The 288,358-nt window shown below is 46.5% G+C and overlaps 1 protein-coding gene across 3 annotated transcripts; it reads left to right on the top strand.

Annotated features, from left to right (window-relative positions):
- Positions 1-48,168: 48,168 nt before the first annotated feature.
- HTATSF1 (HIV-1 Tat specific factor 1) lies at positions 48,169-275,576 on the top strand. 3 transcript variants are annotated; one of them, XM_029607810.1, is made up of 9 exons: positions 48,172-48,459; positions 110,255-110,468; positions 141,960-142,007; positions 142,788-142,942; positions 164,295-164,458; positions 172,465-172,564; positions 247,188-247,277; positions 272,498-272,635; positions 272,943-275,576. In XM_029607810.1, exons 1-9 carry the CDS (start codon positions 48,307-48,309, stop codon positions 273,231-273,233), a joined length of 1,353 nt encoding a protein of 450 aa, XP_029463670.1. In that variant the 5' UTR covers positions 48,172-48,306; the 3' UTR covers positions 273,234-275,576. The 3 variants fall into 3 exon arrangements, with proteins under 3 accessions (XP_029463673.1, XP_029463670.1, XP_029463671.1); XM_029607811.1 differs by lacking the exon at positions 141,960-142,007; XM_029607813.1 differs by lacking the exons at positions 272,498-272,635; positions 272,943-275,576 and having other exon boundaries at positions 48,169-48,459; positions 247,075-247,203.
- Positions 275,577-288,358: the final 12,782 nt, after the last annotated feature.

Here is a 288,358-nt window from a genome sequence, read left to right as displayed (position 1 = left end):
TTGTTTCTGTGTAGGAATCTGTAGCAGTCTAGCTTGTTCTGTTTTCCCAGTTGGAAGTGTACTGTTGCTAGGACCTGGTGTAATATTTGTAGTGCTGCTTTTTAGTAGGTTCGGTTGTAGCTCATAAGAACATAAGAAATTGCCATGCTAGGTCAGATCAAGGGTCCATCAAGCCCAGCATTCTGTTTCCAACAGAGGCCAAACCAGGCAACACGAACCTGGCAAGTACTCAAACACCAAGAAGATCCCAGGCTAGTGATGCCATTCCCTAAGTCAACTTGATTAATGGACTTCTCCTCCAAGAACTTATCCAAACATTTTTTAAACCCAGCTACACTAATTGCAATAACCACATCCTCTGTCAACAAATTCTAGAGCTTAATTGTGCATTGAGAGAAAAAGAATTTTCTCCGATTAGTCTTAAATGTGCTACTTGCTAACTTCATGGAGTGCCCCCGAGTTCTTCTATTATCCAAAAGTGTAAATAACTGATTCACATCTACTCGTTCAAGACCTCTCATGATTTTAAAGCCCTCTATCATGTCCCCCCTCAGCTGTCTCTTCTCCAAGCTGAACAGCCCTAACCTCTTCAGCCTTTCCTCATAGGGGAGATGTTCCATTCTCTTTATCATTTTGGTTGCCCTTCTCTGTACCTTTTCCATCGCAACTATATCTTATTTGAGATGTGGTGACCAGAACTGTACACAGTATTCAAGATGCAATCTCACCATGGAGCGATACAGAGGCATTATGACATTTTCCGTTTTATTAACCATTGTCTTCCTAATAATTCCTAACATTCTGTTTGCTTTTTTGACTGCTGCAGCACACTGAGCCGTCAATTTCAAAGTATTATCCAATATGATACCTAGATCTTTTTCCTGGGTGGTAGCTCCTAATATGGAACCTAACATCGTGTAACTATAGCATGGGTTATTTTTCCCTATATGTATCACCTTGCACTTATCCACATTAAATTTAATCTGCAATTTCGATGCCCAATTTTCCAGTCTCACAAGGTCTTCCTGCAATTTATCACAATCTGCTTGTGATTTAACTACTCTGAACAATTTTGTATCATCTGCAAATTTGATTACCTCACTTGTCGTATTTCTTTCCAGATCATTTATAAATGTAATGAAAATTATGGGTCCCAATACAGATCCCTGAGGCACTCCACTGCACACTCTCTTCCACTGAGAAAATTGTCCATTTAATCCTACTCTCTGTTTCCTGTCTTTTAGCCAGTTTGTAATCCACGAAAGGACATTACCACTTATCCCATGACTTTTTACTTTTTCTAGAAGCCTCCCATGAATAACTTTGTCAAATGCCTTCTGAAAATCCAAATATACTACATTTACCGGTTCACCTTTATCTACATGTTTATTAACTCCTTCAAAAAAGTGAAGCAGATTTGTGAGGCAAGACTTGCCTTGGGTAAAGCCATGCTGACTTTGTTCCATTAAACCATGTCTTTCTATATGTTCTGTGATTTTGATATTTAAAACACTTTCCACTATTTTTCCTGGCACTGAGGTCAGGCTAACTGGTCTGTAGTTTCCCGGATCGCCCCTGGAGCCCTTTTTAAATATTGGGGTTACATTAGCCATCATCCAGTCTTCAGGTACAATGGATGATTTTAATGATAGGTTACAAATGTTTACTATAGGTCTGAAATTTCATTTTTCAGTTTCTTCAGAACCCTGGGGTGTATACCATCCAGTCCAGGTCATTTACTACTCTTCAGTTTGTCAATCAGGCCTACCATATCTTCTGTGATATGTTCACTGTGATTTGGTTCAGTCCATCTGAATCATTACCCATGAAAACCTTCTCTGATACGGGTTTCTCCCCAACATCCTCTTCAGTAAACACTGAAGCAAAAAAATAATTTAATTTTTCCGCGATGGCCTTATCTTCTCTAAGTGCCCCTTTAACCCCTCGATCATCTAACGGTCCAACTGACTCCCTCACAAGCTTTCTGCTTCGGATATATTTAAAAAGGTTTTACTGTGAGTTTTTGCCTCTATGGCCAACTTCTTTTCAAATTTTCTCTTAGCCTGTCTTATCAATGTCTTACATTTAACTTGCCAACGTTTATGCAATATCCTATTTTCTTCTGTTGGATCCTTCTTCCAATTTTTGAATGAAGATCTTTTGGCTAAAATAGCTTCTTTCACCTCCCCTTTTAACCATGCTGGTAATCGTTTTGCCTTCTTTCCACCTTTCTTAATGTGTGGAATACAGAAAGTCATACATAGGTCATACATAAAGTCGTACATAAAGTCATAACGTGCCACACCCCTACCAAATTGATCCTCCCTATCATTGTGATATAATTTGTACCCTGATATAGCACTGTCCCATTGGTTATCCTCCTTCCACCAGGTCTCTGTGATGCCAATTATATCAATCTCAACTTTTACTGCTATACACTCTAACTCTCCCATCTTACTTCTTAGACTTCTGGCATTGGCATACAGACATTTCAAAGTGTGTTTATTGTTTGTATTAACAACCTGCTTTTCAGTTGATAAGGATCATTTGGAAATCTTTAGCTCAGGTGATTTTTTATATATAGGCACATGGACTATGTTTGCTTTTATTGGAACCTCTCTGTTGGGATGCCCTAACTCTCCTTCAAGGATACATTTCTCCGAACCATGCACTGCTGAGTGACTGTCAGCTTCCCCCGTTGTTCTAGATTAAAAGTTGCTCTATCTCCTTTTTAAAAGTTAGTCTTGGGAGCCATGCTGCTTTGTTTGCAGGTTTGCTATTCATAGGGTTTGAATATGGTTTTTTTTTGTAGGTTTTGTGTTTCTGTTTCTTCTCTTCCTCCCCTACATCTACTTTGATATGGCTCTTTTCCTTTCATCTCATTTCTCTGCCACTTTATTCACTCATAGCTAGATTTCACCTCTTCTCTCTGTTCTGTTTTCCTTGCCCCTGCTATTCACTTCCCCAACTTTATCCTTCATTGCCCCCCTCAGCCCTCCTTCTCACCCAGTAGTGGAGAGTTTGTGATGCTGTTAATGAAGTATCACCAGAATTTATATATTATGTACATTGTACTTCACCTTTGAAACTATAATTGTGTATTTCTGCTGTGGTACATATTTCATAGGTCATTAATAAAAACCTTAAAAATTTCATAGTAGGGTGGTATATCTAATTTATATTAATATGAATTTCAATCTATTTCTGTTAAATAAAGTTTGTGAAATAACAGACAAGAGATATCTTTTCCTTTTTAATTTATGATGGGGATAAGAGAACAGTTGCCTGTCCAGTCTTCCCCACCCCAGTCTGCCCCACCCCAGTGTGAAGATTGTGTGTGCGGAGGACGACTTGCTGAAGTGGCCCATGGCTGCACATTCTCCCACGCTTGCATGCACACCACCACCATACAGGCCTCTAGTTTCTCAGTTTTATTTATATGTCATGTTATATACAGTATATATGTTGTGTACCGGGTGAGGGTGCAATTTTACACTTGGCCATAGGTGCCAAATTTCCTGATAGACAGATGTGGTTCTTCTTCACAAAGTTGGAAGTAAGGAGGAGTCTGAGAACTATGGCTGGTTAGTCTGACCTTGGTGCTGAGTAAATGAATACAATCACTGCTAAAACAGAGGATAGTGACGTTTCTGGACTCTAGTACCCTGCTTCAGTCCCAGCCTGGTTCCTGCTTCTGTGCCTTGCCTCAGTTCCAGCCAAGATACCTGCTTGATCCTGGTTCATCTTCACAGCGTCCTCACTCGCCTAAGTCCCATCGGCCGGGCTCCTACGGGCTCCTCCCGGGGGAGCCTCGGCTTCCAGCATGGTTTCACCAGAGGTAGGTCTTGTCAGATTAATCTACTCAATTTCTTTGACTGGATAACCAGAGAATTAGATCAATGGAGAGTGATGTAGTGTACCTTTATTTCAGCAAGAGTTTTGATAAGGTTCTCCATAGGTGATATAAGTAAACCAAGCTCCCTAGTTATGCACTCAAAAGTGACTGATTGGGGTAGAAACTGGTTGAGTGGGAGATGACAAAGAGTAGTGGTAAACAGAGTTTACTCCAAGAAAGGGGAGTTACAAGTGATGTGCCGCAGGGATTGATTCTCAGTCTGGTTCTCTTCAACATTTACATCAGTAATCTTGTAGAAGAGCTATTGGGAAGGGCTTGCCTTTTTGTAGCTGATATAAAACTCTGCAACAGGGGTAGAGAGCCAGGAAGGTGTGGAAAATATGAGGTGGGATCTAGTGAAGCTTGAAGAATAGAGTTTGGCAGCTAAAATGTAGTCCTACAAAATGCAGGTTTAACGGTTTTGCCTGCCATACAGCCTCAGTGTACCCTGGTCTTGCCTGCTATGAAACCTTCCCACCTGCAAAGGTCTCCGGTGAACTCTGTTTTCAACTATCTAAGTCATCTCTTCACTGGACACCGGCTCAGCCTGTGGTGCAGTCTCCTCATCATCAGGGGTCCTTAGTGAGCTTCACTTCCAGCCTTGCTAAGCTCCACCATGCTGCTCGCACCACACCCAAGCTCCAGCCCCATTTAACCCTTCCTTGCCAGAACCACCATGACTCTTCATGAAGTCACCTTTGAATCTCTGACCTGGCAGCTCTAGTCTTATACCTTGTCTTGCAGCCTCCAGGCCATCTTGTTCCTTGCTCCTTGTCTTGTGGCCTATCTAGGTCTTACCTCACCTTGTGGCTTCTGGGCCTGCTGTCTCTTTGAACCTTTCTCTGCGGCCTTTCTAGGCCTTTTCTTGCTTAATGGCCTCTAGGCCTTTGCCTAGCAGCCTTCGGGCCTCCAGTCTTGCTGCCTTCATGCTTCTATGTTTTTTGTTCTGTGTTGTCTTGTGTAATCCTTGTCTGGTCCTGTCCTAGTCTGTCTTGTCCAGTCCTGTCTCTGACTGGTCTTGCCATGCCATGCCAAGCCAAGTCCTGTTACTGGTATTTACTTCCTGTCTGGTCAGTACCTTGTCTTGCCCCAGCCAGTATCTAGTCCAGTTTTGTCCTGTTTCCTGCCTTGCCTGTCTCTCTCCCAGTCCATGCTATTAACCAGCCATAGTTCTTGTCTTTATTTGTGTTCAGTTTCAGTCCCAGCTCAGTGTCCTGCTCCAGTAAATGTTCCAGCCTTGCTCCAGTTTATACAGCCTTGCTTCAGCCTTCCTGGCTTACCATGATGCACGGCTGCCGCAGAAAAGACCCACTGGCCCCTCAGAACCCAAGGGCTCAACCTGTGGGGCAGGGATCTGGCTAAGCAGAAGACCAGCCCTTGTTAGCCCAGTGCCCTGTCTTGCAATCCTGCACAGCTCCTGAGGTGGTGTACCCAGATCCCAATAACCATGACAAAATGAAGGGGTTATCCACTGCCCACAGGAGTGGCTACAGGACACTCAGCCCAGCCATTGAGTCTGATTTAAAAACCCTTAGCATAGACTTGGATAACTCCCTTTCTGCCTTAGTACCATAAGTCATTCCAGATAAATTATTGTACTGCCCTGCTTGCCAGCTTCATAATCTTCCTAACTTTTCATAATGTATTCAGAGTCACACCCTTAACCCTACTAAATGGAGGTGAAATTCTTGCCAGTATGCTAGTCTCTATTAGCTAGAGACATGCTGCAATTGTGGGGCTTCAAAAAAAATACCCTCCACCCTACAGAAACCAGGCACTGCTAAGGGGAAAGGTAATAATTTTCAGAAGAAACTTACCTTAAAACCGGAGAAATCCTCCACATATTCAGGCACTATAGCTAGCCAGACTGATTTGAACTGCATCACCAATATCATCACTGATTCCCCAGTTACTTCAAGTTTTTTGCCTGGAGAAGCAAACTCTGTCTTCTTGCAACCTGTTAAGGGAAAACACAGTCTATACCCTGTAAAATCCATGATATGCACTGGCTCTCTGAAAGCCACTGCTTGTCAGATTAATATGAATACCACAGCTTGCCAAGTTAATCTAAATTGCTCAGCTTGTCCAATTGATTTAAGTTGCTTACCTGGAGAAGCAGATTGTCTATTTAAATCCAGCCCAAGTAACCAGGGACAAGTAAAAGCACTGGGTAATTTTGCTCAATCCCTGTCAACAGAAACTCCGGTCAGGAAGAACTAATTAAATGTTGCATCTTCCGCCCGCAGAGCTCCCATGGGCAGCTTCATTTACCCGACACCACATTGCTGTGGCCAAGCCAGCCCCAGGTGCCCTCGTGATGACGGGGAGTCACCACCAACACTGCCCCTAATCCTCGGGGACTGGATCTTGACCATGAGCCTCATCACCTGCTACGACCTTTGCCTGGACCTTGACCATGTGCTTCACTTCCTGCCTCTGACTCTTCGTCGAGTAGCCTGTTATGCTTCTTTTACCTGGTCTTCCATCCCCGCAGAGGCCCCACTTAGTCCAGCCAGCCCTGGGACCCGAGGACTCAACCTAAGGGGAACTTGGGCTGGTAGTAGTGAAGCTCGAGCTGGGCCTCTGCTTTTCACCAGCCTCGCCTACCAACGGTGGGGACCTGTGAGGCTCCTTCCCACAGGTAGCATCAACTCCCCCTCGATCCAAGGGTCCACCTGCATAACAGATTGCCAAGGCCATGGACCTAGTGGAGGCCTCCACCCTGCAGGCCATTCCAGGCCTGGCCCAGAAGATTCAAGAACAGCAGCATTTTATGGAGGCTCTAGCAGCCACTATAGAATGCCTCAGTGCCTGCCTAGACTCCTCTAATCTGATGGGAGTGCCAGTCCTGACTTCCCCGGCTCCTATTGCTCCCACAGTTCTGTCTTGGCCCATCATTCCACTTCTAGCTTCTCACCGTTATTCTGAGAAGCCTCAACACTGTCGGGGGTTCCTCAACCAGTGCAACTTGTATTTCTGCCTCCAGTCTGCACTGGTTTCAGGGTGATACCATGAGGACTTCCTATTCTCTCCCTTTGGATGGCAATGCCTTAGCATGGGCTTCCCCCTTGTGGGAAGGTTCCTGTGGGACCTTCAGAGCTTCTTGGATATCTTCAGGATGCTGTTCAATGACCCACATCATTAGGCAGCCTCAGGTTCTGATCTACTCCACATCCGTCAGGGCAGTCGCTCCCTCTCTGACTATACCATTGAATTCCGAACCTTGGATTCAGACCTCCATTGGGGAGAGGACTGTCTTCACTCCATTTTTCTGGATGGATTGTCACCCCGAATTAAGGTCAACTGGGTGGCTTGTGAGCTTCCTGCCTCTCTAGACTCTCTCAGTGAGCTAGACGGTAGGATCGATTGTCGCCTCCAGGAATGTAACCGAGAACTACAATTTTCCAGGAGACCTGCAGCTACCTGTTATGGTTTTGAGGTGTTGGAGTGGATTCTTGGGTACTGCGGTGATGGCCACTCCCACGGGGAGGAGCCCCGTGAGGAACCGCAGTACTAGGCTAGACCCGGGACACGCAAACACAGAAGATTTGTCTTTATTATACAGCTGAATGATACCACCAGAGGTGGCAGTAGTGAGGTGATCCAGTAGTAGCAGTCCAGGGGCCCTCGGCAGAGGAGACCCATCCCACAATGGTAGATGTTAGCAGCACACGATAGTACAGGGAGTTCCGGATGCAGGTTCCCAGTGCTGAACTGTAGATGAGACAGACTGACAAAGGTTAGATTACTCACTATGTTGGTAGCTGTATTGGTGGAGATCCCAGCAGGCAAAAGTAGTTGGATTGCAGGCACCAAGGCAGGGAGAGCAGGCCCTCGAGGCGCAAGTACCTGGTATTCCAGATAGGCACCTGAAAGGAAGCACAGGGTCCCTGAGGAGCGGGTACCCAGGTTAGGTGAATAACCCCAAGGGGCAGAGAGAGTTTCCAGCAGCAGCATGGAAGAGGCAGAGTAGCTTAGACCGGAGGATTCCAATCCAATCCTTGCTAACTCGAGTTGTTAGCAAACGAAGGGCAGGCGAAATACACGGATGGCGTGACGTCACTCGAGGGGGGCGCCCTCGAGGTTCCCGCCATGACATGGATAAAGACATGGGTGGCGTGCACGTGCACACACCCTAGGAGACCCTCAGGAGAAACATGGCGTCTAGCCTTGCCATTGCCGTTCCAGGGACGCCGGAGAGAGTGGCATGAAGACGCGGCGGCAGCCATCTTCCCAAGGCTAGAGGAGAGAGCAGGAAGAAAGGTGAGGCACAGAGGTCGAAGCCGTCTGAGACCGATGGACGCAACAGTACCCCCCCTTCAAAGGGCCCACTCCAGACCCCCTACCTGGTCTTGGTTTTTGAGGATGCGATCGGTGGTATTGACGAAGCATCCCTTTGTCCATGATATTAGCCAAAGGGTCCCAAGAGTTTTCTTCAGGTCCGTAGCCCTCCCATGACAGGAGGTATTCCCAAACTCTGCCTCTCTTTCTTATATCAAGGATGGCATCAACCTTGTACTCAATGTCTTCTTCTGCATCAACAGGAGTAGGATCAGGTGTCTTGTTGGAAAGCTCGCTATGAACAAGCGGTTTCAGCAGTGAAACATGGAATGCATTATGAATCTTCATTGCTGGAGGAAGTTTCAGACTATAAGTGAGCGTACCCAATCGTCGGAGGATAGGAAAGGGTCCCACAAAGCATGAAGCAAAGCAAGCTGATGGTAGCTTGAGTCTCAGATGTTTGGTAGACAGCCAGACCTTGTCACCAGGCTGGAATTCAGGAGCCTTGCTATGGTGAGAGTCATAGCCCTTCTTAGCTCTTTGTCCAGCTTTTTGGAGCATCTCTTTAGTCTTTCTCCAGAGTAGTTGGATATCTTTGGCAGTAGATTGAGCTGCTGGGGACGACATTGAAAGTGGAAGCGGTAAACGTGGTAAGGGTTGTCATCCGTAGACCACTTCAAAAGATGTAGATCCAGTAGATGATGCTGGATGTGAGTTGATGGTGAATTCAGCCCAGGGCAACAGTTCAGCCCAGTCATTCTGACGTGAACCAACATAGGCACTTAGGAACTGCTTGAGTGTTCTATTCATTCTCTCAGTATGGCCATTCGATTGAGGATGGTACGCAGAGGTGAAGTCAAGTGTGATGTCAAACTTCTTAAGAACATAAGAACATGCCATACTGGGTCAGACCAAGGGTCCATCAAGCCCAGCATCCTGTTTCCAACAGTGGCCAATCCAGGCCATAAGAACCTGGCAAGTACCCAAAAACTAAGTCTATTCCATGGTACCGTTGCTAGTAATAGCAGTGGCTATTTTCTAAGTCAACTTAATTAGTAGCAGGTAATGGACTTCTCCTCCAAGAACTTATCCAATCCTTTTTTAAACACAGCTATACTAACTGCACTAACCACATCCTCTGGCAACAAATTCCAGAGTTTAATTGTGCATTGAGTAAAAAAGAACTTTCTCTGATTAGTTTTAAATGTGCCACATGCTAACTTCATGGAGTGCCACCTAGTCTTTCTATTATCCGAAAGAGTAAATAACCGAATCACATCTACCCATTCTAGACCTCTCATGATTTTAAATACCTCTATCATATCCCCCCTCAGCCGTCTCTTCTCCAAGCCGAAAAGTCCTAACCTCTTTAGTCTTTCCTCATAGGGTAGCTGTTCCATTCCCCTTATCATTTTGGTAGCCCTGTAGGCCGTGTAGGCGAAAGATGTGGCTGATGAATAGTTTAGCAAGCTCCATGGCTGAAGGCAAGTCAGGGAAAGTCACGAAGTGAGCCATCTTCGAGAATTGATCCACTATAACCCAAATGGTATGGTTACCTCCAGAAAGTGGTAAGTCTACCACAAAGTCTGTAGCAATGTGGGTCCAGGGCTCATCTGGTACTGGTAAGGGATGAAGAAGGCCCCAAGAACGCCCGGGCGCATAAGTGTCTTCCTTCATGGTGGGCCACCAGTAGTACTTCTGTAGCTTAGCCAGAGTTCTTTGTTGACCAGGTTGTCCAGCCAGTTTCGAATCGTGAGCCCATGCTAACAGTTTCTTTCTTAGATTGTAGGGTACAATGGTCTTGCTCGGAGGTACTGGATGTGTAGCTGTCAGAAGAACTCTCTTCGGGTCAATGATATGCTGAGGTTTATCAGGTACATCTTCAGAGAGAAAAGAGCGAGATAGTGCATCTGCTCTCACGTTCTTATCTCCAGGGCGATATATCAGCACAAAGTCAAATCTGTTGAAGAACAGGGACCACCTCGCTTGTCTATGGTTAAGGCGCTGGGCGTGAAGGAGGTACTCCAGATTTTTGTGATCAGTGTGAACAGTGATCTGATGTTGTATACTCTCAAGCCAGGGGTGCCACTCTTCAAATACCATCTTTATTGCCAGTAGTTCTTTATCCCCAATGCCGTAGTTCTTCTCTGCTGGTGAGAAATGTCGGGAGAAGAAAGAACATGGATGCAAGATTTTAGAGTCATTGGTCTGGCTTAGCACGGCTCCTATGCCTACGTCCGAGGCATCGACTTCCACAATGAAGGGCCGTGCAGGGTCCGGATGGCGGAGACATGGCTTACTTGAGAAGGCGTCTTTTAGCTTCTGAAATGCTGTCACAGCTTCCGTAGACCAATTGGCGACATTGGCACCTTTCTTAGTCATTGCAGTTAATGGAACAGTCAATGAAAAGTAATTCTTGATGAAGGTTCTGTAGTAGTTGCAAATCCCAGAAATCGTCTAAGAGCTTTTAGACCAGTGGGTTGTGTCCATTCTTGAATACTCTCAAGCTTCTGAGGAACCTTTATTCGAAACAATGTACCCTAAGAAGGGCACGGATTCCTTGTAGAATTTGCATATAGACAACTTGGTGTATAAGCGGTTCTCGCGAAGTCTCTGCAGCTCTCTTTTGACATCTTCCAGATGGGTATTCAGGTCCTGGGAAAATATCAAGATGTCGTCTAAGTACACAACGACACATTGGTAGAGTAGATCATGCAGAATGTCGTTCATCATGTTTTGGAAGACAGCCGGGGCGTTGCACAGGCCGAAGGGCATCACCAGGTATTCAAAGTGCCCATCCCGGGTATTCAAAGTGCCCACCCCGGGTATTAAAAGCCGTCTTCCATTCATCACCAGAGCAGATGCAAACTAGATTATAGGCTCCTTTAAGATCAAGCTTGGAGAATATCTTGGCTCCTTGTAGTCTACCGAATAGCTCTGAGATGAGTGGTAAGGGATAGCGATCCTTTACAGTGATCTCGTTTAGACCTCTGTAGTCAATGCATGGACGTAATGTCCCATCCTTCTTCCCCACGAAGAAGAAGCCTGCGCCAGCAGGAGACTTGGAGGGTCTTATGAAGCCTTTCTGAAGATTCTCCTGGATGTACTCTGACATCGCTTTATTTTCTACTACGGAGAGAGGGTAAACCCTTCCTTTGGGTGGTTCTGTGTTAGGCTTCAAATTGATGGTGCAGTCGTATGATCTGAGTGGAGGCAATACATCAGCAGCTTCTTTGGAAAATACATCTTGAAAAGATGCATATTGAGGCGGCAACCCAGGTAACAACGGGGTAGTTGGCATGCAGAGTATTGGAGAAACTTCCATCAGGCATTTGCCATGGCAATCTGAACCCCAACATGAAAGCTCCAAAGTGGCCCAGTTGAATTGTGGCATATGTTTCTGCAGCCATGGTAGCCCAAGTACTAAGGGGTGCATGGCCTTCTCTAGCACAAAGAAGGAAATAGTCTCTGTATGAAGAGCACCGGTACATAAACTCACTGGTTCGGTGAGCAGGGTTTCTTCTCCCGGTAAGGGCTCCCCATGAATAGAAGACAAACGTAACGGAGATGTCATGGTAGTGGTGGGGATCCACAAATGTTCCACTAGACGTTTCAAAATGAAATTTCCTCCTGCCCCAGAATCCACTAAGGCAAGGGTCTGATATTCTAGAGGTCCGCAGATGTTTAAAATTATGAGAGGTCTAGAACGGGTAGATGTGAATCGGTTATTTACTCTTTCGGATAGTAGAAAGACTAGGAGGCACTCCATGAAGTTAGCATGGGGCACATTTAAAGCTAATCGGAGAAAGTTCTTTTTTACTCAACGCACAATTAAACTCTGGAATTTGTTGCCAGAGGATGTGGTTAGTGCAGTTAGTATAGCGGTGTTTAAAAAAGGATTGGATAAGTTCTTGGAGGAGAAGTCCATTACCTGCTACTAATTAAGTTGACTTAGAAAATAGCCACTGCTATTACTAGCAATGGTACCATGGAATAGACTTAGTTTTTGGGTACTTGCCAGGTTCTTATGGCCTGGATTGGCCACTGTTGGAAACAGGATGCTGGGCTTGATGGACCCTTGGTCTGACCTAGTATGGCATTTTCTTATGTTCTAAGGATACAGGAAGAGAGAGTGGAGGAGAGAGTGCAGTTAGACCTAAGAAGAGTCTTCCCACAGGACTTGGGTCTACCAGTTTCCTGGACAATTAGGGCATGTTTGTACAGCATGACCAGCTTGTTCACAATACATGCATAGTCTCAACCTCTTTCACATTCTTCTCTCTTTTGAAGTCAAATGACTGCGGCCTAATTGCATTGGTTCTTCTTCGCCAGCAACAGGACCTGAGGGTATAGGCCTGGGTACTGACTTGACTAGAGTCTCTCCCTGAAGTGGTCTTCTGGGACTCTTGGCCTCTTGAACCTTGTCACGAAGTCGGTGATCAGTCCTTGTTGCCAACTTCATTAGTTCTGCTCTCGAGCCGCCAGCTCATCTTTTAACCCCAAGGGTGTGGGATTGTGAGCTTTGCTCCTGAAAGAGTATGTCAGGGGTTAAACTCTATCAACACATCCAACTTCCCCTTTCTCGGACCTGCACTGAGGGCAGCAGAATTGTGTAAGCTTTAGCCTGCCACTAGCTGAGACAGGAAATCTGTCTGAGAATCTACTTGCACCAGACATGCCTGCATCAGGAATAGAGCTCAAACTGTAGCAGATCAAAACTGCTCGTTGCCTACTTCCTCTTACACTTAGTCAGCTAGTTTAACACATCTTAAACTGCTTCAATGTCCAGTTTATGACCTTCCCCCCCACCCCTGCCTGCCAGCTTACACGTAGTCAGCATAAAGGCTAGGAAGGACATTTATGGTATGATGCTGTAACAGCCAATGAATGATATATGTATTTGCAAAGAACCAATGTTGTGATGACAAATCTGCTGCTATGCTATACTATGGAATTATGTACAATAAAAGGAGCCCCGGGGAAGGAGGAGGAGGTGTGACCTTCCCGGGGACACGCTTCACCACGAATCCTGCCTGATGTGTCTTCATTGATGCAACACAAGGGTCAGAGAGAGCTTCCAGCGGCAGCATGGAAGTGGCAGAGTACTTAGACCGGAGGATTCCAATCCCATCCTTGCTAACTCGAGTTGTTAGCAAACGAAGGGCAGGCTAAATACCCGGTCAGCGTGAAGTCACTCGAGGGGGACACCCCCGAGGTTCCCGCCATGACGTGGATAAAGACGTGGGTGGCGTGCGTGCGTGCACCCTAGGAGGCCCTCAGGAGAAACATGGTGGATAGTCTTGCCATTGCTGTTTCGGGGACGCCAGAGAGAGCGGCATGAAGACGTGGTGGCAGCCATCTTCCCAAGGCTAGAGGAGAGAGCAGGAAGAAAAGTGAGGCACAGAGGTCGAAGCCGTCTGAGATCGACGGATGCAACACTACCAATCGCCCTCCACGTCCCTCTTTGCCGCCGGAATTTTCTTCTTCATCTGGACCTGCAACAGAAGAACCAATGCAACTGCACTGCAGTATGCTGACTCCGGAAGTGTGTCTTCGATGAGTCACCTAATAGCCTGCTGCCCAGTAAGGCCAGTAAACTCTCAGACCTAGGTCTCAGTAGGAGACTGACCCTAGTCCTGACCACTCCTGTTAGGGGTGTGCATTCGGATTGACCGCATTAGTAAAACGCAACTCATATTTTTTTTTAACTTAAAAAATTGATTCGACATAAACGATCGGATTTCCCACATATCGAACATGGCCAGCTTGGTGGGGTCAGGAGGCCCCCCCAAGCTGGCCAAAAGTTCTTTTTGGGCCGAACGAGCCGTCCGGCGCGAACGAGCCGGGAATCACGTGACGCCGACGTCACGTGATTCCCGGCAAGTTCGCGCCGGACGGCTCGTTCGGCCCAAAAAGAACTTTTGGCCAGCTTGAGGGGGTCAGGAGGCCCCCCCAAGCTGGCCAAAAGTTCTTTTTGGGCCGAACGAGCCATCCGGCGCGAACTTGCCGGGAATCACGTGACGTCGCGTCTGAGTGACGCGGCGCCACGTGATTCCCGGCGAGTTCACGCCGGACGGCTCGTTCGGCCCAAAAAGAACTTTTGGCCAGCTTGGGGGGGTCAGGAGGCCCCCCCAAGCTGGCCAAAAGTTCTTTTTGGGCCGAACGAGCCATCCGGCGCGAACTTGCCGGGAATCACGTGACGTCGCGTCTGAGTGACGCGGCGCCACGTGATTCCCGGCGAGTTCACGCCGGACGGCTCGTTCGGCCCAAAAAGAACTTTTGGCCAGCTTGGGGGGGTCAGGAGGCCCCCCCAAGCTGGCCAAAAGTTCTTTTTGGGCCGAACGAGCCGTCCGGCGCGAACTCGCCGGGAATCACGTGACGCCGCGTCACTCGACGTGCCGCCGACGTCACATGCTTCTCGCCAAGGATTGCAGAAATGACGTCCTCACTCCTCGCTCGATCACCAGGGAGTTGTGGTAAGTCTGGGGGGGGGATTAAGGAGGGTGAGGGGGTTTAAATTTTTTTTTTGCATATATGTACATATACCCAACTCATTGGATTTTTTTTATGTCCATATTGGCCGCAAGTGGGACCCCCTTTCGGACATAAGAAATATGAACATAAAATTTTGCTCTGCACATCCCTGACTCCTGTTCCCCCATTAACGCTTCCCGTGACAATCTCGGTGGGAGATCAGGACTTCTCCACTCTTGCTTTGGTGGATTCTAGAGCTGGAGGGAACTTCATGATGAAGGCTCTTGTGGAACATCTTCAGATTCCCACTCTTCTCTGCCTGATCCCATTGGTTCTTTTCTTCATCCACAGGGATCCCATCCTGGGGAAAGTTGCCTGCATTACAGTTCCATTAAAGTTTCACACCGGCTCCCTCCATGTGTAACAGCTGGCATTTCATGTCATTAATAAAGCCAAAGACCTGGGTTTACCCTGGCTTCAGCAACATTCTCCTCAGTTTTATTGTGCTTCCTTGCAGCTGTCCCAGTGGGGCCCTGACTGTCATACGACCTGCTTGGAGAGGGTAGCATCCCAGCAATGTCTTTCTACTCCCGTTGTTCCCGCTGGTCTTCCTCCACAATATGCACAATTCACCGATGTTTTCTCTAAGAAGGAAGTGGACACCCTGCCTCCTCATCGTGAGTTTGATTGTGCTATTGATCTGCTACCCGGTATCAAGCCCCCATGAGATAGGATCCACCCCTTGTCACTACCCTATACCTATAAATCAAGAAAATCTGACAAGGGGTTTATCCGCTGCTCTACCTCCTCCAGCAGGCGCAGGATTCTTCTTTGTAGCAAAGAAGGATGGGACCCTCTGTCCATGTATAGATTATCGCGGCTTGAATGCCATTACCCGGAAAGATTACTACTCCTTATCCTCTAATTTCAAAGCTATTTGATCGCCTGAAAAGGGCCAGGATTTTCTCAAAGTTGGACCTCCGGGGAGCGTATAACTTAATCTGGATTCCAGACGGCGACGAATGGAAAACAGTTTTCAATACCAGAGACGGCCATTATGAGTATCTGGTCATGCTGTTCGGATTGTGCAACGTACCAGCCGACTTCCAAAACATGATGAATAAGATCTTCAGGACCTCCTCTATGATTACAAAGTTGTTTACTTGGACGACATCTTGGTTTTCTCTGAAGACCTGGTTACCCATCGCCGAAACGTCTCCCAGGTGTTTCAAAGTCTCCGTGACAACTGGCTCTATGCCAAGCTTGAGAAGTGCTTATTTGAAAAAGAGAATCTCCCATTTCTGGGTTACATAATGTCGCGGCATAGTTTTCACATGGATCCTGACAAATTCAACTGCATACAAGATTGGCCTCAGCCTAGTGACTTACAAGCCCTACAGAGATTCTTGGGCTTCACCAATTATTATCGCAACTTCATCAACAATTTCTCCAAGCTGGCAGCCCTATTGTTATGCTCTCCTCCGCCAGAGGGAAGGAGTTAGTAATCTGTTACGCTCTCCTCCTCCAGAGGGAAAGAGTTAGCAATCTGTTACACTTTCCTCCTCCAGAGGGGAGGAGTTAGCAATCTGCTGTCGCTCACCCCGCCAGGAGGGCGGAGTTAGCAAACTGTTCTGCTTTTCTCCTGAAAGGGGGAGGAGTAGCAATCTGTCATGATCTGCTCCTCCAGAGGGGAGAAGTTAGCTATCTGTAGTGCTGACCCCGGAGGGCAGAGTTAGTAATCTGTTAGCGAACTGCTGTTAGATGCTCCTGTAAGGAAAGGAGGTAGCAATCTGTATGGATCAACTCCCCAAGGAAGAGGAGTTGGCAATCTGCTCTATGACACTCTTCTGAGGAGAGGAGCTAACAATAGGTATATTGTACTTTGCTACTGAGATAGCAATCTATCATGCCTCTGCTACGGAGTAGCAATCTGTTATATATAGGCTGCTGGCAAGTCCCATAGAAAGAGAAGGTAGCTATCTATATAATACTTCCGTAAGCGGTGGTAGTGGTCGGTAGTGGCTGGCTCCCACAGAGTGATAGTAGTGTAAGGAATGACCACTTGGAGGAAATGGTGAATCCCTGGGCCGATGGCAGATGACATCGCCCTCAGGAGGAGATCCTGACAGGAACCACTGGCTAGGCTAGAATATGAAGTAAACACAAATAGTTCTTTATTAAGCTGGAAGCTGGACCACCAGTGGTGGCAGTAGTGAGCCAAGGTGTCCGGTAGGGCTGAAGTCCTTCTGATACTGGAATATAATCTCTGGGTCGCTGAGCTGTATAAAGAGACTAGAAGTAGTGAGTAGACAGGGTATACTAGATACAAGATGGTACACTCATAATAGTAGATGTCTGCAATGGTCTCTATGCCACAGAGAGTCTTCAGTTTATTCAGGAACAGGAGCCGTAGGCGAGCACTGGTTCCCACAAACAGTCTGTAATAAGAACCCACAATAGCTGTATATGAAATGGCTTCTAGAGTAGAAGAGAGTCTGTAAAGGATTCTAGGAACATGGGCCCTTGTGGAGCGAGTACCAGTTCCTATCTGCAATCTTGCCAATGTAACTCTCGATCTCTGTACCTGCGATAGCGTCTTGGACGGAAGGGAGTCTTCAGAGCTATAGGAATGTAGGCCCTCGTGGAGTGAGTACCAATTCCTATCTACAATATAACTCACTGTGTTGAAGTCTGCGATCGCTTCCAGGCAATGAGGAGTCTTCTGAGTATTCCGGCAATCTGAAATCAAGAAGAGAGAGTGGCGCCCCCGTGGAGTGGGTACTCCTGGTAAGTTTGAAAAGGCCGAGCAGTGGAGAAGGACGTTGTTGCAAGTATCGTGGACTGCCGAAGCAAGTCTGTTAGAGTTCCTTGCTAACTCGTTAGAGGTTAGCAAACAAAGACCTTTTAAAGTGCAAATGGATGATGTCACTACGGGGGGATGCCCCCGAGGTTCGCGCCCTTGCTGGTACAAAGTCTGGAGCGCGCGCGCCCTTAAGTCATCAGGAACATGGCAGATCCGTAGCGTCAAGCCAGCCCAGGGATACCGGGACCAAGAGGCAGGGAGAAGCCGCGGCTGCATCTGTCCGTCAGAGCCGAAGGGAGTCGCTCCCAAGGTAGAGAGGGTGGAGCGAGGGGCGAGAAGAGGCACGAACGCAACAGTGGCGTGCGAAAGGGAGGACTGCAGGAGTGCAGGGGACAGGCAGAGTTGTGCGGCGGTGGCCACCCGCCGTGACCAGGGAGCCCAAGCCCGCCTCAGAGTCCCGGCATCAGTCGGCAAGTATTTAGTTATCTGCTTTGTTACTGTGTTAAATATTGTTCTTTGTAAAGGCCTCGCCTATATATTCCTTGTTATAAGTTACTTGTAAACCGGCACGATGTGCAAACGGTTGCCGGTATATAAAATAAAATAAATAAATAAATAAATAAATAAATAACAGTTGTTTTTTTCATGTTTGGGGTCAGGGGAGGGGCCGATGCCATGTCTGGTCTTATTTTCCTTCAAGAGGGTGAATGCACCTCGGGGGTGGAGGTGTAGTTTAAGTGTTGAGTTTGGAGGGAGGGGGGAGAAGGGGAAAAAGGGAGGGGGTGGGATCTCATTTTGGATTGGATACATGTGGTAGTTGTGAGTTATGGGCCTACTAGGTTTTTCCATATGGGAGTACTTAAATATTGGAGTGAAATGCGGAGGATTCTGGTGAGGTCGCTTATCATGATAATCTCGCCGATTTTGCGACAAAGTTCAAGGGACCAAGATTATGTCCATTTATGCTAAAAGTTTTAATTCCCTAGTTAAAAGGAAATTACTTTTTAAAGAGGCGGCGGCAATGGGAGCCAATGTGATTTTCTGCCAAGAAACATACTTAACGGCGAGATTCTCACATTTTTTGGGTTATTAAATATTTCCCTTTCAATATTTTGCCGCAGTGACAAAAAATAATAAATATGGCAGGGTAGGAATTTTGTGTTCTGACCACTGGCTGCGGTCGTCCGCAGCAGGCTCAGCTCACCTTATGTCTGGCCTGGCCCTCTACCTCTGGTGCTCTTGCGGCAGTAGCCAGTCACCACTGCTGCGTTTCTCCCGGCTCCCTGCGCACCACGTGGCGGTCGGGATGCCGCCGATCACAGCTCCGACCCTGGGCCTCTCTAGGTGCCCACGTGCCTAGAGAGGCTTTTAAAGGGTCCATGGCGGGAATTCCGGATTCATCCCCACCTGATGACATCATTGACCCAGGATATTTAAACCTCACCTGTAGCCTCCACTAACCGACTTGGCAATGAGTTCCTGTTGCGTCCATTGGTCCTCGACGGCTTCGCCCCGTTTGCCTCACCTTATTCACGGCTCCTCCCGCTTACCTGGGCAAGATGGCTACCGCCGCGTCTACAAGCCGACCTCTCTGGCGTCCCCAGAATGGCTATGGTGCAGCCTCCTGTCATTGCTCCTCCCAGGTACCTACTAGGGTGTGCATGTGCGCGCAACCCACGTCTTTGTACCACCGTTGGCGTGAACCTCGAGGGCGTTCCCTCATGCTGACGTCACGTTATCCGGGTATATTACCTTCACTCATTTGCTAGCTCCCCAAGTTAGCAAGGACTCAAATCCGTTCTTGTCTACACTACTCTGCCGCTTCCGTGCTGCCCCAGGAAGCTCTCTCTTTGCCCTTCGGGGTAACCGCTAACCTGGGTACCCGCTCCTCGGGGGCCCTCTGCTTTCTTTCAGGTGCCTTACAGGAAACAGGTACTCCCTCCTCGAGGGTCTGCTCTCCCTGCCTCAGTGCCTGTACCATCTACAGCATACCTGGTGGAATCGCACAGCTACAGCAAACACCTAGTGAGTACTCTAACTCTCAGTCTATATCATCCACAGTATCTCCTTGCTGGGAGACCTGCTGCGGAACCTCCTGATGTCATCTAGAAGGGCTCCTTCTGCCGAGGTCCCTGAGACTGCAACTATGGACTGCCTCACTACTGCCACCTGGTGGCTCTAAATAAAGAACTATTTGTGTTTTATGTGTACGAGTCTAGCCCAGTGCTGTGGCTCCTCACGGGGCTCCTCCCCTTGGGCGTGGTCATCTCCACAGCACCCAAGGACCCACCAAAACACACGTAACCATAACAGATTGCTAACTCCATGGATCCGGCTCAGCTCACTGCATTGCAGGCCATTCTAGGCCTGACCCAGTGGATCTCCGAACAGCAGACTGCGCTGGAGGGACTGACCGCTGCATTTAATCTACTGCACACACAGATGAACTCGCCTTCCACCTCAGGTAAAGAAACTAAACCATCTGAGGTGATGGTCAAGACTACTGTGCCTCTAGCAGCTCCTACCCGCTTCTCGGGAGAAGTTTGGAGATGCAGAGACTTCATTAACTAGTGCTGCATGCACTTTGCATTACAACCTGGCCACTTTCCCACAGCCTATGCCAAGACCACCTATATCTTGTCATATCTAGACGAACAAGCATTGTCTTGGGCCTCTTCGCTGTGGGAGCACGAGGATCCGATCCTTCATGACCTTGAAGGATTTCTTGAACTGTTCAAGTCAGTTTTCAATGATCCTGCCCGGTATACCATGGCAGGATCTTCTTTGGTTCACCTGAAGCAAGGGAACAAACCACTAGCTGACTTCGCTATTGAATTCAAAACGCTGGCGTCTGAATTATCCTGGGACCCGAGATGCCTGAAGACCCTCTTCTTTGAAGGACTGAACTCCCGTCTGAAAGACGAACTCGCCGCTCATGAGAGGACTGAGACCTTGGCTGAACTAGTGCAATTGGCAACAAGGATCGATCGCCGACTTTGCGACAAAGTTCAAGAGACCAAGATTCCCAGGAGACCCTTTTTGAGTGAAGTTTGAGTCAGTTCACACCCAGGCCTGTTCCTTTGGTCCCAGCAGCCGGCGAAGTGGAACCTATGCAGTTAGGCCGCAGCCATCTGACATCAAAAGAGAGAAGAACGTGGAAGGAATTGGGGCTGTGTATGTGCTGTGGACAAGCTGGTCATGCTGTCCAAACTTGCCCTATATGGCCGGGAAACTGGCAGACCTAAGTCCTGCGGGAGGACTCTTCTTAGGTCTCACCACTCATTCTCCTCTGCTCTCTCTTCCTGTATCCTTGGTCTGCGGACCCTTAGAGTACCAGACTCTTGCCCTAGTGGACTCCGGGGCAGGAGGCAATTTCATTCTACAATGATTAGTGGAGCACCTACCGATCCCCACTTCCACTATGAAGTCTCCACTACTTCTTTCGTCCATCCATGGAGAGCCCTTACCGGGTGAAGTAACTCTACTCACTGAACCAGTGTGTCTACGGTGCATGGCCTTCTCTAAAACAAAGAAGGAGATGGTCTCCTTCTTTGTTTTAGAGAAGGCCATGCACCCTATAGTACAGAGATTACCTTGGCTGCAGCAGCATATGCCTCAATTCAATTGGGCTACACTGGAACTGTCAAGATGGGGTCCTGACTGCCATAATAAATGCCTGATGGAGGTAGCTCCATTACCCTGTATGCCTACCACCCCAGTAATGCCGGGGTTGCCGCCTCAATATGCATCTTTCCAAGATGTCTTTTCAAAAGAAGCTGCAGATGTACTTCCGCCTCACAGACCTTATGACTGCGCTATTAATCTGAAGCCTAATACGGAGCCACCCAAGGGTAGAGTGTACCCCCTGTCCGTGGCAGAAAATAAAGCCATGTCCAAATATATCCAGGAAAACCTCCAAAAAGGCTTCATAAGACCATCCAAGTCCCCCTGCTGGCGCAGGCTTTTTTTTTGTGGGCAAAAAGGACGGTACACTACGTCCATGTATAGATTACAGAGGCCTCAACAAAATAACAATAAAGGATAGTTATCCTCAGCCTCTGATATCAGAGCTATTTGACAGACTACAAGGAGCTCAAATCTTTTCCAAACTGGATCTGAAAGGAGCCTACAATTTACTTCGCATTCGAGCTGACGATGAGTGGAAGACGGCCTTCAACACTCGGGATGGTCACTTTGACTAGCTAGTGATGCCCTTCGGCCTGTGCAACGCCCCGGCTGTCTTTCAAAATTTAATGAACGACATTTTCCGGGATCTCCTCTATAAGTGTGTTGTTATTTACTTGGACAACATCTTGAAATTCTCTCAAGACATGACCACTCATCAGGAGGATATTAAGAGAGTACTACAGAGGCTCCGTGACAATCAGCTCTACGCCAAGCTATCCAAATGTGAATTCCACAAAGAGTCAGTGCCTTTCTTAGGCTACATCGTTTCCAATCAAGGCTTTCAAATGGATCCACAGAAGCTGGAGAGTATCAAGAAATGGGCGCAACCCACTGTGTTAAAAGCTCTCAGACACTTCTTAGGTTTCACCAACTATTACAGGAACTTCATCAAGAATTACTCTTCACTCACAGTGCCACTTACAGCTATGACGAAGAAAGGTGCCAATGTTGCTAATTGGTCTCCAGAGGCTATAGCTGCATTCCAGAGACTAAAAGATGCCTTTCCAAGCAAGCCATGTCTTCGACACCCAGACTCTTCCAAGCCATTTATCGTGGAGGTCGATGCCTCGGACGTTGACGTTGGGGCCGCATTAAGCCAGGCTGGTGATTCAAAGGTTCCACAACCATGCTCATTCTTCTCCCATTGCTTCTCTCCCGCAGAGAGAAATTACGGAATAGGAGATAAGGAGCTTCTGGCTATAAAGATGGCATTCGAAGAATGGCGCCCTTGGCTTGAAGAAGCACAACATCATGTAACGGTCTTCACAGACCATAAGAATCTGGAGTACCTCCGCCACGCACAGCACCTGAATCATAGACAAGCGAGATGGTCTCTGTTTTTCAACAGATTCAACTTTGTGCTCAAGTATCGCCATGGAGATAAGAATATCAGAGCTGACGCTCTATCTCGCTCATTCCTCTCTGAGGACATTCCAGAAGAACTGCAACACATCATTGACCCAGAAAAGGTCATATTAGCAGCTACCCACTCAGTACCTGCAGGAAAGAAACCATACCCAAGAACCTCAGAAAAAAGTTATTAGCTTGGGCCCACGACTCTAAACTTTCAGGACATCCTGGTCAACGTAGAACCCTGTCTAAACTTCAAACTTTTTATTGGTGGCCCACCATGAAGGAAGACATATTCGCCTACGTAGCTTCCTGCGCTAACTGCGCTAAACAGAAGATGCCGCCGGGTCTTCCATGGGGTCTACTCCAACCCTTGCCAGTGCCAGAAGAACCATGGACACATACTGCCACAGACTTCGTTGTCGATTTAACATCTTCAGGAGGAAACAACACCATTTGGGTAACCGTAGATCGGTTCTCGAAGATGGCTCATTTTGTGGCTCTCCCAGGCTTACCCACCGCCATGGAGCTCGTCAAGCTATTCATTACGCACATCTTCCGCCTGCATGGCTTGCCTAAGCACATAGTCTCCGATCGAGGAGCCCAATTCACAGCTAACTTCTGGAAGGCACTATGTAAGAAGTTCGATATTGCCCTCGACTTCACCTCGGCATACCATCCTCAATCCTATGGGCAAACAGAGAGGATGAACAGGACACTGAAGTAGTTGATTTGTGCCTACGTGAACACTCGCCAGAATGATTGGAGTGAACTGTTGCCCTGGGCAGAATTTGCCATTAATTCTCATCCAGCAACATTCACTGGATCAACACCATTCGAAGTGGTCTACAGATGCTTACCATTGCCACCACTGCCACTTCCATTATCAGTATCATCCCTGGCAGCTCAATCTACTGCCAAAGATATCCAACAACTCTGGACTCAGACAAAAGAGATGCTTGTTAAAGCAGGACTTCAAGCAAAGAAAGGATACGATGCTCATCACTGCAAGGCTCCAGACTTCAAGCCTGGTGATAAAGTCTGGCTTTCCACGAAGCACTTAAGACTTAAACTTCCTTCAGCTTGCTTCGCTCTGTGTTTCGTTGGACCATTTCCCATTCTCCGATGACTGGGCAATCTCACCTACAGTGTGAAGCTACCATTTACTTTAAAGATCCGCAATGCATTCCACGTCTCACTATTGAAGCCTTTGATCCTTAGTGAGTTCTCCAACAAGATACCTGATGTTACACCGATAGATGCAGAAGAAGACATCGAATACAAAGTAGACACAGTTCTCAATGTGAGAAGATGAGGCAGAGTATGGGAATACCTCCTGTCATGGGAGGGGTATGGCCCTGAAGAAAACTCTTGGACACCAATGTCTAATATCCTGGATAAAGAGATACTACAGGACTTTCATCACTTGCATCCTCAAAAACCTAGACTTGGTAGGAGACAGCGTGGACGCCCTTTGAAGGGGATACTGTTGCGTCCGTCGGTCCTCAACGGTTTCGCCCTGTTTGCCTCACCTTATTCACAGCTCCTCCCGCTTACCTGGGCAAGATGGCTACAGCTGCGTTTACAAGCCGATCTCTCTGGCATCCCCAGAATGGCTATGGTGCAGCCTCCTGCCATTGCTCCTCCCAGGTACCTACTAGGGTGCACGTGCACGCACAACCCACGTCTTTGTACCACCCTTGGCGCGAACCTCGAGGGCGTTCCCTCATGCTGACGTCACGCCATCCAGGTATATTACCTTCACTCATTTGCTAGCTCTCCGAGTTAGCAAGGACTTGAATCCGTTCTTGTCTACGCTACTCTGCCGCTTCCGTGCTGCCACAGGAAGCTCTCTGCCCTTCGGGGTAACTGCTAACCCGGGTACCCGCTCCTCGGGGGCCCTCTGCTTTCTTTCAGGTGACTTACAGGGAACAGGTACTCCCTCCTTGAGGGCCTGCTCTCCCTGCCTCGGTGCCTGTACCATCTACAACATACCTGATGGAATCACACAGCTACAGCAAACACCTAGTGAGTACTCTAACTCTCAGTCTATATCATCCACAGTATCTCCTCGCTGGGAGACTTGCTGCAGAACCTCCTGATGTCATCTAGAAGGGCTCCCTCTGCCGAGGTCCCTGAGACTGCAACTACGGACTGCCTCACTACTGCCACCTGGTGGCTCTCTTGAAGCTGTCTAAATAAAGAACTATTTGTGTTTTGTATGTACGAGTTTAGCCCAGTGCTGTGGCTCCTCACGGGGCTCCTCCCCATGGGCGTGGTCATCTCCACAGCACCCAAGGATCCACCAAAAAACACGTAACCATAACAGTTCCATGGTTCCTTTTTGGTGCCATACTTCTCCACGAACCGATTGTTCCTGTCATCGGATTTCTACGCTTCTCCCTCCATGTTTCTCTCTCAGCGCTTCCTGCTCCACGGGCCCTGGCCAGCGCAACCAATCCTGGACTCTCTCTCAGCATTTCCCGCTCCTCGGGGCCAGGCTCAGCGCAGCCTACCCAGACCCTCTCGCTGCACCCCCTGCTCTGCGGACTTGACTCAGCTCTATCTACTTGGACTCTGCCTCAGCGCCCCCCGCTCCTCGGGGTCAGCTTCAGCGCAACCTCTACGGGACTCTGCCTCTCAGAATTTTCCCACTCTGCGGGTCCTGGCTCAGCACAACCTATCCTGGATTCTCTTCCAGTGCATCCCGCTCCTCGGAGCCAGGTACAGCGCCAGGCTTCTAGTGAGTTCAACCGGCAGTGCCCGCTGCTCCTGGGAATCCCCCACAGTACTTCTCCTTGAGGAACCTGCTACATTGCCTTCTCTCTCTGGGAGTGGGCTCAGGGCAGTACACCTACAGATTGGGCCTTGGTGCCCCGCTCCTCGGGGCAGCCCTCTGCGCTGCTACTCCAGAAGTTCCTGTCACTGGCTTGCCGTGCCCCAGGCAGCACCCTTGCACTGCTACTCTCCAATCACCGGCTACAGCAGGTTTCCCGCTCTAGCTCTTATCCAGCGGATTACAGTCTCCTCATCTGCACCTCCTCTCCTTGAGGCCACTCCCACATGGTCCTGCTCTACTCCCTTCAGAGCTGCAGTGGTCTTTGCACTCCCTGGGACCACTTCTCCTCCTTTCTCCGAGAGTGCTCCTGTCTCGAACTGTGCCTAACCTCTGACACTCTCTGCACTCACTCACCTACCATCTCCGGGACCAGCCACACAGGGGCGCTCCTAAGTCCTACTGGCCCCGGTACCCAAGGGCTCAACCTGCGGGGAATGAGGGTCAGCACAGGTGAAGCTCCAGCTCACCCCTGTTCCCGGCCAGCCTCGCCTCCTGACGGTGGGGACCTGTGGGGCCCAACCCTTCAGGTAGCAACAACCCCTCCTCGGGCCAAGGGTCCACAATTCCTAACATTTTGTTTGCTCAGAATTTAATTATAGATGTAACCTCTGTTTTGCAAGATGTTCATGGGAGGTTTCTGATTTTAAAGGTGTCTATTAATGGGGAATCTCTCACCTTAGTTAATGTATATCCCCCAAATACAAATCAGGTGGTCTTCTTTCAGACCATAAGGGAGTCTTTGGAAGGGTGGGCTGAGCGTCAAGCCTTATTAGGAGGGAATTTTAATATTACGCATTACCCTTATCTTGATAATTCTTCTGGGAATGGGGGTGCATCCCGTTTGCAGAGACGTTCTTTGAAAAGTTTAATAAGTGCTTGGGGATTGCAGGATATATAGAGATTACATCACATGGTCAGATCACGGGCCGATCTGGGTGGAGCTTCAAATAGATAAAGAACAAAAGGTAATCCGGTTTTGAAGGCTGAATGACTCCCTTCTACTAGATAAGGAGTTTAGTGACGTTCTTATTAAAGATATTCAGGATTACTTTTTACTTAATGATACTGGTGAAGTTTCACCGGCGATTATATGGGAGGGGATGAAAGTGGTTATTAGGGAAAGCTTATTTCTCATGCATCTTTTCTCAAAAAACAGAAGGCTGCTAAAAGGCTGAACCTGATGCTTCATATAGGCAAATTGGAGGTCCAGCATAAGTGTAGGGGGGAGGTCAATGGTAAAGTCGACCTCGCTGCTGCTAGACAGGAGTTGCAGGCATTGGACTTGGCAGAGATCGCCTTTCAAATGCTTAGAGTGAAACAACGATTTTTTGAATTTGGTAATAAGGCTGGCCATCTTCTGGCTCGATGCCTTAAGATCCAATTGATACAAAACCAGATTCTTAAAATCAAAAAGATAAGGCAGGTAATGTGATCTACAATAACAAGCGGATTTTGGACCGCTTTGCACAATTTCATGGTGATCTATATGTGGGTGATTGTGGTGTATCCTCCTGGGCTATCACATCATACCTTGACTTTGTCTCTTTGCCCAAGAAGGTTAGAGAACTTTGGAATGCTCCCATATGATCTGAGGAAATTCTTAATGTTATCTCGGAGTTGAAGCTAGGTAAGGTACCCAATCACGACGGATTATCTGTCAAGTTCTATATGGTTTGTAAATCAGCGATTGTGCAACCATTAGCCTATATGTTAATTTTCTGAGGGGGGTTCACTACCGGTGGGAGTGAATGTGGCTGGTATTACGGTCCTGGCAATTAGGGGGGGGGGGGGGGGGGGCAAGACCCTACCCATTGTAATTCATATCAGCCAATATCTCTCATAGATATAGATTTGAAAATACTTGCAAAGATATTAGCTAGCCGGTTGGGGGTCATTGCCCCATCACTTATACATGGAGATCAATCTGGCTTCGAACCAGGGAGGCTAGCAGACGACAATGACCGGAGGGTATTATTTATTTATTTTATTTATTTGCAGTTTTTATATACCGACATTCGTTTAGTAACATCACATCGGTTTACAATTAACAAAAGGACTAGCAACAGTGCATTACAATTGAACTAGATAGAATAATATCAAAGAAAAAAACAGGTCTAATTACATCTAAGGCACAGTTGAAGGAATTAGAAAGTACATACTAATGATTAAAAATCAGAGTAAAACGCATTTAAGTGACAAAAACAGGTTGCAAAAAATATGAACAGAAGGATTGTTAAGTATCAGACGGTAGTGGGAAAATCAGGGCGGAAGGGGGTGCAGGCTGATTGCGAGGAAGGAACAAATGTAATAGAAATATAGACAAATACATTATATATATAAGAACATAAGAACATAAGAAAATGCCATACTGGGTCAGACCAAGGGTCCATCAAGCCCAGCATCCTGTTTCCAACAGTGGCCAATCCAGGCCATAAGAACCTGGCAAGTACCCAAAAACTAAGTCTATTCCATGTAACCATTGCTAATGGCAGTGGCTATTCTCTAAGTGAACTTAATAGCAGGTAATGGACTTCTCCTCCAAGAACTTATCCAATCCTTTTTTAAACACAGCTATACTAACTGCACGAACCACATTCTCTGGCAACAAATTCCAGAGTTTAATTGTGCGTTGAGTAAAAAAGAACTTTCTCCGATTAGTTTTAAATGTGCCCCATGCTAACTTCATGGAGTGTCCCCTAGTCCTTCTACTATCCGAAAGAGTAAATAACCGATTCACATCTACCCGTTCTAGACCTCTCATGATTTTATGGTGATATATGTTACAAATAGCTATAGCGGTTAGGAGGAAGATTATTAAGGCTTTGGTAAAGGATGGAAGGCTGCGAGGAGTTACAGAGGGGAAATGCCTACTACTGTTATGAGGTTGAAAGAGCATTAGGTAAAAGCTTGTAAGAAACCTTGTAAGAAGCTTGTATTAAACCTCAGTTGGGTCTGTACAACACTGACCTCGCAACCCGTAGTGGGCACCTCTTCCAGATAAAGCACATCAGAACCTTCTACCAGTTCCTAATCTCCTTAGCAGGGATTGGCACTGGTAGAGTTTGGAAAAAAATAACATAAACGGGGTAGGACATTCATCTTGACCATAAAAATTCTACCAAACTAAGACAACTCTAGCCTTTCCCCCTTTCCAAATCACTGCAAATATCCCGAAATAAAGGTATATAATTTAGGGAAAATAAAGAGCACAGGTCTGACCCCAAACAAATTCCTAAATATTTAACTGGACCATGGGCCTACTTGAAAGGAAGTACTTTCCGTAAGCACTCCTTTGGGTTTCCATCTAGCGAGAGGTTCAAGATCTCAGATTTGTCCTCATTAACAACAAATAAGATTGATACAAATGCCTACATGCTAGTAAAATACCTCACCTTGGTCACACACCCAGAACTGACCTTCACCAAGTACAGAAAACCCACAAATTATAAATATGGAGACAGAAACTGGAATGGAAAACCAAAAAAGCCACTCTGCATGCAGTCCAAACCTGGTAAAATGGAAAGAGAAATATAGCACCTAACATAGTCCCAGGATCTGCAATAATGCACACAAAATAACCCGCACAACGTTACACCTGTATTATGGAACACACTCAAACAGTAACAACCCTATCTATGAAAAGGCAACACTACAAATATTAAACCAGGCCCTAAACACTAACAGACTTCCTATTAGGAAAACAGAATAAGCCAAGCTGCTATAGAGCCCCACACAGAAATAATTGTAAAGCTATACTAAAAATGTTACAAAACAGCTGCTGAACAGAATAACATCCAACAATTAAAAACTCATAAAAATTATTAAAACATGTCCAAATATCAATAAAATATTTCAAAACAGCAGACATCGCATAATACCCAATAATTAAAATGGCAGTCAATCAAGAAAAATAAACTTAAAAAGCCACCTTTACTTATCCTCTCCAGCAACTCTCCTACTCCTTTCCCTTCCAGGCTAATAGCACTCACCAGAAGCAGCAAGGGCTGTGAAGCTCTGCCCTCACAATCCTGTTCCTTAACGCCCACAACCAGTCACTCACACACACATCCACCCCAAATAGACCCCACAACCAATATCAGTCTCTCTCACACACACCCCAGTCATCTTCCTGACTAGTCTATCTCTCAATCACAGACATGCTCTCTTATATACAAGCTCTCAATCACAGACAAATGCTCTCACACACATTCACACCAGCTCTCACCCAGGCACCCATTCACACCCACAGACACAAGCTCTCACCCAGGCACCCATTCACATCCACACACACAAGCTCTCACCCAGGCACCCATTCACACCCACACACACAAGCTCTCACCCAGGCATCCATTCACACCCACACACACAAGCTCTCACCGCCAAACCTCTTCTTCCTTCACTGCAGGGATGGGCTCCAGTTCTGCCAGCTTTACTCCGGTGGGCCTTCTGTTTTGCCACCACGGGGATGGGCTCCGTGGTGGCCTTGCTTGGTCGGGATCGGGCGGCCTTGCTTCGTTGTGGTTCAACACATCCATTCCTCCCACCCCACCCCTGGGTATGCGATGCCCCTTCTTCCTGCCTCACCAGCCAATCAGAGGCTTCCTCCCTTCTTCCTACGCCCACTGGCAGGTAGAATGGAGGAGGCTTCTGATTAGCCTACATGGGGGCAGGAAGAATGAAGGAGGCTACCTATTGGGCAGTGGGAGCAGGAAGAAAGGAGGCTTCCCATTGGCCCATGGGGGCTGGAAAAAGTGAGAAGGGAGGTACAACTGCGGCAGTGGGACACCGGGAGCCGCGACACACCTGCCGGTGCTTGGCGACACACTGGTGTTTCACAACACACCAGTTGAGAATCGTTGGACTAGGGGACATATTTTATTATTGGTCCTTGAGTGTGGTGAATTGTTTTGCACGTGTCCTGATCCTGGTGAGATCCTTGGAGGGGATGGGGTGGGGGGGATGGCTAAGTGGAAGGGGTAGGGGGTGGATGGGGGTTAACACAGAAAACTAATTGTTAGGTTTTTCCTATCGTGGTGTGATTTGAAGGTTTGATATGTCATGCTGATTCTGCTTTGTTACCACTGTCTGTTCTTGCTATTTATTTATTTTATTTATTAAAGGCTTTTCTATACCGAATTTCTTGATACAAATCAAATCAAATCGGTTTACATCAAACAATAAGGAACTATAACCAACCAAACAGTAAAGACAATTTGAAGGAGAGTAAAGTTACATTATAACAAGGATGTTTAACTTGGAGGAGGAAATAAGAGGGGGACAAGAGGTTAAGATATACATTGGAGTATGCGAAGGTGACAAGTAGAAGACCTCATGATAAATTTGTAAACATTCTCTTAAAATTTATATAATAAACAGTACATTAAAAAAGAAAAAGAATTCCCGTGTCGCAGGCCACCCTGGATGAGTTCGGACCCTTGCATTGCTCCAGCAATTCTATTGGTGGCCTGACATGCAGAAGGATGTTCGGAAATATGTGGACTCTTGCCTCATCTGCGCACAGTAGAAACCATTGGCAGAATGACTTTCCCTTGCGGATCCAGGTGCTGCCACGCTATCACTGCCTTCTCCACAGCTGGGAACACCGCCGACGTCCTGCTCTGTACTCAACCTCCTAGGCGCACGCGCACACCTCTTTGCAGAATTTAAAGGGCCCACAGCGGAAAAAGCCCCACAGCCCTTGCTGATGACATCACCGCCCAGGGGCTTTATAAGGCTGGTCCCTGCCTGCAGTCCTTAGCTTGGCATTAAGCCTTCTCTCTTCTGAGAAGTGGATTGCCAGTTCCTGAGTTCCTTCCTGCCTTCTGTGTTCCTCGCATTCCTCCCTCGCTCCTTCAGACATCTTGGCTTTGACTTCAGATTGGACCTTGACCACGAGCTTCGCCACCTGCTATGACCTTTGCCTGGACCTTGACCACAAGCTTTGCCGCCTGCCACGACCTTTGCCTAGATCTTGACCACAAGCTTTGCCGCCTGCCACGACCTTTGCCTGGACCTTGACCATGAGCTGCGCCGCCTGCCTCTGATTCTTTGGTATGTTGAATGCTAAGCTTCTTTTACCTGGTCTTCCATCCTCGCAGAGGCCCCACCTAAGTCCAGCTGGCCCCGGCTCAACCTAAGGGGAACGTGGATTGGTAATGGTGAAGCTCCAACTGGGCCTCTGCTTTCCACCAGCCTCGCCTACCGACGGTGGGAACCTGTGGGTTTCCTCCCCACAGGTAGCGTCAACTCCCCTCGGTCCAAGGGTCCATTTGAATAACATTAAGCTGTCTCTAGAGCTCCAGGAACTACAGCTGTATGCAGCAAGTGCTTAATGAGATCAGCACTGATAGCTAGGACAGTAGCCTGCACTGTTCCTCTTCCTGTCATGTCAGAACCCTCTCTGAGGGGACAAAGGTCAGAGATCAAACCCCATCCTGCTTCACAGAAGTCATGCCAGCTCCATTCCTGTTGCAGTTCTGTCTCCAGAAAAGTTCAGTGTCTCTTCTCAGCTGTCAGCAATGTAAAAACTGCATTCATCCTGCCTTATCTCCCCAGTCTGAGAGAACTGTAAGCTCCTTTGAAGTCCTGTTGCTTCCACTGGTGCCTCAGCTCTAGAAGGAGTCCATTCTGGGGGTTCCAACCAGCCTGTGCCAGAGAGACTCTGGCCTACCTACCCAGCACCCAGAGGGAAGTACAGTTCCAGGCTTCCAGCACCCAGAAGGAGGCGCAGTTCAGATGCCCAGCACCCAGAGGGAGGCACTATCCAGCCACCAAGTGCACAGAAGAAGGCGCAATTCCAGATGCCCAGTGCCCAGAGGGAAGCGCTATTCCAGATATTTAGCGCCCAGAAGGGGGCACTAATCCAGATACTCAGCACCCAGGAGCGCAGTTCTAAATGCCTAGCACCTAGAGGGAGACACAGTTCCAGACTCCCAGCACCCAGGAGGAAGCGCTACTTCAGATACTCAGCACCCAAGAGGAGGCGCTGTTCCAGTCACCGAATGCCCTGAAGGTGCTATAAAGATACTCAGTGCCCAGAAGGAGATGCTGTTCCAGATGCCAAGTGCCCAGAAGGATGTGCTGTTCCCAACACTGAGCAGCCAGAAGGGGGCACTATTCCAGATACTCAGTGCCCAGGAGGAGGCGCTGTTCCAGACGCATAACACCCCGAGGGAGACGCTCCTCCAGCCATCAAGCACACAGAAGGAGGCACTCCTCCAGTCATCAAGCATACAGAAGGAGGCACAGTTCCAAATGCCCAGCGCCCAGAGGGAGGTACTATTCCAGATATTCAGCACCCAGGAGGAGCAGCTGTTCCAGGGGGTGCTATTCCAGATATCCAGTGCCCAGAGAGAGGCACAGTTCCATACTCCCAGTACCCAAAGGGAGATGCAGTTCCAAGTGCCCAGGAAGAGGAGCTATTTCAGCCACCCAGAGCCCAGAAGGAGGTGCTACTCCAGATAAGAGAGCAGGTGACGTTCCAGTCATTATATGCCCTGAAGGTGCTATACCAGACACAGCATCCAGAAGGGGGAGCTATTCCAGACAGTATCCAGGAGGAGATGATGTTCTAGTCGCCGAGTGCCAAGAAGTGAGCACTATTCCAGATGCTCAGCACTCAGGAAGGAGCACTGTTCCAGGCTTTGAGCACCCAGGAGGGGATGCTGCTCCAGACTCTGAGAGCCCAGAAGAGGGCACTGTTTCATGTATTCATTTCATTTATTATTTATATACCACACATACCAAACCTACAAAGCCAATCAAGGCGGTTCACAATAAAATCAAATAAAATACATAAAAACAATATAACATCCCGTAAAACATCCCACCAAAATTCAATAATCCTTAACCACTAATAGAAATTACATTCTGCTGCCTACCAAGCTGTTCCAGACATACAGCTTTCCAGCCATGTCCTGTCCTGCTTGTCCAGCTAAGTCTTTTCCTGTCTCATCCAACATTGGAAATACCCTGACTTATCAATATAGTTCTGCAGTGATACCCACTTAGTACTTTAGAATCCCCTGCTAGCCACAGTCCCCATGGAAAATGGCAACATGCAGGAGGGGATCTTGAGTGGGGGTACTCTTATTGGTTTACTCTGCCATATAGCCTTAGCATGCCCTGGTCCTGCCTGCTATGACACTTTCCCATCTGCAGAGGCCTCCAGACAGCTCTGCTTCCAGCTACCCAAGCCATCTCCTCAATGGCTACCAAACTCAGCCTGTGGAGCAGCCTTCTTATCAACAGGGGTTCTCAGCGAACTTCACTTCCAGCCTTGCTAAGCTCTGCCTTGCTGCTTGCACCACACTCAAGCCCCAGCCCCATTTAATCTTGCCATACCAGAACCGCCGTGCCTCTTCATGGAGTCACCTTTGGATCTCTGACCTGGCCACTCTAGTCTTGTGCCTAGCCTTGTGACCTCCGAGCCTTCTTGTTCCTTGCTTCTTGCTTATGGCCTATCTAGGCCTCACTTTGCCTTGTTGTCTCTGGGCCTTCTTATGCCTTTTTCCTTGCCTTGTGGCCTATCTAGGTCTTACCTCACCTTGTGGCCTCTAGAATGTTTGCTTTTTCAGTACCAAGCTTGCAGAGAGAGAGAGAAACAAGGATGGGCCTCTCGTACCAGCTTCAGCAAAGGCTTTGTATAAACACAAGAAGGAGTCAAAGAGATAAGGTTTGACACAGGTCTCCTCCTTCTTGCAGCTCGAACCATCTTCAGCAAGGGTTTTGGATAAACAAAAGGAGTCAGGCTTGGCAGGAGCTGAACAGCAACTGGAAAAGGAATTTATAAAAAAAACACAGAGGGAGTTATTGGGGAAGGAAAGGGAGGATAGGCCAGAGAGGGGGCTTGCATAGGCTGAAGATGTATAAATAACCATGTACACGTTTCCAGGGTGTGCCTACTTTGTGAGACACCCATACTTGCAAGTTCGTGAATAAAACTTATACTGTTTCACTAAACTTGTGTTCACTCTCCTTCCTTCCAAGAAGGATTTGGTTACTTGTTTCTATCAGCTGGGAGCTCATCCGGGATTCACTTCATCGCAGATACCGGGGACCAGTGACTGAGGAAAGGAAGATGCATCCTATTGATTTCAACGGTCCTCAACTCAACACCAGGGGTCGGTGTCCCGACTGACAAGGAATCCCGAGACGGTAAACTAAGTGAAACAGTCTCAGAGAGAGAAAGACAAAATAGGTACAGCTACAACCAGGCAACTCTGTGCACGGACCAAGGGAAGAAAAATTGACTATTAAAGTATTACCTTGGTGGTTGGGATTGTGGATTTGGAAGGAGTGTGTGGTGAATGAGACGTGTCCAGGACACGAAGGAGGAATTCCAGAAAATCCACAATGGGAAATAAAATGGCACAGTCCATATGTATTCAAAACATTAAAACAGGTTGAAAGAAGGCAAAACAATTACCGGCATGGTTAAAAGGGGAGGTGAAAGAAGCTATTTTAGCCAAAAGATCTTCATTCAAAAATTGGTAGAAGGATCCAACAGAAGAAAATAGGATAATGCATAAGCGTTGGCAAGTTAAATGTAAGACATTGATAAGACAGGCTAAGAGAGAATTTGAAAAGAAGTTGGCCATAGAGGCAAAAACTCACAGTAAAACGTTTTTAAATATATCCGAAGCAGAAAGCCTGTGAGGGAGTCAGTTGGACCGTTAGATGATCGAGGGGTTAAAGGGGCACTTAGAGAAGATAAGGCCATCGCGGAAAGATTAAATGATTTCTTTGCTTCAGTGTTTACTGAAGAGGATGTTGGGGAGGTACCCATACTGGAGAAGGTTTTCATGAGTAATGATTCAGATGGACTGAACCAAATAACGGTGAACCTAGAAGATGTGGTAGGCCTGATTGACAAACTGAAGAGTAGTAAATCACCTGGACTGGATGGTATACACCCCAGGGTTCTGAAGAAACTCAAAAATGAAATTTCAGACCTATTAGTAAACATTTGTAACCTATCATTAAAATCATCCATTGTACCTGAAGACTGGAGGATAGCTTATTTATTTATTTATGAACTTTTATTTACCGACATTCGTGAAACACATCATGCCGGTTTACAATGAACAGAAAGGAGGAAAATTACAATAAACAGGGGAGGGGGAGATGGGGAAGGCAAGAAATGGAAGAGGGATGGGAGAAGAGGGTGGAGACAGGGAGGAGATGGAAAATGCAACAAAGGAACTATATACACATCTACATACATCTTATCTATCATTATATATGACTGTAAATATCTTATCATTCAAGGTTGTTATCATCAGTATAAGAACTTAGGGAGTGGCAGGCAGGGGAGGTAGGGCAAGGGAGGAGCTGGAGATGAGAGGAATGGGCATAACGGAAGGAGATTGGAAGCCGAGCAAAGGTGAACTGAATAGGGGAGACAGTCTATGTTTGGTTCACATCAGGGTAGGCCTGCTTGAAGAGCCATGTCTTGACTCCTTTCTTAAATTTGTGTAGGGATGGCTCTAGACGGAGGAAGGTGGGGAGGGAATTCCAAAGGGTGGGACCAGCGATAGAGAAAGCCCTTTCTCTGGTAAGGGATAGATTTGAGGGATGGGGTGTGGAGAGTGCCTGCATGGGCGGTTCTTGTGGGGCGGTTGGTGGATCGGTAATGAGGCATTTCATCTAGCCAGTTGTGATTGTGTTTATGTAAAGAGCTGTGAAGGATGGTAAGAGTCTTGTATTGTGAGCGGAAGGAAATAGGCAGCCAATGTAGGTCCTTTCAGATGGGGGTGATGTGGTCCCTTTTACGTGTATTGGTTATGATCCTGGCCATGGAGTTTTGCAGAATCTGGAGGGGTTTGATGGTGTTGGCAGGAAGGCCTAGTAGAGGGGAGTTGCAGTAGTCTAGTTTCGTGAGCATAGTAGACTGTATAAGTGCGGAAATCTTGGGTGTGGAGGAGGGGTTTGAGTTTTTTAAGGATATTTAATTTATAGAAACCTCCCTTTAGGAGAGCTTTGATGTGGGGTTTAAAGTTTAGGTGTTGGTCTATAATGACACCTAGGTCTCTTACTGATTGTGACGGGAGTGGGCTGTAGCTGTGTTCTGGAGAGTATTCTGTAATGTGGGGAGTGAGAAATGGTCGGGATGATTAGAGATGACGAGTAATTCAGTTTTTGAGCTAATGTAACCCCAATATTTAAAAAGGGCTCCAGGGGCGATCCGGGAAACTACAGACTGGTTAGACTGACTTCAGTGACAGGTAAAATAGTGGAAAGTGTTCTAAACATCAAAATCACAGAACATATAGAAAGACATGGTTTAATGGAACAAAGTCAGCATGGCTTTACCCAAGGCAAGTCTTGCCTCACAAATCTGCTTCACTTTTTTGAAGGAGTTAATAAACATGTGGATAAAGGTGAACCGGTAGATGTAGTGTACTTGGATTTTCAGAAGGTGTTTGACAAAGTTCCTCATGAGAGGCTTCTAGGAAAAGTAAAAAGTCATGGAATAGGTGGTGATGTCCTTTCTTGGATTACAAACTGGTTAAAAGAAAGGAAACAGAGAGTAGGATTAAATGGACAATTTTCTCAGTAGAAGGGAGTGGGCAGTGGAGTGCCTCAGGGATCTGATTTGGGACCCTTACTTTTCAATATCTTTATAAATGATCTGGAAAGAAATACAACGAGTGAGGTAATCAAATCTGCAGATGATACAAAATTGTTCAGATTAGTTAAATCACAAGCAGATTGTGATAAATTGTAGGAAGACCTTGTGAGACTGGAAAATTGGGCATTGAAATTGCAGATGAAATTTAATGTGGACAAGTGCAAGGTGATGCATATAGGGAAAAATAACCCATGCTATAGTTACACAATGTTAGGTTCCATATTAGGTGCTACCACCCAAGAAATAGATCTACCACCCAAGAAAGATCTAGGCGTCATAGTGGATAACACATTGAAATTGTCGTTTCAGTGTGCTGCGGTAGTCAAAAAAGCAAACAGAATGTTGGGAATTATTAGAAAGGGAATGGTGAATAAAATGGAAAATGTCATAATGCCTCTGTATCGCTCCATGGTGAGACCGCACCTTGAATACTGTGTACAATTCTGGTCGCCGCATCTCAAAAAAGATATAATTGCGATGGAGAAGGTACAGAGAAGGGCTACCAAAATGATAAGGGGAATGGAACAACTCCCCTATGAGGAAAGACTAAAGAGGTTAGGACCTTTCAGCTTGGAGAAGAGACAACTGAGGGGGGATATGATAGAGATGTTTAAAATCATGAGAGGTCTAGAACGGGTAGATGTGAATCGGTTATTTACTCTTTCGGATGGTAGAAAGACTAGGGGGCACTCCATGAAGTTAGCATGGGGCACATTTAAAACTAATCGGAGAAAGTTCTTTTTTACTCAACGCACAATTAAACTCTGGAATTTGTTGCCAGAGGATGTGGTTAGTGCAGTTAGTATAGCTGTGTTTAAGAAAGGATTGGATAAGTTCTTGGAGGAGAAGTCCATTACCTGCTATTAAGTTCACTTAGAGAATAGCCACTGCCATTAGCAATGGTAACATGGAATAGACTTAGTTTTTGGGTACTTGCCAGGTTCTTATGGCCTGGATTGGCCACTGTTGGAAACAGGATGCTGGGCTTGATGGACCCTTGGTCTGACCCAGTATGGCATTTCCTTATGTTCTTATGACACCGAAGAGACGACGAAGGAGCTCCAATGAAGAATAAGGCCAGGAACATTCACAGGAGACCAGGAACATCGAACATGAAGACCATCAAGACAGGCGGAGACCATGGAGAACCTTGCATGGCAAAGGGAGCACAGACAACTGTGAAGATCCATGCGAAGGCCCCGAGGAAGTGGGTCCTTTTATAGGGCTGAACAAGGCAAGGACTGATGACATCATTCTTTGGGGCCATGGGGCTTTTCCCCTCCGCTGGCCCTTTAAAATAAGAACAGAAGAGCACGCGCACACCTAGAGGGCCCAGGACAGGCAGGAGCAGGGAGCCCATGGCGGCGGCGTCTGCCATGCTACACAGGGAGTGGTGAAGACGGCAGCTCCTTGCCGCAAGAAGAGGCATCCCAGGAGTGGCTTCCCTGCCGTGAGGAAACAGCGGCAACTCCACCTGCCGCATACAGCAGTGTCAGGTCGCGAGGAGAGGCAGTGGCGATCCGGGGCGGCATAAGCCACGAGGAAGAAGAGAATCCTGCGGCGTTGGACCAGGAAAGCTGGAGGAGACGGTCGGGTGCTGGCCCGACCAGCGCAAAAAGTGAGAGGCTGCTCGCCGGATGGTCTCCGCGAGCAGCATTGTAACAAGGAGATGTTAATGTCTCATTATAAAGCTCATTTGGAGTACTGTGTACAATTCTGGAGACTGCATCTGCAAAATGATAAACGAGTTGGTCCAGGGGGCATCTACTAAAATGGTCAGTGGTCTTCACCATAAACACAAGGGAACAGACTCAAAGACTTAAAGATGTATACCCTGGAGGAAAGGAAGGAAAGGATAAATGTCTGCAACAGAGTGGACACACCTGAAGCAGTAGAGAGAATGAAAAGTGATCTAAGAAGGCTAGATGAGTGGTCTAAGTTTTGGCAGCTTGGATTCAATGTCAAAAAATGCAGTCATTTATTTGGGATGCAGTTATCCAAAGGAGCTCTTTGTGATGGGGAAATGAAAGATTGATGTGCACAGTCCAGGAAAGAGACCTCTGGGCGACAGTGTTTCATGCTCTTCAAATTAGAAAAAAGAGTCAGCTGAGAGGGGACATGATAGAAGTTTATAAAATCATGAGTGGGGCGGAACTGGTAAATACAGGACAGTTATTTACCCTTTCAAATATTGGTTTTAAACAAAGGATTTAAAACAAATCGTAGAAAGCAATATTTCATTCAGTGCACAATGAAGCTGTGGAATTTGTTGCTTAAGAATGTGGTCATAGCAACTAGCATAGCAGTGATAAGGTTTAGACAAGCTTCTGGAGAAAAAGTCCATAAAACATTAATAACCAGATAAACAAGGAAAGCTATTGCTATTCTTGGGAATGAGTAACAGGAACTAGGTCTACTTTATGGGATCTGTCAGGTATTTGCAACCCAGACTGGCTACTCTTTGAGACAGGATGCAAGGTTCAAAGGATCTTGGTCTCATCCAGCTTGGCATTTCTTATGTTCTTATATTCTTATCCTTGGTAATCTGAGCAACTAAGGTTGAGGCTTTAATGACTGACACTACTGCTCACAAGATTCCTAATCTTAGGGAACATCCAGGGATGAACTGGCCTATCGGGCCTTCGGGCATACCTCGGTGGGCTGGTCACACCACATGACTGGTTGTTAGAAAAATATCCACAAATTGTGAAAGCGGTTCCTGTCAGTTGAGTTTCCAGTCATACCCGTTTTTTACGTTCTGCCCAAGATTCATAAAACTTTACATAATCCTCCCAGCCATCCGATTGTGTCGGGCATTGGCTCCATATTGGAACCGCTTTCACAATTCGTGGATATTTTTCTGAAATCTTTTGTTCCTTTAATATAGTCCCATGTACGTGATTCTTCACATCTGTTGCAAGAAAAGGTTTGGGAGGGATTGCTTTAGATGTAGCAACCTCTATCAGTAAAAATTTTAAGGTTCAGAATTCTGTAAAAGTTTTGTGAAAAAGAAAATAAAACTGAAGTGTCCTTAATACAGAAGGTCTGTAGGCCTGAAAAATAAAAACTATTATACAACAGAATTATTAAAACAATAATATAATATAACTTGTAGAATAACATAGCGCCTCCTAGTGGAGACACCATCATTACTTTATAGATTGCAACTATTGTGCCAGGTTGCAATCAATAATACTCTGAGCTTAAATTCAATGTGGAATATCAGAATAGAATTTCTTCTTATAATTATTAGAATAGGAAATTAAACACGCTGTTTGCTCAGCTCTGTCTGCTGCATGCTAAAGTGACTGTAACTACTATTAATCTGTCTGAGTTATAACATATATAAACTAGAGAGAGAAACTGCAGTACTAAGTCCAGTTTTTTTTTTTTTTTTTTCAAAAGTTCTCCCTCCCTCCCCCATGAGTGGCTAGCAAGAGTTACAGAAAAAGGGGGGGGAGGAGCAGTGTTTCTCAAAAGAAAAGAACTACACCCAAGGAGTTAATCCTTCAGTCAATAGAAACTTAAAGATAGCATTGTTTAACAATTGACCACAGACAATGGCTGGCCCAGGATTTGCTGATTCTTTGCAGACAGATACTATTTTTTTAATTTACTTTAGGGAGAATCACAGTAAGTTCTGTACGCTAGCAATTCAAACTATAAACTTAAATCTCAGAGAAATGGAGTCATTTTAAATGTGAGCCAAATAAACTTTGCAAAAGGGAAACTTTCACATGTAATTTACACAGAATATTATTCAAATTTCAGTACAGTTTGTAACATAAGCTCTGCATACACTTTGTGGGGGAAAATATTCTCAAAGTATGCAGATTTTTTGTAACTGAATTAAAATACTAATAGAAACCATTTTTTCCAAATTTGTACTGTCTGCACAGTTACTTTGCCTAATCTGTTCTGCAAGAGGTCATTGAAGTGTATAATTAAATCAATTTTTTCATAGTGATATTTTCTTTGCTTGTAACGCAGGAGTCTAATTAAATCCTTTTTTTCATAATGATATTTTCTTTGCTTGTAACACAGGCCCAAGGTCTTACACGCTGATTTCTTTGAAGACCTGGGGGCATAGCCACTGCTCATGGCACTCAACTCTATTGCTGCCACACCTAGTTCTTTGTTCCTTTCTGTAATGGGAAAGGCTTGAATCCCTTTCAATAATTCCTCTCTTGTGAGATTTCCATGTTCTAGGTGAAATCCCATGGTGGTTGGTGGGGGAAGGGCTTGCAGGCAAGATGGAGGAAGGCTAGTTTTTCTGACCTCAGTGTTTTCAGTTTCTTGGGGCTTTTTCTCTGAGGTGGATGCAGAGGAAGCCACAGGAGCCATGTGAGTGTGTGTCCCCAGATGTTCTATTTCATTTTCTGTCCCCCTTTGTTCATGGTTATTTTCTGTGATGGGGAAGGCTTGAAGTCCTTCCAACAAATCTTTTTCTGTAAAGTTTTCTTTCTGCAGTTTCTGCTGAAATTCAATGCTAATCGCCCCACCCAGGCCAGGTGGTGGCTCTATTGTTCTCAAGGACTGCTTTTCTAAAGAAGGCGGAGAAGTGTGAATGGGCTTGGAGAGCTGATACAAAGAATTTGCTGTCTCTGAGGGAGATTGAGAAGATGGGGGAAGGGTATGTCTGCCTGCTTCTAAAAGCACATGGTTTGAAACTGCTGTTTTTAAACCTTTTTTTTCTTTGCATTCGATGGCTTCTGTACATTTTTGCCAGATTAATCTTAGCTTTATGGGAGCTCTGGGAGCCGTATGAAGATAATTGCCGATTGAGATCCATTCCTGGGTATTTAGAGTTCCAGACTCCATCGAATACCAAGGGCAACGGCAAGCTATTTCACTTATTAATTTTTCTAAGTCCCCCAGGCTGACTTGCGCTATTTTTCTTCTGGTGATGAAATAATGATTATTGATGATTTGCTGCAGCTTTCTGGCATGTAGCCGCTGCTGTACAGTCAAATCATTACCCATTCTTACGAGTGTGGGGAACAAACTTGCTGAGAAATACTTAAATATACTAAAAAGTACTTTAATATACTTACGATTGCAAATCTGTTGAACGATACGTATCTAGGCTATGACCAGCCGAAATAAGCATGGAGTTTATCATCACTGTCGCGGGTCACCAGATGTAGGAGTAATGAATAGGCATCAGACAGCAGCATTCATGGCAGGCAGGAGGAGGGAAGGCAAAGAGAGCAAAGAGGGTTTGACCTCCCGAGCCTCTTCCTTTTATTGTACATTCATACAAAGGCAGATGATGTGTCATTACATGATTGGCTACTTTCCCATAGCAACAGAAGAGTCATTACACCATTGGCTTTGGCTCAGGGGGTGTGCACGGATCATATCGTTGGCTGCTGAAATCTATACCTCCTGACTTTGTCCTGCCTCTGACTAGGGAAAACCCAGCCCTTCTTTCAGGCTAACAGGATTAATTATAGGCCAGAGAAATACATGAAGTCAGGTATCCTCTCCTAGGCAGAGGGGCTTAAGCACAAGTGATGCTTTTATTCAGGCAAATGTCAGGGAGAAGGGAAGTTAGTGTTTAACCCTGATGAAATGGCTTGCTGGCAAGCGCATATTTCCCACAGTTCCTTTAATATAGTCCCATGTACGTGATTCTTCACATCTGATTACTATGTTAAAGGACTTAAGCATCCCCCCGTCCCCATGTTTTTTGATTGCATTGGATATAGTGTCCTTATACTCAAATATCCCTCAGGATAAAGCTTTAGAAGTGGTTGAGGAGACATTGAATTCACGTTTGGGTCCTGAACGCATACCTACCTGGTTTCTAATACAACTTACAACACTGGCATTGACCCAGAATTATTTTCGTTTTGAAGATACTTATTATCAGCAAATAAAGGGTACAGCCATCGGGGTGACTATGGCCCCAAGCCTGGCTTGTCTATATGTGGCAAAATTTGAGGAAACATATATCTACACCTCTGTTTGGTCCAGGTTTTTACACACTTGGCTCAGGTACATTGATGACATTGTCTTGATTTGGTTGGGTACAGATGTCCAGTTTTACATGTTTTATGATTGGCTTAATCAGTGTAATCCTAACCTACAATTTAGTTGTAATATACACCCTTCCCAAATTGCGTTTTTGGACATTCTTATAAGTTTTGATAACTCTACTTTTTCCACTACCATTTTCAGAAAAGACACTGACCGTAACACCTTACTTAAATTTGATAGTTGTCACCCCAGGGCTCTGAAAAAGAATATACCCACTGGACAGTTCCTGCACCTCCGCTGGCTCTGTTCATCTGACTTCATTATTAAAGCTGAGATGACATCTTGGTTTAAGTTGAGAGGGTACCCTAGTAAAGTGTTAAGATCAGCCTTCAAACGGGCTCTATATGTTAATAGAGATTTGCTATTTTTACCTGCAGTAAGCAGCACAGATAAGTCATTAAACTGTATTTTACCTTTCTCTCCATTAAGTAATTCTATCACCCAGATTATACGTAAGCATTGGCATTCATTGTCTCTTCAACAAACTTTTCAAGGTGCTTTAAGGTTCACATATCGTAGAGGGAGAAATTTGCGAGATCAGCTCACACACTCTGACTCTAGCGTAAGACAGACAAGTAATCAGGCTACTGGAATACACAAACCTTGCGTGTACACAAAATTGTTCCGTGTACTATGTCTCATTTTACACACCCCTGCTCTGGGAAACAATATTTGTTACGGTGTAATTCGGACTGTAATTCTGAAGGGGTTATTTATATCATCCGATGCCCCTGTGTCAAACTGTATGTGGAGAAAACGAGTAGACGGGTTAAACTAGAATTATCGAACATAGGTCCAACATTAAACATTCCCGTGAAAATGCCCCACTCGTTGAACATTGGCTCAGTGTTCACATACTGTGTCAGATCTATTTTATTTTGTTTTAGAGGTTGTTACTTTTCCTAGTAGAGGAGGAAACCTCTCTGAATACCTGATCCGTAGAGAGCAAAAATGGATACACATTTTAAACACTGTTTCTCCCCTTGGACTGAATAAGGAGCTTGAATGGCATTATTTCACTTGATTCTGATTGGATATACTGTCTCACTCCTGATTGGTTGTTTCTCCTGTACAGCTGATTGGTCCACATGGTTTGGCGCCTTTTTTGACAGTGTTTAAAAATACATTGGTGATAATGTTGTACGCGCTCCCTGCCACATAATTGTATACTTCATGAAGGTATGTTTTAATGTTTGATTTGTAAAAGTTGTTGTCGGCATATGTTCCCATTGATTAACATAGTCCCCTTTTATGTTTTGTTTCTAGAATTGTTGACATTAATTGCCTGTCCCTCTCGACGCAGCCTCGGCGAAACACGGGTCCGTGTCGGGGGACCCCTTTGAAAGTTACAATAATTACAGTGGAGTTGCCATATGAATAATAAAAAAATTTATTGGAGTATTTACAACAGACTATGTAAACTTTTTCTGCATTCATCTTGCTGATATGTTTAAGTAACTTGGCCATATATAACTTATCCGGCTAAATTACACGGTATATTCACCGGCATGGCTAGGTCGCTGAATATATGCATACATATTTTTACTTAGCCATATCAGTTATAACCATCTATTGTAGATGGTGAACTTATGCGGCTAAGACCAAATATTGCTACTTAGTTGCATAAGTTATGCAGCTAAGTTGCGCCACCCACTGCCGGCCCACAACTTATGCAGCCAACTTTTTAGTCATATAAGGGACTTATGTAGCTAAGCAATAGCCACTAAATGTAAGCGCATCTTCAACAGCTGCTCTTAACCACATAAGTTCTACTTATCTGGCTAAGTAGCGCTGAAAGCGCTTTGAATATTGGGCCTCCTAAGTTTGTTGGCTGTTTTGATATATTCATTCTTTTCATGGTTTTGATATTATGAATGTCTTATATCTCTTAATTTTATTGCGTGATGTTTTGTGATTATGTTTCTGTTTTTCCGTTTTTGCACTGCATAATACAGTCGGGCTTGTTGTGGTTACCAGAGCATGTTTGTGAGCGAGAGAGAACGAGTGAGCCAATGAGCACATGTTTGAGCAAGAGAACTATTTAAACCAGTGGACCTGTTTGTGAGTATAAAACAGAGCAATTGAGCCAGTGAGCTTGTGTGTGAGCAAGAATGAGTCAGTGAACATGTGTGTGAGCATATATATATGAGAGAGCGATTGAGCCAGTGAGAATGTGTGTGAACAAGAGCGTGAGCATGTGACACAGTGAGCATGTCTGTGAGAGAGAGCATGTGAGCCAGTAAGCATTGTGAGAGACAGCATGTGATCTAATGAGTACGTGCGAGAGAGAGCATATAAAAGAGTTTGTGTGAGAATGAACATGTGTATTAGAGAGAGAAGAAAGTTGTGCATATCTCCCACCCCTTACTAATCCATGACAATCTCAGGTTGACTGGAATTTAAAGTTCCCAGATACGGAGAGCAGGGGATTAATTTTAGCTTTAATTTTAATTATTGGGTATTGTTTGCTGTGTCTGCTATTTTGAAATATTTTATCAATGTTTGGGAAATTAAAAAAACAATGTTATATGACTGTAATCATTGGATGTTCTTTTCATCAGTTGTTTTGAAATATTTATTCTTTTTGGGGTAGATTTTATGCCTGATTTTATGACATTTATTTATTTAACACCTTTTTATATACCGGCATTCGTAGGACACATCATGTCGGTTCACAAGTAACTGAGAAAGGAAATTACAATGAACGAGGATGGAGGGCTAACTGGGAAATAGTTGGATAATATACGAAACTGGATAACATATGAAAGTACAGGATAGAGAGTCAACGAGCAGGGATACAACTTTGTTGAACGACATGGAATTTGCTTATCCATGTTAAGATTAAATATGCATAAGCATTGTTAAGGAGGCGTGTGTGTGCACTTATAAACTTAGTATATGAACTTATTTACAGTATAAAGGAGGCATGTGCACTTATGTACAATTATATGCAGGGGGAAGAGGGAGGGAGCGAGGAGGGGAAAGGAGGAGGGGTGGAGGGAACAAGGAAACATTATGGCAAGGTACTTTCAAGGAAAGTTTGCTAAGGGGTGAAGGGCGGGGTGGAAGGGAGGCTGCGGGGCGCAGGGGAAAGGTGTGGGGGAGGGAGCAGGGGGGGTACTGGGATGGTAAGAGGGAGGTCAAGGAGAAGGTATGAAGGCTGGGCGGGAGCTGAGATAGTTCAGAGATGAACAATGACTAGGGTTGAGAGGAGTTGGGGTAAGCCTGTTTAAAGAGCCATGTCTTGATTCCTTTTTTGAAATGGCTCAGGGACGGTTCTAAACGGAGTTTGGCAGACATGTGTGCGCAGGCATGCTCATGTTATAAAATTGGGGGTCGGCACGCGCAAAGGGGTGTACAATTGTGCGCCTTGCATGCACTGAACTGCGCTGCCTTCTCCCGTTCCCTTCCTCCTAGCCTGACCTTCCCACCCCTTCCCCTAACCTTTCCCCCCCAGCCCTACTCTACCCCCCCGACCTTTGTCCTACCTTTTGCGCCTGTCTCTGGGCAGGCGCAAGTTTCGCGCGCCAGCAACCTGCCGATACGCGATCCTCCAACACAGCGGCAATGGCTGCTGTATCGGAGGCCTCTGGCCTCGCCCATGCCCTGTCCCCGGACCACCCCTTTAGTAAAGCCCCGGGACTTACGCGCGTCCCGGGGATTTACGCGTGTCGTCGGGCCTTTTGAAAATAGGCCCAGCGCGCGTAACCCCGCCTTACGCGCGTAGAGCTTTTAAAATCCATCCCTTTATGAATTTGGTTTTACTATTATGATTGATGCTTTCTATTTCTAGCTGTTATTTTCCATTCCATACAGAGTCTGGCTTGTTGCAGTTTCAAGTTCGGTTTTTGTCTGCGTGTTTCTGTTTATACTTTATCATCTCTTCATTTTGTATTTGGTGAGGGTCTGTCTGTGTTCTACATGTGTGACTTAAGGTAAGGTATTCTGCTAAGCAGATTTGTGGGGTGGCCCCAAGCGATTTGTATGGATGGAATGGGGGTCTACAGCTTTATTTACTCACTGCTGGTCTAGAGTATGCTCTAATTCTTAGATATTTAGAAAAAAGGTGAAATTTGTTTTGGAGGTATTTGGGCTTAATTCTGCCAGGTTTCAGAGTCAACTTGGCATATTGATGCATGTGCTGCAGAGAAAGTGCACAAGGAAGTCAGATACCCCATGGGCCGGTTTTGAGAAAATCCCCCAGGCTGATATTTTCCTGCAATCCGCCCCTTGGGGGAGGGTGGGGGAAGTCAATATTTGAATGGATGGAAATAGGATTGCAGCTCAGTTGCTCACCTGTGGTCTAGAGTGTTTTTATTATTAATTATTAATTATTAATTAATAGTTATTAATGTTGAAGATATTTTAGCTCAATTCTGCCAGGCGTCAGGTCACATGATGTACCTGCTGCTGCTGCTATTTTCCTACAATTCACCCTAGGAACATCTTTTATAGAAATTATTATCTTGTTCTAAACGTTATGTTTTAACATTATACACACGTCCAGGGAACATTTTACCTATTTGAAAACAAGTAGGTTTATTGGAAAGGGCCACCAAAGGTAGAACCAGTGCAAAATCCTGCAGTCCACGAGGTGGTCACACCAACTTATCCCAGAGAACACTTCAACCTAGATATTTGTTTTGTTTCGTTTCAGGTGTGCTGAAGTACTTTTCAAAAATAAAGGACTATGTTTAAGATTGATCGCACCCTCTAACATTCTAGGATTTGTCCAGTAATTGTCAGAAATATTTTCCCTGTGAAATCTGAATAGGTGCATGTGGGATACGGGCTATGACTCACAACACTAAAAAAAAAGTGGATTCTGAAAACTATTACAACAGTTGTATTAATATTAAATAATGCATCTTCTTCCGAGGGGCATTTGTGTTGGGGAGGTGCTCTTCTGAGACTATGCCTATGACTTCAACATTTTAATTGTCATCCTGAGTCAATACAAAATTCAAGACTACAAATCCCACTATGCCTTTCATTGGGGAAACTAGGAATAGATTTAAAATGTTCCGGATGGATTTGAGTTGTAGACATGTGTGACACTTCCAGAATAATAAAATACAGTAAGAGTACCAAATGTTCATCCCATAACCAAAACGGCTGCCAGCCGTCTTCTCCCTTACCGTGCATACACAGAAGCTGCTCAGCAGGCAGTCCAGCTCGGCTGTACGCGCGTCACTTCCGGCAGTGGGCCCTGCAGAGTGGAGGCTGTTCTGAGGAGCGCGCAGGGTACTGCGCTCCCGGTACCGGTAGGCTCGAGGGCTCCCGCCTCCATCGCGAGGCGCGCCATGAGCGGCGACGAGGAGTTTTACGAGCAGCTGCGGTTACAGCAAATCTACGGGGAAAACCGGGACGAAGGCCCCGACCCCTACACTTTCGTGGACCCTTCCGACGGCACCGTATACGAGTGGGACCTGGACAAGAAGGCCTGGTTTCCCAAGGTAGGGTAGGGGGGCGCTTTTCGCAAGGGATGGGCCGGGGTCTCCCGGGTGTTTCACATGTGGCAGACTCCGGCGAAGGCAACATCGGTGCTGGCTATCCCCAGAGGGTGCTGCAGATTTGAGAGAAGCCTGTCAACAGTTTTATCTGCAACAGTTGTTATTGAATAGAAGACTAGGAATAGAGCTTTATTTTGGGTTGCTTCTTTGTGGAATGGGCTGCCTTTGGAAATCCGTCAGTTATAAGATTATTAGACCTTTCAGAAGCAGGTGAATGCTCATCTGTTCCGGGAGGCCTTTGGGGGAGTATAGTTGGGTTTTTTTTTTATGTTTCTGATTTGCGCATGTGAAATTGTCGCTACTCAGAACAGATGTCTGGCAATTGGGCGGGTAAGAAATTGCTGTAAATTAAATAAATAATTTCTGGTATGAACAATCTTAGTTTATTCTTTTTTATTCAGAGCAATGCGCCTCTTCATCCCATTGCTGGGCCTCATGCACTATTACAATAGCGATGTCAAACTTGTCTGGACTATTGTGTTAAATATCAGGGGTCATTGGGATGGGTAGCTACCATAGGTGTTGGAACTTGGCCTATTTTCAGCTGGGCTTTGTGCCTCTTGATTGGCTGTAGAGTTAGCTTGTGCTATCTAGTTCCCATGTGCCACAGGCTCACCAACTTGGCTGTAGAACACAGAAAGTTAACTGTAAAGATGTTAAAATATTTGGGGTATTTTCTGGAGGAGGAGGAGGAGGTTGCACACATTTTTACGGTAAGTGTAATAGTTGAAAAATAATGAATATTCTAAATATTGTTTGCACTGCACTATTGTTAAGTGAAAAGTATGCTTCCTGTTGCCAAATTATAAAACCTCTTTTTATAGCTGCAGAGTCTGATAACTCTCCTTGCCTCTGCTTTAAATGAAGTGAAGAAGTATTTTCTCATGTTTCCTCTCAACCTTCTTCCAAGCAAGTTCAGTACAAGGGGGTCATGAACTGAAGTTGCTGAGAGGAAGGTTCAGAAGAAACATGAGAAAATACTTCTTTACTGAGAGAAATCAAAACCATAAGAAAATCCAAGTATGTTTGAGACAGATATATGGGTAGATTTTATAAATTTACGCGAGCGCGTACTTTTGTTCGCACACCAGGCGCGAACAAAAGTGCGCTGGATTTTATAAGATACGCGCATATCTTATAAAATCTGGGGTCGGCGCGTGCAAGGGGGTGCACATTTGTGCAACTTGCGCGCGCCAAGTCCGGCGCGCGCTGCCTGTTCCCTCTGAGGCCGCTCTGAAATCGGAGCGGCCTCGGAGGGAACTTTCTTTCCACCCCCCACACCTTCCCCTCCCTTCCCCTACCTAACCCACCCCCCTGGCCCTACCTAAACCCCCCCTACCTTTGGCAGATTCTGCGTGTGCCAGCGGGCTGCTGGCGCGCCATCACCCGACCCGGGGGCTGGTCCTGAGGCCTCGACCACGCCCCCGGTCCCGCCCAAACCGCCCCTGACCCTGGACACACTCCCGGACACGCCCCCTCCCCTGCCCCTTTTACGAAGCCCCGGGACTTGCGCGCCGGCACGCGAGTACCCTGTGTGCGCAAATCCTGCCGGATTTACGCGCGCAGGGCTTTTAAAATCCGGCCTATAGAGAAGAGTGGTAGGACAAGGCTAGAAAATTGCAATGTTACAATCCACCATTCACTCTCCACATAAGAGGCAAGGGGAGGAAGGGATAAGGAGATATGGATAAAAGAAAGCATGAGCTAGTAACACTGCATGCCATGTGCTAACTGCCATGTGAAATAACTGCTGATGCTGGCAGGTTGGTGGTGATCATGTACCATCCAGTAAGGTCATGGGATCTAGACAGTTAAATATTTGATCAGCAATCTTGCTCGTTTTGGTAGCCGTTTACATTATTAAAAATCTTGGTGGTAAAGACTGGTGGGGGTGTTGTAGTTAGGTGTTGGATTAAGTATGAAGATTTTGTATGCTTTTCTACCCCCCCTCCCCCCACAAATGTTAGAGAACTAAAGAAATAAATAGAAACTGTTCTTATGTTCTTATGAGTGATATTCTATCAGTGGTCAAGCTTCTACTGCTGGCAGCTGGGCCAATCCTGTCTCCCAGAATTGGATGGGCCAATTGGTCTTTTTCTGTGCACATCTACTATGTGATGCTGACTTTAATGCATACTTCCATATACTAGAAAGTAAGGAATTTCAGTAATGGCATGTGATCTTCTGATAGCATTGTTTGTGTGTGTTTTTGAGTATTAATAGTTGAATGATGTTATTTCGAGTCACACATGATTCAGTGTTTTTCTGAATATGTATGTGAACTAGTTGCAGTCTGCCACGAATTGAGGAAGACTTTGAATTTATTGTCCTTCTTAATTCCTCGAGCAAAAGAGGGAAAGCAGAGTGTGTATTTATCTAAAAGCAATATAAGTACCCATGGCTAGATTTTGCTTTTTTGTACAGAAAACAAGAACAGTTCCACTGTTTTTATTGGCTTCAGATGCTGGATTTGCTGTGCAGTGGAGATAATAGTATCAGCCACCAAATGCTAGTTTGGTTCTTGTTTTAGAGAACTGCGCTCAGCTGTTCTGTGACTGGTAGCTATGATTCTTGCCAACTCCCAAGCCTCTTATATTTCTTATGCACCCTGGCAGCATCAGCAGACAGACACTATTGTATAAACAGAATGTCACATGAGCTGATGGTACATTTTTTACTTGTTTTCTCGGAATGATCAAGCATGAGGAAGCTCAAAGAAGTGTGGTTTTTTTTTTTTTTAATATAATTAAGAGCAACATGCATGTGAAACTCCTAGGATTGCAATTTGCCATTTTTTTCTATGCACTGTTTCAGGGTAAATTCTTGTGCACTCATAATTTTAGAAAACATCACCACTGTTCCTTAGTCTAGTTTAGAGCATTAGTTCTCAACTCAGTCCTCAGGGCACACCTACCAGTCAGAGCAGGCTAGGCAACTCCCAGAGTGCCTTAAACAGGTCTGCTTTTCAGGATATCTACGATAAGTTCTTGGAGAAGTCCATTACCTGCTATTAATCAAATTGACTTAGAAAAAATAGCCACTGTGTTCTACAGCCAAGCTGGTGAGCCTGTGGCACATGGGATATTACTTAGTTTTTGGGTACTTGCCAGGTACTTGTAGCCTGGATTGGCCACTGTTGGAAACAGGATGCTGGGCTTGATGGACCCTTGGTCTGATCCAGCATGGCAATTTCTTAAGTCTTATGTTCTTAAGCGATAATCATGCAGGCCTATCGCAAATGTCTGGAGTTGACTTACCAATCTCATCGGATTCGCATTCTTCAAGATTACTTGGCCAAAATTGCCGCTTTTCGTAAGAGCTTTTTGCCGGTATGCTCAGCTCTGTTTAAGCAGTAAATCAAATTTTCTTTACAGTTCCCAGCTAAAGTAAAGATATGGCATGAGGGAAAGGTTCAGAAATTTGTAAGCACTCTTTCACATGGCTCCATTTCCCTTATATTTAAAGGGGAGTATATTCTATTCATTTGTTGTTGGGGATGGGTAAGGGGGAATGGGATTGGGAGGGGGTGTTTGGAATATCATGGAATTTGCATAAGGTTAGATGAAATTTATTGTGGACAAGTGCAAGGTGTTGCATATAGGGAAAAATAACCATTGCTGTAGTTACATGATGTTAGGTTCCATATTAGGAGCTACCACCCAGGAAAAAGATCTAGGCATCATAGTGGATAATACTTTAAAATTGTCGGCTCAGTGTGCTGCAGCAGTAAAAAAGCAAACAGAATGTTAGGAATTATTAGGAAGGGAATGGTTAATAAAACGGAAAATATCATAATGCCTCTATATCGCTCCATGGTGAGACCACACCTTGAATATTGTGTACAATTCTGGTCGCCACATCTCAAAAAAGATATAATTGCGATGGAGAAGGTACAGAGAAGGGCAACCAAAATGATAAGGGGAATGGAACAGCTCCCCTATGAGGAAAGGCTGAAGGGGTTAGGGCTGTTCAGCTTGGAGAAGAGACGGCTGAGGGGGGATATGATAGAGGTCTTTAAGATCATGAGAGGTCTTGAACGAGTAGATGTGGCTCGCTTATTTACACTTTCGAATAATAGAAGGACTAGGGGGCATTCCATGAAGTTAGCAAGTAGCACATTTAAGACTAATCGGAGAAAATTCTTTTTTACTTAACGCACAATAAAGCTCTGGAATTTGTTGCCAGAGGATGTGGTTAGTGCAGTTAGTGTAGCTGGGTTCAAAAAAGGTTTGGATAAGTTCTTGGAGGAGAAGTCCATTAATGGCTAATCAATTTTACTTAGGGAATAGCCACTGCTATTAATTGCATCAGTAGCATGGGATCTTCTTAGTGTTTGGGTAATTGCCAGGTTCTTGTGGCCTGGTTTTGGCCTCTGTTGAAAACAGGATGCTGGGCTTGATGGACCCTTGGTCGGACCCAGCATGGCAATTTCTTATGTTCTTATGTTGGGAGGTCACAATGTCTCTGCACCTCAGTTTGCACTGGCGAGTAGCTGTACCCTTTTGCTATTTCTTAGTCTTTTACTTTTTTCTCATCTGGGGGGGGGGGGCTTGGTATCTTAGCTCATCTTCTCTTTTTAACTGTGCTCTCATTGTTTTAAATGTGCAGGGTGGGGCTTGGCTGGGGGTCTCACTGCAGTACTTGGATCCCACCTTTTTCCTTATGAATGTTGTCTTTATTCCAATATGGGGGACGGGTTAAAGGTGTTTTCCTGGAATATCAATGGTTTAGGCTCCCCAATTAAGAGAGAGAAGGTTTTGCAGCATTTACGCCGATGTAAAGCCTCTATTGCATGCATCCAGGAAACTAATTTATCTTCTGTTGAGAGCGCAAAATAATGCAGAGACTGGGTTGGTTCCTGACATTTTGCTGCAGCCAAAGATAAGAAAGCGGGAGTTGCCATCTTAATTAGCAAATGTTTAAACTTCACAGTGACTAAAACTATCTCAGACCCAAATGGCAGGTTTATGTTTATCACGGGCTGCCTGAATGGGAGGGAAATCTCCATTTGTAATATTTATGTGCCAAACGAATATTCTATACCTTCTTTCTCAAATTATTTAATCTCTTGCTCTTACATTCTTAGGGTAAACTTTTTCTCATGGGGGATTTTAACTGGGATTCCGATCCCTCTCTTGATAAATGCCCGTCCACGCCAGGAGGGAAATTGCAAAAAAACAGAGGTGTAACACTTGTGTCAAAAACTCGGTTTATTAGACATCTGGAGGACATTGCACCCTGAGGAACGTGACTTTATGCAGGTATCCAGAGTACACTCTTCTCTCTCTTGCATCAACTAGATCCTTGTGGCTCAAGACATTTTTTCACAAATCCTAAAAGCCGAGATTAGCTCACAGGTAATATTTGACCATGCTCCCATATGGGTATAGCTCTCTGTTTTAAGAGGTGGGGTTGGGGATAGGATTTAAAAATTCCTGAGTTTTTTTTATGTTCAGACCTAGCGTTTCAGGCCTTTTTGAAAGAAAGATGGGAACATTTTGTATTTCATAACCAACAACACATCTACTCCCCAACTCTTTTGAGAGACAGGAAAGGCAGTTATGCGGGGGGAAATCATTGCCTTTTTAAGTAAAAGGAAAAAGCGTATTGCTCACACAATTCTCCAGTTAGAGGCCAAGTTACGAATAGCCAAAGAATCTTTAAGTCGCAATCCTACTAAAGAAAATAAGAACATATTTTTTGCTGTTTTAGAAAGCCTGAATGTTCATCTTCACTGCAGGGCTCAGCAGATATTGCAAGTTTCTGTACATAATTTCTTTAGATTTGAGAACAAGGCGGGGAAGCATCTGGCCAATGTGGTTCACACAGCCCGGGGTAAAACAGTTATTGATCATATGAAAACAGTGCAAGGGAAAATAGTTACCACGAAGGTGGAAACTTGCAAGGTGTTTAAAGTGTTTTACGACTCACTATATACTGACGATGTTCTTGGGGGGAAACAAGAAAAGGAAGTTTGTCTTTTTTTTTCTGGTATCACTGCCGATGCTCTTGGAGGCACAAATGGCATTCTTGAATTGGCCACTTCACATTCAAAGTCTTAAATGCTATTACTTCGAGCAAATTGAGTAAACCCCCTGGTCCCAATGGGTTCTCATATGACGTCTATAAAAACTTGAAATCAAACCTAGTTGTTCCCCTGACAAACGTTTTTTCTAGTGCCTTAAGTACGGGCTCTTTCCCGACAGGATTTAATATTACCCATATTACCATTTTGGCAAAACCAGGGAGAGATCCTCTCCTTCCTTCTTTTTACCATACTATCTCATTATTGAATTGCAATTTCAAAATCCTAGCGAAAGTTTTTAGCAAATAGATTCTGTTTGGTGCTTCCCAGTTATCTCTGACCACCAAGTGGGCTTTGTTAAAGGGAGATCAGCCAGCACCCACGTTATTAAATTACTCACTTTCATGCAGGTTTGTCAAGTAGAGCAAGAACCAGCGCTAGCCATAGGTTTTGATTCAGAAAAAGCATTTGATCGTGTGTCGTGGCCTTATCTCTTCGGTTTTAAAAAGATTTGGTTTTCAAGGTGACATCTTAACTTACATTTCTCTCCTCTACCAGGACCCCCTATCCTTTATCATCGCTAATGGCTGTAAATAAAAAAGTATTAAAAAATAACAGGGTTGTCCCTTGTCCCCTTCACTGTATATCCTGCCTTTTGACACCTTACTGAGGAAGATCGATTTCTCTCCTACCATTGCGGGATTTTGTCACGGTCCCAATCCTTTAAAGTCGCTGAATTTGCTGATGATGTACTGATCTTTTTAACGTGTCCCGAGGATGCTCTCTCCCCATTGCTGAACCTCCAGGTATCCTTTGGTCGCTTTGTTGGTTCAAAAATTAATCAAGAAAAGTTGGAGGCGCTAGATATCTGTGGGAATGTTACACATAATTGGGAAGTACATTTCCCGCTTAAATGGGTAGCCAAGGAAATGAAGTATTTAGGAATCAAGATACCCACTAATTTGCACTCTCTCTACAAAGCTAATATTTTGCCATTACTAACAAGTTATGCCCAGCTCCCTTACCCACTGGAAAGCACTTCCATTGTCTCTTTGGGGCAAAATCCATTTACTTTATGTTTTTCAAATTGTCCCTTTATGGTTAAATAAATACAAGGTGGCCTAAGCTGCCCCAATTTTAAATTGTACAATTTGGCCTGTATGTTAAGTTGGCTGAGGGATTGTATTTCCGGAACTTCGTATACCGTTCCTTATGTACACTTCACCCACTGGTACGATGTCCCCTAGCTAAATTATGTGGCTCACATAGAGGCTAAAATGCTCGCCTTTCTCTTAAAGTCATCTATACTGGTGAGCTCCTGCAGGACAGCATGGTCATTTCTTTGTCAACTCACGGGTTGTCCCAATACTCTCTCATACCTGCTACACATATGTAACAACCCTTTATTTCTTCCTGAGATGTTTAAGTCAGTTTTTAGGGGCTGGCGGGAGAAAAGTCTATTAGGTTTTACCAGCTTTCATCTAGGGTCACAGGGTCACTGTTTAGCTTTCAGGAACTGCAGGAATTATTCCAATTACCCAGGAATGATTTCTTTGCTTATTTACATGTATGGCACTTTATTGGAACCTTAGGGGAAACACTTCAGGAGACACCCTCTGCCACTCCATTGAGGGAGATTGTGTTGGGAGACCCAAAACACAAGCATAAACCATCAGTAGCGCAATTTCGCAGGGCACTTCTTGAAATTCCATATGAGGAAATCTTTTCTTGCATCTATCAATGATGGCATGCCTAGGCAGAGTTCCATTTATCTCTTTTAGAGTTTAAGAAATGTTTCTTGGATATCCCAAATTTAACGAGAAATGCAATCTGAGTTTCTTTGGCAATTCTATTGGAAGCCTGAAAAGGCATATAAAGGGAAACAATCCCCTCTCAGATAAGTGTTTAAAATGTGGGATGGCCTCGGGCAATTATGTTCACATATTTTGGACTTGCCCCCACATTCAGCCCTTTTGGCTTTGAGTGTGGGGGATTTATCTGGCCAAGTTCTAGGGCTTGGACATACCTAAAGATCTAAATCTGTGGCTTTTTGGCACCTTTTCTTCTGTCTCCCCTGAGTTTGAAAAGAACACTTGTGCACTTCTACAGAAAATGGGACTGATTGGCAAGAAATTAATATTGTTACATTGGACTGGTAATTCTGTTCCTAATGCTGATCACTGGTTCCAAACAATGGTTACACTCTTTACTTTTGAATACCTCACCACAAAGGTGAGTACCTCTAAACACTTTCACTCAGTGAAGGGCATTTGGAGACCATTTTGCACTTTTCTCTCTCCCTCTATCCGGGAAACTATAGAGGGGGTATAACTATATAATAATAATATAGTAATATAATACGCTTTATTATCATATAAGCCATTAAGCCCGTAACAACGGGCTACATTAAAACTTTTTTTCGGTTCGGTTTTCGGAAACAGCACTCTTCTACATTTCTTCTCCCTCACTCCCCCTTACCCTCTCCCATTCACCTCGGTCACTCATCCTCCTCCCCCCTCGGTCACTCACCCCCCTTCCCTCAATCTTATTCACCCTCTTTGACCCACTGCCTCCCTCCCTTCTCACTGAAACCCTCTCCCTCCCCTCTCACTGAAACCCTCATTCTCACCTCCCCCCCTCATTCTCACTCCCATTCCCTCCACTCCTCAGTCACTCCCCACCCTCTCCCAATCCCATACCTCACTCGCATTCCCTCCTGTTCTGTCACTACGCTATGTGACTCACTCCTATGTCAGTCAGAGTTCTCGACGTTCCTCCCGTCCCAACTCCCCTCCCCCCCATACTATCCTCTTCCCTTTTCCTGCTATCCCCTCTCATCTCACCTTTCCTTCTCACCTCCTCCACAACTCCTTCCCTCTCCCTCAGCCCTCCCTCACTCCCTCTTTATCTGTTCTCCACAACTTTATCCTTCCCACTTACTCACATCCTCTTCCATTTTCCTTCCATCCCCCTCACTCATCCACAACCCCTTCCCTCTCCCTCAACCCTCCTCCAGAACGGCACTCATATCCTCTTCCGTTTTCCTTCCATCCCCTCTCATCTTCCTTTTCCTTCCTCTCTCACCTCATCCAGAACCCCTTCCCTCTCCCGATGTTTTTGCGCCAACGGCAGCAGCAGCTCGGGTCCCTTGTTCCTGCAAGACGTCAGCCGCTCGCCCACCACCCCAGTGTCCCGTTAAGCGTGACCGCTGGATGGCACAGACACGGAGATTGGAGGTCTCTGGGGTTCTTTCTCGTGCGCGCCTCACCACCGGTCTCGTTGCTGGCCCGCCCGACGCTCGGTGGTGAGGCACGCGCGAGACAGAGACCCCCGGAAACCTCACATCTCTGTGTCTGTGCCGCCGCTGCTCCTCCCCGCCGCTTCCAAGGCATTTCCTCCCAACGCGAGAGAGAGACCCCCAGAGACTTTCTGTGTCTATGAGGCCGCTGCTCCTCCCCGTCGCTTCCAAGGCAGCCCTCCGCTGCTCCATTTCCTCCCAGCACCATGTTGCTCCCCTCTGACCGACGTGCTCTCGCGCATGCGTGGTAGAACTGCTCTCTACTGCGCATTTGCGGGCTGTCGGTCAGAGCCCATTTATATGGTAGATTCTTAACTCTTTTCTCCTTTCTATTGCTACTTTATGTAGTGTCCCTCCCGGGGTAATTGCTGAACTCTTGTCTTATTCTGAATACATTATGAAAGCTATTAATATTATCCGGCCTTTCTTTATTCTGGGATGTAAACCTCTCTATCTTTAGCTGGTGTTTCTGAATAGGGGTGGGTGGGATGTGTTGGGGTAGGGTTTATAGAAGCAGTTGTTTTTTTTTTTTTTTGTTTTTTTTATGATGATCAATCATTTAAGCAATGGATGTTTTTCTTTTTCTTCCTCTCTTTTCGGTCCCTTTTGACATATCTGTTTCCCATTATGAATTTTATTCTTGTACATGATTACCATTTGTTGAACATATTCTATTTGAGCGGTCATTTACACTATGTTATACTTCTGAAATACCTAATAAAAATGATGGGAAAAATAAAAAAAGAAAATCAGGAACCCTGCAAGGCGGTTTTTATTCATAGTGACAGTTAACTGTTCTCATGAGGCAAGATAGTTACTGTTCATCATCAGTATGACACCACAGCAAAGAGTGAAAGTATTTTGTGGTGTGTGTGTGTGTGAGTGGGTTGGATGTGGCTTGGTACTGTTTAGCAAGGTCACGTAGGTAACCAGCCTTACTAGTTTTGGTAGCTGTTTAGATTATTACAAAACTTAGTGGTCAGACATGGGGGAGAGGAGTGGCTGCTGTGTATTGGAATAAATGGGGAAACTTTTATACTTGTAACTCCTTTGGGTCACATAAAATGAGAGAATATGTGATGCCTGTTTATGAACTGAGCATCAGTCTCTTGTGGGTTGACAAAAAATGGTCAAGCAGATGGTGTAGTGGACCTGGCACAGAGACAAGGGTATATTGATCAAGCTAGATAGGGAATTAAAAACCTAAACAATTTTTTCCCCTCTGTGACACCTCTGACTGCACCCCATTACATAAACAATTCTAAGGTCCCAATCTTCTGTCACCCAAAATGTATCTTCAACAAATCAAAACTTTTATTTCTGGGGCTCCCAGTAGTTGGGAATAAACAAATATTAAAACTCATTGATTAAATCAGGGGTTCACAGGCTTTTATAGAATTGATTAAAAACATTTTTCCACCAGAAAATTCAGATGAGTTGGAAGTATTCACATCCCCACATGTAATTTTTCTCAGTCATAGTCCCATCAATACAGTGTGCCCACTTTCCAAATGTGTCTGTAATCCTCCTGGATTGTCACTGAACACCACCCAAGAGCCCAGTGATTATTTACTGGTCCCTCCAAGCCTTGGTCTTTCTTGACTGAGTAGACCAACTGTCCACCTGGAAGCTGTGGAGCTCCCTACTCCCCAATCACTCTACCAGTCTAAATCACAGCAAGAAGAACAATTTCATCTTTGAAATTGACCCAATAGAGGCTTGATCTCCCCCACACTACCTCTTACACGAATACAACAAAACTCATCACAATAACCTACCAGTAGTGATTAAGTGATATTCCTGAATATTTGGACCAAGACCAAATTTTTAATGATCAGGGCCTATTTTAGGACCCCTGTCACATTCTAATCTCGAATGGTAGAGAACCAGAGAAGAAAACAAACAAACAGACTTTGATAAGAAATTATACTCTACAAGCTTCTACAGCTGGGATTTGTACTTAGAAGCATGAAGCAGAATAAAAGGTTGAAACCTCTGTTAGAACCCCCAGACTTTAGGCTTGTTGTGCAATTTTTGGTTCTGGCATATTTAGATTGCCGTTCCCTTTTGCTTGGCCTTCCTGATTCAGAAACATGGCATTTGCAGTTCTTACAAATTTCAGCAGCCCGTTTACCATCTGGAAACACAAGATTTGATCATATTACTTCGGTCCTTATGAAGTTACATTGGCTGCCTATATCTTTAAGACATGAGAATAAAATTCTTATGCTCATTTCTAAATTAATTAATTAATCAGGAAAACACCCCTATGGCTTGGTGCAGCCTTGAGAATGTATATGCCCTCACAAACATTACAATCACAGAACAAAGGGTTGCTGGAAATTCCATCAATAAAATCAGCACACATAGGTGAGATCAGAGACCGATCCTTCTCCATAGGTGGTCCTATTCTATGGAATAACATGCCAGAATCACTGAGAGGTGAACTATCAACTCCTAAGTTCAAGAAAAACTTAAAGACCTGGCTATTCCAGAGACATTTTGAGACAATAGCAGAGATAGCGAATAGATGTGACTCTTGGGCACGATTGAACAGTTGATCTCAGATTGGCATTTTGAAATGTTTGTCTTTTATTTTGTTTTTTATTGTTTTGGATTTTATACCTGTATTTTAAGTTTGTAAATCGCATTGACATACTGTGATTTTGCGGTATGTAAGCAATTGTAAATAAATAAATAAACTGGGCAGACTGGACGGGCCAGTTGGTCTTTAGCTGCTATCGTCTGCTGTTACTATCTTATATTACTATGGGTTTAAACGGAATCAAATGCAGATATGCAAGTAGAACATTTCAACAGTAGAAAACGGAAAATCTAAAGTTGTTTCTGCAGTCTCTCTTTCGGATAGTAGAAAGACTAGGGGGCACTCCATGAAGTTAGCATGGGGCACATTTAAAACTAATCAGAGAAAGTTCTTTTTTACTCAACGCACAATTAAACTCTGGAATTTGTTGCCAGAGGATGTGGTTAGTGCAGTTAGTATAGATTTGTTTAAAAAAGGATTGGATAAGTTCTTGGAGGAGAAGTCCATTACCTGCTATTAAGTTCACTTAGAGAATAGCCACTGCCATTAGCAATGGTTACATGGAATAGACTTAGTTTTTGGGTACTTGCCAGGTTCTTATGGCCTGGATTGGCCACTGTTGGAAACAGGATGCTGGGCTTGATGGACCCTTGGTCTGACCCAGTATGGCATTTTCTTATGTTCTTATGTTCTCTCTAGTCTGAACCATGAATGTACAAATATGGCAGACCAGAGAGAAAGATTTCAAGGAATGAGTTATTAGTTCTTGCCATTTAATAATAGACAATAACAAGCAAATGTGCATTCTAATCTCCAGCATCAGTGTGGCATATGTTAATGAAGTCGTCACCATAATGTTTTCCACTGTCTACATATACATACATTTTCTATTTTCATTCATAGGCGTTGTAGTGTGTGTAGGTATTTGCAAAGTTCATGGGACTTTGCATTAGTTCTCAAAGGGAAAGTATGCCTGTATTTTCCCTTTTGAAAATTGCCTAGGGACAAAGTACCTGCAGAGATTTGCTTGTGCTTTTTCTGTTGATACTGTGCCCCTTTAACAAAAAGCAAAACCACACACATTGTTGCTTTTCCCACCTCTGGGAATGCCTTCATTCAGTGTGGGTTAAAGTAGGCACATTTTGCAACAATAGCCATGCTTTCACCTGTGGAGAGGATGAGCAATTTTCAGAAAAGCTCTTATACCCAGGTAAATAGACATTTCATCATTGTTCTGTCAGACCAGTCCCGACATGTGGGATTTGTTCCCCTTACTAGCAGATGGAGGCAGAGTGCAAACTCTTTGACCTGACATTTCTGTTGCTTATATAGCTTGGTATAGCAGTGGATGTGTCAGTAGTTCTCTGCCTCCAGCAGATGGTAGGAGTTGCTAATACAGTAAGACAGAGAAGCAGAAGCAACAGGAAGCTCATTCTTAAAGGTTGATTTCCCCAGGGGAAACTGGATGACAGTCTGGGTAGACTGATCTTCCTTCCCTAGGGTAATCAGATTCATTGGAGCCATGCCTTTGTCCTGGAGAAAGGCCTGCTCATTGTGATAAAGCTATTGGAAAAAAAAAATCACCAGCAGTGCAACAGGGGAGGGAAAGGAATCTCTTCTTTCCTGCAGCAATGGCTTGACCTGCTGCCAGCTCCAAGGAGATTCAGGAGGATGAAAAGGGGCAGAGAGTGCAGTAGGTGCAAATCGAGGCAATTACCAGGTGTGTCGGCTAGTTTTGTGTGAACTGTGATGGTAATTCAGGGGAAAAGGGGAGAAAGCGAGAAAGGCAATGGCCAAAGCTCTGACAGACTGCGCACTTCCTGAACAGCGCAAGAGTATGGCAGCCATGTTTTTAGCACTGTTAGTTTCAGGAGACTCAGTAGCAAGGTGGTCCCACCATGTCTCCGCAGTATCAGTATCCAGGTAATGGAATCCCTAGGACGGGTAGTCAGCAGAGCCAAAAGTTACTTGCAATCCTCCCAGTCATTGATCTCCCTAGGAGCCCAATTCAATACAAACTCAGGGAAGGTATACATGACACCTGAAAGAATCAACAAATTCCCTGTACGTACCTGGATCAGTCCAGACAGTGGGTTATATCCCCCGACCAGCAGATGGAGTCAGAACAGAGTTTGAGAGCGTCAGCATATAGAGTAGTGCACCCTCTGCTGGAGCTCAGTATTCTTCTGACTCCAGCAGATGTGAGCAGGGGGATCCACTAGCTCCCCCAGATTGACAGGGTTCCTTCATTTTTGGTTATTTCTTTCTTTTTCTCCACAGTATTTCCCTGTCTTATGTTTCTCTTCATTTTGGATCCTTAAAATTTAAAAAAAAAAAAAAAAAAAAGACTTTTCAATTTTTGAGGAGGCGTGTGTCTGTGGCTCTGCCTTCTCTATTCTGTACTCCTTTCCTCTTCCGTTGGGGTAAGTGGAAGTTTTTTGAGTTTCTTTCTCCACAGGTTTGCTTCTTTTTGGTGGTGCTCCGTGGATGCCGGTGGTTCCGGCCGCTCCACGCGTCGTTTGTGGGTCCCGCGGTTCGCAAGCTCCGCCCGCGGGTGTGTGCTCAACTGAAACGGGGGTTTTCCCCCGCAGTTCCTGGACCCCTTCGGCGGGTTGTTAGGGACATTCCAGGCCCCCCGCGGCACTAGCTTGTTTTTGGCCCCCCCCCCCCCCGAGGCTTTTTTCCCGGTGCTGACATGCCGCGGTCCTCGAGGTGTGAGGCCTGCGGTGAACCGGGGAATCAATTTCTGAGGGAGGGGCTTTGTGAGCGGTGCTTCCCCGACGGGGAAGGCACCCTGCAGTCCTCCGGTGCGATTTCGGACCTGCCTCCTCCTCAGCCCAGGAGGCGCGGGCCGGCCACGACGCCGCCTTTGGCGGGAACGGCGGCCATTTTAGGGGGACAGCGAGAGACGGACTCACTCCCAGATGCAGACAGGATTGGTTGCACTGGCTCTCAACAGGCTTTGCCCCCAGCGGGGGGTTTGCCCGACCGGGGCTCCCAGGATGGTCCCCCCCCAGGGATTCCAATCAGCTCCCCGTTTTTCTCACCTGATTTTATTCTGGCAATGCACATGGCTTATTTGCAGGGTATGGGAGCGCAGGCGCCGAATCCCCTGGAGGCCCCTCCCTCCAAGGTTCCTAAACTTGCTGTTGGTCTCACCGCCTCGCCCGTTACGCCTGGATCCCTGCCGGGTCCCTCTCCCGTGCCACCCTGGCGTACCACGGGGGCGGCTTCGCCGGTGAGAGACGACTCCCCGGAACCCCCGGAGGCGCATCCGGATGGACATACGGAGGGGGAGGACCCTCAAGCCCTATGGATTTTTTAAAAAGAAGAGCTGGATGAACTCATCCACCATATTATTAAGGAGCTGGAACTCGACCCACCTCCAGATCCGCCGATCCCTGTGGCTCCTGCCGTCGCCACCTCTTCTCGCAAAGGGGATCCAGTACTTGCCGCCCTCCGTCCTAGGGCAAGGGCTTTCCCTATCCATGAGTCCTTCCTACAGCTTCTCACCAGGGAGTGGGACACTCCCGAGGCGTCCTTGAAGGTCACACGCGCCATGGAAAAGCTATACCCGCTCCCTGAGGATTTTTTGGATCTTATCAAGGTGCCCAAGGTGGATTCAGCGGTGTCGGCAGTGACCAAGAGGACGACCATCCCGGTCATGGGTGGAACGGCCCTGCGGGATACGCAGGACCGTAAACTAGAAACCTTCCTCAAGAGGGTCTTCGAAGTCTCCGTCCTATGTATGCGGGCCGTGATGTGCAGTTCGCTCGCGCAAAGGGCCAGCTTACTCTGGGTACAGCAGCTTCTCACCTCTCAGGAGTTGCCCCCCGAAGAGGCCGCCCAGGCGGACCGTCTGGAATCTGCCATAGCATACGGGGTGGACGCCTTGTATGATCTCTTTCGCTTAATGGCGCGGTCCATGGTTTCGGTTGTAGCAGCCCGGCTCTTGTGGCTTCGCAACTGGGCGGCGGATGCTTCCTCCAAGTCGAGCCTTGGCTCCCTCCCCTTTCGGGGGAAGTTTTTATTTGGAGAGGACCTGGATCAGATCATCAAGTCACTGGGGGAAAATTCGGTGCATCGGCTACCGGAGGATAGACAGCGTTCCTTCAGGTCATTTTCTTCCGGTAGAACCAGGGCCAGGGCACAGCGACGTTATAGGTCTTACCAGCAGTCCGGTTCTCGGACACAGCCGAAAAGATCCCAGCCTTGGTCTTGTTCCTTTCGTGGGCGGAGGCCCGCGAGAGAGGATCCAGGGCAGGGAAATCCGCCCACAAAGTCCTCCCAATGATGCCAAAGGAACCCACTTCTCACCTCCCCGGATCGGAGGCCGCCTCATGGACTTCTACGAGGAGTGGGCAGTTATCTCCACGGACCAGTGGGTGCTGGACACCATAAGAGACGGTTACACCTTGGAGTTTGTCCACCCCCCGAGGGACCGGTTCATCTTCTCCCCCTGCGGTTTGGATCTCAAGAGGATAGCGGTTCAACAAACACTAGACCGTCTGCAGGAAATAGGGGCCATCGTTCCCGTCCCCTTCGAGGTGGGCTTGGGCCACTATTCCATTTACTACATCGTTCCCAAAAAGGACGGTTCCTTTCGGCCCATCCTGGACTTGAAGGAGGTAAACAAGGCCCTCAGGGTCAGGCGGTTCTGCATGGAGACTCTTCGATCAGTGATTGCCGCAGTGCACAAGGGAGAATTCCTCGCTTCTCTGGATCTCTCGGAAGCATACTTGCACATTCCCATCCTGCTGGCTCACCGGCGGTATCTTTGCTTCAAGATTCTCGGTCAACACTTTCAGTTCAAAGCGCTTCCCTTCGGTTTGGCGACCGCACCTCGGACCTTCACAAAGATCATGGTAGTGGTGGCGGCGGCCCTCCGCAAGGAGGGTATCCTAGTACATCCGTACCTAGACGACTGGCTGATTCGAGCGAAGTCCTTCTCACATGGTCAGACCTCAGTGGCCAGAGTAGTACAATTCCTACGCTCTCTGGGCTGGGTGGTGAACCTTCCAAAGTGTTCCCTTGTGCCCTCGCAACACCTGGATTTCTTAGGAGTGAGCTTCGATACCCGGCGGGGTATGGTGTTCCTGCGCCAGGACAAGGCGCAAGCCCTGAGGGAGCACGTGTCTCGGTTTTCGGCTTTGGAAGAACCAACCGCCTGGAATTATCTGCAGCTCCTGGGTGTAATGGCCTCCACCATCGACATGGTACCCTGGGCGTTTGCACACCTGCGTCCACTGCAGGCGTCCCTGCTATCCCGTTGGAAACCAGTCTCCCAGGAGTATCAGGTGATCCTGCCGCTTCCACCATTAGCCAGGAAAAGCCTGGATTGGTGGCTTGTCCCCTCGCATCTGGCTCGGGGAGTCTTGCTCGAGGTTCCCAATTGGGTGGTGTTGACCACCGATGCCAGCCTCGCGGGATGGGGTGCCGTCTGCGAAAGAAGCGCCACGCAGGGGACTTGGACGCCAGAGGTGGCAAAGTGGCCGATCAATCGCCTGGAAACGAGAACCGTGCGTTTAGCTCTCCAGTGTTTTCTTCCCCTGGTGCGACACAGAGAGGTGAGGATCCTCTCGGACAACGCCACCACCGTGGCCTACATCAATCGTCAAGGGGGGACAAGAAGCAAGCATGTCTCCCTCGAGTCAACTCCCCTGATGGAGTGGGCGGAGAGCAATCTCGTCCGGATAGCGGCCTCTCACATCGCCGGGGTGGACAACGTTCAGGCGAACTTCTTGAGTCGTCAACAGCTAGACCCCGGCGAGTGGGCTCTCTCCGACGAGGCAATGCATCTCATCGTCCGTCGTTGGGGGACTCCACGCCTCGATCTAATGGCGACCTTTCTCAACGCCAAGGCTCCACGCTTCTTCAGCCGCAGAACAGAGCGCTGCACGGAGGGGGTGGATGCCCTCGCCCTTCCGTGGCCGTCGGATCAACTGCTCTATGTGTTTCCTCCTTGGCCTCTGGTCGGCAAGGTTCTCCGCAGGTTGGAACATCATCGAGAGACTGTAATTCTCGTCGCCCCGGAATGGCCCCGTCGGCCATGGTTCGCAGATCTACTTCAGATGACGGTGGACGGCCCACTTCGCCTGTCCCATCTTCCTCATCTTCTGCGTCAGGGGCCGGTATTTTTCGAGCAGGCAGAACTCTTCTGTCTTGCGGCCTGGCTTTTGAACGGCGCCGTCTCCGCCACAGAGGCTACCCGGAGACAGTGATCTCAACGATGCTTCGTTCCCACAAGCCTTCGACCTCTGTCGCTTACGTTCGAGTTTGGAAGGTCTTCGAAGCCTGGTGCTCCGACCGCGGGGTCCAAACCATGGAGGCGACTGTCCCGCTGATCCTTCATTTCCTACAGGATGGTCTGGATAAGGGTCTCGCCTATAATTCGCTCCGGGTTCAGGTGGCGGCCTTGAATGTCTTGGTACAGAAGGACTGCTCTCTACCCCTTCAGCCGGATATCGCACGTTTTCTGAAGGGTGCCAAACACCTACGGCCACCGGTCAGGGATCCTTTCCCTTCTTGGAGCCTCAACTTGGTGCTGCGAATGCTGTCGGGCCCTCCTTTTGAACCTGAGGGGGTCCTCCCTCAAGGACCTGACCCTCAAGACGGTTTTCCTGGTAGCCATCTCTTCTGCTCGCCGGATCTCAGAGCTCCAAGCCTTGTCCTGCCGGGACCCTTATCTGCGTTTCTCCGACTCCGGGGTTTCCCTTCATACGGTGCCATCCTTCCTACCAAAGGTGGTCTCGGCCTTCCACGTCAATCAAACGGTGGAGCTTCCAGCGTTCGCTCCAGAGGAACCCCGGTCTCTCCGGCTCTTGGACGTCAAGCGTGTGCTGCTCCGTTACCTGGAGGTTACCAATGACTTCCGGGTATCCGATCATTTGTTTGTCCTCTGGTCAGGCCCGAGGAGAGGTTCTCAGGCATCCAAGATGACTATTGCGCGCTGGATAAAGGACGCCATCTCATCGGCTTACATTGCGGCGGGGCGGGTGCCGCCTCGCAGCGTGTCGGCTCATTCCACGCCATCCCAAGCGGCGTCCTGGGCGGAATCTCGCTCCGTTTCCTCCTAGGAAATCTGCCGTGCGGCGACGTGGAAGTCGTTGCACACTTTTTCCAGACATTACAGACTACACCTGGCGCCTCAGTACACGGGTTCTTTTGGCGATCAAGTTCTCCGAGCAGGTCTCTCAGGACCCCACCCGGTTTAGGGAAGCTTGGGTACATCCCACTGTCTGGACTGATCCAGGTACGTACAGGGAAAATAAAATTATTCCTTACCTGCTAATTTTCGTTCCTGTAGTACCATGGATCAGTCCAGACGCCCGCCACTAGGGGTTTCATTAGGTCCTGCTCGGATTCTTCCAGGTAACTTTCATTCTGTTTGTCTCTGATTATTGTTACTGTTCACAGCTCCTCACAAGTTGACTGTTGGTGGTCCCGTTGACCGTTTGTTTACTTATATCTTTCTCTGTTCCTTTTTGGGGACGGATCTGGATCCAAAATGTTGTGTTTTGCTTTTGGGCTTTGCTATGCGTAATACTGAGCTCCAGCAGAGGGTGCACTACTCTATATGCTGACGCTCTCAAACTCTGTTCTGACTCCATCTGCTGGTTGGGGGATATAACCCACTGTCTGGACTGATCCATGGTACTACAGGAACGAAAATTAGCAGGTAAGGAATAATTTTCTTTTACAAAAACAAGTATGGGAAATGTTCTGCAGAACACCAAGAGCCTGGATGTATTTATAGGTGTTAGGAGCTATGAAAGCAACCATCGAAATGGTGCCATGAGCAAGAGCCCATCTCATACAGAACAGTCCTATCCAGATGGACCCTCAAAGTCTGAATTTTAGAAAAAGCTGCCAGTGGTACCATCAGTCAGAAGGAGCCTGGAATGGTGTCTAGTCAAGGACAATCTGGAAATGGGACCATGTTGGAAGAACCACAATAGGTCACAGTGACAACGGACGCAAACAGGACAGGATGGGGAGCACATTGCAAGGAGCAGGCAGTGCAAGGTCGCTGGTCTTGGATAGAGGACAAGGATATGATGAACCACATGGAGACCAGCACTATCAGATTAGCACTGTTATACTTCCCGCCAAAAGCAGAAGGAAAGACAGTCAAGGTTTGTTCAGACAGTCTGTGTGGCCAATGTGAACAAAGAAGGAGGCACAAAGCGCTGGCAAGGGAGGCAGAGCAGCTAAAAGCATGGGCAGAGAATCGCCTGCAACAAATATCAGCGACATAGCAGGAGTCGACAATGCACAGGTGGATTTCTTGAGTTGGCTGACACTAGATCCAGGAGAATGGGAAGCATTTGACCAGATAGTGAATAGGTGGGACCTAATGGCAACAAAGAAAAATACCAAGGCAAAGACATTTTTTCAGCTGAAAAAAAGGAGGATCTTGGTGATAGATGCCCTGATGCAAAAGTGGCCTCACAGTGATCTTCTATATATATTCCTATCTTGGCCACTGATAGGAAAAGTACTAAGAAGGATTGCACACCATTCAGGGAAAGTCAAACTGGTGGCCCCAGATTGGGCAAGGAGGCCATGGAATGTGGAATTGATCAAGCTCAAAGAATGGGAACTGCTCATATTGTCCTAGTCCAGGATCAACTGAGGCAAGGACCAGTAATTATGGAGAGCCGGATGCTGTTGTGACTTACAGCATGGCTCCTGAGCAGGGGAGACTCCACAAAAGAGGATACACAGGGCAGGAGATAACTATTCTAAAAGCACATGTCAGGATATGGAATGTCTTCAAAGCTTGGTGTAGGCAAAGGAAGGTCCTACTGTTTAAAGCACAGTTATCCACTATCCTGCAGTTCCTCCAAGATAGATTGGATAAAGGACTAGCTGTTATTTCACTAGCAGGCATCATCCACTGTTTCAGAGGAGCAAAGCACCTGGGCTCACCAAGGAAGCCAATTGTTCTACCATGGGATTTGAATCTGGTCCTGAATACTCTGGCAAAGTCTCAATTCAAACCTTTGAGAAGGATTTCACAATTACAAGCTCTATCTTGTAGGAATCCTTTCATCATGTTCTCAAGGGAAGAAGTTACAATCAGCCCAGTACCATCATTTCTGCAAAGGTTGTGTCAAGAGTTTAATCTAAATCAAAATCCTTGCCTGGATTCAGATTTACAATTTTTGGGTGTGAGGTGCAGGCCCTCGGGTACTACTTAAAAACTATGAACCCTTTTCAGAAGTTGGTAGGCTTTTTGTTTTGTTTACAAGCCACTGTAAAGGAGAAGTGACCTCAAAAGCATCCATTGCCTGCTGAATTAAAGAGGTATTTGTCACAACCTACATAATAAAAGGTCAAACATTCCCAATAGGGTTAAGAGCTCACTCTCCTAGGGCACAGGTTACATCCTGGGCAGAATACAGAGCAGTGGCACCAGTGGATTTTTATAAGGCAGCAGCATGGGTATTCTTACATTCATTCATAAAACAGTACAGGCTAGACCTACAGACAAAAAGGAACATTGGTCCTAAAAGCAGCTCTGAAGTACTCCTACCCAGGATAGGTACTGCTCAAGATATATCCCACATGTCTTGCCTGGTTTGTCTGGATGATAAGGAAGGTTGAATTAGGTTTATCTGCCAATTTCCTTTCCTTGACTCCTGCTAAACCAGTCCAGAACCCATCTGAATAGGGGGACAATAATATTTAAAAAAAAAAAAAAGAGAGAGAGATTTAGATAAAAAGGTAGAGAAGTGAAAAGGGGAGAAAAAGAGGGAATTTGTCTTTTTGCCCAGTATGGCAGAGCCTTCAACCTTTTTTATATCAAGTTTTCAAGTTTGCTTGATCCTCGTAATACACCGAACCAAATTTTACAATTTTTATTCCTGGGGGGGGGAATTCTGGGCACAAAAACTTAAAATTCTGCAAACTTTATATTGGTCAAAATAACACAGTTTACATGACAGTCTTTAAGTAATTACATTTTAAATTAATACAGAAAAGTTATTACTTAGAGATGCAGAATTTTAAATATTTTGAGCAGAATTTCCCTAGAAATTCACCGTAAGAGTATCCCTTCCATTCGCCTCCCTACTCCCCTGGCCACTTTGCCCTCTCAGATCCCAACTCCTCCACCTGCCAGTTTCTCTCCCCTCCACCTCTAGACTCAACCCTTCTATCGCCAGTCCCAGAGTTTGACCCCGTTCTCAGTACTGCCCCTCACACAGGCTCCCTCTGTCCCTCCCTCTCTCACACACATACTCCCTCTCTCTAGTACTCATACACACCCCCTCATATAGGCTCCCTCACTCTCTTGCACACACACCCTCATACAGGCTCCCTCACTCTCTTGCGCACACCCACATTCCCTCATATAGGGTCCCTCTCTCTTGCATACACACTCTCACAAGCTCCCTTTCTTTCTCACGCATACACCCTCACGCAGGCTACTTGTGTTTCTCTCTCACACACTCCTTCACACAGGCTAGCACCCTCACATACACACAATCCCTTTTTCATACACACGAGCTCCCAGTCTCTCTCTCACACACACACACACTCCTTCACTATCTCCTCATATAGGATCTCTCTCTCTTGCACCCACACCCCCTCCTCTCCCCAGGCTGGACCCCAGCAATAAAATCAAAAAAATATAAAACATTCATAAAATTAAACTGATATTAGATAAAAAGAATAAATGTCAAAACAGCTGACGAACTTTCAATAATTTAAAAACTTGTATTCCTTTGTTCTATTTCTCAAACACCAGTAAAATATTTCAAAACATCAAATAACACTCAATAATTAAAACTAGTAAGGATTGACTTCTGGTGATGATGTGGTGCTGAGAGAAGGTCAGCAGCTCATGCTCCTGGGTTTACAATGGCAATAATTACCTCTTTTGCATCTTTTTTTGACCTCAGCTTACTTGCTTCATTTTTCATATCTAACTGTCTCATATGGACAATTTTGTTCGGAAGCTGCAGGAAATGTCGGATAGATAGAAGAGAGCATGAATGGAAAAAGCTACTACGACTCACGAAGATAAAATGGCATCAGAAAATCTGGCCCCTTTGGAAGGCATTTCAGAATCCACATTATGGGATCTAACTCTTGTGCTTTCTGCAGCAGTTAATGATCAGCTGCAAAAATTCAATCCTTACTGGATGAGTTGCATGAGAAGTTTCTTTTGCATTCAAGCAGCATAATAGCTCTAGACCAGGCTGTGACGCAGCACACATTATCAATTCCTCTCTTCAGCAATTCCAGAAGAAAACCAATTATTTGAAGAAAAGATTGTTTCTCCGGCTTGTGTTTTCTAAGTGATCAATGTGTGAATTTTGGCACTGCCAGAATTTCTGCAGGGAGAATTATTGGGCCTTGATCAATCTCAGGGTCCTATTCATATGGAGAGGGCTCATTGGGTCCCATATACTGATGCTGTGGCTAGACCCAGGCAAGTGATTATTCAATACCTGAACTTTGTGGATAAAATGAGTGCTAACAGCATTTAAGAAGAAAGGAACAGTACACTATGAATCTTCAGAATTATTAATGTTCCCAGATTATTTGACCAGGGTTTTGGAGAAGCGAAAGGAAATGTCTCCCTTTCAGTTGTTTCGTAAGAACGTAAAAGTTTCATTGCATACCCCGCTAAATTGAGGATCTGTGACCAAAAAAGAAGTGAAAGTATTCATCGAATAGCTTTGAAGAAATGTGCCCGATTTATCTTTTCAGATAATATTGCCTGATTTCAGAGCTTTGCCGTCTAGCTCTTACTGTCTTTGAAGTCTCTTGACTTTACCACGAATGGTCTTTTCCAGGCTTGAACTCTGGGTTCATGTGCTATGCCATTGTTCCTAGGGTGCCCCCTTGTCTTTAGCGTGTCCTCCATCTCTCTGGGACTGAAGGAGTCTATTCCCATTTTGGTCTTGGACTTGGTATTTGGGCTATTGTTCTATTCTGGGGTTCTATGGGGGGAGGGGGGGAGTGTGTGTGTGTGTATGCAGTTTGTATGAGTTTGTATGTAAGGTTATATTTGAGTGATCCTATTGGTGCATTAGCATTTTGTATTAAAATACCGAGTTTACCACTTCTCACCTGTGGGGGAGGGTTTTAGCTGGGGATCCTCTCCCTAAGATTTTTGATGGTTTTCTTTTCATTGGGATTTTGGTTGGTTAGGATATGGCTAATGTTAATCTGTGTACCATCAATATTCATGGTCTTCATTCTCCTATTAAAAGGAAAAAAATGTTGCGTTGCATAAAAATAATGCCAATGTAGTTTTTTTTTTAAATTTTACAGGAAACATCTTATTGATAGATAAAGGAGTGTTGCGATTTTGAATAATAAAAATATTCTTTGTCCTTGAGCGCCAATTCACAATTGTACATGGAAGATATGTGATTATCATGGGATCACTTTTTGATTGGAAGGTGCTCTTTGCTAATCTGTCTGCACCAAATCAATATTCACAGAGTTTTTTTTCCACTATTGTTTCCAAAATAGCACAATGGGAGGACCACACTGTTTTTTCTTAGGGGGTGACCTCAATATAACAGATAATCCATTAATTGATTGTCACATAAGAACATAAGACTTGTCATACTGGGTCAGACCAAGAGTCCATCAAGCCCAGTATTCTGTTCCTCTATTCAAACAGTGGCCAATCCAAGTCACAAGTACTTGGCAAGTACCCAAACATTAAATAAGTCTCAGACTACCTGAAGACTGGAGGGTGGCCAATGTAACCCCAATATTTAAAAAAGGCTCCAGGGGCGATCCAGGTAACTATAGACCAGTGAGCCTGACTTCAGTGCCGGGAAAAATAGTGGAAACTATTTTCAAGAACAAAATTGTAAAGCATATAGAAAGACATGATTTAATGGAACATAGTCAACATGGATTTACCCAAGGGAAGTCTTGCCTAACAAATCTGCTTCATATTTTTGAAGGGGTTAATAAACGTGGATAAAGGTGAACCGGTAGATGTAGTGTATTTGGATTTTCAGAAGGCGTTTGACAAAGTCCCTCATGAGAGGCTTCTACGAAAACTAAAAAGTCATGGGATAGGAGGCGATGTCCTTTCGTGGATTACAAGCTGGTTAAAAGACAGAAAACAGAGAGTAGGATTAAATGGTCAATTTTCTCAGTGGAAAAGGGTAAACAGTGGAGTGCCTCAGGGATCTGTACTTGGACCGGTGCTTTTCAGTATATATATAAATGATCTGGAAAGGAATACGACGAGTGAGGTTATCAAATTTGCAGATGATACAAAATTATTCAGAGTAGTTAAATCACAAGCAGACTGTGATACATTGCAGGAGGACCTTGCAAGACTTGAAGATTGGGCATCCAAGTGGCAGATGAAATTTAATGTGGACAAGTGCAAGGTGTTGCATATAGGGAAAAATAACCGTTGCTGTAGTTACACGATGTTAGGTTCCATATTAGGAGCTACCACCCAGGAAAAAGATCTAGGCATCATAGTGGATAATACTTTAAAATCGACAGCTCAGTGTGCTGCAGCAGTCAAAAAAGCAAATAGAATGTTAGAAATTATTAGGAAGGGAATGGTTAATAGAACGGAAAATGTCATAATGCCTCTATATCGCTCCATGGTGAGACCACACCTTGAATACTGTGTACATTTCTGGTCGCCGCATCTCAAAAAAGATATAGTTGCGATGGAGAAGGTACAGAGAAGGGCAACCAAAATGATAAAGGGGATGGAACAGCTTCCCTATGAGGAAAGGCTGAAGAGATTAGGGCTGTTCAGCTTGGAGAAGAGACTGCTGAGGGGGGGATATGATAGAGGTCTTTAAGATCATGAGAGGTCTTGAACGAGTAGATGTGACTCAGTTATTTTCACTTTCGAATAATAGAAGGACTAGGGGGCATTCCATGAAGTTAGCAAGTAGCACATTTAAGACTAATCGGAGAAAATTCTTTTTCACTCAACGCACAATAAAGCTCTGGAATTTGTTGCCAGAGGATGTGGTTAGTGCAGTTAGTGTAGCTGGGTTCAAAAAAGGTTTGGATAAGTTCTTGGAGGAGAAGTCCATTAATGGCTATTAATCAATTTTACTTAGGGAATAGCCACTGCTATTAATTGCATCAGTAGCATGGGATCTTCTTAATGTTTGGGTAATTGCCAGGTTCTTGTGGCCTGGTTTTGGCCTCTGTTGGAAACAGGATGCTGGGCTTCATGGACCCTTGGTCTGACCCAGCATGGCAATTTCTTATGTTCTTATGACTACTTTTGCTTATTTAATTAATAGCAGTGTATGGATTTTTCCTCTTTTTAATATATTTATAAATGACCTGGAAAAGGGTACGATGAGTGAGATGATCAAATTTGCGGAAGACACAAAATATGTAGAGTAGTTAAATCTCAAGCGGATTGTGATGATTTGCAGAAGGTTCTTGTGAGACTAGAAGATTGGTTTTCCAAATGGCAGATGAAATTTAACATGGACAAGTGCAAAGTGATGCATATAGGGAAAAATAACCTTTGCTGTAGTTACACAATGTTAGGGTTCTGTCTTAGGAGTTACCACCCAGGAAAGAGATCTAGGCATCATAGTGGATAATACTTTGAAATTGTCGGCCCAGTGTGCTGTGGCAATCAAAAAAGCAAACAGAATGTTAGGAATTATTAGGAATGGAATGGAAAATATAATGGAGGATGTCATAATGCCTCTGTATTGCTCCATGGTGAGACTGCACCTTGAATACTGTGTGCAATTCTGGTCACCGCATCTGAAAAAGAATATAGCTGCACTGGAGAAAGTGCAGAGAAGGGCGACCAAAATGATATGGGGCATGGACTTCTGCCTTATGAGGAGAGGCCAAAGAAGTTAGGGCTGTTCAGTTTGGAGAAGAGAAGCCTGAGGGGGGATATGATAGAAGTCTACAAAATCATGAAAGGACTTGAACAAGTTAATGTAAATCGGTTATTTACTCTCTCAGATAATAGAAGGACCAGGGAACACTCCATGAAGTTAACATCAGCTCATTTAAAACAAATCAAAGGACATTTTTTCACTCACTCTGAAATTCGTTGTCAGGGGATGTGGTTACCGCAGTTAGTGTAACTGGGTTTAAAAAAGGTTTAACATAACATAAGAAGTGCCATACTGGGTCAGACCAAGGGTCCATCAAGCCCAGTATCCTGTTTCCAGCAGTGGCCAATCCAAGTCACGTGTACCTGGCAAGTACCAAACATTAGTTCACAAGCTACGATTGCTTATTAATTACTGTAATAGTTTATGGATTTAACCTCTACAAACTTATCAAACTTTTTTAAACTACCCTCCTTTTCTCATGGTCATAACATATATTTCCACTTGGATTATGTACTTATTTCTGAATACTTGTTTACAGCTTTGGATGCTGACATCCTTGAAGTTCCTTTTTCTGATCATTCAATGGTTTTGGGGCAGTTGTCTTTTCCAGAGGGAATGTAAAGACCTTCAGCTTGGAGGATGTCCCCACTTTTGTATGAAGATAAAGATTTTGTGACTTTTTTTATGTGGTAAATGGCAGGAGTACAGTAATTTGAATTTTAAAGATGTTAAGCCTATCGTTTTCTGGAATGCTGCTAAAGCAGTGCTATGTGGCTGTGTTACGTCTTATCAATCCCACTTACATACAAAGAGAAACAAATGTTTTTTTGATCTTTATTTTTAATTGACCATCCTTCATTGCATGCATCATCATGCCTAATTGATGCTATTCGCAAGCAACGTACTTCATTGCATATGGATCTTAACATATTGTTGAATATGAAGGCACAGCAGAATATTTTGTATTATAGATATAAACTTTACCAATGGAATAATAAAAGTGGCAAATTGCTTGCCAAATTGGTGAAAAACAGCAGTCCTAGAACCCTTATTACTTGCATCCAATATGAAAGTGCATCTTACAATACTCGTACTTTGATAACATGAGCCTTTAAGAATTTTTATGCAAAACTGTATTCGGTAGACAGTTTTCCCGTCAATAGCAGGGCTGAATTAGCCATGCTGTCATGGGAACTGTCAATCAGGCCCGGGAGGCGGAGCTTCAAAGTGATGTCGGAGCTTTGCTCTGAGGCTGTGCGTGAGTTCCCACGCTGGAATCGACTCTCCTCTGTCTGTTTTTCCGCACGCGGGATCGCACGCGGAGCTTCAGACTGCCTCAGCTCTGAAAAAGAAAAACTTCTAAAAAAAAAAAAAAAAACCAAAACAAAACCAAAAAACAAAAAAAAAAAAACATCCAAAAATGAAGGAACATGGGGGAAGGCCCTCGGGCTTCAAACCATGCCCCTGCGGCAAAGTCATGTCAATCACAGATGGACATGACCGAGGTTATCGGTGTCTGGTCCCAGACCACCCGATTCAGACCTGCCCGCTGTGTGGCAAAATGTCCGCCAGAGCGCGCCGTCACGAAAAGATGACAGGGCACAGACAGGGCTCCTATGCTCCACCCTTGAAGGCCCGATCTTCCCCAGGACCGGATGCCCCCGCAGATGCATCGAGCGTCGTCGTTGGAACCGGCAGCATCCAAGTCGGGGGAGGAAAGACGGAAGAAGCCCAAGCATGACAGACCTCGAGGCCGAGACCAAAAACGCGCTGACCGTCATGGTCGTGATGCTTCAACGGCGTCGGTGAGCCGTACAGTCTGGAAGCCCACGCCGCAATCCGAGTCTTCGGTCAAGCCGCACGGCGCGCATGCGTCAAGAGGCGCATCCTCATCGGCGCAGACGCATGGCGCCTCCTTATCAATGCCGACGCACGGCGCACCCAGTCCAGCAACGCTCGATGCGGCGCCAGCACAGACGCAGAAGTGAAGCTCGAAGACGGCGCCCGCCGAGGAGATGGATGACAACTGGAAATGTGCGCAGGCGCCGCCAGGGAAGCAATCATCGACGCACACGTGGCGCACATCGACGCAGGAGCAGGTGAGGCAACACAAGCCGTCTCCAGTATGTCCGATTCCGGCGCCATCGACGCAGGCATCAATGCCTGGCCGAAAGCTGCCTACAGGTCAACGCAGCCAGCAGCAACGGGGTGTCAACTAGTGAACATCCAAGTTGCTTAGGTTCGTCGTCCCAATCCGAGAGCGAGGCACACCCACACATCACACCGGGGTCCTCGGGATCCTCCTCGCCATCCCTGCAGGTATTCTCAGACCTCTCCTCTACGTCACATCACAGATCAGGGGATGTGCTTCAGGAGCCACTCTCGAAGAAACAAAAATTATCAAAGATCACCCGGGAGACCTGTCACCGCACACCACCACCGAACTCAGACATTCTCAAAGTGGCGGTACCACCGGGATGCCCCTGGGCATCGCCTTGCCCTCCGATGCCTCCTCAAACAAAGGAGGCTTTCTTTAATTTGTCCATGGCTCTCTCAGGCTTCTATGAAATCATGCAAGCTTCCTTCCATATGCCGGGTTCCTCGCCGAGCGGTGATGGACAATCTCCACATCCCTCTACTCACTAGTCGCCCTCAAGATCCCGATCATCATCTCCACGGGCCCAATCCCCGCCGCCACCAGGGGTACCACCCTCGCCAGACCCCATCGTTCGACCAGTCTCTCCGGTGGTCCCAACTACGTCCTCGGATTCCTCCACGGGCTACCCCTCCGACCCCGGGGAGGGACCTGCGGAATATTACTCCCCACTGGAGAACTTAACATATCCAAAGTTTTTGGATAAGATGGGCAAGACACTCAACATACAGATCCAAAAGGTGCCGGACCCAAGAGCCGACACCCTTGGCCTCTTAAAGATTTTCCACCTACCATCAGAACCCACCGCCCTACCCACACATGAGGTACTCAATACAGTTCTGGAAAAATCCTAGGAGACACCCTTCACGCTCCCGCGCTCCTGTCTCGAAAGACAGACCTCAAATATAAGATGCAACTGTCCCCTTACTATGCTTCCCCTCAATTACCGCATGCTTCCATTGTCATGGAGACCGCAATGGCTAGGGCCAAAAAATCCAAACTTCACTCCGCAGGACCCCCAGGGAGGGACCTGCACTCCTTAGATGAGTTTGCAAAGCGAGCCTTCCAGTCTTCAATGCTGGCAGCCAGAATCAACCATCATCAATTTTACATTGTACAGTACATCTACGAGTTGATCCAATGCGTAAAGGACATTTCTCAATTTTCAGAACCCACTTCCGAAGACCCGGACCTAATCCGAGACATGGAAGAAGCCACCCGTCATCTATTAAGGACAGTTTTTGAGGGGTTTGAAGCCTCCTCGCGCACCTCTGCAGCGTCGATCGCAGCACGACGTATGGCCTGGCTTCGAACAAGTTCCATCAGGGATGACGTACACGATAAATTGGCTAACTTACCCTGTAAGGGAAACAATTTGTTTGGTACCAGATTCCAGGAGACCGTAGCCCAACTTAAGGAACAGTCAGTGGCGGTACAATTGCTCACCGCACCACAACCGTACTCTTCGACACGCAGATATTATGTTCCTCCCAGGAGACAGACTTTCCAACGGAAAGCATATCACCCATATGCGTCGTACAGACCTGCTCCATATCAACCTCAGACTAGGCCACAGAACCAGTCTTCTCAAAATCGAAGAAGTCGTCCCCGCCCACAAGCTCAACAGCCGGCTGCCTCCAATAAACTGGCCCAGTCTTTTTAACTACAGCCACGCCACCATCAGAAAAGGTATTAGCAGGGGGCATACAGGCGCACATCCAACACTGGCGGGACATCACAACGGATCAGTGGGTGCTAGACATTGTTCGTCTCGGCTACCGGATCCCCTTTCCCTCCCTACCTCAGCTCCCTCATTTGACATTCAGAGGGACCAAGTCCAATCTCACCTTATTGGAAAGAGAAATTTCCACCCTGTTACATCATAGGGTGATTCAACGCATTCCTCCTTCCCAACAGAATACAGGGTTCTACTCCCCTTACTTCCTCATACCCAAGAAGTCGGGGGATCTCCGTCCCATCCTGGATCTCCGGGACCTCAACAAATACAGTGTCAAAGAAAAGTTCAAGATGATATCACTAAAGGCCATCTTACCTCTGATACCTCTGGATGTGTTCTATAGACCTCAAGGATGCATACACTCATATTCCAATACACCATTCCTCCTGGCAATACCTGTCTTTCCAAGTCAACAGCCAGCACTTCCAATACAAAGTACTCCCCTTTGGTCTATCAACAACACCTCGTGTGTTCACCAAGTGCATGGCAGTGGTGGTGGCGTTTCTCAGACAACAAGCCATAATCATATTCCCTTATCTCGACAATTGGCTAGTTGTGGCTTCAACCCCAACCACGCTCTGCCAACACCTCCACGACATAATAACATGCCTCAACAAATTGGGTCTAGTAGTCAATTACCAGAAATCCCACCTGCAACCATCTCAACGGCTTCAATTCATAGGGGTCTGCCTGGACATGGTCAAACACAGAGTGTATCTGCCACACGACAGAAGGTCCACCATGCGCCAACTTTTTCGACGTCTCAAGCTCACCCCATTCCCATCCGCCCGTCAGGTATTAACCGTCCTGGGGCATATGGCAGCATCGATCCACACAGTGTCCAATACACATCTCCATATGAGGCAGATTCAGTGGAATCTCAAGAGGCAATGGAAACAGCATTCACAACCGTTGACATACAAAATACGCTTAATGGCGGCCATGGTCCAAGAACTGGGCTGGTGGCTACAACGCTCAACTCTCACCAAGGGCTCCCCATTCATCCTGCTCCTGCACAATGCAGTACTCACCACGGATGCCTCCCGCAAAGGATGGGGAGCACATCTCAACCAACTACAAACTCAAGGTCAATGGACCAGACAAGAGCAGTCCTACCAAATCAACTTCCTGGAATTACGGGCGATACGATAAGCCCTCAGAACCTTTGTTTCTCACCTCCAGGGTCACGGGATAATGGTGTATACAGACAACCAGGTAGCCATGTTCTACATCAACAAACAAGGAGGATCGGGCTCCTGGATCCTATGCAAAGAGGCCCTCACCATCTTCAAGTGGGCCAACAGTCACTCCATTCAGTTACAAGCAACTTATCTACCCAGCATTGCCAGCACTCAAGTGGACAAATTGAGTCGAGTGTTCCACCCACACGAATGGTCTCTCTATCACGAAGTGGCAGAGACCCTCTTCCACAAGTGGGGAAGACCCTCGATAGACCTCTTCGCCACCGAACTCAACCGGAAGGTGTCCCGCTTTTGTTCCATGTGGCCCAGTCCCTGCAGGGATGCCCAGGATGCTTTTCTCATACCATGGACAGAACACTGATGTATGCGTTTCCACCGATTCCGCTCATCACACGTACTCTACAAAAGTGCATGCAGGACGGGGCTCAACTAATTCTGGTGACACCCGCATGGCCTCGACAACCATGGTACACACACCTGCTGCAGTTATCAGCAGATGTACCGCTACAGCTACCGCAACGCAAAGACCTCCTGTCTCATGTGCAGGGAACTCTGCTCCACCCGCTACACTCGTCCCTGCATCTAACAGCTTGGAGGTTGAATGGGTCTTTTTCTCTGAGCAAGGTTTCTCCATCACAGTCCAGGGCATAATGTTAGAATCCCGGAAACCAGACACAGTTATCAATTCAAATGGCAGAGATATGTGACATGGTGCGGCTCCAAAGGTTTAGACCCGCTCACCTGTGTACCTGACAAGTTATTAGACTATTTACACACCTTGTATACTGCAGGGTTTGCCACTGCCTCAGTCAGAGTTCACCTCAGTGCCATTGCTGCCTTCCAGAGGCTCTATGAAGGCCAACCGATTTTACTATACCCGTCCGTCTCTAGATTCATGCGGGGTCTAGTCCATCTTTGACCGCCAATCTCCAAGCCTCCAGTACCCTGGAATCTCAATTGGGTTCTGGAACAACTAATGTTACCACCATTTGAGCCAATGGACTCTGCTCATATTAAATTCCTTACTTGGAAAGTAGTATTCTTAACAGCGGTTACGTCGGCTCGACGAGTAAGTGAATTACAGGCATTAGTACATTATGGCCCGTATCTCCAGTTTTACCACCATAAGGTTCTTCTATGTACTCATCCAACTTTTTTACCGAAAGTTATCTCCCAGTTCCACCTCAACCAGTCCATTGAGCTCCCAACGTTTTGTCCAAAGCCTCATCGCAACGCACGGGAGAAATTACTGCACACCTTAGACTAAAAGAGCATTGGCGTACTATAAGCAATGAACCAACTCGCAGACCAGACCTTCCCAGCTGTTTGTCTCATTCAACCCCAATGCTCCAGGTCTTCCAGTAGCCAAATATACTATTTCAAGCTGGATAACCCAGTGTATTCAATTCTGTTAAGAAAAACGACAGTGCAAACTGTCTTCCCAACCCACAGCTCATCAAACATGTGCAGTGGTGACCTCATTGGCTCATCTTCGACACGTAGCGCCACTGGACATCTGCAAGGCTGCCACGTGGGCATCTCTTCATACTTTCACTTCTCATTACTGTCTGGATCAACAGACCACGGAAGATGCCAAACTGGGAAGAATTCTTCTATAAACCTTATCCACAGAGTAACAGAGTCGACTGTCACTCACTTTCATCACACTTCAGGGATATCGGAGACTAACAACTTTCATTCAGTGTGATGTGGAGCTTAGGACTCCCATGACACCATGGCTAATTCAGCCCTGCTATCGACGGGAAAAAGCAAGTTTGCTTACCGTAAATGGTGTTTCCGTAGATAGGATGAATTAACCATGCTGACCCACCCACCTCCCTGAACAGTCGACTCCGTCTTACGACCACGCTTGCTTAATCACAGACTGAGGAGAGTCGATTCCAGCGCGGGAACTCACACGCAGCCTCAGAGCATAGTTCTGACATCACTTTGAAGCTCCGCCTCCCAGGCCTGATTGACAGTTCCCATGACAGCATGGCTAATTCATCCTGCTATCTATGGAAACACCGTTTATGGTAAGCAAACTTGCTTTTCTCTCTTGATTTATGTGAGGAACTTTTTTCTATTTTACATCTCCCCCAATTAGCTGAAGAACACAAAAACAAGTTGGATGCCCCAATACAATTTGTAGATATTCAGAGAAACATTTCCAAGCTAAAATTGACTAAGGTGCTGGGCCTGGATGGGTTTGGCGCTGAATTTTATCATAGATTGTATAATTCTATAACAACCATTTTTGAGAGAGATGTTTCAACAGGCTAGGGAGGAAGGTGCCTTTAATAGGGATCAGAACCTAGCTACTGTGGTATTGATCCCTAAACAGAGTAAGGATTTAACATACCCAAAGTTTTTTTTTTGCCTGATTTCCCTTTTAAATCAGGGCTAACATTTTATCAGCAATTTTAGATTCTAGACTTAACCTGATAATTTCCTCTATAGTTGGCACTGACCAAACAGGTTTTATAAAAGGCAGAATTTTGAATTCTAATACTTTTAGTGCTCTTTTGGCTATCCAGTCCAAATCAGGAGGGGTATCTGATAAATTCTCTTTGGGACCGGATGCTGAAAAAGCCATTGATAGGGTTAATTAGGATTTTTTGCATTGGGTTTTAAGGAAATATAATTTTAAGGAGATTTTTCTTCAGTGGGTTCATTTGCTATATAATAAACCTAAGGCCCAAATTTTAGTAAATGGTTTACTATCTCACCAATTTGTTTTGGGTTGTGGAACCTGACAAGGTTGTTCATTGTCGCCTTTACTTTTTGTTCTTTTTTTTTAGAACCTTTGGCCATTAAACTATGATCCTTACATTCTTTCCAGGATATCTCTGTTAGTAGCAAACATTCACAACAAATGAAAGTCAGCTTATTCACAAATGAGATGCTTTTATTTGTTGGAAATCCTAGGGAGAGTGTCCCAGTTATTACACCGGAGATTTCAGCATTTGAAATTTTCTGGACTAAAGGTCAAGCAGTGAGAAGAAGTCTGAGGCCTTTCCCTTGGATATCTCTCTCAGGGATAGATGGGTTGGTGAGTTCCCTTTTAAATAGGCAACTAACAATCCATGTTATCTGGGGATCACTTTAGCGCGTTCAATTTCTGAGATTTATAATTTAAACATTGTTTCTGTGTGAGAGTTAATTCATTCCCTGGTGGATAAGTAGAAATTGTTACCTTTGTCTCTTTTACGGAGGGCGGCATTAGTTAAAATGATTATTCCTCTTCATCCTCCAGACCAGTCTTCACAGTGGGTTTCGTCACCATACCGGCAGATTGACTCCTATTTAGGCTGTTTCAGCAGGGAAGGAGTCAGTAGTTTTCTGCCTCCAGCAGATGGTAGGTGGAGCTGGTTTAGCAGGAGGAATAGGCAGGAGCGATGGTCTCCCTAAGGTTACTTTCCCCAGGGAAGCGCCTAGGCTGAGTCTTGGAACACCACCTAGGAGTTGCTTTTCTAACTCCCAACACAGGCAATCAGGCCCTTGGCCTTGCATTTCCTGGCAACAAAAGGAAGATTCAGTCCCGGTAGCAGTAAATAGGCCTCTAGCCTAAGATGGCAGGACCCGGCTTGAAGTCCACCGAAGACCTGCTCCGGAAGGTAAGATGAAGAGAAGCAGGAAGTGGCTGCAGCGCAGCAAGTTCCGACAGTGGCAAGCTTGTTCTGCTGCAGTTGCGATGGCGTGCCATCGGGGGGTCTGGCAAAGGGCGCAAGGGGGGCCCGTCGAGTTCCTTTCCCCCAGCCAGCCCCCAAAAAAACCCACGACTCAAGCTGACATCACTACTCAAGCTCTTGTCTCCTCTTTGGTTGCATCGGAGGAGGAAGCCTTGAAGGAGATGGCGCATGCAGAGTCCATAGCAGCAAATGTGGTTGATGCCCGCTACAATTTTAGGATCTCAGCTAAGCAAGCGTGATGGCTAGGCACCTCATATGGTTAAAAAGTTGGGCAGGAGATGCAGCATCCAAGGTCAAGCTGAGTAAACTCCCCTTCAAGGAAAAATTGTTGTTTGGAGAGTACCCAGGCTCTCCCATGAAGAGCCTGGAAACCAACCTGCTAAGGCTTCTGGAAGATCGGAGAACAGAAAGAAGGGGTGGGGGCAGACAACGCCCCAGGGGCAGCAGGCAGCCTAGATGAATAAGGTTCTGGTGGGAGGGGGACAGGTCCCACAGGTAGACCTGTTGAGGGGCCTGGCGCGGCTCCATAGACTCAAGCAGAAGAGGGCAGCCCCCCCAAAGGACTGCAATGACGGTGTGAAGGTCCACTCTATGCTTCCACAGATGGGAGGCAGACTAAGAGGCTTTTATCACGAGTGGACTTTAATAACTACAGACTGGTGGGTACTAGACATTATAAAAGAAGGGTACTACCTAGAACTAAAGAGTAGTATAAAAGAACAGTTTATCCCATCGCTATGCAGCAGAATGAAGAAACAGTTCAAGAGACAGTTGCCAGACTGCTAGCCCTCAAAGGCATTACCCCAGTCAGGAAAGAGGAAAAGGGCACTTACTCCATCTTCTTCACAGTGCCAAAAAATTTTGGGCCTACTGCCCAGTGCCAGTCACTGAGGATTCCGCATTTCAGGATGGAGTCTCTAGGGACAGTCAAAGCGGCAGTGCAAAAAGTCAATTTCCTAGCATATAGCAGATGGACTCAGGACCAGTGGGTTTAGTGTGCTCCTGATAGCAGTTGGAGACGGAGTCAGATTTCAGTCTGACGTAAGCACTACATATACCCCTGCAGGAAGCTCTGCTCTTCAGTATTTGTCCATCTCCTTAGCAGTTTGGGACTCTACACACGCACGCTCAGCATTAGGAAATCCAAACCAAAGAAGAAAGAAAGAAAATTCCAAAATCTTACCTCTACATGACGAGCCCCACTCTCCTGCGGTGATACCTCTAAGGGTCCCTCCCCCAGTCAAGAATTCCTGAGGTAATTTCCGAGATCCCTCAGAGGTAAGCCTCGGTCTGGCAGCCAGTTCCTGGCGTTGGCTTAGCCCCCAGGAGGGAGCGGCTGAGAGGCAGCGGGTGCAAGACCGAGCACGGCGGTGAAGGTATTTCCCTCTTCCCCCGCAGCCGGAGACCGGGAAGCGCCGAGACAAGGTAAGGTAGAAAACTTTCTTAAGTCTCTGGCCGCCCCAGCGGCGCGCACATAGGTGCCGGGCGCACAAGTTTGGCTAAGCGCACGCGGCACGCACATACCAGCCTGCACGCAAACCCTCGGCGCACCCAGAGTGCATATCTAATCCTCCCGGCGCGCGCATATAAACGCACAGGCCGGGTTTGAACGCCCCTACGTGCACAAACCAAGGCACCACCGGCCAAGAAAGCCAAAGCACAAGCCCTCTGTCCAGCCTGCCACAGAAGAGCTGCACAGCATGAAGAGGCTACTGCCCTGTGCCTACAGTGCGAGACGGCTCTGGGAGAACCATGGCAAGGGCCCCCCCCTGCCAGTACAGGAATCCGGATCCACCGATAGTACTCTGGACCTCTCTATTCCCAGCTCGGCCCTCCAGACAGGGCCCTCGGGGAACGCTGCTGGTTCAATATAGACCCAGGAACCTTTTCCTGGGTGGAATTCTTTAAAGGTCTGCAAACCTTTGTCCAGGCGCAATCGGCGCTACCGGTGACACAGCCACAGCCTCCACTAGAGGACCCAAACCTCCCAGGCCCTTCTCGGCCTCCCAGAGACGTGCCTCCCCCGGACAAAAGCCTAATCTTAGGGGACACGGACACCTTGGAGTAAGACCAAGACTTCCTGGAGGAAGGGGAAATCCCTCCAGGAATGGAAACATACCGAACCATGATGCGTTTCTTCTCCAAAGAAGAACTACCAGACCTCGTGTCCCTGAGCCTGAAGGAGCTGGCCATCCCAGGCACACGCGCCACTGCGGACCCAAAGACTTAACCCTCTTCTGGTCGGACTCTGTCAGGCCTCACGCCATTTCCCATTGCTGCAAGCCGTACAGCAACTGATCGACCTGGAATGGAATGCTCCGGAGTTCAGTTTCAAGGGAGGATGGGCCCTAGAAGCCCTATATCCACTGGAACCCTCAGCCAAAGAACTCCTGGTGTTTCCCAAAGTGGACACCATGGTCTGCGCTGTCATAAAGCACACTACCATTCCAGTTGAAGGAGGAGCAGCACTCAAGGATGCCCAAGACAGACGTCAGGAATCCATCCTTAAACAGTCATTTCATGCAGCAGGTATGACACTACAGATCGCTGCCTGCTGTGCCGTGGTGACACGCGCATGCTTGTCAATGGCCACCACCACGCCTGTCGAAACTTAACCAACAATATCCTTCCTCACGAATGCGACTTCCGATCTGGTGCGCACTTCAACCAGGTGCGTCTCATCCATTGTGGCAGCCAGAAGGCAACTCTGGCTCTGAAGCTGGTCAGCTGACACGACTTCCAAAATGAAACTCACGAGAATGCTGTTTAAAGGAACCCTCCTGTTCGGAAGCGAGCTGGAGAAAGCCAACAAATGGGGTGAATCCCCAGTAACTCGGTTACCGGAGGACAAGATCAAGAGAAGCCAACGCCCCTCTCCCCAAACATCCAGGGGCAGAGGATCACAGCGTTTCAGACCGTACAAGGCAGGGGCCAGTCCTTTTAGAACAAACACAACAAGAGGGCAGCCGGCTCAGGTCCAGGCCCCAGTCGCACCCCACAATGAGAATCAACAGACTCATCCACAGGAAGAAGCCATAGGGGGCAGGCTTGCCTGATTCTACCAAAGATGGGGTCGAGATAACGTCTGACAAGTGGGTCCTAACCATCATTCGAGAGGGGTAATTTCTGGACTTCCACAGCATCCCTCCAGACAAAATTGTGAAATCTCCTTGCCATTCCCCCTCCAAGAGGACAGCAGTGAAAACCACAGTAACCAAATTGCTCACCTTAAAAGCTATAACACCGGTGCCCACGCACCAACGAAATACTGGACACTATTCCATCTATTTTATTGTCCCCAAGAAAGAGGGAACGTATCGGCCCATCCTGGACCTCAAGTCTGTCAACTGCTACCTGAGGGTACCACACTTCCGCATGGAAAACCTATGCTCGGTCATAAGGGCGGTACAGCCAGGAGAATTTCTGACCTCCCTGGACCTGTCAGAAGCCTATCTGCACATCCTGGACCATCATGATCATCAGCGCTTCCTACGCTTCATGATCCTGGACCATCACTACCAGTTCCGAGTGCTTCCCTTCGAGCTAGCTACAGCCCCTAGGACGTTCACCAAAATCATGGTCGTAGTGGCGGCGACACTAAGGAAAGAAGGAATCCTCATTCACCCATATCTAGACGATTGGCTGATCAGGGCAAAATCCAGGAAAGTCATCAGACGACCACCAGAGTCAAGAATCTCCTGGAGAACCTCGGATGGGTCGTCAACGCAACCAAGAGCTGTCTGTAGCCCTCCCAATCTCTGGAATTCCTGGGAGTCCAGTTCAACACCCAACAGGACAAGGTCATTCTTCCCCCTACAAGGAGAAGGAAATTGATGGACCAGTTGAGAAAACTGAACGGCGCTTGCCCTACGGTATGGGGCTATCTCCAAGTCATCAGACTCATGACATCAACCCTAGAAGTTGTACCATGGGCAAGGGCCCACATGCGACCACTACAACGTTCCCCACTGTCACGATGGAACCCGATGTCCCAGGACTAGATCATCCACCTCCAGTTACTGGCGGAGGTATGGATCCAGCTCCTATGGTGGCTACAAGAAGACTACCTGAGCAAGGGAGTAAGGCTATCCCCACCGATCTGGGTCTTGCTCACCACGGATGTGAGCCTACGAGGGTGGGGAGCCCATTGTCAGGAACTGACGGCCCAGGGACAATGGGACAAGGAAGAGTCGGGATGGAACATCAACCGTCTGGAAGCCCGGGCAGTCAGACTAGCCTGCCTACGATTCAGTCACAGACTCCAGGGCGAATCTGTCAGTCATGTTGGACAATGCCACAACAGTGGCCTACATCAGTTGACAGGGAGGATCCAGAAGCCAACAGGTATCCCTGGAAATAGACCCAATGGCGTGGGCGGAAGCAAACCTACAAGGGATCTCGGCCGCCCACATCGCGGGAAAAGACAACGTCACTGCGGATTATCTCAGCAGGGAAGGTCTAGACCCAGGGGAGTGGAGGCTGTCAACCACAGCCTTCCAGTTAATAATAGACTGCTGGGGGGGCGGGGGGGCGCTCTCGAGCAGCGACCAAGATGGCCGCCTGACTCCGCAGCTCCGCTCGACCTTCGCATAATATTTGGGGGAAAACCACAAGTAAGAGACTCTGCTCACTTTTTTCGGGGCATTTGTAAGCTGAAGGATGGCTTTCAACAAATCGGGTAAAATTGAAGTGGCATTCGCCACGGTGTCTGGCTCCAAAAGAGCAAAACCGGACCCACCTTCGCCCGACAAGGCTCCACCACCTAAAGTTATGGCATCTGCAGATCTCGTGCTCACTGAATTGAAACAGCTAAAAGATTTGATTCAGGTTAATATCGAAGCCACTAAGGCTGTGCGCGGGGATTTACAGATAGTGTCGACGAAACTTGAATCTTTTCAAACCTGTATTGAGGATGTGGAGTCGCAAGTGGCGTCTCTATTAATAGCGACCACCCCGATACCGTGTATCTCGCAGGATATGGAAAAACTCCAGCAGGCCATCAAACTATCTAATAGGAACAGAAGGAATAATATACGTAGAAACATAGAAACATAGAAATGACGGCAGAAGAAGACCGAACGGCCCATCCAGTCTGCCCAGCAAGCTACGCACTTTATCCTTTTTTTTTTTTTTTAATCTTTTTCTCTCTCCCACCTCTTACTATTGGCTTCCAGTACCCTCCAGCCCTAATTCCCCTCCACCCCACCACCAATGTAGAGAGCAGCGCCGGATCTGCATCCAAGTGAACATCCAGCTCAATTAGGGGTAGCAACCACTGCAACAAGCAGGCCACACCCCTGCGCCATAATCTTACCCACCCCTGTTTTTGTTTTTTTTTTTGGAGATGGCAGCCCTCCATCCTTCCGCTCCGTGAAGGTGGAACACCAACCACTGGCATCCCGCTCCGTGAATGCCTCTGTGGCTACTGCCGCTCCGTGCAGTGTTTTGCTGCCTCCTCTTTATTCACGTCCTCTAGACTTGATGGATCCACAGTGTTTATCCCACACCCCTTTGAAGTCCTTCACAGTTTTAGACTTCACCACTTCCTCTGGAAGGGCATTCCAGGCATCCACCACCCTTTCCGTGAAGAAATACTTCCTGACATTGGTTCTTAGTCTTCCTCCCTGGAGCCTCAGCTCGTGACTTCTGGTTCTGCTGATTTTTTTCTGATGGAAAAGGTTTGTCATAGTCTTTGGATCATTAAAGTTTTTCAAGTATCTGAAAGTCTGAATCATATCACCCCTGCTCCTCCTTTCCTCCAGGGAGTACATATTTAGATTCTTCAATCTCTCCTCGTATGTCATCCGATGAAGACCCTCCACCTTTCTGGTCGCCCTTCTCTGTACCGCTTCCATCTTGTCTTTGTCTCTGTAGATACGGTCTCCAGAATTGAACACAGTACTCCAGGTGAGGCCTCACCAAGGACCTGTACAAGGGGATAATCACTTCCCTTTTCTTACTCAGTATTCCTCTCTCTATGCAGCCCAGCATTCTTCTGGCTTTTGCTATCGCCTTGTCGCATTGTTTCGCAGACTTCATATCATTAGACACTATCACCCCAAGGTCTCTCTCCTGCTCCGTGCACATCAGCCTCCCCCCCCCCCCCCCCCATCGAATACAGTTCATTCGGATTTCCACTCCCCATATGCATGACTTTGCACTTCTTGGCATTGAATCTCAGCTGCCATATCTTCGACCACTCTTCCAGTTTCTTTAAATCCTGTCTCATTCTCTCCACTCCTTCCGGCGTGTCCACTCTATTGCAGATCTTAGTGTCATCGGCAAAAAGACAAACCTTACCTTCTATCCCGTCCGCAATGTCGCTCACAAAGATATTGAACAGGACCGGTCCCAACACTGATCCTTGCGGTACACCACTTAAAACCGCTCTCTCTTCAGAGAAAGTTCCATTTACCATCCCCCATACTGGGGGGCGCAGAGGGCGCTGATATCAAACAATTTGTGTCTGAATTAATCCCCTCCTGTCTGCACATGGAGTTTGAATACCCGTTTCAAATAGAGAGAGCTCACAGGATACTTTCCAAACCCTTGCGTAATTCTAAATATCCTCGACCAGTTATCTTCAAAGCTCTACGTTACCCTCAAGTGTTGTCCATTTTCGCAACAGCCCGTGCGAAGTCGCCTGTTATGTATCAAGGTCATACGCTTCTGTTTGTACCTTACTTGGCCAAATCTACAGCAGAAAAGAGAGAAGCTTTTCTTGCACTGTGCCCACGACTACAGGCTCTCGGGGCAAAATATGGCCTGCTTTATCCTGCCCAGATGAAGGTTACCTGTCACAATCAGACGAAGATATTCCACACCACCAAAGACCTAGACATATTCCTTTAATCTTTCGAAGAGGCTCACTCGATGGTCACCTGAAAAGGCTTTTAGCTGTTGAGTGATTTGGGTATGGATCCATGTAAAGAAAGTCACCTCCCTGACTGGTCCCCCTTGGCTATTAGCCAGTCTGCATTATTCTGCGTTAAAATCTGACACCTATCGCAGATGTCTGCTAGTTCACTGATTATTCTCTTTCATCGTTGGTATGGAACATGTTATAAATGTATTTTCATTACTGTTGTTGTGGTTTAACCCCTTATATATACAAATGGTAGTTACATATTACTTCTAGTGTGAAGATGTGGTCTATGGCCCGCCCAGAGGCTCTTTTCTTGTTCAATTTTGGGGCGTTAGAGCCCCGACACGAGTAAAGTATCCCTTTTCCTGATGCTTATTCCCTTTAAGCTGATATTTTTGTCTGTCTTCTCTTCAGTTCTCTCACCCTATCTCTACTCTGCTCTTCTTTAAATATTGGTTTTCCTCTCTCGGGATTCATCCGACTTATCCTGTGGATATTTAATGTCAACCATTGTTTGCTAAATATTTTCTGTCATTCTCATGGCTACCCAGAAAACATCTATTAACGTGATTTCTTTAAATGTGAATGGCTTCTCTCATTCCATCAAACGGAAGAAGGTCCTTATGTTCCTACAGTCTCTTCATCCGGATATTGCCTTGATACAAGAGACTCACCTGACTGCATCAGAATCCTTAAAGCTGAAACAGCAATGGGTGCTGTACCTCTTTTCTTTGCAGTTGCAAAGAAAAGAGGTACAGCAGTTGCAAAGAAAAGAGGTACAGCAATTCTAATACACAAAAATTTGGACGCACATGTTACTCAACAAATGTCTGACGTGGATGGTCAATGGAATTTGATACAGGTTTCCATACATAATGATATTTTTTTAATTCTTAATGTGTATGCTCCTACAATTGATGACCCCTCTTTCTTCAGTAACATGTTTGCTCAGTTGTTCAACTTTGATACCTCTCAGTTCATAATCGGTGGTGACTTCAACCAAACTCTGGACCCTTTTTTAGATGATAAATCTACCGCTCGACCCGTTATTTCAAATGCCTTCAAGACCTTAAGATACATCATGTTTTCATATGCAGTTTCGGACCCCTGGCGATTATTGCGACCTACAGAGCGTGATTATACGTTTTTTTCTGCTCCACACTCTTCTTATTCTCATATAGACTTTTTTCTAGCTTCCAATTGTCTGATACCTCGGATTCTCTCAGCCACTATAGCTCCTATTCTGATCTCAGATCATGCTGCAATCACTCTGAAATGCCAATTCTACTATTACCCAGGATCGACGGTGGCGATTTAATGCTTCATTACTTTTAGATTCACAATTTCTCGACTCTTTACGCCAAAAAATTGTCGACTATTTCGAATTCAATTTCACTCCGGACATTTTGGCTGCTTCTTTGTGAGCGGCCTTCAAAGCCACGATTCGAGGAGACATCATCAGTTATGCTGCATATAAGAGAAAACAACAAAAGAAGTCTTTGGATGTATTACATCAGGAAGTGGAAGTTTTAGAGAAAGCACATATTGCTTCCCCTTCCAAATCCAACTTGGACGCGTTGCTTAAAGTTAAATTCCTTTATAATCAGCAATTTAGTTCCTCTGTCTAACTACATGTATTTAATTCCAAAGCAATGTACTATGCTGCTAATAACAAGTGTGGTCATCTTCTAGCTTCATATTTAAAACGGAAACAGGAAAAGAAACGGATTGTCAAGATTATGTCTCCTTCCAAGCAAGTTCTCACTGCAGATGAAGATATTCTTCAAGCATTCTGAGACTTTTATGCTTCTCTATACCAGTCAGAAGTTGATTCTCAAGATCAGGAGACTCATTCTTTCTTTTCAAAAATCTCATATCCCACACTTACATCTGAACAAGCCTCTTCACTGGACAAACCGATAAAGAACATAAGAAAATGCCATACTGGGTCAGACCAAGGGTCCATCAAGCCCAGCATCCTGGGCTTGATGGACCCTTGGTCCTACATCATGCTATTTCTTCTCTCTCTCTAGGGAAGGCCCCAGGTCCAGATGGCCTATCCATGGAATTTTATCAAGCATTTAAGGAGGATCTGGTGCCTCATTTACATCACTATTTTACAGCCGCTTCTTCACATTCCGAATTATTCTCTACGTTTTCAGAAGCATGTATAGTGGTTCTGCCCAAACCTGGGAGAGATGCAATGGTTATTGGTAACTACGGGCCAATCTCCTTGTTAAATTTGGATTATAAAATTTTTGCCAAAATATTAGCCACCAGGTTATCCTCTCTTATGTTTTCCCTAATCCATCCTGACCAATCGGTTTCATAAAAGGCCGATTAATAGCCAACAACACCCAGCTTTTTTTTTCATGTATAACTCCAGTGGTGGCTGTCTCATTAGATGCAGAAAAGGCCTTTGACCGTATTGAATGGTTCTTCCTTTTTTCCACACTACATAACTTTGGATTTGGTCAAATATTTACATCTTGGATTAGATTATTATATCACTCACCAACAGCCTACCTATACCTTAACGGTCTTATATCCCCCTATGTTTTCCTTGCACAGTGGCACTCGGCAAGGCTGCCCTCTATCACCCCTGTTATTTAATCTGGCGTTAGAACCACTACTCAATGCCGTTTGATCCCCCGACTGACCAGGCTGAGGGCTCCCGCATGGCCGGCGCAGACCCATCGGGGTCCCGGAGCCCTCCTCGACCTGCGAGACCTCCCAGCCGAACGAACTAACCACGCGGAGACAGACCGCCCCTGCCGCATCATCATCTGGGGCTGCAGGCGAGTTAAAGCCCTGCCTCTCTGCCGGCATCGCGCGCTGAAGGTGCGCGACTAAGGGGCCTGCCTTTAGTGCGCCCCTTTGTTGCTCCCCTTTTCTCCCCTCCCCCTCTCCCCCACTTCTGACCTCAAATTCTGCCTGCCGCACCACTGTACCACCTTCAATTTTTTCCCAATATTCCTAGTCGAAATCACCATTTGTTCTGTTTACGCTACCTCTACTCCATCACCTAAAGCTCTCTGAGCCATTCATTTCTCACTCAGAGCTAAGCTTAATCCCCCCCACGGGGACTAGTATGCGCTTAACTTCTCAGTACTCCTCCTCTAACGCCAACTGCTCAGCACTGTATTCCAATACTGTATCAAATTCTGCTATGTCTTATTGTTAGAATTGTACTGTATTATTTTATCAGCTGCTGTATCCGCTCCCGGTACCATCGCTCTGTAATATAGCTATCAGATGTTTATTTTCTGTTCTGTACCAATCCCACAAGTCAACTTCAATCCGCTGCTCACCCATCCCGCCTCTTCCCTCTCCACCCCTTTTCTCCACGCCCCCATACTCCCACCCCACTCCTACTTCTTTCCCTATACCCCGTATACACCCTCCCCATACCCAGACCACCACCTCTTCGCCTTGCTAACCCACAAGCACAGCGCAAATCCCTCCTCCCCATCCTTATCTCCCCATCCTTATCTCCCCTTTAACTCAACTCCTTGGCCTCAGCACCATAACCCTCATGCTATTTAATGCTCACTCCCTTACCAAAAAAACCCACATTCTAGATGACCTCATTCACGATTATAAACCGGAAATCTGTGCTGTTACGGAGACCTGGCTCAAGGACACCGACACTGTTATCCTGAACCAGCTCCCTACATTATCCCATGATATCTTCTCCATCCCCAGACCAAAAAAGAAAGGAGGTGGCATCTTCCTTATCTCTTAAACAAAAACAAAAAAACAAAAAAAAAAACCCTCGAACTCAGGCCCATGAATATCAACCCCCCACCTAAACTGGAAGTCGGTCTATTTAAATCTACCAACCTCCAAATCTGCCTCATCTGTGCCCCCCCTGGTCTCCTGGAACAAAACCCCTCCCCCCTCATCGAACTCATATCCAACAATATAAACACTGAAAAACCGGCCATACTACTGGGAGACTTCAACCTCCATGTAGACTCCATCCCCTCTCACCGTCCTGTGAAACCTTCCTCACTGCCCTGCAGGCCCTAGGCTTCACCCAAACCATTTCAGCCCCCACACACAAAGCAGGGCATACCCTGGACCTCATTTTCACCAACTCCTGTATCCAGACCCTATCGCCCCCTACCTGTATCCCTGTACCGTGGTCTGACCACGCCCTTATTGAGACCCCTATTACCCTTAGTACCACTAACCTCTGCAATCACTTACAAAATAACATCTCCTTCTCCTACCGCAAAACCTGCAATACTGAGGAGCTCACCTCTGCTCTCTCCGAATCCATGAACAACCTTGACTGCTCCTCTCCTGACACTGCACTCAGCTCTTGGGTCAGCATCACTCAAGACATAGCCAATAAGATGTGCCCCATCATCACCCGTAAGCAATGCACCTCTCCCTCCGATAACAAACCTTGGTACACAATGGAACTTCACCAAATGACGCACAACCTTAGACTCGAAGAAAGAGCTTGGTGCAAAGACCCTATCCCACAGCACTCCACCTCCTACAAATCCTACCTACACACCTACCGCCTTGCCATTCAAAATGCCAAACGGGACTACTACGGCTCCAAAATCCATCAGTACACCTTCAACCCTAAAGCCCTTTTCTCCTATGTCGCAACCCTCACCAATCCCTCCACCCCCATCATCGCTGAGGAAGAAACTAGCACGAAATGCGAAGAACTTGCTTGTTTCTTCCACAATAAAATAGCTAACATACTCCTGTTTCCACAGGCAGCTACCCACAACCCCCCTCCCTGAAAAAATATTCACTTGACTCCATTGACCTCACCTCATCTAAAGAAATTGAGGCAATCCTCAAAAAATCTAAGCCTGCAGCCCACCCATCTGACACTATACCCACGAAAACGCTACTCTCCATCCCTACTACTATTGCTCAACCCCTAGCAGATATTACATTCTTCTCTTTTAATAGTTTTCCTGTATACTTGTGTTAATGTATTCTGCCTTGAGGCGACTGTTTTAATGTATTTCCGCCCTGGAGGCGACTGTTCAGTTGCTTGTAAACCGGTGCGATATGTATTCTTTACAGGAACATCGGTATATAAAAATTAAAAATAAATAAATAAATAAATTATTAAGTGCTCCCTGTCCACTGGCGCAATCCCGGATCCTCTCAAACATGCTGTAGTCAAACCTCTCCTAAAGAAGCCCTCTCTTGACCCCAAAGACCTCTCCAACTATCGTCTTATCTCCAATCTCCCTCTCATTTCAAAAATTATGGAGAAGGTAGTAAACACCCAGCTCATGGAATACCTTGACGACAATAACATACTCCACTCCTCTCAGTTTGGCTTTCGCAAAATTCTAAGCACTGAAACCCTCCTACTATCTCTCACGGACTTCCTCCTCACTGGCCTTGACCAAGGTCATAATTTCCTCATCACTTTCCTCGACATTTCAGCAGCTTTCGACACGATAAGCCATGATCTGCTCATCTCCCGCCTAATTGACATCGGCATTTCTGGCACTGCCCTCCTGTGGTTCAGATCCTACCTTACTAACAGACGCTTCTCTGTAAAACTTGGCCCCTCAGAATCCTCCCTTTTCACCCTATCGCAAGGAGTACCCCAAGGCTCCTCCCTCTCCTCCACCCTATTTAACATATACCCCCTCCCCCTCTGCCATCATCTATCTGATCTCGGTCTCAGATTCTACATCTATGCAGATGATGTCCAAATCATCATCCCTATCCGTGAATCTCTAACTGCCACCCTTTCCTTCTGGGAGAAATGCCTTGCCTCTATTAACACCTTACTCACCTCCCTTCAACTCGCCCTCAATTCTACTAAAATAGAGCTCCTCCTCATTCATAACCAGCAGACCCTTAAGCTGACCGCTTCTAATGACCCCTCGTCCACCTCTCTCAGCTCACAAGCCTTTGTACGAAACCTAGGCGTTCTAATTGACCCTCATCTGAGCCTCAAGATCCACATTAACTCCGTCATAAAAGGAGGTTTTTATAAGCTCATGGTCATAAAAAAGCTCAAGCCCCTCCTCCATACTCATGATCTCAAAACTGTTATCCAAGCTACCTTAACATCTAAGTTGGATTACTGCAATTCTTTGTATCTTGGCCTCCCCTTCTCCACCATCACACCTCTCCAGATACTTCAAAATGCGACAGCAAGGATAATCAGTAACGCACGTAAATCAGACCATATAACCCCCATCCTCAAAGACCTACACTGGCTCCCCATCTCCTCCCGCATCTGTTCAAAACCCTCACCATCATACATAAAGCTATCTACAATCATAACTCTCTATGGCTCAATGAACCTCTCCAACCTGCTCAATCCGCCCGCCCCACCAGAATGAACCTCAAATGCACCCTACAAGTCCCCACACTTAACAAAGCCCGTCTCTCAGCAACAAGGGCCCGTGCCTACTCTATTGCGGGCTCCACTCTATGGAATTCTCTTCCTCCCAACCTCCGTCTGGAGCCATGCCCATTTAAATTCCGAAAATCGCTAAAAACCTGGCTTTTTCACCATGCCTTTCCAGATTAACTCTTTTGACACCACAGTCCTGCCCCCCCCCCCCCCATCCCTAGCCTACTCAATCTAGTAATCTTGTAACCCTGTTAAACCCTATATAATCAGTGTAAAATAACCCTGTAGTCCAAGTAATCTTATCAGTTCCATTTGTAAATTTGTAAATCAAGTAATCTTGTATAATCTGTATCTTCCCATTCTTGTTAATCATGTTACCTCGTTCTTGTTTCTCTCCTTCATTTAGTTTGTCAGGTTTCGCTGTTATGGAACCTTCTTTCAGTTGTCCTCCCCCCCATCCCTTGTTAATTGTTCTTTCCACCTTTTGTTATTATGTAAACCGATATGATGTGTACTTTAATGTCTGTATAAAAAAGCTGTTAAATAAATAAATAAAATAATATAAGACAGACCCCCTGGAATAGAAGGAGTGCAGATTGGCTCTGAAATGTTTAAACTCTCTGCTTATGCAGACTATGTGCTGTTGTTTATAAGTAATCCTGATTCGTCTCTTCCTAATCTTTTAGGACTAATTGCAACATATTCAAGTATTTCTGGGTACAAAATTAACTGGAATAAAATGGAGTTATTACCATTGAATTACAGGGGCTCATTAGTAGCCCTTACCCATCTAGTGATACAGAAAGTCCCAAGGGGTCTTAAATATTTAGGTGTTACATTTTACACAGACATACATCGTACCATTAGTGCTACTGAATCTCATATCTTACAAATGTTATGGATTCTTCACCTCCAATGGTCCCTGCTACACCTTACGTGGTGGGGTTGACTGGACACCATAAAAATGGTAATAGCTCCTAAGATTACTTATTTTCTTTCTATGATACCGATTTTTTTCTCTAAAGATTTCTATAAACATGTGGATCATATGTTAATGCAATTCTTATGGCAGCGGAAAGCTCCGCGCATAGCGCTGTCCAAGTTGAAAGACGTGAAGCTTCAGGGGGGAGTAAACTTTCCTGATTTTTTTACTCCTACCATCAAGCGTTTATACTTCAACAAGCCTACCACCACTACCCTTTTGACAATAACTCTCATGGAGTACCTCACTGGTTAGCAGCAGAGGCTAATCTGGTAGCCCCTTTTCCACTTTCCTGTTTTCCGGGGATGAGATTATTAACTCATTACTCTTCCAATTTTGTATTACAGTCCCTTCATAGGGCAATGGCAGAATTCGATTCTATTCGCCCCCCAGGCACCTTCCTCTGGCAAACCTCCAGTATGGCACACTACCCGGATAAAAACTGGACCCCATCCTCTTAATTGGCTGGCATTGCAACGGAAAGATATTTGGCACCTTGCTTCTATCATGACAGGCAATGTGCTACATTCCTTTTCAGAGATGCAGCACGCATTTGGCCTACCCACGTCTCAATTTTTCCCTTGGTTCCAGTTAAGAAACATCACACTCTCCAAGGGTTTCTCTGTCTTTCAACTGGACATGCTACCTTACCTTATGCACGTATTTCAGAATTACGGGCATAAAAGACATTTAGCATCCCGCCTTTACAAATTAATGAGAGATAATCGTATTCGTCCACCTCATGGTACCGCGAAAGGAGCCTGGGTGACTGATTTACGGGCCGATACAGTACAGTGCGCTCCAATAGAGCGCACTGTTAACCCTCAATTGGACGCACATTTTCGACGCGCTAGCGCTACCCCTTATTCAGTAAGGGGTCGAAAACACGCGTCCAAACCCCCCCCCCCCCCGTAACCTAATAGGGCCATCAACATGCATTTGCATTGGCCCTATTAGGTATTCCCGCGCGATTCAGAAAGGAAAACGTGCAACTTTCAGAAATTAGCGCCTACCCAAAGGTAGGCGCTAATTTCTTCGGGCACCGGGAAAGTGCACAGAAAAGCAGTAAAAACTGCTTTTCTGTGCACCCTCCGACTTAATATTATGGCTGTCAGCGGGCTCGAGAACCGACGCCGGCAAAATTGAACGTCGGCTGTCAAACCCGCTGACAGCCGACGTCAAAAAAGAGGTGGTAGCGCCTCTTTTTACTGCAGGGCCTAATTTGCATACTGAATCGCACGCACAGCGCCCGCTCTCCCGCGGACTTTACTGTATCGGCCTGTTAGTTTGAATACCCACTGAACAAATGTGGAAGCACTTATGGCTTATCTCTACCCGCATATCGCTATCCTCTAGTCTTGCTCAAACCTCATATTTTATCCTGCATAGAGCTATTTGGACCCCTTGGAAACTGCATCGTGCTGGTCTCCTTTCATCTCATAATTGTTGGTCGTGTAGCTCCCCTCAAGCGACCCTCAAGCATATGTTATTCCTTTGCCCTTATGTTAATACTTATTGGCACCAGGTATAGGTAACAATCTCGGCCATTTTGAAAGTCCCCATTCTGCCCAGCTATGATTTAGTGATCTTACGGGGAACGGATGCCACATTAAATTTATCTCTCCCGCATAAAAAACTGTTAGACTTTCTTATCAATGTAGCACTTCACAATATTATGTCCAACTGGAAGCGCAGTGATCTGCTATCTCATCACCTTTGGTGGAACTCAGTTTGCTTATATTCGGGTCGATACAGTAAGGACGTGTTAGAGTGCGGCAGTGCTGGGCGCACCCTCGTTTGCCGCACGCACAGTTCTGATCACATACCGCTCGATACTCTATTTAAATGGCATGCAAATGCAAGCCGCGTCTGCGAAGCGTTAGGGGAAGCGTTAGGCTCGCGCAACCGATTTTACTGTATAGGCGCTTAATACAGCGTCTATACAGTATCCTGGGTGCGCTGGTACCTGTCATTTCAAATGACATTTGAAATGACAGGCACCAGGAAGTGGATCCCAACTTTAACCCATGAAAACCTAAAAACCTAAAATCCCCTCCTCCCGAAGCGGCTCGACATGTGCCAACTTACCTTTTGTTGTTTTTCAGCCCTTTCAGCCTTCTCTGCCGTCCTCTCTGCCGTCCTCCGGAGGGGTGTCAGCCAGCGGCGAAAGCGGCTTGCAGTGGTGTCACCCCCCCCCCTCCGGTCCTGGTTCTCCTGGCTCTCGATGATGTTCTAGCAGGTCCTCCAGCTCGACTTCTGGCTGACAGCTACCCCCTCCTCCCCCCCCCCCCCAAGACTGCTGAGTTACGGCCTTGAAACCGAAGCGAAGCGTACTTTCCTGGACATCGTCGGCGTAGAGGTAGTACGTTAATTTTAAGTTAGTGAGTAACTGGCATAGAGGAAGCAGGTAGATGTTGAAGAGGGTGGGTGAGAGGGATGATCCCTGGGGGACTCCCAGGTTAGATCTGATAGGGTGTGATTCCTTACTGTTGATCCTGACCTTGAAGAATCTGTTGTCTAGGAAAGATTTGAACCAGTTGAAGGCCACTCCCTTGATGCCGATGTCTGACAGACGCTCTAGAAGGATGGAATGGTTCACAGTGTCGAATGCCGCAGACAGGTCTAGTAGCGCAAGGAGATAAGATAGGTTTTTTCCAGGTTTAGGAGGATGGAATCCGAAAGAGAGGTTAGGAGGGATTCGGTGTTTAGCGTTTTGCGGAATCCAAACTGGAATGGGGAAAGGATGTTGTTCTCCTCCAGGTAGTCGGAAAGTTGTTTGTTTACTATTTTTTCCATAATTTTAGCGATCAGAGGCAAGTTCGCTATGGGTCTGAAGTTTGCCGGGTGCGTAGACTGAAGGTTGGGTTTTTTTAGAAGGGGTTTAAGAGTTGCGAGTTTTAGTTGGTCTGGAACCCAGCCTTGTGCCAGGGAGCAATTAATATCTGCTATAGGCTTTGAAATGGTGTTCAGAATGGAGAGTAGAAGGTTGGAGGGTATTGGGTCAGACGGATGTGAGGACAGTTTGAGCTTCTTCAGAATGTTTTCAATTTCAAGAGATGACGTGGATTCTAAAGATTTAGAATGGAATTACGTTTTGGAGATTTTATGAGAAGCGGAGGGGCTCCAGGGTGGGAGGCAGTGATTGGCTTGATGAGGTTGACTATTTTTTTCTCGACGTAGATGGCCAGCTCTGAGGCTTTACTGAGAGCTAGGTCATCTGCTATGGTGGGAGAGGATGGTTTGGTGAGTGATGAAACATAGGAAAACAAGGCTTTGGAGTCGAAGATGAAATGATGGATTTTTTTAGTGAAGAACTCTTTCTTAGATCTGAGAATGGCATTCCTATAGGCATTTAGAAGGGATTTGTAAGTCCCTAGAGTAGAGGGGGATGGGTTCTTGCGCCAGCTGTGTTCTTTGCTTCGTAAGTCTTGCTTGAGGGCCTTTAGTTCCGGGGTGAACCATGGTTTTCTGTTGTCCTGTGCTGGGTGTAGAGTTTTTGTGATTGTTGGACAGGATTGTTCTGCAACTTTGCTTGTAATATTGAACCAGGAGGTAGTCGCTGTGTTGGCGTCCGTGAGATCGAGTTGGGCTAGATCCTTGGAGAGCAGCGTGCTAAGGTGGTCTGTGGAACAGGGTTTCCTGAACTGGATTGTGGTTTTTGGGGAGGTGATTTGCAGCATTGTGGAAAGGATCTGATGGTCTGACCAGGGGACTGGCACGCATGTCGGGCTGGTAAATGAAGAGATGCCCTTGTTTATGAAATGAGGTCCAATGTGTGGCCTGCTTTGTGCGTGGGGCTGTTGACAATTTGTCTCAGACCCATGTGGCTGAGTGCGGTGAGAAGAATTTCGCAGTTGGGGGATTGCGGCGAAGCGTCCACATATAGATTGAAATCTCCCATCAGGATGGTAGGTTTGTCAGTGTTGAAGTGTTTGGCGATGAATTCTATCACGGGGGAGGGGTCCGAGTCAAGTTTTCCTGGAGGTGCGTAGATGAGGCCGAGTTGAAGATGATCAGATTTGAAAAGGGCTAGTTTAAGATTGTTAGTAACGGTTGATAGCTGCAGTGAGAGGCCTGAGCCCTTTTTTTCTGCTAGAAGAAGCCCCCCTCCTCTTTTTTTGAGTCTGGGGATTGAGAGAAAGTCGTATAGTTGAGTGGGGAGCTGATTCAGTAATACCGTGTCTGTAGGTTTCAACCAGGTTTCTGTGACTGCACAGATGTCAGGTTTAACGTCTGCCAGCTAATCGTTGAAAATATGAATTTTTTTGGTGATTGATTGGGCATTGAATAGGGTTAGTGTGAAAAGAGAGAGTCCGAGGATTTGTGTGACTGGTGAAATCATAATTGGGATTAGTCTTTAGTCTATGTATATGTATATATCTATCTATCTATATCTATATCTACATCTATGTATTTTTCCCATAGACACAGAATGGGAGAAAAATCAGGCCTTTTGTTTGTTCTTGTACACTTTCAGGGCTGACTTAAAGATATATTAAAAAAAAATAAATTTTTTTAACTCTCCCATTTTCCACACCTGCGATCTTTGATTTCCAGTCACCCTGAAATTGTCATGGATTGGAGGAGGGCTGCACAAACTTTATCTTCTCTCTCTCTCTCTCGCATACACTTTCCGACACATTCATTCTCACACACTCCCTCTCTCATATACAGACCCATACTCTCTCATACACTCCCTCTCTCTCTTCCTCACACACACATATATACACATGTGCACAGGCTCACTCACATACATACATATACAGGCTCTCACTCAAACAAATGCATGCAGGCTCTCACACACACATACATACACATACATGCGCACATGCTGAAACACAAACATGCACACAGACACTCACACAAATATGCACACATATACAGGCTTTTACACAAACATGCCCACGCTCTTACACACACATACATAACACCTCTCACACACAAACACACAGGCGCACGTGCACATAGGCTCATACGTGCACACAGGCTTTTGCAACAGCACATGTACAGGCACAAGGCTTGTGCACACGGGCTTTCGCACATATACACACAGATGCACTCAGCGTTCACACACATACATATAGGCATACAGCTTTTGCATGTGCACACAGGCTTTTGTACATAAGTGCACTCGCACACATGCATGCACATATACACATACAGGTGTACGCAGGCGCATGGACTCTCGTACACACATGCACTCGCACCTACACACAGGCTTTCATGCATACATAATCAGGGCCGGGGTGAGGGGAGCTCATTTGTGGTCCCTTCCACCGTTTCTCTTTGTGCCATGGTGGATTGGCTCCAAAGTGAGCCAGCCTGCCTCCTCAGTTTTTTGGGTTGTGGTGAGATGGGCTCCACTGCAGCCCCACCTGCATCCTCTGCTCTTTGGCCACGGTGAAGCAGGGGGGAGGGAAGGGAGTCCACTGTGGCATAGGAGGAATCTAGTCACGGCACACTGGTTGAGAATCTCTGCAGTAGGGAAATGCACCCAGGGATTAAAAGAGCAGCAGCAGTGCTAGAGTCTTTCTTTTTGTCATGACCTCTCTTCTCAGCTGTTCCATTCACAATTTTTTTTAAATCTGAATAAGTGGAGGAAGTGACGTCACGCTCCATGCACGCAGCCTAAACCTTAGGCTCCGTGCCCCGCGGTCCCTGCAAAGCCGGCAATTAGTGACGGGAGCCTCGAAAAAACAACATAATTAGCTTACTGACAATCGGAAGTTGGGCTGCAGCATCTTATAATGACAGCCAAGAAAAAAATACCGGACCTGCGGCGTTTCTCATATCTGCAGGAGCCGGAGGAGGAAGCCACCAAAATGGCGTCTGAGGTGGAGGTAGAGGAAACGGAGGGGGCTGTGCATGCGGCGCGGGAACGGGACTGTGACTGCCCTTCCAGGGCTGAGATGCGCGGGTGGTTTGTGGAACTGCGGCAAGACTTAAAAAATTACAAAATGGAGGTGACTGAGATGATTGCAGATCTCAGAGAGGAGACTGCAGAGCAGGGGAGGCGCCTGGAAGAGCTGGATGTGCGTTTGGATACGCAGGGGGAGAGCTGGCTGCAACTTAAGAAAGATCAGGAAAATCTACAGCTACAATCCCAAGCCCTGGTGGACAAACTAGAGGATATAGAAAATAGAAGTCGACGCTCGAACATCCGCATACGGGGAGTGCCAGAGACGGAGGAATATAGTGACTGCATGGCTGTTGTGGAGCGGCTCTCCAATTTCTTTTTGGATCAGGATGCCACGACCAGCGAGGAAGAAAGACCTACGGTGCAGATAGACAGAGCGCATAGATCGCTGGGGCCTAAGCTGGCTAACAGACCTCGGGATATAGTGGTCTGCTATCATCAATTTGCACAGAAGGATCGAATCTTCATGATTGCCAGGAAGCAGCGCTCGTGGCAATGGGAGGGCCACGAGATCGGGGTCTTTGCGGATTTAGCAGCACTGACACTGAAGAAGAGACAGGAGTTTCGATGCGTCACTACTAAGCTTATAGCAGCTAATGTACGGTATCGCTGGCTTTTTCCTGGGGGCATCTCCTTTCAACTACAGGGGGTGACCCATAGAGCTATTACTGTCTCTGAAGCGGCAGGGATCCTGAGAGACAACGGCATGCCAGTAGATTTGCCAACTACGGAGGTTCGTACAGCGCATCCTGTGAAGCCAGCTACCTACCTGCCTACCCGGTGGCAGAGGGTCCAGAACGGGAAGAGGAGGTTGCAGCGAAGCTCCGCGGGACGAGATCGGATAGAGCCGCCAGCTTGAAGCTCCTCCGGAGTGAAGACGGATTGCAGTTGGACACTTCAAGATCGGTTTTGTTATGCACTGTCGTTGGATTTCTACAGTGAAACTTTCTTGTTATAAAGGTTCCCGGTTCCGTTCTAAAGTTCAGGTTGGAACTGCTAGCTGGCATTTAATGTGACATTTTGATATTCGACCGCAGGGGCGGAGGTGGGGGTGACTATGCTTCCTCCTGATTTAATTCTTGGGATGAGGGCTTTATCCCTGGCAACTGGAGTTGGGGGGGGGGGGGGGGGAAATGTCTTTACACACACTGCTTCTTTGTTGTGGGGGGCAGGGGGGCATGCAGGGGCCGGTCCTGGCAGTTACAGCACACCGTCGCAGGATCTACGTCTTTGGAGGCTTGATTTTTGGGGCTTTAAAATGGTATACTATCTTCATGAATGGCTCGACAGGTTGGAGAGGGCGATCAGAATCACTTGGACTGTGCTGTCCGGGTATGGGATGGAGAGGTGGGTGTATAGATGGCGACGCTTAAGTTTCTATCCCTGAATGTAAAGGGACTTAACACACCCCGCAAGAGACAGCTACTATTTAAGGAATTAGGGCGCCTTCACACAGATGTGATATTCTTACAGGAGACACATCTTAGAAAACACCATCAGCGATTGCTAAAGTCTAACAAATATCCACATCAATATTGGGCGGCGGCTACCCCCACTCTGAAATTCACAGGGGTAGGAATCCTGTTACACAAGGACGTGCCTTTTGAATTCCTCCTATCTAGGTCGGACCCAGAGGGGAGATACGTAGTGGTTAAGGTACGAGTGGGTGGGGAAATATTTTCCTTAGTTTCGATTTATGGACCCACGGTGCATAAAGATACCTTTTATACACCTGAATGAAACCCTATCCGCTGTTTTGGAAGGCCAGACGGTGATAGGCGGGGATTTTAATATCACGGTGAATCCTAGATTGGACACGTCTAAGGGCCAGAGTACAGATCCCAAATCGGCTAGAATAGCATTGAAAACCTTCATTCAGGAACAGGGGCTGGTGGATATATGGAGGCATAGAAATCCAACTGATAGAAACTACACCTTTTATTCGACACCTCACGAGAGCTACTCCAGATTGGATATGATTCTGAGTTCTAGAGCCACCTATAATAGGGTGGATGGGGCAGACATAGAACCTATAGTGTGGTCAGATCATGCCCCCATCTGGGTATCCATACGCCTCTGCGATGAGGATAAGGGTCATAGATTCTGGAGGTTTAACGATTCCATCCTTCATGATGAGCAGTTTGTTTCCCAAATCCAAGAGGAGATAGGGGATTACTTAACTATTAATGACAATGGGGAGGTGAATGCGATCACTGTTTGGGAATGCTTAAAGGCGGTCCTTAGGGGGCGTTTTATAGCACGGGCGGCTTTCCTCAAGAAAAAGAGGGAACAAACACGGGCTACACTCGTTCTTCAACTTAAAGGGATGGAACGCCTCCATAAGGGTTCGGGTCCTCGACGAGTGTCTTATTCACAGATTGCCACCCTTAAGAGTCAAATAGCAGCTATCGACAATGCGACCCTGGCTCATCAATTGGAGTTTATGCAACAAAAATATTTTGAAGGGGGCAATAAGGCGGGGAGGCTGTTAGCTCATGCACTCAAGAAGAGACAGGCTCAATCGATCATAACTAAGGTCAAGCTGGAGAATGGTTCCATGGTAGGGGACAACAAAGCTATTAGACAACGGTTTTTACAATTCTATGCCGAACTATATGCACAGGACGATACTATCAATTCAGAGGGTATTTTGGGGTATCTGGCCTCGGTTCCTTTACCGGAATTAACGGCCGCACAACAATTTATACTGGATAAGGAGGTTTCCGAGATTGAAATTTTAGCCGCTATTAAAGCTTTAAAATTAGGGAAATCACCGGGACTTGACGGTTATACGGGGCGCTTTTATAAGGTTTTCGCACAACAATTGGCGCCCATCTTGGTCAATTATTATAAGGCGTTGCGGCATGAGGGGGTTCTTTCCTCGGCAGCTAACACTGCGGGGATTACGGTGCTACTTAAGCCAGGGCGCGATCCCACACTTTGTAGTTCCTACCGGCCCATTTCTTTAATTTAATTTGGATCTCAAAATATTGGCTAAAATCCTGGCCATCAGACTGAATGGTTTTATAGCAGACTTGATCCATCCCGATCAGGCGGGATTTATCCCAGGGCGGCAGGCCAGTGATAATATCCAAAAGATCATGGATGCTATATGGTGGGTGAAAAAGCAGGGCTCTGCGGCTCTGGCGTTATCTGTCGACGCAGAGAAAGCCTTTGACAGGGTCCACTGGCCCTATCTTTTTTCTGTATTGCGGAAAATGAAATTTGGGGAACCTTTTCTGCGGTGGATAGAGCAATTTTATACGCAGCCTTGTGCTCGTATTAAAGTTAATGGCGGCTATACGGCTGCTTTCTCGGTAAGGAGAGGTACGCGACAGGGTTGTCCGTTGTCCCCCCTATTATTTGCTATTTTCCTTGAACCGTTGGCTATTAAGATACGGGGTACCGCTCATATTAAAGGGGTAGATGTGGGCCAGCTATCAGCCAAAATGTCTCTCTATGCTGACGATATTCTGTTTACTATCACTGACCCGGAGTCATCACTACCTCCTTTGATTGATGAGATGGAAGCCTTTGGACGGGTATCAGGTTTTCGGATGAATTGGGATAAATCCGAGATTCTGAATATTAATGTGGAGCCCTCATTGGCGACCAAGCTCCGCAGACAGTATAAATTCAAGTGGGCACAACAAAAAATAAAATACTTGGGTATATATTTAAGTGTAGACGTGAATATGTTTCAATTAAATTATGAGGCGTTATGGGCTCGAATATCTCTTGATCTGGAGGAGTGGAACAGATACCGGATCTCATGGCTGGGACGCATTGCGGCAGTTAAAATGATGGCGTTACCTAGGCTATTGTACTTATTCCAATCTCTACCTATTCCAGTACCGAAACAGTTTCTCCTTAAATGGCAAAATCGGATCTTGAAATATATATGGGGAGGTCGGAGACCGAGGGTTGCGAGGTCCACCCTATATCGGTTTAGGGGACAAGGAGGGTTGGGAGTTCCTCATCTGGAACGATATTATTTAGCGGCTAAGTTTAAACTGATTGTAGACTGGCATAGAACACAAGAAATAAAACCTTGGATACAACTTAGTCAGCAACTTTTAGCTGATATCCCCCTCACTAGCTTTATATGGCAACCATCCACCACATGGTGGCTGCGCCCGGGAGAGGTATTACCGCCCTCCATGAGACTTCTGTTGCAGGTATGGGAAGCTAATCGACACTTATTAGTGGGTACCAAGGCTTATCACCAGAGAACCTATTTATATGCGAATAGTACGTTCCCAGCTGGATTTACTAACCCAGCATTTAGGGAGTGGAGACAGAAGGGAATTCTTACTTGGAGTTCCTTATGGGGTGGAAGGGCTTTTTTACCCTTCTCAGAGTTGCAGACTAACTTTGGTTTATCATCGGCGGGTATCTTTCCATACCTACAATTGCGACACTTCGCACTAACTCATATGTTACCGGCTGTGTTTCTCCAAGGTAAATCAGCTTTTGAGGAATTGTGTGTACAAGCGGACAACGCTCCGCATTTGATGTCTCAGATTTATTCCTTATTGGGTACTCAGCTGTTCAGCAAAACAAAACAAATGCTGGCTTGGGAAACTGATCTCCAATACCCACTTACGCAGAAGGAATGGGAGGGGATTTTTGGGAGATTAGGTAAGGGGTTAATAGCGGCCTCCATGAGGGAAAATGCTGTTAAGTTATTATATCGCTGGCACTACTGTCCGGTACAATTACATAAGATGAAACGTTTACCCTCTGATATATGTTGGAGAGGGTGCCAGCAGAGGGGTGATTATTTGCACATGTGGTGGACCTGTCCGAGGATTGTCGATTACTGGCGAGAAGTTGAGGAGTGGCTAGGGAAGCTTTTCTCGGTGCCGATACGACTGACCTCGGGCCAGGCGCTTTTGGGGCAGGAGGCGTGGATACTGGGTGGCTATGACAATCGCCTGCTCTCCTTCATTTTAACTGCAGCTAGATTACATCTTGCACAATTGTGGAGGGCAGAGCACCTTCCCACGCTTCGGGGAGTACAAGACAAACTGCAAAAAATATATACCCTAGCTGAAATAACGGCGTTTATACACAAAACATATGGGACATTCCTACGAATATGGCGTAACTACAGGCGGTGGCAATTATCTACCTCGAATACCATAGTACAGGTGGCTATTTAGACTTTTGCTCCACAGAGAACTTTATGGGTCACAACGATGGAGTGGTGTGGGGACAGGGGGGATATCATGGTAAGGGGGGGGGGGGGGACGGAGGTGGGGGGAGGGGAGGGAACAGATCAGTAAAGAGACGCATAGCTGGTGTTAAAAAGTTTTATTGATTGTTTACTCTCGAGTACAACTTATAAAAGTCTGAATTGTATGTATGATTACACCTAATGTTGTCATTTTTCAAGCATTGCTCTGTTAATATATCATATATACAATAAAAATTTAAATTAAAAAAAAAAAAAAAAAATCTGAATAAGTATATAGAAGTTACAGGAAGAGCTTACGTATTAGTTTGGGAGAGTCTACTGACATGTCTCTTGCTGTACCAGGCTATACAAGTAAAAGACATCAGATCAAAAAGTTTTTACTCTTGCCTTCATCTGCTGGATTTTTCCTTTGCTTCCTGCTCCTGGTGTGATCCATGGTGCAGAATAGCTTAACAACTATGAATTACGGTATATAAGGCTGGGAATGTTGTCTAACTCTATAGGAATGTTAAATAATAGATTTCTAGCTCTACTTCAGTGGCAGGTAAATGAGGCTTCTTCAAGGACAGAGCTGGTACTATCTCCTGAAAGGATCCCTACATATAATCCACAAATAAACTCAGGGGTCCCACAACCACTGTATTAAAAGAATTGCGCCGGTATTTCTTATTGTATAAGAAATTGACACTGCATATTTGAATTTAGGTAGGTTCACATTAGCAACTTTTTTGTAATGGGAAGTACTGAATACATCACCTGGTGTTGAATTAGATCATTAGGGCAAGATGACTTCTCCAATGAATAAGGTTATATTGCCACTGAAAAGGTTGATTGGGAGCATTTTCCTCAAATCAATAGAATTGCTATCTTAAGTAACTTGGTGGTGTAGTAAGAGTTTACCTTATTTTGTTTCTTTGTTCTTTTTTTTAGGTATCCGATGACTTCCTGGCTATGTACCATGCAAACTATGGTGTTCCTGCAGATGAGGTGAATTCCTCCTCTGCTCCTGCTGCACAGGCAGCAAGTGAAGTGGCTGTGGCCTTTAAGGTGCCTGGAGAAGAGAAAAAGACTGCAGATAATAGTGCGCTGCCAGTGCATCAGGTGGAGCAGAAATCAAAAGCTGAAAAAAGAAAACTGGAGCCAGGTACAGGCCTCAACATCTTCAGATGCAAATTTGCTCCTATGCTTACAGGGCAAGGGAAAAAAAGCATTTGAAAAAATGTCTGATCATTTGTAATACATATTAACAAAAGATCTGTCCTTAAAATTCAATTATTTTTATTTATTTATTTGCTTTTATATACCGACATTCGTTGGGGTACATCACATCGGTTCACATTATAACAGGATAATAGCATGACGGAAGTCGTACCATTTTTACATTGTAACATTAAAACATGCGTAGGAACAGTTTAACAATGAAACATAGGTTAACAGTTTAACAGTGAAACATAGTGGAACGTAGGGACAGTATATGTACATAGTAACAATTGAGGAGAACTTTATACGTGGTGGGGTTTTTTTGGGGGGGTTTTTTTATGTCTTAATTATTATATAAGGTGAGTCAATTAGAATTATAGATTACAGGTTTGGTTTAGTAAGCAGAAGTATATGTTATATATGTGCGTGTGGATGTATATTTCTGTAGCCAATTCAAAACCCCAAAAATATTTCAGATGCAAGGACACAATAGTCAAAATATGTAAATATAACAAATTTTTGTATCTCTATTATTAAAGGAAGGAACGATATTAGAGCATGAGGTGTACAAGTTTTAATCCACTGCCTCTTGCCTATAATGGGCTTCCATCAGTATCAGTTGGTAATACACCTTGAATTCAAATTATGTACCATCACTCTTCCAATCACTTTGCTCAAAAATGTTTATTCAGAAATACAAAATCACTTATCAAAAAATCAATTAATAAAAAATCTTGTGATTATAACAATCCCTATGGCGACCGAAGGGACCATAATCCGTTCAGTTCAACTGTTCCACTAAAAATATACAGTCTGCCAACTCACTCTTTGGCAACATGATCGCATCAGTTTTACTTAGATTAAAGAGTCTACCAATTTAAATTTCATCGGTTTTACCCTGTGATAATCTCAACGATTCATCAACTTGCTAGTTCTCCACTTTAAATTTCATAGATCACTGGACTATATTCCACCGGTTCACCAAACCACATTTAACTTAATCATTGAAGTAGTTTTGCTTATCTAAAAATGTTTTAATGCTATACTTAGCTGAATACTGTAGTTGCATCGGCTTGTTTGCGTGAGAAACTCCACCAACTCAAATTCATCGATTCAATTCACCAACTCAACACGGCCATGTTTTAGCATATAAAAATACTTTCTTCAGGAGTTCATTAAAGTGTTATCTACACTAAAAACAAACATTCAAATTATTTGCATTCACCGAAAACACACAAAATAAAATAACCTAAAACACACACACAGATTCCACAATTTGAGAGGATGTTTAGCTCCAAATGGCAAATGTGCTCAAACCAAGCAGTTACTACTACTTATTTAAAAGGAACTAAATCCCCTATCGCAATAATTACCAGAAATGATGTCTGATCAGATGTCAATACAAAATGTGAACACTCACCCAAATGATTAACGTGCTCAATTTGGAACACTCCATTTTCCAGAAATGATGTCTAATCAGATGTCAATCAAAGAATGCTCGCATAACAAAGTCACCCAGTACTAATTCTAAAAAACTGACCAATTTCTTTTCCAAATCATTTGGTTCTACTGTGTTAAAGTAATAAATCCGCGGGACCAAGATGGCCGACGCATAGGACGTGTTGAAGGGTCGCTCTGTTCTTGGTCTGAAGAACTTTACCTTATATATATTTCCTCTACTTCCTAAATTTCTAAAATAATGCCACACACGAAGCGTAAGGCTCGTGTTAAAGAGAATATTATCGTCAAAGAAGAAGGCGTTTCATCGCAGCCAGAGATTGAAAGATTTTTCAACCCTACCCTGAAGACGCCGGAGGCGAGGGCCGCAGGGATAGGGGAGCAAGAGCTCGCTCCATACTCCATGGCCGAAGAGATTTCGCTGAGCCCGGGGGCACCCGAAACGCCGACACCTCCGAAAGCTCGTCTGGGGGAGGAGTGAAACATCGCGAGCTCTCCAGGAGAGAGGAGAGCTCCTGCAAACCGAAACAGACGAGGAGGATGAGGGCTCGATATTCGGAGAAGTTGGAGGAGCGACGGGAGTCGCGGTTACCTCCACACCGAATCCCCATATGGCCATGCTGGCAAGAAACATCGAGGAATCTGCAGCACTTCAAAGCCTGGTACAGTTTCAACCAGAAATGGTATTTTCTAAGCAGAAACCTCCCTTAGTTATACTGGATTCTCTGTGGAATGCCATGACCTCTATAGAGACAGCTGTTACAACTTTAAACCAAGCATTTGTGGATCTCAATAAAAGAGGGTTGAAGGTGGAAAAAACCGCAAGTGAGAATCAGGGAAAAATAGAAAAACTGGAGGAAAAAATGGTTACAATTGAAAAAGTCCAGGGTAATCTGATAAAAATGGAAAATATATCTGAAAGGAGATTTGAAAACATAGAAAATTTTTTATTTTTTTTTTTTACTTACCTGGGCTCAGTGCTTACCAGCTAAGAACTCTCCCCCTGCAGCCAGAGTTCTTAGCTGGTAAGCACTGAGCCCAGGTAAGTAAAAAAAAAAAAATAAAAAATTTAGATTCAGGTAGGTTTCCTCTGGTCTCTGTGCTCGACATGCCGTACCAACGTCGCTCCCGCTCCCATGAAGGGTAAGGGGAATTGAGCAGGTTGAGCAGTCCCCAGTGGGCTAGGCCCCGCATTAGGTACACCGTGTGGTCCGTCTCATCGGCACCATCTTACGCGCATTTCTGTGAATTGTACGGCCCTACGTAGGACATCAGTACGCACAGCGTGTCAGCTGTGCGCCTAACAGTGCGTACTTTTGTACACAATTCTGAAAGCGCATGCGCCCTGCGCGTAACGTCAGCCCTTTCCTACTCTCACAATGTTGTAAGCACATACAGGAAAAGCTGAGCGTGTGCCTCGCCACGCCCCGTCTAGGCGCTCTAAATTTGTACACACACAATTTTTTAAGCGCGAGCCGATTGGCATACACATTTACCATCGTCAATTGTGCCGGCAACCAAGAAACCTAAGCGCCTTGCTCTCTGTGCTGCTTTTTGTATTAAGGCTTCTCAGCCTGACCTGAATTCCAACCTGTCAGCACTGTGAGGATGCCCAAGGAGAGTTGGCTTCCTTGGACTTTGCTAAACCCGACTCCTCCCATTCAGATGATGGGTTAGCCACAACCTTAACTGGAAGTACCCAGGATCTGAGTACCCCCAGGACTGGGTCATCCGTGGGAGAGGGAAATTCAGTGGCACCTACTCCAGTACTCCTGGGCTAGGCATGGACCTGGCTGCCTTCTCTTGGATGGAATTTTTTCCAGGGCCTTCAAGCCTTCGTACAGGCACAGTCTGCTACCTCACTGGCCCCTGTCCGGATGGAACCTCAACCAGTAAGCCCTCCCTCTCCCACTCCTATCAGCAGACCTCGAGGCATGCCTCACCTCACCAAGGGTATCCCTTGGAGGGATCTGGACGAACTGGAGGAGGATCCAGATTACTTGGAACCATTCTGATTTCCCTATGGAAAGGCTCTTGCTACTTTCCAGTACTGGAAGCCATCCAGGAGTTGATTGCCCTGGACTGGGGCATACCAGAAGCACGAGCTTTAGAAGCTCTATACTCACTGGATCCGGCAGTGAGAGAGCGTTTGCGTTTCCCTAAGTTGGATGCGCTGGTCTGCGCCTTCTTGAAGCGAACACCTATCCCAGTTGTGCATAATAGTAGGATAGCGACCATCCGTAAACAAGCCTTTGATGCGACAGCAGTGACCTTACAGATTGCTTCTTATTGTGTCATCGTAGCCATTTTATCTGATGCGGGCTTTGACTTAGTCCATACCTCGGCCAGAGGAGTGGCCTTGGTGGTAGCGGCCAGAAGACCGCTATGGCCACGAAATTGGTCAGCTGACGTGACCTCTAAGGCAAACCTCACAAAGATGCCCTTTAAGGGATCACTCCTCTTCAGAAGTGAATTGGAAAAGCTGGACGTGGGGTGAATCTCCAGGGCCACGGCTACCAGAAGATAAGAGAAAGCAGTTATAGCGCTACTCTCGATCCAGGGGCTCCCAATGCTTTCGGCCCTACAGAAACTCGACATTTCAGAGGTCTCTGTCCTTTGGGAGATCTCAGTACTTTCAGAGTCAACAGTCCGAGAGGGGCATGTTTGGGTTCAACTTCGTCCCAGACCCCCCCAGTGAAGTTTTGCCAACCCATCCTCGGAATGAGGATGGGTTGGCAAAACTCTTACTTACATAGCTCACTGGATCAAGGAGGTAGTCATGGGAACCGATTGTAGAGGCAGGAAAGCCACTGCCCTTTCAGGTTAAAGCTCATTCCACTAGGGCTCAGACAGTCTCCTGGGCAGATGCTGGACTGCTATCTCCTGTTGACATCTGCAGAGCGGCGACGTGGTCCTCCTTACACACTTTCTCCGGGTTCTGTTGCCTGGATGTTCAGGCCCGAGAGGACGCAGCCTTTGCAAGGGCAGTGTTAACCAGACCGCAGGCAGCCTCCCGCCCCAGTTGGGAGTAGCTTTTGTACATTCCATCGGTCCTGAGTCCATCTGGCTACACGCCAGGAAATGGAGAAATTACTTACCTGATAATTTTGTTTTCCTTAGTGTAGACAGATGGATTCAGCATCCTGCCCACGACTGCCCAAGAAATGGTGCCAAGGAATCGCCCGTGAAATGAATATCAATTCCAGGAGATTACGGGTAAGGCATCGCCCAATCCCTATATTAGGGCATATATAATCTTGCTTGGAGTTCAGCGTTTAATTTTTGGTTGAATACAGTTATCCATTTTTAGTCTAGTTGGTTTTAATCAAGTTCTAATCAAGTTTTTCAGTAGATATGTCCACACTGCAGGGGTGTATGCGTCTGCTTTGAAATCTGATTCCGTCTCCATCTGCTAGCAGGGGAGCATATAACCCATTGTTCTTGAGTCCATCTGTCTACACTAAGGAAAACAAAATTATCAGGTAAGTAATTTCTCCATTATGGAGCACCCCTTAGCAGTCAGAGCCAGTAGCACATCATCTGACAGAGGCTTACCACAGCTTTTATCGCAAGCATATTTCTCTCTCTATCTAAATATAACATTAGAAAACTTATTGCATATCATATATGTTTGAATATTTAAAATATTACATTTGAAAGTTACGGATTTGCAGTTGGATTGTTTCTGTTTTCTACTTATACAGTATTGTACTAAGTTTACATGACTCATATCTTAAGGGAATATGGAGATAAAAATACATCTTGAGCAGAAGAATATAACTTCAACAAAAAAAATATATACAGTTAATTATGCTGTATTTTTTCAGTTGTAAAATGGATTCTCCGAGGACAAGCAGGATGGCAGTCCTCACACATGCGTGACCTCATCAAATGGATCTCGCTATGGAAAACTTATGTTAAAGTTTTCTTAACGTCCAGACAGATGAATTCAGAACCAGTGGGTTATGTACCTCTACCAGCAGATGGAAACAGAGCAAAGCTGACATCACAGTATATATACTCCTGTAGTGACATCTGCCTGCCAGTATTCTACGTCTCCAGCAGATGATGGGCGTGCATCCAGGGCCAGTGCTAGTTTTTTTGCTGCCCTGTGCGAACAATTACTGTGTTGTCCCCCCCCCGTCCCCCCCATTTTATTTAGTCTCTGTCCTGAGCACATCAAATAAAGCCCAGCTCCCTCCAACAATATACAATTCTAAAACTAACACCTTCCCCAAATCCCAGATCTTCACCCCCTGCCCCGGATTCCATGGCCAGTGCAAGGGTATTAGGTGCCCTAGGCAAACTTTATAGCTTTGCACAACACACATACACACATATATACAAACATGCCCCTGCCCTCTGTACACACACAGTTAAGAGTTTTACTTTTATAACATTTTACATAAAAAATATCAAAGTACAGGGTTCTGAGGTAAAAATATCATGCATTTACATGCATTGCTGTGATGCCAACCGGAAATCCCTGCAAAAAAAAAAAAAAAAGACACTTGTAACCCATGAGGTAACGTGTGTTGTGTGGGGGCTTAACCTTGCAAAAGCCTTATCACACTAAATCACTTCCTAGGAGTACCTCACTTCAGTTATACATGCAGAACATAAACAGACCCTCACCAAACACATAATCCCAGGCAGGCTCCCATTCACACAGACACACCCAACCCCATCCCAGGCAGGCTCCCATTCACACAGACACACACAACCCCATCCCAGGCAGGCTCCCATTCACACAGACACACACACCCCCATCCTGGGCAGGCTCCCATTCACATAGACACACACACCCCCATCCAGGGCAGGCTCCCATTCACACAGACACACACACACATTCCCCATCCCGGGCAGGCTCCCATTCACACAGACACACCCACCCCCCATCCCGGGCAGGCTCCCATTCACACAGACACACACACACATTCCCATCCCGGGCAGGCTCCCATTCACACAGACACACACACACATTCCCATCCCGGGCAGGCTCCCATTCACACAGACACACACACACATTCCCATCCCGGGCAGGCTCCCATTCACACAGACACACACACACACATTCCCATCCCGGGCAGGCTCCCATTCATATAGACACACACACCCCCATCCCGGGCAGGCTCCCATTCATATAGACACACACACCCCCATCCCGGGCAGGCTCCCATTCACACACACACACATCCCGGGCAGGCTCCCATTCACACACACACACACACACATCCCGGGCAGGCTCCCATTCACACACACACAGACGCACACCCCCATCCCGGGCAGGCTCCCATTCACCCACACACACACACATCCCGGGCAGGCTCCCATTCACACACACACACGCACACCCCCATCCCGGGCAGGCTCCCATTCACACACACCCCCATCCCGGGCAGGCTCCCATTCACACACACACACCCACCCGTCCCGGGCAGGCTCCCATTCACACACACACACACACACCCGTCCCGGGCAGGCTCCCATTCACACACACACACACACACCCGTCCCGGGCAGGCTCCTATTCACACACACACACACACACACCCGTCCCGGGCAGGCTCCTATTCACACACACACACACACACACCCGTCCCGGGCAGGCTCACATTCACACACACACACACACCCGTCCCGGGCAGGCTCCCATTCACACACACACACACCCGTCCCGGGCAGGCTCCCATTCACACACACACACACACCCGTCCCGGGCAGACTCCCATTCACACACACACACACACACCCGTCCCGGGCAGGCTCCCATTCACACACACACACCCCGTCCCGGGCAGGCTCTCATTCACTCACACACACACCCCCGTCCCGGGCAGGCTCCCATTCACACACACACACACACACACCCGTCCCGGGCAGGCTCTCATTCACACACACACACACACACACCCGTCCCGGGTAGGCTCTCATTCACACACACACATACACACCCCCGTCCCGGGCAGGCTCCCATTCACTCACATACACACACACCCGTCCCGGGCAGGCTCCCATTCACACACACACACCCCGTCCCGGGCAGGCTCCCATTCACACACACACACACACACACCCCCGTCCCGGGCAGGCTCCCATTCACACACACACACCCCCATCCCGGGCAGGCTCCCATTCACACACACACACCCATCCCGGGCAGGCTTTCATTCACACACACACACACACACACACACACACCCCCGTCCCGGGCAGGCTCTCATTCACTCACACACACACACACACACACCCGTCCCGGGCAGGCTCTCATTCACTCACACACACACACACACACACACACACACACATACCTCCGTCCCGGGCAGGCTCTCATTCACTCACACAAACACACACACCCCCGTCCCGGGCAGGCTCCCATTCACTCACATGCACACACACCCGTCCCGGGCAGGCTCCCATTCACTCACACGCACACAAACACCCCCGTCCCGGGCAGGCTCCCATTCAATCACACGCACACAAACACCCCCGTCCCGGGCAGGCGCCCATTCACACACACACACCCCCGTCCCGGGCAGGCTCCCATTCACACACACACCCCCGTCCCGGGCAGGCTCCCATTCACTCACACACACACACACACACACACACCCGTCCCGGGCAGGCTCCCATTCACACACACACACACACACACACACACCCCCGTCCCGGGCAGGCTCCCATTCACTCACACACACACACACACACACACACACACCCCCGTCCCGGGCAGGCTCCCATTCACTCACACACACACACACACCCCCGTCCCGGGCAGGCTCCCATTCACTCACACACACACACACACCCGTCCCGGGCAGGCTCCCATTCACTCACACACACACACACACCCGTCCCGGGCAGGCTCCCATTCACACACACACACCCCCCGTCCCGGGCAGGCTCCCATTCACACACACACCCCCGTCCCGGGCAGGCTCCCATTCACACACACACACACCCATCCCGGGCAGGCTCCCATTCACACTCACACACAAACCCGTCCCGGGCAGGCTCCCATTCACACTCACACACAAACCCGTCCCGGGCAGGCTCCCATTCACTCACACACACACACCCGTCCTGGGCAGGCTCCCATTCACACACACACACACCCGTCCTGGGCAGGCTCCCATTCACACACACACACATATCCCAGGCAGGCTCCCATTCACTCACACACAAACACCCCCATCCAGGGCAGGCTCCCATTCACACACACACACACACACGTCCCAGGCAGGCTCCCATTCACTCACACACACACACACACACACACACACAAACACCCCCATCCCGGGCAGGCTTCCATTCACACACAAACACCCCCATCCCGGGCAGGCTCCCATTCTCACACACACACACAGGCACTCACACACACATGCATCCAGGCAGGCAGAGTCCATGGGTTCTTTTATTTCTCCTCTAATGCTGCTGCCATGCTGTGCGTCCTTTGTTGGGGGAGAGCAAGAGTTGCTGTAGAGCTGGAACCTGTTCTACGGCCCCTCCTCTGTGCCGGCCCAGCGATATTCAATACTCACAGTGCTAGCATTTCCTGTATGTACATCTGCTGCATAAGAGATGAGCATATGGGAAATGCTAGCACCATAAGTATTGAAGACTGTTGTGCTGGGCACATGAGGAGGAGCTGCTGGATGGGCATCTTCTTCTGAATCACAGAGTGTGGGCCTCTTACTTCTGCTGTTGGTGAGATTGGGTGTGCCACATTCTGCAATTGCACCGTTTGCACACCTGGTGATGACGGGCCTGCCCCCTCTCCATATCTCTGCAAGGGGGGCAGTGCAGGTATTTTCCTGAACATCTCACCATACAAAAAAAATTCAAATTCTGGAATTGACCAAATCAGTGGTTCTCAACCTTTTTTCGGTCGGGACACACCTCACAGATGGTTCTTACATGCATGACACACTGAACATGTGACCATCACCAGGCTAAATGTAAACAAACATTCTGCATTCCACAGGAACCCCCTCAACCCCCAACAGTGGATGCAGAGCAAAACTAGGACATTCCCTGTTCAATTTACCATACAAAAAAAGATATTTCTGGTGACATCTCAATAAAAGCAACATAAACACTCTCTCCTACCAGGTGCAATAGACCTTCTTATGAAAAAACTGTAATTTACCACCAATGCATGTTCTATTGAGAAAACACAACAAACAATATTGATACAAATGTCTACATGCTAGTAAAATGCTTCACCTCTGTCACACACACAGAATCTACCTTCACCAAGTACAGAAAGACCACAGATTACAAATATGGAAACAGAAACTGGAATGGAAACCGAAAAAAACTCTCTGCATTCTGTGCAAAACAAAAATATAGCACCTATCAAACTTCCAGGATCTGAAATAATGTACACAAACTAATATGCACAAAGTTACACCTGTATTATGGAATTCAAACAGTAACAACCCTACCTATGAAAAGGCAGCACTGCAAAAATTACACCAGGCCCTAAACACTAATACACCTCCTATTAGGAAAACAAAACAAGCCAAGCTGCTATAGATCCCTACCAAGAAACTATAAGCTCGCAGAACACCCTTAGCTGGGTCACACACGCAGAACACAGACAGACCCTCACCAAATACAGAATAAAGTGACCATAAAGCTAATGTTTTGTTTTGGGGTTTTTTTGCGTTGTTTTACTGCATACAGAGTTTGGCTTCTTGCTGTTTCCAGTTCAGCTTTTGTCTCCACATTTCTGTTTATCAGTTCTCTGAGAAATATAAAATAATCTAAAACTAGAATATAATAAATGTTTCAAAACAATTGATAAATGGAACTCCAATCATTAAAAATTTTCAAAATTATTAAAAATTCTCCAAACACCAATAAACTATTTCTAACAGTAGACACATCACATAATACCTAATAATTAAAATGGCAGTCAATCAAGAAAGATAAACTTAAAAAGCCACCTTTACTTACCCTCTCCAGTAACTCTCGTACTCCTTTCCATTGTAGGCCAATATCACATACCAGAAGCAGCAAGGGCTGCTGAAGCTCTGTCCTCACGTTCTTCTTCCTTAGGGCCCATGACTAGAGTATCTCACACACCTGCCTGACCAATTTCTCTTGCTCACACACACACACACACACGTCACCTGCCTGACCAATTTCTCTTTCTCTCACACACACACACACACACACCAGTCACCTGCCTGACCAATCTTTCTCTCACACACACCACTGACTTTCCTGAGCAGTCTCTTGTTCTCACACATTTCTCTTACTTACACACACATTCTCTCATACACTTACACACATGCTGACTCACCCCCACCCACAGCACACATAGCAGCTAAAGCACAAGGTAGCCGGTATGCTGCTATTAAAAGCAGAGTCCTGACAGGCTGGAAACTGCAGCAGGAGCTGCTGCGATCGATCACGGCATAGAGCAATCAGCTGAGATTGCAATTTTATTCTTTTCTCCCCACCCCAGCCTTTTTGTTTTGCAGTTTGATTATTATAATTTTATATTTTCTTGCAGGTGTCGCGCTGGCCAGAGAAGGGGAGGTCGGAGCCTGTGGGGGGTGGGCAGTGGCGCCGTGCTCCTTCTGCAGAAGCAGCATGCAGACATGGCCTTTTCTTCTTCCCGCGTGCCCGGTAGACATCACTTCCTCTTCCGGGCCACAGGGGCGGGAAGAAGAAAAGGTCACGTTCCTGTTGCCAGCTTCCACGAACACTGCTGCCGTTCCCCTCGGGGCTTGAATGTGCTGATAGCCCGGGCAGGAACGGCAGCAGTGTTCGGCTCGCTGAGGTGAAAGAGAGGGGAAGAGCAGCGGGTGCGTGACACACCTGCCGGTGTTTTGCGACACACTAGTGTGCCTCGACACACCCGTTGAGAACCGCTGGTCTAAGTAATTGTAACATAAACTCCCTCCAGTACCAGGCACATTGTGAAATAATACAAAATGCTGCAAAAAGAAAAACACTCGGGTCATGTAGCAAACCTCAAACCTGCAGTACTATAGTAATTCTCAGTCACAAGAGTCACACAGCAATAACTCTACCTATGAAAGGGCAGCAGTGGAAAGATTACACCAGGCTCTGAAACAAACATACACTCCTGTTGGAAAAACACAATGCATATGACTGCAACAGATTTCCTACACATGAGCAGAATACATTAGTTTGCCTTGATCACACTTGCAGAACACAGAGAGACTGTCACCAAATACAGAATAGTTGACCACAAATTACAAATGTTATCTCCTCACAGCCAGCCAGCCTCCAGTACATTCAATACACAAGCAATATTTAAAAATCCTGCAGACTTTGTCAATGAGCAATACAATCATTTCCTTTAAGTATTCATTTTTTGTATTATATTTGAATTACTTTTTGTATTACATTTGAATTATTACTCACAGATGCAGAATTCCCCCAGGATTACTATAAAATTATATCAGACTTGAACCCTGTGCCGGAGTTAGGCATGTGCCTTAGGTGCCCCAAAACTGGGACTCCCCCTGCTGCTGATTTCTGGGGGCAAAATCTCCCATCTTTGGTTTTCCGCCTATGGGCACCTTAATTTTAAATCCAATCTAGCTTGAAACACCCCACAACCCTCCTCTCCCAACATTTCTTCTCCCCAGGCTCAAACCCTTACCCACCTCACACTTCCTCCCTTGCTTCAACTCCTAGATTAATCCCCCACCCCCATTTCCAGGCTCAATGTAACAATTTGTGCCTCTCCCTTCCTAAGCTCAATGCCCTACCCAGTTTGCTCTTTGCTAGATGCCCATTCCCTTCACTCAACACCCTGCACAGTTTGTTCCCTGCTCTGGGCTCCCTCCTCAATGCCCTTCACCATGCAGTTTGCTCCCTGCCCCCTTCTTCCATTCCTCAGTGCTCTGCAGTTTTTTCAATGCCCCTTCCCCCTCCTCTCAATGCCCTGTGCAGTTTGCTCCCTGCCCCCTTCTTCCCTCCCTCAGTGCTCTGCAGTTCTTTTCCCTGTCCAATGCCCCCTCCCTCTGCTCAATGCCCTGCGCAGTTTGCTCCCTGTCCCCTCCTTCCCTCCCACAATGCTCTGCTGTTTGCTCCCTTCCCCGTGTCCCCTCCCTCTGCTCAATGCCTTGCCCAGTTTACTCCCTGTCCTGTGCTCCATTCCTCTGCTCAATGCCCTGCGCATTTTGTTCCCTGCTCTTCTCTCCCACAATGCCCTGTTGTTTGCTCCCTTTCCCATGCCCCTCCCTTTGCTCAATGTCTTGCCCAGTTTGCTCTCTGTCCTGGGCCCTCATCCTCAACTCAGTGTCCTGCCCAGTTTTTTCCCTGCACTCTTCCCTTCCTTAGCTCAATACCTTGTTTGTTTCTGGTTAGCTTTTCTAGCTCCAATAAGGCTGACACTGTCCTCTGCCCCTTTCTTCTGCCCAAAGCTGCTGCTGTACTGCCTTCTTCATCTTTGCTGCTTGCTGCATGCCCCAGCCTCAGGCAGACTGACACAGTGCAGGATGATGCAGACTTCCTTCCTCTTCTGACCAGCTCCTCCCCATCTGGAAGCTTCTGCTGTTGCTCCTCCTGCTTGCTTCTGGCCAGCCTCTGCGTAGATTAGTTATGATCCTTCCCTTGCTGGTGCACTGCTGTCCTAGCCATTGGCTGCCTATGAGGTCAATGAGGTCAGGTGAGCCGGCCACAGCACAGAATAGGATAGAGCTGTAATTAATAAAAAAACAAAACAAAACTGGCTGTTGGGACCGTGCCTCTATTCCTTTCTGTCTCTGCCAATTCTGGTGCTGCTCAGTTAAGCAATTTTCTTTTTTTTTTTTTTTTTAAATACTAGCTGTGCCACTTTGGCACAAATCCCCCCCTTCCCCCGAATCAATTTTTTATTATTTACTGCCGGCACAGCACGCATTACCTGCAACAGACTCCACTCCCAGCTACTCGCAGCGCTTCAGCTGAACTGGTGTCTGCGTGTTGCAGCCGCTGCCCCCTAAATGTACCGTCCTGTGCAAATGCACAGTATGCACACCAGACTTGTGTGCATCTCCCTACTGGGGATTGTTTCAAGTTTTAGAAGAAGAAAGAAGGAAATTTAATTCGCCCCGCTCTCCTGTGGTTATACCAAATGGTCCCACTCCCAGTAGAGAATTCCTGAGGTGATTTCCATGGTCCCTCAGATGAGTGCCTTGGTCCAGTAGCTGTTTTTTTTTTTTCAGCCAGCATGGACTTAGCTGTTGAAACAGCTAAAAGGCAGTGGGTGCAGGAAGCCGAGCTCAGCGGTAATGGTATATGCCCTGACCCCCCTGCAGCCGGGACGGGCTGAGCTCAGGTAAGCTTAAAAAAAAAAACCCAGGGTTCTTTGTAGGGCTTCCTCCGGTGTCCATGCTTGGCGCGCCGATCTGACATTCGTTCCTGCCCCCAAGGGAGGTTAAGAGACATGGACAGTTTGGTGGGTTGAGCAGCTCTTTTTGGGCTTGGCCCCGCGCTTAGGCTTTTCTCTGTGCGCCGCGTGGTAGGCCGCAGCGGTCATTTTCACATGTTTTTCCTGCACTTTAGGCTGTCCTCTTTATGCAAATGCGACATGCTGTGAATCAAAATTGTGAGCACAGGTTTTGGCGCTTAGTTGGATGCCTGCTTGGGTGACTAGTTGGTAGCGGCGGCTGTTTTCAGCACAAACTTGCCTGAATGCATGATCTGGGCTAGGGCACTCACCTTTTGGGTGCTCATCACACACAGGATTGTGCCGCTTAAATTTTGGGAAGCCTAACTTTGAGGACACACCGGAGTACATAGATTGGCAGGGATCCAGAAGGCACGGATGAAGAGGCCGAACCTTACTCTCTGGAGGACTATATTGTGGTTCTTGCATAGAGATGAGTTACTGGCTGTGATTTCCCATACATTAAAGATGCTGGGAGTATCTGGGGCTGATTCCGTGTCTGAGCCAAAGAAGAATCACATTTTGGTTTCTTTGCGTAAAACCTCTTGTTTTTTTCCTTGTTATGGAGGCCATTCAAGAATTGATTGATCTTGAGTGGGGTGCCCCGGAGGATAATTTCAAAGGGGGTCTTGGTAGGCCTGTGTCCCCTGGATCCAGTGGTGAGAGAGCGGTTACATTTTCTGAAAGTGGATGCACTTGTGTGTGCCATCTCCAGGCGGATGACTATCCCCGTGGAGGGAGGAGCGGCCTTGAAGGATGTGCATGATAGTAGATTGAAGCCATCCTTAAGCAAGCATTTGTTGTTCCCTGGTGGCTTGCTCCTGTTTACTTCTCTCTCAGGAGATCGATGAATCTACTGTGAATTCCAGGGTAGTTATGGAGCCAGCAGCTGCCGCCTTGGCAGATGTGGGCTGAAATTTGGTTCACACTTCAGCCAGAGGGGTGTCTTCTGTAATACTGTCCTGAGGTCGTTATGGATCAGAAATTGGTTGCCCGATGTGACCTCCAAAGCTAACCTTATGACTTTGCCCTTTAAAGGCTTGCTCTTGTTTGGGAGCGAATTGGAGAAACTGGCCAATAAGTGAGGGCAAGTCCCCGGTTCTTCGGTTGCTGGAGGATAAGCAGACGCTGCGCTTCTTTGGCATGAGAGGTCATGCTAGGTGATCTAAGCGTTTTTGACCCTAAAGAGGAGCGACCTTTCAGAGGACTCCACCTTTTGGTAGGTCTCAGTCCTTTCATCCCAGACAGCCTAGATGGAGCACAGGCTTGGGTAGCGGAGCCTCCCAATGAAGGAGTGCTGACCCACCCCTAGCAACAGGAGAAAGGGGTCGCCTCTTATCAGAGCTGGGTTGAAATCATGTCAGACCAGTGGGTCTTGGAGGTGATACAAGATGGATATGCGCTGACGTTTCGCGGTGTTCCTTGGGATGTGTTCATCGTGTTTCCTTGCTACTCCCCGCAGAAGAGGCATGCGGTGGAGTGTACATTGTCAAGGTTCTTCAGTCTGAGGGCTGTGGTTCCAGTGCCCACATCTCAAGAAAATATGGGCCGATATTCCATTTATTTCGTTGTGCCCAAGAAGGAGGGCTCTTTTCGTCCCATCCTGGATCTCAAAGGGGTCAACCATCATTTGCAGGTGACGCATTTTTGCATGGAGACATTGCACTCAGCGATAATGGCCATGCAGCTGGGAGAATTTCTGACCTTGGATCTGTCGGAGGCATACCTGCATATTCCCATCTGGCTAGATCACCAATGTTTTCTGCAATTCTTTGTTTTGGGTCATCGTCATTAGTTTCGAGCTCTGTCTTTTGGCCTGGCCACCATGCCCAGAACCTTTTCCAAGGTTGTGGTGGTGGTAGCGGCAGAGTTGAGAAAGGATGTGATCCTGGTACACCCATACTTGGACAACTGGCTGATTCGGGCCAAGTCTCTGGAAGGAGAGCCTCCTGGAGATGCGCAAGGTGATCTCCTTGTTGCAGGAGCTTGGTTGGGTGATGCACCTGGCCAAGAGCAGTCTTCAGCTATCCGAGTTGCTAGAGTATCTCGGTGTTTGGTTCGACTCGAAGCAGGGCAGGGTTTTCCTGCTGGAGGGTCATATTCAGAAGTTGTTGGCACAGGTATGTCTGTAGATGAACACAATATGCACGACAGTATGGTCCTATCTACAGGTGCCTTGGAAGTGATGCTGTGGGCAAGAGCGCATATGCTTCCTCTTCAGTGCTCTCTGCTGTCTCGTTGGAGCCCACAGTCTCAGGACTAATCGATTCGGCTCCATCTGGCGATGGAGGTCTGCTCTCAACTACAGTGGTGATTATAAGTGGATCATCTAAGAGAGGGCATTTCCCTAAAATCACTGGACTGGCTAGTACTCACAAAAGATGCGAACCTCCAGGTTCAAGGAGCTCACTGTCCACACAAGGGCACTGGAGTGTAGAAGAGTCTGTCTGAAACATCAATCGGCTGGAAGCCCAGGAGGTCTAGTTGGCATGCTTACAATTTTTATTTTATTTATTTATTAGGTTTTGTATACCGTCATTAAGACAGTCCATCGTAACTGTTCACAAACATATTAACAATAAAATATTTCAAACCTAAAAACATCAAAATCATATTCATCTAATTAATAATTAAGAAAGATAAAAATACCTAAAATACAGTAAAAATTAACTAAAAAATCTGAATCGTCATCCTTGACAACTGTCTCCGTAATGTGTATCTCCCCAACGTACTCCTCAGTAAACACGGAAGCAAATAATTCATTCATTTAGTCTTTCCAGGATGGCCTTATCAATAGGTTGTAGGGTCGAGCAGTCCAGATAATGTAAGCCACTTTTGTTGCATTGTCTGACATCAGTCACTAGGGAGGAACCAAGAGCCAGCGTCGCAGGAACTAGAACAACTTATGGAATGAGTGGAAGTACATCTTCAGGAGATCTGAGCCTCGCACATTGCAGGAAAAGACAACGTAAGAGCAGACTTTCTCAGCAGGCAAAGTCTGGACCCTGGGTATTGTGAGACAAAGCATTTCAGCTGATAATGGATCGCTGGGGCCTTCCGTTTCTGAACCTGCTGGCGACTTCTTGCACTGCAAAGGGTCCTTGATTCTTCAGTCGCAGGAGAGTTCCGAAGTCATTGGGCATTCATGCTGTATGCCTTTCTAGGAATGTGCATCCGTTTTCGACGTATTGGCGATCCGCAACGTATTTTGTCCTATCCGTTAAATATGTGGGGAGGTGAAACGCATCGCGACTCCCCACATATTTAACTTATTATCCGTTTAATTCGGTGCGCCCAGCGGCGCGCACTTTTTTTCTCCCCCATTAGCTACTAGCTACCTATGATTTGCACAAAATGGCAGCGCCCCTGCCCTACATTCCGGTATCCATGTCAACCTGTCTGACCCTTTCCTGTGAGTCACAGTGACTCACAGGAAAGGGTCGGACAGGTCGGCATGGATACCGGAATGCAGCATATCCACGCTGACATTTTGTGACATGCACTGAATGCAGCCAATAGCGCTGTCATTCAGTGCTCTCTGTCGATTTTACTGATGAGCCAGCACTATATAAACATCAGCACGAGGAGCCACGCACTTATTTCCAGCGATGCTGTGGGGAGGTGGGCTGGGTGGAAGAGGGAGGAGGCTGAACTAAGAGAGATAGGCTAGTTAAGCTAGTTAAGGAAAGAAAAAGCTAATTATTCTTTGTTTTGCTGCAGTGCCAGGGTCAGCTACAGCTAGTCCTGTTTCTTTCAAGCTGTTTATTTTGGTCATCTCTGACTGAGAAGAGAAGCTGTGCTAGGTCAGCTAGCACTGACCACCATTTAGGGTGTTGGGCTGGCTTGGAGAGATATATTATTTTCAATTTCATCCATTTTTCTGGAGTGACAAAAATTCCTGCTTTTTTAAACAGATTTTTTTAATTCCAATTCCTTAGTCTCTCAGTGCACTGGGCTTCACTGGGCAGTTTAACAGGCTGGGTCTGTGCAGTCAATTGCCCAGGGAGTCTGCCTCTTTTGTGCTTACAAGCAAGCAGCTTCTGTGGGCATGCCACACACATTAGTGCACAGCGGGCAGTGGGTACTTTTAACAGACTGATCCTAACTATTGGGTGGGTCTGTGCAGTCAAGTGCCCAGGGAGTCTGCCTCTTTTGTGCTTACAAGCAAGCAGCTTCTGTGGGCATGCCACACATATTAGTGCACAGCCAGGCACCGTGACAGTGGGCAGTGGGAACTTTTAACAGACTGATCCTAACTCTTTGGTTGGGTCTGTGCAGTCAAGTGCCCAGGGAGTCTGCCTCTTTTGTGCTTACAAGCAAGCAGCTTCTGTGGGCACGCCACACACATTAGTGCACAGCCAGGCACAGTGACAGTGGGCAGTGTTACTACTCAGTGACATTAAATCCATAATGTCAGGGAAAGAGAGATGTAGTCGAGTGATTGGGACTGGCAGAGGAGGCACCTCAAAAGGTGCCTCCTCTGCCAGTCCCAATCACTGGTGGTGTTGCACTAGCTCTACTAGTGCAACACCCCCAGTAGAGCTAAAAAGGCAACTGTCACACTCTAAACTGTTTGTAGGGGATGGCAGTTCCATGCCAAAAAAAAATGAAATCTGACCATGATACATCGCCATCGCCACCACTTGTTTCTGGCCCTGTAGTTTTGGAGGTGAGGGAAGGGGAGGCAGAGTCATGCCAGACAAAATGTAGACACCCAAAAGCAGCAAGGGGACAGAAGTCTCGACTAACACTTAGCGTTGACAAGGTAGCGCAGTCACTGTTTGCTCTGATTCAGATGAAGAATCTTCTTGTGTGGGATTCTCATCAGAAACGGAAGAAGTAATAGCTGACGAATCTTCGGTAGAATCAGTTAGTCCTGTCTTAGCCTCCATAAATGTGCAGCAGGGGAGAGATGAAAGTGATAATGAGGAGGAGGAAGAGCAGTCAGTACAGGCACAGAGGGTGACTGAGGCCCCCTCTGGCATTGCTTCTCAGGGTGCACCCACCACCTCAGCTCCAGTGCCAGCATCCACCCCCAAGGTGTTAGAGAGGGGAGGATCACGAAAGACATCTCCGATCTGGAGACACTTTAAAGTGACCGAAGACCCGCGTTATGCTCGGTGTAATTACTGTGCCAGGGATATTAGCAGAGGCAAGCAAATGGGACATCTATCTAATTTTGGCATGAACCATCATATGAAGAGGCAACACCCAACAAGATTACTGCCATCTGGGGATGGTGGCAGTATCAGTGGGGGGACCCCTTCCAACCAGTGTGCAGTGGTAGGAAAGCAGCAGAGTCAGCCCACGCCCTCATCCCCTTCTAGCAGTCAGGTGGCAGGCCAGCAACCCCCTGACATGTGGCAGAAGCGACAATCCACCATGGAGGAAATGGGGTGGAGTGCGGTAACGCTATCCCGGGGTAGGAGGCAGGCAGCCTCAAAAGTTGTAACCAGGACCATTGGGGAAATGATTGCCCTTGATGACCAGCCCTTGCAGTTAGTGGAGAATGTGGGTTTCAAGCGTTTTTTGAAGGTCGTACTTCCAAATTACAAAATATCCTGCAGAACCACATTTAGTAGAAAAGTCATCCCCAGCCTGTACAAGCAGTGTCGCAGTCGCATGCAAGCACTGCTAGCTAAGGCAGAGGGAAGAGTGCATTTCACCTGCGATATCTGGACCGCCATGATTGCTGCACACTCTTACCTCTCTCTGACAGCACACTGGTGGGACATGACTGAGGCAGGGGCAGCCAGCAGCTCTATTACTGAAGAAGTATCAGGGTGGAGGTGGGCTTTACTGCACACCCACCTGACGGACCAGGCCCATACCGCAGCCAATATTTTAGCATGCATCAGACAGATGCTGGAGGGCTGGCAACTATGCCAGCGAGACAGGAAAACCTAGGCAGGGTTCTTTGTCACAGACAATGGTGCAAACATGGTTAAGGCACCTGGTATTGAAGTCAGCTCTGGGCTTGGAGTCCAATGACAAAGAGAATGAATTACCTGCATAGGTTAATACAGAAGTGCAGGAACATAGCAGCACACTTTCACAGAAGTGTCAAGGCGGGGCAGGTTCTCCGACAAAAGCAGACTGATTTGGATATGCCTCACAAGCGTCTCATTCAAGACATTGCCACCCGGTGGAATTCCACCTTTATGATGCTGGAGAGGTTACTGGAGCTGCAGGACACCCCTTCATGAACTTTCTGGTACAATGGATGTAGGTGTGCAGAATCCCCCTAGGGCATCATGATTGGTTAGTCATGAGTCAGCTGGTAAAAATCCTGCAGCCCTTCAAGGATGTCACGGAGGAGCTGAGTTCCAGAAGTGCCATCTTGGCTGACATCATCCCTATAGTTAATTTCCTGGATAACATTTGGAGGCCTTTAAACAGGAAGAGGGTAATGACAAGCTGAGGTGCTGCAGTGTCTGGACGTTTTGCAGCAGCAGGTGAAAGACAGATTAAAGGCCTTTAACAGACGACCGCACATACATGCTCGCCTCAGTCTGTGATCCCCGTATTAAAGGGAAACTCGCCCTACAGTCCAATTGTCTGTCATTTGTGAAGGAGCTGCTGTTAGCAAAAGTCCGTGAACAGGAGCGCCATAGGCGGAGACAGATTAGGCTTGAAGCAAGAGGTGGAAACAGCAGGCACGTCATGCGAGTTGTGCTGCTAGCCCAAGCAGGAGCAGCATGGTGTCAGCGACAGATAGTACCTCCTCCTCCTCCACGTCAGAACGCCCAAGGCATGTTGCCCATAAAGATTCATCAGTTGTGCAACGGGCGATGAGAGAAAGCAGCTGGCATGAGTGACTCTGAGCCTGCCCAAGCCAAAGGAGGACACCAGCACAGCTGTCAGTGACACGATATCTCTCAGAGCCGATAGAGAAAATGCAGACAGATCCGCTTGCATATTGGGCACACAAGTCCACTGTCTGGCCCACACCTAGCCCAAGGTGGCTTCAGCGATATCTGTCATGTCCACCAACCAGTGTGCCCAGTGAACGTGTCTTTTCAATGACAGGGATATCATGAGCCCTCGCCGCTCAAGGCTGGCACCAGAGTTGATGGAAATGCTAGTGTTTTTGAAAGTAAACTTGCCTTTGCTTGGGTTTCCAAATTTTCGTTGTGAATGGCAAGATGAATAAAAGCAATTCAAAGCCTTGCAGCAGCTCCAATTGCCTTCCTATGCTCCAGATAATATAAGCACTGGCAGCACATGTACCCTGACATGAAAACGCTGCCTGACCGTCAACTGTCCAGGCCCTTATGTTTCCTACAAGTGTTTGACTTCGATTGCTGTGCCTGTTCATCCAGCCTTATATCCCTAGGTGGGATTGACCTCTGTTCTTGAACTGCTTTGCCTGTCAGTCCAGGCCTGTGTCCCTAGGTGGGATTGACCTCTGTCTTCGACTGCTTTGCTGTCAGTCCAGGCCTTGTGTTTCCTACAAGTGTTTGACCTCGATTGCTGTGCCTGTTTCATCCAGGCCTTATGTCCTTAGGTGGGATTGACCTCTGTCCTCGACTGCTTTGCCTGTCAGTCCAGGCCTTGTGTCCTTAGGTGGGATTGACCTCTGTCCTCGACTGCTTTGCCTGTCAGTCAAGGCCTTGTGTTCCTACAAGTGTTTGACCTCTAATGCTGTGCCTGTTTCATCCAGGCCTATTGTCCCGAGGTGGGATTGACCTCTGTCCCTCGACTGCTTTGGCCTGTCAATCCCAGGCCTTGGGTCCCTAGGTGGGATTGAACCTCTGTCCTTGACGCTTTGCCTGTCAGTCCAGGCCTTGTGTTCCTACAAGTGTTTGACCTCGATTGCTGTGCCTGTTCATCCAGGCCTTGTGTCCCTAGGTGGGATTGACCTCTGGTCCTCGACTGCTTTGCCTGTCAGTCCAGGTCTTGTGTTCCTACAAGTGTTTGACCTCGATTGCCTGTGCCTGTTCATCCAGGCCTTATGTCCCTAGGTGGAATTGACCTCTGTCCTCGACTGCTTTGCCTGTCAGTCCAGGCCTTGTGTTCCTACAATGTGTTTGACCTCGATTGCTGTTGCCTGTTCATCCAGGGCCTTGTGTCCCTAGGTGGGATTGACCTCTGTCCTCGGACTGCTTTGGCCTATCAGTCCAGGCCTTGTGTCCCTAGGTGGGATTGACCTCTGTCCTCGACTGCTTTGCTCTCTGTCCAGGCCTTACATCCCCTACAAGGGCTTGACCTCTAACGCTGTAACCTATCCGTCCACTGTCAAGGCCTTACGTCCCTACAAGGGCCTGACCTCTAACACTGTGCCTGTCCGTCCAGGCCTTACGTCCTTATCAGGGCTCGACCTCTAATGCTGTGCCTGTCTGTCCAGCTTGGAGCTAGGATATAGTTTTCATGACCTTTCATAATATGGGCCATTTTCCCAAGATGTTTCTTAGTTGCTACATTAATGTTTCTAGTGCTATAGAAAACTGGTGGTAGTTGTACTGTAGGTTCATCCTCTATGTGTTCCCATTGTTTACAGAGGCCACTGTAAGGTACAAAGTCAACATAGGTTGATATTGTAGATTTGGACTTGAGTAGCAGTTTTCTTATTTCTGAGAGCTCTTCAAGTTCCTTTGTCATCAGCTTGAAGTGCGTAAGTACAGTCAGTAACTTCGGGGTATTCACTAGACGCCAACGGAAAACACCCCACTCTAGGGGTGAAGCCGTTCTAGGGAGTCCTTTCCTGCACAAAGGAAAGGGAACTCTCTCCTGGGCCAGCCTGTCGTTCCCCTATAAAAACCACAGGGACCAGACTACCTCCACTCTGCCAGCCTGTCTTGCCCCTATCAGCTTTCTGCCACTCTGCTTTGCTGCCATACACCAGATGGACTCACTTAACTCATTGTGGTGCTCTTGCCACTCTCATGGTTCCCTCAGTGTGTTGGTGCTAGTCTTTCTGCTTGCTATGTTCCCCCTTCATTGTGCTGTAGGATGTCAATGCCACTTGTCTTGCCGCTTTGCCTGTCGTGCTGCCTTCTATGGTTCATGCATCTGTTATCGGTGCTCTCTTTTGAAGCTGTGGTGTGTTTTTTGACACTCTCACTGCTGCTTTGTGCCTCTGTTAAGCACTCTTGCCACTTCTGGTACCTTTTTGCACCCTTACAGTGCTTAGGCTATTCATGCCACTTTGCCACAGTCTAAGTACTTTGGAGCTCTTTTGTTGTTGTGATGATTGCTCCCCAGACAGTTTCATCAAAATTGATAATAAAACCCCAATTCTGCAGCCAAAAATAGGCTGGAAATTCTTCCCCCATTGACTTTAATGGGAACCAGAAACGAATTTCACATATCGACGTATCGGATGCGCCACATACGTCCGAATGCAACAGAAATGACCCCTGACGAATACGATTCCCGAATGCAATGAAAACCTTTTGGCTGCACATCCTTATGCCTTTCCCCGATGGTCTGTGTTGGGCAGATTGGTTCAGAGGGTTGAGAATCATAGAAGGATGATGCTTTTTGATGGCACCAGATTGGCACAGGAGAGACCATGATATGTGGATCTGAGGAAGCTCCTGGTAAATTCCCCCCTCCAGTTTCTGGCATCAGGGATCTGTTGCGGCAGGGGCCTGTTCTTCACGAAGATCTGACTTGATTTTGTTCTTGAGAGGGCTTGCTTGCTAAAGCATGGATATTCTGCTGCCGGTGACTGCTACTTTGCTACAAGCAAGAAAGTTCTCCACTTTCTTAGCCTATGTGCGGGTTTGGACGAGTGTTTGAGCTTTAGTGTGAAGATCGAGGGGTGCTTCCTTGTTCCATTAAGATCCCACTCATTTTGGAATTTTTTTTTCAGGATGGATTGAATAAAGGGTTGGCCCCTTAATTCCTTGAAGATACAGGTAGCGGCTCTTGTTTGTTTCAGTGGTCAGGTGAATGGTGGTACTTGTCGGCTCATCCAGATGTGGCCATTTCTTGACAGGAGTGAAACCATCTTTGTCCACCCTTGTGGTTACTGGTGGAGTCCTAATCTGGTTTTGGATTTCTTAGCGAGTCCCATGTTTTGACCGTGCGTAACCTTTCCTTGAGGTTGCTGACATTGAAAACAGTGTTTTCTTGTGGCAATTTGGTTCTGTGCGTAGAATATCTAAGCTGCAGGCCTTGTCTTCCAGGGGGCCTTTCCTTTGAGTGACTCCAGGGGCGATACAGTTCCTTCCTTTTGCCAGAAGTGGTCTGGATTTTTCACTTGAATCAAGTCCATTTCCCTGCCGTCTCTAGATAGGGAAAGAGATGCAGAAGAATATCACCTGTTGCGACCCTTGGATATCAAGAGACATATCATAAGGTATCTGGAGGTTTCTAAACCTTTCTGGAAGACAGATCACCTGTTTGTCCTCCATAGTGGAGGTAAACAGGAGCGAGCCGGCTTCGCAAGGCTACAATAGCTCGCTAGATTAAGGAGGTAGTCACAGCAGCATATGTGGAATGCTGGAAAGCCATTACCTAGTCAGGTTAGAGCTCATTCCACTAGGGCTCAGGCAGTGTCATGGGCGGAATTTAAATTGTTGTCTTCCGTTGACATTTGCTGAGGGTGTGACATGGTCCTCCTTACACACCTTTTCCAGGTATTATCATCTGGATGTGCAGGCCCAGGAGGACGCAGCCTTTGCAGGTGCGGTTTGACTGGACCCCTATTCGGGAGTAGCTTGGATACATCACACTAGTTCTGGACACAAAGAAATGAGAAATTACAAATTACCTGATAATTTCCTTTTTCCTTTAAACCAGAACAGATGAATTCAGTCTCCTGCCCTTGGCAGCTGAATGATGTGCTATGTACTCCTGCGTGGCTGCGTGTTCCAGGAGTTTATTGGAGGGTGTTTAGTTCCAGTGTTGATACATTCTTTGTCTTAGCTCAGTGTTCTGTTGGCTGAGTACTGAAATGGTTATTTGTTGTTATTCAAGTTTTTTGCTAGTCTGTCCACAGTTGACTTTTGAGGAATGACCGGCAGGCTGATTGTCACGGCAGAAGTATATTTACTGTGATGTCAGCTTTGCTCCGTCTCCATCTGTGATATAGGTGCATAACACCAATAGGTGCATCACACTAGTTCTGAATTCCATCTGTCTGGTCTAAAGAAAAGGAAATTATCAGGTAAGTAGTCATTTCTCATTCTAAAACTTTGACTTAGCCTCTCTGAACATGCTCCAGCATGCAGTATTCCATGCATCCATGTGGGGTCCCCTCAGTCTCTTCTTTTCCGTGGAACCCAGTATCTCGCGGTAAAGTTTAGTCTCTCTAACTTTTCTCCTCTTGCAGTGTTTTTTGCTGGGTTTTTTTTATAGTATTTGCATCTTGGGATCATGTTGTCAGCACAGGGTACCCCCAATTCTCTTCTCTTATCTCAGTCAACTTTTTCGATGTTTCGGTAAGTTTCCTTTCATAAACGATCCTCTGGGGTGTTAATGCGCTTGGTGCCTAGCAGCCATCGATGGCTGCTGCCATCATTTTCGACATTGCGTCCCTTTTCTTTTGTAATGGCATGCCATAGATTTTGATTTTTTAAGTGATGCCCTCGGTTTGCAAGAGGATTTTATGTTAAGGTTCCCCATGATAGATGGGTCCACTGCCTGGGGCATTGCATTCCATCCAGGGTTGCAGCAAGTGTGCACAGATGACCCCAGAAGGACGCCGGGCCTGGCTAGACTAGATGGACCAGCTTTTTGGGCCTGGAAAGATTGATCCATTTGCATCATAGGCATCAACATTGAGGGACCTTGGAGCCACACCAGTGGCCATCGAGCCATTTGCATCTGTGGGGCTATCGGCATCGACAGCTTCCAAGGATGCTAAAGGTGGATTATCACCCACCTCTTCCAGGAGGAAGACATTAGGTTTGTTGTCTTTGGTCTTGGCACCGGGGAAGGACCAAACCGAGCAACAAAGGAAGCCGAAGAAGCATCGGCATTGGTCCCCAACAAGTACAGTGCTGGGCACAGGGATACACCAGCCTCGACTGTGATGCCCCAAAGCGACCCTGTAGTAAAAAGCACCAGTTCACAGTTCCCAGAGGCTCACCACGGCCTCCACCGGTCCCAATGTCTGCCACCGATCCTCCTCTCAGTTCTAAAGTGGATCTGGCCACCCCTCTTAGATCCTAATCAGTCTTGATATTTGTGAACTTAGAGGAGGAGCTGGAGAACCGCATGCAGCAGTGCATGGAGAAGGTGCTGTGGAGCCTTGGATTCTAGGCACTGATGGCACCAGACTTGGCACCATCCCTCCTCGAGCCACTGCTCGAATCTCTGCATGTGCTCATCAGAGTGCTGCTGACACCTTCTTTGGTGTCTGTGCCTAGGATGGCAATGACGCCCGTCAGGGCATCGAGACTGCCACCAACCGATCTGGTGGTTGTCCCTAGAACCTTAGAAAAGGAATCTCCTCCGGCGATGGGGGTGACCTCTGGGTGCAGGTCCCCATGGCCAATCGAATCAATTCCCATACTACTGGCCGAGAGCACCTCGGGACCTGTCTTTTGTCTATAACAGTGAGGATGAGGCCCTTGCAAGCCTGGGATGGCCCCCCTCTGACCCGACTCCTCCCGATGGCAGAAGGAAGTCTTCCCTGGAAGACCTCTTCTTTGCGGGCCATGGATATCCCATTTAATTTTAAGACAGAGGAGGATACCAGCCACAAGATGATGGATATCCTCCAGTATGTGGAACTGCTTAAGGAGATCTTGGCAGTCCTAGTGCACAAGATTCTTATAGAGCTGCTGATGAGGATGTGGGAAAACCCCCTCTCAATGCCTTCCATGAATAGGAAGACGGATGTGATATATCTCGTCCAGAAGGCTCCCAGATTCGATAAGTGGCAGCTGCCACACCAATCAGTCATGCTCAAATCCGTTCTCAAGAAGGCCAAATGCACTCAAACCCATTCCTCAGTGTCCCCGGGAAGGATCAGAGGGCCATGGATGCTCTTGAGAGGAAAGTGTTTCAGGGTGCTATGCTTCTCACCCACATAGTGGGCCTGTATATGCATGACCTCCTGAAGCAGGTGCAGGACTTGGCCGAGCAGCTGCCTAAACAGTAGCAGGGCACCCTTCAGTCACTGGTGCAACAACGGTCTAGAGTGCAGAAATCATAGGGACTGCTCAACCAACAATGATTTCGAGATAGCATCGAGAGTCTCTACTGCAGGCATCGACACCAAGAGACTTGCCTGGCTGCGAGCCTTGGACCTCTGTCAAGAGGTGCAGGAGTGACTCGCGGACGTGATAAGGTGAAGGACACAGTGGCTGAAATTCGTGACCTCTATGTGACACACCAATAGGACTCAAGACATGTCCTCCTCATCCATGAGGCCTGCAATTTTCTGGCCCCAGGAAGTCTCTTTTCTGCTCAAGGACATACTATTCACCACCACCTCGGTCCCCTTCAGCAATAACAGAATCCTTGTAACCATTCAAATCAACAGAGGGCCCCAAAGCCCAACCAGCAAGTCATTCAACTCCAGGGATCAGGTATTGACTGGGTCAAAGGGAGCATAGCGAACACCTCTGTACCCTGACAATGGAATTTTCAGTTGGAGGCACAGTGCAGTTCTACGCGAACAGGTGGTCCAGTATAACCTCAGATCAGTAGGTCCTCACCATCATTCGCAGAAGGCACAAATTAAACCTATTGAGTGCCCCATCAAATTGCCTCCCCCCCACCCAAGTCCATTTTGGGGACCGGTAGCACATCAGGAAGTGTTACTTTCAGATCTTTCCTCCCTCTTAATGGCCAAAGCGGTTGAGCCCATTCCAGCAGAACGATGAGGGCAGGGATTTTACTCCCTGTATTTCCTGATTCCAAAGGAAACAGGGGTACTCCATCCCATCCTAGACCTAAGGGCCTTGAACAACTTTCTAAGAAGAGAAATGTTGAGCATGTTTTCCCCGGGCACTTTGATCCCATTCCAGCAAAAAGAGGTTTCGCTATGCTCTCTCGATCTCAAGAATGCATATACTCTCCTCGAGATACTCCCCAGCTATTGTAAATATCTCTGATTTGTGGTGGAAAACTGCACTTCCAGTACCATGTTCTGCCGTTTGGGCTAGCAACTGCTCTGTGAGTCTTTACCAAATGCCTAGCTGTGGTGGCAGTGCACCTTCGCAGATTGGGAGTTCATGTTTTCCCCCATCTGGACAATTAGCTGATTAAGAGCACCTCTAGGGCAGGGTCCAAAGGGTCCACAAACTCGACCATCCGGGTTTTGGAATCACTAGGGTTTTATCATCAACTACCTAAATCCCATCTCAGCCTGTCACCTCAATTGGACTTCATAGGAACCCTATTACACATAGCTCAGGCTAAGGCCTTCTATCAACATGATGTCCACTGCAGCAGAGATACAACAGACAGCAGGTATCAGCATGGTACATGTTGAGGCTGTTGGGCCATATGGCCACCATAGTACATTTTACTCCCTGGGCACACATGCACATGTGATGAGCCCAATGGACCTTGTGATCCCAGGGCTTCAAGCTACTCAGGATCTACAGGTCTGCATCTGAGTCACTCTGTCCCTCTGAGACTCTTTGTCCTGGTGGAGGGAAATTTCCAAACTGGAACAGGGGTTTATCCTTCCAAATTCCTCGGGTCCAAATTGTCATGATCATAGATGCATCCACCATAGGCTGGGGAACCCATGTAGATGGACTCAGCACCCAGAGGCTCTGGTTCACCCAGCAACATCTTTCAAATCAACTTCCTGGAGCTCCGAGCGATCAGGTACATGCTATGGGCTTTCAAAGATCTATCCAACAAAATTGTGTTGATCTAGACAGACAACCAAGTGGTGATGTACTACATCAACAAGCAGAGAGGTACAGGCTCTTATCTCCTATGTCAAGATTTGGTCCTGGGTCCTCTCCTACAGGATGGAGCTCAAAGCGACGTATCTGGCTGGTACAGTAAATGGAATAGTGGCAAACTGAGCCGCTCCTTCAGACCCCTCGAATAGTCTCTGGACCAGTGGGTAGCAAATTAGATCTTCTGCCTCTGGGGAAGACTGGAGCTGAATCCGTTTGTGGTTCCTTGGACCAGGAAGGTTCTTCAGTTCTGCTCCATGTACAGGACACACGGCAAGCTAGTCTCAGATGCCTTTGCCCTTCAATGGGGCCAGGTTCTCCTGTACGTGTATCCTCATGTTCTGCTGGTGGCAAAGACTTTGTTGAAGCTCAAGGAGGACAAGGGAACTATGATACTTGTTGCCCCCCATTGTCTGAGGCAAATCTGGTTTCCACTCCTTCGGGAGTAGTCCATTCGGAAACCAATCAGACTGGGGACTTCCCCAGATCTCATCATCCAGGATCAAAGCTGGTTGTAGTATCCCAACCTTCAAGCCCTGTCACTCACAGCTTGGATGTTTATCTTGCAACCTCTCAGTCTCTCGGATGATGTGGCTTCTAGAAACCTTCCACCAGGAAGTCCTATGGACTGAAGTGAAGGTGGTTTTCCATTTGGTGTGAGCAAAAGCTCTTAGACCCTGTCTCCTGCTCTCCACAGAAACTACTTGATTACAGTCTACATCTCTTTTACACTGGCCTCAAGACCAACCTTGTTAGAGTTCATTTGAGCGCAATTGGCGCATATGGCCATGGTATAGAGGGTAAGCCCATAGTTGTACATTTTATATGGGGGCTGCTTCATTTGAAGCCTCCCCTAAGGTCTCCTGTTGTGTCCTGCGACCTCTGTGGTTTTGCTCAGCCAATGAAAGTTCCTTTTGATCTGCTGAACTTCTGTGACCTGAGGTACATGACCTGGAAGTCATGTTTTTGGTGGTGGTCACTTCAGCACACAGGGTCAGTAAACTCCAGGTCTTAGTGACTTATCCACCTTACACTAAGTTTTTTCATAATAGGGTGCGTGCATAAGACCACCCTAAGTTGCTGACTAAGGTGGTGTCTGAATTCCATCTTAACCAGTCCATTGTCCTGCTAACATTCTTTCCCAGGCTCAATTCGCATCAAGGCGAGTAAGCCTTGCACAGTTTGTACTGCAAGAGAGCCTTACCCTTCTGTCTGGAGTGGACAGAAGCCCATAAATAGACCGCCCATCTTTTTGTTTCTTTTGACCAGAACAGACTGGGAAACACCATTGCCAAGCAGATTCTTTCCAGTTGGCTAGCAGACTGCATCTCCTTCTGTTATGCCCAGCTGGATTGCATTTTAGGTGTCATGTGAAGGTTCACTCTGTTCGAGCCATGGAAACGTCGGTGGCCTACTTGCAAGTAGTCCCCATGGAGGAGATCTGCAGAGCTGCAACCTGGAGTTCATCCACTCATTCACATCTAATTACTGTTTGGATGGGGATGGCCAACACAACAGCAGGTTTGGCCAATCTGTCCTTTGGAACTTCTCTAAGGTTAAAAGCCCAACTCTGTTTCCTCCTAGGGCCCATTATATTTGTTCAGGCTGCCCCCTTCCTGTTACCAACAAAATGTTGTTGTGCCTATCGGCACCTGTTTTGTTGGTCCCCTTTTCTGGAGGTCGGGGAGGGGTGGGTCACCTGTAGCTAGGGATTCACCCATCTGTGAGTACAGCAAGGATGTCATTCCTCACAAGAGCTGCCTGCCTCCCCATGGAACTGGGTCTTCACTCATGGATTTTCTTCTTTATTATTTTCTTCTTAATTCTTTGTTATAAGACTGAGGGGACTCTTTGTGGACACATGGTATGTTGCATGCCAGAGCATGCTCAGAGAGGCCCAGTCAAAGTTCTAGAAACTTCAACACCAGTTTTCCATGCCAGGCTCCATTGGATGATGTCACCCATGTGCGAGGACTGACATCCTACTGTCCTCAGAGAACATCTGTTACAGATAAACAACTCTGCCTTACTGTGGGACAAATTGCTTGAAATGGAGAGCTTCATGGGTTTAATTGATGGAATTAAGAAATCTGAGCAATGCAACTTTAGCCTCAGATTTATTTGGAATTCCTAAAATTATATGTAGTATTCATTAAGTGACCTGAGAATGAGCATTTTGAAAAGCAGAATTTCAACCCAACCCAGAAGATGAAAATGTTAAAATACTGATGCACCGATAAAGAGTAGCACTGTGATGTACTGTTCAATTGCACTATATATACCTGCTAGATTTAAAAATTAATATCTAAACTGCACCTCTTCTATAATGGTGGAGCGAGTGCCAGGTAGGGTTGCCGACTGGCTCCACATCATAAAGAACAGGACAATCCAATGCCCATGTAGATTTGTAGTTCTGATTTTCTTAGGGATAGCAACAAAATCCTAATTCCAGTTCCTGTGCTCCCAGTTGGTATCAGACCCTGCACTCTTCCTTGGACTTAAGGGAACTGATCACAGAAGGTAGGCCCAGCAATGTCACTTTTTCTGGCATTCTGGTCTCTAGAATAAAGTTTGCTTTTGAAGAAAATAATACTTATCCCCTGTAGGTATGCACAAGTCTATGATAGCAATAAAGTGTGTATGTATACATCTACAGCTATGATTTAATGATGGACTGAATTTTTTTTGTAGTGCATTTTTAGTGCGCTTGTATTTGTTTTAACGGTCAACCTTTTTTCAGGTTGGTTTCATGTTGAAGAAGACAGAAACACAAATGTATATGTGACTGGTAAGTGATACTGCTTTCATATATAATGCATTGGGCAAACCCATGTACTGAAAGTACATTAGGGAGATCATGTCAGACGACTCTTATTAATAGGATAACTATTCACAAATAAGTGTGCATGGTTATTTAGTTTCTTCTTTAATTCTTTTATAAGCATATTCAACTCATTTGAACTTTACAGATTTAAAAGTGGTCTAAACTGAAGTTTCCCCATGAATTTATGGCACTAAAATATAGCATTATAAAGCCTCTAAAAGGATAAAATTAATTTCTAGTAAATATATGTTTCATAATTTGATGCTTGTTCTTTCCCCACAAATGTGCCAGCAGCCTATTGAGCCTATGGGGGAATGGTGGGCTCCAACTGGAGCTTTCTGAGGTTATAAAGCACTCCTTTTGCATGACATAAGTCTGAATTATAAAGAAAATTTCTTTGAGGCAAACAGTGATTCTCTTTTTTTTGGGCATGTATAATACTGTAACCCTATGAAGCCAAGAAGTGCATTTTATTGCAGCAAGCATTTGATTAGGTCCTATTAAAATGCCACCTTCAACACCTGGGTGGGCTATAAAATATATCACTGCTCTTCCTAGAAGGCCAAAGGGATGTGCAGTGAGGTCACTATATGCAGTTGTTTATCCTTCCCTCACTGTCCCTACTTCACTTCTACTGAATGTGCCATTCAGAGAATTAGAAATAGTGGAATAAGTATTAATTGTTTCTTAATTTAAAATATTTTGCACACTTGTTCTTAATATTGAAATTTACTTAACTTGTAGGTCTTCCTCCAGACATTACAGAAGATGAATTTGTACAGGTTATGTCCAAGTGTGGTATCATCATGAGGGATCTCCAGACAGAGGAGTATAAAATCAAGCTATACAAGGATAAGCAAGGAAATCTTAAGGGAGATGGCCTTTGCTGTTATCTGAAGGTAAGTGCAAAGAATGAATTTAGGGTTTCTTTGACTTCCCATGAAATAACTTCAAGACAGGTGTTTTTGATTGTTGAAAGCCACTGTTTTGATCTGTAGTCATTTCATCCTGATAGGGGTAATCCTTAATTTTTGTTTTTGTATTATATGTCTAATATTGAACAATGCAATAAACTTTGATATTTCTCCTAGGACAAGCAGGATGGTAGTCCTCACAGATAGGTGACATCATCAGATGGAGCCCGGCACAGAAAACATTTGTCAAAGTTTCTAGAAGCTTTGACTGGCACTGAGCATGCCCAGCACGCGAGGTCCCCCTTTAGTCTCTCTTTTTTTTTTTCCACAGTGTACTTGCCTTGCAGTTTTGGAGCTCAGTTTCACAAGTGATTTTTCTTGTTTAATTCTAACAATTTTTATCCCATTTAAACATCAGGTCCCCCTTTTCCAAACGGTGTACCTTCCTCAGCATGGTAAGTTCAGTTTTCTCCCTTCTCTGCGGTTGATTCCCAGCGTGTTGCTTCTCGGTGGCCCCCAGTCATCGACCGCTTGCTGGCTCTTTTTCATGGCGTCATCCGGTTTTCATCAGTGCCCCCAGTGCCCGTGGACCATGTCCATCACGGATCCGCGTGAGGTCTGTATCCTCTGCCTGGCGGCGTCGCATGACATCCAAGGGTGTCAGCTGTGCGACCAGATGACTCCCAAGGGCTGTTGTGCTTGGCTCAATAAAATGGAGAAACTTTTTGGTCCCAAAAGTCCTCTCCATCCACGCCTGCATCGGAGTCATCGACACCCAGAGGTCAAGGGGAACTGCTCGATATGCTATTCCTCTCTACACCCCCAGTGGCATCATCCAGGGACTGAAGAGACAGTGACTGCTCCTCCATGGTGTCACTGCTCTCAAGAACAGCAGGATCCTTTGCCTCCTCTGCGCCAGGGAAAGGTCGAGCCGAGCACCATGGGAGATCCCAGAAACACTGACATCGGTCTTCATCAATGCACAGCACCGGTTCCGGTGCGGCACTCGTGACTGCCATGCCATCACCGAACCAACCCTGTGGTGAGGAGGGCCCAGGCGTTCCCCACCGATGCCGGACACCGTGCCTCCTCATCCCCCTCTATCAGTCCTGTCCTCACCAGACTTCCAGGAGGAGTTGGACCACAGGGTGAAGAGTGCGGTACTCCAAGCTTTATGGAGCATTGAACCACCACCGGCCCCCATACCAGTGCCTGAGCCAGCACCATCTATCTTGGCGCCCCTGCTTGAACGTCTGGATGTCCTACTTGGCACCCTTCCGATACAACCGGTGTCCGAGGGACCTTTGGTTCCCCATCGGCCACCGATACCCTCCTTGGGAGTGATCCCCATCATTGGGTCCTCTGAGGAGGAAGATATGCACCAACCGACGGCGCCATCCAGTGCGTAGTCCCGAGGCCTCATTTACCTGGGACTTCTGGCCTCTCGAGACTTCCAGTGCCCCAGCTGCCGCTGGGGCCATCTGTTCCCTCGGTGCCCTCGAGATCCTCAGTACGCAGGCCTCACCCACGCAGGCCCCATGGGGACCTAAGCGAGGAGGAGGGTCTATATAATCCATGGGGAGATGACTCTTCAGAATCTTTCTCTGATGTCTCTGACAACCCCCTCTTGGAACCTTCGCCACCAGAGGAAAGGCGTCTGTCTCCCCCGAGGACCTCTCTTTCACAGGTTTTGTAAGGGCCATGGCTGAGTCCATCCACTTCCAGCGCTTCACGGAGGAGGATGCATGACATAAAATGTTGGAAGTCCTCCAATTTCTCAGTGCCCCGAAGGAGATAGTGGCTGTTCTATCCATGACATTTTTAAGAACCTTCTCCTTTCGATGTGGGAACACCCGATACTTATTTCTCCAGTAAATAGGAAGGTGGATGCCACCTGCCTGGTGCAACAGGCCTTGGATTTTGAGAGACGCCATCTCCCTCACCAGTCTGTGGTAGTGGAGTCTGCCCTCAAAAAGGCCAAACGCTTCCCCACACCCATGCCTCTGCCCCTCCGGGGCGAGAACATAGGGAGCTAGGTGCCTTGTGTAGGAAGGTCTTTCGTGGCGCCATGCTCATTGCCCATATCTCCTCCTACCAGTTGTACATGACCCAATACAATCGGAGTCTGTGGAAACAGGTCCAGGAACTTGCAGAACACCTGCCACAGCAGCAGCAAGAGTTGCTCTCCGCTATCACACAACAGGGTCTTGAAGCCAGAAAACATGAGGTGAGATCCACCTATGATGTCTTTGAAACAGCAGCCAGTCTGGTTAAAGACCTCTATCATATCCCCCTCAGCCGTCTCTTCTCCAAAATGAACAGGCCTAACCTCTTCAACCTTTCCTCATAGGGGAGTTGTTCCATCCACTTTATCATTTTGGTTGCCCTTCTCTGTACCTTCTCCATCGCAACTATATCTTTTTTGAGATGCGGCAACCAGAATTGGTGTGGTGTGGTCTCACCATGGAGCGATACAGAGGCATATTATGACATTTTCCGTTTTATTAACCATTCCCTTCCTAATAATTGCTAACATTCTGTTTGCTTTTTTGACTGCTGCAGCACACTGAGCCGACATTTTTAAAGTATTATCCACTATGATGCCTAGATCTTTTTCCTAGGTGGTAGTTCCTAATATGGAACCTAATGTCGTGTAACTACAACAAGGGTTATTTTTCCCTGTATTCAACACCTTGCACTTGTCCACATTAAATTTCATCTTCCAGTTTTGCAAGGTCTTCCTGTAATGTATCACAATACGCTTGTGATTTAACTACTCTGAATAATTTTGTATTGTCCACAAATTTGATAACCTCACTCGTTGTATTCCTTTCCAGATCATTTATATATATATATATATATATATATATTGAAAGGCACTGGTCCAAGTATAGATCCCTGAGGCACTCCACTGTTTACCCTTTTCCACTGAGAAAATTGACCATTTAATCCTATTCTCTGTTTCCTGTCTTTTAACCAGTTTTGTAATCCACGAAAGGACATCGCCTCCTATCCCATGACTTTTTAGTTTTCTTAGAAGCCTCTCATGAGGGACTTTGTCAGACTCCTTATGAAAATCCAAATACACTACATCTACTGGTTCATCTTTATCCACATGTTTATTAACCCCTGCAAAAAAATGAAGCAGATTTGTTAGGCAAGACTTCCCTTGGGTAAATCCATGTTGACTGTGTTCCATTAAACCATGTCTTTCTATATGCTCTACGATTTTGATCTTTAGAATAGTTTCCACTGTTTTTCCCGGCACTGAAGTCAGGCTCACTGGTCTATAGTTACCCGGATTGCCCCTGGAGCCCTTTTTAAATATTGGGGTTACATTGGCCACCCTCCAGTCTTCACGTTCAATGGATAATGTAATGATAGTTTACAAATTTTAATAGATCAGAAATTTCATTTTTTAGTTCCTTCAGTACCCTAGGATGCATACCATCCGGTCCAGGTGATTTGCTACTCTTTAGTTTGTTAATCTGGCCTACTACATCTTCCAGGTTCACAGTGATTTGGTTCAGTTCTTCTGACTCATCACCCTTGAAAACCATCTTCAGAACTGTATCTCCCCAACATCCTCATTAGTAAAAACAGAAACAAAACATTAATTTTGTCTTTCTGCAATGGCCTTATCTTCCTTAAGACTGGATGGTATACAACCGTGGACCAGATGGTATGCAACCATTTTGGACCATTAGATGACCCCTCGGTCATCTAATGGTCCAGCCAACTACCTCACAGGTTTCTTGCTTTGGATATATTTTTAAAAGTTTTTATTATGAGTTTTTGCCTCCATGGCTAACTTCATTTCAAATTCTCTCTTCGCCTGTCTTATCAATGTTTTACACTTAACTTGACAATGCTTATGTTTTATCCTATTTTCTTCAAATTTTATTTTATTTTTTATTTATTATTTTTATATACCGACATTCAATCTGAGATATCACATCGGTTTACATTCAGGTACTGTAGGTATTTCCCTATCCCCAGAGGGCTTACAATGTAACAGGCCGATTCAGTAAAGTCCGCGGGAGAGCAGACGAACGCCCGCTCTCCCGGCACGCGCACCGGCCCCTTACCGGTGCGCGCGATGCAGTATTCAAATTAGGTGGCGCGGTAGAAACGGAGAAAAGGAGGCGCTAGGGACACTAGCACGTCCCTAGCACCTCCTTTTTGACAGGAGCGGCGGCTGTCAGCGGGTTTGACAGCCGACGCTCAATTTTGCTGGCGTCTGTTCTCGAGCCCGCTGACAGCCATGGGCTTGGAAACCGGACGCTGGCAAAATTGAGCGTCCGGTTTTCGGCCCGACAGCCGCAGGCCGAATTCAAATTTTTTTTTTTTTTTTTTACTTTTTTTACTCTTCGGGACCTCCGACTTAATATCGCTATGATATTAAGTCGGAGGGTGCACAGAAAAGCAGTTTTTACTGCTTTTCTGTGCACTTTCCTGGTGTTGGAAGAAATTAGTGCCGACCTTTGGGTCGGCGCTAATTTCTGAAAGTAAAATGTGCAGCTTGGCTGCACATTTTACTTTCTGTATCCCGCGCGCATACCTAATAGGGCCATCAACATGCATTTGCATGTTGAGGGCGCTATTAGGTGTCGCGGGTTGGACGCGCGTTTTCCTCCCCTCACTGAATAAGGGGTAAGGGAAAACGCGCGTCCAACCCGCGACACCTAATAGCGCCCTCAACATGCAAATGCATGTTGATGGCCCTATTAGGTATGCGCGCGGGATACAGAAAGTAAAATGTGCAGCCAAGCTGCACATTTTACTTTCTGTATCCCGCGGCCGATACAGTACAGTGCGCTCCGTTGGAGCGCACTGTACTGTATCGGCCTGTAAGTTTTGTACCTGAGGCAATGGAGAATAAAGTGATTTGCCCAAGGTCACAAGGAGCGACAGCGGGACTCAAACCCTGGTCTCCTGGTTCCCACTGCTCTAAACCACTAGGCTATTCCTCCTCCCTACCAGATGGATCCTTCTTCCAATTTTTGAAGGATGTTTTTTGGCTAAAATAGCCTCTTTCACATCACCTTTTAACCATGACGGTAATCGTTTTGCCTTCCTTCCACCTTTCTTAATGCGTGGAATACATCTGGACTGCATCTCTAGGATTGTATTTTTAAACAATGTCCATGCCTGTTAAACACTTTTAACCTTTGCAGCTGCACCTTTCAGTTTTTTCTATTTTCCTCATTTTATCAACGTTTCCCTTTTGAAAGTTTAGTGTTAGAACTGTAGATTTACTTATTATCCCCCTTCCAGTTATTAGTTTAAATTTGATCATGTTATGATTACTATTGCCAAATGGCCCCACCACCGTTACCTCTCTCACCAAATCCTGCATTCCACTAAGAATTAAATCTAAAATAGCTCCCTCTCTTCTTGGTTCCTATTGCTCCATGAAGCATTCATTTATTACATCCAGGAACTTTGTCTCTAGCAAATCCTGATATTACCCCAGTATTGACTGGGTAAATGTAATTGAAATCTCCCATTATTATTGCACTGCCAAATTGGTTAGCTTCCATGATTTCTCTTAGCATTTCATCATCTGTCTGACCATTTTGGCTAGGTGGACGATAGTATACTCCTATCACTATACTCTTACCCAACACACATGGGATTTCTACTGAGCATTTAGTCTTTTGAATGATCTTTATCCTGTTGGACCCTATAATCTCTTGGACATAAAGTGCCACACCCAGCGGCGGATTCCCGATGACGACCTGCCCAGGGATTACTTCTTAGACTTCTGGCATTGGCATACAGACATTTCAAAGTGTGTTTTTTGTTTGTATTAACAACCTGCTTTTCAGTTGTTAGGGATAATTTGGAAATCATTAATTGGTGATTTTTTACATATAGACACATGAACTACGTTTGCTTTTATTGGAACCTCTCTGTTGGGATGCCCTAACTCTCCTGTTTCATTAGTATCCTTCGAGGATACATTTCTCCGAACCATGTACTCCTGGGTGACTGTCGGCTTTCCCCCTTGTTCTAGTTTAAAAGCTGCTCTATCTCATTTTTGAAAGTTAGTGCCAGCAGCTTGGTTCCACTCTGGTTAAGGTGGAGCCCATCCTTTCGGAAAAGTCTCCCCCTTCCCCAAAGGTTTCCCCAGTTCCTTACAAAACTGAATCCCTCTTCCCTGCCCCATCGTCTCATCCACGCATTGAAACTCTGGAGCTCTGCCTGCCTCTGGGGACCTGCACGTAGAACAGGAAGCATTTCAGAGAATGCCACCCTGGAGGTTCTGGATTTCAGCTTTCTACCTAAAATCCTAAATTGATGACAGATCCTAAATTTGGCTTCAAGAACCTCTCTCCCACATTTTCGTATGTCGTTGGTGCCCACATGTACCATGACAGCCGGCTCCTCCCCAGCACTGTCTATAATCCTATCTAGGTGATGCGTGAGGTCTGCCACGTTTGCACCAGGCAAGCAAGTTACCAGGCAATCCTCACGCCCATTGTCCTCTCAGTGCGAGAGGACAATACATCACCTGGAGAGCAGGTCCTTGCTACAAGATCACTTCCTGCTACACCAGGGTGATGTTCTCCTACTGGGAGACTTTTCTGATCCAAGGCAGCACTGGGGCTGCCAGACTGGATTTAGGACTTGGCTACTATGTCCCTGAAGGTCTCATCAATGTACCTCTCTGTCTACCTCAGCTCCTCCAAGTCTGCTACTCTAGCCTCCAGAGATCGGACTCGTTCCCTGAGAGCCAGGAGCTCTTTACACCGAGTGCACACATACAATCTCTCACCAGCGGGTAAAAAAAATCATACATGTGACACTCAATGCAAAAGACTGGAACACTCTCCCCCTCCCCTTGCTGCTGGACTGCTGCCTTCATCTTAGTTTTATTGAGTTCCTAGTTAAGTTTAGGATACTAAGGGAGTTGGGATTAGAGTACTTTAAATTTACAGGTGAATTTACTAATTAATCAGCTAGTGTTCTATAAGGGGTGATTAAACTTTCAATAAGGGCTGGTACAATAGTATGATTTAGATAAACAGAAATGACAGCAGAAGAAGACCAAACAGCCCATCCAGTCTGCCCAGCAAGTTTCGCACTTTTTTTTTTTTCATACTTATCTGTTTCTCTTGGCTCTTAGTAACCTTTTGGTTCTATTTCCCTTCCAACCCCACCATTAATGTAGAGAGCAGTGTTGGAGCTGCATCTAAGTGAAATATCTAGCTTAATTAGTTAGGGGTAGTAACCGCCACAATAAGCAAGCTACACCCATGCTTATTTGTTTACCCAGACTATGTAATTCAATCCTTGTTGGTTGTCTGTATATAGATCCACTTTTCTTCATTCCCCCTGCCGTTGAAGCAGAGAGCTGTGCTGGATATGCTTGAAGTATCAGACTATCTCCCTGCCGTTGAAGCAGAGAGCTATGCTGGATATGCATTGAAAGTGAAGTATCAGGCTTATTTGGTTTGGGGTAGTAACTGCCATAAAAAGCAAGCTGATCCCTGCTTTTTTGTGAATGCAAATCTTTTTTTTTTCCCCACATTCATTTACGTCCTGTAGACTTTATGGATCCACAGTGTTTATCCCACGCCCCTTTGAAGTCTTTCACACTTCTGGTCTTCACCACTTCCTCCGGAAGGGCATTCCAGGCATCCACCACCCTCTCCGTGAAGAAATACTTCCTGACATTGGTTCTGAGTCTTCCTCCCTGGAGCTTCAAATCGTGACCCCTGGTTCTGCTGATTTTTTTCCGACGGAAAAGGTTTGTCGTTGTCTTTGGATCATTAAAACCTTTCAAGTATCTGAAAGTCTGAATCATATCACCTCTACTCCTCCTTTCCTCCAGGGTGTACATATTTAGATTCTTCAATCTCTCCTCATAAGTCATTCGATGAAAACCTTCCACCTTTTCGGTCGCCCTTTTCTGGACCGCCTCCATCTTGTCTCTGTCTCTTTGGAGATACGGTCTCCAGAACTGACCACAGTATTCCAGGTGAGGCCTCACCAAGGACCTGTACAAGGGGATAATCACTTCCCTTTTCTTACTCGATATTCCTCTCTCTATGCAGCCCAGCATTCTTCTGGCTTTAGCTATCGCCTTGTCACATTGTTTCGCCGACTTCAGATCATTAGACACTATCACCCCAAGGTCTCTCTCCTGCTCCGTGCACATCAGCCCTTCTCCCCCCATCGAATACAGTTCATTCGGATTTCCACTCCCCATATGCATGACTCTGCACTTCTTGGCATTGAATCTCAACTGCCATATCTTCGACCACTCTTCCAGCTTCCTTAAATCCTGTCTCATTCTTTCCACTCCTTCCGGTGTGTCCACTCTATTGCAGATCTTAGTGTCATCCGCAAAAAGACAAACCTTACCTTCTATCCCGTCCGCAATGTCGCTCACAAAGATATTGAACAGGACCGGTCCCAACACAGATCCTTGCGGTACACCGCTTAAAACCGCTCTCTCTTCAGAGAGAGTTCCATTTACCATCACACATTGTCTTCTGTCCGTCATCCAGTTTGTAATCCAGGCCACCACCTCGGCACTCACTCCTAAGCTTCTCATTTTATTCACCAGTCTCCTGTGCGGGACCGTATCAAAAGCTTTGCTGAAATCCAAGTAGATGACATCGAGTGCTCTTCCTTGATCCAATTCCTTGGTTACCCAGTCAAAAAAGTCGATCAGATTTGTCTGACAGGATCTTCCCCTGGTGAATCCATGCTGCCTCTGGTCCATCAATTCTCCCGACTGTAGATAGTTCACTATTCTCTCTTTCAACAGTGACCCCATTACTTTTCCCACCACCGAAGTAAGGCTAACCGGTCTGTAGTTGCCAGCCTCTTCTCTGTTCCCACTCTTGTGAAGCGGGACCACCACCGCTCTTCTCCAGTCACTCGGCATCACTCCTGTTTCTACGGATCTATTGAACAGGTCACACAGCGGACCTGCCAGCACATCTCTGAGCTCCCTCAGTATCCTGGGATGAACCTCATCAGGCCCCATGGCTTTGTCCACTTTCAGTTTCTCCTGCTCTTCCCATACATTTTCTACTATAAATGGAGTTACATCTACTCCACTCCCCTCCAGTTTCTTGTTAACTAGGGACGGTCCTTCTCCAGGGTCCTCCTTAGAGAACACAGAACAGAAGTATTCGTTTAATATTTCTTCGTCTCGCTCAACACATTGATCCTTTCCACCTTTCAATTTCACTATACTACTTTGAACTTTTCTCTTTTCAAAGATGTATCTGAAAAATGTTTTGTCACCTCTCTTTACCTCCTTGGCAATCCTCTCTTCTGCTTGACTTTTTGCTCTCTTGATTAATTTCTTCATCTCCCTCAGTTCTACCAGATATTCTTCTTTGTGCTCCTCCCTTTGGGATCTTTTATATTTTTTGAAAGCTGTTCTTTTAGCCTTTATTTTGTCAGCCACCTCCTTTGAGAACCAGTTAGGTTTCATTTTTCTTTTTCTTTTCTTTACTTTTCTAACATATAGATTAGTTGCCTTGGCAATTGCTCCTTTTAGATTGGTCCACTGTTGATCCACATCTCTCTCATTCTCCCAGCCTTTTAGTTCTTCCTCCAGGTACTACCCCATTTCATCAAAGTCTGTGTTTTTGAACTGCAAAACTCGGGTTTTTGTGCTTCTTTTCCGTATCTTTTTTGTGATATTAAACCATACCGTTTGATGATCACTGGTGCTGAGGTGGGCGCCCACCTGGACATCAGAGACATTATCTCCATTAGTGAGCACTAAGTCAAGTATAGCTCCTTCTCTTGTGGGTTCCATAACCATTTGTTTGAACAAAGCTACTTGCAGGGCATCCACTATTTCTCTACTATTATTAGATTCTGCAGATGGGATTCTCCAGTCTACATCTGGCATATTAAAGTCTCCAACGATCACCACTTCTCCCTTCTTTCCCATCTTTTGGATGTCTTCAACCACATCTCTGTCCAGCTCTTCTTTTTGGTTTGGTGGCCTGTAAACCACTCCAATAAAAATGGATGTCTCATCTTTTTTTAGGTTGGCCCATAATGCTTCTTCATTGCCCCATCTTCCTTGCAGCTCCGATGCTTGGATATTGTTTCTGACATAAAGAGCCACTCCTCCCCCTTTCCTATCCTCTCTGTCTTTCCTTAACAAGTTATAGCCTGGTATTGCCGTATCCCAGTCGTGAGATTCCGTAAACCACGTTTCCGTGACAACAACAACGTCCAAGTCCGCCTCCACCATTAGGGCTTGCAGATCTGGGATTTTATTGCCCAAACCACGAGCATTTGTGCTCATAGCTTTCCAGCTTTCTTCGTACAGGTTACTGCTGTTCCTGGACTCCTTTTGTGACCTTTTTAGTTGAGTTTTGTTATCCACTTTTCCCTTTGCATTTGTGCAAGGGAAAGGGTTAGTGCCTCTGATGGCAGAGTCATTCATCACAGTGAGCTTTTTTTCTTTGGTTTCTGATCTGGAATTTCTGTATGCATTGGGTTTCATTTCTCTTTTCAGATAACATTTCTCAAGAACTTCTTCAGTATTTAATACAGAGAAGGCATTTTGTACTTGTTGCACTTGATACAGTGTGTGTCTCCGGATCACAGGTCTAATTCTACCAGAGCCCACTGTAATACTGTTTTTTAAGTTCCTCAATGCCCTGTGTGAGTGGGGGGGTAGAGTTGTGGGCTGCACAGCTGTCAATAACGGGTGTCTTTGGGTCACCGGTCTTATCCTACCTGAGCCTACAGTAAATCTCTTTTTCCTTGACTTTTGGTTATTCAGTGGTAATGGGAAATTAATTCCTGAATAATGTACATTGGCTGAGACTTTCTTTATTGAAGCTAATTCAGCTTTAACTTCAGCCAGCTCCTTTTCCAAGGTAAAGAGTTGTGAACAAATGGGGCAAGCCTTAAGTTTCCATATGATTACCCTCAATATAAAGGCTCCACAACAGTTGCATTGGATAGACCTTATTTTGGTAATTTGTCTGATGGATAGCAATTAGGGAAATACTAATTTACCTTGTTGCCATTTATGAATTTAGGCAGGTTATATTAGAAACAGAAACCTAGGGGTGGGTGGGTAGAGGGGTAGGGTGGGAGGGTGTCAAACAGTTAAACCTTGGTCAAAGTTGCTAACTGGACACTAACTGCTATTGATTTTGAACAGACACTCCCGCAGGTTTGGCTAAATAATTTAAGCTTTCTCCTTATCTCTCCTCAAGAGTTTGTGCTTCTGGCTGTCTCTTTCAAGTTCAGATCAGACTGGGGACTTGAATACCCCCTGAAATACACTGAGTCTGCTGCCAAAAAGCAGTTTAGCTAGAAAGCAGTCCCACCCCCACAAACACTGGCTGAGGAGGAAGGGTCTGCTCTGAACTAATGGCTGGCCCTGGTAAGCAGACTAGAAGCACTCACAAGTTTCTATTTCAGTTGTGCTTCTTTTTAACAGACTGATTTTTAATGAGAAAGTGTCTCTTACCTAAAAATCAAGGGTTGAGTGGATGGGAAAGATAGACACTACAATTAACAATCTCTGACTTACTTATTACCTCAGACACACACAAACTCTAAAGAATATATCCCTCTATTTCACCTTTCACCAAATGTTTATAAGTCCAAAGATTTCCGAAAGCTATACTTACCAATCCTCTAACCACCATTAAAATTGATCTTCACTCGGTTAACTAAAGTGTTTGAGATTCGTGCGCCATTAGGTTATCTTCTACTGCAAAGGGTGCGGGGCCTCTGGAAGCTGGGGCTTTGGAATTCAATCCCTGGATCGCTTGCGGTGACCTCTGGACTCCTCTCCCAGGGGATGCTGGGAGCAGTATGCAGATGAGCCTTCCGGTCCTCGAACAGAGAAGTTCAAAATGATTTCTCTGGGCACTCTGATCTCCTTATTTCGGCAAGGGACTGGCTGTGCTCTCTCGACCTCAAGGATGCCTATGCTCACATTGCCATCTTCCTCAGACACAGGAAGAATGCGCTTTGAGGTGGAACAAGCTCACTACCAGTATAGAGTGCTGTCATTTGGTTTGGCCGCATCACCTTTCGTCTTTACCCAAGTGCCTGGCAGTGGTGGCAGCACATCTTAGACAGCATGCGGTGCACGTCTTTCCTTATCTAGACGACTGGCTGGTCAAAAGCGATTCCCGCGTGGGAGCACTGAGCGCTTTGGCCCTGATGATGCAGGTGCCTCAATCTCTGGGTTTTGTTATCAACTGCCCGAAGTCCAACTTCTGTCCGTCCTCCCAGCTGGACTTCATAGGAGCCAGACTGGACATGGCTCACGCAAAAGCATTCTTGCCCCTCGATCAGGCCCTTGCTCTATCCTTGCTGATAACTTTGGTGCACATCAGTCAGTGTGTAAGTGCCTTTCTGCTGCTAGGTTTGTTGAGCCACATGGCAACCTTTGTCAATGTTACCCCATTAGCTTACCTCTGAATGCACAGAGCACAATGAACATTGCAGTCGCAATGGCAGCAGGCACCCCAGGACCTTGAGGCCCGTGTCTCCATCACGCAACCTCTGAAGGTCTCTCTGTCCTGGTGGGAGAATCTCTCCAATCTGGAGCAGGAGATCCCTTTCCAGGCTGCCCCACCTCAAATAGTGCTTACTACTGATGCCTCTCCTCAGGGTTGAGGGGCCCATGTGGACAACCTCCACACAAAGGTTCAATGGACTGCTCAAGAAGCTCTGTGCCAGATAAACATTTTGGAGCTATGAGTGATTCATCTCTGGGCATTCCGAGCCCGCTTGTCCCACAAAGCAGTCCTGATTCAAATGAAAAATCAGGTCGCGATGTGGTACATCAACAAGCAAGAAGGCACAGAGTCGTTCCTCCTCTGTCAGGAGGCAGTGCAGATCTGAACCTGGGCTCTGTCGCAGAGGATGTCTCTGTGAGCGATGTACCTACCTGGGAAGCTGAATATGCTGGCAGTCCATCTAAGCCACTCTTTTTCAGCTGCACGAGTGGTTTCTGAACCCGAAGGTGGCAGCCCGGTTTTTTCGTCTGTGGGGAACTCTGAATGTGGACCTATTCACCTCCCCATACAACTGCAAGGTGAGCAGTTTTTGTTCCCTATTCAGAACGGATGGCCGTCCACCCTCCGATGCCTTCAGCCTTCATTGGGGTGCAGGTCTCCTCTTCCACTCTTCCTGAAGACCCTACTAAAGCTCCAGCACGACCGTGGTACCATGATCCTCATGGCACCCTACTGACCCAGGCAGGTCTGGTTCCCTCTCCTTCATAACCTGTTGATCAGGGATCCCATCAGCCTGGGAATGCACCCGATCTGATAACACTGAATTGGGGCACTGCACCATCTGAATCTGCGGGCGTTGGCCTTGATGTTGAGTGCCTAATCCTTCAGCCCCTGGACCTCTCGGGAAAACATCTCCCAGGTGCTGGTGGCTTCCAGAATGCCTTCCAGCAGGAAGTCTTACAGGTGGAAGTGGAAGAGTTTCTCTGTTTGGTGCGAGGGGCATGGATTAGATCCATTTATGTGCCCACTTCCAAGATTCTAGGACTACTTGTGGCACCTTTCTGAGGCTGGGCTTAAAACCACTTGATCAAAGTTCATCTGAGTGCAGTTAGTGCTTACCATCGGGGTGTCGCTGGTGCACCCATCTCAGATCAGCCTATAGTAGGTCGCTTTATGCAGGGCCTGCTTCAGCTAAAGCCCCTTCTGCGGCCTCCTGTGGTGTCCTGGGATCTCAATGTTGTGTTGGTGCAGCTCATGCATCCTCCTTTTGAGCCTATGCGCACCTGTGAGCTGAAATTCCTCACCTGGTCGGACCTATTCCTGGTGGTGGTTACTTCAGCTTGTAGAGTATGCGAGCTTCAGGTCTTGGATACAACCCACCTTACACGAAATTCTGTCATGATCCTGTGGTTCCTGTCAAAGGTTGTGACTGATTTTCACATCAGTCAGTCCATTGTGTTGCCCACCTTTTTCCCGAGGCCCCATTCCTACAAAGGGGAATGGGCTCTTTGGATTGCAAAAGGGCTCTGGCCTTCTGTTTAGAACGCTCATCAGGCCATAGGCAGTCCACCCAACTGTTCAGACTGCATCTCATTCTGCTATTCACAATCAGGTCTACATCTAAATGGCAGAGTTAAAGCTCAGTGAGAGCCATGACAGCGTCAGTGGCCCACTTACGGGCGGTCTCTGTCATCAAAATCTGCAGGGCTGCGATGTGGAGCTCCCTTCACACATTCGCCGCCCATTACTGCTTGGACAAGGATGGTCAACAAGATGGGTAGATTTGGCCAATCTGTCCTCCGCAATCTCTTCCAGCCTTAAACCCAGCTCTTCCTACCAGAACCTCCTGGATGATGAACCTAGGCTGTTTCTTCACCGCCCAACAGTACCTCAGTTGTGTTTGTGCCCTATGGCACCTCGTTCGGTACCTGTTGGTCCGGGTTGTTGCCGGGAACAGCCTTGAGCTTGGTATTCACCCATCTGTGAGGACTACCATTCTGCTTGTTCTAAGAGAAAACGCAGTTGCTTACCTGTAACAGGTGTTCTCCTAGGCCAGCAGATGGTAGTCCTCAGGAAACCTGCCCACCTTCCCGCGGTGTTGGGTTGTCATGCGTTTCGTTGATTTATTTTTTCACTCATACTTTTTCTCTATGTTACGAGACTGAAAGGGGACCTCGTGTGGATGCCTGGATAGTGGCATGCTCAGCATGCCAGTCAAAACTTCTAGAAACTTTGGCAAAAGTTTTCCATGCCAGGCTCCATCTGATAATGTCACCCATCTGTGAGGACTAACATCCTGCTGTCCTAGGAGAACACCTGTTACAGGTAAGCAACTGCGCTTTCTCTTAGGGTCATCAACATCTGTAGGAGCCCACTTTGCATCTTTATTCCAGTTGAAATGTCTTCATTTATTACAATATTTATATTCTGCCTTTCCTGAACATACCCAGAACAGTCCAGAAAAGTGGGTTGTGTATCCCTACCAGCAGGTGGAGTCAGAGAACAATTAGAACTTTGGGCACTGCTACATAATGAGTATGCCACCTGCAGTCACTCAGTATTTCTCTGACTCCAGCGGGTGGTACAGATGCACGCCTGCAGTCTTTAATTATAATTTTTATTTAGTTTGAATTTAATTTTTTGGTTTACGGTCGCTTCCTGAGGTGTTAGGCACCTTCGTGGGCCATCCCTCAGTAGAAGCTGGGCGTCCGGGGAATTGGATATTCCTGTCAGGGTTTCACCCACCAGGGGCTCCTGGTTACTCACCACCGTCTCTGCTACAGCTGCTCCCTTGTCTCCTGCAACAGCTTTTCTCTGAGTCTTGGTAAAGTTTAATTAAAAAAGAGCTGTTTTCACTGTGGCTGACTGACAGTCTTCAGTGCTGAGGTAAGGAGAGGTGCAGGAGGGACTGGGTCTTTTACGGCTGGCCGGGGAAGCTGTCAGCAGTGTTCCCCTGAGCTCCTGGGGCTATGGGTCATTTTCTGAGGGCAAGGGTGAGTTTTTCTCAGTGTACCTCGTTTACTTGCCACTTCCCTGCTTGGGGGCCTTGCGATTTCACTATAGACAGGCTCCTTTCCCATGGCATGGCTGCGCACGTTTTTTTCTCCTCAGCCGGTAGTCTCTTAGCCCGCAGCACGAAAAGTTTGTTTTTCTGGTCCTGCCTGATTGAAATTTTCTCCGCGTCACGGCTCCGAGCATTTCTTTTTTTATTCGCGCCCTTTTCTATTTCACTTCAGACTATCGGCGCGCTGCTGCGGATGGGGCCGAAAACAGAATCACAGGCCTGCTGTGCGTTTGGGTCACGCAGCCAGGTGTTAGATGCGGTCTCCTTATGCACAGCATTTACCCCGGGGTTAGAGGGCTCTTCAGGGCTTCTTGCCTCCTCCCTCGGGGAGAGAATGTCTGTCTCGCCTTCGGCCGCGGGAAGAGGATTCTCCGCCTGTTCTAGCCCCGGTGAGGGAAGACCTCACCGGGGGAACTGATGATATATCCCAGCCGACTTTCCAGTGGGGGAGGGGGACCCGGAGGGGTTTTCCCCAGAATTTGTCCTCCTTATGCACCAGGCTTTCCTGGCAAGAAAACTCTCGGCGGTAAAGCGGCCCAGTCTCCTGGGGGCAGGTTCGGACCTGCCTGAGAAAAGAGGTCGGGATATGGACCCTCGTCAGTGCCTTTCTGATCAGGCTCACCCACAGGGGATTCTCCTCAGGGCATGCGAGATCTGAACCCGGGGTTTGGGGCGACGCCGGCTTCTGGGCTAGTAGGGCCAGCAGACCCAGATCCACAGCCGGATCCAGCTGATGCGGATACTGATGATCCGGATGAGCCCGATGACCCTCCTGCAGAGGGGGATGACCCCAGCGTGGTGCATTTGTTCAAGCGGAATGAGTTAAGACACCTTATTCCCCAGGTCCTTGAAGTTCTCGGACTTAAGGTTTCTCATGAAGAGTCTGACAACGAGGGCGTCAATCCAGTCCTCATCGGCATTAGGGGTCCCACAACATCTTTTCCTCTGCCTAAGAAGGTTCGTAAACCAGTGACCCGGGAGTGGAAGACTCCGGATTCCAGCTTGAAGGTGGGCAGAGCTATGGTGATTTACTGAAGATTCCAAAAGTGTACGCCGCGGTCTCGACAGTCACGAAAAAGACCACTATCCGGGTTGCTGGGGCGGCTGCCCTTAAGGATATGCAGGCCCGCAAGCTGGAGATCCAGTTGAAACGAGCATTTGAGGTTGCTGCACTAAGCCTTCGGGCGGCGGTTTGCGCTAGTCTCATGCAGAGGGCCTGTCTGTGTTGGGTCCAGGAGTCGGCTGCTGGGGCCGGTACGGGCGACAATGGGGCTCTGCAGTCCGCCCTTCTAGAAGCAGGCATCGCTTATGTGCAGATGCTTTGTATGATCTGGTGAGGACCTCGTCAAGAGGTATGGTGTCCTTGGTGTCAGCACGGCATCTCCTCTGGCTGCGAAATTGGGCAGCAGATTTGTCCTCCAAGTCCCAGCTTTGTAATCTACCCTTTAAGGGCAAGCTGCTGTTTGGGGAGGATCTGGATCAGCTAGTAAAGCTGCTTGCCGAATCCAAGGGCAATCGGTTGCTGGAAGATAAAAGATCTTCTAAGAAAGTCTTCCCTCCTCGAGCTAGGTTTCGGGACTCTCGCCGCTTCAGAGTGGGTAGATACTCCGCACCTCCTGCTTCTAAACCTGCTTGGGGGCACCAGCAGTCCTTTCGAGGGGGTCACCAGCCCGGAAGAGATTCGGGACATCTTGATGCAGGAAGTAATAAAAAACCCCAATGAAGCCACGAGCACCCATTCCGTCGTCGAAGCTGTCGGAGGCAGATTATCCAACTTTTACACGGAATGGGCAAGAATTACATCAGACTGCTGGGTCTTAGAAGTGATCAAAGACAGGTATGCACTAGAGTTCTCGCGCTCGGTCTGGGAGGTTTTTGTGGAGTCCCGAGTGGTCTCAAGCGAGAGGCGATCTGGGTGACTCTACAATGACTTCTCGAGCTCAAAGCTATTGTCCCAGTTTCGGAGGCTCAACAGGGAAGAGGTCGGTACTCCGTGTACTTTGTGGTCCCCAAGAAGGAGAGCACATTTTGGCCCATCCTCAATCTGCAAAAGGTGAACCGTTGCCTTCAGGTTCCTCGCTTTAGTATGGAAATCTTGAGGACAACGATGGCCACGCTTCGAAAAGGGGAGTTTCTCGCTTCTGTGGACCTCATGGAGGCGTATTTACACATTCCGATCCAGCTAAATCACCAGAGATTTCTGCGGTTCAAGGTCTTAGGACGACACTTCCAATTTCGAGCCCTCCCATTTGGTCTCGCAACAGCTCCTCGCACGTTCACTAAGGTAATGTTGGTGGTGGCGGCCTTCCTTCGTCAGGAGGGAATCTTGGTCCACCCACTCAGAAGTTGATTTATCTCGGAGCACAATTCGATACCTTGATGGGCAAAGTGTTTCTAGCGGAGGACCGAATAGGGAAGTTGCAGGAACAAATATATCCCCTTCTTCGAAGGAACAATCCCCACAGTGTGGCATCATCTTCAGGTCCTGGGCTCCATGGCTTCAACCTTGGACTTGGTTCCTTGGGCATTTGCTCACTTAAGACCTTTACAGCGTGCGCTTTTGTCTCGCTGGAGCCCGGTGTCGGAGCAGTTCCATCTACCAATGCCTCTACTTCCGGAATCCAGAGCCAGTCTGTCATGGTGGCTGTCACTGGACAATCTGGAATGGGGGTAATTTGGACACTCCGAATTGGCTGATAATCTCCACCAATGCCAGCCTCTCAGGATGGGGGGCGGTGTGTGCAGACAGGTCTGCCCAAGGGCTCTGGTCAGCGATGGAAAGATCCTGGTCCATAAACCAGCTCGAGACCAGGGCTGTACTTCTGGCCCTGCGGGCATTTCTTCCCTGGATCCAGGGCAGAAAGGTGCAAGTCTTCTCGGACAATGCGACAACGGTGGCGTACATTAATCGGCAAGGCGGAACTCAAAGTCCCGCCATAGCACTGGAGGCACATCTTCTGTTCACCTGGGCGGAGCGCCATTTCGAGGGCATTGCCGCATCCCATGTCGCAGGAGTAGAGAATGTGCAAGCTTATTATCTCAGCCGTCAGCAACTAGACCCAGGGGAATGGGAACTGTCTCTCGAGGCGTGGAATCTCATTTGCGCCAGATGGGGAACTCCTCAGCTGGATCTGATGGCAATGCAGGCGAACGCAAAAATAATTTGTTTTTTCAGCCATCGCCGAGAACAGGGCTCGGTGGGTATAGACGCTCTCGTGTGTCCTTGGCCCACGGGGATTCTGCTGTAAGCCTTCTCGCCCTGGCCCCTCATAGGTCGGCTTCTCCGTCGCATAGAGTGGCACCCAGGAAGAGTGTTTCTGGTGGCGCCGGAGTGGCCACATCATCCATGGTTTGCGGATCTGGTACGCTTGGCTCTAGAGGGTGCACTTCAGCTGGCTCATCTAACACATCTGCTCCATCAGGGGCCCATATTATCAGATCAGGAGATCGCTTCTCTCTCGTGGCTTGGCTTTTGAGAGGTGACATTTACGCTTGAGGGGTTATTCAGAACAAGTCATTTCCACCCTCCTACAGGTGAGACATCCAGCCACCTCTATGGCTTATGTGAGAGTTTGGAAGCTTTTTGAGACGTGGTGTCATAGCGTTCCTGCGACGCTTTAGCAGTGCATGTTCCTCAGGTGCTTGACTTTCTGCAACAGGGCCTCGCTAAGGGCTTGGCGTTCAGTTCCCTTCATGTATAAGTTGCAGTTCTAGGTGCCTTGCGGGGAAACTTTGACGGCTGTTCACTGGGTCCGCATCAGGATATTGCTCGGTTTCTTAAGGGGGTCAAACATTTGCGCCCTCCCATCTGTTCGGTGTGTCCGGATTGGAGTTTGAATTTAGTCCTGCGAGTTCTATGTGGCGCTCCTTTCGAGCCTCTTCGTGGAGTTTCCATGAAAGATCTGACTTTGAAAACGGTGTTTTTGGTGGCCATTTGCTCGGCCCGTCGGATCTCAGAGTTGCAGGTGCTGTCTTGTCGGGATCCTTTTCTTCGGATTTACAACGATCAGGTATCTGTACGTACGATTCCGTCTTTTGTCCCTAAGGTGGTTTCAGCCTTTCATGTCAATCAAACTGTGGAGCTTCCGGGGTTCCCTAACTGGTCCCGGGAGTCTTCTCAGAACAGAGACCTTCATCTTTTGGATGTGCGGCAAGCCTTATTGCGTTATCTGGAGGTTACCAATGACTTCAGATGTTATGATCATTTGTTCATTCTCTTTGGTGGCCCAAAGAAGGGGGACAAAGCGTCAAAGGCGACCATATCTCGGTGGATTATGGACGCCATTTGTGCAGCATACATCGCCCGAGGGTGTCAGGTGCCTTTGGGTCTCGGAGCTCATTCCACTAGGGCTCAGGCTACCTCCTGGGCAGAGTGTCAGTTACTGACGCCTCAGGAGATCTGTAGGGCAGCGGTGGGGTCGTCTATTCACACTTTTACGAAACATTACTGATTGGACGCAAGGCTTCTGATGAACCATCCTTCGGGGAGAGAGTGCTTCGTGCTGGTCTTTTGGGTTCCCGCCCAGTGTAGGGTGGCTTGGGTACATCCCACTTTTCTGGACAGACCTGGGTATGTTCAGGAAATGAAAATTGGTTCTTACCTGCTAATTTTCGTTCCTGTAATACCACAGATCAGTCCATAGGCCCACCCCTTTCTTCAGATACCGAAAGACTGTCTTGGTCAGAACCTGCTTAAGTTTTTTTTATTGTTGAAGCTCCTTTTTTACAGACATGATTCATGGAGCAGTTTTTATCAGTTGTTCGGTCTGTTTTTTTGCCAGCAATGAAGTGGTAGCCCGGAAATTTGGTTGGGTGCTACCCTTCGTTATTTAGTTCTGTTAGCATGGGCTTGGGTACAGGTCAATACTGAGTGACTGCAGGTGGCACTCTCATTATGTAGCAGTGCCCAAAGTTCTAATTGTTCTCTGACTCCACCAGCTTATAGGGATACACAACCCACTTTTCTGGACTGATCTGTGGTATTACAGGAACGAAAATTAGCAGGTAAGAACCAATTTTCATATAGTATTGCATGTTAAGCAGAACACAATGTACCACCAATTATGCCCTCTTGGTGGCTTCCTTTCAGCCAGTTCTTTGTTCATTTAAGAGTAGATTTTCAAAGGTGCACACATGCTTCCCAGCGAGCACACATGAACACACCGATTTTATAACATGTGCGCACTGGTGCGGGCGGCGCGCGCAAGGGGAAGGAGACTAATGCAATTTTCCCGCAGCAATGCATCCCAGCCTTCCCCATTTCCCAACCTCATACCCTCACTTCTCTTCCCCTCTCCTCCCCAACCCCTAAATCTTACCTTTTTGCTTTTATTTTTTGTTGTTTTCCATCTTACTTCAGGACCCGACCTGAAATAAGTTGCGTGCGCTGGCAGTGCGATCAATGGCGCTGTCCCAGCGTACCCCTTCAAAGAGGCCCGGCATTTATGCATGTACCGGAGTTTACACGTGTGGCCCTTTGAAAATTTACCCCTTAGGACCCGATTCATTAAGGACTTTAGAGATACAGAATGGGGAAAAAAGCCCTAATTCATTAGTAATGTTAACTTTAAACTCCCTCTTTTCTCATTTTTGAAAAAAAATCATCCTTTCATGGGCCACTATATTACATGCCTTACCAGAGGCCAGATAAAGGAACTAACATTTTCCATATCAAGTTTTGTTACTCAGGTTCCTGAACTTTTGCGCATTCCTGTTAAGTAGTACTTTTAGCTACTTTGTCTAGTTTTGTATGAGAGTTCAAGGTATACAGGAAATTTATTTTGCCTTTTGGTAGAAAGAATCTGTGGGTCTTGCACTGAAACTTCTGGATGAGGATGAGATCAGAGGACATAAACTGCATGTTGAAGTTGCAAAGTTTCAACTGAAGGGGGAGTATGATGCCAGCAAAAAGAAGAAAAAATGCAAAGATTACAAGAAAAAACTATCTTTACAGCAAAAGTATGTAATAAGCTATGCTTTTTCTGCAATTCTACAATCATATAAACATTGCCTGGTCTTTAATAATACAGATATGTCTAAGTAACATGATAGAAATGATCAAGTTTTAAGTATACAATCAGTAATTGAGAAGTGTGAATTACAATGGAGTAGCTGCATCAGAGTTCGGTCTTGTTGCATTGCTATCTGAATGCCAAAAGTAAATTTATACAATTCCTTGTCTTTTATGCTGCATAAACTGTTTCAGATAATTAGTACCTGGCTGTTTGGGCCCCTTCAGTCTGCAGCTGTCTGTACTTTGTTCTTTAAGAGGCATTATTCACTTTTTCCTAAGTAGCTTCTTCTCAATAAAAGTACCTATTGGCCTAAGCCTGAGAACACTGCCTACAGATGGATCACTCGGTCATTACACAGGAAGGCCAGAGAAACATAGTGATGGGTTTATCAAATCTTTAGGTTTAAAGGAAATAATAGAACTCTTGTTGCCGGTAGGTACATTGTTTATTGCAATCAGGATAATGGAAATTTTGGTTTCAACACTAACAGATAGTTTGATAGTCATTTGGCTGAAGAAAGAAACTAGAGATGTTGGATTAGGAAACTAAATTATAACCAGCTGAGGGTAGTGCCCAGAAACACCAGGCTTTCCCAACATCATAATGCCACCCATCATTACCTTATCCTTTTGTCTCACTTGTCTTTGAATCATATTTTCTTAAAATAGTATTTAAATAGAAAAGAAGTGGGGCATATTTAAATACAGAAGCTGTTGTGTTATTTGTCATGTGGACAAATTATGGTATTAAAATGACTCATAGATTTTTATGAGATAGCATCACAGGAGGCGACAGTTATGAAAATGTTGATTCTTTTAAAGCAGTACCATCTCCTACTCATTGGGAAAACTAAATTAGAAACAATGAGTAGGCAGATGGCAAAGGAGAGTAGGCAATGCTGGCATTAGTCCAGAACATTTTTTTGTTTTTTTAAACCTGGCCAGGGAAGTTATCACCGAAGCTCTGATTGCAGAATTAGCTGGGCTGTGTGAACTACATAGCAGGTGACAGAATCTCCCATGACTACCTAACTCCTTCACAGTACTCAATTGGCGGATCAGCTTCTGACTAACCTCTGGGGAGATGCTGAGGTGTTGCAAATGATGGCCTGGGCTCACTGCCTGTTTTTCCTTTGATCACAGGCAATTTCCCGTAGATAAACCTCATGAATTAGCCATGCTGTCTGGAACGTCCCTACCGGGCAGCCAGGTGGGGAGCTCTCTCAGATGATAGAGTTTTTGCAGTGAACTTGCGTATATCTTCTCGCACAGCTCCGATCCTCCTCAGTCCGTTTTTTCCCACGTGACTGTCAGCACGCGGAACTCCTCTCTGAGGGGAAAAAAAAACCCAGAAGAAAACTTCCGCAACACCATGCTGCGACTGCCCACTTCAAATTCTGCCAGTTTGGCAAAATAATGTCCATAACCGATGGCCACGCTAAATGCTACCTTTGCCTCGGGCCAGACCACAACCAAGCCGCTTGTAGGGACTGCGGATGCATGTCCCCCTGGGTCCAGCGGCAGCGGGCCACCAGAATTGAAAAATTGAGAGAAGCGGCATCAGGCTCTTATGCCGCCAGCGAGGGGGTCTGCCCAGTCTTCCTCCATAGGGTCCCCCAGTCCGTCCGGGCTTGCGCAGAAGCTTGCTTCCCTCGCACCAATGCACGAAGCTGCAGGGGATGCACCGGTACCTACGCCGCCACTGTCAGTGCCGCCCAGCGTCGAGCTCCCGACACACCACTGGTGCAGATGCGTCGAAGCATCGACCTCATGAGCATGACTCGAAGTGCAAGCAGAAGACATCGACAACATGCCGACTCTGCTGACACAGGGCGCCCCAGCGAAGCATTGCAGTGGGCACAAATGCCCCAGGGACAACTCCCCTCTCTTGGTTGTGGACTCTGACTTAGAACCAGTGTCCCCAGCTGACTCTGAAGGTTCCTCTGCCTCATATAGGGTGTTCTTTGGCTTGTCCACCACCTCCAAACGCAGAGACAAGGAAAATCTGCAGGAACCTCTGAAAAAGAAGAATAAGTGTCCGCTTAAGGACACCCATCGACCAAGAGGACCGGACTCGGATATACTCCTGGTGGCAGTACCACCCAGGGGTGCTCCCAAAGCCACCCCCACCTGCTCCCCAAGATATGTTGGCCTCTCAGGCCATGTCACAGATCTCACTCATCTTACCCCAATTTCTGACGACTGTCAAGCAGTGGGGAAAGCGTCAGGATGAGCCACTGCTGGAGGCTCCCCTATCTCCACAGGAGAGCATAAGAACATGCCATACTGGGTCAGACCAAGGGTCCATCAAACCCAGCATCCTGTTTCCAACAGTGGCCAATCCAGGCCATAGAACCTGGCAAGTACTCAAAAACTAAGTCTATCCCATGTTACTAATGCTAGTAATAGCAGTGGCTATTTTCTAAGTCAACTTAATTAATAGCAGGTAATGGATTTCTCCTCCAAGAACTTATCCAATCCTTTTTTAAAACACTGCTACACTAACTGCACTAATCACATCCTCTGGCAACAAATTCCAGAGCTTAATTGTGCACTGAGTGAAAAAGAACTTTCTCCGATTAGTTTTAAATGTGCCACATGCTAACTTCAAGGAGCGCCCCCTAGTCTTCCTATTATCTGAAAGAATAAATAACTGATTCACATTAACCCATTCTAGACCTCTCATGATTTTAAACAGCTCTATCATATCCCCCCTCAGCCGTCTCTTCTCCAAACTGAAAAGTCCTAACCTCTTTAGTCTTTCCTCATAGGGGAGCTGTTCCATTCCCTTTATCATTTTGGTCACCCTTAGACCGGGACCTCCTTCTCCTAGTCCCAGGTTCCCCCCAACCTCCATCCACTTTCCCAGGATCCTCGACTGGATATCCCACAGACCCCACGGAAGGGCAACCAGAACCGCTATCTACACCTGAGGATCTCTCATACTCCAAATTTGTGGAGAAGGTGGGGCAACGATTAAACATAGAGACCCGGAAAATACCTGACCCAAGGGCGGAAGTCCTTGGCATCTTGAAGATATTTGAGTCTCCGTCGGAGCCCACGGCCTTGCCCTCTCACGCAGTCTTAGATGTGGTGATGACTAGAGCATGGGAATCCCTGTTTGCTGGCCCACCTACTTCCCACAAGGCGGATCTAAAGTTCCATATGAGACAATCACCGTTCTACTCCATGGTGCAGCTTCCACACGCTTCAGTTGTGGTGGAATCCGCAATGCAGAAAGCTAAGAAATCACGTCTGCATTCTAACAAGCCCCCAGAGAAAGACTCCAAGTACCTGGACGATTTTGGGAAGCGAGCCTTTCAGTCAGGGATGCTCAATGCCAAGATACAGCAGCATCAATTTTATATTACGCAATACCTCTGTGAGTGTCTGCAATCATTGAAACCACTGTTGCAGGAGGGCTTTCCCGGACCACTGCCCTCCTGACCAGTTCCATGACCTAGAGGAAGGTCTAAGACAGGGGTCGGGAACCTTTTTGGCTGAGAGAGCCATGAACGCCACATATTTTAAAATGTAATTCCGTGAGAGCCATACAAGACCTACCAAATTAATTTACTACAAACCCCTACTCTCCTGACGCCCCCCAAGACCTGCCAAATTAATTTACTACAACCCCCCACCCTCCTGACACCCCCCCCTCCTGACACCCCCCCCCCAAGACCTGCCAAAAGTCCCTGGTGGTCCAGCGGGGGGTCCAGGGCTCGCAGACAAATCTTTAATAAAAAAGTAAAAATCTAACAAAACCCCCCACCCTCCTGATGCCCCCCAATACCTCCAAAATTAATTTACTACAATCCCCCACCCTCCTGACCCCCCCCCCCCCCAAGACCTGCCAAAAGTCCCTGGTGGTCCAGCGGGGGTCCGGGAGCGATCTCCTGGACTTGGGTTGTTGGCTGCCAATAGTCAAAATGGCGCCGACAGCCCTTTGCCCTCACTATGTCACTGGGGTCGACCAATGGCGGCGGTAACCCCTGTGACATAGTAAGGGCAAAGGGCTGTCGACGCCATTTTGATTACTGGCAGCCGACGGCCCTTTGCCCTTACTATGTCACAGGGGTTACCGCCGCCATTGGTCGACCCCAGTGACATCGTGAGGGCAAAGGGCCGTCGGCGCCATTTTGACTATTGGCAGCCGACAGCCCAAGTCCAGGATATCGCTCCCGGACCCCCGCTCGACCACCAGGGACTTTTGGCAGGTCTTGGGGGGGTCAGGAGAGTGGGGGGTTGTAGTAAATTAATTTTGGAGGTCTTGGGGGGCGTCAGGAGGGTGGGGGGTTTTGTTAGATTTTTACTTTTTTATTAAAGATTTGTCTGCGAGCCAGATGCAGCCATCAAAAGAGCCACATCTGGCTCGCGAGCCATTGGTTCCCAACCCCTGGTCTAAGACATCTCCTTCGCACCATATATGAGGCTTTCGATACCTCGGCCACATCCACAGCAAATGCCATCGCTGCCCATCGCTTGGCATGGCTCCAAGCGAGCAAGATCCGTGAAGACGTGCACGAAAAGCTGGCAGACCTCCCTTGTCTCTCGGACAACCTCTTTGGGATCAAATTACGTGAGATGGTGGTGCAACTCAAAGTGCAGAAGGTGGCCATGATGTCACTAACAACACCCTCAGATTCGGCCTCTGCCAGGCGCTACTATCCATCTTATAGGAAGCCTTATTTTCAGAGGCGTGCCTACAACCCTACTGCCCGCAACCGTATCTGCCAGCTCGACTACAGCCGCCTCAGCAGCCAATGGCTCGTCAGCACCAATGCCTTTCTCGGCAGCCTCGTCCACCCCAAGATACCACCCCCACTAAACTCCCACAGGGTTTTTAAGGGAGATGGGACCATCTCTACCGCTACCAGTGGGAAGCAGGCTCTCCCATTTTCTTCCAGCATGGGTGGCAATCACCTCCAATCATTGGGTCCTAAAGATAATCAAGGATGGCTACTCCCTCAATTTTGCGTCCATTCTGTCTCTCTCGCATGTAGTGCGCCAAAGACAAGTCGACGCACAACGCAGGCCTCTACAGGTCAAGATCACCAAATTACTCCACCAAAGCTGTATCCGCGAGCTCTGCTCGACCAAGGGTTCTACTCCCAATACTTCTTCATTCCCAAACGTCAGGAGGTTTACGACCCATCCTGGACCTGCGTTCTCTCAACAAGTACCTGACCAGGGTGAAGTTCAAAATAACATCACTCAAGTCCATCCTTCCTTTCCTTCGCCACAACAACTGGATGTGTTCGCTCGACCTCGAGGATGCTTATTCGCATATCCCAATGCATCCCACATCCTGGCACTACCTATGCTTTTTGGCCAATGGCTGCCACTTCCAATACAAGGTCTTACCCTTTGGCCTCTCCTCAGCCCCACGAAATGCATAGTGGTAGCTGTAGCCCACCTCCGGAGGCAGGAGATTCAAGCGTTCCCTTACCTGGATGACTAGCTGCTGGTAGCCCTAAGACCTTCCGTCCTGTGTGACCATTTACTGGCGACCATCTGCTGTCTGGACAACTAGGGTTGCTCATCAACTATGGGAAATCCAATCTGCACCCCTCTCAAATCCTACAATTCATCGGGGCTTGCATCAACATGACCCGGGACAGAGCCTTTCACCTGGACTCCAGGGCCCTGGCCCTCACGTCGCTTGCCGATCGCCTCCACAGAACTTCCAGTACCTCCGCCCGATAGATCCTGACCATCCTCGGACATATGGCTGCATCCGTATATGTAGTTCCACGCACTCGTCAGGGAACTTCGTCAGGATGTGGTGGAAAGAGTCTTTCGAATTTGGGGTCTTCCTTGCGTCGATCTTTTTGCTACAGAGCAAAACCAGAAACTCTACAGACCTTCTGCTCGGTGTACCCCAGCACCCGGTGTCTAGCACAGGATGCATTCCTCATCACCTGGACGGGAGGGTCTTCTCTACGCCTTTCCTCCCATACCTCTCATATCTCACACAGTCTAGAAGTGCATCGCGGACAATGCAGATCTGATACTCGTTACTCCAGTGTGGCCCAGACAACCGTGGTATGCGTATCTAGTTCGGCTATCTGTGGCCACATCGATACCCCTGGGCAACAGTTCGAACCTGCTCACCCAGGAGGGTGGTTCCCTGCTTCACCTCTTTCACTCATCCCTGCATCTCACCATGTGGAGATTGAAAGGGCTGTACTCCACCACCTACCCCCACAGCTTCAGGACATCCTAGTCTCCTCCAGGAAACCCTCCACCAGGCAGAATTATCAGAAGAAGTGGGTCCGCTACTATACCTGGTGCTCAGAAAACAGAATGGACCCCCTTCACCTGCTCTCCTGAGAGACTGCTGAAATACCTCCATCTGCTGTCGAAAGGGGCTGGCCATGGTGTCGATCAGGGACCATCTCAGTGCCATAGCGGTCTATCATTGCCTTCACAACAAGGCTCCAATCTTCTGCCACCCGCTCATCTCCAAGTTTATGAAGGGTGTTCTACGCCTGCGGCCTCCAGTCCAGAAACCTCCAGTCTCATGGGACCTAAACGTAGTCCTGGAGCAACTAATGCTACCACCCTTTGAGCCTCTGGATACTTGTCACCATAGATTCCTCTCCTGGAAGGTGCTATTCCTAGTTGCCCTCACCTCAGCGAGACACGTCAGTGAGTTGCAAGCACTAGTACACTACTTGCCTTACCTAGAATTCTACCATGATAAAGTAACACTGCATCCACATCCGGCGTTCCTTCCCAAGGTGGTTTCAGTCTTCCACCTCAACCAGACCATAGCCCTTCTGACCCTTTATCCAAAGCCACACAAGAATGATGGCGAACGGAGACTCCATACATTGGACTGCAAGCGTGCACTCGCTTATTATAAACGTCGGACTCACTCTACACATAGAGCCTCCCAGCTTTTCATCTCATTCAACCCGAATGCCCCAGGACTTTCAGTTTCCAAGAGAACCCTTTTGTCCTGGATCTCCAACTGCATACAATTCTGTTATCAGAAAAGTTTGGAAGCCTTAGCAACCTCCCCTAAGGCTCACCAAGTCCGCGCTAAGGCAGCTTCCATTGTACATCTTCATAGGTACCCATTCTGGACACTTGCAGGGCTGCCACCTGGTCTTCGCTACACACGTTCACAGTCCACTACTGCCTGGATAAGCAAACCGAGGCTGACGCGGACATGGGAAGAACAATCCTCAAATCGGGCACTTCTTGAGCACTGAACAACGAACAGACAACAACTGTCCGCCTCATTCTCCACTGTCAGGACATACTCAGAGACTTTCTGCACTCAACACATCAGCTGGGCACTCCCAGACAGCATGGCTAATTCATGCTGCTTATCTACGGGAAAAGAGCAAGTTTACTTACAGTAAACGGTATTTTCCGTAGAAAGGATGACTTAGCCATGCTGACCCTCCTGCCTCCCCAGCAATTTATTATTCTACTTCCAACTTGCTTTGAAACAGACTGAGGAGGATCAGGGCAGCGCGGGAAGATACATGCAGGCGCACTGCAAAAACTCTTATCTGAGGGAGCTCCGCCACCTGGCCGCCCAGAGGGACGTCCCAGGCAGCATGGCTAATTCATCCTGCTATCTACGGAAAACACCATTTATAGTAAGCAAACTTGCTCTTCTGTAAGTGGAGCTCTTGTTTTAACTTTCTTGGTCTGTTTTTAAAAGGCAAGATTTCTATAATTGCTGCCTCCTTGCAAACTTGACTTTTTAAAAATTTAACTAAAGTCACTTATTTCAAAATTAATTCCATCCCTTTTTGTAAGAAGTTCATTTCAAATCTGAATATTCTGGTCAAATATGGAAATGGTTTTATTTTGCTGGAAAAAGGAATATGTTAATGTGTATATTCAGACTGCACTTGCAATAATTATAAACGTGAAGAAAATGTGGCATTTGCTGTGGTGATCTTACTTATGCATTGCTATTTTCCTTTAGGCAGCTGGATTGGAGGCCAGAGAAAAAACCTGGTACCTCTCGCATGCGGCATGAACGTGTTGTTGTTATCAGGAACATGTTTCATCCAAAGGACTTTGAGGTATGAAGCACTGATCATGCTGAGCCCAATGTTTTTCTTTATTTCAAAGATATATTTCTTACCTTGTCTGCAAAGCGCTCAAAGCAGCAAATTTTAAACAATATGAGGGGGAGGTAATTTTGTAATATCGCACATAAGTTACACCAGTTTTCAAAGCTAACCGTTTTGAAAATTATCCTGGCAAAACTGCACGCATGCAATAACATTTGCTGCTTGGTGCTTGTAGTTCTGCTGAGAGAATGTATGCGTATATTTAAAAGAAAAAGAATGCACGCAAGTCCCAGCCCTGCCCACACCCCACTACTTGTAATGTTCCTTCCCTGTAAGTGTAAAAGTACGCACCAACGATGTGCATGCCTGTCATTTTATGCACAATGTTCTAAAGGGCCATTTCAGCAGGTACTTTACCCATAGAAGTCCCATAGAAAATTACCCTCTTAAAGAGCAAAGTATGTTAAAACATAAAGCAATATGATATAAGATGATATAAACCAAAACCAACATAAATGGCACAAGAGATAATGAAACTTATGGACCAAGATGTTTGTACAAAATCATTTAAAAGAAATACAAAGCCACATTATAGAATCGCAGCTGTCATTAAAGTAACCATAAAAAAAAACCAAAACTGGGTGAAATTTATATTATGTATAACCCAGTCAAGCCTTCTTTTTTTGTGTTTTTGTTTAAAGCATTGAGGATCACACTTGCATTTTTTCCAAGTTTAAAAATTAAAACCTATAGCTAATGAATGTTGGAGATTTTGCATATATATATATAGAGGAATTTTGAAAGAAGTTATACATATAAATGTAATGTCCTAATATAGTAATTTTCAAAAGCCATTTACCTGTGTTAACATGGTTAAAACTGTTGATTTAATTGGCATTGTAGTAATTTTCAAAAGCCCATTTACATGGATAAAGTACATTTACCCATATAAAACCCAGTTTTAAGTGTGTAAATGCTTTTGAAATGTTACTATCATTAGAATTTGAAAATAGTCTTAATTAGAATAGCTAGTCTCCTAGTTTGTGCCTTGATTTTATCCTCCCTAAGGGGAAATTTTATTTTGAAAGGGACTTCAACGGGTAAAAACAGTTTTTCTGTGCAGAATTGGTGTTTTACAAAGTTGCCTGATGCGGGTCATGTTCATGTGTAAGTTTACTGGGGGAAAAAAAAAATAGATCCACTCTCCAGAGTATATTAAAGACTGTCACAGAAATACCATCTGCTGCTTTTACTTTTCATTCTTATGATACACTGTGGACAAAGTTAAATATTAAACATTTTGGGGTCCTCATACCAGAGGCTAACAGCTTTATTTCTGTGGTCTATCTTTCATTTGTGGGACCCACAAGTTACGTCTTTTTTTTTTTTTTTTTTGTGCATATAAAATAACCATTCAAAATGGAGTCACCATAGTACAAGCTGTCAGCGAAATTGAAACATGGTTATCTCCCATCAAGGCCATGGGTGTCTGGATCTCTACTGACCAGCTATATTTGCTAGTCGACCAGATAGGGTTGCACCAAAATGCCTTTTTGCGAAGCCCTGCAGCCACTCCCACCATTACTTGGAAAGCATTCTTGTGTCCATGGCCAACCCAAACAGAAGCACCAAAAACTGAAAACACCTCTCTGAATCACAAACCTAAGGCACCGCTGATGGACTGTTCAGGCAGGAGTGCGTAAACTTGCTTCAGTGAGGTGCAAGGGAATGAGAAGCACTCCCTGTTTCATTGATGCTGTCGCTAATCAAATCATTTCTATGCATAAGTGGGAAACTCGAAGTGCTTTGTTGAACTGCTTAAATCTCTAGAGTAGGGCAAAAAACCTTTCTTATTGAGAACCACAAAATATACAGAATACCTTCCTTGCCCAGCTCCTCTTCTGGCACCAGGTCCACCACTGCCAACAGGATTAACCAGTCTAGGGTAGATCTTGCCTCCATTCTCTTCGTTGAAGAATGATACAATGAAGCCCTCAGCGACATAACTAGAAAATTCGAATGCATGCTCCCCTCTTACAACACTCAGGATCGAGTCTATTCTCCATAAGTCAGACCGCCGTCCGCCTAATTTGGAATTGGACAGGTGGCACTCAATCACCTCAGACCAGTGGGTCCTAGCGATAATCGCTCAAGGTTATCATCTCAACTTTCTCTCCATCCCACCGGACTCCCCACTTCTACCGACATGGAGAACATCCAATCACTCCATCCTTCTGGAACAGGAGGTCTCCCTCCTTCTCCAGTCCAAGGCAATAGAACCAGTACCCTACTCTCAGCACGGCCTAGGGTTCTATTCCCGGTACTTCCTAATCCCCAAAAAATTGGGAGGCGTTCGTCCAATTCTGGATCTACGTGCCCTCAACAAGTACCTCCATCGAGAAAAGTTCAAAATGGTAACCTTGGGTTCTCTTCTTCCTTTTCTACAAAGAGGAGACTGGCTCTGCTCTCTAGATCTCCAGGACGCATACACTCATATTGTGATAACTCCATCTCATCGCAAATACCTGAGATTTCTGGTAGGCCCCAAGCACTGTCAGTAGCGAGTGCTTCCATTCGGCCTCGCATCTGCACCACGAGTCTTCACAAAATGTCTCGTTGTAGTTGCAGCCTTCCTCAGGACTCAAAGTGTTGACGTCTACCCCTATCTAAACGATTAGTTGATCAGGGCTCCCACTCAGCAAACTGCTCTGTCGTCCCTACATCTTACCTTACACACTCTGATTTCGCAAGGATTTCTCGTCAACTACGACAAATCCTACTTAGTCCCATCTCAAACCTTATCATTCATAGCGGCAGACTTGGACACTTTGCAGGCAAAAGCTTTTCTACCTCGACAATGAGCTCTCACTCTGGTCTCTCTCCCACACCAGCTGCAGTCTCAGCGCTACACGACTGCATGCCGCTTTCTCATCCTACAGGGACACATGGCGTCCTCAGTTCAGGTCACCCCAATGGCCCGCCTAGCCATGTGAGTCATGCAATGGACTCTAAGGTCACAATGAACTCAATCGGCTGGATTTTAAAAGGGTTAAGCGCATAAATTATGCGCGTAACCCTTTTAAAAACCCCTACGCGCGCCGAGCCTATTTTGCATAGGCTCGGCGGCCTGCGCAAGCCCCGGGATGCACTTAAGTCCCGGGGCTTCGCTAGGGGGGCGTGTCGGGGGTGTGTCGGGGCCGACGCGTCATTCGGGGCGTGTTGGGGGCATGGTGTTCGTGCGGGCGTAGATTTATAAAATCTACCCCAATGATTTCAGCCCCTGTTGACCATTGTCCACATCACCGACTCACTCCGTCAGTCTCTCGCCTGGTGGAAAAATCAGATCAATCTCCTCCAAAGCTTGCCCTTCCAAGCTCCAGACCCTCAAATAACTCTCACCACCAATGCTTCCAACCTCGGCTGGGGAGCCCATGTAGCCAATCTGCAGACATAAGGAACTTGGTCTCCAGAGGAAGCCTAACACCAAATCAATTTCCTGGAGCTTCGAGCAATCAGATATGCTCTCAGAGTATTTCAGGATCGCCTCTCCAAACAAGTCATCCTGATTCAGATGCATAACCAGGTGGCCATGTGGTACATCAACAAACAGGGAGGCATGGGCTCCTACCTCCTGTGTGTCAGGAAGCTGCGCAGATATGGGGGGAGGCCGTCTCCCACTCGATGTACCTCAAGGCCACCTACTTGCCAGGAGTGGACAATGTGTTGGCAGACAAGCTACGTCACGCCTTTCAACCGCACGAGTGGTCTCTCAACTCCTCAATAGCGGACTCGATCTTCCAACAATGGGGTTACCCTCAAATAGACCTCTTTGTGTCATCTCAAAACCGCAAAGTAGAGAACTTCTGCTCTCTCACTCGCAGCCAACACTATCAGCCACGAGATGCGTTCTCCCTCTCATGGACATTCGGTCTCTTATATGCATTCCCTCCACTTCCACTTCTCTCAAAGACTCTCATGAAGTTAAGTAAGGACAAGGGAACCATGATACTGATAGCACCTCACTGGCCACGCCAAGTGTGGTTTCCAATACTTCAGGATCTCTCCATTTGCAGGCACATTCCCTTGAGAAAGGACCCGCTACTGATTACACAAAACGACGGGTGCCTGCGCCACCCCAATCTTCAAGCCTTGTCCCTGACAGCATGGATGTTGAAAGGTTAATCCTTCAGCCGCTTAACCTTTCTGAAGCAGTTTCCCGTGTCCTGATTGCTTCACGGAAACCTTCCATGAGAAAATCTTATTCTTGCAAATGGAACAGGTCTCAGTCATGGTGCTTTTCTCAATCCCTTGACCCCTTTACCTGTCCAATCACGAAGTTTCTGGACTATCTCTGGCAGTTGTCGGAATCAGGTCTAAAAACTTCCTCCATCAGAATGCATGTTAGTGCGGTGGCCGCCTTCCATAAAGGTGTCTGGGATGTTCCCATATCAGTACAACCCCTTGTAACACGTTTTCTGAAGGGCTTGCTTCACCTCAAGCCTCCACTGCATCCTCCGGCCCCTTCTTGGGACCTCAACCTGGTTTTGGGTCTGCTCATGAAACCACCATTCGAGTCTCTCCAATCCTGTGAACTTTGCTATCTCACATGGAAAGTGATTTTCCTTTTGGCAATCACTTCAGCTTGCAGAGTTAGTGAATTACAGGCCCTAGTTACCTATCCGCCTTACACTAAACTTCTGCAGGACCGGGCAGTACTCCGCACTCACCCTAACTTCTTGCCTAAGATAGTATCAGAGTTTCATCTCAATCAATCCATTATACTACCTACCTTTTTTCCCAGGCCCCATTCCAATCCAGGAGAGCAGGCTCTGCATACCCTTGACTGTAAACGGGCTCTAGCGTTCTACCTAGACCGTACAGCTGCCCACAGGAAAAGCACTCAATTGTTTGTCTCTTTCCATTCCATCAAATTGGGGCAGCCTGTGGGTAAGCAGACTCTCTCCTCCTGGTTAGCGGACTGCATATCCTTTTGCTATCAGCAAGCAGGCATTCCACTTCAAGACCGTGTTAAAGCACACTCTGTGAGGGCCATAGCGACTTCAGTAGCACACCTACGATCGGTGCCGCTTCCTGACATTTGCAGGGCTGCCACCTGGAGTTCTCTCCATACCTTTACAGCCCACTATTGCTTGGACAAGGCCGGAAGACAAGATTCCATCTTCGACCAATCTGTCCGGCGTAAACTATTCACAACTTGACGTACCAACACCCTTCCGCCTGCCCGGTAGGGTTCAGGATGCCCTTAGCCAAATTTCACCCCAGTCCTAGTGCCTTGCACACCTAGGTACATTTGGTGCATACTCGGACATCCTCAGCTCGGTACTCACCCATATGTGAGGACTACCATCCTGTTTGTCCTGTGAGAAAGCAAATGTTGCTTACCTGTAACAGGTGTTCTCACAGGATAGCAGGATGTTAGTTCTCACGAAACCCGCCCATCGCCCCGCGGTGTTGGGTTCGTTACGTTTCTTATTTTATTTTTCGTCTCTTCCTATAGTTTTTTAAACAAGACTGAAGGGGGACCCCTGCTGGCTGCAGGGTTGGTGCCATGCTGGGCATGCCCAGTAGGGGCCAGTCAAAGTTCTAGAAACTTTGACAAAAGTGTTCCGTGATTGGGCTCCATCCTGTGATGTCACCCATATGTGAGGACTAACATCCTGCTGTCCTGTGAGAACGCCTGTTACAGGTAAGCAACATTTGCTAACTTCATAGAGTGACCCCTAGCCCTTCTGTTATCTGAAAGAATAAATAACCGATTCACATTTACCCGTTCTAGACCTCTCATTATTTTAATGACCTCTAACATATTCCCCCCTCAGCCGTCTCTTCTCCAAGCTGAACAGTCCTAAACTCTTTAGTCTTTCCTCCTAGGAGAGCTGTACCATCCCCTTTATCATTTGGTCTCTCTTCTTTTTACCTTCTCCACCTCAACTATATCTTTTTTGAGATGCAGCGACCAGAATTGTACACAGTATTCAATTGAGGTCTCACCATGGAGCAATACAGAGGCCTTATGACATTTTCCGTTTTATTCACCATTCCCTTTCTAATAATTCCCAACATTCTGTTTGCTTTTTTGACTGCTGCAGCACACTGAGCCGACGATTTCAATGTATTATTCACCATGACTCCTAGATCTCTTTCCTGGGTGGTAGCTCCTAACATGGAACCTAACATCATGTTAATATAGCATGTGTTATTTTCCTTTACCTTACAGTAGTTTTCTTTTCCTTTTTCTTCTTTCCTCTGTCTGCCAGCCGCTTGGCGGGCCTTATTCACTGTACAGTCTGGCAGAGTCTATTTCTATCCCTTATTTAAAAAAAAATATATATATACTGCATCGACAATTTAGTATTTGTGTCCGCTCCTTGCTCTGTCTGTTTTTGTACCTTTGAATGCACTCCATGGGTGATCCGTGAGGCTGCTGCGCTTGAGGACTTGCCCGAGTTCTACCCAGTCAGGAGTTCCATATTCTTTCACCGATCGATCGGCATCGATAGATATTCAGAGAGTGCAGAGATAGAGGACCACACTGTTCCTGTGGGAGGGAGAGCTCATCCTCCCACATTAAGAAGAACTAATCTCCATGGGCAGGGGCCTTGGATAATGTAGTTTCCCCTCCTGCTTGCTGGTGATGGCAGTGCAGTCTCTTTGTGAGACAGGGTGAGAAGGAGCTTGGACAAGCAGCTTACTTCCACATCGTTGGTGCCATGCCCAGTAACAGTTTCCCTCCACATCTGTCACCAGCACACCGTTGATCTGACGCATTGATGTCAGGACTGTGTCAGGGACCAGGACCGCCATTGATGGCCATGGTCACCCTTGATGCCATCAAGGTGCCGGGGTGCCCTTAATGCCATTTGGGTGCATGACTGCCCTCAATGCCATAAAGACCTTCTGTGATGTAGGCATTTGTGGACAAGGAGTTTCGATGCTCCAGAGTCTTCGAGTGCCTGAGGGCCTCGATGTGGCAGAGTAGCGGTACCGACCTCTAGTGTCAGAGACCAGGTAAGTGATCAAGAGCCATGGTCCCCCTTGATGCCATCAGAGCTGCTCTCGATGCCATTGAAACTCTCGGAGCCATCGATGCCTTCAGTGCCACCAAGGTACGTGGCCTCGATGCTGTGGCTGCTCTTGATGCCTCGATGTCATCGCACTGCGGAGCTGCCCCGAAACCATAGATGCCTTCAATGCCATCAAGGTATGGGGCTGCCACGGAGGCCATTGCTCATGTTGGCCACTGATGCCTTTTGTTGCCATTCATAACAATGTCAAGCACCATCAACGAGGCACTGGGATCACCATGGAGTGCCCTGGTCATCCCCAAGGCTGTTGACAGCCAGGGTTCTTGAGAGCCTTCGAATGCTACTGAAGCCCTCGAGCAATAGGGCTTTTGGCCATGAATGGATTGTGCGATGGGGTCGCCATTTATTCAAGGTACTCTGGTATGCTGAGGCATCCAGGCACAGTGGTCTGGTGCCCTCGAGGCTCCTTGGCAGTGCCGCGACGGAGCACTGAGAGGCATTGTGCAATCTCATCACTGGACTATCGCAGTTGGGAAACATGGATGCCAATGATCTTGAGGGCCCTGAACCACTGGCATCGGGGGGGGGCATCAGATGTCCTGCCTGGATTTATGCACCATCGGTGTTAATGAGCGCTAGCGAGGCTATTGTCAGCCATAGCCTCTGGAGAGGGACGCCATTCAGCTCACAGCATTGACATCCTCGGACAGATAGGTGAGCCAAGGGAAATAGTTGATGGTGCTGGCAGCCATCTGTTCCTCTCGACCCCGATGAGTCGTATCAGGGCCATATTTAGGCTGCAGAGCCTCTACCTGCAGGCGCCCCTGGCATCTTTGGTACAGCTAGTCCATCAATGCCTTTGGGCACCAGGGATGGCGCTATATATTGTTGAACTGATCAAGATTTGGGACGGGATAGAAGGTAAGGTTTGTCTTTTTGCGGACGATAATAAGATCTGCAACAGAGTGGACACGCCAGAAGGAGTGTTGAGAATTAGATGGGATTTAAGGAAGCTGGAAGACTGGTCGAAAATATGGCAGCTGAGATTCAATACCAAGAAGTGCAGAGTTATGCATATGGGGGTGTGGAAATCCGAAAGAATTGTATTTGATGGGGGTGAAGAGCTGATGTGCACAGAGCAGGAGAGACCTTGGGGTGATAATGTCTAATGATCTGAAGTCGGTGAAACAATGTGACAAGGCGATAACTAAACCCAGAAGAATGCTGGGCTGCAAAGAGAGAGGAATGTCTAGTAAGAGAAAGGAAGTGATGATCCCCTTGTACAGGGCCTTGGTGAGGCCTCACCTGGAGTACTGTGTTCAGTTCTGCAGACTGTATCTCCAAAGGGACAGAGACAGGATGGAGGCGGTCCAGAGAAAGGTGACCAAAAAGGTGGATGGTCTTCATAAAATGACTTATGAGGAGAGATTGAAGCACCTAAATATGTATATCCTGGAGGAGAGGAGGAGCAGGGGTGATATGATACAGACTTTCAGATACTTGAAAGGTTTTAAAGATCCATGGTCAACAACAAACCTTTTCCATTGGAAAAAAATCAGTAGAACTAGGGGTCACGATTTGAAACTCCAGGGAGGAAGACTCAGAACCAATGTCAGGAAGTATTTCTTCACAGAGAGGGTGGTGGATGCCTGGAATGCCCTTTCGAAGGAAGTGGTGAAGACTAAAACTGTGAAGGATTTCAAAGGGGCATGGGATAAACACTGTGGATCCATAAAGGCTAGAGGATGGGAATGAAGAGAAGAAGCATGGGGGTGGCTTACTGGAATGGTGATGGCTACTACCTGGTTATTACTACCCTGTGATTACTACCCTTACTCAATAAGCCTTCACACGGTTAATGCAACTGAGACATTCAGGTTAAAGCACCGTCCTTAAGTTTTTAACTTGTACACTCTATGGTAAAATCTCTTTTACCGGCCTATCTTCTTTCCAGCTTGTTGCAAGCTTCCAAGTTCTCTCCCCCTGTTGATTGTAACTTTGACTTATTCCTACTTGTTATCTTTCATTTACTTGAATTTCTTACTCTAGTTTTTCCCTTTGTTAAACTGTAAACCGATCCGATATGGTAATTTACTATGAAGGTCGGTATAAAAAACTGTTAAATAAATAAATAAATAAACTCTAACATTGCTCTCTGTTTCAACGGCAAGGGAAAATGTGGAAAAGAGGATTTGCATTCAGACAACCAACAAGGACTGAACTGCACAGTCTGGGTAAACAAATAAGCGTGGGGGTAGCTTGCTTATTGCGGCGGTTACTACCCTAAACCAATTAAGCCTGATACTTCACTTTGAATGCATATCCAGCGTTGCTGTCTGCTTCAACAGCAGGGGGAAATGTGGAAAAGAGGATTTACATTCAGACAACATCCAACAAGGCATTGATCTGTGCAGTCTGGGTAAACAAGCATCGAGGTAACTTGCTTGATGCGGCGGGATTTAAGCCTGAGTAGCTCAAATGGTAAAGCGTGAGACCTTTAATCTCTGGGACATTTATTTATTTATTTATTTATTTCCATTCTTTTATATACCGAAGTATAGCAGATTGCCTTCACTCCGGTTTACATGAGAACAACTTAATACAATTTAATCACATTAGAACAACTTATTATTAAAGGAAGAGTGTTAAGAGTCAGAGTTTCAACAGAACAACAAATTATATATTGGAACGAATACATTTTTATTTTTTTTTTAACATAAGAATTAGCTATTTTTAAAGGGAGGAAGATCATAAGGAGAGGTCGTTGGGCGAGGGGTAAGTATAGTCTTTGAGTATCGGGGTGATTGATCTGAGGAAGGACAAGATGGGTGGATGACTGGGGTTGAAGGAGATTGATTATGGGGGAGAACATTCGAGGAGATTATATTGTGACATGCACGGTAGTGGGATGAGATAGGAAGTTGCGTGAAGCTTAACCAACGCCATCTCTGAAAGTTTGGTTGAAATACCATGTTTTGAGTTCCTTTTTAAAGGATTTGATGTCACTAAGTGAACTTAGATAGTGTGGTAGGGAGTTCCATATTTTGGGTCCTGCGATGGAGAAGGCTCTGTTCCTAGTGTTGGTCAGTTTTGCTAAGTTAAGAGATGGTATGTCAATAATCAGTTTGCAAGCTGTTCTGGTTGTACTTTGCGCTTTGTGTATCTGTATCATGTCATTGAGGGTGGAGTTGTCATCTTTGTGTATTGCGTTGTGGTCATGGGTTCAAACCCCATGTGGGGAGAGAACGATTTATTTTATAAAGTTACCAATAAGGGCCCTGACCTCGGCGATCAGAGTAACAGATAAGTATGAGAAAAATAAGTATGAAAGCTTGCTGGGCAGACTGGATGGGCCATTTGGTCTTCTTCTGCCATAATTTCTATGTTAACCATTAAGCCTTATGCTTAACTTTTGATGCAACTTCAACATCATTCTATGCATCAACGGCAGGGGGTGGTAAGAAATTTGAATCACAAGGGCCCTGAACTTGGTGGTTGGTGAAACAGATTAATATGGGACAATAAGTGTGGGAGCTTGCTGGGCAGACTGGATAGGCTGTTTGGTCTTTTTCTGCCATCATTTCTATGTTTCTATATGTAAGTGCCATCGGAGCCCTGGGTCCAGTGTCGTTTGGTGCCCTGGATGTGATCCATCATTAATGAGCGTGAAAGTGCTATGGTCCCTTTGGGCACCGTCACAATTATGGGCACCAGTGGATGCGGGCGGGTGCCACAAGATACGACTGCAGAACACCATGGGCACCGTCGATCGCCATGGACTTTGGTGCTCTCATTCCATGAGGGAAATGGCGGTGAGCCATTCCCGATGCAGTTTCAAGGGTTATGTTCAGTTTCTTGGAGCACTATCAGGTACTGGAGAGGGTGATGCCACAGAACGCCACCCACCACCATGCCATGCCCAGAGCTCTAGTGGTACTGGGGACGCTGTCATCCCACTGTTCCTATGCACTCCACTGGGAGTTATTGTAATTGTGGAGTGCAACATGCGAGGTCCAGTACGGCAAGGCATCTGCTCCAAGCATCTCGGGTGATGGCAGGCAGCATTATTCCTGTCTGTGCAGTTCGCAGCCATGCCAGGGTTCTGCTATCATTGTGTCAAAGTCTCAGCCTGCTCATTAGTTCTGCACCACAAAGTGCTGGGGAGCACTGGCAAGGAAGGCATCATCACAGACTCCTTGATTTGCCTTTTTAACAGCATGCAGCCACTGACTCTAGCAAGTGGTGCTTGGTCCTTGTTGTGCCATGGGATTCTACCCACAAGCACAGCAAGTGGGATCAAAGGTATGTCGCCAACCATAGGATGGGATATCACTGTATGAGAACTGGTCAGTCCGCTTTTACAGCGGAGGGCTCTATTCTCCAGTTTCCCTCTACTGTATGGGTGTGTGTGTATGTATGTGTTTCCCTCATGGCGAGCACAATAGGTTGTGCACCATAGCCACAGGACTGACCTAGGACTGCATTCCTGGTTGAAACCTAAGGAGAGTAGACACCAGGAGAACATAAGAACATAAGAAATTGCCATGCTGGGTCAGACCAAGGGTCCATCAAGCCCAGCATCCTGTTTCCAACAGAGGCCAAAACCAGGCCACTAGAACCTGGCAATTACCAAAACACTACTGATGCAATTAATAGCAATTAATAGCAGTGGCTATTCCCTAAGTATAATTGATTAATAACCATTAATGGACTTCTCCTCCAAGAACTTATCCAAACCTTTTTTGAACCCAGCTACACTAACTGCACTAACCACATCCTCTGGCAACAAATTCCAGAGCTTTATTGTACGTTGAGTGAAAAATAATTTTCTCCGATTAGTCTTAAATGTGCTACTTGCTAACTTCATGGAATGCCCCCTAGTCCTTCTATTATTCGAAAGTGTAAATAACCAAGTCACATCTACTCATTCAAGAGTAGTGTTTTGAGTCTTTTCCTTCCTCAGAAGAGGAATATGGCTTTCGATGCCTTCCATGTCACAAATCCCCTTTGTGGAGAAGCTCCATCCCTGGCAGGTTTATTGCTGAACCGTAGCCTCAGTTCTTTGAATCAAATCATCTCCTTGTAGGCCAGGACTGGGGGGATGGCAGCAGTGGTCATCTGTGGGATCCGAGAACCGGTTGAGCAGTAGAGCTCTCCTTAGGTCGTCCTAAGGCACAGCAGGTCTGTTTAGCAAGGGAGCCTTTCCTGAGTAGCTCCCCAGTGAAGGTTAGAGGTTTCTCCCATTCAGGAGTCACCTTTGCTACCTGCTGAGCTCCATGGGTGTTTTTTATAAGGACCACTATTGCCAGTCATTCTTGCCTGCAGTGAGGAGGGTTCTAATCAATCTAATTGGCGAGTATGCTTTCACTCTATTGCCATGTCCCTGGCTGAGGGAGTTGGGGGCAAGGGACCCCGCAGCAGAGGTGCTGCTGTTAGGTTGCAGTGGCTTGCAAGCTATACTTCCCCATTTTAGGGATAACCCTGTCTACGGACAGGGGAGTCCTGGTTCATGCTGTTCCTGGACTGCATGCTTCCTTGGGGGAAGTATATGCTATCATGGCTGAAGTATTAATACCTAAACCAGGTTTGGGGCAATCTGTTCCGAGATCGCCCTTGACCTGCATGCCCTGGTACCCTTAGAGTTTCCAGGCCTGTGAAGAAATCCTGTTCAACAGGGATTTGCACTTGCAGCACCCAAGCTTCCAGTCTCAGTGTTTCTGGATTTCTTCCCTGTGGAATTCGCTCTGTTTCAGCTGTTCCAAGCAGGCTGAGGGCTCTATTTCGGTGGGTAACTCCCTACTGGAATCTGCAGTGAGTTATTCACTTGGGTTTGTTATACAAACTGGCAACTTGTGCTTACCCCGGCAGTCCAGCAATCTCCTTCCTTGTGTTCTTTGATCCTTCTGACTTCCTGTCGGGGGGAGGGGGGGAAAACGAAGTATTTGTGGTATATATTAATATATACCTACAGGAAAAGATACCCCACCTTTTCCCAATAATTTTGCCAAGTTCTGGCCAGTGCTGCCTTTAGCTTTTTTCACTTCACTAGATTGCCCAAAGCGTCTTCCTGCTTACCTGAACTATCCTGTAGACAGGATGGATAGCCCTGCCTTTGACAGGGTGCAGTATGGATTAGCTTCAGGCCTAATGTATCTCCCTACTCCGGGGTTTGGGCTAGCGATCCCATTCAGGGATTGCCTTTCATCCCATGAAACTCTTGATGCTGTCCTTTTGGTCAGCTGCATCTGGTGCTTTGGCATATAGGGTCTGTGACAGACCCTGTCATTGATGCTGATTATTCTTCCAAGCATTGTTTGGGTATTTCTGCCCATTATGTGTATTAGCCAAACATGGGTACACTTTAAAGAGACATTCTGTCCTTCGGATGTCAGTGGACCACAGTTTCTTTCTGGGGAGTTCTCGAGCCCCAGTTGTATTTTCGGTTATTTTGTAACACTGAAGAAAACTGTGTGGTCTTCATCCAAGAATTCTTCTCTTGTTTACATCTCTAGATTTTTTCTTGTATCCAGGAAGTTCTAGACCAGGGGTCGGGAACCTTTTTGGCTGAGAGAGCCATGAACGCCACATATTTTAAAATGTAATTCCGTGAGAGCCATACGAGACCTACCAAATTAATTTACTACAACCCCCACCCTCCTGACCCCCCCCCCCAAGACCTGCCAAAAGTCTGTGGTGGTCCAGCGGGGGTTCAGGGCTCGCAGACAAATCTTTAATAAAATTGTGACATAGTGAGGGCAAAGGGCCGTCGGCGCCATTTTGACTACTGGCAGCCGACAGCCCAAGTCCAGGCGATCGCTCCTGGACCCCCGCTGGACCTCCAGGGGCTTTTGGCAGGTCTGGGGGGGGGGGGGGGGGGTTTGGTTAAGATTTTTACTTTTTTATTAAAGATTTGTCTGCGAGCCAGATGCAGCCATCAAAAGAGCCACATCTGGCTTGCGAGCCATTGGTTCCCTACCCCTGTTCTAGACCTACTGTCAGGGTTTACTGAGCCAAAACCCTTATTGTAATGTTTTCCATGATGCGGAGTATGCTTCTTGCTGGCATTCGCATCACTCCTCTGTCTTAGATGCCCCTCAATCTTTTCTGTGGTTTTCTCTTTATAGAACCCAACTCTTTTCCCGCCTAGACCCTTTTGTGGGTCGGTTCCAGTGAAATAAAGGCTCTGAGAATCTGAAGTAAGAGAAAAGCCTTCACTGGTCTCTGAAACCCTTCCAGGATTGGCTCCCCAGCATCTTTGCTGTCTGCCGCTGATCCTCTAGAATGCTCAGTGCTGCTAAGGTGTGCAAAATCCTGTAATAGATCCTTTTCCCTTAAAACGACGCACCACCAGCAGGTCATCTCCCATGCCTGCTGGCTGTACTCCTTCATCTGGGCTCTCTGTCTGCAATGACACACTGGGCCCCTTAGATGAGAGGGAGTGGCGAAGGAGACTGAAGAATCAGGTGGGAAACCTGCTTCAGGCAAAAGCTTGGTGCATTAACAATACTACTCTGGGTAAAATGGGTATGGAGAAGTGCTGGGAGCATGAAGCCTTTAGGCCTGCCTGGGCCCCCCTTCTCTCTGAGGAATGAAAACTTCCAGGCCTGCAGGAGAAAAAGTAGGGGGACTGAGAAAATTCCTTCCCCATGTGGCTTCTTATTCAACATGTCTGCGGGTTCCATTCTCACAGGCTCCCCTTTGCGGATAATGCAGCATAGAAATGTTTTAATAAATAAATCTGAGGTGTGCCAGAACCCCTACACTACCGTCAATGGGGGAAGCTTCCCCCACAATCAAGGTTTGCCCGAGATTCAATACCGAAACAGATATGGCAAGACCTGCCAATGCCAAACTCCCATGGTAGTCCCCACAGGCTGTGTAATACTTCCTGCACTGAACTGGAGCCATCCTTCATGTGGGTAGGCCACACTCTGAGATCTTCATGTCTCCCCAGTTGCTGCCAGGCTGTGTCAGAAATAAACTTCCGAGCAGCACAAACTTTTCCCGTCGATAGCAGGGCTGAATTAGCCATGCTGTCATGGGATCTGTCCATCAGGTCCGGGAGGCGGAGCTTGATAAAGCAGAGGTTGAGTTTTTGTCCCTCTGCGGCTGCGCGTGGGTTCCCGCGCAGGAAGTACCAAATCTCCTCCGTCTGTTCTTTCCGCGCGCGGAGCTTCATTCCTCCTCATGTCTAAATCAGGTTTTAAAAGATGCCGCTGTGGCAAGGTAATGTCGGTTACAGACGGTCACGACCGATGTTACTGCTGCCTCGGCGTACAACACAATGTAAAAAATTGTGAATTTTGCGCTCAGATGTCACCCAGAGCAGCGGGCCTATCGTCTTCAGGAGCTTGTAAGTACTTCCGAGCCTTCAGAAGCCCATTCTTCCCCGGGACCGGCGAAGAAAGACCCACAGCCCAAGAAAAGAGCGACTTCATGTGGTGACCTACGTAAAAAGAGTAAGGGCTCTGATTCTTCGGACCGGGACCGGTCCTCTATGCGTGCGCTGCGGCCTCCACTGTCAACCACGAAAGAGGTCGGCGCATACCGACCCAACTTCGAGCCTTCCGCACCGGACTATGGCGCCGTCGCAGTCTCCTCTAAAAGTGACGACGGCGCCGGCCAAACGTCATACCGTGCCGACGTCATCTGGAGACCTCACGGCGCCGCCCTCCTCGGCGCGGGACACATTGAGCCCCCCATTGACGCACACGGCGCCATGCCGGGGCTCGGCACATACGGCGCCGCAACAGGAATCGGCGCCGGGATCGGCGCCAACATCTTCGAGGCACGAACCAGCGTCTTTGCAGCTCCTTTTGGCGCTGAAACCTGCACAGCATGTACCTGCGCCATCTTCATCGACGCTTACTACGGCGCCGACTTCATTACACAAAACAACGCATGGACACTCAAAATCAAAGGACCACATAAGAGATTCGTCCCCTTCGGCGACTCATGTGGCAAGACAAATACTCTCCAAGATAAAGGTTACAGAACACTCTCAACGTAGGAGGGAATGGTACAGCACAGGGTATTCAATCCATGGTCTTGCAACGAAAAAGGAAACATCATTCCCCTCAATCGGCCACGACTTCTACTAGCTCACAACAACGTTCCGTAACTTCCTCCAAGATACGAAAACGGGACCATAGCCGTTCGCGGCATAGCCACCATAGCCACAAACGCAGTCACCGACACCACTCCAATAATGGACACTCGACAAAGAAGGATGGTGGTCCACGTACTCATTCTTCAGGATCATCTTCATCTAGATCGAGACAAGTGACACAATCACCTATCTGTCTCTCTACCTCTCACACTTCTAGATCATTAAGTAAATCACCTTCACCGGTAGATCGTCCTCGCTCACCTCAACTAGATTCTGGGTTACATGCTGTCAATAGACCGACCATGCCGGCTCACGCCAAGGAAGCGTTCCTACAACTCTCTCAATCCCTTTCAGGATTCTATGAAACATTAGAGTCAGCATTTGTGATGACTACTCAGCACACCTCTCCACTTCCAGACCCTAAATCTCCGCCGGCTACTACTGCGAGACAAGATATGACTCTTTCCCCTTCCTCGGTCCATGTGTTACCGCCCCCAGCCAGTCCGCAGGACTCCAGGAATTCTCGGTCTCCTTCTCTATCGCCTTCGTCTTCCACGGGGTTTCCCTCTGACCCGCAAGAGCAACCTCAAGAGCCTTACTCACCACCAGAGGATCTCTCCTATCCTAGGTTTCTTGAGAAAATAGGCAACATATTACAGTTACAATTCCAAAAGGAAACCGATCCCCGAGCGGAGACTTTAGGCCTCCTAAAAATTTTTGATACACCGGGTGAACCTATGGCGTTACCACCGCATGAGTTGTTACATCAAGTGCTCTTAAAGTCTTGGGAAACGCCCCAATCCATTTCCGCTGTATCTAGGAAGTCTGATCTAAAATTTAGAATGAAGAAAGATCCATCCTACTCACTCCCACAACTACCACACGAGTCTATTGTGGTCGAGTCTGCAATGCAACGCTTCAAAAAAGCAAGGACTCATTCCTCTTACCCTCCTAATAGAGACCATAGATATCTGGATGAGGTGGGATGCAAAATGTTTCAAAATGCAATGCTTACCACAAGAATCATGCACCACCAGTTTTACATGGTGCAATACTTATACGAATGTATTCAGGCAACTAAAGGTCTGTTAACAACTTCAGTGGAGGCTCCACCGCAAACACTTCATGACATGGAAGAATGCAGTAGACATTTACTCAGATCCATTTACGAAGGACTAGAAACTTCATCCAGAGCATCTGCCGTCTCAATTGCGGCTCGCCGCACAGCGTGGCTACGTTCGAGCTCTATTCGGGAGGATGTACACCATAAGCTGGCTAACCTCCCGTGCATTGGGGACAATCTATTTGGAGCCAAACTCCAAGAGACTGTGGGGAAACTCAAGGATGAGGCCATAGCGGTTCAATCACTGCAATCCACTTCTTCTTCTCAATTTCCAAGGCGCAATTATGCGTCCAGCAGACGTTCCAGTTTCGGTCGTGGACCGTTCCGTTCGTACCAATCTTACAGACCATCTTCATACTCCACATATCAGAGGCCTCAACAGCAATCTCATCAAACACAGTTGCCGAGAAGGGGGAAACCCCGTGCCCAGCGTCCTCCACAACAACTTTCGGCTACAACCTCCAAACCGACACAGTCTTTTTGATTATATAGCCACCACCTCACCCCCTTGCTCCACCAGGGAGAATTCAGGCATGCTTTCCGGTATGGGCTCGGATTACATCCGATTAGTGGGTATTACAGATTGTTCATCAAGGCTACCAGCTACAGTTCCTATCCAAACGAATCCTACCTCGCCTTCCCATACCACAATTTCGAAAGGCGCAGGATCAGCTACAACAGGAGATCTCCACGCTGCTCCAACATCAAGCCATCAAGAAACTTCCCGTTTCACAGAAAAACGAAGGATTTTACTCCCCATATTTCCTGGTACCAAAGAAATCGGGGGGTCAACGTTCAATCCTAGATCTCCGGGAACTCAATAAATTCCTTGTAAAGGAGAAATTCAAAATGTTATCCTTGAAAACCATTCTTCCTCTTCTACAGCCCAACGACTGGATGTGCTCCATCGACCTGAAGGATGCCTATACCCATATCCCTATCCACCCCACCTCGTGGAGATACCTGTGCTTCAGTTACCAGAATCAACACTATCAGTACAAGGTACTTCCCTTTGGCTTGTCAGCTGCCCCTAGGGTCTTCACCAAGTGCATGGTGGTGGTGGTGGCTTATCTCAGACAGCAAGGCATGACAATTTTTCCATACCTGGACGACTGGCTTGTTGTCGCCCAAACAAAGGACATGTTAGTCACCTACAAAAAATTATTCTCTGTCTACAAGAGTTGGTGATCAATTTTCCAAAGTCAAATCTACAACCAACCCAACAATTGACATTCATAGGAGCGCATCTGAATACCACACGATGCAGAGCTTTCCTCCCAGTAGACAGACAGCTCCTTTTACGGTCTCTTCTTCTCAAATTGCGGGACACCCCTTCGCCGACAGCGAGGCAACTGCTAGTAGTCTTGGGTCATATGGCGGCGGCCAACTTCACAGTTCCCAACACCAGGCTACGTATGAGATGTCTACAGTGGGGATTGAAACGGCAATGGAGGCAACACACTCAACCGTTGACGCACACGGTTACACTTACTGCCGCAATGAAGGAAGACATCTCGTGGTGGCTGAACCACAGCACACTATCCAAAGGAGCGTTATTCCGTACTCCCAGTCACGACATAGTCCTCACCACAGATGCTTCACGAACGGGTTGGGGAGCTCATCTGGATGTTTACGAGACGCAAGGTCTGTGGACCTTGTCCGAACAAAACCTACAAATCAACTTACTGGAGCTCAGAGCAATCTGGAAAGCTCTTCTAGTGTTTCAAACCTACCTGAGGGGCCGCAGAGTAATGATCTATACGGACAATCAGGTAGCTATGTTCTACATCAACAAGCAAGGGGGATCCGGGTCATGGCCCCTCTGCAAAGAAACTTTGCTAATTTATCAACATGCGCATCAACATTGCATCCATCTTCAAGCAACCTACCTTCCAGGAGTAGCCAACACGAGAGCGGACAGGTTAAGTCGAATCTTCCATCCCCCACGAATGGGCACTCCATTCGGACATCGCCCAACATGTATTCGAACAGTGGGGAACCCCTACGATCGACCTCTTCGCGACAGAACTCAACGCGCAAGTTCCTCGTTTCTGTTCCATACGGCCCAGCCTTCACAGAGTAGCTCAGGATGCCTTCCTAATTTCTTGGTCTCGAGACCTCCTTTACGCTTTTCCTCCCATTCCTCTCATATCGAGAACCATTCAGAAGTGCATGGAGGACAAAGCTCTACTAATCCTCATAGCTCCAGCTTGGCCACGCCAACCTTGGTACAGTTTCCTACTCCGTTTGTCGCAGGAGCCACCCATCCGACTTCCACAACGTCCCGATCTCCTAGCCCAGGATCAGGGGACTCTATTACATCCATTGCACGCCTCTCTTCATTTGACAGCATGGCTATTGAACGGAGCTTTTTGACAGAGCAAAACATATCACAAAAGGCTCAACTTATACTACTAGAATCCAGGAAGTTGTCCACGAGACGCAACTACAAGTATAAGTGGCAACGTTATTCCCTATGGTGTGTAACCAATGACATACAACCAGTGGATTGTCCTCCAGAACGCCTGATCGACTACCTATGCACCCTGTATGACACAGGCTTAGCCACATCCTCCATTCGAGTGCATCTCAGTGCCATTGCAGCTTATCATAGGCCTTTCAACAATGCCACTATCTCTACCCATCCACTCCTTTCGCGCTTCATCAAAGGACTATCTCATCTACGTCCTGCCGTAACCAAGCCCCCCGTGCCATGGAGCATCAACACAGTCTTGGAACAACTCATGCTTCCACCGTTTGAACCTTCAAAGTCGGCTCATCCCAAATACCTCACGTGGAAAGTGGTGTTCCTTATCGCAGTAACTTCGGCACGAAGAGTTAGCGAATTACAGGCATTGGTGCATTACTTCCCATATTTACAATTTTTTCCTCAGAAGGTGGTGCTTCGCACGCACCCATCTTTCTTGCCAAAAGTGGTCTCGACCTTTCACATCAATCAGAGTGTTGAACTACCAACCTTTTTTCCAAAACCTCACCAGAATGATAGAGAAAGACTTCTTCACACGCTCGACTGTAAACGAACGCTAAAGTGTTATATCACTAGAACACAGTCCGTTTCCAGACCTTCTCAGTTGTTTCTCTCCTTTGATCCAAAAGCACCTGGACTTCCAGTTTCCAAACGAACTATTTCCAGTTGGATTGTTCAGTGTATCCAGTTTTGTTATGGGAAACAGAAGATACCTCTGTCTTCCATGCCTACGGCTCACCAGGTACGAGCTTTATCAACTTCATGGGCTCATCTTCGAAACGTACAGCCCATAGACATTTGCAAAGCAGCTACGTGGTCTTCCCTTCACACATTCCCTTCACATTACTGCCTGGATCAACAAGCCACTGCGGATGCAAAGATAGGGCAAGCAGTTTTGCACTCTCTATCCTCTGCTCTTCCGTGACTGCCACTACACTGAGATCACAGGGCGCTTTCGCACATACATATACCGTGATCGGGAGCTTGGGACTCCCATGACAGCATGGCTAATTCAGCCCTGCTATCGACGGGAAAAGCAAGTTTGCTTACCGTAAACGGTGTTTCCGTAGATAGCAGGATGAATTAGCCATGCTGACCCACCCTCCTCCCTGGCAGTCAACTAGTCTTCGACTACACTACAGCTTAATCACAGACTGAGGAGATTTGGTACTTCCTGCGCGGGAACCCACGCGCAGCCGCAGAGGGACAAAAACTCAACCTCTGCTTTATCAAGCTCCGCCTCCCAGACCTGATGGACAGATCCCATGACAGCATGGCTAATTCATCCTGCTATCTACGGAAACACCGTTTACGGTAAGCAAACTTGCTTTCTCCTGCAGACCAGAGTGTTTGCATCTTCTCCATCTTTTTTTTTTCAATAAACTTTACTGTTTTTCAGACAGGTATGCCTGTTAGGCAAAGCTCTCTGCAGCAAAAAAAAAAAAAAGGTGAACAGTAACCTCGCAGTATTTTTTTATTTTTTTTTTTTATGAGAGGGGAGAGGGAGCCAGATTCCTTTGGCTATCACCACCCCACAGACACATACACACACCCACCCACCACTACCCCGGACCATGGCCAGTCAGGAGCCACTGCAGCCTCTCCCTCCTACTCAGTTGTGAGGCCAACCACTAGACCTGAGCCCCCCCAGAAGCAATATCTTCCAAATCTTTCTAGGTAGCATGAATTACACATCTACTTTCAGCTGGAGACAGAGAATACTGGGTATCTGCAGGTGACACGGTACTCTGTAAGGTGATGCTACAATTCAGTTAGCCTCTGTACCATCTGCTGGTAGGGGAACAGAATTCATGCATCTGGACTGGTCTGGTGGAATGAAAAGGAATTCATTTTGTTCAGTATTTCATAAAAGTTTGTTGTCCATATATGAAGAAAGTAAAGGCCGCAGATGGTGTTTTTATAAATTTACCTAGACATGTTTCTGAGAGTGGGGTTGGGGAGCAGTTTGAACTTGTATGCATAGTTTTGGATTTTAAACAATCTGCACACAAATTTTCCTCCAAAGATTCTGCACACATGTGGATGAATTTGGCAGGTTAATTTTCAAAGCAGACTTACCTGTGTAAATCCGCTTTGAAAATTGTTGTAACTTATGCATGTACATGACGATTAATTTATATGCCATGATACAAAATTCCCCCCAAAGGAGGTGAAGGCAGTGGAGAAGCAGTCTACGTTCCCAAGTCACAATCCTGACACATTGAAGCATTTGAACACTATGCCAGCAGATCATGAAAAGCTTCTAACTCTTGTACTTCAGCCTGCATTGCTATCAGTTATGACTTTCGTCTCTTATTGTCATCTTCTGCAATTGTGTATTGAATTTGTACTAGAAGATTAGAGTTGCATGGAAAACAGCAAAGCTGATCAAGTTACAATACTTGCTTTCCCTTAACAGTATCCCGTAATTCGCCTAGTTGTTCTGCAAATAAATGTTAAGAGATTATCTCTAGTGATTCCCCCTTTCTCTCACATTTCACCAGGCACATTCTCACTCATGAGAACTTTTTCTTGTAGTCTTCAGCAATGCAATCAAAATCAAATGCTTGTCAGTATTTTTGTTTTATTACTTGAAACTATGCTTCCCGACTGGCTTAGTGGTAATCGCCAGTAGTAAGTAATGTAATAATGGTTTCACTTCTGTAAAAAGGAAGACACCAATGCCCCAGTCTAGTAAAACCTGATAGTTGCATAACTTAGTAAGGAATGCAGGTGTGGTAACAGGCTTAACCTTTCCTCTAGCTCTATAAAACCACAGCTCAAGGTTTTGTTCTTTTTCAGAAATGGGTAAGAGTTGCTTGTAATTTTGGTGTCAGATTTTTTTTTCTTTTCATTGGATTGCAAAGTCATTTGACTTTTTCTTATGGAAACAGTTTCCATAGCAGCTGCTGTTTGATAAGCACTTTATTAAATTAATAACTTTTAAAAGGGTAGAATATTATTGCTATCATGTCTTGTAAGCTTTTATAGCAACTAAAAGAATCAACCATTGATAGATGTACAGTACCTTTTAGAAGTCTTCACACCCTTGTACGTTTTTTACATTCTGCTGTCTAAAAAATGCAAATCAAAATGCATTAAAGTAGGAATTTGTTTCACTGATCTACACAACATACTGTACACTTTCATCGTGAAAGAACAATTTCCTGGCATGTTGCCAGATGGACTCAGAACAAATGGGATAGTATCCGCGTGCTAGCAGTTGGAGACGGATCTGACGTCAGCACGGGGGCGTATATATCCCCACAGGAAGCGTAGCTATTCAGTAATTTCCGTCTCCAAAGCAGTTTGGAGTGCCTGCACGCTAGTTGAGCGTGCTTTCCAAGACTACTTTATGGTGCGACACTCACGGCACCAATCCTCATGCAACCACAATCCCTATTGTGTTGGATTTCCTGCAGGATGGCCTTCAGAAGGGTCTCTCCCTCAGCTCCATCAAGGTTCAGGTGGCTGCGCTGTCTTGCTATGGTCCCAGGAGGGATGGCAAGACCATCGCCAAGCACCAGGATGTTTCTCGCTTCCTGCAGGGAGTCAAGCATATTCGTCCGCCACTGACGTGGCCTGTACCTTTGTGGAACCTCAACCTTGTTTTGGATTTCCTTGCGGGATCCACCTTCAGACCCCTTCGGGGCCTGTCTCTTCGTTCCCTCACTTTGAAGATGGTATTCTTGCTGGCGGTATGTTCAGCCCGCCGCATCTCAGAACTACAAGCATTGTCCTGCCGTGATCCCTTTCTCAGAATCACTCCAGAGGCTATCCATCTTCGTACGGTTCCCTCCTTTCTACCTAAGGTGGTTTCACAGTTTCATCTTAATCAAACCATATCCTTGCCTACCACGGCGGGTCTGAAGAAATCTGAAGAAGGGCGTTTGTTACGCCATCTCGACATTGGCAGATTGCTGCCCAGATATTTGGAACTTACACAAGACCTACGAAAGACGGACCATCTGTTCGTCCTGTACAGCGGGAAGAAGCTAGGTGAAGCGGCCTCGCGGCCCACCATCGCCCGCTGGATTAAAGAAGTTGTCAGAGCAGCGTACGTAGAGGCCGGGAAGTCTCCGCCTCTACAGGTCAAGGCTCATTCTACCAGAGCACAAGCAGCATCTTGGGCGGAATCCAGGATGCTATCGCCTGCGGAAATCTGTAAAGCGGCGACTTGGTCTTCCCTCCATACCTTCTCCAGGTTCTATCGTCTGGATGTTCAGGCCGGGGAGGACTCTGCATTTGCGAGGGCGGTACTACATGGGCCTCAGGCAGCCTCCCGCCCAGGCTGGGAGTAAAGCTTTTGTACATCCCATTTGTTCTGAGTCCATCTGGCTACACGCCAGGAAATGTTGGGATTACTACCTGATAATCCCCTTTTCCTTAGTGTAGACAGATGGACTCAGCATCCCGCCCAGCTGCCTGCATACATGGGTATCACCGATTCAAGGTACGCCATGTCATCTGTTTCCATAAGAGCGTACACTCTACCAGGTGTCCACGCCTTCCGGTTGGGAATGCTGGCTGTCTCTAGCTACTGTCAATCGGTCAGGGGAATCCTGTTTCACTTTTTAACTGAGCGTCAGTACACACATCTATAACAGCTTTTGCAAGGAAGATTACTGAATAGCTACGCTTCCTGTGGGGATATATACGCCCCCGTGCTGACGTCAGATCCGTCTCCAACTGCTAGCACGCGGATACTATCCCATTTGTTCTGAGTCCATCTGTCTACACTAAGGAAAAGGGGATTATCAGGTAGTAATCCCAACATTATAGAAATATTCTTGAATAAAATATCAAGTAGTCTTAATTACATAAATCTTCACACCCCCTTTCTCAGTTCTTTGTGGAAGCCCTTTTTGCAGCAATAACAGCCAGGACACATTTAGGATGAGCATCTACCAACTTTACACTGTGGGATGGTGCAATGTTTGCCCTTCTTCGCAGAAGAGCCCAAGAACTTTCAAGTTGACTAAGGATCATCTGTGGACTGCAGTCTTCAAGTCTTGCCACAGATTTTCTATTAGATTCAAGTCTGGGCTTTGACTGGGCCACTTGAGGACATTCACTTTCTTGCTGAGCACTCCATTGTTCTTTTGCTTTGTGCTTAGGATTGTTAAATCTTCTATGGCAGACTAAAAAAGGTTTCTTCTAGGATGTGCCTGTACTTTGTACTTGTCCCCACTGCTGCAAAGCATCCCCATCACATAATGCTGCCATCCCCGGCTTTACTGCAGGGTTGGTGTTAGCAGGATGATGTGCTGTTTTACACTACATATATCACTTAACATTGAGACCAAAAAGTTTCACTTTGTTCTCATCAGACCATAAATCCTTCTCCCACCTGCATGCAGCAGCTTTGTGGCACATCATATGGCTTTTATTCAGCATGTCCTATTTGTGTAGTTATCTTACACTTACTGAACAGTCAATGTTTTGTTTTTTTTCCCTGGAGACATCTGCAATTCTTTTAAAGTAATCTTAGGCTTCATAGTGACCTTCCACAGCAGTTTCCATAACCCATGGTTACTGATGTTGGAGTAATAGCCTGATCACAACAGAATCTTAGTGTTGCTAAACTGATTCCACTTTAGAGTGATGGACCCAACAGTGCCCCAAAGGATATTCAAACACATTGATATTTCCTTTTAGCCTTTCTCCAGTATGTTTGACTAATGTTACCCTGGAGTTCTTTCGACAGCTCCGAGTTCTGTATGTTTTAACCTTAGTATAAAAGCAAGTTTGCTTACCGTAAACGATGTTTCCGTAGATAGCAGGATGAATTAGCCATGCTGTCATGGGATCTGTCAATCAGGCCCGGGTGGCGGAGCTTGTCAAAGCAGAGAACAGAGCTTTGCTCTCTGCGGCTGTGCGTGTGCTCCCACGCAGGAAAGTAACGGAATCTCCTCAGTCTGTGATTAAGCATCATTGTAGTCGAAGACTTGGTGACTGCCAGGGAGGAGGGTGGGTCAGCATGGCTAATTCATCCTGCTATCTATGGAAACAACGTTTACGGTAAGCAAACTTGCTTTTTCCCGTCCATAGCAGGGCTGAATTAGCCATGCTGTCATGGGAGTCCCAAGCTCCCGATCACGTCATTTATGATATGTGTGTTTGTACGTGATCTGTGACATTGTGGCAGTCACCGTGTATTGGAGGATAGAGATTGCAGTATTGCTTGCCCTATCTGTGCATCAGTGGCTGCTTGTTGGTCAAGGCAGTAGTGAGATGTGAAGGTATGCAGTGATGACCATGTAGCTGCCTTGCAAATGTCTATGGGTTGCACATTCTTCAGGTGTGCCAAGGAGGCTGCTACTGCTCTAACTTGGTGAGCTTTAGGAGTAGAATGTAATTGTAAATTCTGTTTATCATAGCAGAATTTGATGCACTGTGCTATCCAGCTGGAGATGGTGCGTTTAGCCACTGGTAATCCAGATGCCTTCGGATCAGAGGAGACAAAGAGTTGAGAAACACGGGAGTCCGAGTTTGTCCTTTCTTTGTAGTGTGTTAAAGCTCTTTTACAATCTAGTGTGTGCCGTAGTTTTTCCCTATCATTTGCGTGTGGTTTAGGGAAAAAAGTTGGTAATTCCATGGTCTGATTGAGATAGAATGGAGTAACTACTTTCGATAGGAAGGATGGGTGAGTTCGGAGAACTACCTCCTGGTGATGAAATTGTAAGTACGGAGGATAATGGACCAAAGCCTGTAACTCACTAACTCTTCGTGCTGATGTTACTGCAACCAGGAATACCACCTTCCATGTGAGGTATTTAATGTGTGCTGAGTCCATGGGTTCAAATGGGAACAGCATGAGCTGTTCCAAGATTATGTTGAGGTTCCATGGAACTGGAGGTTTGCATACCGGAGGACGAATGTGCGTTAACCCCTTCATGAAACGAGTCAGTAATGGGTGATTGGATATAGGAATATCATTGATTGGTCTATGATAGGCTCCTATGGCGCTGAGGTGAACTCTGATGGATGATGTTGCTAGACCAGCTACATATAGTGTATGAAGATAATCAATGAGCAACTCCGGTGAGCAGTCCAATGGTGGTACACCTTTGGAAGTGCACCAGGCAGAGTAACGTTTCCATTTATAGCTATAATTTTTCCTGGTTGAGAGTTTCCTGGATTCTAACAAAATGAATTGTGCTGAAGTGGAAACTCCTTTTCTGTCAGAAGGAGCCTTTCAATCTCCAAGCTGTCAAGTGTAGAGATGAGTGTAGCGGATGTAGAAGTGTCCCTTGATCTTGGCAGAGAAGATCTTGTCGATTCGGTAATTGAATTGGATCCTTGATGGATAGTCGAAGCAGGAAACTGTACCATGGCTGCCTCGGCCAGGCCTGGGCTATGAGTATCAGTTGAGCTTTGTCCGCTATACACTTTTGAATTGTTCTTGTTATGAGAGGTATGGGAGGAAAGGCATACAGAGAAGGCCTGTCGTCCAAGGAGTGAGGAAGGCATCTTGAGCGATCCTGAATTGGCTTGGTCTTATCAAGCAGAATTTGGGAACCTGAGCATTGATCTCTGTTGCAAAGAGATCTATCGAAGGTGTCCCCCACTGCATAAATATGTCTTGGGCTATTTTTGTATTGAGTGTCCATTCGTTCTTGTGTTTGCAACTCCCGGTAGGTGAGTTGCTTGGAGATGTATGGAATTTCGGTGAGCGTGTTCGAAAATTTTCAGGGTCTCCTTGCAATGGGACCATGAACCGGACCCTCCTTGTTTGTTGATGTAAAACATCGCTACTTGGTTGTCTGTGTAGATCATGACCCTGCATCCTTTCAGGTGGTCTTGGAATACTCGTAATGCATTGCGAATCGCTCTGAGCTCCAGCAAATTTATTTGCAGATTCTGATCCGAGATTGTCCATAACCCTTGTGTTTCGTAAATCTCGAGGTGTGCACCCCAGCCCTTGTGAGACGCATCTGTGGTTAGGACTGCGTTGTGAGGAGGGGGGCTGAACAACGCTCCTTTGGATAGGGTGGAGTCTAGGAGCCACCATGTTATATCTTTTTTCATTTCGGCGGTCAGCGATACCTTTTGCATCAATGGTTGTGAATGCTGTTTCCATTGGCGTTTTAGTCCCCATTGCAGGCGCCTCATGTGTAGCCTGCTGTTGGGAACCGTGAAAATCGCCACCGCCATGTGGCCCAGGACTACCAAGACTTCTCTCGCTGACGGTCTCTGAGTATGGTTCAAGGTATATAGAAGGTGACGGAAGTGTGATATTCTGTTGCTCTGTTGCACGTAGTGTCCAGACATGCGCCTATGAATTGTAACTGTTGTGTTGGTTGTAGGTGTGATTTCTGAAAATTGATCACCAATCCTAGTTCTCGTACACAGTGTATCACCCGATGGAGGTGATCCAGTAAGATGTTTGGAGTTGGCCCGATTATGAGCCAATCATCCAGATATGGAAAGATGATTATACCTTGTTTCCTGAGATGAACCACCACCACTATCATGCATTTGGTGAACACCCTGGGTGCAGCCGATAGTCCAAAGGGAAGAACTTTGTACTGGTAGTGTTGATGTCCATAGCGAAAACATAGGTAACGCCACGAGGATGGATGGATTGGAATGTGTGTGTAAGCATCCTTCAGGTCGATGGAGCACATCCAAATGTTGGTTTGAATGAGAGGAAGAATTGACTCACGGTTACCAACTGCAATTTACCACAAAACCCATATTGCCTCATCTTTCCATACTCAAGACTCACAATTCCCATCCACAACTGGGGGAGGAAATTGCTTTGCTTCGCAAACAACAAGCAATTCGACAAATTCACCCACGCTCCAATTCAGCAGCATTTTATTCCCCATACTTCCTCATACCCAAGAAGTCGGGGGGCCTTCGCCCCATACTAGACCTAAGGGAATTGAACACATTTCTCACCAAGGAGAAATTCAAAATGGTGTCATTGAAGTCAATTCTTCATTGACTTCATTGAAGTCAATTCTTCAATGACACCATTTTGAATTTCTCCTTGGTGAGAAATTTGTTCAATTCCCTTAGGTCTAGTATGGGGCGAAGGCCCCCCGACTTCTTGGGTATGAGGAAGTATGGGGAATAAAATGCTGCTGAATTGGAGCGTGGGTGAATTTGTCGAATTGCTTGTTTGCGAAGCAAAGCAATTTCCTCCCCCAGTTGTGGATGGGAATTGTGAGTCTTGAGTGTGGAAAGATGAGGCAATATGGGTTTTGTGGTAAATTGCAGTTGGTAACCGAGTCGTACTATCCCCAAAACCCATTGATCTGATGTTATTCTTTCCCAGGCTTCCAGGCAAGAGCGAATCCTGCCGGGTGGAGCTTGATGTTGTGGTGGCGGCTGAGTAACTAAAAAGACAAAGTTGCTTTTGCTGCAGTAGTCGGCTGTTGTGCCTGCTGCCTCTGGTTTCGTGGTTTACCTCTACGTTGGTTTGATGTATTCTGTTGTGGAGCAGGACGCTGGTAGGAAGGGTATGGTTGGGTACGAAACGATTGATAAGATCTATAGGGTTTTCTGGCATATGATTGCCTATGAGTAGATCCCATATAACGACGTGTGGTCGAATAAGTAGGATGTGATGTTAATGATTGTACTGCTAGAGCTTCTTCTTTCAATTTACCTACTGCGTCCTGGAATCTTTCTCTGAACAGGTTATCTCCTGTACATGGGAGGTTTGTTAGTTTCTCGTGCAAGTCTTCACGTATTGAACTTGAACGTAACCATGCTAGTCTGCGGGCTGCAATGGCTGTTGCTGATGCCCTGGATGATGTTTCATGTGCTTCGTAGATTGACCTCAAAAGGTGTCGAGAACACTCTTCCATGTCATGAAGAGGCGGCGGTATCTGATCCGCCATTGAGGAAAGCATACCCTTCATAGCTTGCATGCACTCATATAGGTATTGTACCATGTAGAATTGATGTTGCATAATTCATGCAGTCAACATCGAGTTATGGTATATTTTTCTGCCAAACTCATCTAAATATTTGTTGTCTTTCCCTGGTGGGTAAGAGGAATGCGACTTTGTTTTCTTGAATCTTTGCATCGCCGACTCTACTACAATTGAAGCGTGAGATAATTGTGGTAGAGTGTACAGTGATGCTTTTCTCATATGAAATTTTATGTCTGTTTTCCTGGAAACGGCTGCAATTGCATAAGGCGCATCCCAGAACTTTTGTAAGACTGAATGCAGGAGATCTTGTGGTGGAAGAGATGTTGGTTCCCCTGGAGTATCAAAAATCTTTAGAAGCCCAAGGGTTTCTGCTCTAGGGTCTGCTTCTTTTTGGACCTCTAGATGCAGTATTGTACCCAATTTTTCTAGGAATTTTGGGTATGTCAGGTCTTCCGGAGGGGAGTACGGTTCCTGAGGTTGTTCCTGCGAATCCGACGGGAATCCCGTAGATGATGATGGGGATGTTTGTATTGAAGGAGAATCAAAAGATGTATCCTGTGTATGAGTTGGCGAGGCTGGTCGGTTTATTATGGGAGATGTCGGCGGTTCTACCGACGGCTCTCTATTAAGCTGTGTTTTGTGTTCCAGAGAACTGTCATCAGCAATATTAGTCATTTTGAATGATGACTGAAGCGTTTCATAAAAACCTGCTAAAGACTGAGACAATTGATAAAATGCCTCTTTTGTATGAGGGGGCATTGTCATACGACCATCTGGTTCTCGTGAGACACCTGCTTTAAGGTGCATTGAGTTATTTTGAGGTGAAGTATTAGGTACCTTTTTGTCGTTTTTTATTTTATTGACTGATATGTTCCTCGAATCTTCTGAATCTGTAGAAGTGCTAGAGGAAACAACCTGTATTACCTCTTTGTGAGAAGGTATTGGAAGGTAGTCTATGAGATGATTTAGAAGTCGAAGGGCTTATTTCCCATGTAGCACTCCTCTTTGCCAATTTTTTATGGTGAGAGTGTCTTGAGTGCTTATGATAATAGTTAGACGATGAGTCTGTATGACTTCTACGTGATGTAACTTCTGTGGTATCAGCTCCAGAAGAAGAGCTTTGTGAAGGGTAACATCGTCATTCCAACTCATTCTGTAATACCTGAGGTGAGTAATTATGCCTTTTATGCGCAGATTTAGATCTATGTGCGGATTTATGTTCATGCGCGGATGTAGATTTATGCGTGTATCTTTCTGTTCCTGTGCGCGCAAGGGTTATCGGCGCAGATGTCTTCGGCGCCGTGCACATAGATTTCACTGGAGTCGGCGCCGTACGCACAGATTTCAACGGCGCCGTGCGCATATTTGATCTGCGCTGTGGCTTCTTCTGCGCCGTGCGCGCCGGTTCGGTCAGGTTGTGCGCCGATCCCTCTCCCGGCGCCGATACATTTTTACGCGCAGACGGCGCCTTAGGCGCAGAAGGTGTCGGCGCTGAGGTTTCTGGCGCCGATATGGTACGTTGCGGCTCTACAGGCTCTGTGGATTTCTTAGAATCCATTGGCCTTCGTCGTTTTGCATTCTCCTTACCTCCGAGAATGGAGGATTGGGGATCCGACAACAAAGTTCTCTTTTTTGATGGAGCCGATGAAGTCAGTGGGCCAGGCGATGAATGAGCCTCTGATGGGTCCCTTGAGGCAAAAAGTTCCTGAAGCCTATAGGCCCTTTATTTTAGTGCTCTAGGTGACATCCTAGAGCAAAAGTCACAATCTTCCCGATTGTGATCTGGTCCTAGGCATCTGTAACATCGGTCGTGTCCGTCCGTGACTGACATTACTTTGCCACAACGACAGGGTTTAAACCCCGATTTTGACATTTTATTTTATTTTTTATTTTTTTAACGCTGAGGCGAGAACAGCTCCGCGTGCGATCCCGCTTGCATAAAAACAGACTGAGGACATTCCGTTACTTTCCTGCGCGGGAACACTCGCGCAGCCGCAGAGAGCAAAGCTCTGTTCTCTGCTTTGAAAAGCTCCGCCTCCCGGGCCTGATTGACAGATCCCATGACAGCATGGCTAATACAGCCCTACTATCGACGGGAAAAATTCATTTCGTACAACAGAAACAGTTTGATTCTACATCCAGGAGTATGCAGATCAGCTCAGTTACTGTGATTGGACATGGATGGGTTCTGTGTAACTTAAGGGCTTTGTTAAGGCGATTTTTTTTAACCAGAGCTAATATGGGTTTCCTATGACAGAGTGTGAAGATCTATACAATCAAATCTTTTTTTTTTTTATTCTTATACTATTTACTTTTGGAATATTTCTATAATTGTTCTTTCATGATGAAAGTGTAGATAGACTGTGTTACATAGATCAGTGAAACAAACTCCTATTTTTAATACATTTAGATTTGTATTTTTCAGACAATAGAATGTGAAAAATGTACTAGGGTGTGAAGACTTTTACAAGGCACTGCATGTACATGTACATTTGTTAACCAGGAAAGCTGGATGAAGAGACAGTGTTTTAATTTGAGTTTTGAGTATTGGTGGGGCATATAGAACATACTAAATGAAAACAGCACGATTACATTATAACACTTGTGGCCACAGCTAATGAAAAATTTACAAACATGCTGGGTCATTTATCAAGCTGCATTAAGCCATCGTTGAGCTATAGTATTTAAATAATCATTAAGCAATACCAGAATAATTATGCAAATTTATTTATGTAACAGCTTTTTTATACCGATATTCATGGGAACATCATATCGGTTTACATAGAACTATGAGAAAGAAAAGAAATACAGATAACAGGGCGGGGGGAGAGGGAGTAAAACGAAACAGCAAGAGGGGGGGTAATCAACAAGGCAAAAGGCATCAGGTGCAAATGATTAGATATTTCCAAGTAACAAGTCATAGTAACATATAATAATAACATAAGATATTTCCAAGTAACAAGTAATAATAACATAATAAGTAAGGTAGTATAGTATAATAAATAACATATGAGTAATATAACATGGTAGCATGACTGGGAGAAAAATGGGGGGACCTATGCTGGATATGCTTGCTTAAAGAGCCAGGTCTTTAGCTTTTTCCTAAATTTGAATGAGCAGGGCTCAGTGCGGAGTTCAGTGGGTAGAGAGTTCCAATGGGTGGGACCTGCAATAGAAAGAGCTCGCTCCCTCGTGGAAATGAGATGTGCATTCTTGAGGGAGGGGGTGTAAAAGGTACCTTTGAGAATTGTTCTAGTGCGACGGTTGTGGTGGATGAAACGAAGTGGCTCTTCAAGCCAATTGGAGTTGTGGTTGTATATGGTTTTGTGGATAATGGTAAGAGTTTTGTAAAGGATGTGTAAGGGTATGGGGAACCAATGAAGTTCTTTAAGGACAGGGGTTATGTGGTCAGATTTGCGGGATTTTGTGAGGATTCTGGCTACCGCATTCTGTAATATTTGAAGTGGTTTGATGGTGGCATACGGGAGGCCCAGAAGTAGGGAGTTACAGTAATCCATTTTTGGGCAAATGGTTGCTTCTATGACTGTGCAGAGATCATGTGTACGGAGTAGAGGTTTGAGTTTTTTCATAACATGGAGCTTATAGAAACCTTCTTTTAGTACTGTGTTAATATGTTTTTTGAAATTTAGTTGCTGATCAATCATGACACCAAGATCACATACAAAGGGCTGTGTAGAGATCAGTTTGAAAGAGGGGTCGGTTGCGAGGGAAAGCTTAGGGTTCTGGTGATTAGATATTTTTATTTATTTATTTATTTTTATTTGCTGACATTCGATCTGAGATATCACATCGGTTTACATTCAGGAACTGTAGGTATTTCCCTATCCCCAGCGGGCTTACAATCTAAGTTTGTACCCGAGGCAATGGAGGGTATAGTGACTTGCCCAAGGTCACAAGGAGCAACAGCGGGACTCGAACCCTAGTCTCCTGGTTCGTAGCCCACTGCTCTAACCACTAAGCTATTCTGTTCTGTTTTTGTAGTGTTAAGTGATAAGTGGAGATTCGTGAGAAGGGTGTTTATGGAGGAAAGGACAGTTCTACCAGAATTTTAGTGATTTGGTGATGGATTCTTGTATTGGTATGAGGACTTGGACATCATCAGTGTATATGAGAAATTTAAGGCCGAGGTCAGAGAGGAGTTGGCAGAGGGGTAACAGGTATATATTGAAAAAGGTGGAGGAAAGTGAGGAGCCTTGCGGGACACCTTGGCTGAGGGGGGATATATGAGGATTCAGAATTTCCTATTTTTACAGTGTATTGTCTATTGGCGAGGTAGGATTTAAACCAGAGGTGGGCTGCACCTGAAATGCCTATGTCAGATAGGCGAGAGAGGAGGAGGTTGTGGCTTATAGTGTCGAACGCTGCGGAGATGTCAAGGAGGGCTAGGATGTAACATTGACCTTGATGTAGGCCTTTGAGGAGGGTGTCTGTGAGGGCGAGTAAAAGAATTTCCATGTTGAAATGCTTACGGAAACCAAATTGGTACGGGTGCAGTATATTGTGGTTGTCAAGGTAATCCGTGAGTTGGTAGTTAACCACCTTTTCCATAATTTTAGCAATAAAGGGAAGATTAGAGATAGGACGGTAGTTGGATGGATCATTAGGGTCAAGGGTAGGTTTTTTGAGGAGGGGTTTGATACAGTGTATTTTAGTGTGTCAGGGACTTTGCCAAGCGAGAGGGAGCAGTTAATTATATTGGCTATGGGTTTGGCAATGATATTAGGAATGGTTAACAGTGCTTTGGTGGGGATGGTATCAGAGGGGTGAATTGCTGGTTTGCTTTTTTTTTTTAAGTATAGATTCGACTTCCTTAGAAGAGGTAAGATCGAGAGAATCAAGGCTGGTGTTGGCAATTTTTGGGAGTGGGTTCACGGGTGTAGAGGTGGTGGGGAAACGGAGGAGGATATTTGCTATTTTGTCATGAAAGAAGTGGGCGAGTTCTTCACTCTTACTTTTGGCTTCTTCATCTGTGATTGGGTGGGGGGCAGATTTAGTTGAGGTCTGCAACGTAAGAAAATAGCACTTTAGCATTGAACTTGTATTCGTGACTTTTCGTTGCATAGTAGTCACATTTCATCTTGAGAGTGGAGTGTCTGTAATTGTGGAGGGCCGATTTGTATATGGAGGTTTCTTGAGGGGTAGGATCTTTGCGCCAAATTCTCTCTTTCTGTCTGAGGTCAATTTTCATTCTTTTTAGCTCAGGGTGTACCAGGGTTTTTTGGTTTTTGAGCTTGGTGTAGCTCTTTGCTAATGAGAGGACATATTTCATTGGCAATTTCATTAGTGAGATTATTCCATGAGGCGAGTGCTGCATCAGGGGTGGAGCAGTCTAGATCGTTGAGGGAGTTGGATAGTGAAGAGATCAGATCCTCTGTGGGGCAGGGTTTTCTGAATATAATGGTGTTGCTGTGTGATGGGTTGTGCGTAGTTGGAGACTTTAAAGTAGGAGGGCATTTATAAGTGAGTTGTCTGACCAAGGTACAGGTGGGTGAGTTAGGGGAGTGAATGCAAGGGTTAACAAAGATAAGGTCGAGTGTGTGACCTGCTTTATGAGTAGGGGATGTGATGAGTTGTCTAAAGCCGATGGCATAAAGTGAGTTGAGTAATGTTTCACAGGAGGAAGAGAGAGGGATGGCGTCTACATGGAGATTGAAGTCTCCTAAGATGATGGCTGGCAGGGCCAGTGCAAGGGTATTAGGCGCCCTAGGCTAAACGTCAGCTCTGCTGGTCCCCGCCTCCACACACAATTAACTTACATTGTGCATTAATGTAAATACTGAAGTCTATATTTATAATCGAACATTTATTTGACATGAAAAGGCAAATGATAATGTACTATAACTAAACCAATCTAGCTTCAGGCAGAATACTGTAGATATTCAACAAAATAGTGGTACATTCTATATGATTTTTATGATTTTAGTTTTTTATGCCTTCTAGAATTTTTATATTTTGTTTTAAAATTATTTAATGTTTTATTGTGTATTTTATGTTTGGAATGTTCAATTGTTTTATGAAACTCCGATTTAATTTTATGCCATGTAAACCGTCGACAGTATAGAAAATCTTATAAATAAATAAAAATAAATAAACATAAACCAAGGCTATACTTGTTGCTCAAACACAACAGAACAATTTACAGTATGGAACAGTCAACAGGACAAAAAATATAGAATATTCAATCCAATTGTAAACAATGTGTGCTACACTTTATACAGGATCTGTATTAGAAAGACTACACTTTAGAATTTTACTTTCCTTGCTTTCATTTTAGCAAATGTAGAAATAAGTTTCTGCAAGTCACCACTGGCCACAGAAACAGGAAGGGTTAAGAGGATGCAGAGGGCAAGAAATATGTTAGGGAAATTATCTGTGAGTTTGTCTGCATCTAAAATTCAAATCATCTTGTGGTGATGAGCTCTTCTGAATTCATCTTGCAATGGCTTGCAATTCACTGCACATAAAAGAAGAAATTCTCCAATTTCAAACACTGTTCCAGAATTTCTTTTGATGTACTAATCTGCAAACTGTGAATATTGTAGAGCAGGGGTCGGGAACCTTTTTGGCTGAGAGAGCCATGAGCGCCACATATTTTAAAATGTAATTCCATGAGAGCCATACTAAATTAATTTACTACAACCCCCCACCCTCCTGACCCCCCCCCCCACAAGACCTGCCAAATTAATTTACTACAACCCCCCCCCCCCCCCCCAAGACCTGCCAAAAGTCCCTGATGGTCCAGCGGGGGTCCAGGGCTCGCAGACAAATCTTTAATAAAAAAGTAAAAATCTAACAAAAACCTCCACCCTCTTGATGCCCCCCAATACCTCCAAAATTAATTTACTACAATCCCCCCATCCTCCTGACCCCCCCAAGACCTGCCAAAAGTCTCTGGTGGTCCAGCGGGAGTCCAGGGCTCGCAGACAAATCTTTAATAAAAAAAAAGTCACTCTCTCCTCCCTCCTTCACCCAGTTACTCTCTCCTCCCTCCCCTCAGTCACTCCCCACCGCCGCTACTGCTTCTCGCCGCTGCTACTACACCTTGCCGCCGCCGCCGCTGTTGCTACTCCTCGCCGCTGCCGCCGCCGCCGCTGCTACTCGCCGCCGCTGCTGCCGCTGCTACTCCTCGCCGCCGCCGCTGCTATTCCCCGCTGCCACTGCTACTGCTCCAGCGCCATTTTGTTTTTGCAGGCACGCACTGCTCTGACCGACGTGCTCGCCCACGCATGCGCCGTAGAGCTGCTCTCTACGGCGCATTTGCGGGCCGTCGGTCAGAGCCCAGATGGAGCAGACGGAAGATCTCGGGGGGGTTCCCTTCCCTTCCCTTCTCTCCCTCCCGCGCGCCGCCGCCACTGCTCCTCGCTGCCGCCCCTCGCCGCCACCGACGCTACTGCTCCTTGTGCCATAAGCCCATGTTTGATTTGTGTGCGAGCCAGATGCAGCCATCGAAAGAGCCACACCTGGCTCGCGAGCCATTGGTTCTCGACCCCTATTGTAGAGGAAGCCAAACCCAGAACTAATTTCATGCATCTGTGTGAATCTTTCCGCAACTGATTGTATTGCTGTATCAAGGACTGCAAAATAAAAATTCACTTTGAAATTTTCTTCAGCACTCCGAATAGGGTTATCATCGGCTTCATATATGAACTGCTTTTTTTTTTTTTTTTCCTAATCCGGACTGGATCTGGTTCAAAGCTTACTGGTATCTCCAACTCCTCAGCAAGTTCACGTGCATTTACCAGTGTTTTCGCAAACCCTTCATCACACCTGCAGTCTAAAAGAAATTTCTTGATTCCACTCAGTTGCTTAATGGCATTGTGTATGTCAAATTCCTTCATTTGAAGTTGTTTGCTAGTGATATTGACTAAAAATGGATGCTATGCCACACAACAAGAGAAACCACAAACTTGAAGCATGAAATACTTTTTGCAAGAGCATGTGCCTCTACCCGCGAGGTATTGCCAGATGATCCTGTTAGGGTAGGCTTGACAGCAATTTCAGTTAGTGCATCATAGATATCACCTAGTTGATAGCGAAAAGGTTTCAGTGCATGAAATCGACTTTCCCATCTTGTTTCACTCAATGGTTTCACTGTAAGAGCAGGCACATGGCGCATTAGAACTTCCCAAAGACTTGTTGAAGCAGAGAAATATACATAAACATTTTATACTAGGCTAAAGAAAGCCATTGCTTCCAAGCAACATTTAGCAGCGTCACTAACAACGACATTCAAAGAATGTGCACTGCAAGGAACAAATAAAGCCCGTGGATTAATGTCCAAAATTCTTTGTTGTACACCATTTTCTTTCCCTTTCATATTGCTTCCATTATCATAGCCTTGACCACGTAAGTTTTCAATAGGAAATAACATATCTTCTAACTGGTGAAGGACAGTGTCTGCCATTACAGCACCAGTGGTCTCCTGGAGTGGCACAAATCCCATGAAATGTTCCTTTATGCTTACAGGTTGAGAATTATCAGGGTCTGAAGCAATGTCCACAAAGCGAAGGATCATGGTCATTTGTTCAACATGTCCTACATCTGCTGTACAATCTAAAATGATTGAAAAGTACTTGGCAGCATGAGCAGATTTTAGAATTTCTTCTTCCCCGCACGTACCCGGATCAGTCCAGACAGTGGGTTATATCCCCCGACCAGCAGATGGAGTCAGAACAGACTTTGAGAGCGTCAGCATATAGAGTGGTGCACCCTCTGCTGGAGCTCAGTATTCTTCTGACTCCAGCAGATGTGAGTGGGGGGATCCACTAGCTCCCCCAGATTGACAGGGTTTCTTCATTTATGGTTATTTCTTTCTTTTTCTCCACAGTATTTCCCTGTCTTATGTTTCTCTTCATTTTGGATCCTTAAAATTCAAAAAAAAAAAAAAGACTTTTCAATTTTTGAGGAGGCGTGTGTCTCTGGCTCTGCCTTCTCTATTCTGGACTCCTTTCCTCTTCCGTTGGGGTAAGTGGAAGTTTTTTTGAGTTTCTTTCTCCACAGGTTTGCTTCTTTTTGGTGGTGCCCCGTGGATGCCGGTGGTTCCGGCCACTCCACGCGTCGTTTGTGGGTCCCGCGGTTCGCAAGCTCTGCCCGCGGGTGTGTGCTCAACTGAAACGGGGGTTTTCCCCCGCAGTTCCTGGACCCCTTCGGCGGGTTGTTAGGGCCATTCCAGGCCCCCCCCGCGGCACTAGCTCGTTTTTGGCCCCCCCCCCCCCCCCCGAGGCTTTTTTTCCCGGTGCTGACATGCCGCGTTCCTCGAGGTGTGAGGCCTGCGGCGAACCGGGGAATCAATTTCTGAGGGAGGGGCTTTGTGAGCGGTGCTTCCCCGACGGGGAAGGCATCCTGCAGTCCTCCGGTGCGATTTCGGACCTGCCTCCTCCTCAGCCCGGGCGGCGCGGGCCGGCCACGACGCTGCCTTTGGCGGGAACGGCGGCCATTTTAGGGGGACAGCGTGAGACGGACTCGCTCCCAGATGCAGACAGGATTGGTTGCACTGGCTCTCAACAGGATTTGCCCCCGGCGGGGAGTTTGCCCGACCGGGGCTCCCAGGACGGTCCCCCCCCAGGGATTCCAATCAGCTCCCCGTTTTTCTCACCTGATTTTATTCTGGCAATGCACATTGCTTATTTGCAGGGTATGGGAGCACAGGCGCCAAATCCCCTGGGGGCCCCTCCCCCCAAGGTTCCTAAACTTGCTGTTGGTCTCACCGCCTCGCCCGTTACGCCTGGATCCCTGCCGGGTCCTTCTCCCGTGCCACCCCGGTGTACCACGGGGGCGGCTTCGCCGGTGAGAGACGACTCCCCGGAACCCCCGGAGGCACATCCGGATGGACATACGGAGGGGACGACCCTCGAGCCCTATGGATTTTTCAAAAAGAAGAGCTGGATGAACTCATCCACCATATTATTCAGGAGCTGGACCTCGACCCACCTCCAGATCCGCCAATCCCTGTGGCTCCTGCCGTCGCCACCTCTTCTCGTAAAAGGGATCCAGTACTTTCCGCCCTCCGTCCTAGGGCAAGGGCTTTCCCTATCCATGAGTCCTTCCTACAGCTTCTCACCAGAGAGTGGGACACTCCCGAGGCGTCCTTGAAAGTCACACGCGCCATGGAAAAGCTATACCCGCTCCCTGAGGATTTTTTTGGATCTTATCAAGGTGCCCAAGGTGGATTCAGCGGTGTCGGCAGTGACCAAGAGGACGACCATCCCAGTCACGGGTGGAACGGTCCTGCGGGATACGCAGGACCGTAAACTAGAAACCTTCCTCAAGAGGGTCTTCGAAGTCTCCGCCCTAGGTATGAGGGCCGTGATGTGCAGTTCGCTCGCGCAAAGGGCCAGCTTACTCTGGGTACAGCAGCTTCTCACCTCTCAGGAGTTGCCCCCCGAAGAGGCCGCCCAGGCGGACCGTCTGGAATCTGCCATAGCATACGGGGCGGACGCCTTGTATGATCTCTTTCGCGTAATGGCACGGTCCATGGTTTCGGTTGTAGCAGCCCGACGGCTCTTGTGGCTTCGCAACTGGGCGGCGGATGCTTCCTCCAAGTCGAGCCTTGGCTCCCTCCCCTTTCGGGGGAAGTTTTTATTTGGAGAGGACCTGGATCAGATCATCAAGTCACTGGGGGAAAATTCGGTGCCTCAGCTGCCGGAGGATAGACAGCGTTCCTTCAGCTCATTTTCTTCCGGTAGAACCAGGGCCAGGGCACAGCGACATTATAGGTCTTACCGGCAGTCCGGTTCCCGGACACAGCCGACAAGATCCCAGCCTTGGTCTCGTTCTTTTCGTGGGCGGAGGCCCGCGAGAGAGGGTCCAGGGCAGGGAAATCTGCCCAAAAAGTCCTCCCAATGATGCCAAAGGAGCCCACTTCTCACCTCCCCGGATCGGAGGCCGCCTCATGGACTTCTACAAGGAGTGGGCAGTTATCTCCACGGACCAGTGGGTGCTAGACACCATAAGAGATGGTTACGCCTTGGAGTTTGTCCGCCCCCCGAGGGACCGGTTCATCTTCTCCCCCTGCGGTTCGGATCTCAAGAGGATAGCGGTTCAACAAACACTAGACCGACTGCAGGAAATAGGGGCCATCGTTCCCGTCCCCTTCGACGAGGTGGGCTTGGGCCACTATTCCATTTACTTCATCGTTCCCAAAAAGGACGGTTCCTTTCGGCCCATCCTGGACTTGAAGGAGGTAAACAAGGCCCTCAGGGTCAGCCGGTTCCGCATGGAGACTCTTCGATCAGTGATTGCCGCAGTGCACAAGGGAGAATTCCTCGCTTCACTGGATCTCTCGGAAGCATACTTGCACATTCCCATCCTGCCGGCTCACCGGCGGTATCTTTGCTTCAAGATTCTCGGTCAACACTTTCAGTTCAAGGCGCTTCCCTTCGGTTTGGCGACCGCACCTCGGACCTTCACAAAGATCATGGTAGTGGTGGCGGCGGCCCTCCGCAAGGAGGGTATCCTAGTACATCCGTACCTAGACGACTGGCTGATTCGAGCGAAGTCCTTCTCAAATGGTCAGACCTCAGTGGCCAGAGTAGTACAATTCTTACGCTCTCTGGGCTGGGTGGTGAACCTTCCAAAGAGTTCCCTTGTGCCCTCGCAACACCTGGATTTCTTAGGAGCGAGCTTCGATACCCGGCGGGGTATGGTGTTCCTGCGCCAGGACAAGGCGCAAGCCCTGAGGGAACATGTGTCTCGGTTTTCGGCTTTGGAAGAACCAACCGCCTGGAATTATCTGCAGCTCCTGGGAGTAATGGCCTCCACCATCGACATGGTACCCTGGGCGTTTGCACACCTGTGTCCACTGCAGGCGTCCCTGCTATCCCGTTGGAAACCAGTCTCCCAGGAGTATCAGGTGATCCTGCCGCTTCCACCATTAGCCAGGAAAAGCCTGGATTGGTGGCTTGTCCCCTCGCATCTGGCTCGGGGAGTCTCGCTCGAGGTTCCCAATTGGGTGGTGGTGACCACCGATGCCAGCCTCGCGGGATTGGGCGCCATCTGCGAAAGAAGCGCCACGCAGGGGACTTGGACGCCAGAGGAAGCAAAGTGGCCGATCAATCGCCTGGAAACGAGAGCCGTGCGTTTCGCTCCCCAGCGTTTTCTTCCCCTGGTGCGACACAGAGAGGTGAGGATCCTCTCGGACAACACCACCACCGTGGCCTACATCAATCGTCAAGGGGGGACAAGAAGCAAGCATGTCTCCCTCGAGTCAACTCCCCTGATGGAGTGGGCGGAGAGCAATCTCGTCCGGATAGCGGCCTCTCACATCGCCGGGGTGGACAACGTTCAGGCGGACTTCCTGAGTCGTCAACAGCTAGACCCCGGCGAGTGGGTTCTCTCCGACGAGGCAATGCATCTCATCGTCCGTCGTTGGGGGACTCCACGCCTCGATCTAATGGCGACCTTTCTCAACGCCAAGGCTCCACGCTTCTTCAGCCGCAGAAGAGAGTGCGGCGCGGAGGGGGTGGATGCCCTCGCCCTTCCGTGGCCGTCGGATCAACTGCTCTATGTGTTTCCTCCTTGGCCTCTGGTCGGCAAGGTTCTCCGTAGGTTGGAACATCATCGAGGGACTGTAATTCTCGTCGCCCCGGAATGGCCCCGTCGGCCATGGTTCACAGATCTACTTCAGATGACGGTGGACGGCCCACTTCGCCTGTCCCATCTTCCTCATCTTCTGAGTCAGGGGCCGGTATTTTTCGAGCAGGCAGAACTCTTCTGTCTTGCGGCCTGGCTTTTGAACAGCGCCGTCTCTGCCACAGAGGCTACCCGGAGACAGTGATCTCAACAATGCTTCGTTCCCTCAAGCCTTCGACCTCCGTCGCTTACGTTCGAGTTTGGAAGGTCTTCGAAGCCTGGTGCTCCGACCGCGGGGTCCAAACCATGGAGGCGACTGTCCCGCTGATCCTTCATTTCCTACAGGATGGTCTGGTTAAGGGTTTCGCCTATAATTCGCTCCGGGTTCAGGTGGCGGCCTTGCATGTCTTGGTACAGAAGGACTGCTCTCTACCCCTTCAGCCGGATATCGCACGTTTTCTGAAGGGTGCCAAACACCTACGGCCACCGGTCAGGGATCCTTTCCCTTCTTGGAGCCTCAACTTGGTGCTGCGAATGCTGTCGGGCCCTCCTTTTGAACCCCTGAGGGGGTCTTCCCTCAAGGACCTGACCCTCAAGACGGTTTTCCTGGTAGCCATCTCTTCTGCTCGCCGGATCTCAGAGCTCCAAGCCTTGTCCTGCCGGGACCCTTATCTGCGTTTCTCCAGGGTTTCCCTTCGTACGGTGCCATCCTTCCTACCAAAGGTGGTCTCGGCCTTCCACGACAATCAAACGGTGGAGCTTCCAGCGTTCGCTCCAGAGGAACCCCGGTCTCTCCGGCTCCTGGACGTCAAGCGTGTGCTGCTCCATTACCTGGAGGTTACCAATGACTTCCGGGTATCCGATCATTTGTTTGTCCTCTGGTCAGGACCGAGGAGAGGTTCTCAGGCATCCAAGACGACTATTGCGCGCTGGATAAAGGATGCCATCTCATCGGCTTACATTGCGGCGGGGCGGGTGCCGCCTCGCAGCGTGTCGGCTCATTCCACGCGATCCCAAGCGGCGTCCTGGGCGGAATCTCGCTCCGTTTCCTCCCAGGAAATCTGCCGTGCAGCGACGTGGAAGTCGTTGCACACTTTTTCCAGACATTACAGACTACACCTGGCGCCTCAGTACACGGGTTCTTTTGGCGATCAAGTTCTCCGAGCAGGTCTCTCAGGACCCCACCCGGTTTAGGGAAGCTTGGGTACATCCCACTGTCTGGACTGATCCAGGTACGTACAGGGAAAAGAAAATTATTCCTTACCTGCTAATTTTTGTTCCTGTAGTACCATGGATCAGTCCAGACGCCCGCCACTAGGGGTTTCATTAGGTCCTGCTCGGATTCTTCCAGGTAACTTTCATTCTGTTTGTCTCTGATTATTGTTACTGTTCACAGCTCCTCACAAGTTGACTGTTGGTGGTCCCGTTGACCGTTTGTTTACTTATATCTTTCTCTGTTCCTTTTTGGGGACGGATCTGGATCCAAAATGTTGTGTTTTGCTTTTGGGCTTTGCTATGCGTAATACTGAGCTCCAGCAGAGGGTGCACTACTCTATATGCTGACGCTCTCAAACTCTGTTCTGACTCCATCTGCTGGTCGGGGGATATAACCCACTGTCTAGACCAGACCTGGGCAAGGGGCGGCCCGCGGGCTGAATCTGGCCCGCCTACTGTCTGTGACCGGCCCGCCCACTGCTGAGAGCAGACGGAGAATGAGGCACGCTGCCTTCCCTCTGCAAGGGAAGGCAGCGTGCTTCATTCTCCGCTCCCTCGCTCCCCGATTGGCCCCAATCGGGGAGCGAGGGAGCGGAGAATGAACTGTTTTTTTTACAGCGTTCGGTGGGGGGGGAGGGAGTGACTCCAGCGAAGACACGCTGCCCGATTGGCCGGTGCTGGGCAAGCCTTGTCCAGCACCGGCCAATCGGGCAGCGTGTCTTCGCTCGAGTTTCTTTCCTACCTACCTACCAGTTCCGCCTTTCGTGGTCTTTTTCAGGGCTCCCCAACCACCGGTCCGCGGGAGTTTTTTGCTGGTCCACGGCGCGCGCTCCCGTTCTCTCCCGCTGCCGTTGCCGCTGGGCTGTCAGCACGTTCAAGCCCAGTGGGAACGGCAGCAGTGTTAGAAGCTGTGGTACCCGCGGCTGGCCTTTTCTTCTTCCCGCGCCTGCACCCCCCCTCCCGTGACCCGGAACAGGAAGTGATACACGGAGCGGTGCGCGGGAAGGAGAAAGAGCCATGCCGCGTCGGCTGCAGCGTCGGTCCCCGAGCAATCGAAGCAGCCGTAATCGAGAAAGGAGTCAGCAGCATGAGCCTCCCGTGGCCGATGGGATTCTTCTTTCTTGGCCTGCGGGGGCTGCTGCAGCTCCCATTTGTGCTCCGGTGGGGGGGAGAGGAAGTGAGAAAGAGAGAGAAGCAGCCAGCAGCCTGGGTGTGATTGACTGGTCAGAGAGCTGATGTGTGTGTGTATGTGAGAGACAATGAAAGTGATGACTGATGTGTATGTGAGTGTGAGAGACATTAGTCAGGGAGGTGACTGATGTGTGTGTGTGTGAGAGAGAAAAAGCATGGAAGTGAGAAGTCTGGGTATGTGGGAAAGCATGAGCGTAAGAAGCCTGGTGTTGTGGGAGTGAGAAACCTGGGTGAGTGTGCATGCATGAGAGAGAGAAAATGCTTGGTAAGGTGACGGTGTGTGTGAGAGAAAAAGACTGGTGTGTGTGAATGTGAGAGAATGTGATTCAGGGAATGAGAAGCCTGTGCACGTGGAGAGTGAGCATGGAAATGAGAGAGACTGGTGTGTGTGTAACAGAGAGAAAGTGATTATGGGAATGAGAAGCCTGTGCATGTGAAGAGAGTGAGCATGAGAGTGAGAAACCTGGGTGTGTGTGAGACAGCATGGGAGTGGGAAGCCTGTGTGTGTGTGTGTGTGTGCATGCATGAGAGCGAGAGACTGGTTGGTAAGGTGACTGTGTGTGTGAGAGAAAGAGACTGGTGTGTGTGAATGTGAGAGAAAGAATGTGATTCAGAGAATGAGAAGCCTGTGCAGTGGAGAGCGAGCATGGAAATGAGAGAGAGACTGGTGTGTGTGTAACAGAGAGAAAGGGATTATGGGAATGAGAAGCCTGTGCATGTGAAGAGAGTGAGCATGAGAGTGAGAAACCTGGGTGTGTGTGAGACAGCATGGGAGGGAGAAGCCTGTATATCTGAAAGAGAACTTGGGAGTGGGAAGCCTGTGTGTGTGTGTGTATGCATGAGTGAGATCAGGTGACTGGTGTGTGTGTGTGTGAGAGAGAGAGAGAAATAAAGTGATTATGGGAATGAGAAGCCTGTGCATGTGAAGAGTGAGCATGGGAGTGAGAAACCTGGGTGTGTGTGAGACACATCATGGGAGGGAGAAGCCTGTATATCTGAAAGAGAACATGGGAGTGAGAGACTGGTGAGTGTGTGTGTGTGTGTGTGTGTGTGTGTGTGAGAGAGAGAAAGAAAGTGATTATGGGAATGAGAAGCCTGTGCATGTGGAGAGAACAAGCATGGGAGTGAGAGACTGGTGAGTGAGTGTGTGGGTGTGTGTGTGTGTGAGAGAGAGAGAGAGACAGAGAAAGTGATTATGAGAGTGAGAAGCCCATATATGTAAGAAGAACACGGGAGTGGGAAGCCTGTGTGTGTGTGTGTATGGCATGAGAGAAACTGTTCAGGAAGGTGACTGGTGTGTGTGCCAAAGACTGTTTGGGAGATGATTGGTGTGTGAGAGACAGAAACTGGTCATGGGGGCATGACTGGTATGGTGTGTATGTGAGAGACATGGGCACTAAGGAAGAGGACCATAAGTATAGAGCTTAGCTTCTACTGCTGCTTCTGGTGTGTGCCACGGCCTGCAGGGAAGGGGAGTAGGAGAGCTGCTGGAGGGGGTAAGTAAAAATGGCTTTAAGTTTATTTTTCTTGACTGCCATTTTAATTGTGTGATGTCTGCTTTTTTGAAATATTTTATTGGTGTTTGGAGAATGTTTAATAGTTTTTATGAGTTTTTAATTGTTGGATGTTATTCTGTTCATAGCTGTTTTGAAACATTTATTCTGCTTATTAGTATAGTTTTACAATTATTTCTGTGTGGGGATCTATAGCTGCTTGCTATTCTGTTTTCCTAATAAGAGGTGTATTGGTTTTTAGGACCTGATTTAATATTTGTGGTGTTGCCTTTTCATAGATAGGGTTGCTCCTGTTTTGTATTCCATAATACAGGTGTAACTGTGTGTGGATTAGTTTATGTGCATTACTACAGATCCTGGGAGTATGTTAGGTCGGTTCTGTGTCTGTTACCGAGATGAGATATTTTGCTAGCATGTAAGCGTTTGTATCGGTCTTATTTGTTGTGTTTTCTCAGAGGACATGCATTGGTGGTAAACTGCTGTCTTTTCATAAGTAGGGCTATTGAGAACTGAGTTAATTATATTAGTCCGGCCCTCTAAAACCATCCCAATTTCTCATGCGGCCCCATGGGAAAATTAATTGCCCACCCCTGGTCTAGACTGATCCATGGTACTACAGGAACGAAAATTAGCAGGTAAGGAATAATTTTCTTTTTGATAACATTGGATAAAAGCTGAATCAGTTTATTTTGTATATCTTTGCCAAGGTAGTGGACATGTGTCTCAACATTTCTTATCTTACGAAGATGTTCATCCATAAGTGGATCAAACAAAGCTAGATATTCTACAAATTTCAGGAAGTTTCCATTGCCAGGTGTGTGCAGTCTTTCATGTGTTCCCCGGAAGGCCAGATTTTGCACACCAAGAACTCTCACCATAGAAACTTAGAAATGACGGCAGAAGACCAAAATGCCCATCCAGTCTGCCCAGCAAGCTACGTAATTTATCCCTTTTTTTTTTCTTTTTTCTCTCTCCCACCTGTTACTATTGGCTTCCAGTACCCTCCAGCCTTAATTCCCCTCCACCCCACCACCAATGTAGAGAGCAGCGCCGGATCTGCATCCAAGTGAACATCCAGCTCAATTAGGGGTAGCAACTGCTGCAACAAGCAGGCCACACCCCTGCCCCATACTCTTACCCACCAAAGCAATCAGTCATTCCAAGATTTGCTGCCAATACTTTTCTTGTTGTTTGATGAGACGCAAATTTTCTTCATCAATTGTTTTTATGTTTTTCAATCGCATTTCAAGTCCCTTCCACTTCTGAAAGTTCTCCAAATATGTTCACCACTTCTCTCGTGCAAAGCTAGAATTGCAGATATGTTCTTCCAATCTTTGGAACCTTTCTTAGCAAGAGATGATGCACCAGTGTTAATGGTAAACAGCATGCAACAAAAGCAAAACACAGAGTCCTCTGACACAAAGTGCTGTAGCCACGAACAGGGAATTTCGTCTCCATTGCCAAGTCTCCTTTTGTAATGAACTGTTGAGAATTTTCTTTGATTACTATCTTTAGGGAAATCAAATTGCAGAACTTTTTCTGGTCCGTGTTCCACCAAAATTTGTCTCACACGATCATCACTTTTGGGATAGTAAATTGACCCAAGTAGCAGGATCACTATAGTTCAACTTTATGGCATGTTCTTCTTCACATCCTTTCAAATCTTGATCCTTTTGACCTCACTTGGTTCGTCTTCTATATTTTCTTGTTCTTCAAATTCTACTTCAGATTATAAAAGTGTAGGCAAAACAGTCATCTCTGCTTCAGTCTCACACAGATCCCTTTAACTACCTTCTTTTTGATGCTGTGGATGAAAATATTTCAGCAAGGAATCTTCTTGCTTTGCCTGTTCTTTTTCCCTCTCAGCCTTCCATTTGCGATATTGTGCCCCTGACAATTTCTTTCTTTCTGCCATGTCACATGAACAGAAAAATCAAAATTTTGTGTTTCTAGATATTTTTTTACTATAATATGCATATTACATTTAAATGCACTGACCAGACACTTAAATCCGTTTAAAATAGATTCTCACAGGACAAGCAGGATGGTAGTCCTCACATATGAATGACATCATCAGGATGGAGCCCAATCACGGAAACGTCTGTCAAAGTTTCCAGAACTTTGACTGGCCCCTACTGGGCATGCCCAGCATGGCACTAACCCTGCAGCCAGCAGGGATCCCCCTTCAGTCTTCTTTTTTCCGCGCAGCAGTAGCCTCGCGGTAAAGGACCTCTGAAGAGATTCCTGACAGGAATTTTCCTCACGGAATTATTAAAAGTTAAATTGCCTCACAGGGGTCCCTCCTCTAACTTTTCTCAGTCTGCGGTACTCCAGTAAGTTTTTACCCATTTCCCATCGATTACTGTCGAGTTTGGCCCTCGTGGCCTACTGGCCATCGACCGTACCGTGGCTCGATTTTTTGCCATGGCGTTGGGGTTTCGTCGGTGCCTGGACTGTACCCGCACCATGTCTATCACAGACCCCCATAAAGTCTGTGAAATGTGTCTAGGACGCGAGCACGATGTCTTGACCTGACCAAATGTGCTCTAATGACATTGAAGGGTCGCAAGGCCAGAATGGAGAAGATGGAACTTCTCTTCCGTGCTCAAACCCCGACTCCGTCCATTGCTTCGATGTCGTCAGAATCGGCACAGTCAACTTCGCGTCAGCACCGACCACCGACAGGTGACCGACCGGCATCGATGACTTCTCGGCCATCGACACCCTCTACTCCCCCTCAGGATTGAGGGGATCGCAGGGAGAAACATCGCCATCGACACCGTAAGACTCGGACCATCGAGGGAGCGAAATCATCGTCCGAGCTGCTGTCGAAGAAACCCCGTCCAGGAAAGGCACAGACTATTCCTGCGACCGGGTCTCCGAGGCAACCCTCACCCGATCGGGGATCAGGAGCCGCGACTCCGCCTTTAACGGTGGTCCCTCCGGCTATGCCTCTGCCTCCTTCTTCTGTTCCGGAGCCGGGGCTGCAACATCTTCAAGTTCCAGAGCCGGGGCTGCAACGTCTTCAAGTTCCACAGGCACCGCCTGTGGAACCGATCATTGACCCGATTCCGGCAGCGCTGGCACCGCTGCTATCAGGGATGGGAGCGCTTATGGCCGCTTTTCTACCGATGGTTCCCGGGTCTCCGATGGCTCCGATGCCCTCCCCACTGACAGCATCATCGGGAGGAGGAACACCGTTCCACATCCCTTCATCGGGAGTTCTGCCTCAGCCATCGATGCCCCCAAGGTAATCACCTCTATTCCCATCCATCAGGTCCTTCTCGATCTCCTCAAGAAGAGCTGGGAACATCCTGGATCAATTGCTCCAGTACACAGGAAAGCTGACACTACCTATTTGGTGCAGTCAGCACCAGGTTTTCAAAAATCACAGCGTGATCACCACTCGGTCGTGGTATAGTCTGCACAAAATAGGGCAAAGAGGTCAAAGCCTCACTCGTCTGTTCCTCCTGGAAAGGAACAGAAATTCATAGATAACATTGGTCGCCGAGTATTCTAAGGGGCCATGCTCATCTCCCGAATTGCCGCCTATCAGCGTTATATGACCCAATTTAACAGGGTCATTTTTAAGCAGATACAGGACTTCTCAGACTCCCTGCCTCAGCAATTTCAAGAACAATTACAAACCCTAGTAAACAAGGGTTTTGAGGCAGGCAAGCATGAGATTAGAACATCTTATGACATTTTTGACACTTCTACCAGAGTGTCTGCAGCTGCTATTTCGGCGAGATGGTGGGCCTGGCTCAAGTCTTCTGACCTTCGCCCAGAAGTACAAGACCGGTTATCCAACCTGCCTTGTGTTGGAGATAATCTGTTTGGCGAACAGATTCAACGGACGGTGGCAGAATTAAAGGACCATCATGAGACTCTAAGACATCTCTCTTTGATGCCTTCCGACTTCTCCTCAAAACAGCCCTTCAGAAAGGACTCTAAGAAGTCATTCTTCCACCCAAAGCAGTCTTACCCACCACCAACCAGATCCCGTGCCACGAGACCTTATCAAAAACCGGTCTTGTCAAGCCCGTAAACAAAAACCACAAGCAGCTCCTCAACCAGGACCTGCTTCAGCTTTTTAACTTCCACTTAGAGAGCAGCAGCCAGATTCCTCTGTCGCACATACCAGTGGGAGGTCGATTGTGCACCTTCCACAACATGTGGCATTCAATCACATCCGACCAATGGGTATTAGCAATCATTGCTCAGGGTTACCATCTGAACTTTCTCGCCCTGCCATCTGACTCCCCACCTCTACAGACATGGAAAACATCCGAACACTCCATTCTTCTGGATCAAGAGGTTTCCCTCCTTCTCCAGTCAAGGGCAATAGAACCCATTCCATACTCTCAGCAAGGCCTAGGGTTCTATTCCTGGTACTTCCTAGTCCCCAAAAAATCGGGAGGTGTCCGTCCTATTCTCGACCTATGGGTCCTCAACAAGTACCTCCAGCGAGAAAAGTTCAAGATGGTCACCTTGGGATCGCTTCTACCTCTTTTACAAAGAGGAGACTGGCTCTGCTCTCTGGACCTCCAGGATGCATACACCCATATTGCGATAAGTCCAGCTCATCGCAAGTACCTGAGGTTCCTAGTAGGCCCCAAGCACTGTCAATACCGAGTGCTTCCATTCGGCCTAGTGTCTGCACCACGAGCTATTCAACCTCTGTCGGCCATTGTCCATGTCACCGACTCACTCCGTCTGTCTCTCGCCTGGTGGAAAAATCAGACCAATCTCCTCCAAGGATTGCCCTTCCAGGTTCCAAATCCTCAAATCATTCTCACCACCGACGCTTCCAACCTCGGATGGGGAGCCCATGTAGCCGATCTGCAGACACAAGGCTCTTGGTCTCCAGAGGAAGCCAAACACCAAATAAATTTCCTGGAACTTCGAGCAATCAGATATGCTCTCAGGGCTTTTCAGGATCGCCTATCAAATCAGGTCATCCTGATTCAGACGGGCAATCAGGTGGCCATGTGGTACATCAACAAGCAGGGAGGTATGGGCTCCTTCCTTCTGTGTCAGGAAGCTGCACGGATTTGGGCGGACGCTCTCTCCCATTCGATGTACCTCAAGGTCACCTACTTACCGGGCATGTACAATGTGCTGGCAGACAAGCTGAGTCGTGTCTTTCAACCGCACGAGTGGTCTCTCAACCCCTCAGTAGCGAACTCCATTTTTCAACAATGGGGACTTCCTCAAATAGACCTCTTTGTGTCCCCACAAAACCGCAAAGTGGAAAACTACTACTCTCTCGATCCAGAGACGCATTCTCCCTCTCGTGGACAACCGGTCTGCTCTATGCATTCCCTCCACTTCCTCTTCTCTCAAAGACTCTCGTGAAGTTACATCAGGACAAGGGAACCATGATCCTGATAGCACCTCACTGGCCATGCCAAGTGTGGTTTCCAATACTTCAGGATCTCTCCATCCGCAGGCACATTCCCTTGGGAAAGGACCCGCTTCTGGTCATTCAGAACGACAGGAGCCTACGCCATCCCAATCTTCACGCCTTATCCCTGACGGCATGGATGTTGAAAGGTTAATCCTTCAACCACTTAACCTTTCTGAACCAGTTTCCCATGTCTTGATTGCTTCATGGAAGCCTTCCACGAGAAAATCTTACTCTTACAAATGGAAAAGGTTCACGTCATGGTGCTCTTCTCAGTCCCTTGACCCCCTTTCCTGTCCAATCCCGAAGTTTCTGGACTATCTCTGGCATCTATCGGAGTCATGTTTAAAGACTTCTTCCATCAGAATGCATGTCATTGCAGTAGCCGCCTTCCATAAAAGTGTCGGGGATGTCCCTATCTCAGTACAACCCCTTGTAACACGCTTTTTGAAGGGCTTGCTCCATATCAAGCCTCCACTACGTTCTCCGGCCCCTTCTTGGGACCTTAATCTGGTTTTGGGTCGGCTCATGAAACCACCGTTCGAGCCTCTTCACTCATGTGACCTTCGATATCTCACGTGGAAAGTGATTTTCCTTTTGGCTATCACTTCAGCTTGCAGAGTTAGTGAATTGCAGGCTCTAGTTACCTATCCGCCTTATACTAAACTTCTGCAGGACCGGGCGGTACTCCGCACTCACCCTAAATTCATACCTAAGGTAGTTTCGGATTTTCATCTTAATCAATCCATCATACTACCTACCTTTTTTCCCAGGCCCCTTGCCAACCCAGGAGAACAGGCTCTGCATACCCTTGACTGTAAACGCGCTCTAGCGTTTACCATACAGCTGCCCACAGGGAAAGCACTCAATTGTTCGTCTCGTTCCACCCTAACAAGTTGGGGAAGCCTTTGGGTAAGCAGACTCTTTCCTCCTGGTTGGCGGACTCATATCCTTCTGCTATCAGCAAGCGGGCATTCCATTCCAAGACCGTGTTAAAGCACACTCTGTGAGGGCCATGGCGACTTCAGTAGCACACCTACGATTTGCCGCTTCCTGACATTTACGACACCTACGATTGTGCCGCTTCCTGACATTTGCAGGGCTGCTACCTGGGGTTCTCTCCACACCTTTGCAGCCCACTATTGCTTGGACAAAGTCATAAGACAAGATTCCATCTTCGGCCAGTCTGTCCTTCGTAACCTGTTTGCAATGTGACGTACCAACACCCTTCCGCCTGCCCGGTGGTGTTCAGGATGCCCTCTACCAAATTCCGCCCCAGGTGTTGTGCCTATTGCACGCCTTTGGGTACATTTGGTGCATGTTTGGACATCCTCAGCTTGGTACTCACCCATATGTGAGGACTACCATCCTGCTTGTCCTGTGAGAAAGCAAATGTTGCTTACCTGTAGCAGGTGTTCTCACAGGACAGCAGGATGTTAGTCCTCACGAAACCCGCCCGCCGCCCCGCGGTGTTGGGTTCGTAATGTTTTTTTAAATTTTTCGGCACTGCCTGTAGCTTTCAAATAAGACTGAAGGGGGACCGCTGCAGGGTTAGTGCCATGCTGGGCATGCCCAGTAGGGGCCAGTCAAAGTTCTGGAAACTTTGACAGACGTTTTCCGTGATTGGGCTCCATCCTGATGATGTCACCCATATGTGAAGACTAACATCCTGCTGTCCTGTGAGAACACCTGTTACAGGTAAGCAACATTTGCTTACTCCAAACGTATGTAGGAAAACTGCCATACCATAACAGCACTAACTCCCAGGGCTCAAACAGCAAAAATCCTATCTATGAAAAATATTACAATAGGTGCTAGATACATCAATACACCTTCTACTGGAAGCATTATTTGTTTTTCTTTAATGTTTTATTTTAAAGCCCAAAAAATTACCTGCAGGCTGTATCTGGTGGCCAGTACTGCTATAATAGGGTATGGTCTCTTCGTTCCGACTGTGATGTGGAACAAGTCCGCGTGGGGTGGCCTCTTCTTCGGAGGCAGTGCCCTGCTGCTCTGCTCTGCTCCTCCTCCAGTCGAGTGAGTCTGTGCACTGAAGGCTGGCCAATCAGATTGGGACTTGGGGGAGGAGCCAGGAGGTCGGATGGCTGGGTTTGTTGTGCTCGGCGCCATGATAATTTATTAAATATCTTCTGGCAGCTGCTGGCAGCTCCTTCGGCGCCGGGCGGCTGCCGGCAGCTCTGCCAGCGCTGCGGTAGCAGCTCTCTTTTATTTTTACCGTGGCTTTTGGCGCCGCTGCCCCCTGGGAAGCTGGCGCCCTAGGCCTCCGCCTAGCTCGCCTAGTGCTTCCACCGGCCCTGATGGCTGGTATGTCAATATTGATGTTATCTGTGATGAGTTCTATTCCCCCCTGCTTCAACGGCAGGGGGGAAAAAAGAAAGGTGGATCTATATTCAGGCAACAACCAACAAGGACTGAATTGCATAATCTGGATAAACAGATAAACATGGGTGTAGCTTGCTTATTGCAGTGGTTAATACCCCTAACTAATTAAGCTATTTCACTCAGATGCAGTTCCAACACTGCTCTCTACATTAATGGCGGGGGTGGAAGGGAAATAGAATAAAAAAGGTTACTAAGAGCCAAGAGAAACAGAAGTATGTGAGAGGGAAAAAAAAAGTGCGAAAGCTTGCTGGGCAGACTGGATGGGCCGTTTGGTCGTCTTCTGCCATCATTTCTATGTTTCTGTTATGTTCTAGTAGGCCGGGGGGAGAGTATATGAGGCAGATTTGAAGTTCTGGGGATTTGAATAAGCCAATTTCAAATCTGGAGGGGGATGTAGATGTTTAGTGGTCTCAGACTGAGGTGTTTTTTAACCGCTAGGAGGAGACCTCCACCTTTCTTTTTAGGCCTTGGGATGGAGAAAATATCGTAGGAGTGGGTGGGGAGCTGATTTAATAGGACAGTGTCCGAATCCTTGAGCCAGGATTCTGTGACAACACAAATTTCAGGCTTGCAATCTAGGAGTAGATCATTAAGGATATGGGTTTTTTTCCGTTAGGGATTGAGCATTGAAGAGAGCTATAGATAATGTGGTGAGTCCTAGTATCTGTATCAGGGGGGGGAATTAAGATAGGAAGGAGTGATTTGTGTTGAGCAGGGGGGTTGATGACGGAGGGAATGGTGTGTCTGTGAGAAGGGTAATGAATATGGGGAATGGAGTAGATTGTCATGTTTGGGACCCGGGGTGAGGAGCAGGGTACAGAGAAATTGCAGGGGGAGGTAGGGTATAGAGATATTGTCAGAGAACAGCAGTTAATCGCAAGATATAGGAGATTAGGGTGTTACACAGTTTGCAGTGATTAGCTCGATTGCCATACGATGGAAACCCATGGGATATGGAGCTGAAAAAGAGTTACTTTGATGGACTGTCATTACAGAGGCTGGTGTCTGTGTTAGGCGCAGAGTAGCTGCTTGCGAGGAAGACGGCCTATGGCAGTGTCTAACCAGGAAAGATCTGCGAATCTGGGATCAGGGAAGTTGGTGAGAGATTGCTGATAAGATGAGTGAGGGAATTTGACAAGCTTGGCGCATGCACAAGGTCCGCACGAAGGGGCGCACTAAGGGGCCAGGCCCCTTAATCGCGCTCGTGCGGCGCGAGATGCCGAGGCCTGCCTACTGGCTTAAAAGGCCCTGTTGCGTCAGCGGTAAGATGGCCGAAGGTGGGCAGTCCGAAGGCGGCGACAGATGAGGAATCGGTGACAGTCGAGGTAGACCGCAGCCTCGGCCTCGATTTTTCAATGGCCTCGGCACGGCTCGGTTCGGACCCCGGTGGGTCTCCCATGCCAATCGCGTCGAGCCGGAAGTCGGGGAGCTGCGTCTCAGGAGCAGCGAAAAGGGAGTCTGTGGCCTGCCTATCGAGGTAGGCCTCGGCCTCGATTTTTCAGTGGCCTCGGCATGGCTCGGTTCTGACCCCGGTGGGTCTCCCACGCCGATCGTGTCGAGCCGGAAGTCGGGGAGTGGCGAAAAGGGAGTCGGTGGCCTGCCTATCGGCTTAAAAGGCCCTGTTGCGTCAGCGGTGAAGTGGCTGAAGGTGGGCGGTCCGAGGGCGGCGTCAGATGAGGAATCGGCGACGGTCAAGGTAGGCCGTGGCCTCGGCTCAGACCCCGGTGGGTCTCCCACGCCGATTGCTTCGAGCCGGAAGTTGGGAGGCTGCGACTCGGGAGTGGCGAAAAGGGAGTCTGTGGCCTGCCTACCGGCTTAAAAGGCCCTTAAAAGGCCCTTAAAAGGCCACCTAACCACCTCCAGTGGTTAGGTGGCCGAAGGTGGGCAGTCCGAGGGCGGCATCAGATGAGGAATCGGCGATGGTCGAGGTAGGCCTCGGCCTCGATTTTTCAATGGCCTCGGCTTGGCTCGGATCCCGGTGGGTCTCCCATGCCGATTGCGTCGAGCCGGAAGTCGGGGAGCGGCGAAAAGGGAGTCGGTGGCCTGCCTATCGGCTTAAAAGGCCCTGTTGCGTCAGCGGTGAGGTGGCCGAAGGTGGGCGGTCCAAGGGCGGCGTCAGATGAGGAATCTGTGACGGTCGAGGTAGGCCGCAGCCTCGGCCTCGATTTTTCAATGGCGTCGGCTCGCTCGGCTCTGACTTCAATCCCATTTTGTGGAAATATATCGCATAACACAGGATTTAACATAGAATATAACAACTTTTGATTTGTGGTAGGGTGGAAAAAAGTTTTGATCGTGAGGCAAAGGCCGTTATCATGGATCGCGGCCAATATTGTGTGCATTTAAAAGGAGGCCTTCTCTTAGACACACCTACACAGCTCTGATAGTCCAATAAAAAACCTTTTGTTACCTGCCCTGTCTTCCTAAAGCTACAATTTTAGGGGGAAGTATGCTAGTAGTAGGATACTGGCCTCTTCAGGCTGCTCAACAACAACTACTACTACTACAACAAGTAAGGGAGGTTCAAACACTTCCTAGGAAAATACCTGCACTGGAGCCAGAGCTGCAAGCCCCACTGGTGGAGTGTGCTGGCCCACATCAGGGCTTTGCAACCAAAACAAAATTAGATTGGTGTCAGGAAATACTTTAATTAAAAGTAAAAACCAGTGGCCGACTCGGGCCGAGTTTCGCCCATACAATGAGGGCTGCTTCAGGGGCTATATATATAAGCTCTTGTCAGCTTAAAACAAGTGGTAGTTCAAATCCTCTCTCTTGGAGTGGTTGAAATGTCACTTGTCTACCCATATCTTTTTAGGTGCACAGTGCTGGCACTCCCAGGTCAAGCGTGCCCTATTAGTGCTCTTTCGGCTCTCAGCTAATGATACCCATATCAGTATTGTGTCTGTAGTGCTTCTGTTCTGACAGCCACGATGTCAGCCACAGTTTTTCTTCACCATCACAGGAGTTCACGGGTTCAATGGAAGCTGTGGGATGTGCTATTTGGGCCACTCCTATTCAGTATGTCATGTCTGACAAACATGTATCTCTGAAAAACATACTGCAGAATAGCCAGGGACATGAACAGTCATACCATGAGGTTGATGTATTTCTGCAATGACATGTGGGAGCTGAAATGTACAGCTTCAGTGTTATAGGGTACTAGAACCGGGTAGAGATTGCTTCCTTGTGAGTGACATGTACGTATTTTGTACGTACCCCTGATGCATTTTTCAATTCATTAAGATCTGCTATAGATCTGCTATAGCATACATATAGTGTTATAGTAAAAGGTGGCATGAACTTAGGGTTTGGAAATTGCTTTTTATGGCTCATATCAAGCTGTAGTTTAGCTTTTAATGTCTTATAGTATGCTAAGGGTTGACAGAAAAATAAAGTCACAGGGGTGTAACTTCAGGGGCCATTCTCCTAGGACAAGCAGGTTGGTAGTCCTCACAGATGGGTGACATCATCAGATGGAGCCCGGCACAGAAAACTTTTGTCAAAGTTTCTAGAACTTTGATTGGCACACTGAGCATGCCCAGCATGCCACTATCCTCTCGGCACGCAGGGTCCCCCTTCAGTCTCTTTTTTTTTTTTTCCACTGTGTTAGTTGCTTTGCAGTGGTGGAGCTCTGTTCTTAGTGTTTTTTTCTTCTTTCTTACCTGGTTTTCCGGTGTTTTCAGCGTCTGGTCCCTCTTCTCCGGTCGGTGTCCCTCCAGGGGTGTGGTAGGTTTGCTTTTGCCTTTCATTGCGGTCGATTCCCAGCATGTCGCTCCTCTGTGGCTGCTGGCCATCAACTGTTCACCGGCTGCTTTTCATGGCGTCATCCAGTTTTTGACGGTGCTCCCAGTGCCCGCGGACCATGTCGATTACTGATCCACACAAGGTTTGTATCCTCGGCCTGGGAGCATCACATGATGTTTGTGGGTGTCAACTGTGCGATCAGATGATCCCCAAAGGTCGTCCCTGGCTGGATAAGATGGAGAAACTCTTTGGCCCCACTCCGGCATCGGAGGTGTCGACGCCTAGGGACCGGGGAGGGGGGGGGGAACCGCCAGACACGCTGTCCCTATCCACGCCCCCTGTGGGTTCATCCCAGGAGCCGGTGAGAGGCCATCTCTGGAGTTGACGCTCTCAAACATCGGGCTCTTCAGCTTCCTTGGTGCCATGGAAAGACTATACCAAGCATCGCGAAAAGTCCCACAAGCACTGTTACCAATTGCTGTTGGCACACAGCTCTGGAACCGGTGTGGCACCAGCAGATGCCATGCCACCACCAAAGCGACCCCATGGTGACGAGGCCTCATCCTGTGGCAGACCCGGGAGTCCCAGGCGCTCCCCACCAATATTGGTGCTGGGCTCCGAGTAGGCTCTGGTGATGCCTCTTCCTCCTCCTCCTCCATCAGTCTTAACTTCACCTGACTTCCAGGAGGAGATGGACCTCAGGGTCCAGATGGTGGTGCTTCGAGCCCTGAAGGATATCAAACTACCCCTGGCACCGACCTCCATACTGGTGCCAGATCCTGCGCCATCTCTTTTGGCCCCTGCTAGAGCATTTGGACGTCCTACTTGGTGTCCTGACACAACTGGTGCCCGGGGGATCCTCTGTTCCCTAGTGGCCGCCGATGCTCCCCCTTCCAGGGTGATTCCCATTATTGGGTCCTCCAGGGAGGAAGATTTGCTGCAGCCACCGGCGCTATCAGGTCCGCTTGTCCCACAACCGGAGTTTCCCATTCCCAGGCCATTGGGAACCTCAGTGCCTTTGCTGCCATTGGAACCCCTGGTGCCCTCTATGCCCTCAGTGCCCAGACTGTGGAACTTAAGGTCCATCCAAGTAGGTCCCCAAGGGACCTTAGCGAGGAAGAGGGCCCCGATTAACTCCTGGTGAGATGATACCTCGGAGTCTTCTTCTGAGGACTCCGGTGATCTCCTTTTGGAACCTTCACCACCAGATGAGAGGCGTAGATCTCCCTCGGAAGATCTTTCCTTTGCGGGTTTTGTCCGGGCCATGGTTGAAGCCATCCCATTTCAGCTCCCTGCGTGCTTTCCCCCATGTCCATCGTGGGGTTCATCCGCTCCACAGGAAATACTTGTGACAGCTCTCTGCCCTTATAAAGGCAGGAGCGGTAGAACCCATTCCCTTCTGCCAGCAAGGCCAAGGTTTCTATTCAAGGTATTTCTTGATACCAAAGAGAACTGGGGGCCTACGCCCTATTCTCAATCTCAGAGCCTTGAACAAATTCTGTCAGAGGGAAAAGTTCAAAATGGTCTCTCTGGGCACCCTGATCCCACTCTTCAGAAGAGGAGACCGGCTCTGCTTCCTTGACCTGAAGGATGCCTATGCCCACATTGTGATCTTCCCAAGTCACAGAAAGTATCTTCGCTTTGTGGTAGGAGAAGCTCCCTACCAGTCTCGAATACTGCCGTTTGGCCTGGCCTCAACCCATTGGTTCTTCACCAAGTGCCTGCCAGTGGTGGGGATGTACCTCAGACGTCAGAGGGTACATGTGTTCCCCTACTTGGACAACTGGCTGGTCAAAAGTGCCTCCCAGCAGGGAGTGCTGCACTCTTTAAATCTGACCATCCAAGTGCTGCAATCTCTGGGGTTTGTAATCAATTACCCCAAGTCCCACCTCTGCCCATCACCCCATCTGGACTTCATAGGAGCCAAACTGGACACGATTCAGGCCAAGGCGTTTCTGCCCCGCGATCGCGCACTTGCCCTGTCATCACTGGAGGGGTTGGCCCACAGCCGTCGGCAGGTTTCTGCTCATCTTCTGCTTCGCCTTTTGGGCTACATGGCTACGTCTATCCATGTCACACTGTTTGCCTCTGCATGTGCAGGGCGCAATGGACATTGCGGTCGTAGTTACAGCAGGTGTTTACATTATGACACCTCTGCAGGTATTCCTGTCCTGGTGGGAGACTCTATCCAACCTGGAGCAGGGTTTCCCTTTTCAGGCTATCCTGCCTCAGGTAGTACTTGCCAACAATGCCTCACCCCACGGTGATGTCATGTTGATGACTTCCACACTCAGGGTCGGTGGATGGCTCAGGAATCTCTATACCAGATAAACTTCCTGGAGCTTCGGGTGATTTGTTATGCTCTTTGGGCATTTCGAGACCACTTGTCCCATATGGCAGTCCTGATTCGGACAGAGTTATTTATTTATTTATTTGTTGAGTTTTATATACCATTATTCGGTTGAGCCATCATAACGGTTTACAAAAGTATACATTTATCTAGTAACTGAGCAGTAATATGAACGTTAAACATATTCTTAGCAGTTGGGTAGCAGTACAAAACCATTTAAACAATAACAGAGATATGGATATCAAGTCCAGAGTGAATTATTAGGTTAGAAGGGGAGGGCATGCAGGTACAGGGAGAAGGGGGTGAATTAAGCGGTAAACAATTGAGAGTTCAGTTGAGAGTTGGGATGATTAGATGACTTAGTCAATGAGGAATTTGCGGAACATTAGTGTTTTTAAGTCCTTTTTGAACGTTTTTAGGTCATGTTGGATTCGTATGAATTTAGGTAGGGTGTTCCACAGTTTGGGTGAGGCAGTTGAGAAGGCTCTTTCTCTTGTGGTTGCCAGATGCGCATCTTTGACAGGGGGAATATTTAGGTAACCAGAGTTATTGGAGCGTAGGTTTCTTTGAGGGATTATGTTTAGTGAGTTAAGACCTTGATTATCATTGTTTAGGATTTTGTGGATTATTGTCATTGATTTGTAGGCAATACGTGCGTTGATAGGGAGCCAGTGAAGTGAGGTCAAAATTGGTGTGATGTGTTCACTTCTTTTTGTTCCAGTTAGGACTCTGGCAGCTGAGTTTTGTAATATTTGGAGTGGTTTGAGGGATGAGAGAGGTAATCCAATTAGTAAGGAGTTGCAATAGTCGAAGGTGGAGAAGATAAGAAGTTGAAGAACAGTTCTGAAATCGTGGGGGTTGAGAAATGGTTTTAGGTGTCTTAGGGTTAGCAGTCTGTGGTATCCTTCCTAGTTAGGTGGCAATGTGGCACATCAGCAAGAAGTGAGGCACGGGGTCGTTCTTCCTCTGTCAAGATGTGGTACAGATTTGGTCCTGGGCACTGTCGCAGGGTATGTTCCTGAGAGCGATGTATCTAGCCGGAGCAATGAACATGGTGGTGGACCATCTGAGCCGTATGTTTCAATCACGAGTGGTCACTGAATCCGGCAGTGGCAGCCCGGATTTTCAGCCAGTGGGGAACTCTGGATGTGGATCTCTTTGCCTCCCTCTGTATCTGCAAGGTGAACAAATTCTGCTTCCTGTTCAGGACGGACAGACTTCCAGCACTGGGGCACAGGTCTCCTGTACACATATCCTCCTTTTCTGTTGGTCATGAAGACTCTCTTGAAGCTCCAGCAAGACCAGGGAACCATGATTCTTGTGGCCCTGTACTGGCCCAATGTTGTCCAAAATTCTTTATTTGAATGGAGACACGAATTTCATGCTAACGCCCGACTCAGGCCGAGTTTCGCCCCCAGCAGGGCTGCCTCAGGGGCTGTACGTAGATATATATAGTTTCTATATTCAATATATTGTCATGTCATGATTCAAGTGTCTGGTAGCTGACAAAATCGCGTTGTTTGCTTCGGGGAAAAAACTTCTCAAATCGCTACACCACCGTAGCTTTAGATAAATTAACCTGTAAAGCAAGAGAGTCTCCGCTCCGTGCAAAATTCTTGGTAAGCGATTTTGTCAGCTACCAGACACTTGAATCATGACATGACAATATATTGAATATAGAAACTATATATATCTACGTACAGCCACTGAGGCAGCCCCGCTGGGGGCGACACTCGGCCTGAGTCGGGCGTTAGTATGAAATTCGTGTCTCCATTCAAATAAAGAATTTTGGACAACATTGGTGTCTAATCCACTGCTTGCCCACACGGCGTTCTTAGACCACCTACCCTCTTGCTTCATCAGTCCTGTACTGGCCCAGACAGGTCTGGTTCCCGCTCCTTCGGGACCTGTCGATCAGAGACCCTGTCAGTCTGGAGATCGCAGCCAATCTGATAACGCAGGATCAGGGCAGACTGTGCCATCCAAACCTCCAAGCATTAGCCTTGACAGCTAGGATGTTCAGCACTTAGTCTTGCAGCCCCTGGCCCTCTCTAACGACATGTCTCAGGTGCTGGTAGCTTCCAGGAAGTCTTATTGACTTCTTAGTCTGGCTTAGAATGATTCACCTGGCCCATTCTGAAGTTGCTGGACTATTTGTGGCACCTCTCCAAGGCTGGGCTGAAAACCACCTCAGTCAGGGTCCACCTGAGCGCCGACAGCGCTTACCATCAGGGTGTTGCTGGTATGCCCATCTCTATGCAGCCCTTAGTAGGACGCTTTATGTGGGGCCTGCTTCATCTGAGCTCCGCCTCCGGCCTCCTGTTGTGTCCTGGGGCCTCAACGTGGTATTGGCGCGGCTCATGCATGATCCTTTTGAGCATATGCACTCCTGTGATCTGAAGTTCCTCCCTTGGAAGGTCCTCTTCCTGATGGTGGTCACTTCAGCTCGCAGGGTTAGTGAGCTTCAGGCCTTGGTTACATATCCACCCTACACAAAATTCTTACAGGATAGGGTGGTCCTGCGGATGCAACCCAAGTTCCTGCCTAAGGTGATGACTGATTTTCACTTCAATGAGTTCATCGTTCTACCCACCTTTTTTCCGAGGCCCCATTCACACCAGGGCGAACAAGCTCTCCACATGTAGGATTGCATGAGGGCCTTAGCTTTATATTTAGAACGCACAGCAGGCCACAGAAAATCCACTCAACCCTTCATATCTTTCAACAAGAATAGATTGGGAGTTGCAGTGGGCAAGCAAACTCTGTCCAATTGGCTAGTGGATTCTATCTCCTTCTGCTATACATAAGTGGGCCTTCAGCTTGGAGGCCGGGTTAAGGCTTACTCTGTGAAGGCTATGGCGGCGTCAGTAGCCCACTTGCAGGTGGTTCCCATCGCTGAAATCTGCAGGGCTGCGACGTGGAATTCTCTACACACTTTCTCTGCCCACTGCTGCTTGGACAAGGATGGTTGACGAGAGAGCTTCGACCAATCTGTCCTTTACAACCTCTTCCAGACTTAAACCCAACTCTACCTACATAAGACCCATGATTTGGGATCAGGCTGCCTCCCTAGCTTACCAACAGCACCACAGTTGTTTTTGTGCCTGTTGGCACCCGTTTTCGGTGCAGGTTGGTCGTGTTCATTGCAGGGAGCAGCCTGTAGCTTGGTATTAACCCATCTCTGAGGTCTACCATCCTGCTTGTCCTAGGAGAAAACAGAGTTGCTTACCTGTAATGGGTGTTCTCCTAGGACAGCAGGATGTTAGTCCTTAGGAAACCCTCCCACCACCCCGCGGATTTGGGTTTTCCTGCATTTTGTTATTTTTTCGCTCGTGAATTCTATGTTACGAGACTAAAGGGGGACCCCGTCTGGACAAGTGGATAGTGGTATGCTGGGCATGCTCAGTACGCCTGTCAAAGTTCTAGAAACGTTGACAAAAGTTTTCCGTACTGGCTCCATCTTATAATGTCACCCATCTGTGAGGACTAACATCCTGCTGTCCTAGAAGAACACCTGTTATAGGTAAACAACTCTGCTTTATCTGCCTGTAGTAGTTTACACCCCCCACCCCCCGGCACCTGACGCTCTCCCACCCACTAGTGGGCCTATTTGTAATGATATTGGGAGGTGAAGGTAGTTGGGAAAGCATCAGCTGCCAGGGAAGAAGGGGTGTTTTGGGGGGGCATTAGATGAAGTCTATTTATTTTTGGGATGGAGGGAAGGGGGAGGACAAGTGCTGGTGTGGTGCCATCTATTTTCATGCTCACGGGATATCGGGGTTGGAGGGAGGGGTCTGGGCCAAAGAGTTGATGATACCTGGGGGAGGGGGGTGGCAGGAGGCCTGCCAGTACCCCTATATGATGTTATGCTTTTCTAGACAGAGCACTACTTACCTACATATCTGAAGAAGATATTCTGGTAAGTAGACAGTGAGTCAGCCACACAAAGCCAGATCATTTTAGGCTTATTGTGCCATATTTACACGCTGGCTGGTTAGGCCTGGAGTTACCCAGCCTTATGTAACTGCATAAGTTTAGGCACTTTTTTCTTGCTGAATATAGAGGATAGGTTCTGCTGCTAACTGTAGCCACATCACTTCGCAACTATCCAGGTTGATGAATATGGTCCTCAGTGTACTTGCAGCCTGCTAGAACACTGTGTCGTTGCAGAAAGTAATTCCTATATAAAGCTCATATAGCCTGCTGTGTGACAACTGAGGAGACTCTGAGGTGTTGGGGATAGTCTCCACTGCCTAAGAGCAGAAATTGATGAGGCCTGTTGTGGCTCGGGACTATTTATTTATTTTATTTATTTATTTGTTTTTATATACCGACATTCAAAAAGATATCACATCGGTTTAAATAGCAAAATCAATATAGATAACAAATGTAACAAATATAAATTAAAAGATAAAAGACAATAAAATACTTTTAAAAATTGACACATCATCGATTATACTAGGCAGACTTTCACAGACTCCCCAGCACTGCCTTGGGTTGTTGATCAGTAGATAGCTGTGAGCTAGTTCCGATCTCTGTGTTGTTTATGCCCCTTCTTGGCGTACATTATTTAAACACTTCTGACTAAAATTTATGTGATGACAGCATTAGGTGCTAGACTTAGAGAGAAGGCCATTGTTTGGTCAGAGGTGATATATCTTCACGATGGAAGAGGCCAATTGTTTGTTATAGCTGCACTATCAGGCCGATACTGCAGAGTGCACAGGAAAAAGTGCTTAGTGTTAGCGCCCACTTTCCCAACGTGCACCTAGCCACCTCTTCTGGGCACGCAATACTGTATTTAAATGAGGGGTCACGCTAAAAAGGAGGCGCTAGGGACCATAGTGTGTCCCTAGCACCTTGTTAGCAGTGAAAACCCAGGAGAGGTGGCTGTCAGCGGGTTCAGAAAATGGACACTCAATTTTTTTTTTAACTCTTTGGTTCTTCCTGGATGTCGAGGCCAGGGAGGATACAGCCTGCACAAGGGGAGCACTAAGCGGGCCACGGGCAGCCTCCCACCCGGTAGGGGAGTAGCTTTTGTACGTCCCATTGGTCCTGAGTCCATCTGGCTACAAACTAGGAAATGGAGAAATTACTTACCTGATAATTTCATTTTCCACAGCTGCACCAGAAATAGAGAACCTCAGATATCAATCTCGAGACTGTGCGGATAAGCCTCGGCCTACCTTTATGTTAAGACACCCGCAGTTACCTAGGTGTCGGCGTTTATTGTTTCAGCGCACCGGCGGTCTCCAGTGCCAAAACTAGCAATACCATAGTAGAAATTTCAGGTAATTAATTTGCAGGATACGAGAGAAAAATACTGGTTGGTACCATAAAAAGGAATGGGAGCAAGTGAATTAGCTCATTCTATGTTTTCTGCAAGTAGAACAAATTAAATCCATTTCTTGTGAGGTGATTAGTGGCATTATATTATATCTTGTGCGAGCACTGAAAGGAGAGGATCACCTTGCTGGTAGCTGAAGAAAATCTGTAAGTACTGCTTTGGGAAATTTTAGACCTTAAAAGGTTCTGGGGAGAAGCAAACTATTGGGGCATATTCTTTAGTGTGTTTGTGTTTCTGTATTAAATAGCTAGTCAGAAGGCAGGCAGAAGCCAGCAGTTTGGGTGTTTTGATTTCCCCCCCTCCCACTCACCCCTAGCTCATTCTTTGATTTATAGGTAGGAGACACTATCACATTAAAAAAAAAAAAAAAAAATTAGCCGTTTAACTTAAAATACAGAATTTCCCCGGGCCTTATCAAGAGTTTAATCATCCCCTTGTAGGTCACTACCAGATATATAGTGAATACACTAATTTAAGGACTCAAATTGTACACATCTCTACTCCCATGGGAACCTAAACTTAACTAGCAACTGAACAAAATTAAGATGAAGGCAGCAGTCCAGCAGCAAGAGGGGAGCCTTCCAGTCTTTTGCATCGTGTGTCACATGTATGATTTTTTACCTGCCAGTGAGAGGTTGAATGTGTGCACCCGGTATAAAGAGCTCCTGTCTCCCAGAGAACGAGTCCGATCTCTGAAGGCTAGAGTGGCAAACCTGGAGGAGCTAAGGCAGAAGGGGGGTATATAGAGACCTTCAGGGACATAGTAGCCAAGTCTCAACTCCTGGTGCTGCTTTGGAGGAGGAAGGTCTGCCCAGAGAGCATCAACCTGGTGCGGCAGGAAATGATCCTGAGGAAGGACTTGTTCTCCAGATGATGCATTGTCCTCTCGCATCCAGGATATCTCTCCCAAGGCTACTGCCCAGGTCAGAAGGGATAGGTCAGCCCTCATTGTTGGTGATTTGATTATTAAGAATGTAAATAGCTCAGTGACTGGTGGGCATGAGGATTGCCTGGTAACATGCCTACCTCGTGTGAAGATGGTGGACTTTGCGCGTCACCTTGATAGGATTTTAGACAGTGCTGGAGAGGAGCCAGCTGTCGTGGTACACGTGGGCACCAACAACATAGGAAAATGTGGGACGGAGGTTCTGGAAGCCAAATTTAGGCTCTTAGGTAGAAAGCTGAAAACCAAAACCTCCAGGGTAGCATTCTCTGAAATGCTCCCTGTTCCACGAGCAGGTCCCCAGAGGCAGACACAGCTCCGGAGTCTCAAAGCATGGATGAGGCGATGATACAAGAAAGAGAGATTCAGTTTTGTAAGAAACTGGGGAATCTTTTGGGGAAGGGGGAGTCTTTTCCAAAGGGATGGGCTCCACTTTAACCAGGGTGGAGCCCATCCCTTTGTTGGAACCCATCCCTTTTCCAAAGGGATGGGCTCCACCTTAACCAGGGTGGAACCAGGCTGCTGGCGCAACCGAAACATGCATTGTTTCACAGAGCAACTCAGATCTCGCAAACCTGACAGACCCACCAGAACTCAACATCAGGCAAAGCTAAATACACCCTCGCCTAAACTCACTAAACTTGTATCTACTAGCAAACGCTCGCTCTCTATCGCAGGGCCTGCTCTTTGGAACAAGATGCCCCGCAGTCTTCGTCAGGAATCGTGCCCCAGGAAATTCAAACAGAACCTCAAGACCTGGCTGTTTAAACAGGCATACACCTGAACTACACCCCCCCCCCCCTTTTTACTTTACTCCTCCTATTCTCTCAACTTATCAGACCTACTGGCACTTAACACTTAACTCAATCTTCTCGCTTTGTTGATACTTTGGTATTTCTCTCCTCTGATAGCTCTTACTGTAACCCTATCTGGTAAAGCAATGCTATTATCTCCATATTGTTCTGTACATATTCCCTTTGTTATTCAATGCCTGTTATCTTATGAATTTGCCTAGTTAAGCCTGTTGCTATTTCATATATCTTATGTGTTTCTTGTAAACCGAGGTGATGTTCCAAACATGCCGCGGTATATAAAAAAAACTTTAATAAATAAAAAGGAGATAGAGCAGCTTTTAAACTAGAACAAAAGGGAAAGCCTGACAGTTGCTCAGCAGTGCATGGTTCAGAAGTATCTTTGAAGGATACTAATGAAGCATTATAGTTAGGGCATCCCAACAGAGAGGTTCCAATAATAAGAAAAGTAGTCCATGTGCCTAAAAGTAAAGAATCACCTGAGCTAAAAGATTCCAAATTATCCCTGACAACTGAAAAGCAGAATGTTAATACATTGTATTGAAGAAAAAAAAAAAAACCACCAAAAAAAAAACAAACCCCCAAAAAGTAGCTAGAAGCTAGAAATAAGCTAGGAGCAGTGTATACCTAAGTAAAAAAGTTGAATAGTTCAGCTCAGTTACTCACCTTGGAAAGGTGTTGAGGTAGTGTGATTCGGTTTGAATAGGGACCAACATTTGTTAATGAAGAGAGCAGTGAGTCATTCTGGCTGACTAACTGAAGTTAGACTGTTTGTATTATTATTATTTTCCACAGCAAAAATTTTAAAAAAAAGCCCAGTATTACTTTTATTGTTAAAAATGACACTAGGGAAAAAAAAGTACTCTTTCTGAACAGAAATTACATAAATGGTAAAGCAGAACAGCATCAACTTATAGCACTTAAAAAGTAACCGCCTTCTTCGCTGATGATGATATGTTTACAGTCCGATGTCCCCACGAATCTCTCATAGGTATCGAATGGGAAATTAAAAAATTTAGTGAGGCTTCCGGATTTAAAGTGAATTGGGAGAAATCCGAGATTCTCAATATTACCTGTTCCCAAACCACAATTGATGATCTTTGTCTTCAACATCTCTTTAGATGGGCAACTCATAATATCAAATATCTGGGAATTCATCTTGCTAGTCACCCTAAGGATTTATTTCAGCTCAACTATGCACCCCTGGTACAAAAAATCTGTCGAGACTTAGATATTTGGACACGCCTCCCTAACTCTTGGTTAGGCAGAATAGCCACGATTAAAATGAATATTCTACCTAGATTAGATTTCAATCTCTTCCCATCATTATCTCCAACAAGTTGTTAAAGCAATGGCAGCGGAAAGTCTTTAGTTTTATTTGCAGTCCTATATCTCTCTAAATTGGATGGTGGGCTCGGGGTCCCGAATTTAAATTGGTATTATGCCTCAGCTCAATTAAGACCATTAGCAGTATGGCATGATAATCGGGAACCTAAACTTTGGGCACAAATAGAGCAATATTATATTGCTGGCACGCCACTCTCTGCTATACCATGGCAACCCCGGAAAACCTGGAGGCCATGCCCGACAATGTTACCCATTACCAGAAATACCATACGTATTTGGGATAAGTGGAGGGTGAAGTTGGTGGGAAGGAAAAATTATTACTATCTATCACATCTTTTTCATAACATTTCCTTCCTTCCCTGCTTACCCTCTAGAGCAGGGGTCGGGAACCCATGGCTCGCGAGCCAGATATGGCTCTTTTGAGGGCTGCATCTGGCTCGCAGACAGTCGCCACACTTTCCCGCTGACCCAGCTGCTCCCCGGTCCTCCTCCGCCCGGGCTTAAAATGCTGTCAGCCCGGGCGGAACGCGGCAGGACAGCTGGAGTCAGGGGCACCGGCGTGCTCTCTTCTTCCCGCCCCCCCGCGGCCCGGAAGAGGAAGTGGAGAGTATCGGCTGCCTGCGCGGCAAGAAGAGGCCACGCTAGTGCGCTCGGCATCGGCCCGAAGAAAAGAAGACTGCAGCGGCTCGGAGGAAAATGAAGAGCTTCAACCGCGGCCGATGGGACTCCGCCTCCGCGAGGGCTGAAAACGAAGAGGTTAGCGTTGGGAGGAGGCTGCTGCTGCCGCGAGTTCCCGGGGTGGGGGGGAGAGAGTGAATGAGCGAGCAAGCATTTTGCTCGCTCATTCACTCTCTCTCTCCCCCACCCCGGGAACTCGCGGCAGCAGCAGCCTCCTCCCAACGCTAACCTCTTCGTTTTCAGCCCTCGCGGAGGCGGAGACCCATCGGCCGCGGTTGAACCTCTTCATTTTCCTCCGAGCCGCGCTGCAGTCTTCTTTTCTTCGGGCCGATGCCGAGCGCACTAGCGTGGCCTCTTCTTGCCGCGCACGCACCCGATACTCTCCACTTCCTCTTCCGGGCCGCGGGGGGGCTGGGGGGCTGTGTGTGTGTGTGTGAGAGATTGCATGTATGTGAATGATTGAGAGCCTGTATGTCTGTGATTGAGAGCCTGCCTGTGAGAGAGAGCGAGCATGAATGTAAGTTTACCATTGGGAACCTGTATGTGTAAGTTTGTGATTGAAAACCTGTTTGTGTGAAAGAGAATGTGTGTATGATTGAGATCCTTTGTGTGTGAGAGAAATCATGTGTATGTATGATTAAGAGCCTGTGTGTATAAGTAAGAGAGAGATCATGTGTTTCTGTGTGTGATTGAGAGCTGGTTTAGGTGATGGAGCATGTGAGTATGTGATTGAGAGCCTGTGTTTAAATGAGAGAGAGAGACCATGTGTGTCTGTGTGTGATTGAGAGCTGATTTAGGTGAGGGAGCATGTGAGTATGTGATTGAGAGCCTGTGTGTAAATGAGAGAAAGAGAGGACATGTTTGTAAGCATGTGAATGAGAGTCTGTGTGTTAGAGAAAAAGACAGCATGTATTTATGTGATTGAAAGCCTGTGTGTGTGTGTAAGCGTGAAAAGATAGACAGCATGTGTGTAAATGTGTAATTAAGAGCCTATATAAGTGAGAGAGAAAAAACATGTGTATATGTGAGTACTGAGAGCATGTGTGTATAGGTGTGTCATTGAGAGCCAGTGTGAGAGGGAGCGCTGGTATGTGACTGAGAGAGGAGAAAGTTCCAAGCAAACCACCCCACCTCCTGCTAATTCAGAACAATCTCAGGACACCTGGATATCAAACGTTCCCAGGTATGCAGAGCAAAAAAATGTTTGTATCCTTATTTTTCATTACTGGGTCTTTGTGTCTGCTATTTTGAAATATTTTGTTGGTATCTGGAAATGTTTTATATGAGTTTTTAATTATTGGATATTCCACTCATCAGCTGTTTCGAAATATGTTCTTTTTGTTAGTACAGTTTTACTGCTGATGATTTTATATTTCTTGATTTGTTTTATAAGGATGGGTGATGTTTCTTTTTTCCTTTGTTACACTGCATACAGAAACTCTGGCTTGTTGCAGTTTCCAATTCAGTTTTTTCTGCATGCTTCTTGTTATGCGTTTTGGTCTCTTTATTCTATTTTTGGTGAGGGACAGCACGTGATTCAGGTGTGGTTTTCTGCTGGCGTGTAGTTTCTGTGTAGGACTCTATAGCAGCCTGACTTGGTCCGTTTTCCTAATAGGAGATGTATTGGTGTCTTAAGGCCTGGTGTAATATTTTCAGAGACTTATTGTACTTTAAAAGTGTGATCTTACATAAAATGCACACATTTACTTGTATTTAGTTTTAAACATATTGTATGGCTCTCATGGAATTACATTTTAAAATATGTGGCGTTTATGGCTCTCTCAGCCAAAAAGGTTCCTGACCCCTGCTCTAGAGCATTTCAGAAGTGAAAAGACCTAGGAATCAGCCGAATGGAACATATTTGGAGAGACAGTATGATTATTTCCTTTTCTTCTCTCTGTAAAGATAATGGGTTACCATACCGAGAACTTATGGCTTATAATCAAATTTCCCATTTCTATAGGGGTATAAGTAACTTAGAAGGGTTCAACACAGGTAAAATGTTGTTTGAAGGCTTCTGTTCGGGACCTCATGTGTCTACCAAATTGATTTCTAAAATATATAAGTTACTGAACGGGCAACTTTCTATTTTGCCCTCTTTCATTAAGCAATGGTCAGCGGATTTGCCTGTAGGTCTTGAACCAGATACCTGGTCTCATATCTTTTTACAAATTAGTAAAGCTTCCGTTTCGGCGGATTTATTAGAAAATGGCTACAAAATCTTGTATTGTTGATATATTATACTTGAGAAAATATGTATATTTTCTACTAACAACTTGGGTCATTGTTGGAGGGGATGTAAGGAACTGGGTACCTTTGTACATATGTGGTGGACTGGACTATGTATTAACCCCATGTGGAAGCACTTGCAGGCTATATTGTCATCTATTCTAAATACAAAAATTAATCTGACAATGGACTTTGCTTTACTTCATAATTCGGACAGCTATAATGAACTCTCTGATCATTCACTGTGCTTACAAGCTTGTATAGCACTCCGAATGGAGATTGCTAGCACTTGGAGGACGATCCAGGGACCGCAGTTTCCAGCTATACTGCAAAGATTAGACCGGGTGTGTACTATGTACAAGATAACGGCGTATAAATGGCATAAACCTCAAATATTTCATCAGACCTGGGATCCTTATTTGCGATGGCGAGGAACTGGTCTCCAGGCTGAGTTGGTTATGAGAGCAGAAATGGACCTTAGTCATATAAGTTTCTTTATTTAGACATCTAGACCTGGTTGGTAGGGGGAGGGGGGTGGGTGGATGGGACTATTACTATTACTAATTGTTCGTTTCGCACTGTTCTGTTTTTCACCAATAAACTATAAATTAAAAAAAAAAAAGTAACCGCCTTACCTAAGAAAACGCAACACTGAAAATATTACACCAGGCCTTAAAACTCCAATACACCTCCTATTAGGAAAACGGAACAAGCCAGGCTGCTATAGAGCCCTACACAGAAACTACACGCCAACAGAATACCTCACCTCAGTCACATGTGCAAACCCTCACCTAACAAAGAATAAAGAGACCATAAAGCATTAACTAGAAACATGCAGATCAAAACTGAACTGGAACCCGCAACAAGCCAGAGACTGTGTATGCAGTGCAACAAAGGAAAAAGAGAAACATCACCAGTTCTCATAAAACAAATCAAGAAATTTAAAATCAATAACAGTAAAACCATACTAACAAAAAGAACAGATTATTTCAAAACAGCTGATGAATGGAATACCCAATAAATACAAACTCAAATCAAAAATTTCTAGACACCAATAAAATATTTCAAAACAGCAGACACAAAGACCCAATAATTAAAAATAAGAATAAAAAAATACTCTGCTCTTCATACCTGGAAACATTCAATTTCCAGTACCCTGAGATTGTTGTTAATTAGGAGGAGGGGGACCCTCCTCCTCTCTCTCACACACAAGCTCTCTCTCTCTCTCACACAGGCTCTCAATCACACACACAGACACATGCTCTCTCTCTCTCACTTACATAGGCTCTCAATCATACACTTACATATATGCTGTCTCTCAGACACAGGTTCTCAATCACATACATATGCTGTCTTTCACACAAACAGGTTCTCAATCACACACTTACACATACAGGCTCTCAGTCACTCGCATACATGCTGTCTCACACACACACACAATCTCAAACACACATGCTTGCTCACTCTCTCTCTTCCCCCCCGCCCCACTGAACAACTAGCAGCAGCAACGGCCTCCTCCTCTTCCAGCCCTCACGGCCTCGAGAAAGGAGTCCCATCGGCCGAGGGGGCCTACATTGCTCTGGGCTGCACTGTTCTTCTGCTTCGGGCTAGTGCCGTAGCACTTGTACCTAGCTTGGTCTCTACTTCCCAAGCATGCGGCCGCTGCTCACCACTTTCTCTTCCGGGAAGTGGGAAGAAGAGAGCATGCTGCGAGTGCCACTGACTCCAGCTCTCTGCCCGGGCTATCAGCATTTCAAGCCCAGACGAAGGAAGAGTTGTCATCTTGCTGGGGCAGGGGGAGCAGCTGGGCCAGCATGGCACTGGGAAGTGTGGCAACACACTGGTTGAGAACCGCTGATCTAGGCCATGGTTTGTTATCAGATAGTAGATTTGAGAGGTGAATATTTATTCAAGAAAAACTTTAAAACAATGGCTTTTTACTTAATTTCAGACTGTGTGGGTACTTTTTACCTGCAGATTTACAGCAGTTTTCAAAGGGAAACAGTTCCTTTGAAAATTGAGTCGCGCACAGACCTGCATCTGCTATTTGTGTATTTATTCTAGCAAACCTGTGCACATTTGCTTATGTGCATTAGGGCTAACACCACCTAGACTTCATTCCTAGGAAAGCCTCCATGCAGAAATATGCAAGTACACATTGCACAAACACTTTTATATGCAGATGGGATAAGCAATTTTCAAAGACCCCATTTCCACACAGTTTTATGCATGGAAATGGCTTTGAAAATTGCGGAATAATTTAGTTTTCCTTCATCAGTTGACTTCAGAACAAATGTTTTGTTTGGGGAAGAAAGGAGTTGTAAAGATGGGAATAGTGACTTCTGTATACCGGATTTACCACATACAGCTTCTGTATACCAGATACACCGCATACAGCTTATGGAATATTAATATGTGTGCTATGGTTTTATTTTTAGTAGGTTGGAATGATTACACATTAATTTCTAAAATATTTAAATGTATAGTGCTTTCATACAAAACATAAATTCCCAGCTTCCATCCACAGACAAGCACACACAAATCAAGAAAAGCTTCTTAGTATTTACACACTTAAAACTCTTAATAGCAAATGTGCTAAGAATTAAAGTTGCTTACAGCCCAAACTCTCCATGATAAATATTGTAGTCAGATTAGCAACATAACCCAGTTTGTTTGAGTGTTGGAGACCCTGCATCAGGTTTCTTGTTTGTCAGCTGCACCTACAAAGACAACTGGACTGGTCCAGAACAGTGTATGCTGGTACCTCCTGCATGGCAACACGTGTTCTGCTTCTGGACCCAGGAACAGCTTTGACTCCTCAGTCTGTTGCTGCTGTGAGATCTAAGGGGGCTGATAGTGAAAGTTTTTTTGTGGGCATTGTACAATGACTGTTCATGGTATTGCACAAGCTACATAACAAGGGTCTTAGCATTTTAAAAGCACAATTGTTTCTTAAAGAGTTTGGGATATGGGGGTGATGTCAATTTTAAGATAATGGTATAAAAGCCAGAGAACTGTCTGGAACTTGGCAAGATGATGATTTATTTATTTTAATAACATTTTGTTAAACTTTAAATAATTTTGTTTTCTAGCCCAAAAATGCTGACTTGGTCATCAAAGAATTAATTTTTCTAAACATCATGTACAGATGAAAAAGTAACTTCTCATATAGGATAAGATTTTATTGTCCGGTGCCTCTCAACAGGAAGATCCTTTGGTATTGAATGAGATCCGAGAAGATCTAAGGACAGAATGTGAAAAGTTTGGGCAAGTAAAGAAGGTTCTTATATTTGATGTAAGTATGCTGTTTTTGATAAAGCAGATGTAGTATAGTAGTACTCAACCCTTCTGATTCAATGAGCAGTCAACAGAATCTCAAAGAGCCACATTTAAATATGAACTGTTAACCTTAGATAGTTACATGTATCTGAATAAAGAAAAAGTTACAAAAAAAAGATATTCAATAGTTCTCACAGGACAAGCAGGATGGTAGTCCTCACATATGGGTGACATCATCAGGATGGAGCCCAATCACGGAAAACTTCTGTCAAAGTTTCCGGAACTTTGACTGGCCCCTACTGGGCATGCCCAGCATGGCACTAACCCTGCAGCCAGCAGGGGTCCCTCTTCAGTCTTCTTTTTTTCTGCGCAGCAGTAGCCTCGCGGTTTAGGAGCTCTGAACAGATTCCTGACAGGAATTTTCCTCACGGACTTATTTAAAATTATTTTGCCCCACAGGGGTCCCTCCTCTAACTTTTCTCAGGCCGTGGTAATCCGGTAAGTTTTTCACCGTTTTTCGTCGATTACCGTCGACTTTGGCCCTCGCTAGGCCGCGAGGGCCAAACTCGACGGTAATCGACGAATCCCTCGACCGTACCGCGGCTCGATTTTTTCTATGGCCATGGCGTCGGGTTTTCGTCTGTGCCCGGACTGTACTCGCACCATGTCTATCACAGACCCTCATAGAGTCTGTGTAATGTGTTTAGGCCATGAGCATGATGTCCTGACTTGCACCAAATGTGCCCCCTTATGACACCAAAAGGTCGAAAAGCCAGAATGGAGAACATGGGACTCCTTTTCCGTGCTCACACCCCGACACCGTCCATCGCATCGACGTCATTGGAACCGGCACCGTCAAAGTCGCTCCACCATTGACAACCGTCCGGTGACCGCCCGCCATCAACGTCTTCACGGCCATCGACTCCCGTTTCTCCCCCTCAAGATCGAGGTGATCGAAGGGAGAAACATCGCCATCGGCATCGTAAGTCTCGGACCGTCGAGGGAGCGAAATCATCGACCTCGCCACCGACCGAGCCACCATCGAAGAAGCCGTGTCCAGGAACGGCACCGACCACTCCTGCGACCGGGACATCGAGGCCACCCTCACCCGATAGGGGTTTGGGAGTCGTGATTCTGCCTGTAAAGGTGGTCCCCTCCGACTGTGCCTCAGCCTCCCTCTTCTGTCATGGAGCCGGAGCTGATTGCCCCAGGTCTCTGGGAAGAACTGGACCGGCTGGTCCAGGAGGCCATCGACAAGGCGATGCAACAACTCCAGGTCCCTCCGGCACTGAGAGTGGAACCGGTCACCGACCCGATTCCAGCAGCGCTGGCACCGCTGCTATCCCGGATGGAGGCGCTCATGACTGCCCTTCCACTGGTAATTCCCGGGTCTCCGATGGCCCCGGTGCGCTCCCCGATGACAGCTTCATCGGGAGGAGAAACACCGTTTCGCATTCCTCCTTCGGGGGTATTGCCTCAGCCATCGATGCCATGTCGTCCCTCGCCACCGATTCATTCATCGGGAGCGATATGCACATCGGCGCCTTCGATGCCGGCACCGATGCCCCCAGGGCATCCTCTGTGCCCCCGGTGATTCCTTCGATTTTCTCGGAGCCTCAGCCGGGCCCTTCGGGTATCCAACCCCCTTCTCGTCCTACAGGTCAGCCTGCTGATCCTTATGACACCTGGGGTGATGATACTTCCACAGACACCGATGATTTACCTTCACCTCCTTGTCCTACTGAAAGTAGAAAGCGTTCTCCTCTAGAGGACCTCTCTTTCATTAATTTTGTGAAGGAAATGTGAGAATTGGTCTCTTTCCAGCTTCAGACGGAGCAAGACGATAGGCACCAGATGATGAAGCTTCTCCAATTTCTGGATGCCCCTAAAGTGATCACTTCTATTCTCATTCATCAAGTTCTTCTTGACCTCCTCAAAAAGAACTGGGAAAACCCTGGATCCATTGCCCCAGTACACAGAAAAGCTGACACTACTTATCTGGTACAGACAGCCCCTGGCTTTCAAAAATCTCAGCTTGACCACCACTCAGTTGTGGTGGAATCGGCTCAAAAGAAAGCAAAAAGGACGAAACCACACTCCACTACCCCTCCTGTCAAGGAACACAAGTTCCTCAACAATATTGGTCGTCGAGTGTTCCAAGGGGCCATGCTTATATCCAGGATTGCTTCTTACCAGCTGTACATGACCCAATACAACAGGGTCATTTTCAAGCAAATACAGGACTTCTCTGAAACCCTGCCTGACCAATTCCAAGAACATCTTCAAATCCTTGTCAACAAGGGGTTTGAGGCAGGAAAGCATGAGATAAGAACAGCTTACAATATCTTCGACACCTCCAGTAGAGTGTCTGCAACTGCCATTTCGGCAAGACGCTGGGCCTGGCTCAAGTCTTCTGACCTTCGCCCAGAAGTACAAGACAGGCTCTCTGACCTGCCCTGTATAGGAGATAATCTGTTCGGTGAACAGATTCAGCAAATAGTGGCTGAATTAAAGGACCATCATGAGACCCTCAAACAGCTCTCATCGATACCTTCTGACTTCCCTTCTAGACAGCCCTTCAAGAGGGACTCTAAGAAGTCATTCTTCCACCCAAGGAAGTACTTTCCTCCACCAACAAGGTCCCGAGTTACGAGGCTTTATCAGAAATCTCAGCCTTGCCAGCCCCGGAAGCAAAAGCCACAAGCAGCTCCCCAGCCGGGGCCTGCTTCAGGTTTTTTGACGTTCCCTTGGAGAGCAGCAGCCTGATCCCTCTGCCAGGCATACCAGTGGGAGGTCGATTGTGCCACTTTCACAGCATGTGGCAATCAATCACAACCGACCAATGGGTGCTAGCAATCATTGCTCAGGGTTACCATCTGAACTTTCTTGCTCTTCCACCGGAATCACCACCTCTACAAGCGTGGAGAGTAACCGACCACTCTGTCCCTCTGGAGCAGGAGGTTTCCCTTCTTCTCCAGTTAAGAGCAATAGAACCCGTCCCGCTTTCACAACAAGGACTAGGGTTCTATTCACGGTACTTTTTGATCCCCCAAAAATCCGGGGGGCTTCGTCCAATTCTGGACCTACGTGCCCTCAACAAGTACCTCCAGCGGGAAAAGTTGAAGATGGTAACCCTGGGCTCGCTTCTACCTCTGATACAAAGAGGAGACTGGCTCTGCTCTCTGGACCTCCAAGACGCGTACACCCACATTGCGATAGCTCCAGCTCATCGCAAGTACCTCAGGTTTTTAGTAGGCCCAAAGCACTATCAATACCGGGTGCTTCCATTCGGCCTAGCATCGGCACCACGAGTCTTTACCAAATGTCTCGTGGTTGTCACAGCCTTTCTCAGGAAAGAAGTTGTTCACGTCTACCCCTATCTAGACGACTGGTTAATCAGGGCCCCAACCCAGCAAGCCACTCGATCGTCCCTGGATTTGACCCTACACACTCTAATTTCTCTAGGATTTCTTGTCAATTACGAGAAATCCTATTTAGTCCCATCTCAAACCTTGTCGTTCATTGGGGCAGACTTGGACACCTTACAGGCAAAGGCCTTTCTACCTCAACGAGTGCAAACCCTCGTGTCCCTCGCTCATCAGTTGCAGCCTCAGTATACAGCAACAGCTCGACAATTCCTTGTCCTTCTCGGACACATGGCGTCCTCAGTCCATCTCACACCAATGACCCGCCTGGCCATGAGAGTCATGCATTGGACTCTGAGGTCACATGGATTCAAGTGACTCAGCCTCTGTCAACCATTGTCTATATCACCGACGCACTCCGTCTGTCTCTCACCTGGTGGAAAGATCAGAACAATCTCCTCCAGGGACTGCCTTTTCACCTGCCAGATCCTCAACTCATTCTCACCACCGACGCTTCCAACCTCGGCTGGGGAGCTCATGTGAATGATCTGCAGTCACAAGGATTTTGGTCTCCAGAGGAAGCCAAACACCAGATAAATTTCCTGGAGCTTCGAGCAATGCGCTATGCTCTCAGAGCTTTTCAGGATTGCCTATCAAATCACGTCATCCTGATCGGGACGGACAACCAGGTGGCCATGTGGTACATCAACAAGCAGGGAGGCACAGGCGCCTTCCTTCTGTGTCAGGAAGCTGCACAGATTTGGGCGGAAGCGCTCTCTCACTCGATGTACCTCAGGGCCACCTATTTGCCGGGCGTGCACAATGTCTTGGCAGACAAACTGAGTCGTGTCTTCCAACCGCACGAGTGGTCTCTCAATCCCTCCGTAGCGAACTCTCTCTTCCAGCAATGGGGTCACCCTCAAATAGACCTCTTTGCATCCCCTCAGAACCGCAAGATGGACAATTACTGCTCCCTCATTCGCAGCGAGCGATCTCAGCCCAGAGATGCATTCTCCCTCTTGTGGGCAGCTGGCCTGCTTTATGCATTCCCTCCACTTCCTCTTCTCTCGAAGACTCTCGTGAAGCTCCGTCAGGACAAGGGAACCATGATCCTGATAGCATCTCACTGGCCACGCCAAGTGTTGTTTCCCACACTCCAGGATCTCTCCATCCGCAGGCACATTCCCTTGGGAACGCACCCGCTTCTGATCACTGAGAACGACGGATGTCTACGCCATCCCAATCTTCAGGCCTTGTCCCTGACGGCATGGATGTTGAAAGGTTAATCCTTCAACCACTTAACCTTTCAGATTCCGTTTCTCGTGTCCTGATTGCTTCACGGAAGCCTTCCACAAGAAAGTCTTATTCCTATAAATGGAAAAGGTATACATCATGGTGTTCTTCGCAATCCCTTGATCCCTTTTCCTGTCCAATCCCAAGGTTTTTGGACTATCTCTGGCACTTATCGGAATCAGGTCTAAAGACCTCTTCCATCAGAATGCATGTCAGTGCGGTAGCTGCCGTCCATAAAGGTGTCGGGGATGTCCCTATATCGGTACAACCCCTTGTAACACGTTTTCTTAAAGGCTTGCTCCATATCAAGCCACCTTTACGTCCTCCGGCCCCTTCTTGGGACCTTAATCTGGTTCTCGGGCGGCTCATGAAACCACCATTCGAACCTCTTCACTCCTGTGACCTAAAATATCTCACATGGAAAGTGATTTTCCTTTTGGCTATCACTTCAGCTCGCAGGGTTAGTGAGTTACAGGCCCTAATTACCTATCCGCCTTACACTAAACTCCTGCAGGACCAGGCGGTACTCCGCACTCACCCTAAGTTTTTGCCTAAGGTAGTTTCAGAGTTTCACATTAATCAATCCATCATACCTACCTATCTTCTTTCCCAGGCCCCACTCCAACCCAGGGGAACAGACTCTGCAAACCCTTGACTGTAAACGGGCTCTAGCGTTCTACCTAGACCGTACAGTTGCCTACAGGAAGAGCACTCAGTCATTTGTCTCTTTCCATCCTAACAAATTAGGGCAACCTGTGGGTAAGCAGACTCTCTTCCTGGTTGGCGGACTGCATATCTTTTTGCTATTAGCAAGCAGGCATTCCTTTTCAAGACTGTGTTAAAGCACACTCTGTGAGGGCCATGGCGACTTCAGTAGCACACCGACGATCGGTGCCGCTTTCTGATATTTGCAGGGCTGCCACCTGGCGTTCTCTCCACACCTTCGCAGCCCACTATTGCTTGGACAAAGCCGGAAGACAGGATTCCATCTTCGGCCAATCTGTCCTGCGTAACCTATTTGCAACGTGACGTACCAACACCCTTCCGCCTGCCCAGTGGGGTTCAGGATGCCCTCTACCAAATTCCACCCCAGTTGTTGTGCCTGTTGCACGCCATTGGGTACATTTGGTGCATGTTCGGACATCCTCAGCTCGGTACTCAACCGTATGTGAGGACTACCATCCTGCATGTCCTGTGAGAAAGCAAGTGTTGCTTACCTGTAACAAGTGTTCTCACAGGACAGCAGTATGTTAGTCCTCACGAAACCCGCCCGCCGCCCCGCGGTGTTGGGTTCGTAACGTTTTGTTGTTTTATTTTTTCAGCACTGCCTGTAGCTATCAAATAAGACTGAAGGGGGACCCCTGCTGGCTGCAGGTTTAGTGCCATGCTGGGCATGCCCAGTAGGGGCCAGTCAAAGTTCTGAAAACTTTGACAGAAGTTTTCCGTGATTGGGCTCCATCCTGATGATGTCACCCATATGTGAGGACTAACATCCTGCTGTCCTGTGAGAACACCTGTTACAGGTAAGCAACACTTGCTTTCTATCCAGTTTGTGCTGTTTTTAAAAAAGAAATCTGTCATGAAATGGCCCAGCTTAAGGCAGTGCAGAGGCACATCACATTCTACAGATGGTTATATATTAAAAAAGCATTTTAATGTAGGTAACCAGAAAATGGTTTATATTGCATTGTACATATATAACTGTATAAGGCAGCCACTGTATATGGTCTTATACCTTTGTAGTAGATAAAAATCACTTTAAATGTTTTTTTTTTCTCCCGCCATTATAATGGTGGCCAATGTGTACCAGAAAAGGAAGGTTTCCCCTATAGCTCACACTTGAGGCCTTGATATAATAAAATAGTAAAAAAATGTGCACTGAACTTCAGCCGCATTTTCTTTACTGAGTGCGATAAAAAAAAAAAAATTCTGATGCAGTAAGCTAATGGCATGTTTAAAATCATCCATTGTACCTGAAGACTGGAGGATAGCAAATGTAACCCCAATATTTAAAAAGGGCTCCAGGGGCGATCCGGGAAACTACAGACCGGTTAGCCTGACTTCAGTGCCAGGAAAAATAGTGGAAAGTGTTCTAAACATCAAAAATCACAGAACATATAGAAAGACATGGTTAATGGAACAAAGTCAGCATGGCTTTACCCAGGGCAAGTCTTGCCTCACAAATCTGCTTCACTTTTTTGAAGGAGTTAATAAACATGTGGATAAGGTGAACCGGTAGAGTAGTATACTGGATTTTCAGAAGGCGTTTGACAAAGTTCCTCAGGAGAGGCTTCTAGGAAAAGTAAAAAGTCATGGGATAGGTGGCGATTGTCCTTTCGTGGATTGCAAACTGGATAAAAGACAGGAAACAGAGAGTAGGATTAAATGGACAATTTTCTCAGTGGAAGGGTAGTGGACAGTGGGAGTGCCTCAGGGATCTGTATTGGGACCCTTACTTTTCAATATATTTATAAATGATCTGGAAAGAAATACCAAAATGATAGGGAATATAACTAGTATACAATCAAGATGAAATATTAACTAGCTATGTGAATAAGAGTTGGCTGCAGAATTTTATACAACATGCAATAGATGAAGGTAATCTGCAAAACTATCTACATTGAAGTGATACTGAATCAATAATGTAATTTTATATAGAGAGATAAGACCTCAGTATTGGCAAGAGATCTGAATTAACAGAAACTTCTATGGCCAATTGATCCAGTCACCGGTCTTATAATCTCTGATTTTAATTTAATAAAATGTTTTAAAACTACTTTATTAAATTCAATTGTAATTATTATCACAAAAAACTTTAATTTTAATTTTGATTTTGTTTTTATTTTTATTAAAATGAGATACGTGTCACTAAACAGTATTAGAATGACACTATTGAATTTCAATATAGTTGCTACTGTAATTTTGATGTAATCACTACTGAAAAATATTTTAGTCAAGCCTTATTTTTCCATTTTTATGGAAGAATATTACTGCTGTAAAAATTTTTTATTTTTATTTTTGTGGCTTCTCAATGCTCACTTTATTTAGAAAATGATGTTGCAATACCCCTTTATTTATGAGTTATTAAAAAACCGTTCCAAGTCTGTATGACTAATTATCTATGTTATAGCAATGAGTTTAGAAATGGTATTGTTTTTTAGCTCATCATAATTGATTTTGTTTAAAAAATGATGTAGCAATTTATTCACAAACCATAGCAGACATCTGTGCTGCTTAAATAAACCCAATTGTTTCAAAAGAAATTCATCTCGCTATTCTTTGGTAACTGAGTAGCAGCTTATTAAGTTGAAATGAAAGCAGTATCTGCTTAGTAGAACTTGATGAATTTTACAAGCAACAATATATCTCAAAGTCAATACGGCTTAAACAGTCCCGGTTGTCTCAAGGAGATTTCATCTTACTATTCGTCAGTGGCTGAGTGGCAACTTTTTAAATTAAAATGAAACACAGTGTCTACTTGATAGAACTCAATGAATTTTACAAGCGGCAACGTATCTCAGAGTCAATGTAGCAGCAAGCTCTGCAGCCAAGCCAAATATGAAGCTTAGCAGTCACATTTCAGTCTCATGACTTGAAAATCAGACGGATGGTAATAATCACTTCGTCTTGCAATGTTTGTAAATCCCAATAAGTTAGAGAGAGAGCGGCAGAACACTTATCTTAAATTCAAGGTGATAACTTGCGTTTTGAATTTCTTCACCGCTCTGCCGTTACTCTGACCAGAAAGGTCTAATCACTACCGCCAACGCGGCTGGCGTTTCGCAAAAAACGCTGCTTCAGGGCGGGCTAATTTCAAAGAGAAACTTCTTCTATTGTAATCGGGTTCAGTCTGAAGCAGCGTTTTTTGCGAAACGCCGGCCGCGGTGGCGGTAGTGATTAGAGATGAGCTAAAAAACAATACCATTTCTAAACTCATTGCTATAACATAGATCAATTAGTCATACAGACTTGGAACTGTTTTTTCAATAAGTCATAAATAAAGGAGTATTGCAACATCATTTTCTAAATAAAGTGAGCATTGAGAAGCCATAAAAATAAAAATTCTTTTACAGCAGTAATATTCTTCCATAAAAATGGAAAAATAAGGCTTGACTAAAATATTTTTCAGTAGTGATTACATCAAAATTACAGTAGCAACTATATTGAAATTCAATAGTGCCATTCTAATACTGTTTAGTGACACGTATCTCATTTTAATAAAAATAAAAACATAAAATCAAAATTAAAATTAAAGTTTTTTGTGATAATAATTACAATTGAATTTAATAAAGTAGTTTAAAACGTTTTATTAAAATTAAAATCAGAGATTATAAGACCGGTGACTGGATCAATTGGCCATAAGAAGTTTCTGTTAATTCAGATCTCTTGCCAATACTGAGGTCTTATCTCTCTATATAAAAATTACATTATTGATTCAGTATCACTTCAATGTAGATAGTTTTGCAGATTATCTTCATCTATTGCATGTTGTATAAAATTCTGCAGCCAACTCTTATTCACATAGCTAGTTAATATTTCATCTGGAAAGAAATACGACGAGTGAGATAATCAAATTTGCAGATGACACAAAATTGTTCAGAGTAGTTAAATCACAAGCAGATTGTGATAAATTGCAGGAAGACCTTGTGAGACTGGAAAATTGGGCATCCAAATGGCAGATGAAATTTAATGTGGATAAGTGCAAGGTGATGCATATAGGGAAAAATAACCCATGTTATAATTACACAATGTTGGGTTCCATATTAGGTGCTACAACCCAAGAAAGAGATCTAGGTGTCATAGTGGATAACACATTGAAATCGTCGGTGCAGTGTGCTGCGGCAGTCAAAAAAGCAAACAGAATGTTGGGAATTATTAGAAAGGGAATGGTGAATAAAACGGAAAATGTCATAATGCCTCTGTATTGCTCCATGGTGAGACCGCACCTTGAATACTGTCAACAATTCTGGTCGCCGCATCTCAAAAAAGATATAATTGCGATGGAGAAGGTACAGAAAAGGGCTACCAAAATGATAAGGGGAATGGAACAGCTCCCCTATGAGGAAAGACTAAAGAGGTTAGGACTTTTCAGCTTGGAGAAGAGACGGCTGAGGGGGGGATATGATAGAGGTGTTTAAAATTATGAGAGGTCTAGAACGGGTAGATGTTAATCGGTTATTTACTCTTTCGGATAGTAGAAAGACTAGGGGGCACTCCATAAAGTTAGCAATGGGCACATTTAAAACTAATCGGAGAAAGTTCTTTTTTACTCAACGCACAATTAAACTCTGGAATTGTTGCCAGAGGATGTGGTTAGTGCAGTTAGTATAGCGGTGTTTAAAAAAGGATTGGATAAGTTCTTGGAGGAGAAGTCCATTACCTGCTATTAAGTTCACTTAGAGAACAGCCACTGCCATTAGCAATGGTAACATGGAAATTTTAGTAATAGGTCTGAAATTTCATTTTTTAGTTCCTTCAAAACTCTGGGGTGAATACCATCCGGTCCAGGTGATTTACTACTCTTCAGTTTGTCAATCAGGCCTACCACATCTTCTAGGTTCACCATGATTTGATTCAGTCCATCTGAATCATTACCCATGAAAACCTTCTCCATTACGGGTACCTCCCCAACATCCTCTTCAGTAAACACCGAAGGAAAGAAATCATTTAATCTTTCTGCGATGGCCTTATCTTCTCTAAAAGTGCCCCTTTAACCCCTCGATCATCTAACGGTCCAACTGACTCCCTCACAGGCTTTCTGCTTTGGATATATTTTAAAAAGTTTTTACTGTGAGTTTTTGCCTCCACAGCCAACTTCTTTTCAAATTCTCTCTTAGCCTGTCTTATCAATGTCTTACATTTAACTTGCCAAGGTTTATGCTTTATCCTATTTTCTTCTGTTGGATCCTTCTTCCAATTTTTGAATGAAGATCTTTTGGCTAAAATAGCTTCCAAAAGTTGGCATGCAAAATATGAGGTGGGAAAATAAAAGTTGTGCGAGCACGAATAATGTTCTGCATACAACAGTGCACAGAAGGAGAAATTGTCTTACCTGCTAATTTATTTTCTTTGAATCCTGCTAGACCAGTTAAGCCATGTGGATTTATGCTATCCTCCCAGTAGATGAAGAAAGAAAATCAGTCTTTTTGTGACATTATCACTGGTATAAGGATTGGTGTCAGCAAAGCACTTGCCAGTATCCTTATGTCAAAGCAGTGAGGTAGAGAAAAAGAAAACCCTAGAAACACCACTATGAAGAAATTTTTAAATGTAAAACTTAGCAGGAGTGAATCCTTCAACAACCATCCTCTACTCAGAACTCCACCAGGGAAGAAAAGGGAGGAAGTATAGAAAGTCACAAACAGGAGAAGTAGACAAAATATTCTAGTTCCCTTTCCAGAGGGAGATTGCAAACTTCTGAGAAATCCCAAAGTCTCTCAACCAGGACAAACGATTTGCTGACTTCCCGGGGGGATTTTGGACTGATCTAGTAGGATTCAAGGAAAGGAAGTTTACAGATAATACAAAATTTCTCTTTCCTTATCATCCTGCTAGATCAATCCAGATGCATGGGAAGTACCAAAGCCCATACTTATGTGGGTGGAAAGAAGACAGGACTGCCCTAAGAACACCTACCCCAATGCTGCATCTCCTTTGGCTTGTGCACTCAAATTGAAACATTTAGAGAACAAATGTAAGCGAAACCAAGAAGTCACTTTATATGAATACTCTGGTGAAATCACAGAAGACTCCACTCATGGAATATGCACAACTCCAGAGCCTACGAGCCCTTTATTAAATAGGCAGAGATCATCTGTTTAGTCCACTTGGACAAAGATGATATGAAGTCGAGTAACATAAACCAACAATTTCTTAGCATTCAGATAGGTTGATCCAGAACCAATGGGTTATGCACCTTTACCAGCTGATGGAGATGGAGCAAAGTTGACATAATGGTACATATACCCCTGCACAGACATCAACCTGCCAGTATTCTCTGTTTCCAGAAGATGTTGGATGTGCATTGCCCTTTTGGGATTGACTTAAAAGATTTTTATAGAAGGAGAAGAGAGAGAATTCTGTTGCCCCACTCTCCTGTGGTGATACCTTATGGTCTTTCCCTCAGTCGAGTTTCCTGAGTTGATCTTCTTTCAGATGAGTGCCTTGGTCCGGTAGCTAGTTTTTGCTGGTATGAACTTAATTGTATAAAAAAAAAAAAAAAAGCTGCAAGACAAGCAGGTGCAGGAAGTCAAGCATGGCGGTGAAGGTATATGCCCTATCCCCCTGCTGCAGGAGACCAACGATGTACTCAGCTGTACTCGGCCGGGATTGGCTGAGCTCAGGTAAAGAGTATTAAAAAAAATGTAAATAACAAGAGGGGGAGTTTATTTTAGGGATTCATCTCCCCTCTGGTCTCCATGCTCAGCACACCAATCCATTGTCCGTTCCCGCCTCCAAGGGAGCTTGGGGGACTCGGGCAGCTTGGTGGGTTGAGCAGCCTTCTGGGCTAGGCATTGCTCTCAGGCTTAGACTTTTCTCCGCATGGCAGGCCATGACGACGTTCATGCGTTCTTTTTCTGCACGTAAGGCTGTCCCTTTCAGATACATCGGTTTGCACTTGCACACCCGGCTGTGCATCTAGTTTTGCACCTAGCTAGGTGCTCAGTTGGGCGCATAAGGACGCCTGCCTGGACACTCGGTTGTGTGAGTAAGGGCACTTAGTTGGACGCACAGTGGTGTGCTTCGGGGCGCCTAGACAGGTGCTCAAGTTGGGCGCCTATCTGAATAGTATATTAGGTGCCTAATTTTTACAAGCACCTATTGCAAGCATAGCTGGGAGTACACTTCTCAGATGCCTGTTTAGAGCTTGCTGTTAAATGACTAAGGCGCCTATAGCAAAGAAGCCTAAGCGCCTCACCCTGTGTGCTGCTTGCCATATTTGGGCATCTCAGCCTGGCATTCCCTCTAACTTGTTAGCACTGGAGGCTCAGGGAGACTTGTCTCAGTCTGATTTTGCTAAGCCTGGTCCTTCCTAGCATGATGCGGGAAAGGAAAAAGAGTTGCCAGAGGTTTTGCTTGGAATTGGGGCTCCCCTAACTGGTTCTTCAGTGGGGGAAGGTAGTTCAATGGGCACAGGACCAACTCTTCCTGGTTTTTGCATGGACCCCTCTGCCTTTTCTTGGGTGGAATTTTTTCAAGGGCTGCAGTCCTTTCTTCAGATACAGTCATTGGCCCAGGTCAGTCTTAACAATTCAGGATCACAGGTGCTTTGGGTAAGCGTCTGAGGATGTCTAGACCTGCTGCGGTCTCGCTGATAGGGACCCAGAAGGCACAGATGATAAAGTCAGTCCTTATTCCCTGGAGGATGGGGGAACTTCTTCTGGGGCTGGAGCCATATAGAACTATGTTGTATTTCTGTCATAGAGATGAGCTTCCAGCTCTAATTTCCCAGACATTGAAGATGCTGGGGGTACTGGGGTCTGATTCCATGTCTGAGCCAAAGAAAGATCCCATTTTGATTTCTTTGCATAAAGCCTCATGTTTCTTCCCTATTATGGAGGCTACTCAAGAATTGATTGATCTTGAATGGGGTGCCCCGGAAGCTAATTTTAAAGGGGGTCGAACCTTGGAAGGGCTGTACCCCCTGGATCCAGCTGGCGGGTCTCACCTTTCGACCATTGCACAGCCTTTCCTTGAGGTTACTTCTGTTGAAAACTGTGTTTCTTGTGGCAATTTGTTCTGCGCCTAGAGTCTCTGAACTGTAGGCATTGTTTTGCCAGGAACCGGCTGCAACTGATACTGTCCCATCTTTATTGCCAAAAGTGGTCTCAGATTTTCACTTGAATCAATCAGTTTCCCTGCACACTCTGGACAGGATGAGAAATGTGGAGGAATATTGCCTGTTATGGTCCTTGGATATCAAGAGGCATATCTTGAGGTATTTAGAGGTTTCTGAGCTTCTCAGGAAAATGGACTGGCTGCTTATACACCATAGTGAGAATAAACAGAGTGAGCCGGGGCTGTAAGCCATGGATGTGGATGCTGAGCAGCAGTTGCCTAGTCAGTTTAGGGCTCATTCCATGAGAGCTCAGGCAGTATCATGGGCGGAGATTAGATTGCAGCTCAGCAAATCTCAATGGGAGACAGCAATGTGGTCCTCCTTACATACCTTTTCCAGGCACTACTCCCTGGAAGTGCAGGCCCGGGAGGACGCAGCCTTCACAAGTGCGGTGTTGATCGGACCACGGGCAGCCTCCTGCCCTGTTCAGGAGTAGCTTTAGTACATCTGACTGGTTCTGGATCCACCTAGCCAGGTGCTAAGAGAGGTGAAATTACTACTTACCTGATAATTTCCTTTTCTTTAATATAGATAGGTGGATCCACCTTCCCACCCTTGGCTGCCGGATGATTGTGCTGTTGTCCTTCTGCGTGGCTGCGTGTTTCAGGATTTACTGGTAAGTGTCAATCCAGTCCCTAGATTAGTGTTATTACCCTCATTGTCTAAGCTCAGTATTTCCTGTTAGCTGAGAGCTCAATTACATAGAAATGAAATGAAACATAGAAATGATGGCAGAAGAAGACCAAACGGCCCATCCAGTCTGCCCAGCAAGCCACGCAGTTCATCCATTTATTTATTTATTTTCCCACCCTTTTTCTCCCTCCACCCTTTTTCTCCCTCCCACCCATCACTATTGGCTTCCAGCACCCTCCGGCCCCAACTCCCTTCTACCCCTCCACCATGCAGAGAGCTTCCAGCACCCTCCGGCCCCAACTCCCTTCCACCCCTCCACCCTGCAGAGAGCAGCGCTGTATCCGCATCCCAGTGAACATCCAGCTCAACCAGGGGTAGCAACCGCCGCAACAAGCAGGCCACACCCCTGCCCTATACTCCTACCCACCCCTGCTTTGTTTGTTTGTTTCTTGTTTTAGTTTTATTTGGAGATGGCAGCCCTCTGTGAAGGCGGAACACCAACCACTGGCCACTGGCATCCCGCTCCGTGAATGCCTCTGTGGCTACTGCCGCTCCGTGCAGTGTTTTGCTGCCTGAAGGTGGAACACCAACTACTGGCCACTGGCATCCCGCTCCGTGAATGCCTCTGTGGCTACTGCCGCTCCGTGCAGTGTTTTGCTGCCTCCTCTTTATTTATGCCCACTAGACTTGATGGATCCACAGTGTTTATCCCACGCCCCTTTGAAGTCCTTCACAGTTTTAGACTTCACCACTTCCTCCGGAAGGGCATTCCAGGCATCCACCACCCTTTCTGTGAAGAAATACTTCCTGACATTGGTTCTTAGTCTTCCTCCCCGGAGCCTCAGCTCGTGACCTCTGGTTCTGCTGATTTTTTTCCTACGGAAAAGGTTTGTCGTTGTCTTTGGATCATTAAAGTTTTTTAAGTATCTGAAAGTCTGAATCATATCACCCCTGCTCCTCCTTTCCTCCAGGGTGTACATATTCAGATTCTTCAATATCTCCTCGTACGTCATCCGATGAAGGTCCTCCACCTTCCTGGTCGCCCTTCTCTGTACCGCTTCCATCTTGTCTTTGTCTCTTTGTAGATACGGTCTCCAGAACTGAACACAGTACTCCAGGTGAGGCCTCACCAAGGGACCTGTACAAGGGAATAATCACTTCCCTTTTCATACTCGATATTCCTCTCTCTATGCAGCCCAGCATTCTTCTGGCTTTTGCTATCGCCTTGTCGCATTGTTTCGCAGACTTCATATCATTAGACACTATCACCCCAAGGTCCCTCTCCTGCTCCATGCACATCAGCCTTTCCCCCCCCCATCGAATACAGTTCATTCGGGTTTCCACTCCCCATATGCATGACTTTGCACTTCTTGGCATTGAATCTCAGCTGCCATATCTTCGACCACTCTTCCAGTTTCCTTAGATCCCGTCTCATTCTCTCCACTCCTTCCGGCGTGTCCACTCTGTTGCAGATCTTAGTGTCATCCGCAAAAAGACAAACCTTACCTTCTATCCCGTCCGCAATGTCGCTCACAAAGATATTGAACAGGACCGGTCCCAACACCGATCCTTGCGGTACACCACTTAAAACCGCTCTCTCTTCAGAGAAGGTTCCATTTACCATCACACATTGTCTTCTGTCCGTCAACCAATTTGCAATCCAGGTCACCACCTCGGCACTCGCTCCTAAGCTTCTCGTTTTATTCACCAGTCTCCTGTGCGGAACCGTATCAAAAACTTTGCTGAAATCCAAGTATATGACATCGAGTGCTCTTCCTTGATCCAATTCCTTGGTTACCCAGTCAAAAAAGTCAATCAGATTTGTCTGACAGATTTGTCTGACAGGATCTTCCCCTTGTCGCATTGTTTCGCAGACTTCATATCATTAGACACTATCACACCAAGGTCCCTCTCCTGCTCCATGCACATCAGCCTTTCCCCCCCCCATCGATTACAGTTCATTCGGGTTTCCACTCCCCATATGCATGACTTTGCACTTCTTGGCATTGAATCTCAGCTGCCATATCTTCGACCACTCTTCCTCTGGTCCATCAATTCTCCAGACTGTAGATAGTTCACTATTCTCTCTTTCAGCAGTGACTCCATTACTTTTCCCACCACCGAAGTGAGGCTGACCGGTCTGTAGTTGCCAGCCTCCTCCCTGTTCCCACTCTTGTGAAGCGGGACCACCACTGCTCTTCTCCAATCACTCGGCACCACTCCCGTTTCTAGGGATCTATTGAACAGGTCACACAGCGGACCCGCCAGAACATCTCTGAGCTCCCTCAATATCCTTGGATGAATCCCATCAGGCCCCATGGCTTTGTCCACTTTCAGGTTCTTTAGCTCTTCCCACACATTTTCTACTGTAAAAGGATTTTCATCTATTCCACTTCCCTCCAGTTTCTTGTTGTGTAGAGATGGTCCTTCTCCAGGGTCTTCTTTAGTGAACACAGAGCTGAAGTATTTGTTTAATATTTCTGCCATTTCTTCGTCTCTCTCCACACATTGATCATTACCACCTTTCAATTTCACTATACCACTTTGGACCTTTCTCTTTTCGCTGATGTATCTGAAAAATGTTTTGTCACCATTTTTTATCTCCTTGGCAATCCTCTCTTCTGCTTGACGTTTTGCCAACTTGATTAATTTCTTTGTCTCCCTCAGTTGATACAAATATTATTCTTTGTGCTCCTCCCTTTGGGATCCTTTATATTTCTTGAATGCTGTTCTTTTAGCTTTAATTTTGTCAGCCACCTCCTTTGAGAACCAGATAGGTTTCAGTTTTCTTTTGCTTTTCTTTACATTTCTAACATATAGAGCAGTTGCCTTGGTGATTGCTCCTTTTAGATTGGTCCACTGCTGATCCACATCTCTCTCGTTCTCCCATCCTTTAAGTTCTTCCTCCAGGTACTTCCCCATTTCCTCAAAGTCTGTGTTTTTGAACTGTAAAACTCGGGTCTTTGTGGTTCTTTTCCCTATTCTTTTAGTGATATTAAACCATACCGTTTGATGATCACTGCTGCTGAGGTGGGCGCCCACCTGGACATTTGAGACATTATCTGCATTAGTGAGCACTAAGTCGAGTATAGCTCCTTCTCTCGTGGGTTCCAACACCATTTGTTTGAACAAAGATACTTGCATGGCATCCACTATCGCTCTACTATTTTTAGTTTCTGCAGATGGGATTTTCCAGTCTACATCTGGCATATTGAAGTCACCCACGATCACCACTTCGCCCTTCTTACCTATCCTATGGATGTCTTCAACCAGATCTCTGTCCAGCTCTTCCTTTTGGTTTGGAGGTTTTCCCTTAATTGGTTGTCTATTAATAATCAAGTTTTTGTTAGTTTGCCCACAGTTGGCTTTTGCACAGAATAGTGGTGGGCTGATGTCTGTGCTTGTAGAGGTGCATAACCCACTGGTTCTGGATCTACCTATCCATATTAAAGAAAAGGAAATTATCAGGTAAGTAGTAATTTCTCCTTAGTCTTTGGAAAGTATAGTTACCAAAAGATATCTAAGAAAGAAAGGATGCACATCCAAGAGGTGGAGGGAACTACACTTACAATAACATTCCACCGTAGGGAGCATTGGAAAAGAAAATGTTTGGTCTTTTGAATCAATGACCCATCTTAGGGCAAGAAGAACGGAACAGGAAGAAAAGGTATCTACTCAACAAAGAACCTTAGGTAAGGCACTCCCCAAGATAAATTCTGTGACTCCAACATGTCTGGCTAAATATATAGGCACTAGAACTACCATCTTTAAGGAAGATCCTTCCAAAACAGATGAATAACTGGCTCAAAGAAAGGATCCACCTTAAGATATCCACCTTTAAAATCCCATTGGGGAACCAGGAACAAATATGTTTAATTCTGTGATGGACTCAAGGTATATCTGGAAATAAAATCACTGAGACACCTAGAATCCAGACTCTCTGAAGTGGGAAATAGAAACTGGACTGTCAGGAATTAAGGGAAAACCTTTTGACCAAACTCCTCTGCAGGAAAGAAGACTAGACAGCACATCTGCTCAGCAAGGCAAAACAGACAGAACTATGCAACAGTCTTTTAGAAGTGCCAGACTTAGATATATACCAATGAAGTTGAATTCCAACGGGTCTTCAGCTAAGCAGAAATCGCTGCTGAAAAATAGCCATTCTTGCGGGAGCGAACCCTTTCAAGGGCCAGGCCATGAGACAGAAAAGAGACAGATCTTGCATTAGAACAAAGCTTAGGAGTAATAGACTGTGACAGGGAGAATGAAGATAAGAGGATTTACAGTCAGACAACTACCAACTAGGATTGAATTGCATAGTCTGGGAAAACAAATAAGCATGGGAGAAGCTTGCTTGTTGCGTCAGTTACTACCCTGAACCAATACTTCACTTTGAATACATATACAGCGCAGCTCACTGCTTCAGCGGCAGGGGGAATGAAGAAAAAGGACTAAATTGCACAGGCTGGGTAAACAAATAAGCGTGGGAGTAGCTTGCTTATTGCAGCGGTTACTACCCCTAACCATTTAGGCTTGATACTTCACTTTTATGCAGCTCTAACACGGCTCTCTACATCAATGGCAGGGGTGAAAGGAAAATTAGAACCAAAAAGTTACCAATAAGGGCCCTGACCTCAGCGGTCAGAGTAACAGATAAGTATGAGAAAAATAACTGTGAAAGCTTGCTGGGCAGACTGGATGGGCCGTATGGTCGTCTTCTGCCGTCATAATTGCATAATTTATACTTAAATTTGAATTGTTAAGAAAATGAATTTCAGAACAAGCAACACAAAGAATAAAGTATCTTGTGTTCTTTGTTTAATTACACTTCTGCATGTGGCTACTAGATATTGTTCTTACAAGATGAACGAGACACCCTCTCCTCAGGGGCTATAACTTCTGTCTCTGAAGCATCACCAATTCCAATTGACCTAGAGACTAAAAGAATAGAGTTCAGATTCAACCCCAGGTCCTTTTGCATGCTGCCGCTGAGTCGCCGGGCCAGTCCTGTGGGAAGGCTTTTAAACATATCCTTTCAAGTTTAAATATGGTTTACAGCATCAGTGAATTAGACCCACTCCATTGCATTCAAAACAGATTGATTAATATCAGGACATTCATGATTAAATGCAAAAGCATTAAAAAAAATTATTAGAATGGTATACCTCAAAATAACACAAATTGATATAAGAAATACACACTAAATAACATAATACAATTCTGACACAAATCAATATAAAAATAACAATACAAATAACATGAATAAAAATGAAAATAAATTAATTAATACTAAAGCTAAACTAAAAACAAAAAGAAGAATCATTGAATAAATTCAATAAAAAAATCTGGAACTAGTTCCCACAGAAAATATCATCTAAAATAATCAATAAAAAGAGAAACAGAAAACATAGTCATCAGAGGCTTACACAAAAAAATCAAGCCTTCGGTACCTTATTAAATTTCAAGTAGTTGTTCTCCACTCTCAATTCAAGAGGCAACATATTTCACAGAGATGGAGCCATGTAGCTAAAAGAAGATAGATGAGTACCTTCTACTCTAATTTTTGTTGGAAGAATAGATAACAAATCCAATTGAGATGGCCGAAGTATGTGAGGAGGGTAGAGATGTGCATTGATAAAACTTTTGTTTCATTTTGGTTTGGTTTGTTTTTCCCCCTTTTTTTCATTTTGTTTTTGTTAGGTTTTGTTTTGCTTTTAATTTTTTTATTTTAGTGCATACTGTTTTGATTTGGTGCACAGTATTTGACTTGTAATAGTGTGCACTAATTCAAATAGTGTACACTAAACATTTATTTTTTAAAATGTAATGATTTTTTTTACATTTTACTTTAGAAATAATATGATATGTCATTCAAAATAAAAACAATTCCCTAGAGGAGGGCAGTATGCTCAATTAATCAGATAGCTTTTGTGAATGAACATACTTTAAAAAATACAAAAAAGCTTAATCCTAACACTAGGAATGATAGGAAACTAATGCAACTCCTTTAATAAAAGATACAGATGGTCAAATTTCTTACCTTTGTAATGGTGGCTTCACATTCTTACCAAACAGCTTTCTTTTTCACTACTGGGAGAATTTTTGCATTGTTGGATCTTTCCTAGGTGATGGCCATTCACTCTGCTTCCCTTTATATTCTGGAGTTAAGCATACCTAGTTCGATTCTTGGGTACTTCTTGAGTTGGAATTGCTGTTGCCATTGTCAAGAACTGGTTGCCTGCCTTTTTGGATAACCTAGGTGGGCTCCCATCCTACTACAAAGGGATAGCAGGAAGAAATCATAGTTTTGTTCTCTTCCAGGTCAGAAGAAGTTTTTTTCTGAGTGCAGGGTGGACCGTGTTTTGTTAGTATCATCCAGCCTTCAAGGGTAGAAGCAGATTTTGAGACTGTCTGCCTACCTAATCTCCAAGGGGCTTGCAGTGCTCAGAAGGAGAGTTTGGGGCTGAAAAGAGTTTATGGTTTTCTTTTTTTGCCCATTTTGAGGAGCTGATTCCCGTTTTCAATATTGAGAGATTCTGGTTTAGGATAAGGATGGACAAGATCTTGAACGTGATCATTTTGCTTTTCATGATGATGATTTTTTGCAATCTTTACATGGATAATTTCTTTAAATTATGACGGACCTCTTGGCCCATCTGTAGCCACCAGGATGACGGTTGAAAGAAAATTCTCTAGCCTTCCTATAGCCATGCCTAGGAAGACTAATGAAAAATGATAGGGAAAAAAACAAAGAATTCACTCTTTGGCCATAGTTAAATAAGGGCATCGATTCCACTGGAATCCCATTCCTTTTTGCACTGAAGAATTTGATGGGCTTTGAGCCGGTGTGAGGTGCCATCAGCTGTCTGGGTGCGCTCCCATTTTCTGGGGTCCCATGACATAAGTTTTCCACATCAGGGCTACAGCTGATGATGTCACCCATGTGAGAGAGCTAACATCCTGCTGTCCTCAGAGAATACCTATTACAGGTAAGCAACTCTGCTGATAAACCACAGAAGCCAACTATCTACCAGGAGTTCTGCAAAGAGAACTGACTGACCCTCAATGGGCTAAATATGCAGCATCTGAAATCCTGACTCCTTGACCTCCTGGTTCCATGAAGGACTGATTCATCCTCTCGATACTTATTTGCCTGGGAAGAAGAATGCTTCCCTGGCTTGAATCGCTAGCATTCCTGAAGTAACCACGTCCTTTTCTATGCTGGAAGGCCAAACAAACTCGAACCTCTGGGAGTTTTTGAGGCTAAGGCTTTAGCAGATACTTAACTAGCATCTCTAGATCCTACTGAACAGCCACTGCCTCTGAACATGAAGCTTGCTTGGAGATCCTTAAAGCCTGTGACTTCCGCCACATTACACAGTCATAGCAGCTTCCATGCTAAAACAATTGAACCTACCAAGCAAGATATGATTTGGATAAGAGCATACACTGCACACCAAAAAAGGTAGCCCTAGAAGCCAACCAGATCGCCTCTGGATTCTCCATGTGTAACCTGTACAAATAGAGGCCCAAACAGTCAAAACTGCAACAAAGAAGGATTGCTACCAGATGGATTTAAACTTTCTATTCTGTGGGTTCATGAGAACCATGTTCTTTTCCATTGGAATAGTTGCCTTGTGGGTTAAGCCAATGCCGGGGCATCAGCATGAGGAATCTGAAATAAATTTTCACAGCCGTCCACAACCAGAGGTTTTTAGACTCTCAATGGAAAAGACCCAATCCGAACTGACCATGCCCTTTTAAACCTCTTGTGGAAGGGAAGAAAAACATAATAGGTCTCCTGACTCCTTCCAGAATGGGATCACCTTCAGGAGATAGGTGGATGAGATCTCCCTATAAAATAATTTACTAACAGAAGAATCCTCTCCCACAGAAAAAACTTTTCTCTCTCTCTCTCACCATCAAATCTATCAGGAAGCTGATAGATTTGATCTTCTCCCCCCACTGAATATCCCAAGCCTGGAGAGGAGGGGATCCAGGAATGACACAAGCCTCAGCCGGGACTAAAGATTTGCTATATAGCCTAGAACCTTTTTTTTTTTAATGGTCTGCTGGAACAGAAAGCTGAAGCTCTCTTCTTAAGCCAATGGATGGCTCGCACTGCACACTGCTTAGAGAGAGGCCCAGAACTACCCAAGCCAAGAAAATCTTAACAGAAGCTATCCTTGAGGAAGAGGAAGGTGAATCCAGAGAGGATCTCTGGCCTCTCCACCTCCAGAGACATCACCAGAAGTTCTAGTGAACTGAACAACGGAAAATCTGGCCCAGAAGAAGCCAGAGGAGAAACACTGTAAAAGCAGGCAAAATGGTGGCCATGACTGCTCCCGTCTAAATGTGATCAGCTATGATAGTGGGGTGATTTGCCCCACCCTCTTTACAGGTTTTCCTGTGCACAGGGGACTGGGATTAGCCAATCTGCTTGTCAGAAATAGACTTGGCACAGCAACACAAAACACCCATGTGGGTACAATGGGCTGACTTGTACTCCACCTTAATGTTGGGCCCATTTGGCCAACCTCCCTTCCTCCAAGTGACTCCACCCCTCCAGTATGGTCCCTATACCAGCTAGTTGCACCTTCAGAAAGACAGAAGGCTGAAAGATTGCTTGAACTCAAAATGCCCCTCTCATCCAGCAACCGTTGAAATATTTTAGCTGCGAACAATGATGAATGAGTTTGCTGCTTTTGTTTTCTTTTTTTAAGCTGTTAGCAAAGCTGCCTAGAGCAGAAAGAGAACCTGAGGATGGGGGCAGAGGTAAAGGGGGGAATGAACCCCACTCCAGAATGAGTAGACTGCCTAGGGAAGTTCTCCTCTGAGTGGGATGCGTTGTTAGTTCCCAGAGTTCCTGCTAGATCCTTGTAGAACCCGAGGTTAAGAGGGAGAATCAATCAGGGCTCTGTTCTAACAGGGAAACAAGCCAAAAATCTTGTTACTGTAGGGGCCATTAATCTGCTCTACCAGGGGATTCAGCTTTGAAGACTGACATCCTGAGACCAACATCTGAAACTTAATCCACCAGAGAAAGCCCAAATCCATGATCTGGGAACTCAGGATATCTTTCTGCACCAGTTCGACACAAGTTCAGAATCTGCTGGATCTGGACTGGTCTAGCAGAAAAACATGATTTGTGCATAAATTATGTTTTATGTGCTTAAATGCTGAGTACAGGACCCCTGCAACTTGAACACAGGGTTTAGCCCCATAGGTAAAATCTAGCCCCAGAAACTTTGCTCCATCTCTGACAGGAGTTAAATTTCCAGCAACAAGAAAACATGAGTTAAGCTTCCAAACCTCTCTGCTTTGGGGAGTAATTTCTCCTTGATTAACATGGTATTTGCATGAAGGAGTGCTAATGTGCGTGCACATTTTTTGTGGACTAAAGTCCTTGTTCCATTGGGAATAAAATTGTATGCAGAAAATCATGCGTCCAATCATACACTAACATGCAAACAGCCAATGGCACCTTATTATACCAAGGCCTGAGTACGGTGAAAGGGTTTTGTGAACATAAGAACATAAGAAAATGCCATACTGGGTCAGACCAAGGGTCCATCAAGCCCAGCATCCTGTTTCCAACAGTGGCCAATCCAGGCCATAAGAACCTGGCAAGTACCCAAAAACTAAGTCTATTCCATGTTACCATTGCTAATGGCAGTGGCTATTCTCTAAGTGAACTTAATAGCAGGTAATGGACTTCTCCTCCAAGAACCTATCCAATCCTTTTTTAAACACCGCTATACTAACTGCACTAACCACATCCTCTGGCAACAAATTCCAGAGTTTAATTGTGCGTTGAGTAAAAAAGAACTTTCTCAGATTAGTTTTAAATGTGCCCCATGCTAACTTCACGGAGTGCCCCCTAGTCTTTCTACTATCCGAAAGAGTAAATAACCGGTTCACATCTACCCGTTCTAGACCTCTCATCATTTTAAACATCTCTATCATATCCCCCCTCAGCCGTCTCTTCTCCAAGCTGATAAGTCCTTTCCTCATAGGGGAGCTGTTCCATTCCCTTTATCATTTTGGTAGCCCTTCTCTGTACCTTCTTATCTTTTTTGAGATGCGGCGACCAGAATTGTTGACAGTATTCAAGGTGCGGTCTCACCATGGAGCAATACAGAGGCATTATGACATTTTCCGTTATATTCACCATTCCCTTTCTAATAATTCCCAACATTCTGTTTGCTTTTTTGATTGCCACAGCCCACTGAACCGATGATTTCAATGTGTTATCCACTATGACGCCTAGATCTCTTTCTTGGGTTGTAGCACCTAATATGGAACCCAACATTGTGTAATTATAGCATGGGTTATTTTTCCCTATATGCATCACCTTGCACTTATCCACATTAAATTTCATCTGCCATTTGGATGCCCAATTTTCCAGTCTCACAAGGTCTTCCTGCAATTTATCACAATTGTGCTGTGCAAAATGCTCTCCAGTAGAACCTAGCAGGGGTCAGAGATGGGAGAACTAGACTGAAACTAGCCTTGAAATGCCAGAGTGATCGAGCTATATGTTCATCTAAATTCTTTCAAGTTCACTAGTCCAAAATGTTTTTTTTAATTAAAAAGAAAAAAAAAGGAAATATGGCAGTGTTGATCAAGGTCTCGTACTGTATTGGACAGTTCCCTGTTGTTCAAGCACATCACATGTGATAAATAGCTGGGGGGGGGGGAACGGACTTAGGAGAGATGCACAGCAAATGCAATTAGCCTATGTCCTAAAAAAAATACAGAGAGAATTTGGAATGGGCTGAGGAATAAGCAGATGGCCTGCCATGTGTAGCTCCTTTATAAATGTAGTGATGGAAGGTTACAGAATGGTGTCTCCTTGTATACCTTTTCAAAGGCAAAGTTTGGTGTCTGCAAATGTTAAAAACCAAATTTTGTACACACAATTACATTTGCCTTATTTGCTTGGGGCAAACATTTGTGGAGTCCTGGATTAGGGCACAAATAATTATCAGTATATCTGTACTGATAATTGGAATGACAGGTCAAAGCATAATGAAAAGAAAATAAGCATTTATATTTACTTTATCAATATAGAAAAATTTATACCAATACATTTGGTTTCACTAGAGGCATCCAGATGGCGTGGCCTCTGTGTCATTCAAGGAGCCAGAAGAAGGTGATCAGTGCATTCAAGCTCTACATGGACGATGGTTTGGTGGTCGACAGCTACATGCTGAAGCATGGGATGGTGTTACAGATTATCAGGTATTCATATCTCTTCATGGTACTCAATTTCTCTTTCTTTCTACATTTGCGCACTCCCTTATATTAGAAGAGGCCAATTGTAGTCAAACACAGTATGCATTCTCTAATTTTTTTATCCCATTGGTAAAAAAATGAGTGTTAAAATCTGTAATTCTACAAGCCAATTTTTGAGTAATTTTTATGATAAAACTGTGGCATGTTTGCTAATCCTAATCTAAAAAAAAAAAATAGCATGCATATTTTTAGTTGCACCTAAAATGTTTAAGTTGCCTTATCTGTCACTGTGTTGTTTTTTATTCATGTATAGATTGAAGAGACTTCACGAGAAAGGGAAGAAAGGCTTAAGGGATGGGAGACTTTCATAAGCAGTTCTGGAAATGAGAAGCAAGCGACTGCAGCTGTTCCAGCTTCTGCTGCCTTGGGGAAAGGACTGGCTGCAGGAGAACAACATTCACAAGGGCTCAGTGCAGAAATTGATGTGAATAACAAGAATCACAAGCATGAGGATAATGGGAAAGACAGCAATGAAGATAACACTCAGTCAACAGATAGCAGCCTCACAGGCAGTGAAGATGAAGCAGACACAGGACAGCCATAGTGAGAACCATGCTGGTGAATGCGATTTTTGGGCTTCAAGATGGCTACTGTCCTGTAACAAATTCTATACCTTCGAATTCTCATTCAGGAGCTAAAAGCAAAGTCCATCTTGTTAATTTTTCCATTGGTCTAGCTAAGTTTCGCTTGTCAACAATAATCATATAGAACTGGATCAACTTGTTAGTGTGTCAAGCATTGTTGTTTTAAAGCATATTATCCAGTATATCAAACATGCAACAAATACAGGCAGAAACTTACATTACATGAAGACATAACACTCTTGGTAAAATGTAGAGATGCTAAACACAAACCATATTTAGTACAGTGATGTTTCTTAAGGTACTAATCTTTCAGGCATTTTGGTTGATTAGTGAGCACTGCTGCTATGCAGGCAAAATGAATTGAGGTGTTAGTGTTTTGCACTGAAAAAAAAATAAAAGTCCGTTCAGAATTTATGATACTGGCTCTTAAATTGTTGAAGTAAAGTTAGCTGGCATTGTGTTGTACTGTGTGAGCACATGCACTACATTCTGGACAAGTATTTTTGGAAGGGAATGGAATCTTTGTACATTTATACAGAGATGACAATATATCCTAACCATGCCAGATCAGTGCAGGGTGTAGGAATGGAATATATGCCATTCTGGGCTTAACAGTTGAACAGCTTTAGAGAATGGAGTGAATTATAAGACGCAATTAAAAAAAAAAATTGCAACATAATTGAGAGAGATTTTGCTTCAAGATCCTTTTATTTTATACAGTGATCCTTGTTTTATCTCTGTTTTTGATTTTAATTGCAGACTGGATACTAGCCATTTTGCAATAAATAGTCTTTTTAGAGTTTTAGTTTTGTTTTTTGTTTTTTTTAAAGGGTCTACATTTTATGAAAATGTGTGTATTGTGTTGAGTAGGTATGTTTTATGAAAGACTGGAATAGTTTTATGGCTCATGGCAGACTGGAACAGTTCACTCTTTTGCTTCTTATATCCTTCACTCTTTAATGTCATGAGAAGTAAAATAACCACTTACAATCATTTAGTATTACACATGTATCCAGACATCAATTTTATAAATAATATTGCAAAACCTTTTAGATAAATTCTGCGGTTTTTACATTTTACTTTTTATCTGATTGTGAAAAGATAAAGTCCATAAAATGCATTTTCTCCAATAGTACACATGGTGTTTTTGTAGTAGGTTGAATTCTGCTTTATTTTATTTTTGTGGTGACCATACAGGGTTTGGTGTTTCTGGTATATCAAGAATAACTCTGAAGCACAAAAATAATCACAGAAATAAAAAGCTTTTTTTGTGAGATGGGTGCCAGACTTCCATTTACCGTTGTCTTGCAGCAAAGTGACTTAAAACAGGGGTGGTCAACTCTGGTCCTCAGGAGCCACTAAGAGGTCTGGTTTTTAGGGTATCTGCAATTAATATGCATGAGAGAGATTTGCATGCATTGCCTTCATTGTGTACAGATATTTCTATATCTCTTGCACATTCATTATGAATATCCTGAAAACCAGGCCTGTTTTTGTGGCACTTGAGGACTGGAGTTGGCCACCCCTGATTTAGAGCTTCCTGTCTCACTAGTCCTTTTGCATTTATGCTGAATCTATAGTTTTAAATACTCAAAAGAAAAGCCTGTTCAGACAAGCAGTGTTTAAAAATGTTTAGCCCAGATTTAATTTCTAGCCCTGTGACAGCATTTAAGAACACTATGATTTCAGACTTTGTGATAGCTTGGGTTTTTTTGTTTCTTAAAGGGGTTGTGTTTTATACTACCTTTTTAATAAACAGAAATAAATGAACCAACCACAGTCCTTGTCTTTAGCTCACTTTTTTGTAGAATACATAAAATCAATAATTGTAACCTGCACTATAGCAAATAAATTGCTCATGAGTATAGTTTAATTCAGAAATTGGTAAATATAAATAATCCAGTTGATCTTGTGGTTTATTATATAGTTAAAGTGTAGTTTAATTTTATATTTTGTACAAACCACTAAAATACTGCAGATATCTCTGGGAAACAAATAAAACAATTGGACAACTCTGTGCAAAGCAATGGAATTTCCAGAGCTTGCCCCTAAATTTGTAATAGAGGCAAAGTCCCAAACCCAGAATTATCCATTTAGAATACGTGAAACTCATGTTTCTTCTCATTAGTGACCAGTAATGTCTTCAGTAGTGCATGTACCAGGCATGTATTTGTTATTTAAAGAGGACAAAAGATGTGCTACTCAATGGAAATAAAGTGCTTGACATTACAGTACTGCAGGGGGAGGAACTTACTTTGACTTGAATACATTGTAAAAAAATAAAACAATTTTTTGCATTGTGACAGTTCTGTATAGTCGGTGCTTGAAAACCTTTGTTATAGTAAGGCACTACAAAGCTTGTAAATAGATGTAACCCTTGCTTGAGGTACATAAAATGATGGATTTCCCTATTTGTTAGATACATGATGGCAGAAAAAGCCCATCCAGTCTGCCCATCTGTCCAGTTAATTTAGCATCACTTCCTTAGAGATACCTTGTATTTATCCCATGCTTTCTTGAATTCAGATACTATTTTTGTCTCCACCACCTCCACTGGGAGGCTGTTCCATGCATCAGTCACTGTACAGAAATATTTCCTAAGATTATTCCTGAATCCACCCCCTTTCAACTTCATCTCATGACCCCCTCATTCTAGAACCTCCTTTCCATTGAGAAAGGCTCCTGTGCATGGAAACCTTTGAGATATTTGAATGTCTCTCTCTTATCTCTCCTATCTCGCTTTTCCTCTAGGTATACATGTCTAGATCTTTAAGCCTATCCCCATATGCTTTAGAACGAAAACCACTGACCATTTTAGTAGTCACCCTCTGGACTGACTCCATTCTGTTTATATCCTTTGTGGTCTCCAGAATTGTATACAGTATTCTCACAGGACAAGCAGGATTGTAGTCCTCACATATGGGTGAAATCACAGGATGGAACCCTGTACGGAAAACTTTTCTGTCAACGTTTCTACAAAGCTTTGACTGACACAGGCACACTGAGTGCACTGAGCATGCTCAGCCTGCAGTTATTCCTGTGAGCCACAGGTGTCTCACTCATTCTTCTTTTTTCCGCTCTGCAGTAAGCATAGCGGTTAGGAGCTCTGTGAGAAATTTTAACATTTTTTCCCTCACGGAAAGACAAACATTTACTTCACAAACACTTTTCCCTGCACGGGTCTCCCTCCGCGTACGTTTATTCGTCGCTCAGTGAGTACTATACCCTGTTTTTTCAGTCGGTTCCTGTCACCTTTCTGGCCTGCCAACGGACTGTGGCCTTCCCTATCCCTATTTTTTCAGTTAGCTTCACATAGCCTGTGAGTGTCCCTCTGTGACACTCTGCTGAGTTACTAGCGCTAGTGGGACAGGGACTTCCACGGTTTCCATTGCCGCCAGGGCCCTTGTAGATTCAGGTCCTTTGATTTCCTCGGTACCCTCATGCAGTCGATGCTCCATTGCTACCGTCGGTACCCCCTTCAGACTGCCCTGGATTCTTAGATGTCATCGGTACCCCTCCCCCCGCGGTACCCTGATACCATCCTCCCTGCATCGTTTCTATCAGTGCTGTCCATGTTTTTCATCCATGGCACTGATTTTTCCTTGGGTTCCATCAGTGCCATCATTGCCCGGATGGATGCCATCGACGTACACCTTTGTCTTGTTGCTGCCATCCATACTCTGGTCGATGCCACCGTCGCCCGGAGCACTTCTATCGATGCCAGCGTCATTTCATTGATGCCATCCTTTATTTTATAGATGCCATCAGTGCCCAGGACCTTTCCATCGATGTCCAGGTCCTTTCCATTGATAGGCATCGATGCCAGCGTCCATTCCATTGATGGGCATAGATGCCAGGGTCCATGCCAACATAGATTCCATTGGTGCCCATGTCTGTGCCATCGATGCCCATGTCCGTGGCACAGATGCCATGCACACCATTGCTGCCCGAGTCGATTCAATCGATACTGTCAACGTCCGTTGCCATACTGTCGATGCCTGTGGCCATGCCACCAATGAGGTCGGCGCCCACCTCCATATATCGATGCCCTTGACACCCACGTCGTTTCCATCGGTGTCTTCGACATTCCTATCGATGTGGTCATCGACTCCGTTGATGACGGTATCTTTTTTCCGATAACAACAATGTTTTTTCGACTATTCGATGCCACATCGTTCCCATAGATACCTATGCCGATGCCGTCAGTGCTCCGTCACTGTCATTATTGCTCTGGCCGAGTCATCGACGTTTTTTCATATACATTTTTGACGACACCCTCGAGGCCACTTGGGCCGCCATCGACACTGTCAATACCGACATACCACCGCCACGTAATGCCCCTTGCCTGAACACATTGCTCCATGCTTTGGGTTCTTATTAAAGCCCCGTATTAGCCTATGACACTACATAGTGCCAGGAGCAGAGCAGGCATGCTGACAGTCCATCATTAATCGCCATCCAAGACAGCAAGGGCTTCCATCTCGGCGCTGGGGAAAAACCAGGCCGAGCACCGTGGCATGAATCGTCGCCGACACGGTGATCATCCGCCGCCGACGCCATCCAGCTCATTGGTGCTATCCTTCTCGATGCTGGACAGTGCTCAGGCTGAGCAACATCACCACTGCCATCGGCACTGTTCCGCACATTTTTGGCAGTCCTTGGTGCTCCAGAAACACCGGATCAAGGTCCGAAGAATTCTGCACTGGCATCACGAGACATCGAGCCACTGCGACGAGGGTCGGGATCACGAGCTCGTTAATCCGCTCCCCTGTTCCCAGCGTGCCCCACCGTCATCAGTGCGGGATTGTAGCCCTCTGCTAATTACGATGTAAGCGCCGGCCACGCCCAGCCTGTCTCCTCTATACCTGCGCCACCATACCAGGCATCAGAGTTGAGACGGACGTCTACGTCCACAGGCTACCCCTCGAGGACTCCTGAAATCGATGGAGCCAGCAATCTTCACCGGCTCGTCCTTCGGCGATCCACGTCAGATGGTAAGTACCCGCTTCTGTGGCATTCCCATTGAAATGTGTTCTCTAATTCGGGCCACATGGTTCGAAAAGTTCTGGGTCATGTACCTTCCAAGAACCGTATTAGTGTCACATATCGCTATACCAGCTATGTCAGCCACAGTACCAGAAGAACCTCTCTATCATTTCTTTGGGATTGCATCAGGGCTTCCTCCCTTTTTTTTCAGCAACGAGGCTCTGTACTGATTAATGCTGTGACTTCTGGGTCCTGCTTCAGAACCAAAGTTCCAGGTGCATTCGTTGATCTACTAAACATGAGATTCAGCAAATACTGCCTCAAGTGCAAGTCCACCTTGAAACCTGACGACAGGTCTCGGTGTCTCCTTGTACAGCACACAAAAATGCGGATAAGACTTTACCGCTCGCACTCCCGTGGGAGGTTACATGATATCCAGATTACATCAGCCCCTCCAATGGGACACCACCTGGTCTCCCATCTGGTTGGATATCAGAGCAGCCACCCCACCTTGTACCAAAGTTCCCGGTACACTCCCCCAGACACTACAAAGCACAGAGGGGGGAAGGGGGGGTTGGGGAGTTTTAATTACACTATTCTTTCTTTCAACAGAAAGTAGTTACTCTCCGCCCATCCTGGACCTCAGAAATACCAACTTTCTTCAGAAGGCACAGGTAAAATGGTATCTCTCGTTGCCATGATTCCATATCGCAGTAAGTACATTACTCTAATCTTTCTATGTGCTTTATGGTGAGTCAACAATATTACAATCCCAAGATCTGCCGCTTGCACCAACTTCGGCAACTGGAGTATTTCATTGAATCACTATTGGTGAAAGCTGTTTCTTGTGTATCAGGGAAGACTACAGTGATAGGGGTATACTACCGTCCACCTGGTCAAGATGGTGAGATGGACAGTGAAATGCTAAGAGAAATTAGGGAAGCTAACCAAATTGGTAGTGCAGTAATAATGGGAGACTTCAATTACCCCAATATAGACTGGGTAAATGTATCATCGGGTCACGCTAGAGAGATAACGTTCCTGGATGGAATAAATGATAGCTTTATGGAGCAATTGGTTCAGGAACCGACGAGAGAGGGAGCAATTTTAGATCTAATTCTCAGTGGAGCACAGGACTTGGTGAGAGAGGTAACGGTGGTGGGGCCCCTTGGCAATAGTGATCATAATATGATCAAATTTGATTTAATGACTGGAAAAGGAACAGTGTGCAAATCCAAGGCTCTCGTGCTAAACTTTCAAAAGGGAAACTTTGATAAAATGAGAAAAATTGTTAGAAAAAAACTGAAAGGAGCAGCTACAAAAGTAAAAAATGTCCAAGAGGCGTGGTCATTGTTAAAAAATACCATTCTAGAAGCACAGTCCAGATGTATTCCACACATTAAGAAAGGTGGAAAGAAGGCAAAACGATTACCGGCATGGTTAAAAGGGGAGGTGAAAGAAGCTATTTTAGCCAAAAGATCTTCATTCAAAAATTGGAAGAAGGATCCAACAGAAGAAAATAGGATAAAGCATAAACATTGGCAAGTTAAATGTAAGACATTGATAAGACAGGCTAAGAGAGAATTTGAAAAGAAGTTGGCTGTAGAGGCAAAAACTCACAGTAAAAACTTTTTTAAATATATCCGAAGCAGAAAGCCTGTGAGGGAGTCAGTTGGACCGTTAGATGATCGAGGGGTTAAAGGGGCACTTAGAGAAGATAAGGCCATCGCGGAAAGATTAAATGATTTCTTTGCTTCGGTGTTTACTGAAGAGGATGTTGGGGAGGTACCCGTAATGGAGAAGGTTTTCATGGGTAATGATTCAGATGGACTGAATCAAATCACGGTGAACCTAGAAGATGTGGTAGGCCTGATTGACAAACTGAAGAGTAGTAAATCACCTGGACCGGATGGTATACACCCCAGAGTTCTGAAGGAACTAAAAAATGAAATTTCAGACCTATTAGTAAAAATTTGTAACTTATCATTAAAATCATCCATTGTACCTGAAGACTGGAGGATAGCAAATGTAATCCCAATATTTAAAAAGGGCTCCAGGGGCGATCCGGGAAACTACAGACCGGTTAGCCTGACTTCAGTGCCAGGAAAAATAGTGGAAAGTGTTCTAAACATCAAAATCACAGAACATATAGAAAGACATGGTTTAATGGAACAAAGTCAGCATGGCTTTACCCAGGGCAAGTCTTGCCTCACAAATCTGCTTCACTTTTTTGAAGGAGTTAATAAACATGTGGATAAAGGTGAACCGGTAGATATAGTATACTTGGATTTTCAGAAGGCGTTTGACAAAGTTCCTCATGAGAGGCTTCTAGGAAAAGTAAAAAGTCATGGGATAGGTGGCGATGTCCTTTCGTGGATTGCAAACTGGCTAAAAGACAGGAAACAGAGAGTAGGATTAAATGGGCAATTTTCTCAGTGGAAGGGAGTGGACAGTGGAGTGCCTCAGGGATCTGTATTGGGACCCTTACTGTTCAATATATTTATAAATGATCTGGAAAGAAATACGACGAGTGAGATAATCAAATTTGCAGATGACACAAAATTGTGCAGAGTAGTTAAATCACAAGCAGATTGTGATAAATTGCAGGAAGACCTTGTGAGACTGGAAAATTGGGCATCCAAATGGCAGATGAAATTTAATGTGGATAAGTGCAAGGTGATGCATATAGGGAAAAATAACCCATGCTATAATTACACGATGTTGGGTTCCATATTAGGTGCTACAACCCAAGAAAGAGATCTAGGTGTCATAGTGGATAACACATTGAAATCGTCGGTTCAGTGTGCTGCGGCAGTCAAAAAAGCAAACAGAATGTTGGGAATTATTAGAAAAGGAATGATGAATAAAACGGAAAATGTCATAATGCCTCTGTATCGCTCCATGGTGAGACCGCACCTTGAATACTGTGTACAATTCTGGTCGCCGCATCTCAAAAAAGATATAATTGCGATGGAGAAGGTACAGAGAAGGGCTACCAAAATGATAAGGGGAATGGAACAACTCCCCTATGAGGAAAGACTAAAGAGGTTAGGACTTTTCAGCTTGGAGAAGAGACGACTGAGGGGGGATATGATAGAGGTGTTTAAAATCATGAGAGGTCTAGAACGGGTAGATGTGAATCGGTTATTTACTCTTTTGGATAGTAGAAGGACTAGGGGACACTCCATGAAGTTAGCATGGGGCACATTTAAAACTAATCGGAGAAAGTTCTTTTTTACTCAACGCACAATTAAACTCTGGAATTTGTTGCCAGAGAATGTGGTTCGTGCAGTTAGTATAGCTGTGTTTAAAAAAGGATTGGATAAGTTCTTGGAGGAGAAGTCCATTACCTGCTATTAAGTTCACTTAGAGAATAGCCACTGCCATTAGCAATGGTTACATGGAATAGACTTAGTTTTTGGGTACTTGCCAGGTTCTTATGGCCTGGATTGGCCACTGTTGGAAACAGGATGCTGGGCTTGATGGACCCTTGGTCTGACCCAGTATGGCATTTTCTTATGTTCTTATGTTCTCTGCGGATTTGTCTGGCCTTACCCCGGCGCCGGAGACCCACCAGGGTAAGGCCAGACAAATCCACACTCACCCCAGCTGCTCCAGCGCAGACCACAAGGCAGCCCGGTGCAGGAAATCGGGCCCTCCTCCTCTTCGCTCCTGATCCTATCAGGAGAGCCTCTGACGCGCAGCCAATCGGGGGACAGCCCCGACTGGACTTTTAAATTCAGCGAGGCAGCCGGCAAGCCCTCTCTCCGTGGCGAACACAGGAAGCAGCGATCGGGGTCCAGCAAGGCCTGCGTGATCGGTGCTGGAGACCCGCCGGAGTAAGGCCAGACAAATCCACACTCACCCCCAGCTGCTCCAGCGCCGACCACGAGGCAGCCCGGTGCAGGAAATCGGGCCCTCCTCCTCGTCGCTCTTGATCCTATCAGGAGAGCCTCTGACGAGCAGCCAATCGGGGGACAGCCCCGACTGGACTTTTAAATTCAGCGAGGCAGCTAGGCGCCAAGCGTCGCGCGCCAAAGGGGCCCGCCCCTTTGTGCAGCCCCGGAGGGCAGGCTAAAATCCCCGTTAAGGCCGACTTTCTCCCCTCGCCTCTCTTCTTCCTCGGATCTCCTCCAGAGAACAGTCCCCTTCCAGGACCCAGGACGCAACCGTAACTAACTCTAACCTGTTATCCAGCCCCACACTTAAGCATCTTCCTTCAGACTCTCTGCAGTGCTCTCCTGTAGCTATAAATCCTCACATCAGCTCCACTTACCTCAGCCAATAAACCTTGGCGGCGTTTCTCCCTCCCCCCCCCCCCCAACTACCACATCTACATGGGGCTAACCTTCAGACGGCCAACACAACAACCTCCACTATAACAGACCATCAGTTTCTCTACAACAGCTCTATAACAGCCTCACATTAACAGTCCCTGCGGACCTACTCTCTTCATACTCTCAGCCAATCCTCTACCATCCCCTTCCATCTACCATCCTATACCTCCATTCTTGTCCACCACTCCTGCCAGCTCGACTATCCAGAATGCATCCAGTTTTCCCAATCCCGATTCTACAACACTGCCTATCATCGATAGGGAAATCAACCAGGCAAGCCCAACACCGCAACGTAAAAACCCTCACTCCGATTCTGATTACACCGATCACCCAACTCCTAGGCCTCACTCTGTTTTCTCTATCCTTATTCAATGCGCAATCATTAACTAAGAAATCACTGATCCTTAGTGACTATCTCACCGACGCTAACCCGGATATATGCGCAATAACTGAAACATGGCTTAAGCCCTCAGACATGGCTATAATAAACCAACTACCTACGCTGACCTATGACATCTTCTCCCTTCCCAGACAGAAAAAAAGGGGAGGGGGAATTCTTTTAGCAACCAAAAAAGACTTAAGATTCTCTCAACACCCATTCAATTCAAACTCTAAACTAGAATTCAGCTTGTTCACATCAGACCAACTTCAAATCCTACTTGTCTACGCCCCTCCGGGCCTCCTGGAAACAGATGCCTCCCCCATGGTGGAAATAACCACAACTCTCCTCAACTTGGACGCACCAGCAATAATCTTAGGAGACTTTAACCTGCACGTAGACAACCCCACACATTCAACTAGTTGTGAAGCCCTTCTCACAGCCCTCTCAGCAATGGGATTCAAACAGATAGTGAACAAACCTACACACAAAGCCGGTCACATGCTGGACCTTATCTTTGTCAACAAAGGCATCAAGCCTGCATCTCTCCTCAATTGCAAGAAAGTTCCTTGGTCAGACCACACTCTTATCTCTACTTCATTCTCACTGAAAGAAACCAGCACCCCCCACATACCCTCACCCTCATTTCCTTACAGAAAATCATGCTCCTCAGAAGACCTTAATAATCTCCTGGCCTCACAACTTCCCCATATAGACCTCACCGATGCGAACACTGCTCTCCGTTCCTGGAACGACACCACAGAATTTATAGCTAACAAGCTCTGTCCACTAGCAACAAAACGATCTCACTCAAACGCTTCCAAAAGACAACCATGGTTCACTAATGAACTTAGAAAGCTAAAACAAAGTTTAAAACAGAAAGAGAGCAAATGGCGCAAAGCCCCATGCGCCAGTACACTTTCCGCCTACAAATTTACCCTACACCAGTACAAGTCCTCAACCTTAAGATCAAAAAGGGACTTTTATGCGTCTAAGATCCATAACCTGGTCTTCGACGCCAAAGCTCTCTTTGCTTACGTATCTAGCCTTACACAAATCAACCCCCTGGAAATTCCCAGCAATCTAGCTCAAGCCAAAGCGGAAGAACTTGCTCTATTTTTCCGAAACAAAATTACCAGCCTTCTAACACAGCTGCCCTCCAACACCTCTTCCCACTCGACTTCACTTCATCCCTCCTTCAAAAGCATCCGTCTTGAAGCTTTGAAACCCATCTCTTCCACGGAGATACAAGTAGTATTAAGGAGAATGAAACCTTCCTCTCATCCTGCGGACCACATTCCCACCAAACTCCTCTTGACAATTCCTGACTCCATCTCCAAAACACTGGCGGACATCATTAATTGCTCTCTTTCCCAAGGATTCTACCCAGATGACCTCAAACTGGCTTCACTCAAACCCCTACTAAAAAAACCTAATCTTGATCCTAAAGACCCTAATAACTTCCACCCGATCGCCAATCTTCCCTTCATAGCAAAGATTATGGAAAAATTAGTGAACACTCAACTATCGGACTACATAGAAGATAACAAACTCCTATTCCCCTCCCAATACGGGTTCCGCAAAGCTTTAAGCACAGAATCACTCCTCATTTCCCTGACAGACTACCTCATCATGGGCCTCGACAAAGGTCAATCTTTCTTACTGATTCTACTGGACCTTTCGGCAGCTTTTGACACTATCAATCACTCCATCCTCATAAACCAGTTAGCTTCCATAGGAATTACCGGCACCGCACTTAATTGGTTTAAAACTTTCCTCAACAATAGAGGCTACAAGGTTAAAATCCAAAACAAAGAATCATCACGCTATGACTCAACCGTAGGAGTCCCACAGGGTTCCTCCCGGTCTCCTACGCTCTTTAACATCTATCTTTTACCGCTATGCCAGCTCCTCACCAGCCTCAATCTAAAACATTTTCTATACGCAGATGATATTCAGATCCTGATCCCCATTAAAGACACCTACTCGAAAACACTAGATCATTGGGAAAACTGCCACCAAGAAATCAAACGCCTCCTCACCAGCCTAAACCTAGTATTAAATTCCACCAAGACCGAATTCCTGCTAATCTCTCCAGAGAACAGTAACATCACCTCTACTCATCCAGGCAACCCACCAACCACTCAAGTGAGAGACCTAGGAGTGATAATTGACAATCGGATGAACTTTGAAAGCTTATATTAACAAAACTACCAAAGACTGTTTCCACAAACTCCAAGTACTGAAAAGGAATAAGACCTCTCTTCCACTCTCAGGTTTTCAGAACGATCCTTCAGGCAATTGTTTTCTCAAAGATAGATTATTGCAATTCTATCTTACTGGGTCTCCCTTCCTCCTATACCAAACCACTTCAGATGGTACAAAATGCGGCAGCACGAATACTGACAAACACCAGGAGGAGAGTCCACATCACTCCAATCCTAAAAAGCCTACATTGGCTGCCAATTCACTATAGAATCATCTACAAGTCCATTTCCTTTCTATACAAAATCATCCGTCAACATGCAACAATTGACCTGCAAATACCTCTCCTCTTACACAACTCCTCAAGACCCACCAGAGACGCATACAGAGGATCTCTCCAGGTACCCCCAACCAAAGCCACTAGACATATTACCTTAAGAGACAGGGCCCTCTCTACAGCTGGTCCACCATTATGGAACTCCATCCCCCCCAATCTCAGACAGGAGCCCTGCCTCCCAACCTTCAGGAAGAGACTTAAGACTTGGCTGTTCAAACAAGCATTCCCGGACTCCAACTAATGTCCCACAACATCAACATTCATAACACAGCCAGCTCAATTTCAGCTCTTTGTAATTATTTTTAACTACTGTTAACCTTTTCTTTTTTCCCTCCTCTCCATGTTTATTCTCCCTTGTTATTTGTAACTGCTTTCTTCCGCACTATAGTTCTTGTTTGAAGTTTATTATGCACCCCTGTTTAACTGTAAACCAGCATGATGTGAGTATATCATGAATGCCAGTATATAAAAACCTTAAATAAATAGATAAATAAATAAATAAATAAAATAAATCATTCATGCTTTTCCTTGCATGGACAACTGCATAACCACAGTCAGTCCACGCAAGGAGCTCTTCATGACTCACTATACATTTACTAACTGGATTTACTGTCACTGCCATAAATCCCTTATACAACACTTCTGTACACCACAATCATAATGACCTTCCTGTCCAGCTTACGCGCAGACATTCTAATAAATTCTTACATGTCCCTTCGTGCATATTCCATAACCTCAGCCCCTCAATTCTTCATTGTCGGGCCATGGGGTTTTTCACTATGCACTTTCCTCATAGAAAATTGCTTTGAGTTAGATTCAGTGAAATTCCATTATCAGTGGGTCTAAGCTGTTCAACCACTTTTGTCCCTCATCCATATTGCAGATCTAGAACCAAAACCTAGTCTGATTCTGCTCATCCTCACATTTACTCAGTGTTGTAAAGTTTGACCTAAAAGCTTCTCAACCCAATATGCGTCTATTCCATTCCAGGCACAGTTTCACATGAACTTCCTGGAGCTTATAGCCATTTATTATACCCTTATGCCTTCCAATACTGCCTCTGCAACAAATCTTTGTGCATACAGACAGACAGCATAGGGACAATGTGCTTTTCCAATACACAAGCACGCATAACCTCTTAGCTGCTCTGCAAGGAAGCTACACAGCCCTTGCTCACACCATGTATCCTCGGGCCACTTATCTAAGAGATTTACTGAACGCACTAGCAGACCTTCTCCATATAGGTTTCCATCCTCTCAAATGGTCTCAGACTACATGTGTAGCAGGAAAGGTCTTCTAACGCTGAGGTCAACCAAACTTGCCCTCTGCGTCCGAATCGAACCATACGTTGCACAGATTCTACTCCCTACACATGTTTCCAATGCGTTCCCATAGACGCCTTTCTTCCATCAAGGGCCTCTTAAATGTATCTCTTCTGCTGCCTCTCATAGCCAGCACTCTTCTAATGTTGAACTGGGACGGGGTTCACTATTCCTCAGACCCACGTCCTGGCCGAGACCAGTATGCTTCCCATACTTCTCAATCTATCACACCAGTAACCAGTTCGCCTTCTCACAAGTCAGTCTCAAATCATAGACTCACTGATGTTCTCAGGTACTGGTAGCGTCACAAAACATTCCATACCTAAATCCTACCATTCAAAATAGCATGATTTACCACATGATGCATACAAAAGGGTATTCCCCTTTTTCTTTTTTCTACACCACTGTTTTCTCTTGCTCCCTCGGATTCTGCTTCCCAGACATCCTCCACATAGGTACACCTCTGTTCCAATTGATGTATCATTTGGGAGTGGGGATTCCCGATTAACGGTAAACCCCTTCTGAGTCAGCTTACCATAGATTATCCACTGATCAAGCCGCCTCTATTTTCACTAGTCACAGAATGGAACCTATATCTTATCCTTATAAGTCTCATACGTTCTCCGTTCGAGCCTTTCCATTCCTCTCATTTCACAGTTTGACGTGGGATTAGTGTTCTCCCTTCAAAGAAATTGATCGGATTCATCTGACAAGGTTTACCTCTGGTAAAGCCATGCTGCCTCGCATCTTGCAATCCATTGGACTCTAAAAATTGACGATCCTCTGTTTTAGCAGCGATTCCATTATTTGCTCACCACAGAGGTCAGACTAACTGGCCTGTAGTTCCCAGCCTCCTCCTTCGACTTTTATTAATAGGAACCATCATCTGCCCTTTTCCAGTCTTCTGGGCCTACTCCAGACTCTAAGGAAGCATTGAAAACCTCAGCCAGCGGAGCTGCCAGGACATCTCTAAGTTCCCTTAATACCCTCAGATGTAGCCCATCCTGCCCCATCGCCTTACCTACTTGAAATTTAGTTAGTTCCTCATGAACACACTGCTCTGAAAATTGATTGAGATTTACCTCACTTTTAATCTTATTTGTGTTTGTTTTATGTGGTCCTGCACCAGGTGCTTCTACAATGAACACTGAACAGAAATATTTGTTAAGCAATTCAGCCTTTTCCTCATCAGCCTCTACATATTCCTTCCCTTCATTTTTGATTCTCACTATGCTACTTTTGTGCTTCCTTCTATCACTAACTCACCTAAAAAAAAAAAAAAAAGTCTTGGCCCCCTGTTTTACCCTATTTGTATTTTTTTTGTCTATTTTAAATCTCGTGTTCCTGACTACTTTCCAGCTTCTCTTAATTTTTCCAGATATTGTCACCTGTCGTCTTCTTTCTGCAATCTCTTGTAGTTTATGAATGCTAATCCTTACCTTTTCAGCTACTTCTTTAGAAAACCATAACTGTCTCTTTTCCACATCCCTTTTTTTTAGGTTCCTAACAAAAAGATTTT

This window comes from Rhinatrema bivittatum, chromosome 6 (genome assembly GCF_901001135.1).
Source record: "Rhinatrema bivittatum chromosome 6, aRhiBiv1.1, whole genome shotgun sequence".
Taxonomy (NCBI): Eukaryota; Metazoa; Chordata; class Amphibia; order Gymnophiona; family Rhinatrematidae; genus Rhinatrema; species Rhinatrema bivittatum.
Note: the sequence above shows the minus strand (reverse complement) of the source record. Positions and strands in the feature narration are given on the sequence as shown.

Excerpts from the sequence above, each read along its gene's own strand:
- HTATSF1 (XM_029607810.1), top strand. The coding sequence starts at position 48,307 with ATGAGCGGCGACGAGGAGTTTTACGAGCAGCTGCGGTTACAGCAAATC. Across the intron at positions 142,008-142,787 it reads CACAAATGTATATGTGACTG|GTCTTCCTCCAGACATTACA; the intron begins GTAAGTGATACT and ends CTTAACTTGTAG. Across the intron at positions 272,636-272,942 it reads ATGGTGTTACAGATTATCAG|ATTGAAGAGACTTCACGAGA; the intron begins GTATTCATATCT and ends ATTCATGTATAG.